We start from the raw sequence: 288,358 nt of genomic DNA, 5'->3' as shown, positions 1-288,358 counted from the left end.
TTCAGATAGAACCCCATCAACATTTTTAAATAAGCATAAAGAAAAACATTTTAAGCTTTTGGAAAACTCACGGTAATACTGTGTCTATTCTTTGGTGCCAAGGTAACAGCAAAAAAAATACTGACATATGAAATGCAAATGGCATGTTCCCTAATGCTTACCAAGGAGCATATTCTTTCATACACTTAAAATGCTGTTCAAGGAATTCAAGCCATTTGAATATATGCCATGTAGATTCTTCCAAAAGCAAGTTGCTACCCTTGTGTATGTATGCCTGAAACTAGTCGTCATTCTATGATTCTAAGTTAGCTGAAAGCAAAATCTGTCATTTAAATTTGCTCACTGCTATTGGCCTGAAAGTCAAGTAACAGGTAAACCACTAAAACCTGAGCAATCATCTTCAAATAAGAGGAGAAAATAATTGAGTACACCTTTTATGCAATGAGCAAAAAGAGTGGTATACATTAAAAGGTGTTCATTAAGAAAGAAGTACTCTCCTTTGAATGGCTTCCATCTGTCTGCATGCACAGCACAGGCTCAAAAGTGAGTCCTTTGGAACCTGCCATCAGAGCTGATGGCAAAAGAGTGTAAGCAAGGCAAGAAGTAATTACCAAGGAGTCCATAGCCAGGGATATTACAGATAAACTAAGATTTAATTAGCCAGAGTTTAAATGCTGTGGATAAGAGAAGAAGAAATGGGTAATGAAGGATGTATTGAACCATATTAGTGACAAAACCTTGATTCTCAGGGTGAGAAAATAGGAGAAGAAAGAAATTAGGCAGAGTGGTGAACAGAAAGAAATGAGGAGGAAAACAAGGCAGTGATGATTATTGAATTTACTCAAAATACTTGCAAACATGCAATTGTGACCAATCCTGAATTTGCTACGGTTATACGAGCTGAGATAAAATTTCATCCCAGACAGCTACCTGTGACACACCAGAACTAAAGCAAGCATTTTCCAGAGAGTCTGATACTCCCTACACTCGATTTATGTGGATTAGATGAAATTTCCCATTTCTTTTCAGCAATTTTGGCAGACTGCTGTACATTACCCAGAGTTGCCGTTATTTTCCCCTGAACACTGCCGAAATGGTTTGTAATTTCATCCCAGAATTACCAAAGAAACCTGTAATCTCTAGATCCATGATTTTAAATAATACAGTTCAACAATCACATCAACAATCAGAATTCTCACAAATAAGGAAGATTTTATCTGGAAGAAAACAAGATGATTTGTTTGTTATCACTTGCCTTCAGAATAAAAGAGCCCATTCACCTTAAAAGTGTAAACACAACAAGCGCAATCACAGCTTTCTTCTTGTCTACAGAGGAAATGTATCAGTCAAATGCAAAAAAAAACCAAACAGACAAATAAAAAAACACATTAATAGTAATGTCTTTTGTCAGAACTGGTGGAACTGGAAGTGCACGCAGTGCAGGCATTGTGCTGTACTCTATCATTACCCACTCTGCAATGAACTGCTCTCAAAATACCTCCTGATAGCTGGGCAGCTAGATAGATACTCACTAGATTTAATCTAGGTTAGTAGAAAAGGTTGGGAATGCAAACAATTTGATCAACATTTCAAAACAACATTGTTGACTGACACTAGTTTCAGCAGAAAACCACACAACAAAGTTATTTCTTATATCTGCATAAGTATATACTTTCTAACAAAGATTTTTCTGTCTTTCATTCTGAAACAGTATGGTAATTTGCATTAGCAAGGTCTGATTACATCCCCAGAGACTTTCTGAGTGGATTCTAGATAGGCAAAGGTTAAAATGCCAAATAGCAGGAATTAGATAGTGGTCCATCAGTACTAAATACTCAAGGAATTATACATTTGCCTTATCAAATGAGAACATTTTAGCATTGCATGAAGAAACAATGCTGTGAAACAATAAATAAGGCTGATCTCTTACTTTATAATGTGACATTATGAGCTCTGTGAACAAACAAACCCAAAATCAATTCGGGGCCAGTCAAATTTTCACCAACACAAAGAACTCCTGCCTTTGGATGTGTGTGTGACCATGTGTTTATCTCATTATGAAGTGCATTCTATTCCTGCTAGCCACTGCAATGATAAAGCCTCTTAAGCATTTCAGTATAGTCACTGAGAACACTCATTCAAGAAAACAGGGAAAACGTTTGTAGACTCCCATTCCTTTTACTAGAATCATACTAATATAAATGTGTATTTAGCTTGCTTTTAACATAACACCAGAGTGACATTTCCTGTTCTACAGATGACCGCAAGAGCTAGGGGTACCTTCTCCTTTTCTTATTGCTCAGTTTGGCTTTTTCCACTTCCCTGGGAATTGTGTTAGTCTGGCTGTAGCTGGTGATTAAACATGTCAGATGTATCTCTGGTCCTTCTGCTTTGGTGCACCAGATTGGCAGAACTGTAAAAAAAAACCAAAACAGTGTCTACTTGTCTATGGTACATGTTAAGTCTAGTCTCTTAGAGCTGAGGAACTTGTAGCGTTTCATTATGGCTGCAGGACTTCAGGAGCCAGCTCCTGAACAATGCCTTTCACTGTTGTTGCTCCCTTCTTGTGGCACTCTGTAGCTTTCTTGACTCTAGTATTAAATTGTCTAGAAGGGTTTTGCAGCTGGCAGGTGTTGGGGCACATGGATTGGGTATTCAACCCATGCATTCTCTTGAACATGAATCCCTTGTACAGCTGTGTAGCAGAGGGCATGAGTTTGTTAACACACAGCCTTCTCTCCAGTCCGTGTGTGCAGGCGCCAAATGAGAACACAAGAGGGTTGTTTGCAAATTTGAGACAGTACTGAAAAAATATCGAGTCTAGGAAGTTTGCAAAACCTCAATCATTTCCTTTACAATGTGCCTTGGGATGTGCAGGGATGGAAAATCCTGTAAAACTATGAGGTATTGTTTAGCAAACTTTCCTCACCATTCTCTGTGTACAAGCAAAGGTAATGCGGGTCACTTAATGAGCTGCAAGGAATGCAGTGGTGCTTATAACAAGATATACACACTTAGTCTGGGTTACCGTGATCTCCCCCCTCTAGCCACGACATTTTGTAAAATATGATAATTAACGCAGTACCTTCAGACAGTCTATATTTATAGCAATTTATATGTTCAGGAGCGCTGGTAAAAGGCGAATGCTGGCATTTCTTTAACTAATAATTATTGTGTTTTATTGTTGTGGTTCTCTAACACATTAACAAGCGAGGACCAGGCTTTATTAGAATTCACTTGTCCCCTCTATTCCATGCATATTTATTATGCAAGAGAATAGGATTCTCTTTCTCTAGCCTTCACTAATTTAAAAGAAGATATCCTCAATGAAATGTATTCAAATATTTTGACATTTTGCTTCACCTCACTTACAGAGCAGAAATTGTTTCTGACAGTTATTATACAGTACGGGAATCCTGCTGTTTCACTCTGCTGAAGCGCAGGTTGAAAAGACATAGCGATTGCATTTTGTTCAAAGAGTGATTCTCTGGCCCAGAAATAGCAACACTGTCAGCTGTGATTCACTGGAAGTTTAGATAATATCCACTCTGTACTTCTCTGGCAAGAACATGGAATTTTTTTTCTTTTTCTTAAAACAGAAGAAAATGAATAAAAGTGTGGAAAATTTAGTGCCTCCAGCTATGGGATGTGAAATAGAGGAGTGTCTTGATATCAAAATGTAGGTAGAAATTGGGAGAGATAGGAATGAGGGAAGTGGAGTGAGGATTTTTTCCTTCTTGCTGATACTTCCAGCCCAGTCTTTTACTATCTTCTAAACAGAGTTATTTGCAAGGCAAGGTGGCAAAGGCAATAAATAAATAAATAAATAAATACCCAGGCATTTTCAAGATTTAAATTACTGAAATAATTATAGGCAACACGAGCATTACTTTCCATCTGGGTCATGCTTTCAAGCACACTGCACGTACGGAAACATCGTTTTCAATATAATCACACCTAGGTGCAGAGCACAACCGCAGATCTCTCAGCAAATACCCCCCAGAATTTCTTGCAACGTGAAAAATCTCATATTTTCTTTCACTTTTAAAATGCTTTTCAGTACTGTCTCAAATATCCATGGGTTCAAAAAGAAATTTTTATCTTTAAATCTATATAATCAACTCTGAGAGAAGTTAAGGAAGGCTACAGAAGCATAGACAAAACTTAAATATAGCCCAAATGCCTTTGCTTTCAGAGGAAATTTTAATTTACACGAGGATTATTTATTCTATAGTAAGTAGAAGAGCACCTGATTAATATAATGCAAGAGGAGGAGGAAAGAAAATTAGGTTTTTTTGCTGTTTCTATGACGCAGATCTTGTATCTGAGGTTCCTCTGTTCAGATTAAGAAAGTGTGCAATGAAAAGAAACGACAACAGTAGAATTTGATACCATTCCTGAAGACTTCAGAAACAATTTCTCTGAAAAATCACAGAAGGGGGTAGGAGGCAATCACAAAGGGTCTGCTCTTGTAAAAGAGGACTGTGATTTCTATTAACGTTCCAGTCAAAGCATGGGAGAATCTACCAATTGCACTTATGAGAAAATAATGAATACAGCGTCTGGAAAAGTTAGGAGTCACTTTGAGCAACATGATTTTACCAAACAAAAACAAAAGCTTCTGATAGAAAGAAATGTTATTAATTGGAATGAAATAACGAGAATGGTTAGCGTACAAGGGTGGCTGTAACAAACCAAACTAAGTCCTGGGTCCCTTCCTTGTAGCTGTTTCTCACTCAAGCTCTCTTGTATATGAGTTATTTGAATTCAAAGGAAGAAAGACGTCAGGATGCAGCCTTTGCTGTCCTAGACAAGTAAGTCTGGAGTCAAAGACAGTGCGCAGACATTCTAGTGCTGGCATGGTTGTGTCTGGAGTATCTGTCCCCAGCTACCAGAGCTGCACCCAGCCTTCCTCCAGGCACAGAAGGCATGGTTCCCCTAGCAGCTGCCTCCCTAGACAGTATTAGAGCTCCTCAGCCCAACAAAGCAAGTGCCTCCTGCCTGGCTGGAGCTCCCAGCCCCCTCCAGAGTCCTCGTTGTAAAGTGATCTCCTCCAGCAGAAATGTTCCTCTCATACAGAGGAAATAGCAGTGTGCCAGAGCTTGAAATAAACTGGTTGATCTTAATTGAACACGCTGCTCCTGGGACCTTTGCTTCCAAGTCATTTTCCTAGAGAATTGTACCTGGTGCGTGGTAAAATCTCTTAGGAGATGGCTGCTGGCAGAACAGGATGTCTTCTGGAAACATGGTTTGCCTAATTTCAGAGTCCGAGAGAACTTGTCTTGCCTTTGATCACCTTATTTATGTGAAATGTCAGCAAGTATTTGTGTAACTATATGTTCCAGCTTGCGCACTGGATGATACAATTTAAATGGGTGACTAAATCCTCACACCTGTTCTGCTTCCAAATAAAATAGATTCATGGGAAGTTCCTGTTTATTAATGGGCTGAATTATGGATGCAACCCAAGGGAAAAGAGATTTTAGAAGTAAACATAAAATGCAGTCATGTTCTCCTCTCAGACAGCATTTTCAGCAACAAACTATTTGGAATTTCTAAGCTTACTTCCCACACACTAACATTACCATATTGTTTCAGATCCTCATGCAACCAGATGCACCAATACTGTCACTATAACAAAGACTGATTATCCTCTCTGACATCATTTTCCCACCTATATTCATCCCAATATTTCCCATTGACACTAAACAACAACAACAAAAAAAGGGAATGTTTTAATTTCTAAGTAAATTACAGTCTGTTTTATCAGGGCCTATCCAGGAAGCTACCATGAGAACTGGTCACACAGGAGCTCTGACAAGAGATGACTTCAGTGCAGGAGACAAAGCTGCAGCAGACATGCAGAGAGGTCAGTCTGAACACAGACAACAAGCATCAAATTCTAAGCCACAAAGTTGGCGAGGGGGTATTTCACTCCTTGGTTTGCTTCTGAGATTACATGTTTCTAAATGGTTCCTGGGTATCAAGATTAGCAGAAAGGTTTTTCTAGGATACTAATTATTAAAAAAATATAATTGTCAACTCAGTTTTAAGGACTAACGTATTCACCAGTATACAAGCTGGCAGTCTTTCTTCTTGAACACAGATTTTGCTCAGTCCTTATTGACAAGCTCTGTTGCAGCTATGGGTGACTAGAAATTCAGGATGCTGTTCTGTTCAGACACTGGGATTCTGCTTGTATTCCTCCCCACTTGCCCTGCAAACATCTGCAACACATGGAAATGGTTCCATCTTTCCACCTACATCCTTAATTACTAGGAACTACTAAGTAAGGAACTCATAAAGAAAGCAGATGAGACTCCATGGCACCATCTTGTTTTTTGAAGTTTTTATTCCTTTGTATACTCCAGGCATTTCCTTGCTGTTATCCCATTAAGTTTGGGACAGACACAAATAGCAAACTCAACTGTTGGCAGGTAGGGTTTAATGAGTGGTAGCCACACACCATACATCTCTATAGGTCAATAGAATAAACAGCAACAGAACTGAAATTACTTTGATACCATTACAGTGGTGGTATTATAGCAAAGACTGATCATTCATAACTAACATTCAGTCTTTATAACTGCAAGCTAAGAGACCATAGAATAAATGTTGATGGAAACCAAAGAATAAAAACCAGAAGAATGTTAAAAAAAATACTTAGCCCCAAAGAAGCAGGACCCACAGACAGTGTCAGCAGCAGATGTCATCAGCATTTACTGCAACAAAGTCAGTGTATGTTGTGGCACTAACACACATTCCCCACCAGGACCTCTCTGCTTACCCAAGACACTGCTATCAAGAGAACGTGGCTGAGCTGTCATCCCTCTACTTGGTCACCTGACTCAGCATGGCAACCACAAGAAGCTTAGAAGAGTAGGAATGGAGTAGTGCACTTCACAAGTCACAATATTTACACAATGTCTTCTTCTGATTTTAAAATGATTTTCATTTCTAATACCCATATAGGCCACTACAGTAAGGTTTCTATCTGGTGCCCCCCTGTCACTGGTTCCCACAGCTGATCTTCAGCAGCAGGAACCAGAAAATTATTTAATTCCTCCTTAAATCTCAAGTAAATTCTGCTGTAGATATTACAGAACTGATTTCTCCTTAGATTACATTACTAACAGTCACACCGTTCCAGGCTTGTGATTGTTCAGGTACAGCCTTTTCCATTCATATTAATTGGCACCGGGTATATTTAAACCCATTACAACAGGTCTCAGAGATGACTCTTATTTTGTAAACCACTGAATAGTAAAAGCAACTCAACGTATCAGAGAATTCCACTACCTAATTACAAAATCTGCATACTTTCTCTCTTTATGAGAGTAAAATCCAGTCCAGTTTTATTCTCTTATTTTGTAAGTTAGAGCTATGGCATTTCCTCATTTTAATTGCTCAAAGGGAAATCCCTCCCACATCTCTACCAGCTGTTTCCTTAAAAGATCTATCTAGCTATTCATATGGTCCCAATCTTCATAGCCTTTCTGCAGATCCCAAAGACTATATTCATAAATTTCAGCTTGCAAAATGGGATGGGATAATACTATTACCTCCACTGTACAAATAAGGCACTGACACACAAAGAGATAGAGGGTTCCCAGCAGTCAAAGGAGAGCCAAAATCCCTCTGGAATTTCAGTGCTGAAACTCTTGGAACCTCAGTGTCTTTCCAATGACTCTACAGAGCCGCCACTAAACACCAGAAATAAAACTAAAAACAAAAACACAGAGATCTCACTGGAAGCGTCAAGGAGCCAAGGAAGGGATCTTAGGGCAAGGAATCAAAGTTCTCCCAGTACTGAAGAACAGATGTCTAGCATTGCAAAGAATGGGCTGTTTTTCCCTTTACCTGGAAAGAGATGCAAGACAGATCTTTCCAAGTGACATGTAACAAACTGCTCCCTTGGCTGCTAACACTTAAATGAGAGTGAGGAAGGGTGGACCCATAGTCACTCAGGTGCACTACTTTCACCTGAGCTCCCTGGTTTAGCCATGCCTTCTCACCTGGTGCCAAACTCTTGGTTCAGGGCATGATCTGGCAATTCTGCTGCAGCACCAATTCAGATCTCCTAATTGATGCCAAAAACACTCGCTTAGTCACTAGTTCTTCTCAGAAGAACTCAGACTTCTTCTCAGTCTGTACTGGGGCTTTGCCTCTGTGACATGTTCAGAACTTAGCCCAAAAATAATAAAAAGGAAAACCAATTTCCCTATATAACTCACTTTCAAAGCCTGTTTTCCTCACAGTGATAAAACAAGCCTGAACAGTTTCCCCAAATGCACTCCCATTAGAAAATGGGGAAAGACCAGCACATGAGGCAAGCTTTCTGCCTGAATTGTGGAGAGGAGGTTACGGAAGCTTGTACTGGACTCCATATCTCTATCAGAACAAAAACACACTGCTAATAGATAAGACAGCAGTGAGACTGTAAATAAGTAAATGAAAATCTAGAAGACACAAAGCAGTTCTTGGTCTTCTTCAGTGAAGGGCCCAAATATTTTTCATTTGAGCCAATTAGTCACAGTCAGCAGTGGAGAACAGGGTGAAAACTGCAGACACTAGAGAGGAACAGGTAGTTTGGAGAACTTAATGTTGATACCATAAATGTTTCCTTAATTCAGATTGCTCTGAGTCTGGTCCCATGAGCTGAATGCCCACATGTGGATGGTGTGCACTCCTGGAACACATCTCCAAGTTTAGTTTCATTTAAAAGTTTGTAGGAACAGAGGCTTTGCACAGCACAGCTAAAGCACAGCATGGGGTAAAGGTTTGTTTCAAAGGCAGAGACCTGATCCAATCTGCAATACTAAAGCAGATACACTTCTAATGACCATTTTAAGCCTGACTGTACACTGTTGTTGCTATTTATCTCAATTTGCCTAAAGGCAGAAACTGTTGGTAGACTAGAGAAGTCTCATGTTTCCTAACTCTGCAATAGTTGCTTTGTCTTAAAAGTTTGGGACAATGCTCTCCCACTGATTATTGAGCTCAGAAGTCCTTCAGCACCAAATTCCTCAGATATTTAAAACATCGCCTTTTCAATCTTGCAGAGCATTAATTCTGCACGGCACATCTATCTGCACTGATTTTAACTTTGATCTGGAGGAACCATTCAATGCAGAGATTGGTATTTAAATCCAGTGCCCTTATTAGTTCACTCTTGATCATCTTCTAAATGGAATATGTCACAGACATTCAGACCAAATGTTGGGATGTCAGTGGTGTAGATGTGGTATCATGTGTACAAAGATCAGAAGATGAGAGAAAACACAATGACCTTGATTTGAACACAGGCATCTTAGGTGACAGACCAATGCTAAAGGGCAGTCAGATCTCACATTGTCATTTCAAAGTGTGTATTCAGCGTAACTTTTTACAAAACAGGATGAAACATCATTCTTTAGCTTCAAATGATTCTTTTTGAAAGTTGCGATATTTCAACAAAAGATGACAATGTGCCACCACAGAATTACTTGTGAATGCAAATGCTGCTCACCTCATTGTTCCTGGTTTGCTTCAGAAGCCGTACATCGTACTTTTCTAAAAAATGTAGGCTGGAGAACTAATAGAATTTAAAAGAACTTCCTTTCAATATGAAGAGTTGTAAGACTGTTAGTTCTCCAAGTCTTTAAGGAAATCCAATTATAAGTCTCTTTATATTCATGCACCCTACAAAAAGAGGAACGTTTTTCTCTGTTGGTGTCATTTTCTCAGCGGGGACTCCACTGTGAGATTGGTGTGGAGTCTCAGTGCTTTTCTCATTAGAAGACAACTGCCATCAATCCCCAAGAGAGTAGGGCAGGACCCAGCCGTGCTGCCCGCCCCAGAATCGTGTTGTAAGAGGGATTTAATGTCCAGAAGCATTCTCCAAGGTCAGTGGCTTGACATTTTCAAACATGTACTCTGTTGACAAGTACTAAGTCTAAAGGTAATAATTCTGGTACCAGACTGTGAGCCCCTGAGCAAAAATCTTTAACTTCTCCTCCATTTATAGTGATATATAATCACAACTGATTATTATTATTATACTCTGCTAAATAGTCTAAAACAGGGTCTTCTTGCCAGGCTTTCAATCCACTAATATAATCACACCAATAATTCCTGATATCATATTTACAGTTTTAAAAGCAACGGGGAATTTTGGGACATCTGAAATCGCAAAAGATCATGACACTAATAGAAGGAGTATTAATCCAATCTCCTGTGTGTCAGTTTGTTTTATATGAAAGACACTTAAGATTGACAAGTAATCACAACACTTTCTATTTAATAACATCCTATCTCCTTTGCCAATCACATTTGCTGCAATATTTCTGCTAAGAACAATCCTTTACTGATGTGATGTTAAACACCGCTGTTCTTTATTAATAAAGGTTTGGTCATTTATGCTTTCAGAAATGATGGGAGAGATACTCTAAGTCCTAGATACCCTTCACACCACTAAAACAGCATCATAGTGCTTCAGCAGTGCTGGGTGGCTCTCACTGAGGCAGCACTGGTGCAAGGGCTCATCCTGACCCCATGGAGAATTGGCCCATAGCGCCACAGAGAGTCATAGCTGCCCAGAGAGGTTGTGGATGCTCTGTCCGTGGAAGTGTTCAAGGCCAGGTTGGATGAGACCCTGGGCTGTCTGGACTAGTATTAAACGTGGAGATTGGTGACCCTACCTGTGACAGGGGGTTGGAGCTTGATGATCTTTGAGATCCCTTCCAACCCAAGCCATTCTATGATCCTGTGATTAAATGACAGGTAGCAGGATGACCACATCATCAATCTGAAACAAGAAGAACGAGCCTATAATAGCTCCACAGCCCTCTGCTATGCACATGGATGCAAGGGTACCATGGCCAGAGCATGAGTCCCGAACAGGAAGATGGGTAGGAAAGGGAGAAGAAGGAGCTGCAGAAGAACCCCGGCTCAGATGTGTATCCTGCCACTGGCAAAATGGAGAACATTGGAAGCAGCAGTCTCTGTGTGGCACTGGATCAAAAGGTACTGCAGAAAAAGGCAAATAAGACTAGAGAAAACAATGCAAACCTACACCTCACTTTGGGAGCCAATTGAAGTGTAGCCAACAAGGTTAATGGATATTTTCACTTCTGAAGGTGAAATGCTTAATTGAAAGCAGTCTTGTGGCAGATACATTTTTGCAATCAATATCTAACACTGGCAGAAACTGTTTGTACTGAAAACGCTGAAAGATTTCCTGTGCCATCTACCTTTAGTCGAAGGAATAAGAATAAGACATATCCTTGCTTTCACAGTATTTCATCTGTTCAGTTCTAACTGTTCTGGACTTATGTTTTAGTGGAAGTGTGGAAGTGTTGGCTTCCACAAAAAGATGCCAGAGAATGTGACAGAGCAGACTTGTACCTGCCCAGAGAAGGCAAAGGGGGCTTTCCCCAGGCTGGTGTACACCAGCCAAGCAAGGATGTCCGAGCATTCTTGGACTGTGCAGATTGCATCCTAAGTGCCAGCTGAGGCAGATTTTTTTTCCACACACAGAACACTGCACCTACAGTAACAGGTCAGTGCTAGGGTTAAGAAGTTAAAGGGAGATACATCAGCACCTTGTCGTGCACTTGCTTTCTGGGGAATATGGCTATCAATAAAAAAGAAGAGCAAACACACACACACACAGAGAAAAAATCTCAGTACTTCTATTCTAAAACTATTCAGGTTCTGCGTCTCCTTCCAAATGTGTTTTGCTCATACAGTAACACTAAGAATGAAAAAAACTGTGGCTGCTACCAAGCAGCGCTCTAATCTCATTTAAGAAGGAAAAAAACCCACAGGAAACATAGGTTGGCTATAGTTTGTGAGTACCAACAGGATGCAAGTAGGAGCCCATGCATTTTTAGCGAAGCCCATTGATTGGCTGTCCTTGCTCACTCACCACTTCCCGGCAAGTAGTAGTCAATCAGCTCTTAAATGCTGGAAATGCTCAGAACAGCCTGTGCATTTTTGTCCTTCCCTTTGCAAGCCAGGAGTGAAGGGGCAAGCGCCCAGACTGCCCTCTGCGTGCTGCGCCAGCCTGAGGACGATGTTTCTGCCAGCTCTGACACCACTCCTGGAATATCCCCAGCTCCTGCTGTCCTCAGTCAGAGCCACCATTCATACACTCGATTCCACCATCTGGGTCTCCACTGAACCTATGACACCCCATCCACATCTCAGTGCTAGCTATCACCCAGTTCGGACTAAGGGAACTCCCCTTCTCAAAATGATGTTGGTGTCATCAGCTTCTGCCCCAAACCATGCTAGATAAGGCAGATGCCTAACCAAGATGGGAAGTGCTTGAAGCTACAGACGTGGAATGCCTGAAGCTGCGCAGGCATCAGGTCCAGTTCCAAGCTGCACTGTATTCTACCCTTAATAGTGTTAAGGTGCGGTGGCCCAGCACTCTTCCCAGCACCCAGGAATTACTTTCTCTCCTCTCTCTTCCTGGCAAAACCCTCATTGACTCCACACAGGAGCTGCTCACACCCAAGGTCTCCTGTGCATATGCTTCATGCTCTCTTACATGCCAGCAAGGCTGGTTTTTATACTTCTGTGCAGTTTTCCATGTGTTAAAAGGTAATTTTCATTTGGCAGCCAAGGTAACCTTAACTCTGGCTATTGGCATTCATTGCATGTGTTCAGGTTAATATAAACACTACAGTGAATTAAAAATTTCTCTGATACATCACTGAATAGAACTGCACAAGACAACACAGAGTTTAGCAATATTAGGACACAATTCTGCCTCAATTGCTATTTGCAAGCAGTGCTCTAAAAGGAAAAAAAAAACAAAAACAAAACAAATCATTAAGAAGAGATTTAATTGCCTGGCAGCCAAGTGTTTGCCCAGTATTATTTTAGAAGATGTGGGCTTCTCAATAGGTGATAAACAGCAATTCTTTTTCCATGAAATGATGCTCTTTTTAACTTGATTTGCTCAGCTTTCCTCTAAGAGTACCCCCTTTAAGTACACAAGCCACCTGGACATCCCTTATTAGTAAGCTCAGTAGTCAGGCATGAGCATTGGCTACAGGAGGCTGGCTCCATGTGTATCTCTGGTGTTCAGCAAGCCAACCTTAATTGCGCAGTTGCATGTGTGAAGAATCCCATTGCAGCAGTGTGGTACAGGAGGTGCCTGCTTTTTCTTTTCAACGCTACAAAATAAATACCTGATCTCCATAACTTGGTAGGGCAGGAACATGTGGAAGCAAGAGTAAGGTATGACCTGCACTGCTACACCGCTGCTGGCATCACTTTCCTGCTGCTTGCTGAGAGCCCACTTTTTGTCCAGTTCAGCTTATGCCTGCTTAAGCTAAACAACAAACAGCCATTGGTGAAAGAAGATTGTATCCCATAGAAAAGTATAACTGTAGCAGTATGATTATACTGGCAGAACTTAAAAACCTTCCAAGCGGATAAACACATTGGGAAAAACAAAATCTAAACTACCCTAAGCAAAAAATTGAGATGACTGTCTATTTTCACTACCAAAGTTATAAGTTGCTTGTTTTGGAAGTTAATATCAGACAACATTGAGAGTCATCTTTCTACTTCTTGTTTCAAAGTTACTGTCCTAAAATGGCTTTTTGTGCTTTTTACTGTCTTCTGAGTTTCTTCCTCTCCTACATTGTCCCCTAGCACTTACTAGTTACTTCATTTTGCCTATTCCCTTTGCATTAGTACTATCAGCAGTAGCTCTGCACAGGGAATGGTAAAGGACAGTTGGACTAGATGATCTTGTGGGTCCTTTCCAACCTTGTGATTCTATGAAAGAATCTGTGACCAAAAACAAAACTCAACAAGATATAAACCTCTAGTTAATGGCTGTGATTTTAATAACTGAAAAGAACGGGGAGCAGGTACCTAGAATCAAACCATGAGCAAAATTTTAAACTTACAGCATGAAACCAAGAATGAATTCAAAAGACATTGGTCAGGAGGCCTGAACATAGAAACACAAAAGATTTTAAAACACAAAGTTGAATTAAGTCTAAATTAATCAGACTTGCTCAATACCCACTATAAACTGGGAATAAAGGGGAAAGACAACACATACCATTCTTCCTGGGACAACAACAACAAAAAACAAAAACAAAACAAAAAAAAAAAGGATTAATAAAAAAAGAAATTGAGTTACAAACAATAATTTACAAAAAGATTATTTTTTCCCTTCAAAATATAATGTTGATCTGCCAAATGTAATTTAAGATCAAGGAGAACTACAGTTCATTTCTGCAGCCATGGCCAGGTTGGGGCTTTCCCCAGGGTCTTGACGTAAGAAATCCCCCTCAGTCTTTTCACCCTGAATCCTACCTTTGTAGTTATCAGATGCAGGATTGTGAGCAGAATCTGGAAAAAGCAAAGGTCTCTATTTTCATTTCTTTGGAAAAATACCATTTCTTCTGAGAGGAGTCAGAAATTCATAGAATGACAGAATTATTTGGATTGGAAGAGATCCTGAAGACCATCCAGTTCCAACCCTCCTGCCTCCCGCTAGACCTGGTTGCGTAAAGTCCTTGAACATTTGACCTAACCTTGAACATTTCCAGGGATGGGACATCCACAACTTCTCTGGGCACCCTGTGCTGCTGCCTCACCATCCACATGGTAGTCTAGCATTCATTGCAATACCAGATTACAAATTGAATTTGTAAATGACAGGCCTGGAATTCTACTTCATTCACTGATCTGTGCTGAGCAAAATGATCACAGAAAGCAAATTCCAGCCTCACTCATCAAAACACCTTAATTTTAGGCAGAAACATGTTTCAAACATTTACTTTTGGCAAGTGTTTGCAGTAGTGGCCTTACTGCATGAGATGTCCTGTCAATGGGCAGAAGCAGCACCATGTGACTGTTGTACCCAAATGCAAGCAAGCAAGCACTGATCTAGACAGAGAATAAATGAAAAGAAATACAGTGCAAATGAGAATATGGTGAAACATTGACTTGCCTTGATCAATGGAAATAGAAGACACTGTAGAAGCAGCCTAGAGAGGCTTAGGCAGATAAAACAGGTGGTGCTTGCCTACTGATGTTTTAAATTTTAGGGGGTGTGAAACAGAAGTTAAAATGATGTAGATCGTTTGTGGGCTAGGGATGGGGAAGGGAGAAGATGAGGATGAAGAGGAAGGAGAAAAACATGTTTCAACTGAAATGATACGAAAATATATTTCACATGGAATGATATGTGTTGAATGGTGCAGGCAGAGTCAGATTCACTACCAGCATTGGAACAGCACTGCCTGCCTCCTGATGGGCTCCCTCTGCAAAATGATAGAAGTGACAGGTATCAGGGGAGGAGAGGTACCAAGTCCTGCTCCCAGACTCCCATGGTAACAACATGGTAATGTTTCTAGTCTGCTGGAAAATATTTCCATTTTTTTCTCTTTGGTGTCTTCCAGCACTGTATGCTGCTGCTGGAGAGACACGTTGGAAAGAGAACATATGTATGCAGTGGTTTTCTTGATCAGTATTTCCTGCCTTAACATGCATGCATTCATCTTTCCTTCACACATTTACATTTGCTGCCTTAAAGTGCCCAAAGCCAGCATTATCGAAGCCCAGCATTCTCACCAGAAGCCCACGCAGACAATCCCTTCCACAGGGTCCACAGCCAGAAGAGAATCAAGAGGAGGTGCCTTGACTCCCATGCAGCATGGTGCAGTCTGGAGAGCTTCCACCAAAGCTGCTGTACCACCTTACATAAAGGCATGGGGGATTAAGTACTTAATGTAGTACTTAAATGGTGAGACATCCTCAAAGAAGAAGACCTGAGGCTGCTCTTTCCTTCCTCATACTTGTTTTTAATGAGGGAAAACCACAACCCAGAAGTTTTTATACTTTAAACAGCTCCCAGAATGGAAAGTGGGAATGCAGAAACCAGGGGGAGAAGTGAGAGTACATGGGTGTGGGGTGGAAATGGGCTGGTCCTTACCAGAGCTGCAGGGAAGCAATTTTCCATGAGCAGAGGCCTACGGCACTGCCTACGCTTAAAGAGGGAATGACTTCATTTCAGATGTGTCACCCTCTCTCAGTGGCTTTATCTTGTGAGCCTTATCAAGTATTTATTCTCTTTCATTTTAGGGAAGCTTGAAATTTGGCAATTAATGTAAAAGGAAAATTTCATAAATGTTTGCTGCCACCCATGTGCATAAAGCAACCCTCTTGCTGAGGCTGGGCTTCACTGCCGCCCCCACCTCCGCCTCAGCAGGGCCAGGGTGCATTTGCAGTGAGTAAATGGTGAAGAGCACTGGGTTTACCAAGAGTACTTGGAGCTCAGGGATGATTCTGATGACTGAGACAAACAGGGAACAGCCTCAAGTGGGATGCAGGTCCCTTGTTTCCCTCATCCTCACCTTCCTGTGGAGGGGAGTATGGCCTCCTGCAAAGTGAGGCACAAAATGAATGCATGAGATCCTGGCCAGCAATACAAGGGAAGGCACATGCAAGCAAGCAGAAGTTGCCTGGGAAGGGAGCTGCTTCCTTCATTGCACTCAGCAGAGCAGCCTGCATCCAGTTTTAGCTGCTGTTGGTGGATGCAGCAGGAAAACCCCACTGACAAAACTTGGGGTTGAATTATTGACATCAAGCACTAAAGCCAGGGTGGTATCCATCAAAACTGTAACCACAGCATTACCACCTCCTGACTTCTACTGTGTTGTTGAGACATGAATCCTGGAAACAGTGTTAATTCCTGGACCCAGGTGAGTTTGTCTTCAGTACAAGCCCTGGTTCAGAAGGAAATTATGTTTATGTACCTGCTGTTCCTCAGCAAATTCTGATCCCCTTGGCCAGAGGAGCAAGATTTCTTAAAGATACAGTATTCCTACAGGTTTCATGAAAATTAGTGATTGGGTAATAACAAGGGACATGAATCCCTGCTGTGCTCAGCGTGGGCTCCACAGTTAGACACTGTCTGGCATTGGATGCCTGGTGGGTGCACACACATCCATTGCCACCCCCAGGCCCATCAGCATTGCTGGGCAGGTATCAAGAATCCTTGAGGAAACTTCACTGATTTTGGTCACACCGTCTGTAGTTTCTGAGTACTTCACACTCAGACAGACTTTACAGCATTGTCAGAGTGTGACACCTTTTGGTCACCTTGACAGATGGCAGCCAACAGCCCTCCACAGACACTGCTGTGATCTGACTCCCTGAGCAAGAGTCCCATAGCAGCCCAGGCAAAGTACACACTGAAAGTGCTTCCCCATCTTCATCAGACCTGACATAAGCTTAGATACAGACATCTGGGGAGACTCAAAGCTGGGCAGTATTCTTCCTCTCATCACCTTCCAAAGTCCCCCAGTGTCTGTTTGTCTCCATCCCGCTGGCCACGCTGTAGTAGTGGTTCCTTGGTCTAGCTAGGTCCCTTGCTGGAAGGGCTCCCCAGTGCAGTGCTGGCCCTGAAAGTTAAGAGGAGTAGATGGTAGCCTGCAGGACTGTCTCTTCTGGACTTAGAGATGCTTTCTGGCCCCTTTGATCAACAACTTTTCTGGAGCTGTGCAAAGTGCAAATCTCAGACACTAAATAAGAGAAACCAAGGGCTGCCCCACACCCTTTAAAATAAGTAAGCCAAGAATGTATGATTAGTTTGTCACATGGCAAACCTCTCCCCACCATCAGCACAGTGAGACAAGACTGCACAAAGGACAACTCCTTGCAAAAATGTTCTCCTCTCATAGTCTGTCTCTTTTTGCCCACAAGAAGAAGACATCAGAGGACAAGATCCTACATGGTGACAGTTGAGGAGGACCGCAGGCACGTGTAGCTCCATTTCTGGGTGTCTAGACAGACTGAACCACTTTCTGAAAGCCTCAGTAGAAGCAGAACACAGTGCTAGAGCTCTGGCCTCTCCCTGTCAAGCTCTTAAATGTGAGGGAAGTGGCAGCAAAAAAAATGAAACAGAAATGATAATGTAATATTTGCCTATTTTTTTCATACCTGAGAGCTGTTTAGAATAAAAATAGCAACAGCTGAATGGAAAAAAAAAAAAAAGTCAGACATATATACATACATACATATATACATATATACATACGTATGTATATATTCAGCAGAATAGTAATACAGCAGGTATACTAACTGAAAGAAAAGAATACACTGCTCCAGCTTAACCTGAGCATGTCCCCAAGCCCCAGCTGTTTGCAGACAGCGTGTGCTCTGTCCCCTGCTGGTGTGTTGCTGTCACCTCGGCACTGCAGAGCAAGGCAGTGCCAGCAGAGCAGGACCCTGGCTTATGTCAAGACCTCTCCTTGCTCCTTTCATTGCTAGTAAGCCAGGGAAGCGATGCCTGTGATCAAAACAGAACACATTTCATAGCACACGTATATCTACCCACCATTCCCACCAGGCACAATCTTCGTAGCACTGCCATAAGCTATTGAGGGACTTTTTACCTTCCTGTAATCACTCCTGACACCTTTTTCAACAACATAAAGACCAGGCTAGGAGTGGGTGGTATTCCTGTTTTTAAGCTGAACAGAGGAAGGAGTGGGTTTATTTATTCTAGCTTGTTGTCTCAGGTGGCACTGGTTGTTTTATTGTATTGCTTTTTCCTGACAAGTTATTTTGAATAAACAGAGCTGCTGTTACTGCTATTTAGGGTGGCACTTGCTACATCCTCAACTTACAACCTCCTTAGGCACCTTTGATGTCTCTGGTGGTTGTTGCTCAGCTCCTTCTTCCTTTCCACATACCTTTGGGTCTTTTTTTCATTATCTTGAGTCATGCAGAAGACAGACTGATGTGCTTGTGGTGCAATGATGAGACTGGTACTGAGTCTGCACTGTCTGTAGTAGTTTATTATTGCTGCCAGTGAAAAAGAAATCTAAACCTGCCAGCTCAGCCTGCTGTGAATCAATATTTTACAGGTAGTGTACTTTGAAGAGATGACACAAAGACAGCCTTGAGAGAGGGAGGTGAGGGGGAAGGGAAGAAAGGGAGAAAGAGAAGAATTTACCTTGACATCCATTGACACACTTTTCCACCAAAAGTGAGGGAAAACAAGCACCAGCCGCTGCTGCCAAGGCTCTGTCACACTCCAGAACTTTGCACCCCTTGCAGCTGCTGCTGCTCCTTGCTGGCCTTCCCTGCTATCGCTCTGCTACAGGAAAAACAAAGTCCAGCAGTCATACAGCAACTGCACAGACAAAGGCTGCACTTTGGTATCAATACTGTGTTAGATAGCAGAGTAATGTCACCTCAGTGGAATACCTCAGCAAGGACCACAAGCGAGGGGACCATACTTGATGTGGCAGCCAAGGTCTTTTTTTTCACATTGTCTTTAGGCTCTTGGCAAAGTTTGATTTTATTTTCTCCTTTTTGGGCTCATCTGAATAAGCAGTTTTCATTCTTTGTCACTGTACAATAGCGAAGCTTTGTAAGGTGCCATATGGTAATAAAGCCTTTCATTACACTGTCCTGGCCACCCATTTCCTTCCTGCTGAAAATCAAGATATCAGTTACAATCTGCTGAGGCCCGAATGGCCTGACTCCAGATTATCTGAGAAATGATCTCTCCCTGCCTGCCTCATTTTTACATCTGCTTTTAAATAGGACACTATGCATGCTGAGCTCAATGGCAGAGCTGGCAGAGACCGCCGCAGACAACCCTAAAGCTCTGCAACTTCATGCCCCTTAGAAGAAGAGTGTTTAGTTTCTAAAAGTGCAACATGAGGGCTTCTCTTTCTGTCCCACCGCTGTTACCACATGCACAGTGCACATTCTGGTAGCAGGCATGCAGTGCACGACCAGCCCTGTGCTCCAGACAAAATCCTAGTGATGGACACGTCTTGAAAATGCATATAGGGGTGTCATCCCTTCATTGAAATTAATACAGTGGCTAACATTAGAGAACGGCTTGCATTTTGTAGGTTTTAGATTGACCTCTGAGTGGAAGGGGAAGTAAAGAGGTTTCACCTCTATATTCAACAGCACAAGGCCAATAAATTATGAAGTTTTGACTAGCCTACCAACACTTAGTATGTTTTATGTTGAAATCTGAATAAAGTAAAGCTTTCAAGAAGAAACTAGAACCATATTTCTCCACCTGTGCAGAGTGATGCCCAAAATGAGAAACATAGCTGTGAGATTTAGTGCAGCAAGAAATCCCCAGGGACAGGGACCTGACTTTGCAAAGATGAAGCAGTTTGCCCACAGTTTTACAAAAAAAATAAGTTAAAACTTAAGTTGACATTTTCCCACAGAAGTTTAGAAATCCTGCATTCTTAGTTTGAAACAACGTGGTTTGAAATGAGAACAATAGTGCTCAATTAGCAACCAGCAAATGTGATTCTTTAAGTTGGTTGTTATCCTTCGAAGGTCAGCAGGACTAAGCTGGGCTGAATGGAGGAGGATGGGGTGGTGGAGAACTATGATATCTTCCTGGACATGCAGAGTGGTCTGTAGTTTGTGAGATATTTCAGTAGTGCTTGGCCAGTTGTGCCCATCTTATTCTGGAGCCAGCTGAAAAGGTTGTGCACCTCAGAGAACCCATCATACACAGCCATCAGGTCTCCAGTTCTCATACCCTCCTCATGAAAATTGGCATAGCATAATGCCTAATGGCTCAAAGACACACTGGGATGATAATTATTAGCAACAGAACATGAACTCTACAAAGTAATTTTGGTCAGATATAAAAGGATTATTTGATTTTATCATAGAGAGTTACAAAGCAAATTACTTCTGATACAAAAGATGTTATTAGTGATCTCCGTGGCCTTCCTGACTCATTTAAAAATTATTTTTCCAAATTTGAATAATGGAAAGTGAAAGAATATAGATTTCCACCCTGCTTTCCCAAACTGTGCAGTTGAAAAGAGCCCTAATCCACATGTGTGTACCCAGAATAATGACTGATCCAGGCTTACTTTTAAGTCTGCACTCGCTGATGAGGTTGATAATGAGCTGACATGAATTAAAGTAAATAAAACTCAGGAGACCTATAACCTGGAACCTCTGTGTCTCGGAATTGAGGTCTTGATAATTGCTTAACTTACAACACCGTATCATTTTAAATGCTGAATTACAAACAATTTGAGAGAACGCTATGCTGTATCCGTGACATAATGGATGTGAAGTTTTACATGCAAAAACGAATGTGTCCCCGCCATAGGCTGGTTCAATTCAATTCTCTAAGTACTGCCCCGCTGTTGTGTGAAGAAGTGCCTTTGGGTGCACTCCAGCAGCACCCCCAGCCTCACCCCAGACCTGTGGGTGCACCTGAGCTTCACACCCCATATGCAGGGCCACCCAGCCCTGCTCCAGGCCCAGGGGCTGTATGCAGCCCAGCCCTGTGCTCCCACAATATGCCTGGGGAGGGACAGCCGGCAGGCCCTTGGCCCAGACACCTGATGCTGGAAAACAAACTGAGTTCACCAGTGTGTCAGTGACCCTCTGGAGGAGCAGGGGCAGCTTCCTTTCAGTTCTTCGGGGTCATCATTAATAACAGATGGAATAAATCTAGGACCGAGGCAGGGCTGCTCACTAGCAGGGCCATTGCAGGCATAATTCCATGTGGATGCACACAGCCTGTCATGCACTGCTGCCCTTGTCCGTGGCATGGCCAGAGCCAGCATATTTTCTGTCATGCATGAACTTGAACTTGTTGTAGATGAAGCTCTGAAATCAAGTTGCCCACCTTTTTACCATAAAAACCATCACCCACCCTCCATCTTTTCCTCTGCCCTTTCTCAGGGTCTCCTGTTGCAGGCCTCTGGCTCTCACCCCCTGCAGAGCTGGTGACCTGTAAGGGACAGCAGCTATTGTCTGCATGACAAGCTTTGCATTTTGGAGCCGAAGCACGCTGCCCACAGGTGCACTTAGCTAACTGTTAATCAGTTGTTTTTCCATTATTCTTATTTGTTTACCTGGTGTGAAAACCTAGTATCTCAGTACAATTACCTGGCATGCATCGGATACTTAATACATGCTGCTCATAAATCATTGAGGAGAACGTCTTTCCCTTCAGCCTGTCCTACTGAAATGATGGCTGCATTTAGAGGTTACCTGTTTAAGTCTGGTGCAGTTTTGTAATTAAATCTCAATTGTGGGAGTCAAATGTTATATACTGAATGATGAAGAATGCATGAGAATTAATTTACAAGTTAAGAGGGACCTACCCTTTAACCAAAGTTTCTAATTTTTCTTCACTTTTGATATGCCCTTGTTTCCATTCTAATTTTTCTTCACTTTTGATATCCCTTTGTTTCCATCCCTGTGATAAAATTCCAGTACTGTAGTATTTCAGGTGCAATATTTTGGGCAGGAAGAGTTGGACCCCTGCTTCCTCCTACTCTTTCTCAACACTTCCAGCCAAGAGTTGCAGTCATAATCTCACCGAAACACCTTGAGTTAAGAATCACACTCTGGTTAAGGCTCTAAGCCTATAATCACAGCCTAATTTTAGTGCTATATACAAATTATTCCCTCACTGAAACCAATGATACCTTTTGTGTAAACAGAGAAATAGACACACTGTGAAGGATGCACTGGAAGCTCCTACCCTGCGTTCCACCTCCCCTTACCTGTCCATGTGGAACAAAGGGAGAAGACATTCCTTTTAGCCTCACTCCCCTGGGCTGGTTTGTTGGAGGGCATTTTTCACTTTTGCTCTGTGCATCCCCTGTGGGTTTTAAGAAAAGGTTTAGTTACATGCAATTTCACCTGTAAAATCAAAGGAAATTTGCTGGGAACAGAAATCTTACATCTTTACATATAAAATTGTTATGTTGTGTGATTTAGCTTTCACACTGAGAAAAACAACTATTTAAAAACAAGAGCTAGAATAATTGCATTTCACAAGGGTAATGTTATATTACACTGATCTCTGCAGTTCGCATCGCTGCTGTACTTAACTCTATCCTTCACCGTTAACTGTAAACATATCAATGTTTCTGTTCACTTCTAAGATGCTAAATAGGAAGAGTGCTTTGGATTTTGAAAAGAGCAAGTTTTAATGGGAGAGGGCATTTTTTAACTGGCTGGGAGCCTGCCTGTCTCCAAGATGAGGTGCATAAACCATTCGCCTTCACATGCCTGCATTCACAAAATGTGAACAGACGGTTTCTTTTCGATAGACTGATGACTGCTTGCTAGGTTGGCACCTTTTGTGCAGCATAATAGGAAACACATCTGCAGTGCCCTTCTCAAATACAGCGAAGGCAGCTGTTAGAATTATGATTTTTCTGCTTTAAAGCCATCAACTGGTTGCAAGGCTTACAAATATTGTTATAGAGTAATCTTCTTCAATTCCTGCTTCCAGACCACCAAACTCAACAAAACGCCTTGTCCAGGCATGCTGCCAATGCATCTGAACAAGAGCCCTGGCTGCAGTGAAGCGCTGTGATGTGACACTAGCACAGCCATTATGGTCCAAAGTACCAGCTATTTTTCAACCCCTCTGAAATAAGCTTTCCGTTAGCAAAAAAGGGACAATCTGATACACAAGGAGTTGGAAGAAAATCTTCCCCTTTCTTTATGTGAAGGATTTGCCCTGGATTTCATTTGGGGAGCAGGGTTGGGTGCAAGGATGGGTAGTACTCTACATATTCCTTATACTTTTCCATATGTACATTCGTAACATTTATCGTAGCCAGGATAGTAGACAAACAATGAATTAACATAACTGCTTGTAAAGTTGTTGCAAAATATGTTTTCATATACAAAAATTCTATCTGAGATCAAAGTTGCAGCATCAAGCCCTACGAGGCTGCCAGTTGGAAACCCAGTTGTAAAAGGCAGGAAACAACAGCCAGCAATACTGCATCTAAAGAGAAACGCAGCATCCAAGTGAGCCAAGCAGGTATAAACTCCCTTGCTGTGAACCACAGATCTAATCTACCTACCCATTTATAGGATATTGCACTTGCCACATTTAAGAACCTTATCAAGATAATCACAGACATAAAATAGGCACATGCATGTGGTCTGCTAATCCACACAGTTCCCTTCTCTTTTTATTCCAGCTCCAGAATACCTGCAATAATACATGTATGCCATCAGGATACAAGGCCATAAGCTTGCATATTGGAGCAGAGGATGCTTTCTTGTTATGATGAAAGTGAAAAATATCTACACTAATTTTATATTTACGTATGCTTCTGTTCTGCTGCTTGCTATCTGGTTTCAAAGCATCGGCTTCTATCTGGGTTCACCACACACTGCAGGAAATCTTGCATGGCTTTGGAGGGCTCTGTGGCCCGTTTCCCTCCCAGAACCTCTGTGTTAAGGCTGAGAGGAGTCCTGACCAAACTGGGGATGACAACCTTTGTTTTGAGGCAGGACTGTGTCCTTCCAGCTGAGCAGCCTCAGGAAAATGATCAGTCAGAGAGAGACTTGGTGTCGAGAAAAGCAGACAATGCTCCCAGAAATAGACCCATCAGTAAACACCCTCTGTATCTCCAGCATATGGTGTTCTGAGCTTAAGTCACATCTCCCTTGTGGAAAATAATCCATATAAAGGAATACTGGGGGAGAGCAACCTTCCGGTGCCCGACTGCTTCACCAACCAATGGGCAAGATGTAGTCTGCCAGGAGTCCAATTATTTTCCCATTAAAGTTTGTAAAAAATTCTGCAAAGTTGTAAAAAAGCAAACTGAAGATTGTAAAAGCTGCAGTGAATTAGAAGAAGTCACCACTGTACATAGCACTAGACAAAAAAGACTTCCCACTTGAAAAGAAGAAAGAAGATGAGAAGGTAAAGAAGCACATATTAAACTGCAGACACTGAGACATTCAGGGTAGGAGTAACATTTTCCAAGAAGAAAATTAAATCCAGATGAGTTCCCAGGAGAAACCTTATCCTCCTGCAGTAGAAGCAGTGCTGATCCCAGCACCCAGCGGGTGTTAAGGGCACCCTGCGTGTTCTGGCAAAGCCTGGCCCTGTACAGCCCACTCCAAAACTACCAATTATATGATTCCATCATTCTATGAAGACTTTCAGCACTGGCTGTCACTGCTTGCCACCTCCAAAAACCACATGGTGGAGGAAAGTGCTTGAGTGCTTGTCTTTCTTGGACCATCTTTCAAGTCACCTAGACACACGCTGCCCTGATAATGAGTTTTGGTGCTGCCAGGGCCATGATCACACTGATCTGCCTGCAGAAGCCAAAAATTAAGTCCCCCCACATAAAATGTAGAAGCTAGAAGCTTGGGAAAGCTCTGGGCAAAGAAAACACCTCAGCATCACTAAGAGGACCAGAGCTCAGGGTACTCAGCATCCAGGATTCACACTGCAGTGCTGCCTGCTTGCAGCATGTCCTGCTGCCATGGGATCCCGGTGCTTTGCAGGCTGTGGTGGTGAAGCTAGCAGCGGCAGCCTGTGGTTAAATAGCTTAAAAAGAACATTTAAATCACTTGTACCAAACTAAGTACACGAGATACAGGTAAGATACACGGATATGGTACCCCAGATATCAGTTTTCCATAGCACTGTTTGTTCCTCATTAGTAAACATTTTCTTTAAATTATCTTGGATACTCATTAAATATTATCAGCTACTTAGAACCAAAGGATAATTATGAGTTTAATGAAGCGTGTACCAGCTTGCTGAAGTCTAACGTTTGTTTCTCTGCTGGGACTCCATTTTACTTTGCACTTATCCTTCAGCAAAGCTACTCTACAAAGTCACTTTGGCAATAAGAAGTATTTAATTAGATTAATGAATTTTTATCACCTCTCCCAGGGATTAGGCTTGTTAAATCCTGGCGACCAAAGAACAACAGATTTTTTATTACTAAATGTTTAGGGATGCATTGGTTGTGTTGCGGTGGCAGCCCTCATAAGTCAGGCTGCTTTGGGCAGTTCTACCTTGTACATCCCTTGGTAGGAGAGGGATATTTGGCAGGGACAACCTGTGCCTGCCGCTAAATCACAGAAATCAAAATGCAGATGAGGGCAAGCAGACAGCAGACAAGGTTTCCAGCTGCTGATTTTATTTCAAAGTTTTTTAAGTGGCTCTGTGGGAGGATTATCGAAACCGCTCATCACTGGGTTCTTTTAAAAACAATTAATTAATTAATTAATTGAACATTGTTTCTTTTTAATTAAACTAAGGGAGGGCCAACAATCCACATTTGGCTTGGCTCAGTAGCTGAGAAGCCCAGCTACTGTCTGAGCTAAGGGTATGTTGAAGTATGCAGACTTCTGGTGGCTGTTTGTCACTGTGTCCATCACGGCCCCGAACACTGGCTACAGTGAGGCAGGAGGAGCATGGCCCCTCAGTGCTGAAACTGCTGAATGCTGTGCTTATTCACCCCACACAATCTGAAGTCTGCCCGTGAAGGGTGAGGTGGCATCAGGGTTTCCCTCCTAAGCCAAACCCTGCAGAGGCTCTGCTGGCTTCCCTACAGTGAAACTGGGTATGCCAGCCAGGCAGCTCGGAGACCCTGCAGGAAGGGGGAATAGCAGTGGCAATAGCATCAAGTTTAAATGATGGCTATGAAGCAAAAGGGAATTAAAAACACAGCGTTGATGCAAGCAGATGGCTTTGCAAGAATTGTGCCCATGTGACTATGGCCTAGTGAATGCACTGTGCAATGCTCTGACGTATGGTCTGATTTTGGGGTGATTCTGTGTGAAGCCAGGGGTTGGACTCAGTGATCCTTGGGGTTCCCTTCCAAATCAGGATATTCTATGATTCTATGCAGCCCAGCTGCTTGGGAGGCTGCATTGGGCTCTCTTTGTATGTGATATGGTAAGCCTACAGCTAAACCCATCAGAGCAGCACAGGGCCACCAGCACACACAGGGGAGACTCAGGCAATTCCCCAGGTGCCTGGATGTGACAGTGCAGCTGGCAGCCTGCACCCCGCCTTACCCACTAATGGCTGCATATTTTTGCGCCCATCTGTCTGCAATAATCTGTCCCCCAGGATCAGGAGGAAGAAAGAATAATTAAGTTGTTTGCTAGGAGAAGAAGATGGCTTTGACCAGTGAGAGTAACCTGGTTACATAGCTCATCTCACAGAAAGCAGACTGATGGGCCTCTGATGCTGCACAGACACAGCAGTTTAAATGGGTTAATGAAGGTAACTCTGTGCTGGTGATGCTAGAGGAGAAAGAGTGAGTAAGGAAGCAGCACAAAAGTTTATCTGTAACCTGAAGACTGAATCTGAGTAACAAAGCCACCTTCCTCAGAAACCTTTACCCAAGAATGAACTGGAGTCCTCATCCCTGGAGATACTTAAAAGATGTGTGTTAAAAGAATACTTAAAAGAATGTAATACTAAGGGACACGTTTTAGTGGTGGGACTTAGTAGATGAGGTTGATGGTTGGACTTGTGGCACGCTGCGACATGTTGCACAAAGTATTTCACATTAGGGTACCAAAAGGGTTAGAAGAGGCTGCACTGTGCAGACTTTACACATTTTTGGACAGCCTTTGACAAATCTTTGCTGATCAATTCAACATTGCCAGCCTCTGTTTCAGCTCTGAAGTAGTCCCAGTGTTACCAGTCTCCCTGTTAATCTGCTAGATCAAAGGCAGAGAGGCATGATGGATGCTGCTTCGCAGAACAACAGAATCACAGAATGGCTTTGGCAGGAAAGAACCTTAAAGTTCCAATCCCCCTTCTGTTGCAGTTGCCATGCACCAAATCAGGCTGCCCAGGGTCCCATTTGACTGGGCATGCACTGTGCAGCATCAAAACCTCTTTTTTAGTTTAAAGCTATTACACCTTGTTATGTCACTACATTCCCATCTATCAAGTCCCTCCGTGGTCTTCCTGTAGCCTCCCTGTAAGTGCTGAAAGGAGACAGCGAGGTCTTCCCAGAGCCTCCTCTTCTTCAGGCTGTGCAAGCTCAGCTCCCTCAGCCTGTGTCCATAGGAGAAGTGCTCCAACACTATACAATCAAAGTATCTTTCCTACTGCACATAGGTTTTAACTTCAGTTAGCATTACATTATATTTATTCTATCTGTTATGATTCGGCTACTTCTTCAAGGGTCCTAGAAAAGATGGCTGAAGGTGATGCATGGGGTGCATAGGCTTTGGATGCAGACCACCCCTACTTTCCAGCCCTGATCAGAGCTGCTGGGAATGCAATGAATGGGACAGCAGCGCCCACATTCATAGATGTTGGCAGAGATTTGAAAGTAAGAGAAAATGAAGGTAAAGCTATAATCTAATTTAGAAAAATGAGGATTAAAGGTTCCATTACTCATGCTGTTTCCACTGTACACATGGAGGTAACAATATGTGATTTTGCTGGATAAAAATACAGGCCCCATGCAAAGCTGGCGTGGTGCATGTAAATCCCTACTGTGTTTGTAATGAGTGAAGGTTAGACTCATGCAGATGTGTGACTGTAAGCCGTTTTTGTATTCCAGCAGGCATAATAAGGAGAGATTGTCCCTCGATTTGCTGGTAAGGCCGACTGTTTTGCACTGTGTTACAACTACAAGCTCACTGGGAGGGCAGTGTGGCCTTGTGCCGCACTGCCCTGCTTATCGCCTCCTAATGCACAAATTGAGTGCCAGTGGGTGGCTCCCCCCTGGGATGCTCTGTGCTTCCTTTCCCATGAGGCTGCTTTAATTTGAGATGTTTGATAATCATTTATTTTTACAGGACTAGTACGATGTCTAGCATGAAGACAGTGGCTCATAGTTTCTCAGTAGTCAGAGAGGACAGCTTGGGGCAAGGCTGAGCAAGCAGCTTAAACCAGGGGATAACAGAGCCAGGGTATGTGAGGGAAGGATTTCCCTGCTGACCCACAGGTCACCTTACATGTGGGCAAGGAGTTCATCATGCGTCCGTGTAGGTAAGTGCCAAAGGAGCAGTTGGAGGCAGCAGCAACATGCTAACTGAAGGGTGAGTGAGGGATGCCTTGGAGAAGTGAGAGGAAAAGCTGCTGAGGGATACCTGCTGCTCAGGTGGAAATTCCTGCTCACCACTGAGCAGAGATGGCTGTCCGGGGAACATAAGCACAAACATGGAAAGTTTTGAGAGAAGTTGGGAATGAAGCACTTGCTATAGAAGGGACAGCAAGGCAGCGTGACAGCAAGGAAAAGGAGTGCAGCTGGCAGCCTTGCAGGGGAATTAACAAGAGTCACTGAATAGATTCATAGGCCCACAGACCATTATCATTGGAAAATACCTCTAAGATCATCTAGTCCAACCTCCAGTCTATCAGCACTGTGCCCACTAAACATGGCTGTCAGAGCCACATCTACATGTTTCTTGAATACCTCCAGCAACAGTGATTCCATCACCTCTGTAGGCAGCCTGTTCCATGCATGGAGTGATGTGGAAAATGAGTGTCGGTGTCTCTATGTGCACTGGGAAGAGTCTTGTAGGACTCTCAGGAGGACACATGCACAAGCACAATGCAAAGGCAAAGAAAATGCACAGGGAATTATGTGGCGTTTTGAACCGCAGTGTATTCCTTCTTGTGTCACCTGGGGAGAGGATGCTGAAATTAACTGCATTTTTACATTTCAGTCTTAGCCTCCTCCCCAAATATCTATAGTTGTACATGTAGCACTGATGTTTCATGATGGTTAGCAGCAATCTCTTGTCTCAAAACATCACATCATCTGCATTAACATTTTTCTGTTCTATCATTACTCAATCCACTGTGTAGATAAAGCATTTGTAATTTCCCAGAAGAAAAGGCTGTTTTGCAGGGAGGCGTTGACAGTTTACCTATATAGGCAACACCAAGAATCTCCTGAGAAGATTTCCCAGCTGACTACACTTTGGCCTTGAAGTCTTTCTATTATGGCTTTACTGCTGTGGGATTTTCTCACTTCTATGTCTCATTGCACTCACAGTCCCCAGAAGATAACCAAAGAGGGGCACAGCCACCAGAGCTGAACAGAAAATGGCTGGCAGGCAGGGACGCCAGAAGCTGAGTCAGAGGAAGCAGATCCCTGGTGCTGGGGTGAAGGGGACACACGGTAGCATCTTATTGCTCCATAACAAACAATTCATTGTGCAAAGAAAAATCATATCGATATCGTATCTCTAACCTGAGGGCAAAGCGTATCCAAAACAAGTAGGCATTTATTTCCGTAAATCTACCCATTATTTATTGAACGCATTAGCATATTGAATGATGTATAAAAAGAAACAGCACTTGTTCCCCAGTGGTTATCATTTAAATTATAAATACATTACAGTATCAGAAGGGCATTGAAACCAGCTGTGTTCTAGTTTCCTGGTGCCACATCAGTTTTCCCCCAGCACTGAGGGACATCCAATTCCCAATGTCGCCATAGGGGAGCTGGAGTTTCACTCATGCACTGCTACAATACTTCTTGCTGTCTCATCCTCTGTGGTGTGAGGAGTCAGCATATGTGTTTATCCTTCAACTACAACGATATTATGCCACATAAGAAAAAGTTCTAAAAAATGAAGGATATTTTGGTAAATAAGGGTCTTTGGATCACCTTTTTTTCTACAGGGGATCTCCTGATTCATTAAGATTTGTGTGTTCCATTCTTTCTGAAAGCTATGATGTCTAAAAATCCCTTTTGTCAATGGTTTTTCTTTTTTCTTTATTGATTAATTAGTGCCAAGACATCTGCATTAGTACAGCACAAATATTTGGGTTCTGAAAAAGGATCTTATGTGTGTGTTTTTTAACCCACTGATGAAGAATCTTATGTCACCAACACCAATTTAAAATTATGAGTAATAATAAATCAGTAATTTGCATTTTAGGACATTAACTTGAGAAGTCCAAGCTGACAATTACCTTCCATTTATTAAACGATTAAATGCTGCTTTTAACGCCATTTAAAAAAGCTATTTTCAACTACTTTGTGTAAACATCTCAGATGTAAGTTTTTTCCTCTACTTTCCTACTGCTACTTGAACTAGCACAGATCATCTTACACCATTCAAATGGCTCTTAAAGCAGGCACAGAACGCGTAAGTCACCCATGGTGCTCTTGCTCACCTCTGATCATTGTATTTTCCCCTCAGCAGACAGAGATTTTACTTGCACTCCAATAAGGGAAAGAGTTTGGAGCTACCTTGGGTATTATGAGCCATCAGAGATGTCCCACAAGGATAAATTCATAGAAGGATAGAATCATTAAGATTTGAAAAGACCTCTGAGATCTCCTAGTCCAACCACCAACCCACTCCCACCATGCCCACTAACCACAACCCTCAGTGCCACATCCATACAGTTCTTGAACAGCTACAGGGACAGTGATCCCACTATCTCCCTGGGCAGCCTGTTCCAGTGCATCCAACCTGAGTCACCCTGACAGAGTTAATTGCAGTAAGTTGGTGTTAAGAGTTATGCATCTACGTGAAGCATTTCCATATTTTTTTACACGCTACAGGATTTGAGTCTTCTTTGTTTGACCAGTCCTTTAACGAGATCCCTCCTTATTGTGCAGTCACTTGAAGGAGTGAGAGATCCTTACCTCTGGGTTACACCTTCAAAGGCAGCATGAGTGTCTTCTCAATAATCACTGTAAAGTCAGTCAGCTATTTTAGGACCATCTTCATTTACACAAAGTATTTAACTTACTGCTTGAAATTCCCACCAGAGAGAGAATTAAAAGACCAGGCTGGTAGTGAAGACTCTAGTGACAAAGAATTGAAACCACATGTTTCAGCCACAACAGGCATGGGGATTTCATAGAATCATAGAATGGCTTGGGTCGGAAGGGACCTCAAAGATCACCTAGTTTGAACCTCCTTCTGTGGGCAGGGTTGCCATCCACCAGCTCAGACTGCCCAGTGTTTCATCCAGTATGGCTTTGAATGCCCCCAGGGCATCCACAGTTTCTCTGGGCAGCCTCACCACTCTCTGAGTGAAAATTTCCCCGACTACTAATCTATATCTCCCCTCTTTTAAATCAAAATCATTTCCCCTTGTACTATCACTCAGCCCACGTAAAAAGTTGATTTCCTTCCTGTTTATAAGCTCCCTTTAAGTACTAAAAGGCTGGATTTCTGTGGGAACCAGGGAGAGCCTGTCCTGCTGTGCTTCCAGCCATTCAGTTTGGGATGTACTGCCCTTAGCCCTGCCGTGGACACAGCCATGCCAGCCAGGCTGCAGGCTGCTCCGCTGTGGGAACACTCAGCATTTCCTCACCAGCACAGTGGCTGTTCCAGGGAGATACACAAGATAACCATCACCAAGCCTGTCAGTCTATCGAGCAGCGCTAACGAGAAATTCAGAAAACATCATGCTCAAAACAACCAGTTTGGGTGCTTTCCTCCAGCTCCCAAATGAAAAGATCTAATGTTTTTTAAACACCAATTTTTAATAAAGAATAATCTGTGGTGCCAGGACAAAGCTGCTTTAGACTCGCATGTGTTTGCTGCATATACTGTGAGGCCTGTGAAGATTTATGCAGTGATCAACTGCTTCAGCATCCTGAATCATTCCAGAGACAGATTGTCTGTAAATAGAAGACCTTGAGGGAAAAGAAAACGTAGGCAGAAAATTGCAGTCACTCTAACAAGTTAAAACCCTTAAAATGGGGGATGATCTTCCATACTCAAAAGCATTTAAAAGAAAATATGTCAGTCTTCCTTAAAAAAGTCATATCCAAGATGCAAGAAAAATTAGAGGAAAAGCATGCGGCACAAAGCAAGCTGTGATAAACACCAGGCTGCCAAGAGCAGCCTTCACCCTGATGATCCTCCTGACAGTGTGTGGGCAGTGTGAGGGCAGGCGAACAGTTTTGCTTGTGGGGCTCACACACAGCTGCACCTCCTTCAGACACGGCCATCTCTAGAGAGCTCAGATCTTGGAGGTGAAGCAGATGAAACCACTCTGCTTCCAGATCCCCAAGAAGGATTTTGTTACCTTGAAGAAACTGATTCCGGGCAGATGTGGAAGAATCAAAAGAATTGCTTCAACATGCAGAAGGTTTTTAAGAAGAATTGTTAAGAGTCATGTTTACAGAGGGATCTCAGATCCACCTGAACTAGCAGGGCTAGAGAAGCCCATCTGCAAGATGAGTTTTAAACTGGACACAGCAAGAAGCAGCATCCTGGTAAGCATGCCTAACATTGGCACCTGAAGGCAGAGCCCCAGCACAATGAATAATATGGCCTTTAACCTCATGTGAAACTTAGGCCTTCCATATACAGGTGTCTTCTGAATATGCCCACCTGGTCCCTAAGTCATACATCTAAGAGGTAGGAAAGTATAATCCACCAAATACGCAGCTAGCAGAAACCTGCAGAGAGACGTTAGATAGAGTAAGCCACCTACTCCTTTAGCTTCTGCCTTTCCCTGGCTGTGTAGGTACATCTACAACCTTCTGTGTGCCGCCAGTGTAAGCAGATAATCTGTTTTGCACCAGTTCCCTGGCACCAAGAGCTGACCCACCATCTTTACTTTCAAACACAGAATTTATAAAGCCTGCACCGCACTTCAGCCTTGAGTTTGGGCTGACGTTTGTCTCCTTCCCCAAACGAGTTGCCTGGTTACATTTCAAGCAGAATTCTGAAAGTATACAAATGTACTTCTAAAACTGATAATCATCTTCAAGGGGGGAAGGCTTATATCCTGTTTTTGCTGATGTGAAAGGGCCCCAGGCACCCTGATTTAAAAAAAATGATCTGACAAGAAGCGAAGACTCAAATACTCCTTGACACACATACATTTGACACCTCAGATAATCAGCATAGTTTTGTAGAATTAACTGAAACCCCATCTCCATCCCCCTCCCCACACTTGTCATCTCACAGCAGAAAGCATGCTGAATAACAGTGCATTGCGCCGCAGCTCTGCTTTTATTATATTTTCAGCCCAGAAATAAATAAAAAATAATAAAAAAGAAAAAAATCCTTTTTTTTTCCTCACTGTTTCCTTTCCATCAACATAAATATTCTTCCCTTGATGCCATATCAAATGTTTAAAAACGTTCTGCTTTTAGGCTTTAAAAGCAGCACATGAACCCAGGGAAGGAAAAATGGGAGAAGAGAAGAGAAAACAGAGATGCTTGAGCTCGGCTTTCAAACAAAGAAGTCCAACCTGGACCCCGGTACTCCAGAATTGGGAGCACCATCCTGCCTTCCCTTTCCACTGGCTTCAGTTGCTTCTGCGTATGATGGATGGGAGTAAAAGGCATGAGAGATGTTGGGCCCGTCTTCCTTAAGAAATCTGTATCTAGCTGTGAGAGATTTTGGTCTTAGAAGAGAATCTATATGACATGTAACTAAGCCATGTGAAAGCACGGGGATTTGGAAAAGAACGTATCATAGCATAGTGGTGTGCTCCCCTCCTTATTTGAAGTATTTTTGCAACACCTACATTTACAAGATCCCTTCTTTATTCTCATCCTCTTTGATCTATCCAGTTCCTTTGATGCGAGTGATCAATCCCCATCTCTTTCCTCCCTAGACTTTCAGAGAGCCTGTGCCCTACTCTCCTGACTTCAGTCTGTACGCCCCACATCTAGCGCCTTGTCTTCCTCCTCCATCCTTCTACTGCTCCCCCTACTGGCTGAATTTCCCAAAGGCTTTTTTCTTAGCTACTTTCTAGTTTCTTAGCGGTGCTATCCCTGTGCAGGATTACAACCTGTAATCCTTTCTCAGTACAGCCCAGATCTGCTCAGTTTCTGAGGAACAGCGATGTGCCTGCTATGATTTTGTTATCTGCACTTTTAAATCTCTAAATAGCTTGACTAGAAAGAAACAGATACTATTTTGGGAGTCAGACCCGATGCAGGAGGTGAAATGGGTGCTGTGTATGGTGTGATCCGCAGTACTTTATTTTCAGTTTTTCATCTCCATTTCAAATAATGCACCTCAAAACCTAAATTTCTTCATCTTTCTTGGCACTACTGCTTTTCTTGATAACCCGTATTGCTTCTTGTGGTCTTATGTCAGTCTGTTCCTCTACACCTCCCGCTCACTCGTTCTATACATTATAGTCCACAGTAGGAACTCTCTTCCTCTTCAGAGCTCTTATAGCCCAGGAACAGCCTTGTCCCTGGTCACTCTGGAGCCTCCCAGCCAACCAGATCAGGGTTGTTAAATACTGTAGGATAAAGGCTTGGATTTCAAGATGTATTTGCTAAAACACCTTTTTCCTTCTAGCAGCGGTCTGTCAGTGACCTCTGAAGGGTGAAGTCTTTACCCAGGTGCTGATTATCTCCCCCTTCCCTAGAGGTAGCTTTTTTATCAGCCTTCCATTTTCTTACCCCAAACTGAATCGAACTCCATTTATTTCACAAATTTTGCTTTAGCTCAGAAAGATTTGATTTTTGAAATAAGTTAGCATCTCCTTAATAAGACTGGAAGAATTTCAGCCCATGTTACATTTTGTCTGCTTATCTGAGGTCTCTGAGCAGCCGTGGTTTCCATCAACTACAAATGTGCATGCTCAGCAACTTTGGAGAAAAGTAGGTCACTAAATTCAATAAATTTCATCTGAAAAACTGATATAAAACTGTTCTCTTTAAAAATTCCCAGTAGTTTTTGCTTCAAACAGGTAAAATCTACATGAAAGCGTGGCCTCTTCCCTCATGCCTTAGAGTTGCAGGTGCCAACAAGCACCAAGAGGTGCACATAACTGGGGCAAGGAAGACAATGTGGGACTGATGCATCTGTAAGCTTGGCAAGAAAAGCAAAATAGAACCACAGCACTAAAAGGGCAAAAAATATATGGTGATTAGATAGGATATCTTACCAGCCTTAAAGCAGCCACAGATAAAGGATTTGCAATCTAGCCTCATTATATTAATGTTGGGAGTACTTAGTAAAAGTATTGGTGTCCAATTATACACATTATTGCAGGAGTGCTGCTCTTAATGCTGTTAAGGTTTGGGTTTATTATTCTGGGCAAACAGAGCAGCTGCAATAGTTAAGTGCAAACAATATCCATTTCAACCCTTTGTTTTTCCACATTTTACCATTTTATAGTATTGTTTTCTGTTCTTGGTTCCATGCTCACCTTGGGCGAAGCATTTCAGTCAGCCCATTACAGTAATCATAAAGAGGGTTAATTTCAATAATGGGATACAAAATATATCTATAATGACGCAGCTGTCTTCAATACTTTTAATCTATGTACTTAAATATATAATTCTACATGTAATTTTGTGTGTTTGCATGTAATTGTCCATCTATTTTAAGGACTGTGTTGGGCCCTTTGCTTTTACAACATATCTCAACTTCCTGGCATCTGAAATGACCCAGTATTTTATAGCAAAGAGAAGATACAAACACAGAAACTTTCATAAATAACAGAGGTTTGCTCTCATAGGCAAAAGACTCCCATACATGGATAAAAGTCACTTCCTTGACCGGGCAGCTCAGTGCCAGCCAGGGGCACAGCTGCCTGAGCAGCACACAGCATGCAGTGCAGAAACACCCTCAGTCGTGTGAGATTTATACTGAGATCGATGGCTTCAGCATCCCAAATGACTCTGGAGACAGTTTGTTAAGAAAAGGCCTTAGGGAGTGGAAAACAGGAGGGGGGAAGTGGATTCACAGTTAAAGAAGAATTGGCACAAGGCAACTTAAAGGTGAAAATTCAAATCCTCTTCTGAATTTCCTAAAAGCTGGAGGCAGCTGAAACCAGGGTTTTGCCGTGGGCCCAGAACTGATGGCACAAGTCAATCAGGCTCCTCTATGAAACTTCTCTACATCCGCAAGGCACCATCAATCAAAAGGTGCAATCAGCCTTCCCTGTTCCAGTCCCCGCAGAGCTATTCCTGGCACACTGCTGGAGAGGAGCAGGCAGCACAATGAGCTCTCACTGCAAAGTAACCGCAGTGCCTGGAGTGAGGGGTGCACCAAGATCCCCTGCCTGCGAGCTGAGTTTTGCAGTGTGTCATCACTGCCTCTGTCAGGGTGTCTGTGGCTGCTGGGTCAGTGCCTGCTCTGTACTCAGGCATGGATATTCCTACCTCATCTGACTGTCAACATTTCCTTGTTGTTTCCGGGAGAGCCTTAACAAACATGCCCTAAAACTTCACAAGGGATCTGCAGGCCAGACCCTGTCTCCCCTTACAGTCACTCAGCTGCTCAGTGCAACAGGGGCCATATGTGTGCAGGGCAGAGGGATGTGGCTGCAGACATGGAGCCTGGCATTCCTCTCACACTTGTCTCAGACAGCTCAGGACTCCTGCACTAAATCCACCCCTCTGCCCACCCAGGCACATTGCAGAGTTTCATGTCAAGGTCTGCAACACAAACTCTAACCCTCAACCCACACATCAGTAGCATCTCCCTGCTGGCATGGCTCGGAATGCACACAGCCAAATGCAGTCTTTCAGCCGAGAGCATTGCAGTGAAAGCAGACAGACCTCTGAAATTTCCTTCTCTTCTCTTTTTATTTGTTGTTTTGTTTTGTTATGAAAATCTTGGATAAGAGCTACTGCATATTTTGCAGTGCCAGGGTGCGTATCACTCACAGCCACACATATGGAGGTTACATGAGTGTCACCATGAGAATGTATCCCTTTAAGATTTGCTCTAATTAATGACTTGAGCTTTCATTTAATTACAGTCCTTAACTCACATCTTGGAATTACAGAGGTGGGTGTAATGTAATTAGAAAATTAGAAAAAAAGAAAAAGAAAAAAGCACATTTATAGTCTATTAAAATATAGGTTGCGACCAAGAGGTGGTAGAACGGCCCGGCTCACCTGGGAAGCAGGTCTCTGTGCCTGCACCTAAGGGCATGGGGTGTGAAGGAGGTGGGTAGTGGCCAACAGCTGCTCGTTAGGGTCTGCACGGTCCCAAGCAGCTCCCAGCCCACAGGTGGCCACATGGCAAAGAAAACTGCTTGCAATTAGCACTAATTGACACTCCCGTGGCCTGTCTCCAAAGAGGGGTCAGGGATTGGGTGAGCTTAGAGGATGAGCTCATGTTGGCAAGCAGGGGCTAGAGAAAGTGTCTGACACCATTTCCACATTGCTGTGTGTGTATATGGAACTCACTGCCAATGTTTTGATGGTGCTAATTCCACTGGGAATGACTCTGCCCCTGGAATTTGCCCCCTGCTCTGCGCACACCAGCTTTGTAGGGAGCAGATGCAAGAGCCTGAGTTTGCTACTATTGGACACCTTTCAGTTGTTTTTATTTTATTTAGAAATATTTCCACATTAAAAATGTGCAGTAAACTGACCAGCTGCCACCCCTTGATGCTTAATCCTCTCTAATCTGGTCTGGGAATGCGAAAATGTACAACTTAGATTTATTATGCAGCTCCAAAAATAATTGAATGTAGCAAGTAAAAAGAGCAGCAAGCAAGGAGAAAAGGAAACAAACCCTTGGCTATTTATTTATCATTTGCTGAGGGCTTGCAGAACATGTTCACCACAGTGAGGTGACACTCAGAGAGGGCACATCTACTGCTCCAGCCATGGACTCAGAAATGTCCAACGGGGGCTCTCTCACCCAGCAAAGGGATAGTCCATGCCCCATAGCCCTCAGTCTTACAACAGCCCAGTCCATTGGGACAGGATTAATTGTGAGTTTGGGTTTTACACCAGTTGGCTTGATTGACTTCATCTGAGACCTCACAAAAGCAGTAAGTCTTCCAAAGGGGCTCCCTATAAATTTATGGCTCAAGAGTCAGGAAAAAAATCTCATGTAAATTATACCCTTTGAAAATGATCATGAGGTATGCAGATGGCCCAGGGGACTGCAAAGGAAGCCTGAAGTTTCATCTCTGGCTCATTTAGCATAGGTAAGTAGTAATAACTCATTGTTATTCTTTTAAAGTCATGTAAAAGCTTAGGAAAAACAAGCTGGTTTATCAGTCTGCTTACACCATACCCAGTACCACAGTGTCCAAATACACTGCTCTCTCCAGCCAGATATCTAATGCAGTTACAATAATACAATGGGATTTTAGACAAAATACTTATTAAGAAAGACTACAGAACACAGATCTACTGTTACCCATGGAGAGCAAGGGCTTCAGGATTATTTATGATGTATATAATTATGTGCAGGGTTATATTTAAAGAACCAATGTTTCTTGAAGTAGACTGTTTTGGGGATTCTGACTGTATTATACAAATAATACAGTGTAGAAAGTGTGTGTTGAGTGGAAAAGAAGCATTCCACACCTGCGACGGGGCAGCCTGGACACATGTACCGACTGGGGACAGTCCCTTGCCCTGTTCAGCCCAGAGAAGAGGAGGTTATCTAAGGAGGGGCCTCATACAGCTCCTCAGAAGGAGAGTGGAGGGGCAGCACTTCGCTCTGCTCTCTGGTGACAGCCACAGGATCCAAGGGACCTGCCTGGAACTGTGTCAGGGGAGGGTCAGGTTGCACATAAGGGAAAGGTTCTTCACCAGGTGGTGGGCATAGAACAGGCTCATCGGGGCAAAAGCCCTGAGCTGCCAGAGTTCAAGGAGCATTTGGACAACGCTCTCAGCCACAAGGTTTGAATTTTGAGTGGTGCTGTTCGGAGCCAGGAGTTGGACTCCCTAATCCTTGTGGGTCCTTTCCAGCTTGGGGTATTCTGTGATTTTATGATTTGCTGCATGAGCACCAGCTGGTCTCAGGATTGACTGGGCAGCCACAGCGGCAGAGCAACTCTCTCATTTCTTCATGGATTTTTCTCTCTTCCTTCTGTTAAAAAGCCACAGCCACACCTAGATATTTTCATGAAACGACAACTAGGAAACTCTGACATATGAAGAATGATTGGGTGTGCTCCACACTGAGCCAAGGCTCACCTGGTGTCCCACCGTACAAACAGTCTATCCTTCAACAACCCCAAGTCATGATTTTTACTCCATACATCTAACGTTACCTTTTCTTGTGAGTGCCAAAAGCCTTCTTCCCTGTACACAGCACTTCTCTGTGGCAAAAATAATACAGAATAAGCCCAGCCCTTCAGAGAAAGGACTTCACTCAGGATATGACTGCCTCATTTGTACAGAGGAGTGTTCCTGGCTAATGCATCTCCAGGAAAGTGAAGCACTCTATAAAATCCAGCTCAAAAAGCACTTCCCAGTCAGCCGTACCCCCTTATGTCTCAGCCTTGAAAAGCATCAAGTCTTTGCCCTGTAGTGGGCAAAGCTTTAAAAAAAGCAATATAGAAACCTTACAGGGCAGGGTCCTACACTCAATCATCTGCAAACTATCTCACAAAGTCATCAGTTCTTAACGAAGTGCAATGCTAAGAGCATATTGTTTCACATGAGCTACTCATCATTTTCCACTTTGAAACAAGCAGATACAAGCTCTTCTGGAGAGGCATTTTATTTCTAGCAAAGGCAATCAGCTTGGAAAAAGTGACTGATTGCTGTGGTGCTAGTTTGCATTTCATGTCACCTTGCTTTCAAGATCCCATTAATTACATTACATTAATTAATTAATCCTGATGGCACACCTGTTGTTAAGAATTATCCTATAGTTAGAGACATCAAAGAGAGCTATTAAAAGGCTTGCTTAGGGTCTGTACTAAGGATGGTGACACTAGTCTAGTTCTACAATGCACCCACATCAGATCTGGGTAAGCACCTGTCCTCACTCTCCCCTTTTGAATTCTGATATTTCTAAAATAAGGGTAGTATCAAAGGATGAACATAGACAAACTTGATCCTTACAAGGCTTCACATCTGCAACAAAATTACCGCAAAAAGACAAAGAAACCCTGGTTTTACAGAACGGTCTTACTACCAGATGGAGGGTGATACTACAGCCACTCTTCAAACTGACATGGCGCAGACAGCCACAGCCAGGTCACTATCTGACAAGGCGTTTTGGGATTTCTCCTTCAGGGAGAAGAAGGCTTTCTCCAGACGTGGTCAGCAATGCCTAGATGACTCCAAAAGCCTCCATGGTCTATGGCCAATTTCATTCTCTGTGTTATCAAAAAGGGGACAGGCCACACAATCCCTTTGCAAAGAAACCCAGGAAACCTAAGTCCCCATCCTACTCAGCTCTCGTAAACCTCCAACATCTGAGTTCTGCATCCACTTATTTCTCCTCTCCTCTCTCTGCCTCTCCTTTGTCTGCTAGGTGGGATTGGGTCAATTTTGTCACTTCTTCAAGGGAGGACAGAGGAACAGGGCATTGTGAGCTAGTCATGACATTCCCCTGTGCTACTCTCCCCATTCTCTCCAACAGCATTCAGAGTCACTCCAGTAATAGGATCTGGACTATTTCAGAGAGAGTTAATTTGTGAAAACAAACCACATTGATTCAGGGTCGGTATAGTAATAATTCTGTCATTCAGCTTCAGCTCCACACAGTCACAGTTCATTTTTAGTCTCCAAACAATAAATATAGATAAAATGAGCTTTGGCTTAAACAGTGTTTAGCAGGCACGAGTTCCCAAAGAGCGACATGAAAGCAGGATTCATTGCTGCTGCTCCTTATGAGAATCAATATGAAATGCTGAATGAGTTAAGAAAAGCACAGCATAAAAACAAAGATTACTGTTAGAACAGAGGGCTCTTTGCATTGCTTGTGCTGTCTATCCACGATCCTTTTGTGCTGCTCTTTATCCTACTCTGGAATGAAATTAGCTTTCAGTCTTCTCTTTTTTTTTTAAAAAAAAAAAAAAAAGAAAAAAGAAAAAGAAAAAAAAAAATTGATCTTATTTAAATCAGCCCCTTAGCAGGTTGGCTGAATTCTTGAAAGCCTAACGCAGCCTGCAGATGTCTGCCTGTGCAGCCACATGGCAGAACCAGGCTTCAGGGTCCCCAGAGCCTTGCATGGGACTGGGAACTTCTTGGTGCTGGTTCCAGAAATCCATATCCCTTTCCAGTTCATTACAAACGCCTATTGTTTGCCATATTTATCTGCCATCACTGCTGTTTGTTAGCAAATGGAAAAAGAAATGCCAGGACTAAATTTCAGCCTGCCCTTAGAATAGTGGAGAGGGGCTACAGGAATTGAATGACAGATGGTCTTTGAATGATATACAGAACCTCTGCCCCTGGGCCTGCTTTGGAGGAGCTGTTTTGGATTGTTGCTCAGAAGAGTGGGAGGTTGTTGTGTGATATGTGATTATTCCATAATAATTTTAATTATTTTGCCTGTTTTCAAACAATAGTCTCAGCCTTTTTTAATTTTTACACTCACTGAGTTGTGACACGAGCATTCTTCCCTCTGTGTTAGCAGGGATTAAAATCAAACCCTGTATCCCTTCCCATTTTTCAAATAATCCATGTTTAAATAAATTACCTCAGTCTGGAAAAGTGAGTTACAGGGCATTCTCCTGACACGCACGGCACAGAGAAAGACGGGGGGTGGGGAAGGCTTTATTGTGTTTTGCAGGATGAGATTGTCACTGTAACAAGTTTCGCAAGGAGGCTGCTCTTTAACTCCTCTTCCTCGGCACAGAGAGCACAGCTCGGGGAGCCTCATTTACATGCATATGGGTATCTGATTGGATCTGTTCAAAGGTACAGTAGGAGTCAGTCAGATTGCATATGATGTGCATATCAATGAAGTTCCCAAAGTGGGGCGTGATGCTTCATGAGAGACAGGGAAAATATGCTGTCTCTGCTTCATCCAAAGTCCAGTGGAAACTTGAGGATTTTTTTCCACTGGTTTGAGATAAGCAATAGTACAAGCCTAAAAAATATGTACATATATATATGTGTGTGTGCGTGTGTGTGTGTGTGTGTGTGTTTCCCCATTCTCAGAGTTTGCATTTTGGACCAACCCACAGCTCCTCATTGAAACTGTAGCATGCGGTAAGGCAGTGGGGCCATCCCATGAGACATGCCAGCATCACATACTGCTCTGGCACCCCAGGGAACTCTCTGGTGCTGGGATGCTGTGGCTGCCAATGAAAGGAAGGGTGATTCCAACCTATTCAGTGGAAATGTAGAAAAACATAACCACCTCAGCTCCTCAGGGGCACTCCTACATCACAGGCACTGTACTGACTGAGCCTTGACCTCCCCTGCAAACAAAAAGTCTTTGTATTCCTGCCTCCATGGCCTTACAGAGTCCAGAAGAAATGGTTTAGACACTGACGTGGGTGCCATACGTCAAGAGCCCCTTGAAGGTAGATGCTGCAGTTTCAAAACCTTACAGCTACCGTGCACATCTAAAAGAGAAATAACGATTCTCAAGCAATCTGAAAAACTGAACTTACAAGCCCTTCTCTTCCCTCCCGTTCCCACATGCCAAAACTTGTATTCTCATCTCCATGTTTCTTGTAAAACATTAGGAGGTATCAAGCAACTCAAGACATCATTAAAAGGAATTTACCATACAGCTGTAGGGATACTACCAGATAGAAAGGAGCCAAGAAGAACACTGAGTACAGGTGAATGCAACAGAGAGATATTCCCAGCTCTGCAGCTTTTATTTGTTTCTGTAACCTTGGTCTACCTCCTATTTGTGGTTCAGAATCCAAGCAGTTTTGCTTTGCCTTTGCTCTATTTGTTGTACATTCTTTAAAGCAAATGTCAGATCTTAATTAGAAGGCTTGAAATCTGTGGGGTGATGGGTCTGAGGGCCCTGGCACAAGGGAAGGTTGGCCTGCAGGGATGCATTCACATTTTTATCAGCAATCCAGATGATAAAATGAAATCTTGTAGAACATATTGATGACACAAAGATTGGTGGAACCTTCGGAAGGAGAGAACTTCTTGGTACAGAGTGATGTGAATTGCTTGGACAAATGTCTACAAACCAACAAAACACATTTTAAGATAGATGAACGCTGCGCTTCCCCCCTATTCAGATAATACACTGAAGTACAAAGAATAGAATCTGGCTGGGGCAACAGAGCCTCAGAAAAGGGTTTAGAGTAACTGGAGATGAGTGCCATACTGCACTGCAACCACAAAGGAGAGTCTTGTGGTACTTGGATGTGCAAGGATAGATATACCCCTTGCATGTGTAAGGAACCTCAGTGGTGCATCACTGCTTTGCCCAAAACCTCTTCTGTCAGTTTGCTGCTGAATAATATTTCAGCCTCAATTTTTCCCTAACGTGTTCTCAGAGCAGTACAAACAGTGAAGACCAAGTCACAGATCTTGCCTCCAGACCTTGCAGGGCTCTGCCGTCCATCACCCTTATAAGATGTTGAAGCTCCCAGCTGGACAACAACTCCTGGCACTGGAAGTTTACAACTGCTCCTGTGATACATGGAAGAGCATGTAAAGAAAACCTGTGATTTTGCCCAGCTGGGATTATGTTATAAGGCCCTTTAGCTTTTTGCTTCTAAAATGTACCCCTGGGAAATAACTTACTTCATTCATTATTCAAACCTTCAGAAAAAGCATTGCAAATAGATGTGTACAGCATTCTTCATAAACAAATGAAAAACCGTTAAGCTGTAAGATACACAAATTATGTGTGTTACATCACTGCCCTGAAATGGCCAAATATAAGAGGTAATATAAGTCATTGCTTACAGTTGAATGTAGTGCCAAAGTCTGTGCTAGTTACAGATCTAGCTCCTAATAACGATATGAACGATGATATCACCTATTCCACAGATGTTTACCAGTCTGTCATACCTAAAGCCTAGATTTCTTTGTAATATGTAATGCTGATCCACATCATTTCAGTGTTTACCGCCCTTCAAAGTACATTCCATTCAGAACTATGGGAAAAATAAGAATCAAAAGTACGGTGCCAATAATTGTCCTTTATGGAAAGAATGCTTCAGTTTCAGTAAGTTCTTACCCTGCAGCACCACTGCTCAGTAACTTTTCAGTATCTTTCCTCCCTCAACAAGCTGTATCACATAATATTCACAGATCTCTGCTAACGTAGTTCCAGGCATAATCTACATAATATTCTTCCTCCGAGCCAATGATTGAGAGTGCACAAGATGTGTGTTCAGAGGGTTTCCACTGAAGAACTTGAATGGAATAGGAAGTCAGAAGTCCAGAGAGGTCTCATATTAAGGACTGCTTGCCATGCCTGGCAAGGTAAGGTCCTCAGTGGAATTCATCAGTTTCACATGCCCTGATGTTTCCGTTTCCTATGGGCAAGCGGCACATTCCCTTGTAAGGCAACTCAGAAGCATGCTACAAGGAAGCAGTGCTCCTGGCTACACTTTGCTCCTCATTCAAGACTGATGATGGAATGGTGGTATTTCTGGCAAATGAGATATTTATTTCCTACTGCTGTCACTCATGCAGCCTTCTCTCATTCTACCCCATCCCATCTTCATCTCCACTCTCAATTTCCTTGGCAAACCCAACCAGCAAGAACTGGTAGTGCAAGAAAATAGAGCATTCAGTGAATGCTGAACAGCTGTACTTTCTTGGGAGGCACTTTGCAGCTCAGGCAAACTGCTGAGATACTACCCAGTGAGTAAGACTTAACACCCTGAAGGTTCATCTTCTGATCCCAGTAGAACTTTAGTTTTTGTTATTTCAGATGTAACCACTAAAAAGAGCTCTCCTTTGTATTTCTGAACTCCCACATTTCTATGTACATGCTGAGAAAGAAAAAGTATATATGCAAACAGCCCAATTTCACATAGCTTATGTGCCTTTCATTTAGGAAATTGTGCCCAGCCTATAATTTCAGAATAATTAATCATTACATTTAAGTGAAACAGACAGTACAAATGAGCGTTCAGCAATTCCAGGAAGCTACAAAATAAATGAAAACAGTCTCTTGGATCTTCTAAAGTACAGTATATATCCATTTCATCTATGCGAGAATAAAAAGGATATGTTTAAAATGCAGGGTTTGTTATTAAAAGGTACAAAGGGCTGACTCTGGATACATATGACTCACCTCCACTAGAAGAAGAAAAGGTTAGAAAATTTATTGCCTAGGAAGAAGTTGTTTTAGTTGCAAATAGCTGCAGAGAAGCCATTGCCTGTTCAGTGGGATTTACCCTTAAAAAAATAAAATCAGCATTTTTTCATGTAAGAATTTTGCTCGGTGTTTATTTTAATTTCATTTTAAAACAAATCTTTACTTACTGTATTGAATATTTACATGGTCAGAAAATGAATGCACACTTAATTATTAGCTTAATGGCAAATTAACGTTTTTAAATGTCACATAAAAGCACAAAATAAAGGTTAGTCCAACACAACAAATACACAATGTGTGACTGAAAACAGGTACTTTCCATTTTCTTCTCTTAGCCTAAAAATATTTAATTAAGCTATTTTGGGAATAAATAAAACAATTTGAAACACTTTTACTGAAATGCACACACAGAGTGGGCGTACATCTAGAGCAGGAGTTTTCAGTCCCAGCTAAGCAGCAAAAACTGATAATTTCTATTAACATGTTGCAACTACACACAATACAGGCTTTGGTGTACTATTCACGTAAGTAAAACAAAAAAAATACTTAAAAGAAATGAAATTCAGGACTTTAATTTCCAAAGGAAAGATCCAAAAAATGGCAACAGACCATTAAGAGAATTCTGTTCCAACACAAATGTGAGCATTTCTGAAACAGGCACAAAGCAGTGCGGCAGTGATTGTTACCCTCAGCGCATTCATTTACCACACCGTGAATGAAAGGGGATGGAAGTCTTGCAGCCCACTCCCCATCCCCTCACCAAGGATCCTGCCCTGGTGCTCTGCCACTCTTGCAGTCAGAAACTGCTCTGCCCAGTGTCTATCCAACATTCCATTACTCCTCTTCCAATCTCATAAGGATACACAGATCATGTAAAAACCTTCCTCTTATCTTAGCAAGCATTAAAACTGGTCTATACTTTCACTTTTGTTCTTCAGGTTAAGAAAAGCCAACCCTGATTTTTGTCCTCCAGAAGCTGCATTTGCTGCTGGCTGCCCCTGCAGCCCATTTCCAGCCCTCATCTCTCTTGAAATACAGAGCTCAAAAGCAGTCTCCGCTGCCAAGCACCCACCACACTATTTGAATATATGCATACTAACATCCAATACTTAGTTTTAATTATTCTTATGTAACACTGTGGATGTACATTCATCATTGTAACCTCCTACTCTTTTCTTGCTGAACTGCTCCCCAGGCAGTTGTTCCCCTTCTTGCTTTTCTGTAGTCAATTATGCTACCAATGTATAGGAGACTGTACGTATCAAAATCTATCCCATTTTTTTTCCAGACAAACTTCTCAAATCTTCAGCATAGTCCTGAAGTCTATTCCTGCCCACCAATACACATGAAGTGTTTCTGTGTTGCTATTATGTTAAACCTGAGACTGTCCAAAGCAGAGTGGAGGAGCAAACTTGCTGGTTCCCCAGCTGGCCAGCCACCCGGCTGACAGCATGCTGTATTCTCCTAATGTGCCCATGAGACTGCCCTGTGAGATGGTATAGAAATCTATTAGGAATCTAGATCCATCCTGCAAATTATTCTTCCTTCATCCATTTCTTCTGTTAACCACAAGTCAAGTCAATTACCTTGGCTTAATATGATGCTCAGGGATATGATTTAGCCGAGGGTTGTTAGAGTTAGGGTACTATGCTTAGGCTGCAGTTGGACTTGATGATCTTCAAGGTCTTTTCCAACCCGGGTAATTCTATGATTCTGTGATATATTTTTTTCTTGATGAGGCCATTAATGGCTGTTTGGTATTCTGTTTTTTGTTTGTTTGTTTGTTTGTTTGTTTAATTACAAATTAACCACGTATTACCATCTATGTCCAAGAAGTAAGTTTAAATGGGTCTTTAATTCCTGGGGTCCTCCCTTCCTTTCCTTCAAAGAAGAGACAGACCCCCAAGCTGTTCTCACCCACACACCTTCCCCAAAGCTCTTTCAGGCAAATTCAGCCCTGTCACATTGAGTTGATACAAGAATACACCATTTTCAAATAAGCTGTAATATTTTCTCTTTGACTGTAGCCTGAGTCCTTAGCTGTCAGTTTCCAGCACCATTTCAGCCATCTAACTGAATTCTTCACAAAATACAAGGAAATACTGAAAACTTTGCCCTTCTTCATTTCATCCTTGTTAACTATTCCTTAACTCTGAAAACTGGACTGACACTTTTTCTCATCTTCCTGTTCCCACCAGTATATTTTCAGGATCTTATGTCCTCTGTAATTAACTTTCCTTGCTGCACTTCCACTTAACTCAGTAAACACCTTGTAAAAATCATTTTTATTTTAATAGGTGCACACAAAAGAAAAATGCAATTGCTTTCTGTAACTTAATCAAATAGAGGTTTTTCAAAGTTACCACGTCATTTAAATATCCTGGATCAGTAGTGACATGGTGAATGCCAATGAAATACCACTTTCATATTATACCAGCATCACTCTGCCAGTAAATTTCCCCGTGTAGACAAGTCCTTAGCAGTATTCCCTTGTGTTCTCCCATTGTGAGTGACATTTCACAGAGCTGAGAAGAATAACATTGAAATGACCCTAAACCGTGATGGAGCGTGGCAAAATTGTGAAAAAGCAGAGACTTTGAATACGAATGATTTTAGATTTTAAATACATCTTTCTTGTATTAATCTAGTGGAATTAAGTAGCTATTAAATACAGCAGACCAAACAAAGGGACACCAGAACTGTCACACAAAAAAAAAAATTATTCCAGTCAAAGTGAGACCGCCACGCTAACAAATCTCACAGCAAAATACCTACAAGGTTACAGTTTTAGTATATGTAGACCCTAGTCTTTAATTCCTGGGGTGATTAATGCCAACTGTGCATATCTTTTTTTCTGGGAACTGGCCTTCAGCAATTACCATAATCATACCTGTTTCTAAATCCTGGGCTGTTTCTCCACTCTCACCAGCCTGTCATCCTTCCATCTGACTTCTGGTGTCTCTGCAAAAACCAGTTGCACCACGGCTATCAAACTGTGTTTGGTGGCTTCACCGGGGAAGGGCTCTGAGAGTATCTCTAATCATTTCCTCCTCCAGAACCAAGTGCAATAAGACTGACGAGGTAGAAGTAAAGCCAAGGCTGGCTTTGCATTAGCAGTCCTATGGTAGTTTTTCCTCATCTTCTTTGAGGTAGACCCTGTTAGCTCCCACACATCAGTCCTGACAGCAAAAACCCATAATTGCAACAATACTTCTCTTTTCCTCTTTCTGCAGCTTTCAGAAACCAAATGGCCAAACTATCATGCTCCTTTAAGGTTCTCAGCTATTTATGCATATATACAGAGAAAGCAGACAATCTCAGTCATAAGTTAATCATGCACCAAATGACGTAAAATCTTGGATTTGCTCACTGCAAAACTCTTCAGTACTAGAATTAGCCCCCCAATAAACTAGAAATTTGACAGAATTATAAATAAACACTAATACTGTGATGGTGCTACTTTGCTTGCTACACGTGGATTTTTCTGCATGGGAGAAAATTCACAAGACTAACCACAGAGCTGTAGTAGAATAACTACTTATGCAAATTGCAGAAGTGCATAGCAATCTACTTCAGAACAATGCAGCTTCACTTTTTTTCCCCACCAGTCAGCCTTCCATCCTAAGAGGAATGACATGGATGTAGTTCCATAGTCCAAGAACAGAACTTGAGCTTACAGGCTCTGGATTGGCTTTTTATAATGCACTTTCTCATGCATTGTGTTGGGATAGGCCACATTTACAGATGGTTTTTGGTTTAGGTTCTTTTTTTCCATTAAGTATTTTGCATGTCTGAAAGAGTATAATTATTAGAAAAGCTATTAAACTTCAGCAGAACAAAGAGCCTGAAGAAATGAATATCTATATAATAACAGATAGATTGAGGTTGGGAGGCACCTCTGTAAACCATCCATCTCAATGTCCCCCTCAAGCAGAGAGGCTCAAGAGCATGGTACCCAAGCCCACATCTAAACTGTTTTTCAGATCTCCAAGGAGGAGATCCCACAGCCTTGAGGCAGCCTATGTCAGTGCTCTATCACCAGCACAGCACAAAAGTGCACCTGGTGTTCAAAGGGAATCTCCTGCGCTTCAGTTTGTGCCCACTGACTCTTGTTCTGGCACTGAAAAGAGCCTGGTTCTGTCTTCTTTGCACCCTCCTTTGAGTATATATACAGACATTAATATGAGCCACCCCATTTTCTTCTTCGGGCTGAATAGTCCCAGCTCTAATTCTTGCAAAAGTCTTCTCATCAACTTCAAATCCCAGTCTTAAAACAAGTTAGGCTGTACTAGATGCTCACCTGGGACAGGGCCTCTCAGGATGCCTCCAAGGTACATCAGAAGGTTCAGGAGCTGTGGACTCTGCCATTTCTGCTTGAGATTTAAACGGGAGCTTTGAATGTGCAACGCCTCCCATCCAGCACAGTTTAGGACAGGAAAAATTCCATTTGTCTGAAGGGTTTGTCACTGTGTTAATCATGTTCTTTGGTTCCTCTTTGATAATGCTTGTTTTGTTCTCACATCTTTTTTGCATGATTCTATAATGTGAGGGGCAGATATTTCTCAGGAAAAAAAAAAAAAAGAACATATATATATTAGCAAAAGAGAGTTTCATGCAACTATAATTCCATTTAGATCACTGTCAGTGACAGGCGGAATTTACTTAAAGATATTTTCTGTGCTTTACGGTTACTCATTCATGCAAATAAAGATAGCCCTTGAAGCCAAGTCACCTTGCCCTCTCAATCATCCACCTTGCCCTCCAGAGCTCTGGGGGGAATGCTAAATTAAAATCTGTCTGCTCTGGCAGAGGTGGGTTTTTTGATATAAAGCCAGAATAATTATTCAGACATATGTTTACAGCTGCAAGGTTATATTTTGCTGAAGATATTTTAAAGTGAAAATGTAACTTGGTTGCTAAAGGGTTTTCTGTTTAATCACCGCAGATGTATGAAAAATGGGGAAATTCGTGATTTTTACCCACTTTCATCTCACCCCTTCCAACATTCGTTTGTTTAACTAAACTTTTTATTTAAAAAAAGAAATAAAATTCTAAAGCTTTCAAAATCACATCGCTTAAGGAGTCTGATGATATTTTTGTGTATGTAAATAGAGCTATTGTTTTACCCCTTTTGTGGTCTCTCATGATGGTCACCAGTCAGACTGAGGTAGAAAACTATGGGAAGGCTATTTCAAGTTGTATTAAGAAGAGTTCAGTGTAGGCCTTCAAACAGTATTTAAAGTAGCTTTGCAGCACTGCAAAATGAGCTTAAAGGATGACGAATGCAAATACAAATTGAGAAATGCCTAGCTGGAATTTACCAACTCTGTTGTAATGAAAAAAAGATCCAGACCTTAATTTTTTTTTAACCGTAGCAATCCTTGAAGCAACAAGAAGAACAGAAGAAACAGAAAGGGAAAATTCTCAAAGGGAAGAAGTCTTTGATGTTTTAATGGCAGTCACATTGCACAGCCTTTGCACATAACACAAAATAAAACTTTTTCAAACACGGCAAGATTCCACTCCAGGTGTTAAACCTCTGAGTAGTGATGTTTCTAAATAAACTATTATAGGACTAACATAACGGGAGAACTGAAATACCTCTAGATATTCCTCCCTGTTTTGTATTTAATCCAGGCTGAGCTTTCAAAGTGATGCCTGTTTTGAAACAGGTATGGCCAGTTTGACACACTGAGCTTTTCCACCTCAACAGCTGGAACACATATGCAGTGAATAAGGTGTGTAGTGCATCCTGATTTTGGCTCTCTCTTTCATTAGTGTGCTTCCTAGCTGCTCTCAGAAGAAAAATCAATTATAGTTAGATCAGTGGTTTTCAGTCATTCCCCTGCCTTGAGCTAAAACATCCCTGGAAGCGCTGCCTCGTGTAGCTGCAAAGCAAGAAGATGGGGTTTGAGGGTGCCAAAGCTCTGAACAAGAGCGAGTTAGAAACACCAGGAATAAATTCAGATCGCAGTACACATCAGAAAATCTGTCTCATAGTACAGGACTCCAGTAGATTATTCAGAATATTGTTATAAAAAAGATCACAAATGATTGAATATTGTCATCAGGCATCCTCACAAGGGAGTGATGAAGATGATGCATTGCTTTCTGACTCTTCAAAAGATAACACACGGGAGTTAGAAGCCAAAGCTTCATTAAAGCTGTAGAAACAGATTTCTTTTAAAGGATCATTATTAACACCTAAAAGAATCAAAATGTGCCACATCATGGATCTTGCAATGCTTACATGCCAGAAACGGCTGTTTCTAAAGGTGTAGGAGGTGCCTGGATGTAGGAACATGGAAGGACCTGGCTTGTGTTCTCAGGGAGTTCTCTCAAGATGTTGTTGAGCTTCCTCTGGCCCTACAGTTCCAGTCAGAGACTCCAAGAAAGTGCTTTCAAGTTATGAAGCTCATGAACAGAAAAGTCTGCAGGCCCTAACCCATGGTCCAGAACCAGTTCTGGTAAAATCTCTGAAATCAACCAGTACCTTTTGGGGTAAAGAATGGTCTGCAGAAGGAATAATTCTTGCAATTATTTCAGAAAGACTGGTTTGGGTTTTTTCTACCTGTTTTCTACTAACACATTCTATTGTTTAAATTTTTAATATAACCTAATAATCAAAAGAGTTTAGGGGTAAAAAATTATTAGTGCAAAAAGAAAACTTCTCACTTAGAGTCTTGTATCCAGGATAGTGGTATTGCATTTTTAAGACACTGAGATCAACACTATAACTGAGCCCATTCCAAGACCTATCAGCTTTCATTAACACAACCATTCATCCCTGTTTTAATCTTTCTTCTTAAACTAATCAAACTATGAATTAAAGAAAATGGCTGTGTCCATATGGCTTAAGTTCTACCAAAGTCTGATATTTAGCTCAGGGTCTGTTTCACAAAAATATACACCCGTCAATCTAGATTTATAAATTAATTTCCAAGTAAAACATCTTTCTTGAGAAGACTATACTCAATACTGGAATTTAACACTGAGTATAGGAAAAAAAAGCATACTGACATTCAGTTCAGACACTTGATGAATCAAACCAGAATTATTCAGGCCTTATTAGCCCCAGTTATGTGTCATATCATCTTGGGCAATTATTTTTCCCACCCATTTAATTTAAGAATAAGTATTAAAAAAAAATAACCAGAACAGAAGATTAAGAAACAGGTGAACTGTCATTGTGACTACTTTCCTAACACGAGTTATTCTTCCTTAATGAATCGACAGAATGCCTTCCAATCTCTCTGAAAGCTACCAATAAAAGGCCTTTTTCTTTTTTATTTTTCAAGGACTAAGTTTCTGCTCTTTGTCAGTCTTACAGAAGAGACTCTTCCTGTTTAAATGAAGAGCTGCTGTGCTAGGTGAAAAAAAATGCCAGTCTGTGGAATAATGGTCTGGGATGTAGTTTCTTCTCACCAGGCTTCTGCATTTAAGGTTTCCAAACTCAGGGCTGAGTTGACCAACATTTGATAGTAACTGGATCTCTGAATGCCATCAAATGCCCTTCTGCTATCTAATACATTCAATTAATCTAAAATACCAAGTGTTCCGGCTGCATTGCATTATATTATGAACAGACAAAAGCTAAGTCATCTGTAGCAATGCAACCAACCTTCCTGCATTTTAGACTAGAGATGTTATCCTGTAAACAAGCAATACGAGAAAGAATTTTCTCTCTCAAAAAAAAAAAAAAAAGGACATTTACAGACCATGCAAATTCTCAAAGTTTAATTTAACCCAATACCTGTAAGTAACAGTAATTCTCAGAGTGTACATTGAACTCATAATCACTTCTTGCATGTGTCTCTGAAATGCAAAAGTAAAGTCAGGGGAATGGAGGAGTACTATTACCCCAAGTTGTAAAGAACATGCTGGGGATTCACTTTTGAGGTAGTATTTACTGTAAACAGGAATTGCCAAGAACAAGATCCAGCCTTCATGACTAACCCTAACTTCTTACTCTCTTAGTATCCATACCTAAGAATGGTAATAAGTCCACGACAGTCATTGTACATGAGCTTGCATATTTGTCTACCTACTACATATCTATATTGTATAAACATATGCACCTTTATCAAATCACTTTGACTGAATGGGATGATTAATATTAAGCATAATTTTTCCTTCCCACCCACATCCTATCCTGTCACTGATGCCCAGAGAAGACAAGATGAGATGGAGAAATGCATAGCACAGTGCAGACCACTGTAGTACAGCTATAAGAATACATAAGCTAGTGCAAGCAGCATTGATTTCCCAGCCACAGGTTGGCATCTCCAAAATCTGCCTTTCCAAAGGTATGAAGTTACTTTGCCATCTCCTGTCACTCTGCTGTATGCCAGATTTTCACAGGCATTCTGGCAGACTCATGATTTTTGCCATCTCCCTTGGTACCACTGGAAGCTTTTATGCTCCCCAGATGCAGGTAATGCCTCCACCTCCATTTACTGCAGCTTGCACCACAGTGTTTGGTAGACTTGTAAAACCACAAATGACTCAAGTTGACATTATCCTTAGGGAATATGGAACTTGTTTGTGGTATGTGTTATTTAGCGCTTGAAGACTCTGAAAACATCCAGAAGTTAAGGGAAAGAGGAAATCTGAACAAAATGCATTCCAATACTTCTGGGGTGGACAGAAAGGAAAGATGTTGAAATAAGTGTCACACTGATAACACTAAAGCATTTAAATGTCAGCATTTGAATCTCCCAGTTAGCTGATAGGGTCATAAAATTTCAGACTTAAAGGCAAGGCAATATGCTTTAAGTGTGGCTTTGGCGCAATGAACTCATTTCTTTGGGAGGCAAAAGCATGGCTGACAGACATCTCTTGAAATTGGATGAATTATTTAGACAAGATTCTGAATGTGTGCACCCAGTACTTACAGGCTCCTGTTGTAACAGAGGCAGAGTACTTTCTGCCTAATCACTCTTGAGTCAGCTTGCCAGGATGCCTCAGGTGAGCTCTGTGTTCTTCAGAAAAAAAAATAACTAGGACCCAGAGCTGAAGTTCAAAGTTACTTACACAGTCTAATACTGCAAATGAACTTAACAGAAAATATGTATTAGACACAGACTTCTCTCTTATCAAGCCATAAGGGGTCTGTCTGAGTTAGAGTCACAGCAGCCTTTACAAAGGAAATGTTTCCTATAGCAGCCCTGAGAGAGAATTCATGTTCTGAATGGATAAATTCTAGGCACAAAACTCCTCAGAGGCAAATTCACCCTGGGTTCCTGTGCTCCACTTACACTGGCGTAGGTCATCTCACAAAACTCATCAAGAGTCGGGGCTATGTTTGTCTGCAACCGCATGGAAGGATGGAAGCAAAATAAAAACAGGTTAGAAGGACCTTAGTCAAGGTTTTTATTAACTAACATTGTTAGTACAAACCCTGACATTTTAAGCTTTCCATTGGAAGCTGACACTAAGTTTTTGGATGGCTCCTTTTATTTTCCTGATGAAACATCCCATTCTTGCACTCAGGACTGCAGAAAAATGGGTGACTGGGGAATGTCAGTATGCACAGGCTCCTTTTACACCTCCCTCCCTTCCTTAGCCAATCTCGGATAAGAAAAGTTTCTTCAGCTCCTGCAGCATTTCTGTCACAGCAGCTGGCCACCAACAGAAAGCAACAGTGCTCACTGTCTCATCTCCTTTCCTCTCTCTGCATGGTATAACCAGCCCGGATAACGCTGGAAGCCACCAGGATGGTGTGCATTGGTCTGATATGAACTTCTACTGATCGTGTTTACCCAGCACCTACTTGGTTTGATCTGCATACGGAGCCACATGAAAGCTGTGAGGCAGAAAGTGCATTTCAAAAATGTGATTTTCCTTTCAGATAAATTCTTTCTACTCAGAGCAAGTTGGCTTCTAACTTCTTTCCCAGACTTTGCATTTAGAAATTGCTCTTGAAAGTTGAGCAGCTAAGCATCCAAATATATGGTAAAAGTTCCAGCATCACTCCATAAGGCAGATGTGCTCTATCCATGCCCTGTGACTTTCTCCCCCTCAGCTTTTTGTTAGTCTTGAATTTATTTACTTTTTTCCTTGTTGCAGTCAGGACAGTTTAAGGTGCCTCCAAATGCCTAGAGGACTAGTGATCAATTAATGTAATTGCAGAGTTGTGCCTGGGGTCTACAGAAAGAGCACTGTTTTTCCCATGCTTTCTGTGATGTTCCTGTGTAATACTCCAAGGGTGTAGAAGAAGCAACTGCCACCTCTATTAAATACAGTGGAGACAATAAATTATGTCAGAGAAGCAAGAAAAGAGTTTAAGAGTTAGGGAGGAAAACAGGCCATAACAGCAGGCATGCGAAGACCAAGACTGGAAAACAAAACAAGTGGAACTGAGCAAGTAGTGAGAAAATACCTGAGGGATTCACAAGAAAAGCTGCCGAAAGTGACTGTGCATCACTTTGTATGTAAGTACAAGTACTTGAGGAAAGTAAAGCCCAGGTCTCAGGCATTACAAACTCACCATACAAAAAAAGTCCAAATGCTGCGCTCCTCATCTGTAAGATAACAGCACTGCCACCATCACCACCAGCCCTCCAGAGTCATGACTACACAACAAGGTTTCTGAAGCACCGCAAACCACGGTGATGGACAATACAGCAAAACCCCATGAAAATTAACAACTTTTGGCTGCAGAGTTTGAATAGTATGCAGAGACCACACACAGAACAAGTCAAACCAAAGTGCTGAATAGTGGCCTGTTAAGTATTGCCCTTTCCACGTGCAGAATAAGGCCTCAGCACCATGGGAAATATATTATGCAACACTGTGAATAAAGCTTGTTGTGCAGGGGGTAAATCAAGGGCTGCAAAGAGAACACAGTTGATTTATGTTTTCTGAGAGCTTGTTGATGCATCAATTTCCTTTGAAAGTAACTTTTAATGTAATAGATATAAGAGGAAGAAACAAAATTATTCAGAACCAGGTGAAGCACTGGGCAGAGATGAAAAGCTTGTTTTATGCTTTCAGCCGGACTCCAAGGAGTGTATCAAAACTCCTTGCATGGAATTCTCTGAACATTCCTAAAGAAAAAAAAATCTCTTCATTCTACAAGCCAAAATAAGCATCAAGTTTGCTAAATTCAAGTTTCCTCCATTTTCTTTTCAATACATCCCCACAATGGTAATTAAATGGCTTTTTCTGACAGTGTACATATACAGAGTCAGTACAGCTGTTGGGGTGAGGTTGATCTACCTGATTTATTCCTGAACTCATTCTCAAGGTTTCTACTGAGCTTTGGGTTTTTAATGACTTTATCTCTGATTCTTAGGCATACCAACACACTTCTTAGAGAAAACCCATATTTACAATATGTCTCTATATCTCTGTATATTAATGCATTTCATTATATACAGACATAGACATGTGTCTATGTTACAGGTATACATTTAGGCTTATATTAATTACATATGTATGTATACAATATATATATATATATACAATGAGTGTGATGGTCTTATAATATGGAGACCTACACTTAGACTTACATCAACACATAGGTGCATAAAGGCATACACATGCATATACAGATGTACAAGAGATGTGTCAAGGAGCCAGAGAACAGAACTCAGACCCCCATGGGCAGCACAGCCCCAGGAGCAGTGGCTGGTGCAGGGAAGCTGCTCGTGTGCTGGTGTGGCCACAGCAGGATGGAGACAGCCCCACTGCAGGTCCCCAGCAGTGCTGAGCAGAGGGGCAAAGCCGCAGGTGCCCCAGCGACAGCATCACCTTCCCCAGGAAGGAGGGGCCAGGAGGGTTGGCTCCCAGATTAAATTTTATACATCCCTCTACTGTTTCTCAGGTTGCTTTTAGAATCAGAAAAAATCCAGGAAATATATTCACAGATGTTCCCTTGTTTATTTGTTGACTCTGTGTAATTTGTTTGCCCTAATTTGTTTTTGTCTATCAAGGGACTTCCCTTTTTAATTTCCCTTTCTCTGTTTACCACTCTTTGTGGAGCAGCGGTCTGTTAAGCTGTGAGAGGCACATGCCAAATTAAAAAAAAAAAAAAAAAAAGCAAAAAAAAAAAGCTCTGCAGATTGTTTTAAGCATTGGCTGCCCCTTTGGGCCTGAAGGCCTTGCTTGAAGCCTGCACCTGCTCCTCCTCTGGAGACACAGGGCTCCTGATCTTTATCCCCTGCCTTTAAGCTGCCTGATTCCTATTATCCAAAGTCAAACAGCGTTCTCTACATTCACGCCTCCAGCACTTGGCATGAAATTAATAAGCCTGGCTGATATATTTCCCTGGAAGCCTGCCACTCTTTAACAGTGGTGTTAGATTAAAAATTTTGGCATGGTTAATGAACAGGGAAAAGCTGAAGCCAAAAGTTTCATGCAGCAATGCAAAGATTTGGGGGTTATGAAAAGAATACCAACTATGTTCACATTTTCTGAATGCCATCCTAATTACAGGGTTAGATAACAGACACAACAAAATAGTCATCGCTAGAAGAAAGGACGCGTTCTCATCCTTCCCTCGCGCTCGATTTTATCTGTAGCCTTTTCAATCGCATTGCCTTTCTGTTGTATTGTGCAATTGAGCAGCACTCAGAGCTGTGGTCCTGGCTACCACAAGCCCCAGTGGGGGCTGCACCCAGCCTCCACTCTGTCCCCCCACCCCAGGGCTGGGGAGTCCTCACACAGCCCTCCATCAGCCTGCTCTGGAGGCTTGGCCAACCCCTCCTCCAGCTGTCCAGCCCTCAGCAGGTGGCAGGCTTCAGTGTGGTTCCCAAATTGGGATGGCTTTGAGGCTCATTCATCCCGCTTTTATCAGGTTTCATTGAGTCAGCACAGCTAGGTTTTTCCTAGAAATAATCATCCTAAAATTCAATTCCGTATGCTATAAGTTTATATGTGTGCATGAATTTTACAAACATACATGAACACAAATTTTTGGGCATATATATGAATAAGTGTACATCACAAGAAATGTTATCGGTGCCTTTCAGTTGTAGGCTTTTCACTCAAGTTCATGTGACTGGTTTTCTGTTTTCCCCACTTTAAAGATATTTTGTTTGGAAAGGAATGTTCTCAAAGCTTCCCCATAATGGCCAAGTTCTGCCACTGTGGTGAGCCTAGCAAAACTGTAGAAGCAGTTCTAACTACACAATCTGCCAAACTGAAAGAGGTGCAAAGAAAGCAAGTAATAAAGTGTCCACAACAAGTTACATACAACTGTTTTTCAATGCTAGGAAGAACTTAAAGCTCATTTTTTACTCTCTGCCATAGGCCCCCAGCTGTGGAGTCAGACTGCCTTACTAGCGGCAGCAACACTCCCACCTTCCATCCCCTTCAGGTTATTTTTTACTCAGTGGCTGAACTGTATACAAATGTCCCACCTCTACAGCAGAGAGGGCAGCTCTGGAGTCAGTCTGCTCCTGGAAGGTTGTGTAAAGTCACAATGGAAAAGAGCTGCCTCTCTGCCTCAGCACTCATGGGAAATGTCATAGGACAGGATCTTGCATTCCCTTATTGCTGTCCTATCTAGTTCTTCATGCACTCCTTTCTCTCTCCTGCCATTTCCTCCCCCCACAAACAGTTGTATCACTTCACCTTGAACAAAGCCATTCAGCATCTCCTGACCCTTCCGCTAATCCCATCTTCCTTCTCTACATCCTGCCTCCAGGGATGCATTCACTTCCTCTTTCCTCAAGGTAACTTCTGGAGTTATGTTTTTCTGTTGCTTCCATGTAGATTTCCTCCATCAAAATTTCCTTTTTCCCTGGGGAAGTGGGCTGTCCTAAGCACTATTTTTCTAAAGCACATCCCTCACTTGAATTACCAATGTGAAGCACACCAATCGGCCTGGCTGTCAGCCCATCAACCATCATGCTGTCTGGTTTTGTTCAGAAAGTGCCTGTATCACACAGTAGCTAATGCTCATACTGGAGCTACCCTATTATGCCATATCAGATGAGGCTGATATTATACAAAAGTGTGAAACAATAAGGAAATTGCTCATCTGAATGATAGGTCATGGCTCTGTGTGCAGCTCCTGCCTTCCACAGCCTCTCTTTACACACGCATACCCTTGAACAGCTTCCCAACCTGTCTCACTCCCAGGGTCTCCTCCAGCACACCTCCTCCCCTTCTCAGGTCAAGCCCTGTTCTCCTCTGCTAGCACCAACAGCTGGAGGCCAATGGCACATGAATCGCATGCGAAACATAATAGGAGTTTACAATGCTAATAACTTAAGCAGGCAGCATTTGACCAAGGCGTGAGTGCGACATAGAAAAAAAAACACAATATGGAAGCTTAGACAGCACAACTTGTCAGACTTCACATTGTACACCCAGATGAAAGAGGGCATTTCAAAGCACAGCCTCTACTGAGCTGTCCTGCTTGACCTGCCTGAGCTGTCCTCTTGGAGCTGCTCCAGGAGTCAGAGGGGCAGGCACACGGGGAGTCAATTAGAAAAAGCTTTTCTTCAAGAATTCCTAAATTTTGCTGAGAATCTAAAAACTTTCTTTTCCAGTCATCTACCAAAAGGGAAAATAGTTCAGATATTTTATTTTACAAGGACCAGTTTCTGTGAAAATGTCTTTCCCCCCCTCCATCCCCCCCATCAAAATACCAATTTCCCATTTGAAGAAAACAGATTTGAAGGAATATAACCCATAAGTGTCAAATACCAGCAAGTTCATGACATTCTGAATGCCCAACATGTCTCTAATTTTTAATAAAGAGTTGCACACGAGTTTAACATCAGTTAAGCAGAATCAAAATTAATTATGAGTTGTGTGCTTTAACTGGCATCGTCTGTGATTGCAAGAAATAACTATATTATTACCAGAGGAATAAGGGTAAGAAATCACTTGTCAGTCTCCCACCATTTGTCCCTCTCTTCCAAATAAGAACAGCAAAAATCAGAAAAGATGCTGAGCACAAAGATACTCCTTTTTGACTGTTACTGGTAGACAATAATAATACAGAAATTATTTGTTTATGTGACATTTTGAAAAGAATGTGACAAAAATGCTAAGTATCTCTCTACACAATCTCGCTACATAAGCTGTTTCTAGCATCTGAATCTTCCATACTACGTGCTACTGTAAATTCTTCAGATTACATGAAGTCTGAGAAGTGCGGATAAACACAAATGCTATAATTGCCAAAATAAAAGAGTGTTAAGGCAGGGAGAATCCAGCTTAAAGCCTAGCTTAAATGACTGGATCAGTTCTTTTTCTGAAATGGTTTAGACTGAGCATGGTTAGAAATCTCCCCATAAACCTTCACCTGCGGCCGTGTTTGTTTCTTCTGTTCCCCATAGACAGCCTGATGCCTTCATGCCTCGGAACCTCCTCTTTATAATAATTTCCCCTCCCTTTGTATTTCAGCTGACTATAAACTACTTCTTTTTCTTAATCTTTCTTATTGTTTATGTTGATGTATGGAAATTAACGACCACAAGGGAAAAAGACATCTGTATTTAGACTGAGTTGCAGGAATAGCAGGCATAACAAAGAGGGGCTGGGAACTGCTTCACTGTATTTTTGCAGTAGATGCTCTGCTGAGGAATATGGACTACTTATAGCTGCAGCTCAGCAGTCTGTGAAGCACCATGACATCAATGCCCATTTCAGATCTCTTGTGCTACTCATCATTCCCATGTACATTTGTCCAGTCTCACTATTGACCCTACCTTCACACCTCTTTCCTAAAGCCCCAAAAAAACAAATTCCACACCACTGCTGGCACACAATGAGGCATAAGCAGAGCACATCAATATGTGAGGCTGAGCAAGCTGGCAAGGCCAGTTCCAATGTAACATGGGGGGCTATAGCAAGGAACAGGGCCATGGGGCTGTCCAGCAAGCTAAGGAAGGGAAAAGGAAAAAGAGGACTGTCTCTGAGAAATGCACATGCTTTGGAGACTCACACAAAAGGAACAATATGCTTGAGACATTGGGCCTGAATGCAGCTGACCACTACCATTTGTTCCCTGGCCTTTCCCAAACCATACCAGATATTTTGAGTTGGCCATAAAGCAGCAAAGATCACAAAGCCACAGATGGCACTGCAGGGTCCTGAGGAGGTCACCTACTCCTGACCACCTTCCCAACTTCCATGTCTTGTGCTCACAGTTTGATGTTTGCTGTGTGGAGGCACAGATGCTGCACCAATGCTGATCCTCACCCTAGGTATGCATGAGCCCTCATGCCAGTCACACATAACTGCTGGGGAAGAGCTTCCCCAGGACCCTTTGAACAGTGTCTTCTGCAGGGTCCTGCTCCACTGCCCTGCCAACCAGCTTATGTAGGCACACATCCCTTGCATGACCCAATGAATGCAACAGCATCCATCCAGCCTCAATGAGTCAGCACGACAGATTTCCACCCATATAGGTGACTGACTAGACAGCATAATACCTTTCACATTGGCCTTGTCCCAAGTTATATATTTCCCTTCTCTGCCTGAATTTCCTTCTCTTTTCTTTTTCTTTCATAAGAGAATAAGTGGTTGTCAAATAATAGTTGTTATCTGTGAGGATCAGTCCTAGTCAAAACTGGAATACATCAGAGGAGTTTTTCCCCAGAGCTGCATGTGAACTGTGTGCACTACTCTGTGGTGAGCTCTCTCTTGCCCTGCAACCAGCAGGAAGACCTCAAACCAGCAGAGGTGCCAGCCGCATTCTGCCAGATGGTTAAGGATTTTCTCTTTTAGCTTTAAACTGATCCAGCAAAGATGACCCACTCAGAACTCCATGCTCACACTCTGATGGCTCTGAATGGCTGCTCTTCCAGAGATCAGTTACTCTTCCTTTTTTAGAGATCTGGGGGAGCAGGATCAATCTTCATTAATTTGGGATATAGAACTTGCAGTTACAAAACAATTAGTCCACTTAGTGCTAGGAGCACACCGCTACCCCCAGCCCTGGAGAACCCCATTCCTGGTACCAGAAACACCTGGTGCAAAACTCCATGCCACCGGCTCACTTCACATTTGCTGGGAGGCCGAAGGCCAGATCCACTGAAGATGCCATGCATTATCCTGAGGGCTTTGCTGACACCATGCCAGGAGCGGGCTGGCAAGGGCAGCCAAGGCAGATGCTTGCCACATTTCCCAGCAGAAACACAGCCGAGTGGTGGCTATCCAGAAAAGGGAAAGAGGTATGAATAAAATCCTCAAAGTGAGAGAATGGCATGCTCGTGAAATCTGATTCTTTCCTAATTATTTCACTTAGCACTTTCAACGTTGCCAATTATACAAGAATACAAGAGGGTGTAGTAATTCACACTGTAGGAACTGCAACATGAGAGCAGGTCAATGGACATTTTATTACTAGATAAAGTTCATCTCCACAGAAATATTCTCACAGGCCGGTCTGTGGCAGCAGATTGAACTCACAGGAGTTTTGAACCACTGTTAATTCTCCTCTACTCCAAACACAAAGCATGTTTCCCATCCTCATCACCATTAATGATGTTCTTTAAGCGATCTTGCTGATATCAGAAAGACCCTACAACAAATGCCACCTTAGCTGCCAGCCCTAGAGCTCTATGATAGTTGGCCATCATTATGTTTGTAAGTTTATTTTGCACTGTTAAAAGTTTAGGTATTAACAGAGCCTTTAGGTTCGGATGTTAATTTCATCTGCTATTAATAGAAGAAATAGAAAGAATGTGTGATCTATTTATTTCCAGTATTTTCTTCCCCACCACTATGTTCCTGCTTCCTCACCTTATTTCCAAACTAAGCAGCCTCAGTCATTTGAACTGTAACTCAGACAGAAGCACCTCCCGTTTTTACAAGCTCTGTTGCTACCCAGGTAGCAGCTTCAGTCCTCACACTTCTTTGAGACAAAGGAACTTAGATCAGAAATCTGGATGATATAACATTTTATCATTCGTGTCTTCTTGATATGTCAGATATGCTCAGTATCCAGCCCCTTTATGTCCTTTATCCTACAGCCACACACAGATCAGCTGCTTTCACTGAGCTGTTAGACTATCCCAAGTATTTCCTCAGTTTTGCTGAACTGAGATCCCAACAATATTTATGAGTAACTTAAATTATTCCCTCCAATCAACTCTATTAGAAGGAATAATTTAAGCTACTTTGCATTCACCAACAACAAAAACCTTCACTTTTCATGACACAAACTATTAATTTATTTTTTAAAATCCTCTTTCCAAAACCCAGCTGTCAAACCCCTGGTTTTAGCATAGTCTTTTCCCAGAACATCAAACTTGTCTCTTCATTGGTCACAGGGTTCAGTGAGCTCCCACCCTACATCCTTTTTACCCCAGCCTGAGCCTCCAAGTCCGCCTTTCTCCATCACTTCTTGGCACAAAACAGAGCAACTGATCTTTCTCATTTGTTCTTTGTTCATAATTGCATGTCTTAAGTCTGGCTATTCCAGAGTGTAAACTGATTTTAACTATAGACACACAAGAGAAGCACACAATTATGCTTGGCCCCAAAGATCTCAACAATAAAATAACATCCCCAACCCATTTCCATGACAGAAAAAGTGCAGCTTAGCCAGTATCAAAAGACAGGATATAATTATGTAACAAGGAAAGACCAAGATTTTGAAAGAAGGAAAAAAATGCAGGAACACAGCAGTGACAAAAGGACCCATCTGCCCTAACTTGCAGTGCTGAAAAGGTCATAAAGACTCACCTTGTTCATTTAAGGATTTTTAATTAAGGATACAGAAGTTGCTGGTGGTGATTCATTGCCACCTGTTGTAGGTATCCACATAATAATATCAGGAGATACCTGTAATATATATAGTACTCCAAAGGGATCCCTCATTACCTGATTCCAGTGCAGAAATCCAAGAGCCACAAGTGAACCAGCTTTCACTCAGACATCTAATTTCAATGCAGCTAAATTAGTTTGGATGCATTTAACCCAGACTTCCCTCTGTTTAATACCTTTCCAGAAGACCCAAATAGTGGCTTGTCCCAGGCAGCCACAGAGCAATAGAACCACAGAAATGCCAAGCACAGCTGGACCCTGCAGCATCCAGCAGCTTAGCAGCCCAAGCCTCAGCAGCAGCTCCACTAGAAGCAAACTCAGCTAACAGCCTTCTTAGCTAAGAAGACTGTAGCAAATCTGTCATCTGCTGTTAATAACAGGAAGACTCAGACTGACAGATCATGTGCCTGTATTCACTGCAAAGAATCAAAGTTGCATGCTATAACAATCAAAAAGACCAATGCAATGGGAGAGTGTTACAGGAGATCACAGAATCACAGGGGTTGGAAGGGACCTCCAGAGCTCATCAAGCCCAACCCCCCTGCCAAAGCAGGTTCCCTACACACTGTTGCACAGGTGGGTCTTGAATATCACCAGAGAATGAGACTCCACAACCCCCCTGGGCAGCATGCTCCAATGCTCCAACACCCTCACCATAAAGAAGTTCTTCTACACATTCATACAGAACTTTCTATTATCCAGTTTCTGCTCATTTCCACTTGTCCTGTCTCCACACACTGCTGAAAACAGTCTGGCCTTGCTACTTTGTTCCCCACACCTCAGATATTTATAGACCTGGACCAGGCCTCCTCTGAGTCTTCTTTCTTCAAGGCTAAACAGACCCAGTTCACTTAGCCTTTCTTCATTGGGGAGATGCTCCAGGCCCTTCACCATCTTTGTGGCCCTCCACTGAACTCTTTCCAAGAGATCCCTGTCTTTCTTGTACTGGTGAGCCCTGAACTGGACACAATACTGCAGATTAGGCATCACCTCCCTTGACCTACTGGCCACACTCTTTTTAACACACCCCAGAATGCCATTAGCTTTCTAAGATGTAATGATAAAGGAACAAGCACAATAAAAAAACATTACAAAAGAAAAAGTACTCACCGATCCCTGAAGACCCAGGCTTGCAAAAGAAACTCTACACCAGCTCTCTAGCCAGAAATCTTTCCCCAGATGCAGTCAGCCCTTAAATAAGGTCTAAGTGGTGCAGCCAGGCTCCACCCCTTCCACTCACACATGTGAATTGCCTTCACCTGTGCTCCCAGGGCTGAGCTTGTCCTTTCCCCAGCTGATCAATCGGTGGTTCAGGCAGTGATTCAATGGTTACCATACGTGGCAGATAGAAAATTATAAACAAAAAACAAACAAAAAACAAACCAAACACATAAAAAGCCCACATATTTTTCCCCATCACCCTATAAAAATTGCAGCAAAGAGAAGAAAGAAAAACATGAGCAGGCATCAGAGGCACAGCTACATGACTGGGTGCAGATGGACATAATCTCACTCCACTACGGAAAATGAAGCTGCATGAGCTCAAGAACTGCAGAGCTGTTCTTGAGTTATAAACTCACCTCTATCTCCTCATACCTTGCAGAGAGTGCTACTGTGAACCGCAGCACTGTGTGACAGAAGTGTCTGTAAAATGCAATACAGCTTATTCAGCTTTTTGACTACTGCCACTAAACCAACACAGGTGCTCTGTTTATTACTCAGCTTTTAAGGGTGTAATAGGAACAGGCAGTCATTACTTGCTGGGCTCAAATCTGTGTCAAACTTGTTCTAAATGAAAGTTAAAAAGTATTGTTATTACATTTTGAATATGAAACTTTGATCATTTGCTCATATAATTTCTTCATGATGTGTAAGAAGTGGTTGCTCCCTCAGTGAATGGACGAAGGAAGCACAAGTTCAGAATTTTCAGTCTGCCCCAGGAGCTTTGTTACTGTGATAAATTTATGCATGGGCTGGAAAACTCAGCTCAAATTCTATTCTGGTAAAGAATCCATATAGACCTAGCATAGGCAAAAGAGCTGGGTGGGATGTGACTTCTATGATAAGCAAGAAACATTAGGAAAAAAAGCAGAAAAAATAAAGAAAGAAATCTGATTCCACCTTAAAAATACACCACAGACCCATCTGTTCATTGCCACTGGTCTTCTCTTGCAGTCAGACCTCATCAGCAGACCAAAGCTGTGCACAAACAGCATCCTTCCTCCTGTACTTCAAATGATAATTAGTTCAGAAGATCTACAGAACATCTAATCCACATCACCACACTGCCCAGCCGAAAGAGCACTTTCTAACACATTGTCATTATCACTAGTGGAGTGTTTCAGTGCCCCAGTGGCATGGAACGAGAGCAGGAGCCATCATCTGACAGGTATCTAAGACTACACCATCAATGTGATTTTTATACAAATAAATGAGAAAGTAATATAATCATTCAGAAGGAAGGAAATGGCAAAATTAAGGTAACTCCAAAGCTGTCTTGTGCATTTGTCTTATGATACAGTTCTTAACAGTGTCACCACTTTTTCCTTTTGTACCCAAGATAAACGTAAATAAATGTTGGTTAATTGCTGTTTTCTCCCTATAATTTTCTAATATAGTACCCAAGCTTTTCTGCTCATCGCTTTTGTCAGTGTAGCTACAGACCACACAGTTAGTGCCCCAAGTAGTCCATGCCATATATTTTCTGAGCACACCATTGATACTTCTGGGATTCTCTGCATGCATGCACCAAACCTTCAGTGGGGTACATGTACACGGGCCTCTGTGTACAACACTCATTGCTGTGAGATCCAGGGCCTGAGGAACTTGTGCTAGACAGCCTTGAGATCTGACCACACAGTGTGGCTACTTTTGAATATATAGTCATCTAAATTATTTGTTCAGTGTCATCCAAAAGCTCTGACTGGGGCAAAATCCAACCCTCCAGATGCTACTGACCATCTAACCCACAGTGCTGGCTTCCTCGAGGTTTTTGTTTCCCAGCAATGGTAAAAAGCGTTCGCTGAATTAGAGTAGAAACAATGGCAAAAGCATTCACGAAGATCACAAGATTAAAAAACTTCAGCACTTTTGAACTACATTTATACAAGTCTTTGTAACCTTTCCCAGAATTACATGTATTACACATTCATCTTCCTGAAAAGAAAGCGAAAAAGAGGATTCAAGAGAGCAGAGAGCATTTAGGAAGGATGGAGTTTGATAAGCAAAGGAAAAAGATACGTACACATAAACAAAAGTGGTTAAAAACAAGAAGGTTAAAAGCAATCTTCATTTGAAATGTGTTTGGTGAGGAATATCAATTCAAGATAATAGAAAACCTTGTCCCTTCTACAGTTCCTCTGCAACTTTCACCTCCAAGCTTATTATCAGGCTCTTGAAATGCATCCGTGACTGTTCAGGAAGTCATAATAGTCTGCAGAGTCTATTTCTGCACAAAGATAGTCCTCACAGCCCTCTTCAGATGCAAAAAAAAAAAAGAAAGAAAAAAGAAAAGAAAAAAAGAGACTGCAAAGTGCAGAGCTTTCATCAGCCTTCTAAACTTACTCCATTAAAATGGTACTTACATGGAGCAATCAGATTTTGTAACATTTGGAAAAATCTTTGAAAGCCAGCTGGGAATGAGCTAGCAACACCTACAGTGGGCCTAGCAGGTAAGAGCACCGAATAAACTTGGCTAAACATATCAGAATTCCACTGGCGTGCACCAGGGATGAACTTGATCTACTGTTTTGACACTGTAATTATCTGCTACCTGATTTATTCTCTACCCTTTATAATATGTGGCATTGTTCATTGATCAAACATAGCTTTTTTTCTACCAAAGGGGGTCAAAATCTTCTGTTTTGTGAGTCAGTGCCTGACTAGCCAGACCACCTCCTATTAGTATTCTGGTGGTGGCCCAGCAGCAGAGTAGCATAGAGGGTAGCAGTTGTTTTGGTCTGAGCCCACTTTATGTTTTTTAGCCCTAAGCATCGCCTCCAGCCAGTTGCACTTCCTTAAGAGGATTATTTGCTAGTGATATTTTCTTGAAAACACATCAACACAATGCGATGCTGTTGCTTTTGCTTAGGAAAATTAATGACCAGGCATATGTCCAGGAGGGATTACTGATGTCATTAATATTTCTTGTTTATTTAGTGGCTTAAAAATAACAGCAATAAAACCAGACTTCTCTCAGAACTTGCTCAGTACAGACAGAGCTGATCCTGGTAACCCCTCATCCTTCTCTACTCTTCCACCATTTGTTTCTCAGCCTGAGAGAAGCATTTGGCTTTCAGCTCTACAGGCAACAGAGATGGTCCTCAAAGTAAATTGTTCCTCTGGCTTGATCCAGATCAACAGATCTCCAGTTAATTTAGGCTGTAGTTGTCGCCATTTTTGTCAAAGACTAGATCGCTATGGGGGGAATCCATCATAAAATATATCCTATAAAGGATAGTGCTAAAGGCACTCAGATGGATGTGTTGCTACGAGTGCTTTAGTGAGAGCAGTGAGCTGCACTGAAGCCCTTCACTGCTCAGAGGAATGGCCTAAATCCCCATCATAGAATAATGGTGTCCACGCTTACTGAGTGGGCCACTTGACCTCTTCCACCCCCTAGGCAAGTATCCATATTATAAGACCATCGCGATCATTCTGGGGTAGAATGAGTTCCTCAGGATAGGGAGATGTCCATATACTAAGACAAGAACTCTCTTGGACCCTTCATACTAAAGCTGATCTACTTGATAGGAAGTTGTGGCAGGGAGCAGAGAGAGTACATCTCTGTCTCTTACATTCCATGGACCTATGGAACACTGATGTAAAGCAGGACAGAAGAAACTGGGAACACATCACTGCAGAGCATACAACAGAGGAATGAAAAAGCATGGATCAGATCACACTGCTTGGAATTAGAGGGATCTGAAGTACTATCTTCTCCAACCCAAGTGACAGTCCTAAGTCAGGTGAGAAGACCTGGTGTGCAACTGAGTGATTTACAGGTAATACTCAAATAGAAAAATCTTTAAAGTCATTGTAGATCGTGGCTACAATTCAAGATTAACATCTCAGCTGCTCTTCCAGAGTCACTCTCTGCCCCTGCTCCACGTATGTTTCTCCCACTGAATTCCATCCTTCCCAAACTGATCCCACATGGGCTTCCCACAGGCTGCAGCTCTCCAAGCACTGCTCCAAAACAGCTCCATACAGTGAGGCCCATTGCTCTTGCAGCAGCGGTCCCTATGGAGCAGCTGGAGCTGGCTCTGCTCTCACATGGGCAGCGCTGGGCTCTGCTCACAGAGCCCATCCCTGCAGCCCCCACTACCAAAAAACTCAACACATGAACATAGTACAAGTTTGCACAAACAAGTATCTCCGCAGATATGGTGTCTGAATTCCTTCCCGTTAACGTTACAAAATTCAATTAGAACTTACTTTATCGGGAGATGTTTCCAACACAATGTTATTGCTCTGAATATTGAGGAAACCAATCCGAAAAGGGAATAAGAATTTAATAAATGTTTTCCCAGCCTCCACCAGCAATCTGTTATTGGTGGCTGTGTGTGTTTTTGCTCACGTGCACCAGGTATGAGCCCGGAGGCTCAGTTTGATATTGGTAAATGGTGAAAGCAATGCAAGTATGAAGAAATCCTGCTTCTGTGAGTGTACATGCAATTTTGCATATACTGTAATCCAAGCCTATAGCTAAAAGAAATGTGCAGCAACCCAAAGCCAGCAGCAGATCTGGGAGTCCCTTACAAAATAAGCCAGACTTGTAAACCTGTGTAAAACAGCACAGAGATAAATCACATACATACCTACACTGTAAGTCCAACCCATTCACGGTGGGCATGTGGAGCCTGATCCAGCAAGCACCAGGCTGGCAAATAGAGATTTCCACAAGTCATTCACTGGTTCCTCATCTGCCCTTCACAGCTAATGGCCAGATTCCTGTTGCTTTTCCAGCACCACCTGGGTGTCTTCTGTCAGTCTGGGCCCACTGAACCTTGTGTCAGGAGCTGGTGACCAGCCAACCGAGCAGCTGAAATCATGGGTCAGTACCCTACTGCACTGCATCCAGCCACTATATCTGAATACTACCTATCTCTGTTACAGAGTCAAAACTACTTCAGCACAAGCCCCAGAGCTCCCACTTTGCCAGCTACAGCAGGATATTCTATAAGCAGCCAGTGGAGCTTGTACTTGGGAGCAGTGTGAGTTTTGCCTCTGCTGTGACACTCTCTTTTACAGTGCCTCAGCACAAAGAATGCATCAACACAAAGACTGGCTTCTCTACCGCAGAATCAAAGAACTCCAAAATGCCTGAGAGATGATACTGCTTAAATGCAAACAGAGACTCTCACCCCGGTATCAAAGTATGACAAATTCAGCTTCGTCCCCACTTTGTGATAGGGAAACCAAGGCAAGGCAAGTGTGGATGACTGGCACAAGGTCATACGAGTCAGTAGGAGTTCTGGGAATAAAGCCCAGAAGCTTCTGGCATACTGAGACACAGGCATATATTTCATAGCGCCTTGGCACACTGTGGGTGCTCTCCTCTCCTCCCCGTACTCAGCATGCCACAGAAACAGTCTTTGTTCTCTCTAACTTGCTCCAAATATTTCAAGCATCACTTCTGCTGTGAACTGTAAAACCCGTATTTGGTCTCTAAGGACTATTTGTCCGTCCAGTGTGCGGCTGTTTCTGCTCACTGCTAGACCGATCTTCCTCTGATCTTGGGTATTTGCCAACTTCTCTATGCCTGATTGGGATACAGGGTCAGCTGGAGAACTGGTCCTGATCTTGCACTTGTTGTCTTTGTCCATCACAGAGACCCCGTGGGCACAAACAGTGACCGTGAAAAGATCTTCTTTTCTTTGTATCAGTAGTGTCTAATTCTGATTGTAATTACAGCTCTCACTCACTGCTAGCTGAAGCTGGATTTGAACAAATATCACAGTGGCAAAAAGCTACACTGCCCATTAGCAAATCTACAAGCCACAGGAGGGCCTGGAGCTGTGGTTTTATTAAGCTGTTTGTTGACAGAAAGCTGTGCTGAATGCGAGCTCTTTAAATCAAGAAGGAAGGATTCCGAGTGCACCTATGACGATCGGCGGGCCCCAAAGACAACTATTCAACTGTTTGTGGGCTCCTTATTAGTTTTTAGTTCGGGATGAAACGCTGACCTTGAAAGTTGTGTAAATACAGAAGTTGTACAAACACGGCTCCCCCCATCCCCCCCGCTCTCCTCTTGCCCTGCGTGCGGTACAGGGGATGGTATCACAAACTCTCCACACGCTGACGATAAGCTGAACTAACAAGAATATGAAGAAAATGTGCCAAACCCGCAGAGGGAAATGAAAATCAAATCCCCTTTCTCGCATCAGCGTCAAATTTTTATTCCTTGACAAGATAGGAGCTCAGCGGAAAGGAAACGAAACGATTAAAAAAAAAACCGAAACAGATAAAAGCAGAAAAGCATATTCAGGTCATTTACTGCCCTCCAGTGGCTGCAGGCGAAGCACCCGCAAAGCTTTGGCTTCTGGGAAGGGGGGGTCCGAGGGGTGCCCGCCACGCTACGCGCTGTCATTACGGTGCCTTCCCTCCCTTCGTGCTCAGCTATAGGCTGAAAGATCATTTCTAACTTAAATAATGGCAATTAATCAAAGTAAATAGAACGCGTTTCAAGCGTATCATTTAAAATCCGTGGTAGAATGCAATGTATTCCTGCTTCTCTGTGATTTTTAGAGCCTTCTTATGGAAAGAAAAAACAGAATCAATGTAAACCCGTGATATAATGGTATTATTCTCTGAGATTAACCCACTGTACTTCCTGAATATAACACAAGAGACTCTGAAAAATCGCTGGAGAAGGCACAGGCAGGATTACAAAGTCCCATTCATTTTCCAATGCCATTGCCAGAGGGGTAGGATTGGAATTGTTGAGTGTGTTGGAAGCATCACTTTGTAGGGTTTGATCCAAAAGTGTTTTTGGCATGCGGTGTATTTGTTGTCAGCACATAAGACTGAGGTATAAGATGTTCATCTCCAGAAAGCAAGTGTGCTCAGCATCTGCATCCATAAAAGGCACCACAAAAGGAAGACAAGGTGGTCAGGAGCTGGAAATGAGAGAATCTAAGAGGCACGTTTGTCACCAGGAGGGAATCTGGGAATCACCTGAGCTTGCCAGCAGTACTGAGCTACTACCAGACACCCATCAAGTCAAGGACAGCAGGGGGACATGGGGGAATGAATAAGGAAAGGGGACATTCCCTGCAGCTGATCATCAGTGAGGAGCCTGAAAAAGGAGAAGAAAAGGGCATGGATAATAGAGTTATGCATGTCTTCCTGACATATAAACACAGCAAGACTGGATCTTGTTACAAGACATAATCACAAGAGCTGCACCAAAAGTAATGCCTCCTATTTTATTATGTTGGCCCACAGCACCAGAGGCAGATTGGTGGTATGGCAGTAGAGGCTGAGCCTTCCCCCCAGTATTCCATTATGTTTTGTTGCTATGTGACTGATGGCAGCAGAGGGGCAGGCTGACAGAATGGCATTTGACTTGGAAGTGCATATGAAGCAAAGGTGGGGAACTGACTTCCATACACACAAAAATGGCACCCATTGATATTCATTAATGCTTGCTGGACATTTCTGGAGGCCCAACAGTGAGGTGGTGAGTGGCGTCCTTCAGCAGTGTTGACTTACCGATCCAATACAAGGCTGAAGGTGACAGCTTCCTGAATCACATAATTACCAGTGACAAGATGGGGTGTCACCACAAATCAGAATCACTGTGGCAGTGTTTCGTAGCTGAGAATTTGTTCTATCAAATAGTTATTGTGCTCTTTGTATCTGTTGTGGTTTCCACGTAAATAAATGGGTGGCAGAACTTTCAGAGCAAACTATATAAAATCAACAACAGTGCTACACAGGCAACCCCTTAAAGAAAGATGTCAGGGTCCATCTGGAGTTTCTTCCAATCTCTTCAGAGCCTGTTTCAGTTTTCCCCAGGAAGGGAAAGCAGGAAAATTTATGACTGAAATGTTCATTGCTGGAGCCCCCCAACTACGGTGAAGGCTTATAGGACCAGGAGAGCAGCCACAGCTGTTGGAGGCTGAGCTGCAAAAGCAGAAGGTACAAACTCTACTTCAGTCTTTCAAGAAGAAGTTTTGCTAAATCAATAATCTGTTTCTGCTTCTTCATATGTGGCTGCTAAGAGATGATGTGATTCAATGGCTGAAAGTTGGTGACAGGATTCACCTGGCTTGCACATTGACTATCTGTCTGTACCCTGTTTCTGATGGAGAGGTTAGAGGAGTTGAAGGAACAGCACTTTAAATCACAAGCATCATTCTTTCATTTGAAGTTTTGCATAAGCAAAAACTAATTATATCTGGTACGTATGGGCAGAATGCTGACTACAGTAGGGCAAGCTGGGGGCATCCATGGGGCTGCCATCTCTGGTGTCAGTCAATCACTCATATCTGTTTTGTTTCATTCATGCATCAAACAGAGAAAATATTTACTTACCTAACAAAGCCTCATTTGCTTATGTTTGCAGTGGCCTGATGACATGAGCTACCCTCAGTGCCAGTACAGCAGCAAATAGGATTAGATTACAGTTAAAAATGGCACTTCTGTTTGACGGAGATTACACACACAGTGAGAATGAAAAACCAGCTAAACCAGGACTTCGGTGAGCCTTTCTTCATTCAGGGTTTTGTTAAACCAGATCAAAATCAGGGTGATTGACGCCCATGTTGTCATTATAACCCCAGTGCAGAACTGTGGCAAAGTGCAATTAATAACTGGCCCTGGCACCTTCCAGCAAGGAATCAAATCAGGGACGTGATGCAAGGCTGGCCTTCGAGCCAGCATCCTTCTATCTTGAATCTGGATGAAAATAAGTTTATTCAGATGTACAAGCAGAAATACTGAGTTTCAAGATAATCTGTTAGAAACCATCCCAAAGCCTTTGAAGATGCCAGCAAACCTAGGAATGTGCTTTCAGAATGGGAAAAGCTTAGCACAAAATTTACGTAGCCTGTTGGCTGGCATCAGCCTCCATAAGAGAGTGACCCAACCATCACTACAGCAAAGCAATCTGTTTCCTACAGACTGAGCAGGAGCCCACACACCACAGCCACCAGATCACTGTCATTGGGTGTCAGCCAGCCCTCTTTGGACCTTATCTATCTTACCTCCCAAAATAAAATAGAGAAAATATAAATCTGAGAGGCTGTTTGTAGGATGGGAGAGACTGAGGTTTCACTAATGCAGGAGGCTCCAGCTGTGGTAGTTACCTGAGGTCACTCCCAGAGAACAGTGGGGGACCAGGCCTCACCACCAACCAAAACTCTTCCCTGCTCTGCCTCCATAGAGGCAGGTGGGAGCACTGCTAAGAAATGTTGTATGTTGCCCTTGGTGAGGAAATTTGCCCAGTGCCCATAAGGAGGAGATCTGTTGATAGTGGTCAACTAAACACAGAGCTGCACACATTGGGAGCACGCTGAGGACAGCATGGATGTGCCTGCTTTGTCTGAGGAGGAGGAGAAGAAACACATGAAATACTACTATCCATTTCTAAAGGTACCCAGGGACAGACCTCCTCTACTGGAAAGGCTCCAAGCCCTGTGCCTCTGAAGCTGAGTTCTGGTAAGCAGTGTTAAATCACCCTCATTACACAGAAAGGAAAGCTCATTACTAAGTAGAATTATAAGACTTCACATAACAACCATTAGGTCTGAGTTCACAAAATGATTGCTTGTCTTCTACATCCTCTTCCTATCGTTAGTGTCTTTTTTACCCCATTTGTTGAAATGTTTGCTATTTCTTCCCCACCAACCATGGCTATTTGCCAACACTTATATACATATATACATATGGTCCTTTCTGACATTTTCCTAGGGCTGTCAGGCTCAGGTGATGCATGTTCCCAAAGCTCTCTAAAATCTATCTAAGGATTAGAACACATACAATAGTAAAGAAGGCAAATCATTACATAGTACTTGATGTTTGTCCAACTTGTTAGCTAGCTCCAAAAACATGGAGAGATTAGTTAACAGTCATACTACTCGTTCTTGTTAGTTGCATCTTTAGGCTCACTGTAAGAGTATGAATACATTCACAGCTTTCAATGACAGTCTGAAGGCCTCTTTAATTACTTGTCTAAGAGATCTGGTCTTGTGAACCATTTCATGAAGCAGTGTCTAAAAAGAATGCTCTTCTTCCTGATTCCCTTAGTTTCCAGAAAGGTGCAAACTTATATAAACTGTGTCTCAGATGTTGTCACTTTTTCCCCTTCGGTTAAGATTTGTTTTTGGCCTCATAGCAGAAAGCAAATAAATTAACAATAGTTAAAGCAGCAAGAAAGTTCCCATAACATCCTCACACTCTTACAACCCCGTGGTAATCTCCAGGTTTTTAGTAGCTCATTAAGTGCTGCAGTGAAATCCAAGCACTTCCCAACCCACATTTGTTGTTACTTATACATTAAATATAATTTTCTGAATGACTGTAATGGGAATAACAAGGAATTTGTTCACAGGGAACGGCGCTGACTTTCAGAAGACAGCTTGGAGAACATTCAGAGCTCAGATCACACTAAGCCTGCATACACAGAATAGATGCTCTCCCACCTTTAAAATACACAGTGGTATTTTCCAGCTGAAATAGTACAGCAGAATTATCCAGAGTTCTGAAAGGAAAAGCAGTGGCTGTTCACAACTCACACAGCAGCACCGTAGATAGGAGGCACAGACTTCACACTCTGATTTTACAGGAACAAAAGATGCACACATCTGGGAGCCAACTGCTCTCATGGCGATGCTTTCTTCATCAGAAACCCTTTGCGTTTTCCCATTCCAAATTGTTGTGTGACAATGAATCACTGATGCTCTACAGCTACAGGACCAAAAATAGGCTTGGGAGTCAAGAGGCTGCTGTGAGGGAGCCTTTCCTGCTCTCAGCCCCAGGCGCCCAAGCACCTTGCTCCTCCTCCAAGTACTTCTGATCCCTTTGGGAGCAGCCTGGTCTCCCTTCACTGCTGGCTGCTCCTGCAAGAGTGTATTCACACTCTGGGGGTGTCAGAAGTCGTGGTGACAAGAGCCGTGTTAGCATGCAGTGGAGATTGCCCGCTGAATAATTATAGGTTTCTTTGTCACAGTGAATCACGTTATGTGAAATTGTGTCAATTTCTGAATGCATAGATGTAGCTGGCATCTTGCTCTAGATCCTGCCCTTCAACAAAACTAAGCTTCTTATCAGATAATAACTGTGCTTCGAGCGGCTCCCAAATGAATGCTGCCTTCAAAATGATGGCAAAGTGCGGCCCAGCCTCCAAGTCTCCATGCCCGGACAGGGAAGGTTAAGCATCTTTCCCTGTTGTCTCCAAGGGCAGCGCACTCAGCTGCAGCAGGGTTTCTGTGAAGGACCGAAAAGGGCATCTGTTGGGTGTCAGCCCACAACTCCTCTTTCCAAATCTTATATTCTGTGTCACATTTCTTCTTTAAATAATTTCCTTTATGTTTTGACAAACAAAGCTGTAGTACAGACCCTCATCTTCCATTCTATAGCAACCAGCACTTCTCCAATGCCCTCTAACCCACATAGAGTGCATCTGCTAAGAGTCTTGGATGCCAACTACTTGCTTATATCTTCCCTTTCATTGAGCCCATCCACTGGCTCTTCTTGGATCATATTCCAGTTTATTGCAGTTAGTTTCAAGGTTCTTAACAACTCTTTCTAGTCTTATCCATTACAGTATTGAACAGGGACGTTGTGAAAATAAACTTGTTAATATTTTTGAAGCATCCAGAAATCACAGTAATGACAGCCACGAAAATCTCTATGAGGAAATTAGTCATTCTCTTTCCATTGTCGGGCTTGAATACTGTGCAGTAAATAAGATCTGGGAGTCACACTTCAAATGAAATAACCAACGTCTAATCATTACTTCACTAGGCTCTACCCAGCCCACCAGATGAGGCAGAGGTCTTAAGGAAAAAATAGTAAGAGATACAAAGAACCAAAACCTGCAATTAAGCCTAAGCCTAAAGTTTTGTTGAATTTCTTCTTGCATCTACAATGGTACATCATTACTCAGAAAAAGTGTCCAAATAGAGTTGATGGCTGATCTCAGGTTACGACACATGTTTTAGGGTGGGACTAAGGTTGACTCTGAGGTGTTAATTTTGATGTCTGACTGTGGGATACAATCGTGAGGTAAATGTTGGCCAGAGATTTTGGCTACACAGTCCCCAGCAGGAGGGGCTGAGCCCACCTGAGAGCAGGTGCTTGCTCCTGCCCTGCCAAGGAGCCCTTGGTTGTGATGACCCCTCGGATGGATCTCCATGAGTGGCAGCAATGCATACACTGAGAATTGCCTAGCAGTGCTTTAATATAAATAAATGTAGATGGCCAAACTGGGAGTCAAATACTGAGAAAGCAGTCACTTGACTGCTCTTTTCATGCTCGGTGTATCACTTTTTTCTTGAATTGTAAGCCTCATCGTACACAACCAAAGCCTATCGCAGAGCTAGTAAGCTTCTACTTGGACCCACGTCAGTCAGATAATATGAGTCCTATCATTACATAAGCATTAAATTTTAATGACAATACTATCAACACTCACTATTTTCTTTTGAAGTGGTTATGCAGGGCAGGATCCAGTCACCTAAACACAGGCATTCAGCTGTTCATGATGTCCTACAACAGACTATCCAGCTTCCTGGTTGCAGGCCCCCCTTGGGCCCTGCACAAATACCCAGCTCTGTGCAATGCTAGTTGGGCAGTGCCCAACCTGGACATCTCAGGATGTACAGGCCACCAACACCTTGGGCAAGTGAACCAAACCTCACGGAGACATCTGGATGAAGACAGCACAGAGACTTCTAAACAGCTGGGTTTAATTAACAGCTTCACTGAAAAAGGAGGAATATTCCCACTCAGGATCTGGCTGGTGACAGAACAACTGCTTGAGGAACTTCAATATGGAGCTCCTAATCAGTGGAGCATTTTCATCCTGGGGCACCCCAAGCTCATTGACCTCCATCTCCTCACATCATGAACTGTGCATTCACCCATTCAGAAGTGCTCTCTGAAGGCAGGATCAGGCTTACCACCACTTACTATGATTTAATGAGTGCAGCTGCAGAAAGCAGCTGCATATGCAGCCATAGCATAGCCCAGAACTGGCAGAGGTAAAACACATGAGCTTAGATCTTTTTTACTGAGTTTTAAGCAAAGATCTTCACCTGGCAACTGCAGTGGGTCAGTGGCTGTTAAATGGTCAGTGCACGAGAGCTCACTAAATTGCTTCACCACAATCTGATTCAACTTTTCAAAAGAACAACATTCAAGGAATGGACATCCAGAATTTTTCTTGTACACCACAGTTTAAAGCTTTGGGATTCGGACACAAACAGAGCTGGTGAGTTTTTCAACAACACAGAAGCTCACTGGAACTGAGACCTTATGTGGGAAGGGCAGTTTGTATCACCAGCTCTTCTGAGCTTGCAATACTGATTATTTGAATCCTCTATTTCAACCTAGCTACCTGCCTTTTTTTTTTTTTTTTTACCTTACTGTTTCTCAAATGCACTGACATTCCTAGTCTTTGTGGAGAAGTCTGTCAACACTGACTTCGGAGGCCATAAAACAGTAATGCAACAGAAGGAACCAAAATACCTATTCAGAACAGTAGGGTTTGGCCTGACTTGTTATTTTTTTAAATGTTCAGGTCAACAAAGTGCACTTACCTGTCCTCTCCCCCCGTCTCAAAACTGAAAGTTGGGTAAAATGTGCATAAATCCAACCTGAACACACATGTATATGCCTGCAGCATTGATGTCATCAGTCACGAGGCAGACATGAGGAAGGACTTGATGTGAATTTGATGGTGTGAGTGCACCTGTAAACAGTCTGGCACCTTCATCACTGCGACTCCATCCCCACACTGTGCTCAGGGCCACAAGCTCAGTTTGGCTAAGGACTTTAAAATGCTAATTTTTTTCCAAAATATTATTGTATAATGAATCTAGCCAGCACAGTGCTATGGGCAGTTATCTTAAAATACATACACTTCTCTGACATTCTCAAGATTATTTATATTCATGCTGGTAGCAATATCCCAGAGTAAAGAAAAGGAGCAGAGACTCCTCCTCACATCCAAGGCTAAGTGCAGTTCTTCCTCTTGAGTTTGACCTGGAAATATTCCTGCATTGCCAAGGGGAGAGAGGAACAGTGACAGTAACCGACCTACATCATGGCTAAGGTATTTGTCTGAGGAGATGTGGGTTTTACTCACTGGTCATTACAGCTTCACACACTTTCACACTTAGTCACGGTCAGTGCGCAGGCCTGCAGAAAGCAGAGACATCCATAAAAAGGACAAGAACCAGAAAGGTATTTTAGATCCATTACTTGTAATTTACACACCAATGACATATGGCATAAAGACAAAATATACAGATTTTCATATATACATACAGGAATCAACACAGTACACAGTTTAAAGTTATGTTACAATTAAGTGTACAATTTTAGATATGGCTTTGTAAACTAGTAGTAATAACAGTGCTAAAATAACGTATGTCTTGTGAATTCATCAACAAACAACATAATGCAGCTACAGCATCGAAGTTCTCATTTAGCAATGTGTTACTCGACTTTGTTAGGAAAACCTTGTACACCATACAGAGCTGGATACACCCCTCCCCCATACCCACCCGTATATGGTTTGTTCTTGGCTGATTTTGTGCCCTGAAGGTTAAAACTTTGAGGCCCGCATTCTTCAAGTATTCTGTAAAATAAAAGCCTGTGCAATCAAGAAAAGACCACTTTTTAAGAACAAATTAAAAAGCAAGGGAAGAGCATATGCAAACACTGTGCCCAGTGACAATATCATCGCAATCAGTGAAGCTTAAAAAGATTTTTAAATTATTACTTTTTAAGAGTTTAAAAAACAACCAACCAATGTCACATCTTGTTTGCCTTCCTCCAGTGAACAGCCCCAGTAAAGTAAATTTCTACAGGAGGGTTTCCAAATGACCCAGACAGAGGATTGAGAGAAGTGGTCATTTCTGGGTCACTTGGAAGCCCAGTTGGAAACCTCTGTCCCTTCCAAAGCCAATGGCACTTCTGACAGTGACTTCAAAGGGGCAGGATCTTGCTGTTCTGCAGAAACTGAACAGCCTTTCAGAAGCAGATGCTCTATTTCTGCTCAAGTCTGCTGAGGTGGATGTGGAAATTGTTAAGATGAAATTCTAGGGTCCTTTTTATGTATGAGTCACACTCAATGCCCATAACTATCTCTGGCCTCAAAATCTGCCAGCTGGGCAAACAGGATGCAGTACTCACAGCTCAGCACCACAGTGACTCACTGAACGTTTTCATCAATTAAGATTCCCATGCTGCACACAGACATCCCATTTCTTTCCAAACACCTCAGGGACGTGTGAAAATCTCTGCTGAGAAGTTCTTCATGTTAGCGCGTACAGGGAAGGCGTGCAAGAAAAGCTCTTCACAATGGCCATCAGAGAGCACTGCCCAAAACTGCTGAGACAGAGCTGATCCATGCTACAACGCTTTTCTCAGCTAAGGTGAAGCTGTAAAGATTGAGGTCACTAACCTGAAAATCCACGCACCCATTGCACCCTCACACAGGAGGCCCACACAGTATGGGGTGATGGAGAAGGTCTCCCCTTGACAGGGCACCAGTGGGTCACGATGGCCCACACACCCCACTGGGCACCATCAGAAGGAAGCTGCAGTCACTAAAGTGCCGTGTAAAGAAACCAGACCAAAAGAGATCCTTGTCCTTTGTCACAAAGACACAGAACACAGCATGTGTACAGGACAACAGAGCAGCAGCAGCCCCAGCTGAACAGCAGCATTAAAGAAGCCCCTCCACTACCTCTTCAGTGGTAACAAGCAACTGAAGCACAGATGGATACAGCAGCACTGACGTACTGCTGAGAAGTAGTGTTGTCATTCAAGAGTACCTTTAGTCCTCCTTGTCCACAGATCAGACAGTGCAGCTTGAATGTTCCTCCAGATCCCAGCCACTGACAGGTATGGTCATGACTCACCCCTACACTACATATATCCATTTCCATATACCAGCTACAGGGCTGTTCAGCATAACTCTGCATTTAAAGAGCATAATTTGCTTTATTTTGATTGATTATAGGCCTGATTTATAATTTTGCAGTATTTGGTGATGAGGGGGCTAGAATAAGTAGCTACTTGTCAGGAAACAGACTCAAAGTCTTCAAACATCTAAGGACAAGACCCACTTGAATTTATCTCCTGCCACAGAAATTTTGCTTGGTGAGCTGCCCTGCATAAATCTGCACATAACACACTTTTCCAGAAGGCAATATTTTTGTACGGCTCAGTATCTGACAGATACAACCCTTTCAATGAAAACAGTATGAAGCTGTCATGATTACTTGAGCAGACATCGCTGACAAAAGGAAATTTGTGCCTGAACTATTGCTGCAGAAATATTTCAGGCAATATTTCTTCAAACAGAATACAGATCTGGAGGGACACTGCCAAGGTTTTAAAGATCAAAATGTGTGACTTGCAGTGTTGTAATTGGATGGGAACAGTCCTCCAGATCTGAAACATCAGGTTTGGTTTGGTTCTTAAATCAAGCGCCACATTTGTACGATATCTGTAGGACCTACACAGCCCAGCATCTGTCTCCTCACTTGGTAACAGTGAGCTCTGCTGACAGAGCCAGCAATGCTGACACGGACACACAAATCCATCCTGACACAGCAGAGTGTTATGCAATCAAACACTGCAATTCACAATTCAAAAAAAAAAACCAAAAAAAACCCCCAAAAAATTAAAAACCCACAAACCAGGCTGTTTTAAATTTAACTACAGGGCAAACACAGAGTATGCTAATTCCCATTCGTCAAACGAGGAAGAAAAGACCAATTATCATTCCCTCACAGAAGAATCATGGAAATAAATACAATACTCAGTATTTGGCAGCATTCAAAATAAAATAAAAACAAAATGGTGTGACCACACTGTCCCACAGTGAAGACAAAGATCCACTCCCTATTCATGAATAAGGTCCCTCACACATACTGCCTACTCCTATGCTCACCACTCTGCTACCTCAGGTCAGCCCGCAGTCATGGCCAGGGCCAGCACCTCCCATGCACATGGCTCTCAGGACACAGGCTTCTGAACCCTTTCTAATGCTGCCCTGCACGAAGTGCCCAGTCAATAAGAAACCCTGCAGGGTCAGCATCACCTCAGGCACAACACCATGGTCTCTTCCAGCTTCAAAAGGCCCCCATACCTGACACAGCAGGCAGTCAGCACTCCCAGGCTGTCCCAGGTTTCAGTACTGCAGTGACACCTGGTTTCCTGGCCCCTGCAGCACCATGGTCAGGGCCTGCGGGGTGCTTGCCACGGACTTCCATTGCAATTTTAATTGGGGGAGAGAGAGGAAGAAAAAAAAAAATAAAATAAAAACATAGAATCACAAGGTTGGAAAGGACCTACAAGATCATCTAGTCCAACTGTCCTCCCATTACCACTGCTACCACAAGCCAACAACCTGTATCTCGTAGCTCCTCATCCAGATGCCTCTTGAACACTGCCAGGGATGGCGACTCCACCACCTCCCTGAGCAGCCATTCCAGTGCCTGACCACTCTCTGAGAGTTTTCCCTTTCCCATTTCTGTTGAAGACAACTCTTGTCCACTCTTCCTCCATGCAAACCAAGATGATCTATCACTTTTTCATGGATGTTAACAAAGCAATTCCTTTTTCTTGACAAACTCAAGGATTTACTACCAGACCTTGGCAAAATACTATGCACACAAATTCCTAAATAAATGCTGTTTTCTAATTTCACCTCTAGTTTGAAACACAGCCAAACACGGAAACACAGTACCCACAATAGCTGTCATAAGGAGAAAGCTACTTACTGAGTAACTTCTCTAAAATAACCTGAGTAGTTCCTAAGAAATGGAAGGCATGTGACATGCTACAAAATACATTCACCCAACTCATTACATCACTGAAAAAAAATATCAGCTGACAACAAAAAGTTCCTTCCCCCTCCACAGCCCCTTCAGATCCACTCTGTGTTTCACATTTCTGCAACAAAGCCCACCACCACACTAACCAAAGCGAAGTCAAGGCTCTGCTGAGGGTGAATCCTCAGTTTATTTCTCACCATACTGCTCCTTTTGGCACTAGAACATCCATACACATATATTCATTCACATATTTTTATATATGCACAAAGATATTTTTAATAGCATATGTGTGTGTGTGTATATGCATACACATGTCCTACTATGTACAGTACCAGATGCATCACAGAAGCAATTCTAGGAACAAAACACTGGGCACCCACCAAGAAAACTTTCAGATGTAGAACACCACAACATGACACCAGCTTTATAACACAACAGCGATGCCAATTTCTGTGTCCACTGCCACGTATCATCATGCGATATCCAAATGCAACTGCTTCCACATGAGAGGGTAAAATTACATCACTGTCTTCTGACCAGTTTGCCTTTTGGGATGCCCCAAGCATCGCTGCCACTGACAGACCTGTCAGCCCAGGAAAATTATAAATATGACTCTGTTCAATGAACTCAGGCTGGTCTTTTAATAACCATGACTCATTGCTGGGATTCATCTGGTGCAAGCAGGGGCTCCATACCCAGAAACACACACTCCTAATGCTGAAAATATGGATAAACAAATGAGAATGTCTCTACCAGAAATCCCAAAATATCAGTATGTTTGAAGAGAAGCTTCTTAATTTAGATGCTTTTTATCCAGAATACCAGTGCCTAAATGTTTGCATCTGCCCTGACTTACCTGCAAAGTTTCACAGGCATGTCAGACCATTGCCCCTTGTGCTTTCAAGCCCAAGACTCATGTCCTTGTGAGCTGTTCCTGTGCTTAGTTTCTTAAGAAGGGTCCCAGGTAACTGGATTATACCTTCCCCCTTCTCAGTTTTGGTTCATTTTGCTTTTGCAAACATGACAATAGAGACCTGCATGTGATTATAGAGTGGAGCACAGCTTCAAGCAAAGGTGTCGGAAATCTAGAAAACAGATGCAAATTTGTGCTCACCTCAGACCAAACTGCCTACTCTCTCTGCAGCAGCTCTCAGACATGGAAGAGACACAGGAATTCACTGCAGCCTTGTCCCCTCTGCTTGCAGAGCCGTGGCTAGCTGGGTGTTCCCACAATAAGCATCTTCCTGTCAAAGACACTCAACAGTGCAGGAAAGAGATACATTCTTTGAAAGCTAGAGTTAGTTCTATCTCCAGACTACTAAGACCGTCAGCAACAAACATCATCAAGTAGTTGCATCCTGCCTATTTTCAGAACCAACATACGATAAAATTTCTGCTGAGAGATCGTGATTCATGGAACTGTAACTCAGTGAGAAAGATTAAACTAATTTCTACAGGCTACCACCAACTTAAGCAGGCAAAACCTGATTTTGGAGTCTACAAAGACCAGGGCCGTCTGTAATTTCCATATGCTTTCTCCCTAATTAAAATCAACCGCTCACTACCAAGCAACACAGGTGTAGATGCTTAACTTCAAACAGGTGGGATCCATTCTTATCTTCATATCAACACCAGAGCACATCAGCATCTGCGCAGCTATTCCTGCTTTGGTTCTCCAGATTCACAAGTATGCCACCAAGGAGGCCTTATGATCAACTGTAGTCACTATCTGAGCTCCTGTAAATCCTCACAGAATCCACACTGACACCACTGTCTTCTCACAGCTTGCTCCCACACTCTGCCTTTAGGAGCTGTGCATTATAAGCCAGCAAATGCACACTGTCCTAGCCAGCTCCAAAGCATCTGATTATAGGATAACATTTACACAGCACCTCACACCTAAAAACACCTCAAGTTCTTCTGCAAACTTTAAAGGTTTGAAGTGTCTTTGCGTAAAGAGCACAAAGCACCCGCTGCTGAGGTGCTCCAGGCTTTCAGTAATGAATCCTATTTCTCTAGAAGCAGATAACAGCCGGTGGCAGGAAGTACAAATATAGTAATAATTCAAAAACACAGAAGAAATTTAAAGGCCTGAAGCCAGGTTTTGGCCAACACACTTCCCAGATCAGCGTGTGGGTGATTATACATTAAAACTGATATTCTTCTTTTGGATAAAAATATTCTAGAACAGTGATCTCAACCTTCTGCAAAGAACAAGAAATGCTAAAATGCTCCCTTCTGTAGGAACACATTTTCCTCCTGCTTTCCTTGTCTGTCTCTGAAAGAACCAGGAGCAGTTCATTCCTGCAAACACTCCATGATCACATAGACTGCAGGTAGCTATCAAAACTTTCCTGAAACTGCATCAAATCAGCATCAATCATTTTCTTCCACATGAGAAAGGTGTGCCAGTAATGCCTCTTCCACTTTTGTCCTTGACCCATTCCTGTAAAGATATCAACAGAAACCAGCTCTTATGAATGCTCCACCTCCTAGAGGTTTCTCCCACTCACTTGCAGGATCTGTTTTTCAATGGGAGCAAGAATGTAGATCGAAAGTCACTGTTGTTCTCTGGACCTCTAGTCTGCCCACTGCGTGTTTTAAGTAACTCTTTACCTCGGTTCCATCTGTACAATTACACAAAATGAAATAAGGTTGAGATAGTCCAGGTAGCATGTGACAGCCAAGTCAAGAACAATGGTCTGTTGGAGGCAGTACCAACCTTCTCCCAACATGGAGCAGAAAATAAATCCAACTGATCCCAAAAAACAGCTTGTCTGCAAAACATGAGATGCTTATACTCATCATTTGCATTGTTCGTGATCTCTGTAGTCATCCATGTCCACATCTGAATCAAAAAGGGAGTGTCCAGTGTAATCTGTGTCAGGAGTATGAGAAATACTGTTCCCTTCCTCATCAAATGTTTCTGTCCTTGAATAAAAACTGAAGTCCTGCAAGGGGGAGTGAGTCTTGCTTGCATCACTGCTTTCCTCAGATTCATACAGAGTGTTATCATCATCATGGTGCCATTCTGGCCAGAATTTCCTCCTTATTCTTTCACAATACATAGCAAGGTTAATGAGTTCACCTGAAACACAGCACAAAACATTCCAGTAAGTATATTCAGTCAACAAATCTTTAATCTATCAGCTGATTTGGCACTGTTAGGAATCAATTTATGCAGGTTATGAGCCTTGTCTCAGAACACCAAGATCCAGTCAATCCTCCTTGTGGCTGCTTATAATTTTCACGTAGCTTACTACAGATACTATTAACCTATGTAGAATAAGAAAGGCTACACTGAAAGGAACGTATAAGCATGTAGTGAAATAACCATCCCAAACTCAACCTCAACAGAAATAAAGCAAGACAAGATCACAGAATCACAGAATGACCCTGGTTGGAAGGGACCTCAAGGATCATGTAGTTCCAATCCCCCTGCCTGGCAGGGCCACCAAACATACACATTTACTACATCAGGTTGCCCAGGGCCCCGTCCAACCTGGCCTTGAACACCTCCAAGGACGGGGCATCCACAACCTCCCTGGGCAGCCTGTTCCAGGGCCTAACCACTCTCCTAGTGAAGAACTTCCCCCTAACATCCAACCTAAATCTTCCCTCTTACATCTTAAATCCATTTCCCCTTGTCCTGCTATTATCAGCCCTTTTGAAGAGTTTACTCCCCTCCTGGATACAGGTTCCCTTCAGGTACTGAGATACTAATACTGTAAGTTGTTCCTAGCAAAACTCTTTGCTGATTTGCTGTAAACTTAGTTTATAAAGACAGATCTGAACTCAGCTCTGCACACAGCTCTCTCATCTGTTAAAATACAGTGAATTTGGATGTTTTGTATCTGCACCACCAGATGGCAGCATTGCCTGCAAGATAAATTCATGGGCTTGTTTTTTTTCTGATTCAACTCCAGCATTCCTAGCATACACAGATGCATCAGGCCGTGTGCAGATACATACATGCGTGCTTAAAGAGAAGAAACTATAACCAAACTTCAAACAACAACGAAATAATAGCATATTAGGTGGAAAATGAAGGTGTACATGAAACCTGCAGTCACAGCATATCACAGCATGAATAGCTGGATAGGTATGGAGCATCATCCATACTGCTCCCAAGCTGGCATCTATTACCTTCTGTTCATTTTTGTCAGACACAAAGTATTTCAACAATCAGACTTGTTCTTAAAACCAATGGATCCTTCAGAATTTTATCAATAATTCTTCAGACAATCAAGAGTTTTACTGTACAGACTATGACCCTCAAATCACAAACCCTTGATCACAAGTCGTTTTTTCCCCAAATCAAAGCTTTAGTAATGAGAAAATCCAAACTGTTGCCTCAGTAGCTACCTCTTAAACAGAGTAGGTCTATGGATCAGATTCATTCCTTTTACAGCTATTTCACATCCTTTTCCTCCACGGCTTTTTCTATTTTTCACACTATGTTTATTCTATAAAGCGATGCCAAGTTCTTCCGCCAGACTTTTATATGCCAATTCCTCTCCACAAGGAATAATAAAGTTTGGAGATGAGAGGAAGGAGATATGGTATATTGGTTTCTAATTCATTTTACTCCAAAGGCAGACTGGATTCTTCTTGCCCAGTGTCCTTAATAACAGCAAAAGCTTACATTTCAGTGGGACAACAGTATTTGCAGTTCTACTATCAATGAAACTATTTAGCTCAGCAGAATTTTGCTCACTGCTTCTAATACTTTACCCAGCATTCATCCCTTAAAAACATTCAGCCTTTGCTACGTCAAGCAGGGAAAAGATCAAATACAGGAATAGAAACAACTACCACACAAAGCATTAAAGAGAAAACAAACAAGATCTTAACAACAACAACGACAATTACAGAATAGAAATGCTACATCAAATATGAGAACAGCTTATGATTCACGATACAGCTGAAGTACTCCTGCAATCCTACAAAATGTTCCACACTTACACACAGCAAATGCCACCAAAAGTTCATTTTTTTGTCAGAGACCACTTTATACTTCTTACCTTTGATTAGCCTCTCTGGTCTAGTCCCAGGCAGTGTCCACATTGCCTGTGCCAGATGACCAAAAACTGTGGCATCAACAGTGGAAAGGTTTGGTCCCATAATGTACTTTTTGTCACCTGTAAATACAACAGCAAGGTATTTTAATATGGAGATGTCTTCCTCCGATCTACAAGATAAAGGAGTCTGAGAAGAATATCATCTTTAAAGACATCATTCACAAGAAAACATCCAGGATTGCTTGCTTCCCCAGCATAGGCATTAGACCTGGAGCAAAGAAGGAAAGAAGAGCAAGTGAATCATGTGGCACTTCAGAGGTCAGGTTAGATGGCTGTGTTGTCCCTGCCTTAGCCCAAAGTGCTATAAACCCTGTGAAATATTGTGTGTAATTGAATTCTCCAAATCCAGTTACCCCATCTCCCCAGGATATTCTTCCCCTGTATGCCAGAAGCTGCCTGCAATTCAGCAGGTTATTAAATGTTAGGGTTATTAAACGAGTTTAGAAAAACTGTCCACCAGTAAAATGCTGCAAATTCTGCAAAGGCTGTTATCCCTCAGCACCATGATGTAGCAATGCAATACACAGAAATAACAAGTAATAACTTCCCACAGCATGTCAAATGTGATTCAGAAATGGAGTTAACTCTCCCCAGCTCTTTCAGAACTGCATCAATGTATTCTCTGACGACTACGTACTGGGTAAATGTTGTGTACTTTCTGTATTTATGTGTTGCTCTGCAGTCATTGATCTCAAACACAGCTCAAAAACAGGTCCCTACACCACAGTAATATGCTGTGTAAAATCCCATTTCACCTGACAACACTATAAATTTAGGACTGCTCAGCTGGGTCTGAGTCTCAATACATAATGTTGCTCTGGGAAGCAACTCCACTGGAACAGCAGGTTGCAAATCAAACCTGTGAATGAGGAGAGCTTCCAGTCAGACTGGAAGTCACAGAATCATGGAATGGTTTGGGTTAGAAGGGACCTTACTAGTTCCAATCCCCTACTATAGGCAGGGACACCTCCCTATAGACCAGGTCGCCCCATCCAGCCTGGCAGGGTCCCTCCTGTCCCCAGCTCAGGATATGACCCAAGGCCAAGGGTACCTAGACCCAGCCATGAACAGATGGAGAAAGCCTTAACGAGTTGGTGTTAATGGCAAGTCAAGGCAATTACCAAAGAGCGGGGAAACACACCAACAATCACAGTCGCAAACATAGTAACTGTACAATGACTAATACAACATTAATTTCAGAGGGGAAGATAAAAATGAAATGTACAATATTCAGCTAGTGACGTAGTAAAGTAACCATAACACAGCAGGTACCCATCAAACCTTCTTAAAATACACAAGGCACAATCTTCTCATCAATAATCTGGAAGTAAATACAAAACTCCTGCAGGTAACATATGCACCACACAGTAAAAAAAAGCAGATGTGGCCCAGTTTGTCAGCTCTGTGACTGCCCTTCACATTCTTTACCATCACAAGCAACACATACTGTGAAAACACAAATGGAGGTGTAGGAGCAGGGAGGAGAAGGTCTACCCAGAGAACAGGAGAATTATTTCCAACCAATATAAAACAAATCCTAGAGAGGTCTGAGGATTTCCAGCCATTTTTCCAAGCAAAAACAAGAGTGAAATAAATGGTTTAATCACAGCATTTATCTTTGCAGGAGATGGCACAGGCAGCCCAGGGAGGGCAGGAAGGACTAAAAGGAACATCTGCCCGAAGGCTGAGACCATGCATCCTCCAATTTGAATCTGGACAAATTTTGAACAGATTTTGATGGTGATTAACATCTGCCACCCAATTACTAATGAAAGCAGCTGCATCTTCAGCTTCAGAAATCTTCTGACCTGTTGGCCTCCAAAAACAGTGCTTCTTCAAAAGAAAATCTATGATTTTTCTTAAACAACCTTTTCTTTTAAACTAACAAAATGCATCATGAGAAAGAGCCAACAGAGAAAGGAGTGCAAACAAATCTCCCCCTCACCCACAGTCCATGACCATAAGTCCTTTTTCTCTTTGCTCGCAACCCAGAAGCTCCCTGCATTTCAGAAAACTTGCACAGCTCCCTCTAGGTCCTTTGCAATTTTCTTTCCCAAACACCCTGGAAGAACAGAAGCATTTCACATCCCGCTATTGCTTGGCAAGAACTCGGTTTTTGCCTTCTACTTGGCTCCCCTCAGGTTTCCTCCTCTCATCCACCTCACAATTGGGCAGTTCATGTCTTCTGTCCTCTTTTCTGAGCACAGGATGAGTGCAGAAGCCAGGACTGGGCAGGGAAGACCCCCCCTTTCCCCTGCCCAACCAACACTTAAATGATCCTAATAGGGAACAACAAACCACAGCAGCTCCACCTCTTGGATTCTGGTCCAAAGGAGGGATAAGCTCAAAGAAAGAAATACTGTGCCCCAGATGAACTCCTCACAATACCCATTTTTACACAAAAGCATAGTACATTTAGCTCTCAGCAGACTGAAAGTGAAATGCACAGTGCAGACAGTTTTAGTTCAGACTTCAGCCTGAGCTACATCACAGAAATGAGGTTTGCATGGTTCTGGCTGAGGGAGGTCAACCTTAAGACAATATGCACTGTCCACCCACAACAACCAGCAAGCTTAAAACCATCCATTTTGACAACACAGACCCATCTCCCTCCAGCAGCTTTAAATGAAGCTTTTAACACCAACCAAATGCAGCAACATCCAACTGAAAGCAGCAACTGCAAAGGGCTTTCAAATGGCCACATTCTGCTCCTCCAGATACAAATACTCAGTGCCCAGAGAAAAAAAAAAAACCTGTTTACCCTCCTAGAAAGGCAGTCTGGTAACAAAGAGCAAGGAAAGAAACCCATCCCCCAAGAGTAAAGGTGGCACCAGGGAACAGCAGCTGTGTGAACTCCACCTGACAGCAAGTGAGATTATTTGTGCCTGTGACCAGGCTGACTTATGGCCATTTCACACTGAGGCACAAGGAGAAGGTGTGTGGTTTGTGGTACATTACCCAGGAGGCTTGCTAGAGTCCGCATGTCCTTCTCCATCAGTGTGTACATCTCCTCCTCAGAGAAGCGGCCAATTCCGTGTCCGTACATCTCCCGCTTCACTATCCCTTTGGTCAGATGGCAGAGAATCCACTTCAGCAAATCACTGAGGGGGCCGTAAACTGAAATCATCTTTTGCGTCTCATGAAGGTTTTCCACCCATTGGCAATAAGCTAGAGTCCTGCAAGGATACAAACACCAAGTTATAACAGCGCAGTGCCCAGAGAGCACAGAGCTAGGGAAAACAGAGGAAAATGGAGGAAGAAAGCAGCCTTTCCCACCAGCTTGTTCTCCTTGCATTCTATTACTGCTTGGCTAAGTTTCAGCAGTACTTTGCACCAACATAAATATTGCAGCAGTGATTCTTCAAAAAGATCTCTGCTCTCTTCATAGATTAACCATGGCATAATCTTTATAAGGAGAAAAAAAAAAAAGCTGCAGAGGTAGTACCTACCAGATTAGTTCTCACCTGAATTTTCTTTCCCTCAGTGAAGATGTTGATCTTATGTAAGAGACCTTTCTGAAGGTTTCTGCTGTATTTTAGAATCATATAATCACAAGGTTGGAAAGGATATACAAGATCATCTAGTCCATCCATCCTCCCATTACTGTAGCTATAGCAAAACACTAAACCATCTCTGGTAGCTCCTCATCCAGACACCTCTTGAACACTGCCAGGGATGGTGACTCCACCACCTCCCTGGGCAGCCATTCCAGTGCCTCACCACTCTCTGAGAGAAAAAGCTTTTCCTTATGTATAATCTAAACCTCCTCTGGTACAATTTGTGGCCATTTCCTTGGGTCCTGTTTGTTGCCTGGGAGAAGAGGCCAAGCCCCTCCTCATCACAACCTCCCTTCAGGAAGTTATAGTGTGCAGTGAGGTCTCCCCTGAGCCTCCTAATCTCCAGACTGAACAATCCCAGCTCCCTGAGCCATTCCCCATAAGACTTGTGCTCCAGCTCCCTCACCAGTCTTGTTGCCCTTCTCTGGACACGTTCCAGGGCCTCAATGTCTTTTTTGTAGTAAGGAGCCCAAAACTGAACGCAGTACTCAAGATGTGGCCTCACCAGAGCTGAGTACAGAGGGATGATCACCTCTCTGCTCCTGCTGGTCACACTATTTCTTATACAGGCCAGGATGCTGTTGGCCTTCTTGGCCACCTGGGCACACTGTCTGCTCACGTTCGGCCAAGCGTTGACCAACACCCCCAGGTCCCTTTCCTCTTCACAGTCATCCAGCCACTCAACCCCAAGCCTATAGCACTGCATGGGGTTATTGTGGCCAAAGTGAAGGACCCCACATTTGGCCTTGTTGAACCTCATCCCATTCACCTCAGACCAGCAATGCAGCCTATCCAGATCCCTCTGAAGGGCCTCCCTACCCTCAGGCAGATCGACACCACCTGAATCACTGGGGGATGTATTTTGCATTCCATCCCAGACTTCCAGATCAGGGTGTAAAGTGCACTGAGGATAACTGATCTGCCCATTAAAGGCAGATCTAAAGAAGGCGTTGAGGACCTCAGCCTTCTCCTTGTCCTCAGTGGTCACATTCCCCGCTGCATCAAGTAAGGGGTGGACATTTTCCCTGGTTCTCCTCTTACCACTGATATATTTGTAAAAGGACATCGTTGATATTCACTGATACATTGATTGACATACTGATATTCAGGCTGGACCTCAACTTCATTAAATGGCCAAAGTATTATTTCAAAAGATCTTTTCATCAAAATTTGTCTTAGCAGCTACATATTTTTTATTCTTTATTAATACCGTAGGCAAAGGTCATCTGTTGCTGTTGCTATGCTAACTCTTCTAATATATAGCACCTTCTGACATAGGGCATTCTGATGAAAGGACAGACCATACAACTTCTGTCACAAGTTCAAGGGATACTGAAAGAAGAACTGAAGACATCTCTAAGTAGATGTGACAAATGCAAGAAGCCAAGGGTCTAAGAAACATTGGGAATTTATAGCCATGTTCCATTACGTATTTCCAAACTGAAAAATGTAGAAGTAGGCTTACACAATCAAATTGTATGAAAAAAGGTTCATGAGGACTTGAATCTCCACCAGGGGAAATTCAGGCTGAACATTAGGAAATACCGCATTTCCATAAGAGTGGTCAGGCACTGGAATGGGCTGCCCAGGGAGGTGGTGGAGTCACCGTCCTTGGAGGTGTTCAAGGAATGTTTAGATGTTGTACTGAGGGACATGGTTTAGAGAGAGCTATTGGTGACGGGTGGATGGTTGGACTGGATGATCTTGCAGGTCTTTTCCAACCTTGGTGATTTTATAGACTAAAGAAGCTTGATAGAAAAATTGGAATATCAAAAGCTGCAAACACATGTACGTAAAATATTGAATGGTGTTTAATAATTAAATGCTTCCATTTCTGCTATGGCTGGAAATTATGTTTTTTTAATTCGGAACATGACTTAAGCTTTTATCTTTGTACATATTTCTAATCACACTCTCTTTATGCCTATATGGATCAACTAATTCAAGATAAGAGGAAAAAACAGACCTCCTGCATTTTTTCACACGTATACTTTCTCAAACTCCAGTATACCACGACCAGAAGCTGAATTTAGCACTACCATCAGGGAGCAACTATTTTAACACCATGAAAATGCTCCAATCTTTACATTTCCACACACTCTTTAATTAAATTACTAATAATATGAGGTAAAAAGAATGTATTTGGCAAAATAGCTGAAAAAAAAGCCACTTAGAACTCAAATGTACTATGCTCTCTCTGAGAGGATAAAACGCGTTTTAATTCCCTTAAAAATGGTCCCCTACAGGACAATGCCTTCTGCTCAGATTGGTTTCATTAAATTCAGCAACAGTGGAGCCCGTGCAGGTTTCACTGCAACTGCATGAAGAATAAAGTACAGAACCACACCTGCATTATTTTGGACTTCTTTTATTCTCACCAAGTTTCTCCATGACATCTTGTACTGCATTTGTATAACAGCAACATCTCACTGGTTTTTTGAATGGAGATGTTGCGCAACCCTTAGCATTCAAACCAGATGAACTAACTGAAGTCCTTGGGCCAGTTTCTACAGGAGTTTGAAACAGGCTTGGATTTAGAAAGGAGAATACAAAGCCAGCAAGCAGAGGGTACTGAAATACCAAACCCACCAACTTTTAAGGACAAAGCCCTTCAGACAAATACAGCTTTGAAGAAGGAACCTGGTCTGGATGTGAACCATAGAGAATAATTACAACTATTATCTGTGTGTGCCAGCTATTACTCATACTGTTTGCTCAAGTAAACTGCAAAACCTGCTTTTTACTAGCACAGCTGTGCATGTCACTAGGAAGACCCTCATCCCCCAGCATGGATCTCAATTTCACTCACTGGCCATTCTGTAACACTACTGTAATTGCTTTAGCACAGTGGGGCTCACCACAGAGGGGTAGCAAGAAAAACAAGGCAAGACAAAGCAAGGAAGCAGAAAGGAGACTGCTGGAGCATTTTTGACAAACCATCCCAGTCACACACGACCAGCAGACCCTCCAGACCTGCCATGACTATCGTTCACTCTGACTCCACCATTGAGCTGGCATCACACCGAGCCATCAACCACATCTGGGACAACCTCAGTTCCACCAGACAGCACAAATAAGGTTTCCTACAGAACTAATCAGCCTGTGCTGTAAAACAAAAGTACGTTTCCATATCGCTCACTTGCTCGTTCTGGGTGAGAAAGTTGTTGGGTCTGGAAGAAACTGAAGCCAATTAAGAGTTAACAAACAGGACCAGATTTAGGTAGCCCTGCTTTGGCTACACCATCAAGCCCAATATTGGATGTGTGCCCGTCATTCTGAGTGAGTAAACTTGCTGCATGTCCCAAATCTCAAATTTATGTGAGCAACAAAGACAACTAAACAGACACACACTCAGTTATGCCTATAACATTAGGCTTCCGAGCATGCAAAAGCAAAGAAAATGGTAGGGTCGGATTCAGAGGCACAGCTAAACATCTTTTTAAAACTAGCTTTAAAGAACTTTGTCAAAATAATTGTATTCAAGGATTGATTTAATCTGTGCTTTTCATCAAAATGTGCTCCTCAGTGCTTCATTCCAGCCACCATTCCTCTGTTTAGACTACATTAGCAGAGTATTATAAAAATAACAAAAGTTAAGAAAAGCTAGAAATCAAGTTTTCTACATAACCTAATGCAGCACAGTTATAAATACTAACAATAAAAACTGACTGTAGTTCAGAACGTACGTGACGACATTATGATTTTATGTCATTTTGGGAAATATTAGCACCTCCATTTGTGACAGAATATAGATGTGAATTCTTAAAATTATAAATAAAACCATAACGCATTAACGAAATGCAACAGGGGTGAAGCAAATGTGAAGTACAAATGCAACAGCAGCTCTGGCCTCAATACATAAATCAGAAGACAGAGAGAAAGGAAAGAAAGTGACTCATCAGGAACAGCTTGCTTGATTATCCCCCAAGTAACTCATGAAGAAAAAAGAGAAAAAAGAAGGAGGGGCAGGAGGGGATGCTCACAAGGATGTGAACTGGCAATTATTTTGCTCTTCTAAATCTTGTGCAGAGTGGAATTTCTTGATACAGAAAAGGATTCTAATAAATTCCTTCTACAAATCTTACCTTACTCGCTCTGTGACTTCTCAGAGAGAAGGAATGTTAAGCCACCAGTGGTATTCAAGCATCACCATATTCAATAGCAGGAGAGATGTCACTCTTATACTTGGCTTGATGCTAAACATGTATTGTTTAATACCTGGCAAGTTTGAATATCTGTCAGTCATTTGCACTACCATGCCATGCTTCTCCTGTCCTTCAAACATCCAATACATCAGTGAAGTTTACATGGACTTCTTAAAGACAAAGTACGAAACAAATGTAGTTATGTGTGTGTGTGTATTGACAAATTGCTCGTGTTTGACAACAAGGGCAACCAATGTAATGCCTTTAAGTGGTTTCCAAGAGCCCCTGGCAGTCAATGCAGACAGTGGAGGTGACCCAGCACACGCCATTGGGAGATGACAGGAGCCTGCCCACAACCAGGACCTCAGGCCCAGCTCCCGAAGCACAGAACCAGCCTATTTCTTCCCTACTGACTCAACCTCACCCCCACCTATAAGGTTTTTTCTTTTGCTGATTTAAACATAGCAAAAGCCTGACAATTATAGCTTCCTCCAGGGACAGAAGCTCCAGCACCAGTCTTATGCATCTTGGAGACAAGCTCTAATCTCAGCACTAAAATTGGCATGTTCAATCACTCACTGGCTTTCTGCCGGGCACCGCAGCCTAGGGCAGAGGTTCTCAACAGTCCTACATTGCTCTCAGCTCCAGCCAGAGCAACAATTTCCACCTTTAAGGGCTACTAAGCAATCAGAAGTGCAGCCAAATATATGCAATCAGTTCAGCAGAAGCTAAACATTCCAGGAGGATGCTGAGCACCCATACAGATTAGCTCCATCCACAGAGCTAATCCACAGGATGTTCTTTGCTTGTTCATTCAATTGATGTAATACAGCATTACTTATTTATGATGAAATTACATTGCATGCTGCTGGCAATGAAGCTGCATTAATCACATTTTATGTCACTGCTTTGGAGACTTGATTTATAAATTTTCTGCAGAAAGGCCATGATTGTTGTAAGTTCCCCTCGAGGGGACCTGAGGACATCACAAACAGACCCTCAGCTCCTGGTGCGAAATGGGAAGGCTTGGAACCTTTAACTACAAGATGGTCAGAGCTGTTATTAGGAGTAACAGCAGCATGAAGCCTTATTACTCTAGCTCAAGCACCAGCACAGTGCACACTTGCTTTGTCTATCAACTTCAGTGCCCCAGCTCAACACCTGGATCTGCAGTACCTGTGTCCCGTGTTCTCCTATTTCATGGCCAGCAGCGCTGACTGAGCTCAGTGGGAACATGGATCATCAGCCAATGGCTTCACCAAGGAAAGAGCAATCTATAATTCAGACACACAAGAGCTGTGCAAGTTTGTCATCAGTAACGTTACATTAAAAGCGGTTAAGCCTGTGGACCACAAAACAATCGATACACTTAGGTAAAGAGAAGGAGCATTAAGGGATCTAAAGGCCACATCTTCCCTCTGGCAGGTACAACTATGGGGGAAAAAGGAACAACAAAATAAAGAAATCACACTTGCAGACTAGTGGAGTCAGAGAGCTGCAGTCAGATTTCTGAGCAGTCACTGCAGATAGGTCTCACCAATGAAAGTCACACACACTTCTGGGAAGCCAGGGATTACATTCCCAAATCAGATCATTTAAACTACTGAATGAATAGCTGATCCCAGGAAGTGCTACACATTCAATATACTACGCAATGTCTGAAGGCAAGGCTCAGTACAAGAACTTTAAATGCATGCAAGAAAGCAAACTGTTGGGAAAAAGCCTTATGCCTGCCAAGGTATCCAATACCACACTCAAGATGCCATGTCCACCTGCTACTTCTATAGATACAGTCAGGAAAAGACACTTGGGAAAGAAAAGGACTGAAAAGTTGGAGTGGAGTGACAGGAAGCACAGAAAACAAAAGTCACTGACACTGTGACAGGTGTCAGTAAAATGCATGAAGTATCAGCAAAGCTATGTTTAGGTTTTGCATTCATTCCCATATTTGATCTTCTTGGGGTACCACAACTAGTACTGTATCTTATCAACAGGCACTGATGCCAGCAATACTTACTCACAGGAGTAATGAGGCAGTAATCCATACTGTAATCACACATACAGATAATCAAAACCAATAACTGTAAGGACATCCATAATATTTCAGACTCGCTCCAAACACTAAATTTTGTTTGTTTCCCCTCTTTCACCACCACTCTTTTCAGCCATGTAGGGTTTTGCTCATTAACGAGGCTTCTTCTGTATGGAGGTCATACGAAGAGGACAGACAGACAGCCCACTGCTGCTCCTTACTGCAATGCCGACTCCTTACCTTGCCTACATATCACTGCAGCTCTCAGGGGAGTTACTCCTGACTCATTCCAGTACAAGCAGAAAGGAGCAGCAATTTTCCACAGTGAAAAAAAACTGTAATTAATAGCGGGGTATCCAGGACAAAATAAGTATTCACTTCTAAACAAACAGTACAGGTGTGACAGAAGAACACGGCCAGCCTTCCCATGCAAGCTTACCAATAGAAGTGCTCCTCCACCATCTTTGTCACAGCTCTGGAAACGGCTCTTTCTCGTGGACCAAGGTTTTTATTTAAATTCACCCCAAGTTTCTCTTCCAAAAAGTCAATAATGAACTCGGTGCCAGACACTTTTTTGTGATTGTATTCAATCCAAGGCATTTTTCCTTGAGGGGAAAGTTTTCCATCAAAATAGTTCTAAGAAAAAAAAGCAGGTAAACAAACAGACAGACAGACAGACAAAAAAAAGGCCTTTCAGATTCGGTTTCAATGAGAATAAGGCTTTTTTTTTAATATCTTTCTGTATTTTCAAAAGCAACGTTATTACTTAATCAACACTCCAAGATAACTCCACTTCAGCCTGGAGAAGAGGAGGCTCAGGGGAGACCTTATTGCTCTCTATAACTTCCTGAAGGGAGGTTGTCATGAGCTGGGGGTTGGCCTCTTCTCTCGTGTAATCAGTGATAGAACTAGAGAGAATGGTTTTAAGCTGCACCAGGGGAGATTCAGGCTGGACATTAGGAAGTATTACTTCTTGGAAAGGGTAGTCAGGCATTGGAATGCACTGCCCAGGGATGTAATGGAGTCACCGACCATGGGAGTGTTCAAGAAACGTCTGGATGTTGTGTTGATGAATATGATTTAGCTGGGAAGTATTGGTAATGGTTGGACTAGATGATCTTCTAGGTCTTTTCCAACCTTGATAATTCTGTGATTCTGTGAACTGCAGCTATTCAATCGGAACAACAGCTTTGAACAACATGAAAAACCCAAATTAATTATTTCCAGGTCCTGCAATGCGTTGCACGCATTTATATTAGATGCCATGTGATTTAATATTATTTAAGGACCTGAGTTATTTAAGGGGATGGGGACACTTGGATCTCCCGGAAGATCAGATCCATCATTATAAACAAGTTTTTAATCACAGGATCACACCTAAATTTGGTTCTCACACAGAGCAGCACCTTTCACGTTAGAAGCACGTTATAAATGTTCATTCATAGAATCATAGAATGGCTTAGGTTGGAAGCAATCCTAAAGATCATTGAGTTCCAAGTCCCCTGCCATGGGTAGGGCTACTACCCACTAGGTCAGACTGCCCGGGGCCCCATCCAACCTGGCCTTCAGTGCCTTCAGGGACAGGGCATCCAAATTCACTGCCTGGATCAGACAGCTGTACTGTCTCTGAGGGCAAAACATAATCATGAGCCCACAGTTCAAGTACATCATTCCTGCACCAGGCAGAAGGGAAATCCATCTTTACACACACATCAGCAATTTTATTTAACTTTTATACAAAAGTTTTGTATACTTTCACACACAGTTGTTACAATTGGATTTATGAGGGCACAGCCCTGCTGCCCAGCACAGCACTAGACAGCTGCTCAACACTGGCATGTCTCCTCCACCTATCATTTGTACAGCAGTAATAACATATTTTATATATATGTTTTCATTGAAGATGAAGGGGGTCACCACACACCAGCGGCTCCAGCTTAGCCTGAATGCACATCCTTACGTGGTGTAGGGAGCCTGCTTTGGCAGGGGGGTTGGACTCGATGATCTCTAGAGGTCCCTTCCAAACCCTACAATTCTGTGATTCTGTGATCCTCCTGGCTGTTGCTTAAAACAAGGGTGTGCAACCACTACCCCATGTGTGGCCACTCCCAGAAGCTCAACCCTTTCAGATGAAAACAGAAGGAACGGGTAACGCTGCTGGGAAAACAAAACCTTCCGGTCGCTGCCTTCTCTTGGATTTCTGCCCAAGCAAATCTTACAGCAGGAATATTGGATTATGTAATGTCTGATCTACTGCATCCAAGCCTGGATGAACAAAGCAGCAGAATCCAGCCCATCTGCACGTGCAGGTAACTGCTCTGATCAATGGGAGAAACACAAAACTGCCCAACACCTGAAACCGAATAGAGAGCAGCAAGTCCATCACGCCTTCAGTACGAGATTTACCTTCCTGTGCACAAACACTGACATTCTGCTGGACTTGAAGATGTGCTTATACATACAATTACTGCAGTCTGTGTTATCTGCAACCCAGACAAAGCAGATTCTCCTTATCCAACCGCATCCACACACATAAATACATTGCGTGAAACGCTGTGTTAGTGTTGCATTAATGTTACACTTAAAAGAATGCACATGATGGCTGAAGTTGAGGAAAGGTAAACCCAGAAGAAAGAAAACAACCAAAAAACTTGGAGGATTTCCATGATTCATTGCATTGATCAAACAAACCAGGGGATGTCTTGCAATGACCTGAGAAAATCTCAACCTCAGGACAAATCTCAGTTCTACGGTTGCTGTATCTGCTGTTGTCAAGTGGATATTTTTAGGCTGGAAACCTCAGTATTCTTACGGCTGCTCCTAATTGCCATCAAATATTAACCAATTTTCCACTTGAAAGCTGGTCCAGCTGCAAAGCAGGAAAGCTTTGGTGTTGTCATTAAAAAAAACACCCTCATGCCTCATAGTACTTTGCAGGCTACAAAGCTCCTGAGAACCTCATTTATAGAGGAAATTGTAAGCCACGCAGCGCAGGACTCTTCTGGGGTAATTTTATAGTGCTCTCCAGAAGAAATTAGCCTCTACATTTTCAATTACTGCAGCTTATGCTTCACTTTTCCTCATGTTTCTTCTCACAGAGACTGTCATCTCTGCCATTTCCACAGACCTGGTATGAAAACAACACACTGCTGCTGCACAAACACTCATCAGATTATGGAAACAGCCGAATCTTAATATTCACAAGGAAATCAAAGAACATCCAAAAGGCTTCCACAAACAATCACAATGGGCTCCTTTCGTATAAGCTTTATGAAGAAAAGCATCAAACATATTGAAAATACAGCCCAGCTTCATGTTCCTCCTCCTAAGCAGCCCCTGCCCAGGAAGGTGATGACCCACAGCATGTCTCTGGCTGCACCCCGGCTGTTCTAACAGAGCCACAGTAGGCTGAGGTTGGAAGGGACCTCCAGAGGCCATCTGGTCCAATTCCCTTTTAACTGCTCTGAAGTACCTTGTTCAAACGCCATTAAATCTTAATATGATAAACATTAAAATGTATGCTTTTAAACGCTTAAGCACAACGTACTAATTAGACCTTTGTTCACATCTGAAATAAAGAAGCTTAATCACGGAATCACAGAATGACTTGGGTTGGAAGGGACCTCAAGGATCATGTAGTTCCAACCCCCCTGCCTGACAGGGCCACCAAACATACACCTTTACTAGATCAGGTTGCCCAGGGCCCCGTCCAACCTGGCTCTGAACTACTCCAAGGACGGGGCATCCACAACCTCCCTGGGCAGCCTGTTCCAGGGCCTAACCACTCACACATGAATGTGGATGAGCATCAATCACAAAAACAAAATCAAGTCCTCAAACAGTTTGTTTTCCTCTACAAAAGACCAGATTCGATCAAAACTTTCTTCATAATACCTGGATATGCAGCAGAAAAAAGTGACTTGAACCCAATCAAGGTAAGGATGCAACTCAGATGCAGCTCAGAGCATATGAGGCAAAGTAAGAGCCCAAACCTACATAACTTGGGGGAAAAAAGAGAGGTTTCTTCCACCTAAGATCCTCAGTACAACAGTAACAATAAATATGTCACCTGCAGTGACCTCAGTGCTTTATATGAACAGCAAAAAGACCCATCTCATGTTCCAAAGAGTTAGTTTTCTGCACAACCTGCCAGGTGACACCACCAGACAGCACGCACCCAACTCAAAGCATCACAGCTGAACCGCCCTGCGCAGCAACCCAGTTTTCCCACGTGGGAGGGGAAGCCACAGTGACTCCAGGCAAAGCAGAAGAGAGACGTGTCTTCCCAGGAGGGCACCAGGGTGAAACCCTACAGAAAACAAGAAGCTGCAGCCACCCCACCTTGTTGCCTTCAGCATGGACAAATTCAAAGACCATGTATTCACCGTTTCCAAACAAGTTAACTTCCACCATTCATTTAGCTTTACCAGTTAATCTTAGAGATGTTCTACATCAACCACATTCAAGTGGTAACTATAAAGATTATACATCAGATTTCACCAGAGATAAAAGAGCTGCCATCTACCCAGACAGTTGTACAGACATATTTACATATCTCTGTATGAGAAAGACTGGGGGGAACACAAACTACATGAGTTGCGGTATAGCGAACCGTATGGATGTACCTGGTAGGGCAGGTCAGCCATCCTTAGGTACGTTTCCATTTTCAGGCAGAAAGGTGACAGACTGGGAACACCATTATTGGGCCTGGAAAACTGGTGCAGTATGATTGCATCCTTCGAATCAATCTCCTGCTCTTTCCTGCCAGAAAACAAAACAAAAAAACAAACGGCTGCATCATAAATCGGCGCTTTAAATACACAAAGGAGAAATCCCAGCTGATGCCAAACACGCATCCTCCCGTCATGGATGACTGGAATGTGTTCCTCCACGCAGCCCTCCGTCCCCGTTTTCCCGTCGAATCCCCCCATCCCAGCCGGGGCACCCGCCGCCCCCGCTCCTCCCTTCCCCGCGGTGCCCGGCCCCGCTGCAGGACTCTGGGCCTCCGGGACGTACCGCGCCCCTGCGCCAGGTGATGCTAAACGCAAAATGGCCGCGGGGCAGAGCGGGGCTCCGAGGCACCCCCATCCCTCACCCCGCTCACCGTATGGCCAGCAGCTCGTGGAGCAGGTATGCGGCGGCGGCCAGCAGCGCGCCGCCCGTCAGGTACAGCGTCTTCTTCCACCACGAGTCGGAGCCCAGCGCCGCCATGGTGCCGCCCGCCCCCGCGCCCGCCAGCGGGAAGGCGACCAGCTCGCCCCCATAGAGCGCGGACGGCGGCTCCTCGGGCCCCGCGCACCAGCCCAGCGACAGGCTGCGGTTACGGCTCAGGTCCGCCACGCAGGAGCGAGGCGCCGCCAGCCCGACTCCCCACAGCATGCTGCGCCCGGGACCCGCATCCCCCGCTCCCCTCCGCCCGGCCCCGCGGCAGCCCTGCCCGGCCGGGCGGCTCCGCCGGCTGCCGGCCCCCTCCCGCCCTTGCGGCGCGGCTGCGCGGGGCTGGCGGCGGTGCGCAGAGCGGCCTCAGGGGGGCAGACGCAGCCCTGAGCAACGGGACGAGACCAGCCGGGGCCGAGCCCTGCACGAAGGGTGCGGGTGGGGAGGGCTCCTCACGACACAGTGAGCGGGGATGCGATGTTGGGCTCCTCAGCGAGGAGTGAGGCCTGTGTGCTGCCCCGTGGCTGAGATGAGGGACACCTGCCATAACATACCGGTGTCCAACCACAGCACGAAGCAGCAAAACCCTCCTTCACAGAATCACAGAATTATCAAGGTTGGAAAAGACCTAGAAGATCATCTAGTCCAACCACTACCAATGCTTCCCAGCTAAATCATATTCCTCAACACAACATCCAAACGTTTCTTTCTGGGCAGTGCATTCCAATGCCTGACCACCCTTTCCAAGAAGTAATACTTCCTTAATGTCCAGCCTGAATCTCCCCTGGCACAGCTTAAAACCATTCCTTCTAGTTCTATCACTGTCTACACAAGAGAAGAGGCCAACCCCCAGCTCACTACAACTTCAGAAAGTTATAGAGAGCAATAAGGTCTCCCCTGAGCCTCCTTTTCTCCAGGCTGAACATTCCCAGCTCCCTCAGCCTCTTCTCATATGGCCTGTGCTCCAGACCCCTCACCAGCTTTGTAGCCCTCCTCTGAACACGTTCCAAGGCCGCAATGTCTTGCAGTGAAGGGCCCAAAACTGAACATAGTACTCGAGGTGTGGCTGCACCAATGCCGAGTACAGGGAGTACATGAGGATGTACATGAGGATGCTCCCTCCAAACTCTACTGCGCTCCTGGGGCCCTTGGTGAGCTGCTGGCACTGCTCCTTCTTCATAGAGCTAGGGCTGCTCCATGCTACAGGCAGTGCGCAGGCAGCAGAGTACAAGCAGGAAGGGAGACAGGCAGCAGTGTCATGATGAGATTCTGCTAAATGTTACAGTAGGGCAGCAAATATGACAAAGAAGAGGAGTTCTCTGCACCAGCACCTGCATATCTCAGGTTAAGATCTGCTTCAATGCAGGCAGCCCAATACATCTGGGCTGCTGCTGCTTGGTGGCCGGTCTCAGCATTTGCTGCCGCAAGGGTCCTGTGGTACAGATAAGAGCAATCCAATTACAGATGGGATCTAAGCTGCTGGAGAGGTCTTGGGCATCCGCTTGGCAGCTGCCACACTTGCAGAGGCAAATGAGCTCTCTTAAAATCTGTGCTTCAAATCATGTCCAGCACATGCTGTGACAAGTTGTGTGGGAGAGGAGAGCAGGAAGCAGGCATTAAATCCTTCCCCTTAGCACTGCCCTGCACGAGGTGAGCAAAGCTGGTGCTTTGAAGGAAGCAGCAGTTCATGCTCAGGTAGTCAGTGCTTTGTGCTGACATTCCAGCTTGTGCCCTTGCTGGCACTAAGATGCTGCACAGCATCTTAGTGGGTGAAGGCCGCAAGATCTGCCTTGCTCTGTCATTTATGGGAGGAAGAAACATAGCTTGCCCCTCCACTGGATGTCATTCACCTCATCCCCTCACTTCTTAGGGCAAGGAATATCAGAACAAGTAGTGGTACATCCATATGTGTCTGTATCTTCATTACATTACACTGGGGCCTGAGACCTCATGAGATGTCTGAGTTGGGCATCGTGGCTGCCTCATCTCACCACCCCACAGCTCCTGCTGTCTCCTTCCAAGCGGCCAGAGCTTGGGCAAAGTAATGCTTTAACAGCTCCATTAGTTGATACAGATTGTTTCCTGCTTAGTCCCAAGGCAACATGGCATTAAGCGATCTTCTCTGGATCTGGATCTCTCTGGATGCTTAGAAGAAACTCTCCTGTAAGCACTGCCCAGGGATGCTCTGCCTGAAGTGAAACCACCCCTCAGTGCCAATGAACAGAGACCTGCCATCCCCAGCCCCAGTGATGCTGCCACTCAGGTAGGAGTGTGCCAGCAATGCATCCTCTGGGAAGAGCTGGGGGGCATAGAAATGCTTTTCTTCTGCTTGAAGCAGCTCAAATTTACTGAGCCCTTGCAGAAGACATCATCTGATGGAGTCTGAAAGTGTGGAAAAAAAGCTCATCATAGCCAGCAGGCTCTGCAAGTTCCTTTTTGAAACAGTTACTGGTTGCTGCCAGGGTTTGTTTTGTTATAATATTAATGATCTCTCTGGGCAGCTTGGGTTTCATATATACAACTCTTTAATTATTCAGATAAAATTAGCCAAGGTATAGCTGTAAAACGTTCGTGCTGCGTTTCAGTTTGTATGTAGAAAAGGAGTCGGTGAGAACTTGGATTAAATACAAACCTACAGATACACAGAAAATATAGAACAACCATAATTTAAAATACTTCTCTTCTGCACGGAAGGACCTGTGTGTAAGTCCCAGTTTACCTCACACCTTCTGATAAACAAGGCCACTTTCGGAGGTGACTCACACCAGGAGACTGCCCCATATGATGAAAATAGCTCGGTGTTCTTTCCTTCTGCACAAACAAAAGACCATGCAAGAAGCCTCCTGCTTTCTGCAAATGGCATTACTCTGGCTGGCAAGCTGCACACCTCTGTGGTCAGATCTTTTATCTGAAGCTTTCCCAGGGCAGAACCATTCCAAGAACTCACTGCAGTTGCTGCTCAGGGCAATGGCTCCCACCTTCCCTCCTTTTCAGGTATCGACTGGCAACAGCATCCTCCCATCAGAGGAATTCAGACTCACACTTCCATGACCTCAGGATGTGCATATTCTTATTCAGGAGCACAAACACCTCAAATCTTTTCTTATAACTTCTATTACACATTTATATGATACAGTTGCTTTATTTGGTCGGCCCAACTCATGAGGACACAAGAGGATTCAAATTTATTAATGGAACGCTAATGGTCTTCACAATCCTTTTAAGAAGGAAAAATAATGTGGTTTTTAGAGATGGTGAATATTGATTACATCACTGGAGTGACTCCATGCGGGAATAAAAGCACGATAAAACGCAAACCAAGTCTATATCCTGAGCTCCTAATGCACTGATGTCATCGGGAGAGGTGACTGTGCAGTCAGCGTGTGCAAGTCAGGATAGGTCGGGTACCTTTACATCCCAGACACAAACCCGGCCCTTCTAGCCAGGGTAAAACATGACAATGTTTTATATTGCTTCAAGAAAATGGTGGTGTGCGGTGATACAACAGCCACCATGATACAAAGGTTGGTGAGAAGATCAAATGGTCACAGATTTACCCTATAGCCTGGAGGAAGCAGGGGAAATACAGGTTGATTTTTATCACACAAAAAAAATAATCTGAAAAGATATTTTGGTTCCAATTTATGGTAGCATTCAGTCTAAGCAGAATTAATTGATTTTAAAAAGGTTATAAAAACAATATTGTACCTTCCATCAGAGCTGGGAGGAAATATCTGATTATGATGGCAAGATGTGCATTATATAATGTGACAGTGTGTATGTTTTCAATAAAAGGGATATGGGCACAAAGATGTACTGTGGGATTCCACCTGGAAGCATCAGAGTACAAGACTGTTTCAACATAGGAAACACCATAAGCGAGGATCTGGCAGCTCCTCATGAGTAATAAGTGACCAACATTCAATTTGAAGCCAGAGGAGCCCAGCTTCCCTTCCCAGGATCCTGGTGATGAGGCAGGTATTTGAAACAAGGAACCAGGGTTAATATGAAAACACTCAAGTGGTACCGAGATCCTCTCAAAGCACTGCAGCCACATTAGCAACACTTTGATGGTGGTTCATCTTTTTGTCTCACTTATAATCCTCCAGCCTTCTTCATCAGACCGGTTAATTGCAGAAGCTGGGCCTTTTGGCCTCTGAACCTCTCAACTTCATGCCATTATTCCTTTCCAGCATTTCTTAGAAGCACTTGGAGAAATCTTTTAATTAAAGCTGAGGTTTCAGCGTAATGGAAGAAATTCAGAACTGAGAGCATCTTGCAGTAAGTTATTCTGAAAACAGCTGCTCTTTACCGTTCGCAGCCACCACCTTTTCCTGTCCCCACCACTTATTCCCCTTATTTTCCATTCCCTAAAGAATTCATGCAGGGGGGTTGCAAACGTATGTTTAGGTTCTGTTAAAGCGGTCTAAGAAAGACTACTATGGAGCAAAGCAGCAAGAATACAAATACATAATATAATAATTCAGCCCACCAAACCTCTGCAACAGGTGAAATACCCAAGTAACAAAGAAAGTTTCAGCATGCAGGGATGAAAATTAAAACAAACAGCCAGGCCACCTCTCTGCCTGCTGAAGGGAAGCTAAGGGAAAGTGGAGAAGGAAAGAGATACAACCATAAACAACCATTTTATTTAGCAAGTCCTGTCTTCAATAAGAACTTTTCCTTATGCTGGAACAAGATCTTTACAAGTGACTAGGTACAGCATTTCGATTCTAGGATGGCCTGCTAATGTAACACGCGTCTAGCAAAACGCTCTAGTTGCTTGGTAAAGTTCTACTTGCAGCTTTATTGTCTCTTATTCGGGTACAGGGAGAAGGTTAAAATAGGCACAGATAAAGTCACTTCTTCCAGAGCTTTGCTCGTCTCAATCTTAAAGGATTCCTGAGGTAACAGGCACTTGTTTTTCCTGAGGCTGCCTGAAAATATTTGGCCAAAAAAGGCACCAATATTATTAATGCAAATGGCAAGCTCGTTGTTACAAAAGGCTTTATTGTGCCTGTGTAAAACCTTTTCTGTTCCTGGTGGCAGTCCATCAGCTCACATCTCAGCTGGTCACACGCTGGTGCCAGCTGTGGCCGAGCGCTGTTCGCTTTCCATCTCTGAGAGAGGCTCTGTTTGGCTTGTCTGGGCCTGATCCCCAGATTTCACAGCGTGCAGGGCATAGTTAATGCTTGTGCTTTCCATCCAGCTCCAGGACCCGGTCAGGGGGTTGTACAGCATCCCATTCACAGTCTTGACAGAGAAGCCACCTAGAAAAGTAAGAAGGCATTTCAAGTCTGAAATATGCTTCTTCCACTTGTGGAACTGTGCTTCACAAGCCTGGTTTTGTCTTTTGTCAGACACCACCAGCAGCGGCGGCCTCACCATTACCACGCCATACAGTAAGCCACTGCAAAGAGATGCACTACAAACAACCACATCTGGGTGAATGGTAAAGTTTTTATTGAAGTCAGACACATCCTTCAGACTGACATCACATACTTCAAAACGTGAGCATATGTCTCTGGAAGGACTTTGCAGATCCCTCCAAGAAGAGGAAATAAAAAGGCAGAAGAGTGCAATCAGGAACTTGGCGCAAGCAAGGCGTGATTTAGCGCTCCCTGTTGAGCAGCGCTCGGTTCACTGCATGCGCCTGCCATGCCCCAGTAGGATGCAGCAGGCAAGGCAGAAAACAAACAGCCAGTCAAACCAAATCACTCCACTGCACCTGCTTCTCCTTTTCAAGAGAGAACAGGAACAAGCGGCAGCACGCTGAGGCAGGCCGCAATCCTGATGGCACTGCTGGAAGGTGCTGTGCAAAGGCTTTACAAGAGAATACCCATCTCATACATCAGGCTCACTACAGCCAACTAAAGGAGAGTGAAATGTTTGATGAGAGGGTTTTAAAGCATGTGTAGAGAAGGACAATGCAGAACTCTTCCCAGCTCAGTACTTTGTCTCTTTTAAAAGCAATCGACCTGCAGCTGACTTGATCAAATCAGCATGGCACTGCTTCTTGAGAACTGACTGCTGTACTTGTGGTAGATTTCACCTTCACGATCTTAAAGGAATCTTACAGTAACATAATACTTATAAAGAACGTGGAGCCGCAACCAAAAATAAAGCGCCTTCTCCCAGCAGGAAGATGACAAACAAAGCAGTGCAGCAGGGCAGCTCTGCAGCGCCAACACGGTTATTTCCTAAAACCTGACCTAGAAGATATGAACCACTTCAGAGAGTACATCCTGCCACCACTACAGGATGGAAAACTCGGCCTCCATGCTTCAGCCTTCCAACAGCGGGGCGGCTGTAATGGTGATTTTGTTCAAGTAATCTCCACATCTGTACAGCTCCATTTACTTTATACAATAGCCAGCAAGCAGCAGTGTCTCTAACCCAGACATAGTACTTCACACCTGGCTGGTAACTCACACAGGAAAAGCTGTGTAGTGCCAACAGCCATCACCGCAGCTCTCCTATCCCCTCGCCACAGCAAGCACTGTGTCTGTCCCCATTCCCTATCACCCAGCCCAGTACTCACTTAATTCCAAGAGATGCTCCAGTTCCTCTGGGGGAACAAACTTCTCCCACTCATGTGTTCCTTCTGGTACAATGCCTGCTATTTTTTCCGCAACCACAATTCCCAGGATATAAGACAACTGAGTTCTATTGATTGTAGTAATGAACAAAGAACCTCCGGGCTAGTTAAAATATACAAGTGTTAACATTAGAAAAAACATTCGTTTGAAAATGCATTTTAAATTTACTCTCATTAAAGCTTAAGCTGTCTATCTACGAGCTATGCTACAAGGTAACGGAACCATAGTCAGAAGGGTGTGAAATAAAACAACACCTGATGGTCTCTGAGGATCACTATCACCTTCTACAAGCAATTCAGGAGCTTCTGAACCAGACACGTTATTACAGTCAGTTTAAAGGCAGTTTGAGCCATTGCACTCCATCACCAACAGCACTGACTTGTTTTACCTAGATGAAGTGGGATGCAACCAGACCGATGAAGGCCTGGAAGCAAAGCAACATCTCAACAGCAGGCAATGCCACTAATGCTTTTCCTAAGGCAGGCGGGGGAAATAAATATCTTCCCATTTCAGGTTCCTGGAGGTGGGAAGTTGCACTCGCACCTTTGGAGTACAGCTCAGCCCTCACACACCCAGGTGGAGAAAGGGATGTAGATGGAGGCGTTCTCACATACCTTCAAATGGAAACCTCCATAATAAAAGAGAATACATATTTCCAATAACGAAAGCAAGAACGCTCTTACCTTTAACACCTGAGAGCAACACCTGATAAACATTTCGAGGTCAGCCACATGCTCCACCACTTCAGAAGCTACAATTACATCAAACGTTTCCACAGACTCCTCCACAATCTCCTCCAGTGAGCCGGACCTGTACTGTATTCTCTTGGCCAGAACTGGATCAAATGACTTGTGCAGATCCGCCGTTCTGATGTTTTCTTCCAGAGGATCAATTCCAGTAACCGAAGCTCCCAGTCTACCTAGAGGCTACGAATACAGGGTGTCATTTATTCCCTGCGTGAAAACAATTTATTTAAAGGTGCTTTCAGTTTCACAGTGTCCATAAATGATGCAGGAAACACCCAGCAGGGAACAAAGCAAACACCAGTAAATGATGAGCTCTGGTCCAGCTGTTTTATTTCATGTGTTAATTAAAAGGAAAATAAGAAGGCTTAGATTTGGTGCATGGGAGCAATAACCTCTGACAGAAAATTATATACCAGAACATACGGTATTTTGCAGAATAACTCCTGAACCCACTTTATTGTCCTAAATAAAGGTTTCCTCCAACATTACCCTCAGGTAGAGGAAAAACAAGGGAGGAAAATCAACACAGCACATAAAGGAGGAAAACAATGCCTTATTTAATTACTGTCATTACTTTCTTCAACATCCACCTGTAACGGCAAATCCTCATGTCTTTTTAATGGTCACTTAATACATGATTATATCTGGGGGCTTTCTCACTGCTGAGAACTGAACACTGATGCTTGCTAGGATAGCAGCAGGCTTGGCTGTCACTCAAGCTCCTCCAGTGTCTTCTTACTCATAGGTTAACACCTCAGTCATCACCTCTTCTGAAACCAAAACAGGCTGCAGAACATGACCACGTGTATGTTATTCCAACCCGAAATCCACCAGTTATTAGCCTGAGAGAGCCATGCAGCACTGGTTCTGTGCATCCTGTCAGAGAACAGGCTGTTATTAGACCACAGGACTTTGCTCAGAACGAATTAGTGGGGAAAGATTCAAGTCCCTTTGCAACACTTCATTTCAGATCCTGATCCTGAAGTTCCCAGGATCATCCGGCCAGATCTGTAATGCTGAACCTACAAACTACCCATGGCCTACTGATGAGATGCAGCGCTGCTCAGGGCCTGTGCAACCATTTGGTTCCACCTCTCGGCCCCCGGGTTCTGCAGACTGCTCTGGAGCCCACACTGTACTGTTAACTGGAAGAGAAGAGCTCCTCCTCCTCCAAGGGTTAGAAATGGAACAGTTAACTCAACAAATACACGTGCTTTTAGACAAGAAAAATAGCAGCGTGCTGTTTCTTACCTCACTCAGCAGCCCACCACCACAGCCAACATCCAGGATCTTGACCCCACACAGCGGGCTGCCCTGCTGGTAGGTGCCGCCCATGTTGAGCAGGGTGTCTCTGGCAGGAAAGGGCAAACACAGGGTGGTTCAGGACATGCTGTTAACTTACATGCTGAGTAATAGTGATACGTTCTCAGTATTTGCTGAGGTTACAGTGCAGCAGTACCCATAAAAACACCCGTCTTCAAACCCACACCTAATGAACGGCACTCTGATGTCATTCATGGCATGCAGGGCTGCATACTCTCCTTGCTCGTCCCACCACTTGTGTGCCAGGAGCTGGAACTTCCTCATTTCCTTTGGATCCACCGATGACTGCGAGGTGCTCAGCAGCCTCCGCACGGCGACCCTGAGCAACGAGAGCCATGTCATGGAACTCATACCTGAAATCTGCTGAGAAAACACGTTCTTCATCATCAGGGAATAAAAGAACAAGACAAAGCCTTCCCCAAACACTCATTATTTGCGGTATTTAGGAATGCCTTCACGCGATACCATCACGGCGTCAAACCGAGTTGTTAAGAAGCCTCCAACCCCCCTCACACAGCGTTAATTAGTTCGGCCCCGCTCCTCACGTGCTGTTATTCGGGTCGGTCGGAGCGCAGCCGGGATTCAGCCCAACTTCTCCATGGCGGTTCCTGAGGTTGCGGCAGGGCGGCTCCCCGCGGCCACCTGCACACACAGAGGAGCGCGCTGAGCGGCACACGCCGCATAAAGCAGCCCGCACACATAAAGCAGCCCGGCCTAGCGCTGCTACACGAAGCGGCCTGAGAACCTACAGCTTATTGCTGCGTTAGGAAAAGGAAGGCAGGTTATCCCGACCTCGGCTGCACCATCGCGTAGCCGGGCGGGGCACAGCCGGGCCAAGGGCGCCGCGTTCCCGGCCCTCTCCCAGTCACCGGCCCCGAAGGATCCCGTGCTGCGCGGCACGGCCCGCTCCACCCCCGACCTCCAGCCCTCCTCACCGCCCGCAGCCGCCGCCCGCCGCCCGCTCAGGGCTCGGATCAAAGCGCGCATCGTGCCCCCGCCACCCAACATCGCGGCTCTCGGGGCCGCCGCTCCTCTCGTCCCCCGGCAACGGGGCGGCGCCGCCAAGTTCCGCTGCTTTCCGTTCCGCCGGCTCCATCCCCGCCCCGCTGTCCCGATCAGGTTAAAAACGCCTCGTCGGAGTCCGGAGACGCTCTAACAGCCTAAGATGGCATATCAACCACACCACCTCCTCTGCACAAACGCACTTCTACCAGGATCCAGCAGCATAACGAGCTTCTGCAACAACGAGGCCCGGGGTTGTGTGGGCCTTGTTTCTTTGTTATTCAACAAGTATGACTTCACATTCTTGTTACTGACAGCTGTAGATCATTCCCCAAAGGATGTTCTGCACGAATGTGTGCAAGAACTTCTTTACAGTGAGGGTGACGGAGCACTGGAACAGGCTGCCCAGGGAGGTGGTGGAGTCTCCTTCTCTGGAGATATTCAAGACCCACCTGGACGCCTACCTGTGTGACATGGTGTAGGGAGCCTGCTTTGGCAGGGGGGTTGGACTCGATGATCTCTAGAGGTCCCTTCCAACCCCTACAATTCTGTGATTCTGTGATCAACCAGTGACCTCTTTCACTTTACAGTGATGCTGTACTTACATTAAGTTGCTGTCTAGCCAATGTGTTTGCTTTATAGGAATCACAGTTCTCATGACGATAGCATAAATAACCAGTTTTAATGTTTACTATACATTTAGAGCATGTGCCAAAATGTAATGTTTACCTACGGTCAGTTTCCTAATGCACACTGAGTGCCATTTATAAATATATTCCATCCAACATCTGACATACCGAGCCTCGTTCCCGCAATGTCCCTGAACGTCCATAGAGTTTTTCTCTGGAAACTGGGTGAGGAATAGAGTTCCAGAGCACTATCACACAACATCAGTTCTTTGCACGTATTCCTAAGGGGGGCTCGGTCTAAGCACCGCTTGCATGACAGCGACCCATAGTTTACACACGTACGGCATACGTTACTCCAGAGTCCAAATAAAAAGGATATTAAACAAAAAACTCTATTACACATCTAAAGGAAGATGCCTATAAAGGAAGACTCCTACTCTCTGCTTCTTCCCCCACCCAACAGATGAATCTCATGGAATCCATGGGTAATACACTGCAACGAGCTTAAATCGTTTCTCAAGTACTTGGAAAATGTGTCATAGCAAAAAAAAAAGCTGCCTTTTCTTCAAGTATTTTTTCTACAATTCAACACAAAATCCGGGTGCAAGAACTTTAAACAAAAAAAAAGAACTAAAGAGCTTTATTGACATCACGGTACATTCAATAGTGATTTTTAAAGAACATTACAGCTGAAAGAGAATGGTATGTTTGATATTGAGCACTACCGTTCTTGGAAAAAAGAAATGGAATACAAAGAAATCCTAATTGGGTGTTTAATTCAGAGCAGCGTTTGGGGGGAAAAAAATACACCTATTTACAGATTAAAAAAAGGATTCTGGTTTCACCTACATAGCCACAATGTGCCTCTATAATGAGACAAGCCTTTATAACTCATGGAATTTTTAAACATCATAGCACTGGTGCCATTCATCACTCAGCGTTTACGACGAGGAGGAGTCGTCGATCTGAAAAATAGAGGGGAAAAAGAAAAGGGGGGGGAAAAGTTAACTGGAAAAAATAAAAGACCCCCAAACCCACACACACTTTAGGCTTTAATAATTAATAGCTTTAAAAGATTTTTCCAAAGTTACTTTTGCCTACGCAAATTCAATCAATGCCATATTTTACAAGTTCATATGCCGTACACATGAAGACCAATAGCCAAAATAAAAAATAAAACCAAAAAAATCAGACAAAATACTTAAAAAGTATACTACCTTGATCGTGACTTAGACTTGTGTTTGCGGCTTGCCTTCTTACCAGACCTTTGAGATTTCTCCATGGAGCACGACCGAATATGCTTCGATTTCTTAGCCTTCTTTTCCTTACTGCTTCCTGGTGACTCAGAACTACTCCTGGCACTAGACTCGGAGCCCGACTGCTTCCTGCTATCTTTGGTAATAATTTTTTTGCTGTCTGGTCTGGAATCCTGTCTTATTATTTTCACAGATATTGTCTCACTGCGAGGGAAAGTTCTTTCACTGTCTCTTTTTCTCTTTAATCTACTGTCATCGTGATTGCCGGCCTTGCTTTCTTTTTCCTCCTTTTTAGGCTTATCTTTTCTCTTTTCCTGATCTCTCTCCCTTTCTCTGTTCTTTTTTCTGTCTTTCTCTACAGTTCCTCCATGCTCTTTCTTCCTCTCTTGATCTTTACCATCGCTTTTGTGTTTGTGCCTACTTCCAGGAGGACTTCTATGCTGGTCTTCAGGTTTGCGCCTATCCCTGCTCCTGCTGCGACTAGCACGGCCAACCCTCCTGTCTCTCGAACTGCTACTCCTACGTCTATCCCAGCTCCTCTCTTGAGAAGGGCTCTGAATTCTCCGCCTCTCACCTCTCTCAGCGCTCTGATTTCTACTGGATCTTCTCCTTTCCCTTATTTTTTCCCTGCTCCTACTCCTCTCTCTTCTATTTCTGTGAGAGTAGCTCCTGCTTCTGCTGCGCCTGACTTTGTGTGAAGGTGTTCTACTGCGACTGTGTCTCTTCTTCCTCTTAGGAGAGGAAGAACGTGAAGAACTGCGACTACTACCTGAGCTGGTGCTATATGATGAACTAGATACAGTGCTGCTACTGCTACTGCTTCTGCTATTGCTGCTAGTGCTACCGCTACTAGAGGTTCCTGACCTACTCCTTCCTGTCCTCTCTTTTTCTTTACCCTCTTTTTTGGGTTCTATATCGGGCACAATTGCATTTGGAGATCTTTTCTTGTCGTGAACCATATCTGCTTCAATTTCTTTTGCCTCCTGCGATGTTGAAACGCTGTTTTGTTCTTTGTTCATATATTCGTTCATCTCCTTTGAAACTTTATCAATTTGTAGCCTTTCTTCTAAGAAAATAGACAAAAGAAGAAATGAACTTTCAGAAGTACTTGATGGCATTTCAACATTACCCTGGTTTAAGACAGAGCTCTCAAATAACTCCCAAATCCATTTACACACACCTACTTTTTCCTCCCTTTGCTATTCTACAATACCAGAATCTTTTCTTCTTGACATAGCCCTCCCCTAGCTATAGCGGTGCCTCCTGCCTCCCTTTCAGTTCTGTTCATGCAGGGCTGAGCAATCACTGGTTGGTTTAAAGAAGGTGTATTTCCCAAACAGTGCACGCATTGCCCCTGAATCTCAGAACAATGTTGGCTGTACCTGCCTGTATGTTCCGTAGGCCTCGTTAACGTTTAGCTAACACAGAGACCCATGTCTAGTTCTGAGCCTTAAAATAAGTAGCAAAAGGATGAAATCATCATCTTAAAATAAGGAAACATGGCCAAATAATCACAACAGCACGTTCTTCTTCCTCCAATTAAACTTAGACCCTGAATTATGTGGATTTCTCACTACTACTACACTGCTACTGTATTCATGTGTCTCTACATTGCTTGTTTATCACTGCAAGGTGACTGCGATACCCTTTTAAGGTACAAAAGGATAAGCTTTACCTTACAGGGAGGAGCAGAAGCCAATCACAGGTCTGTTTATTAAAATCAACCCTACCACCTTCTCAGAGGCTAAATCAGAACTGACTGGGTTCACCCATCTATTCCTTGTACTGGGTCCAAAAATCCCATAATGAAGATGCAGCATATGGACACAAATCTTAACTACAATGAAAACACTGTTCAAAGAACTGCAGCCTACAACTGTTCATTGCAGAAGGCACACTGCACAAATGTATGTAATACGAAAGATGTGCGGATCTTGGAGCAGGACCAGAGGAGGGCCACTAAGATGATCAGAGGGCTGGAGCACCTGTCCTATGATGAAAGGATGAGGGAACTGGCCTTGTTTAGCTTGGAAAAGAGATGACTCCACGGAAACCTTCAAATACTTGAAAGGAGAATATAAACAGGAGGGGGAATGGCTGTTTACAAGAGTGGATAGTGATAAGACAAGGGGGAATAGTTTTAAACTGAGACAGGGGAGGTTAAGGTTAGATATTAGGAGGAAGTTTTCCACACAGAGGGTGGTGATGCACTGGAACAGGTTGCCCAAGGAGGTTGTCCCAAGTATGAGAAGAAGACACGATGTTATTTACCTTCTAGTTGTTTTTCTAGTAATAGTTGCTGTTCTCTCTCTTTTCTCCAAAACGCTTCCTGTTTTTGCCTGATTCTGTGTCGCAGTTCCTCATCATCAGTATCAGATGATTCAGAGCCTCTGTCACTCCTCTCATCTTCGCTGTCTCCTGATCCATAACCACCCAGTCCACCTGCGTACATAAAGTCCGGTCTATCACGAGGAAAGATTAAGCTTCATTCTTAATATTTCTCTGGGCAAAGAGGAGAGTACAATTGCCCTTCCTTCACTTCCTCTTCTCTGCAGAAGTTACTTTATTCTGTTAAGTGCCAATGGTGTTTGACTGGTACGAGCAAGGCCCCCATATCTGCACTGATGCTCACTGTCCGGTTCTACTCCTTCTGGAACATCTCATCTATTTCCATCAGGTAACCACTGTGATCACAGTACTTTTTCCACTGTATGGGAAGGCAAAAAGCCTCCCTGTGAAGACTGGAATATCACCTTCCTTTCTATCAGCAACCGGATGGGAAAAAGTGACACGCCTGGGATCTTTCCCAGAAGAGAACATGGAAGTGACTTCAGCCTCCACCGTAGTCCAAGGCTACAGAAATTCTGAACATTGTATGGAATTTTTCTACACCAATTTACATAACACTGCATTTTGACAGGCACAGAGACGGAATAGAAATGGACTTTCTTCTCCCTCTGAGATATTAATAACTACCAGGCTGAGAAAAATATATACAGTCAATTTAAACATGTGACATGGAGATATTTTACCTTCTTTCAGCTTGAGTTTATTAAGTTTGAACATTCACGATTATAACAATCAGTCAAGTTCATCAGAATTTCACGTAACAAGCACATATGTGATCACTAACACCAGCAAAATATGTTTTAGATGATAAAAAGCATGTTGGGAAAGATCTTTTGCTGCTGTGTCTCAAGCTGGAATTTCTTTTTCCTGTGTTGATTCTGGTAATACATGATATGGGAGCCTCTGTGCTTACACAGCTTTACAATTAGATACAGAGTCCAACATCGGTAACGCTTATTTATGAGTATCTGAATTCTGAGTTCTCCCAGTTTTCCCCTTGTTGTTCAGATGGATCAAAACAAGAAAGAAAAACAGTATTCCCCTCTCTGAACACTTCAGTAACGTTCTTGAAACAATCATACTTCGAAAGCAAATTCATGTCATGTTTTTATATATTTTTCAAAATCAGAGCAAAACTCCCATACACTAACTCACACTGACTAGGCCTTTACTCCAATACCTATCCTAGGATCCTGTGGAACAAACAGAGGTGCTGATAAAGTTACTGGAAAGCGATCCATACTCTCTGGCAATTAAAATCTAGCATCAAATGCAGTTTCTAGAAATGCAAGGCAAGACTGAACCCCCACCCCGCCACCCAACAACCCCTTCAAGCCCTCTCAAAAATAAGGAACACACTTACCGAGTCCAGTGAGAGAAGCCAGTGCACTGGACTGTGCCAGCTGTTTTGCAGGAGCTTTGTATCACATCAACAACAGGAACAACATGTTAACACAAATAGCCACGATTTCATAGTCATGAGTCTATGGTATTGTTAAATCTACTACTATTGCTGTTCTTTGGAGGGAGAGAAGAAACATTAAAAACGTATCATCCATTTAAAACCAACTCTAGATTTTCTGACCACGAAGATTAAGAATTTAACTGCAAATCATTAGTGAAGAGAAAAAGAACAAATATATACTTGTAAATCACTTTCCAAGTTCCCGCATCTGCGCATCATTTTCAAGCTCCAGTAGTTACATATTTAGTTACATTAAAAAAATACATTAAGCAAGTACAGTAACATGTTAATAATGAAAGCAAATGGATTACTAACTGAGGACTCAAAGTTTGTTTCTTTTCACTTCTGAACAGCTAAGAACTCGAGATCAAAATGACAGCATTAAGAAACAGCTACAACTGAACAGCCAGCGACACTCGGGTACCATTTTAAATAGATAAATGAATCGTATGAAAGAAATGGAATAACTGAAGTAACTCACAATACACTGCACAGGACAACAGTATATGACTACTGGATTTGAACTCTATCATAAGGTCGGATGCATTATACTGGAATTGCTCTTGGGGAACAGCTATGGAGGTTAAATGTTCTAGAGACATGCAGATATAACATATTCACAGAAGAAACTACCGAAAGAATCAGCATACCTTTAGTTGCTTTACGGTGCACGTCTTTGGCCACGTAATAAATTTCTTCATTTGTGACATCTAAAAGAATCTCTGTCAGCATCATTTTCGTCAGCATCATCTGAAGAAAATTGTAACAACAAAAATTACGGGTCAAAAAACCTCACAGAACTTCACTACTTTTGACGGCCGTGAAAATACTTTCCTTCATATTTTTTATTACTTGTTACTGTAAACTTTTATAACCTACATACTATCCGTGTGAGAAAGACAGTATTATAAACACACACAGATTTAGCTCTGCTTCACTGTATGATCACAGAATGACAGAATGACCCGGGTTGGAAGGGACCTCAAGGATCATGTAGTTCCAACCCCCCTGCCTGGCAGGGCCACCAAACATACACCTTTACTAGATCAGGTTGCCCAGGGCCCCGTCCAACCTGGTCTTGAACACCTCCAAGGACGGGGCATCCACAAGTTGCAAGAGTATCAGGCAGAGGAAAAGTGTTTTACTTTGTCATGCCCAAATAACAACAGCAAACAAACAGTGCAGGTGAGACTTCCATCACTAGTACCATTTGATACTCCTTTTCTTCCTCTGTCATTTCTGGTTCACTCTGCTCCTCTTGAGGAACTGGGGATGGACTCCTGCTGATTTTCCCAACACTTACAGCTTCTGTGTTTTCAGCATCTTCATCTTCCTCATCACTGTCCTACAAGAAAAGCATCGTATTTCAGAAAGAAAAAACAAACCAACCAAAACCAGATGTAAGCTTCTGCTTATGATAATTTGATTTCCCTTAGCACTGAAATCTGTATTACAGTTACTGTAAAACCCTATTATTTTCCTCCTCTTGCAATGAACACTTGCATCTCACCCTACACAAGAAGTAAATACACACTTGTCAGTTCACTCACTACCAGTCAGTTACTCAGAACTGCAAACAACTGAAATAACAGCCAGGCTAAATGCAACATAACGCTTCTTAAACTGGCCCAGTTTAGCAAATACAGGCATCTGAACTTGTTCAACTACGTACTTAAAATTCAAATATCCTTCAAAGACCACCAAGATACAAAGCTTTTCTTTTGAGGAGATTAAAAAGTTAACGCTTTCAGGAAATACAAACCTGACAAAAAACCAAACCTCTCTACTTACAAACTTGCTTTTCTGAGGCAACCGTGGGCCATCCCCTTCTTCAGCCTCATCGTTTTCCTTTTTGTCCTTTTTAGACATCTGTGAGCGCTGCTGCTCCATCCTCTCTTTTTCCAATTTCTTCTGTTTCTCTCGTTCCATCTTTTCTAGGCCCTCCCGAATCCAGGCAGGCAGAGTTCTACGCTTCACAGCATCTACATAAGTGAGGTTTACAGTTCTGTAAGCTGAAAGAAACCTTCCCCCCACCACCATCAAAGAAGAATACAATACACCAAAAAACCCACAACCCCACAAGTAAGCAAATCCTCCACCCCAAGCCGAACAACTCACACAAGTGGTTGTGGGGAAACACCATTTAGAATAGCTTTTTTCTTTCCCTTTCTTCCTTATTAAGTATAAAACAAGTCTTCCAATTTCTGAAAAATCTAACAGTTCTTATGTTTTTCATTAAGGAGTGGTTAACATGTACCAATCTGCGGAGGCTCCTGCTTCACAGGCATCGCAATAGGCGAACGCTGTCGGTCTCTGAATGAGGGCCTCTCCCTTCGATTCTGAGGAGGTGCAGAAGGTGCTGGTGGACCTGGTGGCCCGGGCGGTCCTGGCTGCCAATAAGGTGGATGAAATCCACCTTGAGGTGGACCAAAAGCAGCCCCATGCTGAAAGAGTAATGCAGTTTATTTTTCCTCACGTTGGACACAGTATACGTGCGCAAGCTGGTCTACAGAAATCCATGCAAGTGGGATTGCAAGCACCATTGCTAGGCTACAAGTTCTTTCCATCTCTTTTTCTGTGGTCCCCAACAAACACGCCTTCCTTAAATATTTAACAAGTAAACTCAGGTTTAGAAAGCATACTAGTCAAGCTGAAAAGACTTGGATCAATCTCCTTTCGTACTGCATTAAACATTAAGCCCTACAATAACTGCTTTCCTCCAGCAGTTCCTCGCAAACTTATCATCAGAGCATGCAGTTTAACATTCTAGCTGTGCTAGGAGTCAATCTCTGCGCTTACAACCTGAGGACAAAAGTGAAAAGCCCGAGTTTTTATTACAAGAATCATTTTGCACTGCGTATATTCCAGTAATCATTCACAGACATTATGAGTATGGGAAATTAAAATATTAAATGCACATATATAAGGGTTCAGTACAGATCCTGGATTCTGAGCAAGCTGTATACAATGCAAAAGTTACAAGTTCTGAGACACACATGAATGGGACTCTTTGTCACTTTCTTGTTTTAGATGTCTATGGAACCCACAAAAGCCTAATGAAACTATTTAAGAGGGCAGCGTTTAGGAAGACAGCTACAATATCATTCCCTTAATATCACTGTTATTTTCTGATGACTGTGTAAGTCCATAGCAGTAGAAGAATTCTACTACAATTTCAGGTCATGCAGTCCCGAGATGTTCTCTGCAAAACAAGCTTTCTGTAGTATTTAGAGAATCTAAAAAGCTCATTTTAAGATTAGTTCTCGCAGCAGTTAACAGATGGAATGAATATAATATTATGGTTCACTTCCTGTCAGTATTGCTCTACACAAAGAATGAATCATGGAAAAAAATACATCAAAGGCCAGAAATGTTTCTGCCAGTCTTCCCCGCGGTCTGGTCATGAACAAAAGGTAATCTATACTTTTTGGTACATCTGCCCTTTGTGGCTGAAGTTTAGAGAAAAATACTGAGATGTGGGGAAGGACCCAAAAGCTCTGCGTTTAAAGATCTGTCCAATGCCTCCTTCTCTTATTAGCGCTAAAACCACCTGCATCATTATTATGCTACACAACTTCCATGCCAGAACCACGAAAAAAATGGATGTGGATTTATAAGAAATACCATCGTTTATTCAAAGAATCACAGTAGATCAGTGGCTCATCCAGTCTATCTCCCTGCAAATACAAGACTGATCCCCATGGTACATTATCTAGCATATTTAAATAAATACTTTGGCTTTTTTGTGTCTTTTTTTTTTGTTGTTGTTTCTTTTTTTTAGGAAAACAAAACATCACCTCAATGTTAGTTCATGTGCTGGAAAACAGTGACCCATTTTAATGCTGCAGACAACAGCCACTTCTCATTACTAGGCCTAGAAAAAAAAACCATCTTGGGCCTCAATTGAACAGAAAACTAAAGTCTCTTTCTGTAAATTACTTGGCAAAAAATAATAAAATCTATCTTAGCAGATAACAGACTCTGTAGTAGTTTGTAGAACCGAAGAGTGTAAGTCGCCGCTAGATGATATTAGAGGAACACATCCATGGAAGGGACTCTGCACGTCTACAATATAAAAGCAACAAATATGTTTCACCTGATAGTCAAACTGGTTCACTGGCCCCATTGCAAAGTTATCGGGAGGTGCCCCAAAGTTGTGATTGTTCTGGTTAAATATATGCCTGTTGTCAGACGCAAACTCCCCACTGTCCTGACTGTTGCTGTCTTCAGATGGAGGAACGATTTCCATTTGACCTGTGGTCGGAGCCATCCACTGCTGATCTGGAGGAGGGTGAGGGGGTTGGTGAGGCATTCCCCATTCTGTTTAGGATTCAGAATACAATTTGATAACAAGTTAATAAGATTCGTATCAGTCGCAAATCCCTCAGTGTTCTTTATCAGAAGTTTCCTCAAAGCAATGCAGAGGATAAAGTAGTGACAAAAATAATCAGTGTACAGACTGTATCATCCTGTCCAAATAATTTCCTTTAACTATGCAAAGGAAAAACAAACAGCTGTGGATGAACCAGAACATGTACGTGTGGAGGTGGGAGGGAAGAAACTGTGAATTTCTGTAGATTTCCAGTAACATCAAGTAAACCCTAGTGCCTTTAAATTGTGTCAGCTATTAAAAGATCCACTCTTACTTCTCAACTTTCGTGTCATTTTAGCTTCCAAAGCAATGAGCAATTTCTTTGCATAATAGGCCTAGAAAAACCTACTGCAAAAGTACATGGTTCTATGAGCAGCAGAACTACTGAATCCTGCTTTCTAAGGTCGTGTGTCTTGGTAAGTAATGGCTCCCTGCAGATAGGTGTTAAGGTGTTAGAGGCCCTAAGCCCTCTAACTGCAGTCACAATTGACTAATTTCAGCTTGAAGGCTTATGGCCATAGCATATGCTGGGACCTCTGCGAGATTCAGAGGTTTTGAGGAATTAATAGCTTGTGTGGCTATAAGCTGTATTTTCTTAGGAAATCCCTTTACAAACCATATTCACTGTAAAGATACTTACAGACCGTATTTTTTACTACCTCCTGGAGCACGGCACCCATGACACATAATGCCAGTTACACAGTTGGATTTCAAACTGCCCTTTTGTCCTTTTCTAAGTAACATGCAGGAAAAAAAAGAAACTTCTGGATCCAAACCCAATGGAGAAACTCAGAAGGACATGGAAACTCAGAAATGCAGCCAGAACACACCCTATTGTCACACAGTGAAGTTAAAAATTACAGTAACATGTAGCCCAGAGCAGAGAGGTAAAACTTAAGTGAAACCTGATGTCAGCCTCCCTTTTGTTATGGGCACATAAGAACTGCCAATGACATTTTAATTCTCCTAAACCCTGCACTTAGCAGCACCTCTAGTTTTGGCTGTGACTTATTCAGATTTGTCTGTTTCAATTATTAACTCAATTAAGTACAGAATTCAGTTTCCAATGGGAAAGTATGCACACGGGCTTCCAAACGGCACTGTTCAGAAATTTCAAATTATAATATATCGTAGAGACATCAAAATAACACTTCTCTCTTTAAGACCGAGAAGTAGCAGCTACGATACTCAGAGGATTAGCTGATGCTAGTGGTGGCGTTGACACGTGAGAGTCAGGGCACATTCACACACAGAAATGCCTGACAAAGATAAAAATCTCATCACATGAAGAATGAAGAAACAAATGGGAAATATAGCAAACCTGGCTGCCACATTCTGTTGAAGTTGGGATCCCCCTGAAAATTATTATGATTGTTTGAACCAGACTCTATTCCGGAAATATCCTGTCCATTTGGCATCATTCCTTGTTGTTCCACTACACTTTGTTGCCCTGAGGCTTCCCGCTGAGCGATCCATGCTTGAGCTAAGGCAGCCCAGTCAATCTGGCCTAAAATAAACAGAGGAAGTTTAGAAGGTTAGTGTTCACATCTCTCAAATGTAACGCCGTTTCTTAATTACACGTGCCATTGTTCAAGAGAAGCTGGTTGTGTTTACCTTCAACAAGTACCCTGAGCACCATTAAAACTTAATTTACCAGGGTACAGTAAAATAAAATAAGTGTCAAAATGCACAGATTTGCTGAAGTAGTTTCCCTGCACGCATTCAAAAAGACAAATTATTTTAGGGTCTCATTAACACTGAGTAGGTGGTAGTAAGAGACTTTTTTTTTCCCCACAAGTGAAATAATACGGATGTCAAAAAGAAATGTAAATAGCCTTAAATTCTAAATTCGAGCACTAATATATTCTATACACTCTGCAACATACACTTCTTATGTAACATGTTTTTGGAATGCTATTTTATGTTACAGTCCTCTCCCCCTCTTTCTTTGCTATCTTTCCTACCAGCAGTTAAACAAATGGCACCCTGGTCTGAAGACACCATTTTGTCTTATCATCAAGTCAAGAAATCTCTCTTGTGAAGTTGGAGAAACATGACAAAAAACAAAGTTAAACCAGTCAATCTCCAAGAGCAGTAAGTATTTTCATACCCACTGCTGCATTTCTCTGGATACATATAATTGTTGTCACCCCACACTCAATTTAAACTAATTAATTTTCTATTATTTAAAACGTGGTTTTGTTTTGTTTTCTCTTTTTTAATAGGATGGGAGAGGGAGGAATCCAAACAACAGATCACAATCATCACTGCTTTAACCTAACACAAGTATCAGACTATTTTAGCAGTGACACTTTTTGCTGTGGATGCATCTGTGTGACTACTTTGGCCACAGAGGCAATGGACAAAGGGGCAATTTCTCAGATAAAAAGATCCGTCATGATTCAGCTTGGCTAAAGAACTGAGAGGGACACAGGGTCTGCGAAAGCACGCGAGGCCCAGATGTAGATCTGTGTGACTGGTATAATGTTGATAATTTGTCCAGGATTACTCATTTTGTTTGCCTGTATTCTGCATATTAAGTATTAAAGACATCAACACACTTGGGATGTTGGAATGCTATTCTTTCTAGCTGTTCAGAAAAGCGACATAAATATACTATTATGAAAACAGATATAAAAAAAATCATTTTTCAGTCATGCCCTGTAACAAAGATTCAAAAGTAGAAGTAATTTATTCCCCCAAGCTTTATACTTACTCGGATCTTGCTGGTGCTGAAATGACTGCATCCACTGCTGTTGGTTCAAAGGCCATTGCTGCCAAGGTTGATCCCACATCTTTTAAGTCTTTATATAGTCTATATTTCAACTAAAAATAACAGTTGTATGTTTAAATAGATGCCCATGAAATATCACACAACTGAAACTTACATAATTGCAGACATATTTAAGCCTTGCAAAGCAAGCTGAAGCAATGCTGGCTTAATATTTTAAGCTGGAGAAAATGGTTCATCCTTCAGAGTAACATTTGAACATATCACGGTAAGATTTCAGGACCAGTTTGCTTTCTCTGTATTTTCATAAAGAAATCAACTATGAAATGAAGTTTAAGGAAAGACATGAGAGAGAAGATCTATGTCAGTAAATGTGATGTAAAGAAATTGAAACTACAGAAGAAATTACTTAAATGATATCCTTGTCTGAATCTTGAGGGGGAGGGGGAAGTGTATTTTTGTATACTAGTTTAATTCATGCAAGGCTGTTAAGTGAGGTAGAAGAAAATCAGTGAGTGGTAAAAATTTCATTAATAATGCTGCAGAACTAAACAGGTTCAAGACGGTATCCGGAACCACTTTATGCATTGTAAAATATGCCTTAAAATCTGAGAGGAAAAAAATACCACTGCCTCACTGTACATGTTGACCACAGGCCTCTAAAATCACCAGAAGAACTCCAGGTGCAGCGTTATATGCAGCCAGCCCCCACCTGATGGGGGGGGAGATCTGTAGGAGTGGATGAGGTGCAGCAGTGTGCCACGGAGGGATGTCTGCAATGGCAAACCTGTTTCTTTCCTACACGCCTCCTGCATACAACTAACCTGTTCTATGTGAAGGACCAAAGTGTGGCAACCTACGCTGCCCCAAACAGCTTCCTTGAACACGAACCCTGGGCAGTTTTGGGAATCCTTCAGTCCATGACTGCTCCCAAACCCAGTGCTGTAAGAACGCAACAAGTGCTGCTCCTCCACCCTATGCATGTCGTTAACAACTTCTCAGAAGGCTCTCTACTCAATCAATATATCCTCATGCCACCCCACAGGGCATTCGACACACAATCAAAGAATATCCCAATCTGGAAGGGACCCACAAAAATCACAGAGTCCAACCTCTGGCTCCATACAGCACAACCCAAAAAAGTAAAACCCAATGGCTCCAGCAGTTTGGGGCCATGCCCACTGCTCTGAGCAGCCCGATTCATGCCCACCGCCCTGTGGTGCAGCCCCTATCCCTGACCCCCAGCTGCCCCTCCCCTGGCACAGCTCCATGCTGTTCCCTCGGGCCCTGTTGCTGTCACACAGAGCAGAGCTCAGCGCTGCCCCTCCGCTCCCTGTGAGGAGCTGCAGCCGCCATCAGGCCTCCCCTCAGCTCCTCTGCTCCGTGCTGAGGAAACCCAGGCACCTCAGCTGCTCCTCATACATCTTTTCTTCTAGACCCTTTCCCATCTTTGTAGCCTTCCTTTGGACGCTCTTTGGTCGTTCTTATTTGATGGCACACAGAAACTCCAGTGCTGGAGATGCAGTTGCACAGTGCAGGGCATGTCAACTGCTCCCCTCACTCAGTGGCAGTGCTGGGCCTGATGCAGCCCACAGTACATCTGGCCTTTTGGGCTGCCAGGTAGTAATGCTGACTAAGGTTCTACAGGGCCATTCCCTGGCCTCTCACCCCACAGTCCCACAGCCCGTTGGACATTCCAACTCTATCAGAGGGAAAGCCAGGCTGAGCAGGAGGGACAACAGGCAGATTCAACCAGGCATAGACACGAGCTACAGTGTTCACCCAAAGCCTCTCCAGCTCTGAAGCGGACCCACACAGTCTGTTTCAAACACTTCAAACTTAGAACAACAATAATTCCCTGAGATCAGAGGAGCAGCACATATGGCCTGGACGCAACTCAGAGCCAAGTGCAATAAAGAACACATGGACACAGAAGAGCTCGAACAAATAGCTGATGCCATGGGACAGACAGCCAGGAATACAGCCCTGACCACATAAACTCTGGGCAGCCGGGTCTGGTGGTTGGCAGCCCTGCACATAGCAGGGGAGCTGGAACTGGATGATCACTGAGTTCCTTTTCAACCCAGGCCACTCTGTGATCCTAAGACATAGTAGATTTGGATGCATTCCAGCTAATACAACTAGTTTGCACTATGCATCAGTACCTTTTAAAACACTCACTGGTTCCCTGTTTCTCAACAGTTCTGCACATAAGTGGCCATTTAGCATTCTCTCCTCTAGTCTTTTAAGCTCACCTAACTGAAAAACCAGTTAGGAGCGTAAGAGAGCATAATCTAATGAATTCCTTCAAACATGAATACTTTACCTCTTCTGTATAACCTGCCACCAGCACAGTAACTATCTTACTAACCTACCAAAGGAACCCGCTTTACACGGAGACTGGACTTTATGTTCTCCAGAGCTCCTTTCCAATCCCTACAATTCTGTAACTTAAGCTGCCCGCAGGTTTTATCTGTCAGCATCTTCTCCATCCTTACACAATTTAGCAGGGCCCAGCACTTTCAGCTTTCCTCAGAGACATTATTACTTCACCCTGCTTCACTTCAGCTGCTGTGCTGGGGACAGAAAACAGGTAGGGGAGTGCAAAGCAAGACCCCAAGAGCACAGGGCGTTTTGATGCAAAATGGAACGCCCAGACAGCAACAACTCCACGTCACTTCAAAGAGCTTCAGCACCTGGTTAACTCAGGTCACGTCAACCAGATTAGACTGACTGCAGGATCATATTCTGAACTGCCCATTTCAGTTTCTAAGCTGTACCTGAAAGATTTTTATACTGTATTGCATATGTACTTGCTCTGCTATCCTGGAGAAATACCCATTTTCATACAGGGGAAACTGTAAAACATGCCGGCTTTCAAGTAAGCATTCATGACCAAATTTAGCATAAAAGCTTCTCTACCAACCAGAAACAAGCACTACACGGATGTTTGAGCAGCTGCGTCACTTTCTTGACACATCCGTGCATGCACACGCAAAAACACAAATATCACCTGAAAGTTGGCCAAGGAACATTTCTGATGTCTCTGTTCCTATTAATTTCAACTCATGCAAATGAACCGGCTTCAGCTCTTTGCTAGAAGTTACCAAATTCCAAAAGATAGATCAATCTTATACACACACATCTGTAAAGTTACATGCACAAAGACTATGTGACATTACTGATTTGGTCTCTTTTCAGTAGTGCGTGGGGACAGGACTAGGGGTAATGGGATGAAACTACAGCATAGGAAGTTTTGCATGTATGTGAGGAAGAACTTCTTTACAGTGAGGGTGACGGAGCACTGGAACAGGCTGCCCAGGGAGGTGGTGGAGTCTCCTTCTCTGGAGATATTCAAGACCCGCCTGGACGCCTACCTGTGTGACGTGGTGTAGGGAGCCTGCTTTGGCAGGGGGGTTGGACTCGATGATCTCTAGAGGTCCCTTCCAACCCCTACAATTCTGTGATTCTGATGTCACATAACAGTGGCATTACTTCATACACTGCAGATCTAAGCCTGTTTCCCACTAATGATACTGAACCAAACACAGAGTGGAGCGACCAAACTGCAGTGAAACACAAGCCTTGTTTTCTGCTGGAAGTGGGGAAGACGACCAGCAGATGGTTCAACCACCAGCAAAACACCTCCCTACTGACAGAGGGGGCACATCAAACTAGAAGCCACTAAGACTCTTTGGTTCCAACGTTCTAAGGCTGGGACTTTAGGCAACGGCTGATCCTGCTGATGTTCTAGTACTGAAGTGTGCTGCCTTTGAGTAGTGCTGGTGAAAGCCTCTATTCCAGCAAGAGAAGCTGGCAGAGCGGTATGTGTAGGACTTACCACGATCCCTAGCAGGCAGCAACCTCAAGGGCCAACAGCACCCAGCAAAATTTAAGGCTGCTGTCAAAGACTCTATTATACTTCTGTATTTTATCCAACCAAAAAAAAGCTAGATAAGACAGATATTTTAGAAGGCACCTTTTCAATCCTCTCTTGCATCCCAATGTGAATTCTAGCAGTGCCTGTTCTTTTAGGGAACATGGCATCTTCCTCATCCTGATTATCTGACCACAAAATAAGGTATTTTCTGCTATAATTTTATCTTTCAGTCTGTGCGATGTGTTTGGACACAAACAGAAGGTAGTTACCAGCAGTCAGAGCTTTGAGTTATAAAGCGATAACTCTCACGCTCACTTTTACCTCTGGGAGACTCCTCCCCAGCACTCCCCACAAGACACAGATACATAACAGCAAGCTAGAGGCCTTCATACCTATGGGAATTGCACTGTGTTGAGTACAGCGTGGTTTCCCAGTGACACGGTGCTTGCTGAAGGCTCCTGAGACATTCACAGAATCACAGAATGAGCCGGGTTGGAAGGCACCTCAAGGATCATGTAGTTCCAACCCCCCTGCCTGGCAGGGCCACCAAACACACACCTTTACTAGATCAGGTTGCCCAGGGCCCCGTCCAACCTGGCCTTGAACACCTCCAAGGACGGGGCATCCACAACCTCCCTGGGCAGCCTGTTCCAGGACCTAACCACTCTCCTAACATTCCAGGCAATTGCCCTTGGACATCAAAGATGAGGCTATTATATTTAAACATGGCAATCGACAGAACTGAAACTCACCCGGATCCCTCAGACAACTCTCTACCTTAAAAGCTTAATCAAATCCTTCACCCAGAACTGACAGCTGTAGTAACTCATGCAGTTACCCCAGCTTGGACCACTCAAAGGAGAGCAGCGGTCTTGGGGAGTGCGGCTTGGTCACATTAATGTAAAAACACGAAGCGCCTCCAGGTTGACAGATGGGTTGTCTTCACTGCATATATTAACATACTGGATTCAGTGTAACTGAAAAATACCAAGGACTTTTATGTGGAATGATAAGGAAAAGCCGTCTCTAAACAAACTTGAACAGAGCTAATGGACGGTCTGAATATCAGACAGTCCAAAGCATGAAGCACGTGGGCTTACAAAGTCAGCTGCACTCTATAAGAGCATTAGGAAGATAACTAAATGGAGGTGGCCAGAAGAGCACAATTAGAAGAGGCAAGAAAAAAGTCTGCTAAGAGGCTCCCATCATTGGGACAATATATTCTTCTCCCATGTGGATATTACACAACATCCAAACTACACAGAACACTTTATAGATCAACAGCTTCTGCAGAGAAAGAGATCTGGAGATCCTCAGCTGCTTGTCCTGGGATTCCTCATATTGAAATATCTTGGCAGAGAAAAACGGATCTCTGGAAGATGATGTCAAATAGGTTATTTCTTACAAAAAGCCTAAAGAATACACAAAACTACCTGAAATCCAAGAAAATCAAGAAACAGACTAGGATTCAGGCAATCCTTAGGACAGAGCAGCAGACAACTTACATTGCTTGATGAGTTCAAGAGATCAAGGTTAGGGACTCGTACACCAGACACCACTTGACCACGTATCCACAACATGAACTGGGAGGCAGATGATTCTGGAGCCTATGGAACCATATACCTAATAATCAAGTGCATTCTACTGCAGAAAAGAGGCTGCTGCATCACCTTCCTGATGTTACTCATCAACCCTGAATGACAGGTCCATACGTGACATGAGATGGCCTGACAAGTTTTATTTGCCATCTGAGCCCTATTATGTAGCTGCAGAACAACTTCTGGTGACTAAAGACCTGGTCCCACAGGCCTTCTGAGCTGGCACTGCATTCTAACCAAGAAATATGCATTTCCTAAACGAGCACAGGAATTGAAACCACAGACCATGCTGCATGCTTGAGAATCCCTATGCTATACAGCCTTTGACAGCAGAGCTTAAAAATGACATGCCCTTTGTGATATTCAAATCATCACAGAATGACCCGGGTTGGAAGGGACCTCAAGGATTATGTAGTTCCAGCCCCCCTGCCTGGCAGGGCCACCAAACATACACATTTACTAGATCAGGTTGCCCAGGGCCCCGTCCAACCTGGTCTTGAACACCTCCAGGGACAGGGCATTCACAACCTCCCTGGGCAGCCTGTTCCAGGGCCTAACCACTCTCCTAGTAAAGAACTTCCCCCTAACATCCAACCTAAATCTTCCCTCTTTCAATTTAAAACCATTTCCCTGGGTCCTGCTATTGTCAGCCCTTGTCTCAGAAGCAAAGGTCCTGGAAAACAGCAGCCCAAATGCTCTTATTGCTATTCCTGCCCAGAGAGGTTGTGGACGCCCCGTCCCTGGAGGTGTTCAAGGCCAGGTTGGATGGGGCCCTGGGCAGCCTGGCCTAGTATCACATGTGGAGGCTGGTACCCTGCATGCAGTGGGGGGTTGGAGCTTCATGATCCTCGAGCTCCCTTCCAACACAAGCCATTCCATGATTCAATGTTCCTTTATGCAAGAGCACCTACAACATCCTCCAGGACCCATCTCACACATCAGCGTGTCTGACTAACATTTACAGCACTGCTAAGATGAAGTTCGTTGAACAAAGGCCAAATAAAACAAGACAAAAGTTGTACAAGAACTTCTACAGTGAGTCATTCAAGCAACGTAGCTTCCAAGCTGTTATTTTAAACTTAAATCCACGTATCCGCTGAGCTGAAGCCAACCCCTTTAAATAAGCAAAAGGACCGAATATTGGCAGCTCATTTACTTGTGTTTTGCATGTTGAACACATAAGGACCAACACACGCTTGATTACCACATGCATGAAAATCACTGCTGCAACACCGCTACAGTGACACCAAAGCAACGTAAACAGTCTGAGTTGTATTTCGGTTGGGATTGGGAAAAAAAGCCTGATTTTTTTCCCTTTTTCTTGCACATATTCCACTACAAATCCTGATGCTGGATTTCCAGCTATCCACACAACAGCACTTTTTATTTCCTTGAAGAAAACAGCCCACTCACAACTTCCTCCTTTACATTCTGTATAAAAATAGCGCCAACAACTGATGAACAAAATCACGAGCTAAGCAGATAAGCAGCTAGACCCAAATTATATGTGCAGCTCCAGAGCACACTCATTGCTGGTGGGAGCACCCAATACACGCTGCACACAGAGGCACTGCCGCTGTTACTGGGTGCCAAAGGCAGAATTGTGACAGCCACACGCCTCCAACACAGCAAGAAGGGAGGGTAACGCTACACAGGTGTTACCTGCACACAGCGCTGTGCCAAACGCAGTTAAGTCCCCTCTAGGGCTGCGGGTGACGTGGTGAGTTGTGCACTGAGGGGACTGTGGAGCTCTATAAACCGCTGAGCCCCACAGCGCTCCCACACGGCCATGGGAGCTGCCCCACGGCAGGTACGGCCCCGCCGCTCTCCCTCCCGCCGGCCTCGGCCGTGCCCGGGACCCTCCGGTGCGGCCGCGCATGCGCGGCACGAGGTAACACGGCACCCGGCGGCGGCGGCCGCCCCTCGGCCCCTCTTCCCCCCCACCCCGCGCATGCGCGCTGGCCACCCGGGCGGCGGGGCAGGTCTCGGGGCTCGGCCCAGCGGGCGGCCGGTTCCGCTCGGTTCCACGCGGGGCCGCGGCCGCTCACACCGGGGAAGCTCCGTGCGCGGCGCTGGGCGCCCTCTGTGCCCCCGCTCGGCGCGGGGCGGCCCGGGGAGGAGGCGCCGGTCGGCAGGCGGGTCGGTACGGGAACCGCCGGCCCCGGAGCGCAGGGAGCGCCGCCCGCCCCGCTACTTACGCGCTCCCCCGCCTCCCGCCGCAGGCGCTGCCGTGACCGCCGCCGCTTTCTCCCTCTTTTCGCTTCTCGCCTTCACGAACAAGACAATATGGCGCCCGCTGGTACTGCCCCGGAAGCACAACGCGTCACGGCGCTGACCCGTGCCGGGCGCACGAGAACTCCGCTCGCCGCCATCTTTACTAAGGGCACAGCGGCGGAAAGGCGCGGCTCTCTTTCAGCTGCATGCCCAGGCAGACGCAGCATCGACGCCATCTTTAGCGAGGGCAGCACGCTACTTCCGGCCGCTCGGCGTTGTCCGTGGCAGCCGCGGGGGGGGCGGGGCACAATGGGAGCGATGGGGGGCGGCGGGAGCGGGCCGGGCTGGGAGCCGCGTTGTACGATACACACACCGAACTGACTGTGCTGGAGGCCATGGGTTCGAATCCCCCTGTGGCGCAAGTGGTAGAAGTGCCGCTCTGATACACAGGGCTCGAATCCCGGGGGTTGGACTCGATGATCTCTAAGGTCCCTTCCAACCCGCACAAGACTATGATACTATGATACTGTGAAATGGCCTCTCGTACCTCGGGCACAGAAGTGTGGGGGCTTTTGTGTCTTTAAGAGCATGATATGAACCCTGCCGCCCCCCAGGGATGCACCAGAAGGCACGAGTCAGCATTTAGTGTCCAACTCACACACACGGTGCAAAAATAACTCACAGTTTATTACTGCCATGAGAAAAGTATTCTGAACAGATCAACTAATGAATGATTGGAACCAAAAGGAACAGGATTACCCAGGTACACTTCAACCCCGTATGTATTCGTACACGGCTCGTCATACACTGTACATCTGTCACAATCATGAATCAGAAAATCTACTGAATACAGAAGGGTTTGCAATTCATTCCTATCCTAATAGGTAAAATGACAATATATATTATTATTATGGTGTGCATATATATATATATATATGTATATATTTTTCTTAGAGCATATATACATGCACACCACAGTATGTATTTACATGAAAACAGGAGTACAGGTCTATACCAGCGCTTGTTGGAGACGGCAGAACAGGTGTTAACTATCTACACTGTCACACTGTAGAAGCAATATTATAATACTTTCCCAACCTATTTTCAACAACACACTGGGAAAGTGCACTGCAGCATTACCCAGAGACATCTACTGTTGTCCTGCTCTTGGAAACGCTGCTTTCCAAGTCACTACATCTGCAGGCTACACGCTTTGACATGTACTTGTTTGCAGGAATCCTAATGGCAAACATCCATCCCAGGGATGGGAAGGAGAAAGACTCCATTGAAAAGCAGTTCAAGTACTTTATATTGTTACTGTACAGCAGCAAATCCAGGCACTTAAAACTATCAGCGTTTTGATTCTCACCTGCTCTAGAACTACGGGTGAAAGCTTATCCTCATTAAAATCAAGAACAGAAAGTTTCCACTGACCTCACTAGGACAGAACATCATCTTACATTCTAACTGTAAAACTAAAACGTGTGACAAAGTGCATGTTTTAAAGGAACCATTCAGATATTTGTAAAACAATTTCAGAGTCAACGTATGGTAAATTCTCTACAAGATAAAGGCACGATATTTACAGGTACTCTTTCTACTGCAGCTTTAAATAAGAGAAACTAAATAACCACTACAGTTTTTAACTGTGATTATATCAGTAATCTTTCATAAAAAAGCAGATACGCTTGTGCATTTAGTACTCGTGATTCTGGAACCATCTGGACGTGGGCATCGCTAACATACACCCACTGTCCCGATGATGCTCCCATGGCTTCTTTTAAACCTGAAATGCAACAGCAAAGGAAGTCACGTTCATTTGTCTTTCACACCGTCATCAAACAAATACAACAGATGTTTCAAAGAAGCAATAAAAAGTTACATTTCAAAAGCTGAGCGGTGTGAAATTAGCAACACAGAAAAGACACAACCAGTTCTAGTCATTACTGCATTGGAAGCCTCAGACTGCAGATTTGTTCCAAAAATAATTCTAAATGTTGTGCTGCTGGGAAATGAGCTTCAAATGCAAAGTGATAATAGCCAGGACAAAGTGTGTGCTTGGTTCTTGCTCCCTCATGAAGAGAAACAGTGAATACATTTAACGTACTCTGGCAACTCAACATTGCCTCTGCAAATCGTTCACTAACGGGTTCTATCCTAGAATCTTATTTCACTCTGCGTGACCAAAGCATCCAAAAGGACTGGCATGCTCTTCTCCCAATAGCATGAGAAGCCCTCACATTAAATCAGAGTATTCCAGATTTTTAAGCATTTAAAAATATCAATTCTTAACAAATGGGCAAGATGGGTAAACATGTATATTAAAAACAAGCATTAAATTGTTGTGGATTCAGCTCTTACAATTGAATATTTCGAAATACGAAATCTACCAAGTAATTACAAATTAGAAGGCAGCGCTATTCCTCCGAATGTACCACTTGGACTGGGAAAAAGAGGAGCATTTTCCACCGATTCTCTGTCTAATAGCTGAACCCAAATCCTGTCATTTACTCAGCTGTGTGTGGGTTTAATATAGAAGCAGGTCATGCGTTGTGTCTATCAGAAAAAAACAGATTTGTAGGGCCCTAAAAATTACCTTCTGAGCTAAACCAGTTCAAAATCTCCTTGATGAAAAGAAGCTGCAGCCAGCGGTTGCTTCTGGCTTTACTCATAGAGGAAGGAAGTTCTGTTGTACATACCTAGAACGTTTTTTGTGGAGGAAATATGCTCTAGTAACTTCTTGGAGGGTGTTCTGACTTTCACATAAGCCGCATAATGACCGCCTCTCATTGAGCCACTGTGCTCCACTATTCCATAAAGGCTGTACAGCACTCTTGCACCATCTGTAACGTTCTGTATTCCCAGAAACACAGAAAACAACAACGAATTATTTCACAGTAAATATTACAAATATCTTCATTACCCTTCAACAATATTACTTCAAAAAAAGAGACATACATCCACAGCATTTCTACTGATGAGACACATCTATTAAAAATACTCAAGAGTCTGTTAACTGAATTCAGTTACCATGGAAGCAGCAGTATCTGTCCCTAACACCCTCAGATACACTAAAACCATCAGGGCAGCACAGCTTAAGTAGTTAACATTGGTACTGTTCATTGATATAAATGGAATTTCAGTATGCTAACATTCTGAGTACACTGCTTGAAAACACTAGCTACAATATCTATGGGATAGGAAGGGATAATCATCATCATTCTCATTATTATCACAGTTAACTCGTGTTCAGGAAAACAGCAACTGTTAGAAACACAATAAAAATAGAGATTGAAGTGCATACCTTACAAGAAGCAGAACAAAATGGTGCTAGGTCTAAAATCAGTGGGAAATCCACATGCCTATTTACTTTCCGTAGACTCAAACCAGCCTTTAACAAAGAGAAAAAAAAGATTGTACAATGAATACTCTGAATACGTATTATATGTTATACGATATGTATATTTATGTTATAAATCTGATACGTATTATTATGTTATTAAAATAAACCAAACCAAGAATCAGATTGGAACTTATTGAAACATTCTCCATTATGTCTTTAACACGCCGTATGCTACACACAAGTATGACAGGCACATAAAAGGTTTCCCTGGATACATCTGAATAGCTACATGAGCTCTGAGGGTATCAGAGGTTCAGAAAACCACAAGCATGTTTCAGAACAGTCCTCCATTAAAAAAAAAAGCAAACATTAAAATGCACAATGACACTTAAATAGTTGCTCATCCACCAGAACAGCACACGAATACAAGAGGTTTGGGCATTTTACCTGGTGGAATCTTTTCAGATGGAGAATAAGAATAGCAGGAACTGAAGAAATCAGTAGCTGTTTCCGAGCATTCGTGTAGACACCTTCCATTTTCTTCTCTGTATTTATGAATATCACAACAGTTTGTGAAGTGAGGACAATCACACACAACTTACTTTTTTATTGTGTTTTTTTTTTTTTTTAAATTTCTGAACAGATCTATGTTGCAATGACTTAGTAAATGTATAGGTTTTCCAATGGAAGTTTCGTGGAGTAATAGAAAAATACTTCCTCATTCTTCTTGCTTTCAATATAATCACCTATCATATACCATATAATGAGGCCTGAGCATTACTTTGATCTGCATGATCAGACCAACAATCAGAAGCACATTCAGTACCTAGGTCAGTGCACACACTGAGATACAGCATCTGCTGCCATAATCCCCCAACTTTCCTGTGGAAAGCATTTCACCTGAAATGAACAGTCAGTGGGAGAATAAATGCAAAGCACAGGTCTCTATCCATCCCGATGTCCTTGCCTCTAAGCTAGAGATTACTTTTCCATTCTTCATGGAAAGCACAAGCTTTGTGTGTATCTCTGAGAAGGGTTTGAAGAGATGAGATCCATTTCAGGATGCCTCCAAACCTGGTGGCTTAAGCACATGGGATTGGAAACCGTGGTCTGTGCTGCAGTGGGAACTGAATGGAGGGGGCTTGGGGGGCTCTTATGAAAAGTAACTCTGCTGTTAGCTACAGGTTAAGAAGAGAACATGAACCAGCACTTTCTTTTTCCCCTGAAAAATAACAATTAACATGCTTCAAGTAAAATATTTCAACTGCAGAATAAATCTACAGTTACGTTCCAATATTGGCATTTTTTGTTTAGCCACAAGGGGGAAGCCCATGCTGGAAAAATGAAACATCAGAGGTTGCACAGGTTTTGACAGAAAATCTTGTACAGCAAATCACAGAAACACAGAATGGGTTGGGTTGGAAGGGACTTCGAAGATCAACCCCTGACACAGGGAGGCTCAGCAGCCTCCAGATCTGGTACAGGACCAGGCTGCCCAGGGCCCCATCTAACCTGGTCATGAATCATAGAATCATAGAATTACCCAGGTTGGTAAAGACCCTGAAGATCATCAAGTCCAACCGCAGCCTAACCATAGTATCCTAACTCTAACAACCCTCTGCTAAATCATATATCCCTGAGCACCACATCCAAACGGCTCTTAAACACATCCAGGGATGGCAATTCAACCACCTCCCTGGGAAGCCTACTATATTATATATAAATGCCCACATACCAGCATCTTACCTGAGGAGTTGGATTTCTTCTGATACTTCTGTTTCCTTTCTGTGCAGCTCTCACACAAAAGCTTGTTGTTCCCCATTAACAGCTCTACAGAGGTGAATTGGTAAAGGCAGGACTGGACAGAACACTCCTTGGAGCTAGTTATATAGCTCTGGGAAAGCGTCTGAAAAGCATTTTGAGGGTTTGGGGATAACGAAGACTTGTCTACTGAGAACACGGAATTATTTGATAAACCTGGATCACCACAGCTTGACTTTTCATCTTCATTTATAGTATCACAGAAGCTGAGTTTGGATATGGCACTGGAAATCTTCTCATCATTACTGTCACTTGGTTTCGTGTGTGGCATTTTAACACTGACGTGGTTGACATGCAAAGCAGATGTGTTGCTGCATGAGCTAAAAGCTGTTTGCTTAGACGCATTTTCACTTTCAGAGGCTTCACTGTCTGCATCAAAGCTGCTTTCAGAGCGGCTGGCTTCTTTCTCACTGCCCTCTGTCTGACTCCCATTCATGGCAGACTCCACAGTTGTGTCTTTGGAGTTCAGCACACCAGAGCTGTCTTCCAGCTCTGGCTTTTTGGTTCTTTCCTGCATGATAACAGGGCTTCTTTCTTCTTCATTAGAGGAAGCTTTTCTGGCAAGCCTTCTCTCCTGGTTCAACTGATTCTGTAAATTATGGCATTTTAGTAGTAAGTAGGAAAAACAGAAAACATACCAGTGACCTAAAACAACTTTTAAAAGATGACAAATGAAACCTAGAATTTTATCTTCTCTACCTTTCACGTGCTTAAGCTACTTGATCTTCTTAAGATCTGTTTAAGCTAATATAGGATTAGAAACCTCCATACCAGTCAACTATGACCATTATACTTACTGTGAAATCAATACCTCCTACAATCACAGTGACAGCTGTGGATGGCACATGAGAAGGGGTATTCCTTTAATCTAACTTAAGCTTCTAAAAGGTTCTCAAGTTTAAGCTGGCCTTCCATGAGAGGCCTTAGCTGATGAACATCTAGAGAAGAGAATTCATTTCACCTTGTAGACACTTGTCTTAGAATTAAATACATTTTCTTTATTCGTATATTTTACATTGTCTGAAATTGACTTTTTTTATATTGCTGTCAAAAAAAAATTACCAGTATAGATTTGTAAGTACTTTAAGCAGCCATAATCTTAAGTTATTCACAGTTCTTTCTTTCATTTGGCTTGTTTCCTAAAAAAAATGAGCATTTTTCCTTCCATTGCCTCAACAGAACAAACAACAGAATGTAGATTTCATTTCATAAGAGGGACGCTAAGTAGGCAGAAATACCTTTTGCACACTTGGCATTGGCCTAAGTAGCAGTAAGGCTATAATTATAGACATGACTTTAGGGTTTCCTACTATCTTTAGAATCACTGAATCACAGAACCGTTCAGGTTGGAAAGGATCTTAAAGATCATCCATTTTCAATCCCCTGCTGTGTGCAGGGTCACTACCACCATTAGGCTGCCCAGAGCCCCATCCCACCCAGCCTTGAATGCCTCCAGGGATGGGGCACCAAAGGCTTCTCTGGGTAGCCCATGCCAGCACCTTCCACCTTCTGAGAGAAGAATTTCTTCCTTATATCCAATCTACATTGAATCTCTTTCAGTTTAAAACTGTTGCCAACTATATTCCAATTTAGTAGAGAGGACTTCTGGACTGTCTTTGTTGCCTATATAGGTAAATCTTGAAGTTTCAGAACCCACTCTGAGTCACAGGTACCAACATACTGGGCACCACAGTTAAGTGCCTAACTTGAAGCCTTATAAGGTCTTTATCTTAAGACTATTCCTTAAATGTATTCACACAGAAACTTCAACAGTTATTTAAGTTCATCCCTAAATCTTAAAACTAAATCCAAATAAAGTCAACATAAAAGGCAAATATTATTTCTAAATATTTTCCCAAGTAGGGCTTAAAGTCACACTGAACCCTCTACTTCATAGTTCAAGTCCTTAAACTTAAAAACAAGTAGCAAAGTTTAGCAAAAAAGAGTAAAATCCAAATGAAGAAGTCATTAAAACCCCCAAACACGACTGTCTGCTAGGACTACTTTTTGTCTCAGCTGTGTTTTACTTTCTTTATAGAGAAGAGGGAGAAAAACTTGTCAGAAATTACTGCTAGTGTTTGGGACATAACACAATTCTTACAACTCTGAAAATCGCGCAGCTCCTCACTTCAGGAAGAAAAGATAACAATAAGTGCTCAAATACTCTGTTACCTGCACAACCACCCACTGGAAGCTTGGATTTTCACAATCAAATTTACAGATCAATTAACAAAAGTCACAGAAAATCAATAAAAACTAATTGAATCCAGCACTGCTTGTTTTACATGCCCAAAAGCATGGGGGAGCACAGAATCACTAGTTAGACAGCCACCTCGCGTATCACTTTATCAGTTCTTATTGAAAGCAGAGCTGTTTCCTCCTTTATATTATTGTCTAGCCTAGTTTGTTGAATCCAAACTGTATCTTGTTATCTTAATTTTGAAAGCCACCCTGTAATCACATTTTTATGCAACAGCATTAACATTATTATTCATTCTATTTTGGAATTCTCCACATCTCCTCCAGCATTGATTCTATTTGTCCAAAATCTTATTTAGAATATAAGGCTTATTTAAAAAATAAATAAATAAATAAAAAGGAATGTTAATAAACACTGAGAGCACTTCCCACTTTAATTAACAATGACAGCGCACAATACTTACTACAGATTAATTTCAACCTGTAAAACTAACAGATTTGTTCAGCTAGTGTATTTGCAGAACCCTTTCACTGCCATAAGGAAGGACTGTACTGAGAGGCTTAACCCCTTGGGTTACTGAAAAAAGCCAAGTGCTCCATGGAAATCTCACTCTCAGCCCCCCTCAATCTCTGGTGTTGGTACTATTTTTGTTGTGCCTGTTGGCAGCTAATCCCTCAGATGGCTCTAGTGCAGACCTGCCTGCCCTCTTAGCTAATGTCACAACTCATGGGGTTGCTGCCAGAAACAAATCAGGAGGACGATAAAAGGAAGGCTGGATAGAAAATCTAAACCAACACCAATTGAAATTAACAAGCAGATCTTTTCTTCTTACAAACACAACCCCATAATTGAAAATCCAATGGTTCCCAATGACTATAATCTCTCACATTTCTAATATCCAAATATTTTTAAACGAATCTATGTCAACTACATATATATACTTAGACAAACAAACAATTGCAGGTGTCAATATTCTTTCTCCTGTTTCCCTAGAAACTTCAGAACAAACTCAAAATGACTGGTTGGTTAAAGTATCTAAGTTCTTACCTTATCTTTTGTTGAAGTGTGTTTCTTGACAATTTTGGGCTGATTATTCAGTGTACAGATGGAAGAACAGGTATACTGTCTGAGATCAGCTTCATGCACACTTTTACTTTTATTTGTTCTTCCCAGAGGCACAGGTTTTGCAACCTAAGGAATTAGATGGGAATTTAGGAAAGGATATATGCCTGTTTTTCATTCCTTTACAACACGCAGAAGAGATTAATGTAGGTGGGTTTGTTTTCTGTACATCTGAAAGCAGTAACCTACACTGCTATGAACCAAACTGGTGTTTGGAATCAAGCACATTTTATTAAGGAAGGACTAAATATTACATTAAATACTCTTCCTTTAATGTACGCAAAAATACGGAGGGAAGGGAAAGAACCACTCTCAATCTACCTTCCTACTCCCAAATAAAACTTCCAAGTCCCACAAAAAACAAAGTATATGTTCTAAAATGAATCCGGCCCCTCTGCAGCTAACAAGGACATTCTGTAAGCTATTTATGACAGAACACCAGGACAAATGTTTTCGAAGTTTATCCATTTTCACCCTGATTCAACCTCTTGTGCATTAGCTCCCTAGTTGCAAACCAGTAAGCTAGAATCTATCTTTTTGGACCTGTCTAAAGAATTTTATAACCAATCTATATGCTAAAAACGAATCTCAGATCTATATATACTGTAAGTAACACTATAAGTCATCCCAAGTTGGGTCTAATAAAAAAAACAATTTTTTCTCTATCTGTATAAATACATATATAAGGTCACATAATGAGCAGACAGTACACATACATGTGTTTATAGACATGCATTTCTAGGTTTGAAATGAAAACTGTACATATACATACAGAAACATCTTCATAAAGCAATCCAGTGGAAACAACAGTCATTATGTATTCTGTATCTTACCCTCTCTTCTATTATAGGAAGTGAAAGATCAATGAAAGGTTCTTTCACTGTTGAAATCTTGAAGAAAAAGAGAAAGAGTACACTGAGTGCAAAGAGCAATGCATAGGTTCAGCACATACCTCTTTTTAAACCAAACTATTATCAGAAACTACACAACAAGCTAATCGGTTACAAGATGTATCAAACTACAATGAAGAACTTCCCACAAGCTTTTCCTATCTTTTATTATTTTAAGATAGTTTTCTTTTTTGTTCTAACACTGCATGGAATTCCAGCACACAGACACAAAGGCAAGGCCATTCCTCCAGGCACAAGCCACACCTAGGAGCACTGTGGTCTCAGCTTCTCTCAGCTCAAGGCATTCTCAACTCATGTGGGTCTTCTAGATGGAACGCAAATTTCTGGACAGCAGAAACAGCAAATCCAGTAGAATTCTAAAGAAAACCTAACTTTAAAGCACTTCCTGAACCTGGATATTTCTGTGCAGGCACTGATCCTGTATGTTGCTCAGCAGCAAGAACTGGTTAATGGCAGTTAGGTGGCAAGATGTAACCTGGCACTCACCAGGAAGATGATGTCAGGCTTACTGGTTGCAGCCAAAGGTTTTATTAGAAATGTTTATATTGCAACATACACTAGGAACTATGAAAATAAAGCCAATTAATGGGAAAAAGCAGTGCTTTTATTTTCAACAAAATACCTCACTGTCTGTTCTGCAGTATTATTGTTCCGTCTATAAACCATGTAAATTCTAAGCTGAAACTGGAAATATGACTTTATGACTACAGCATCCAGCCCAAGCCTGTTTCTTAACCTCTCTTCCTCACCGCTCTCACATCCCTGCCAAAACTAATTTCTCTTACCTCAGGAAAGACTGAAAAGCAAAGCCTTTAAAAAGAACATCACATTGTACACATCATTACTGAATATAGTCATACGTCCAGTTACTGTCACTATTGCCCTTCTCTGATGTTTATGACCCTATCTTCCACCTGTGACATAAGGACCGGAGGCTCCTCTTAACAAAAAGCTTACTCTTATCTGTCGTGTGAGGGACTCAGCATGGTTTAAGTTCCAGTAAAACAATAAATGAGGTTAGAACTATTTTAACTATGTCGACTTGCTGACTGATGAGCAATATACAAACTGGGGTTCCTCTAGAGACTGACTTTTAAAGAACTAGCACTAGTCAGAAAGATCTTTGCCAATGCAAGCAAAGGAAAGTGACTGCTAAGCTTGTCCTCATACAGCTATCACTGGCCAAGCCCTGAGTCCTGTGCAGGCAGAATATAAGAACCCAACAAAAATCAAAGGTACACACAAAACACAGACGATGCCTATTTGATACACAGCTGAAGTTCTTCATTGATACTAGAAGCACATTGAAGTTTAATCTGCACATCACACACAGGGAAGTTTACCTGGCACTGCAGAACTGTGCTCAAGTATTCAGATTGATTGATTTACTTAATCTCTATAATATTAAATATAATGCTTTAAACCAAACCAAACACAAACGTAATATTAAGTTTTAAAAAGTCATGCAAGTAAGATTTTTCTTTTCCAAAGTTAAAGAAAATTATAAGGATAATGGAAAGCATTTATGATGAAATGTCAGTAATATTAATTATGAAAGGAATATGCTGTTCATTAGAGATATTATGTTAATTCTAAGAAAAACTTAAAGAAAAGAAAGTAATTTGAGCATTTCCCCACTCATACTAATTCAAAGCAAGTACTTCCCAATTTTCAGGTATACCCCAGGAGATCAGGCAGGAGGTTTAATATTTTCAGGTAGGTAAACATTTCAGGAATATCAAATTTGCAGCGTAACACAGATAATTACAGAATTTGGAACCTCCAGCCTTAAATTAGATGCAAAATGAAGCCCAGTATTTGAAACAACTTTGAATTCAAATGATCACTCTTCTCAGGTTTGCAGAGGACAATGCTTTAAGGAAGCGTAAGTAAGTTATTTTAAATGAGAAACTGTCAATAGTCTTGCTTTTACAGACAAACAAGCAAGTATAAAATTGGCGATACAATTTTATACTTCCAAGACAATGTAATCAAACCAGTATGTGATCTATTCCACATCAAACCAAATTCCAAAATACCTACATTTTCACATTCCTCACACATGACAGTGCTAGTCAATTCACCAACAAAGATCCTATCTATGAAGTTCATCTTCACACCCTCTCTTCCATATGCTGAAAAAACATTGCCTTTTTTTAAATGTGAAAAATAACAGATCCAATGCCACACTATAAGTACAACAAAATGCTAAGATTTATGTTGAAAGCACAATTATTAAACATATTCAAAAGTTTTTAAACACAACACAGTAAACTAAGCTATCATATACTGTATTTAAAAACATCTATTATTCAGTGATACATTTCCCTTGTACTCGCTCTCCCCACCTGCTATAACAAACTAATCATACAGTGTCAGTGAAGAGGAAGCCTTTAAAGATAATCTCAGTTTTAATATATAGGATATATACAGTAATGTATTGCTTTGATTTAGACACTACAAAGGCAGACAGGCTGTCAGTTTTTCTAAACAGCCTTCAAAACTATAAAAATTAAAAAAAAAAGCCAATAAAGAACAGAAAATAAAGAAAAAAAATCAGTTCTATGTCTCAACTATTGCAGATTTGGGAAGGCCAGCATTCAAAAGAGCTTCATCATTATTTAGATTTTAATTAAAGCAAAAATTATTGTATATACTTTTTTGAATATACACAGAAGAAAAATAATTTTAAACTTGTTGTTTAAAAGAAATAAGCATTCTTTTGAAACAGCTTCCCATTTTGGCTTTGTAATCGTATTTCGAGCGCTCACAGTATCAGCCACCTGAGAGAAATAACTTTGGCTTATGTTAAGTGGCCTCTCTGAGCGATACAGTAACTGTGGCTATGTAACAAACAAACTGCAGGCTAACCAAAATCAGATTCTACATATCATTACAGAAGGTATTACTAATGCAGTGGAAACTTACTCTGGCTACAGTTTGCACATAAGAAGCTCTCTATACTTTAAATATGCACTAGGTGGCACCAGAATAATACATAACATTTTAACACTACAGTACTTTAAGACTGCTGTTTGCTAGAGTCAGATTTGAAGAAAATGGTATTCTAAAACTTCTACATTTTAGAAGTGATTCAATAAAGTGCTTCATACCTTTGACTTTTTTTCTAGTTTCTTCATCTGCTGTCTTGGTTGTTGGATTATTAAATGCTTTTAAGATACCAGTCTGTATACGCTGTAATTTAAAAGATAGTAATAAAATAAAATTAAAAATTAGCAAGTACTTACAATGCAGACATTCTAAACACAATTAATATATGGTTAAAAGAAGCGTAACATACTACTGTCATTCATTAATACTGCCAAAGCTACCCAAGCTTACTATCTTCAGCATGTAACCATTTCTAAATTTCCTCCCCACAAAAAGGAGCAGCTGTGGAGGCTACCAACAAACAGTAAGACTTGCAGTGAACAAATGCTTTTCATTTCTTCCATACTTAGGGAAAAAAATCAGCACCATACTACCAGAGAAATGGTTTATTACTGATTGACTGGGATACAAAATACCTGGAGGCAGCTAAGGGCAGCTAAGAGCCTTTCAATTGCCAGAACTCTGTGACTCCATTCAGCCATTTTACTACTTTATTTTCTAACACTGTTCATTTCAAAGATATGTAAGAAAATCTTTAAAGATACACAAAACATTCTATGAATCCATATAGACTTCAACAACATTATTTTTAAACATTCCCCCAAAGCTACATTTTTTAAAGAAGAATCAGAAAGAAATATACTCTTACATGTGAGTAGTAGTTGCAGCCTACTATACTCTCCCTACTATAGGGGAGTCTTCCCTCATACTTATTTCTCAATTTGTATCTGGGCAAAGGAGTATTTTAATGAATTACTTGGATGTGTGTGCTGCTGGCACCTGCTGATACAAAACACTCTACCCATCCTATGATGAGCTGTGAAGAGGGAAGGAGAGGACTATACTGGTTCCACCACCAGAGAACACCGCAACATGCCTGACCCCTGTTTTCTTCTCCTGGCAAATGTACTTGCTTTCCAATCCAGAAACTCCGCTAACAGCTGCCCATGTCAGCGTGCAAATGACATTTACAATGAAATACGGTATCGAAGTCACAACTAGAGCAAAGCACCCTTCTAGGAACAAATGGTGTTACCAACCGTTCCGTGAGTAACACAAAACCTGTGCACCAGCAGAAAAAAAGCTAACAAATAACTTGTGTTTGCAGACAGCAAAGTGCACTTTCAAGCCATCGATTACTGCAGCGTGACGATGGCAGGCTGCCCCAGAGGTCTGGTTTCCAGTTCAGGCACCCATCAGGCTAAGTCATACTCCTACCTTATGAGTATGTGACCTGGCTTGTGAATTAACTCCCGCTGCCCCAAGCTCAGCTTTGTTCATCTTAAAGCCAACAATATACTAAAAGGGCTAATCAATAGATAATTCACAAAGTTGAACACCATAAATGGGTCTAGGGCCATAAGCGACCCTTTTGTTGGGATTAGCGCGTTGAACCATTTATTTAGGTCAAAGAAAAACACAGTCTTTGAATGGGCAGGGTGCTGCCGACAATGGCAGCAGACATTAATCAATTAGCAGCAGGGTTCAGCTACTCCGGGCCCTGGTGTGAAACAATCTCTAGCCTGCACTGCTGGGTACGCCGGTCAGGATGTCATTTCTATCGTCATATCGACAGCCTTTTATCTTAAAAACCCACTTGTGTACACCGTAATGGGGACAGGAAAAAGTTCAACACTGGTCTGAGAAGGCTGTTTCATGAGGCAGGAAAACACAGATAAAAGGTGAAAGCGGAATGTGAGTTGTGGGAGCTACGTAAGTTGCTGTAACTCACACCATGCTCAGTTCTATACACAAGGAGCCCAGCAGGGGCACGGCTGGCCTGCAGCACTCAGCCCGGCCTGTGGCAGGTGGAGCACAGAGCACCTCCTGCAGCGCTGGGAGTGGGGCTGCCACCTACACATGCCTCTGTTGGAGGACGGCGTTACAAGCAGTGCCCAGAACAGGCAGTTGCTGGACACACTTCTGGCTCTGGTGGCAGGCTGCATGCTGTGGGCCTTCCCCGGCAGCGGGCTGGGGGTGTGGGGCTGGGCAGCGGGCAGCTGGCAGCTGTGAAGTTCCCAGGGCTGACAATGCCGCTCCCTCCTGGCAGAGAGCAGAACGAGCCGTGATCGCTCCATCACACAATCTACAGACTCCAAATAGGAGATGAAAAAAAGGGGGGAAAAAAGGCAGAGCTTTCACTAGTCATGACCCGCGGTGAGCAACCCGAGGTGATGGAGTCAGTGTTTGCAGTAATGCACTATTACAGGCAAACAGGGGGTGTAATTGCAGGAAGGGTGGGACCAGCCCTTATGTGCCCAGTGCTGAGGGTGGCAGACACACTCTGCTGCCTAAAATGTGATTTAAATTCGCAACGTGTCCCCTTACCCTTTTCTGGTAGCTTCAATAGCTGTTCAGCTCTAACAGATGACTCAACAAACAACTGAAAACACGGCTTATTATAATGATGGCACATTCACTGATGGACCAAGAGACTGATGGCAGGGGAAAGAGCAGTGACTGCAGAAGCAGCTTAGTGCCTGCAATGGTTTTGCTTCGGGTGAATCTACGATTGTGAAGCAAATATAATTTCCTTCTTTTCTTACATGAAAATCAATGCAGAGCAACAAGAGTTTCTTGTACTGTAAAAGCACAGCCACTGCTCTTACTGAATAGGAAATGCAGCAGCAGTCACCTGCTTCTGTGGTGTGTCTATACCGACACACCACCCTCTAGCTGTGACAATGTCAAGGGTCAGCTCTTTCTCCCTGTAGTTCAGCTCTGCTTATTATTAAGTACACCGATGACAGGGTTCATTCAGTGTTACTCTAGTGTCACAAACTGGGCTCTGTTACAGCTTTATATTTTGTTTCCAGAAGAATTCAGCTTAGGATCATTACATTCCCTGTGTTATCAAATGAGACGGAAGAGAAGCACGCTGGTCAGTACAATGTTTAAGGACCTTCCTTTGACTAGACTCAGAAAAGGTTATTTACCACAATATCATCTGAAAGGAAGGTTCCAAGACTAAGTCAGGCAGATGAAATCAGATACAGTCAAAATAGCTCAAGCAAGCAAAAAACCACTTTCTTGTATTCAACAATGCAGGAGGAAGAAAGAAGGAAGGGAAAGAAACATGAAAAAAGATACAAGGGGAACATTTTCATTTAATAGAACAAGTTATATACTTAGAACACTCAGATGTAGATTTTAATAGAACACAGTGTGTTATTTACAAAATAAGTAGTTCTTCACTATTGCTTAAGATAAAAGATTAACTTTGCAAGACTTTATTTTTGTTCTTTTTTTTTTCCAGTGAAATAGGCTTCAATGAACTGAATGGGCTGACTGACACTTTGGAGCTGCTAATTTCTGTCCCAAAGCTTTCTCCTGACAGGCATTTTTCCTGACTCCTCAGAAGGGGCTTCTTTGTTCTTTTCTTTCTTAATAAATGCAAACCATCCACACTCCCAAAGTTATCGTGATCTACTTGCCATAATCTTTCTATTGCTCATCAAAACTTTCATCCCAATCAGCAATTTTAAGACAACAACATGAACACGATTATATCATCTTCCTAAGAAGTCATTATTTCTCTCAAGGTTACAAAAATAGCCTTACCTTCTCTATAAAGGACATCTTTAAAACATGAAGAACAATGGAAACATGAAGAATACTGAAGAATGACAATCAGTATACAGTACAGTCAAGTATTTCTTGACTTCATTAAAAACACACGCAAAGCTGTTACCTTTGTTTCTTCAATCCTCATTGCATCCAGCAAATAGTGCAGAAGCTCTTGGCTGTCCTGCTGCTGGAATCCCTTAAATCGAGGAGCTCTGCAAAAGAAGCAGTAAGGAATTTACAGTTACACTGAGAGACAATATCTATGCTAGGTTCTTGTTGGATGCTGAGGTACATACAGGTGCAATCGTTACTGGACCTAATGGGACACTCCACCTATCTCATGTTTCTCACATCTCACAGCACATGTGCATGAAGTCTGTGTACGGTAAAACAGAAGCAGCCCAATAACCTAGATTGGAAAAAGACTATCTTGAAATCTAAGGGAAGTTACAAGGTTGCACACAGACAAGCAAAAGGCACAGGTCAGAATCCAAACAAGAATAAATCTTAACTTCTTAAACAAAAGTATCTATAACCATCTCTTCAAAATAGCTCTGCAGCCAGCCACTCTATTAATCTGTAGCTTACTGAAATGACTCAACAGTCCCTGCGTAAGAGTTTGCTGCTCTTTATATCATCAGGCAAAAGTTTCTCTTATCATAAAATCATAGAATTACCCAGGTTGGAAAAGACCTTGAAGATCATCAAGTCCAACCACAGCCTAACCATAGTACCCTAACTCTAACAACCCTCTGCTAAATCATATCCCTGAGCACCACCTACATATATTTGCTTCACCTGAGTTTTCACAAGGACCTTTTAACATCATGAACCACGTCATAGTAATCGTACCACAGCCACATTCAAACTTCTGTTCTGTAATCTAATAAACTGCAATACTTAATATCTGAAACTCATATTAAAATGTACAACATGACTAGGAGCAAATAAAGCATAGCTTCAGACCTAAATAAAATGGAAAAAGCCTGAAAATGATGGGACAATCTCTTCAAAGTTTCCAGGTACCAAAAATTATCATGTCTACCAAAGCAGGTAATAAACCAGGGTACACACCTGATAACTGTTCCCCAGAGCAGCTTAAGGAACTGCATGCCCAACTGGTTTTGAGAGCAAAAAAAAACCAAAACACCACCTGAGATGACAGAGGTTCAAATTGCACCAGCCTACACTAATACTAAGGAACCTTCCTTAAGCATCCATTAGTACAACCAACTGTACCAGGAATTTTGCTCCCACTGCATATTGAATACAAAAGCATCACAAATGTTTAGCTCTTCTGCAATTCCTGAGCACACCAAAGGAGTTATATGTACAGACCATGGAAGATCATGAAGAATCTAAATTGTTACTGTCATTTACTAACACTGCTGTATTTCCCATTGCTCACAGTTTCCTTTATTAATCTGAACAGCGACCATTAAAACAAAAATCATGACACAAAGCTCTTTATCTTGCCGTTAATCAAGTTTAGAAGATGGGATACATTCCTATAGAACTTCACAACCCTTGGTAAAACCCCTTAAAGCCCTTTCCATGCTGCACCTGTAAGTATGGATGGCACATGTGCTAGCCCTGAGCCCACCAGAATTGGTTCCTGCAGGGCAGCTCCTTGGAGCCCAGCACAGCAGCAAGCAGCCCCTCAGGCTGAGCATTTGCAGGGGCTCACAGCAGAAGGCTGCAGGGCTCCAACTCCCCAGCTGTCCTGTGGTCTTGTCTGTGGGGTGCATGGCAGCTCTTCTTGTATAACTGCACTACAGTCCTCCTTCCTACACTGTAATCAGGCAAAGTGAAGATTTTTTTGTTTTGGAGATCCCCGCTAGCTAAAATGCATTAGAGCTGCAATTGATGAAGATACTGCTATTCCATAAATAGTAACATCACTACCTTTTGGACTGACGATACTGACTGTCTGACATGTCCATATCACAAGCCCACCTTTTAAAATAATACAAGCTTTCTACTCAGGTTAAACAGAGAAACAAATCATCTTAAAAAAAGGTGAGTGCACTACGGTATGTTTCATCTCTAGAAACTAAAAGTCTTGACAGAAAGGATCTACACGCCCCAGAAAACATACATCTGGTGCTGCCCTGGTTCACTCAGCCTCCCCTGCCCTTGGAGCAGCTTGTCCTCCTTGATGGTGCCTGGCATCAGCACCGACAGAGGCCAGCCAGCTCGCCAGTCAGCCCAAGGACACAGACGGAACACTGGCACTTGCCCGTTATTTACTGTTACACTTCACTGTGCCAGACACATGAAAACTGAACAGTACACAGCAAAGGCAATTCCAGTAAAAAAAAGACCACCAGCAGCATCTACAACAGTTTTCATATAGCAAAAGAGAAAAGGCATCTGTTTCTGACTCTACTAACACTTACACCAGTCAGCTGCACTGGGCTGATGTTGTGCCTGTTTGTGACACAGGCATTCAGTAGTCTAAATCAACAGTATTCAGAACTGATGATCCCTTTTTTACTGCTCACAGTATTTAAATACACCTTAAGTATCATAATTCGCAGGTGTCTATTACATAAACATTATAAAATACACTTAGGAGTATGTGGATAGATACTTTAGATGTTACCTGTACTGAGACAACAATAGTTTCTCACAGAAGTTTGGATCCCTCAAAGAGACTGTGCAAATGTTCCCTATAAACAATCTGTTATTTACATGAACAATAATTTACTGGCCAAACCACGCCTGTCTTTCCAAACTACTCACTCCTCAGATTTTTAATTAAAGCCTTGGACTGATTCATCTAAAACGAGATTTGAAAATGAGGGTGGTTTTTTTTTCTGTTTTATTTCCAGTAATGCCACCAAATGGCAGCTGCGTCTCTTGCTGTACAGTAAGAAGATGCATAAGCTGAGCCATGTGCTAAAAATCTTCCAAAATCTAGCACAGGAGACAACTGGCTGCGCAGAGCTCAAGCAGGAATTTGATCAAACTGGCAGAGGGGACAGAAAAACCAACCACTTACTCGGTTATTCCATTTTATGAAACACATCTCGAGCCAGTTTTCATGTTCAGCCCCAGATTGCAGGCTCTGACTAACGGGTGCACTGAGCTGTAAATATCTATCTGCATTTTCTCAGCACACAGTAATCTTCCTTGCCCAGCCGTGCTCTTTAGCTGTTCTGGGATTCCTGCAGATGAGGCTTCTTTCCTACTTACACAATACAGACACTCAGGTTGGCTTCGAAATGTGGAAATATCAGAAATTAAAAGCTACCATAAGAAGCTGCATCAGACTCCTAATGTGCCTATGCTGAAACTTAAATCTAGGCAAGATGTCACGTTAGAAATGCAACACACTGAGCGTCCATGCAGTACAATGATAGATGGGTCCAAGTCCTGAGTCGCTCTCTGTAAGCACGGTAGGAGGTAACTGGAGAAGGAGCTAAGGTGTTTAGGAATCTAAGGTCAGTGCCTAAAATTAAGTGCAATAAAACTGGCCTTGCACATGCAAAACAACACGTTCATGTTTACAAAAAGCGTATCTGCATTTCTGTCTGCTTTTTTGATACAAGGCCAATAATACTCATAGTTAAAATGACTTAATGACACTGCTTTATGAAGGGGTTTACAACAAAACCTGGATGTAGCAAAGCAGGTATACTTTCTCAGCTTTATTTTTAATGCTATATATTTTTGCATGTGCAGGTCAACCTGAACATTTAACTCCAATTTTTTCAAATATATCAATAAATTCAAACTTGAAGTACTCCTCCTAAGAAATGAAACTTTGGATTAATTCTATTAAAACCCAGCCTTTTGCTTCTATTCACATCAAATGTTTTATTTCCAGTTAATTTAATTATTAAATCCAAACAGATTCCAAAAAGCACTAAACCTTTATATTGGATTCAATAAAACACTCAATTTACATTACAAAAATTAAATGAGATTTTAACTTGCACACGTATTTAAAGGAACATGCACACATTTTAACTTTTCAATTGACTACGACAGTTTTCTCATTGCTTCTTTCATTAAACAGCCAGGAATCAATGAATCTTCTTTTTAAAAACCCAGATGTAGAGATGAGTTCAGGTTTGACAAGCCTGGTTATCTACAGCATTATTATTTCTTCTATTTATGAGAAATGTTTCTTTTCCTGACACAGTGATAATTAAAAGGCATATTCAGCATAGCCCCTCCAATATAGCCATACTAATAGCTCCTGTATATAGTGACAGACTAAATTCTTGCACTGACACAAACCAGATCTTTGTACTAATAGGATTTATTTTTTTAGCCACAGGACTACAACACATAGCAAAGGAAGACAAATATTTCATGACTTGACAAAGAAGCAGTGAAAAATTCCATCACACCTACAGGAGGGCTTTTGTTGGTGCTTTTAATTGTTGTAGGAACATATCACTGAGTTAATTTTTCAATGCAAAGTAGGAAAAAAGAAAAAAAAAGCCACACAAATGCCTTTTATTAGTGCTTATAGTTTACAGTATAACCTTCTGCTAATAAACACCAGATAATACTCACTTCTGATGAAAAAATTTTTATCAATGATATCTGAAGGCAAAATAGTCTATCTGTATATTCCATTCAGTTTTATTAGTGTAAATGAAAGGGAAAAATGAACCCAGCAATAGCTGTTTTCAATGGAACAGCACTAGTTAATCTTTCATTTTATTAGCACACGGTGCATCTGTAATGGGCAAGATTATTTACACTCCTCTGTGCTTGTACTAAATCCTCCCTCAGCCTCACATGTATCTACATGCCTGGATTTTAACGGGGACAGGAAATGTAAGTGTCCATTTTAAATGTCAGGGAAGCTGATTGTGAAAAAGCTGTGCAAGGTATGAGCCCTTTATTTTGACTGAAAAATGATGTCATTGTTAGTACTGACACAAATCTAACCAGTCATTCACGTCTGTTGAATCCTGGAATAACATTTCAGGGTTGTATATTTGTTTTCGGGAGGAAGCCACAAAATAAAAACAAAACAACAACAAGAGGTGTAATGGAGGGAATTTCACATGACATAATGCATTTACTGGAAAATTCCTACATTTCTCAACTAGTATTTGGGAGGAAAAAGGAATTAATCCATGTTGATACATAGAAATGTGACAACTAAAAGATGTGCGTTCTCGTCTCCTTGAAAATATGCTTCAAGCAAGATCCTTGGCAATAGTGGGGGACTTTAAGATGGTTGGTTGAGTTGACCGCTCACAGATGTGCTGACATATGGAAGCCAGTGCCAATGCGATACAACCTGTTGTACAGTGTCAGCAGTATAATGACAGAACAGGTTGAACTCCTGCTAATGGCCATAAGTGCTGAAGGACAACTGTGACATCCACATACGTGCTACTTATCTATCCTCTCACTACTCATCTGGAGACAAGTTATAATTGCTAGTCTATCACTGACCGAAATATTTTTCATCATAATCTAACTTCTTACAATATTTTTAATAACAAAAACTACACCATAATATACATGGCCGAAGAAAAATAAAGTCCTCTAATTATTTATACTTTTAATTCCCATCTTCTATTTGCTAATGGAAATTAAATTATTCTTATCTCAGATATGACACAGAGTTGCAGACATTCTATTACCACGAGGTGCTACACAGGAAAAAGACACAGGCTTGGCACATGTAACTTAAATAGAAGAGACATGCCTGCCTCATCTTGACGGCATGAACAGACAGGATTTAGCTCCCATTCCGCTGTACTCCATGACTTGCTTCATTTTTTTCTGCCTTACCTTTCCCTCAAAGGAAATGCAGTATCATTCCCTTACCACAATCTACCAAGAACTCTGATATATGAGCAAAAAGCACTTTTTAGAGGTATCTTTGAATGGAGTTAATAGCTGACATGCCAGAACAGATCCATTTCCCACTTGACCATCAGAGAGAAAATACAGGTCCTTTCACCAAGTAATGGAAATTTATTTTCCTTTTCTGCAGAAATTTCTTGTCTACCAGCTGGTAGCCAAGTAAATGCCTGTATGCATGAGATCTATGCGTAACATTGTAAGACCTTACAGAAATGTCCTCTCAGTATGGACATCCCCTTCTTTCTTCCTTTAATTACTGATATTTTCAGTAGTGTTCCATGACAGCAAATTGTACAGGTTAGTTATACAGAATATAAAAAAATAATTTAAAAAACAAATGAACAAAAAAACCCACAGACTTCTTTATTTCCCCCTCTGGCTCTAAATCTGTTGCCTTTCAGTTTCATGCAGCTCCTCCAACTCTTATGAGGGCAGTTAAATAAGTATAGCTAATTTATTTTCTGTCATTTATTGTATTCTCTTGTGGTAATATTTTTTAATTTCCTCTTCTGTCTGATCTCCTGATATTAAGTCCCTCTTCACATGAAGCACTGCCATTTTTGTCACCTCTCCCTAAAGCTCTGGAAGGGCCTTACCTAACAACGTTCTGTTCTGGTTAACCTGGGTGTTCCAGCTGCAGATACATCTGTATCAGACATAACTAAACTATCGTTTTCTTTCTCTACTATATCTACAAACAATGCTTACTTAGTTCATCAAGACTTCACATGATGTAAACACTTCTGCTGTTCAAAATGCTGTACAGCTCTTCCTCCTGAATGGAAGAAGCAAACCCTAAACTGAGGAGCAAAAGCAGATGAATCTTCCCAATGCACACGATTTACTTATGCAATTAGTCTATGCCACAGTCATAAACCTCATCCATGCTCTTTTGTTAATGTGTTCAAAAACTGTGAAAACCAACTGTACTGAACATGTACAATCTCTCAAATTCTGCTGCAGGATGCAATGCAGACTCCTCTGTCAGAGAGACCCAGAACCTGAGGCAGCGCTATCAGCGGGCAACACAATGGTACAACAGGGACCCAAAGCCATTCTTTGCTACTGGTCAAGTAAACACCGACCTGCTGTTCTGTTGCTACTACCTCTGAAGGGCTAAAGTCCGATGGGAAAAATGAGGAAGGTGGACATGTTTTTTTAAGAGAGAGTTTCCTCTACAACAGTACTAAAAGAAAAGCATCAACGAGATTTCTATCTAATAAGTCTCATTTTCTTCACTTCTTAAATCTGGTACAAAATTACCTGTTTCTTCTGAGTGTTTCTGCTCAGAAGTGACAGATGTGGAATGCTCCAAACCTTTTTTAGGCTTCTCTCCAAAACTAATCAATAGACTTAAATGCCTATGATCTCAGCTCCGTCAGCTCCACACAGACCTCTACCGTGAGTTCTATCCTCTGTGCATGAGAAGGAGCGATTAATACTCATTAGGAAAAACAAGTAACTAAAAACTAAAACTCTGTGGATTTAGTTGCCACCAATAAAATCTCTGTTAAAAAAATATTTTTGTGTGTTAATGCAGCAAGATAGTACCATAGTACCACAAATAGCTATTTTCTTTGAAGCAGCTTTTCTAAGATTATGTAACTCCTTCTTGGATTATTAATTTATATAATGCAAGATTTACTTGCTATACAAATCTACACTTCCACCCACCAACAAAAGCACCTACTGATAAAAAACAAGGGAGATAAAATTTGTGTCCTCTTAATACACGAATGTTGCATCAGTCACTAAGTCTCCAGATAAGTCAGAAGTCTGCAATCCTAATATTCAGAACAGTGGAAAACAAACAGAAGGGCCCTGTAGCTATGTTCGCAATCTGTCCTAGCAAAACATCTGACAGCTGCAACACTAACAGAATTAACAGTGGAAGAATTAGTACCAGACGCTAAACAGTTGCTATAGAAAGACTCATCCATTTCTTTTCTCCTTCCCCTCTTCTTCAACCTGGCTACCCCACCACTCGACAAAATTAACACTCAGTATCATTTTTTTCCCTTTGTTACTTAAAAAAAATGCACCATAAATACCCTTTCATACACAAGATGATGAACTCCACTCTGTGATCTCCCCAGACTCTTCAAGACACAGCTTGCAGCTGAAAGGACTATGTCCCCAGTTCTCTTTTTTTGAGCAGAAAACATACATCCATTTGCAGCATGTTCCCACTTACAGGCTATGGGAACTCAGTGTCATTACAGAGCCGTAAAACGAACAAGGCAGCATCTGCTCTCTTCCTTTACAAGCTCCCTGTCCATACCTCGCCTCATTTCTAAGTGCCTTCACCTGTTCCTTTATGCTCTTCCTTCCTTCCTTCCTTCCTTCCTTCCCTGCTTCTTTGCTCTTTTTCTGCTGAGCACATCTCAAACAATTTGAGTAAGGATGTCCAACTCAAGTGCTGGCATTCAAACTCATTCTGGAACATCTGAAGCAGACAAACTCTTGAAATCCTCCAAGGACAAGCTCCCCCCTTCCTCCCCTCACCACGCCATTCCCTCCCTCCAAAAAAAAAGTGACTCTGGATATCAAATTCAGAAGTTTATCAGGAATTGGACTGCAAAAGAGGGTAAGTGTCAGGTGTTAAAACTATGCAGCTTCTATATCTCTTCTACCTCTCTTCTGTATCTAAAGAGGAGCTACAGCAAAGAAGGGGACAGATTCTTTGGTAGGTTATGATAGAACAATGGGAAATGGTTTCAAGCATGAAAATAGTAGATTTAGATTAGATATATGGAAAAAGTCTTTTACAGTGAGGGTGGTGAGGCACTGGCACAGGGTGCCCAGAGATGTGGTTGATGACACATCCCTTGAGACTTCCAGTGTGAGACTGGCTCAGGTCCTGAGCAACCTGATCTAGCTGTGACGTTCCTGTTTATTGCACGGGAGTTGGACTAGATGGCCTTCAGAAGTCCCTTCCAACTCTAAGGATTCCATGTCTCTATCTCGTGTCAACTGTTCCAACATGAAAATATGTCATTACTCTTCTAGGGATGTGAAAAAAAAATCTCAAACTCAAACAAATTTTTTCAATATGTATAAATATAGGTATGTTTAAAAAAGCTTAAAATACACTTTTCTTCTCCAAGCTTCCAAGCACAGTAGTGATTTACCTGAGGTATTTAGACAGCCAGAGAAATTAGTGTGTTTATTATTTTTGAAGAACCAGTCTTCTGCAGCACATGATAAAGATGCTACTGGGAAATCACTATCTTACTTAATAGTCTAAACTCTGCACAATCATTCAGTGTATCTCCCTATTTTCTACACTATAAGCAACTTCCCAAACTAATGTCATGGTAAATACAGGGCTGGAAAGACAATTCCTTGGTCACTGACGCCAACTCCTAGTATCATATCTTAGACTCTCTCTAATGTATTTCATAAGCTCTTTACTGAAGAAAGGTGCAGTCATATTCTGCGCAGTGAGACTGTGCCAGTGAGATATTTGATGGGGAAAGAAGTTAAACTGAAACCAAGCTGCAATTGGACTCAAAAATCTTCTAAGTGCAATATATAAAACAACAGCATTAGAAGACCTTCACTTGTGCCCTTCTCCCCTGGCATTAGCTGACGTATCTTTCTCTGACATCTCTCTCTGAAACATGAATATGTTTTTTCAGTGCAGTTATTCTCTTTTCACCTTCATCCTCTTATCTCTTTAGCAGAGATGTTGTTTGAGCTTTTACCTTCCTGGAAGCTCATAGCTCTAAGATGCAAAATGTAACCCCTGCTCCTATGTTAAAGATGTACATACTAAGGTCATTTTAACTGAAAATGTAAAGTTGCTGGAAATACAATTGACAAAATGTTTAAAAATCTCAGTTGAAAAATCAGGTAAAAATCTCACTTGTTACTGAACTCTTCAAATTATTTCACCTAGTAGTTAACATACAAGAACTGTAAGTGATCAGAGGGGAGATCAAATTTAGAGTCCAACTTAAATTCTAGACCAAAAGGAATCATAGAATGGCCTGGGTTGAAAAGGACTACAACGATCACCTAGTTTCAGCCCCCTTGCTATGTGCAGGGTTGCCAACCACCAGATCAGGCTATATTCCCCGTGTCCTTAGTTTTGTAAAACAAATGGGTTATGTTTAAATAACAACAGAAGTAATACTTCTAATGAAAATTTTCAAGGATCCAGTCAGGAGCAGACACATATGCTCCTCTCACCTGATCTTCATAACTTTTGAGGCTAATAGACAAATAGAAGCAAAACTGATGACAATTACAAATATTTCTTTAAAGTTTATGAAAGTAAGATTCCAGTTAGGAATATAAGGGAAACTATAAATAATGTGTCCCTTTTAGCAAGCTGAATCTTTCTAAACAGCAGAGAATCCACACAGGAGGACAACACTGCTTCTCACACAGTTGCTTGTTAAGTAAAAAGAGTTTGTGCTAATGCAGGTCTTTAAGATTGCTTTGTTAACACAATGTCTTGGCAAGATTCAAAAAGCACCTTGAGGAAAATGCTGCAGCAATGCAGACTTCCTTCTAGCTGGGACTCCCACCACTTTCCTGTCCTACCCCTTTCACTTCAGCTTTGCTAAGGAGTGGAAAACTGAACTCCAAAAAATGAAAAAAGACTTCATAAAAATGGCATGACAGAACACTGCAAGTGTCTTGTTTTAGTTACAGACAGTAAATGTATTCATTTTGCAAAGACTCCCCCTTCTTCTACTACTACCAGTGCAGACTGCTGAATTTGCTGCATTTCTCCCTTTCTTCTTTCTTGTGCATCATCAACAGCAAAAGAATCAAGAGATCAAAATCTTCTATCCTAACTGCGCAGGCATTTACAGTCCCGGAACACTTAACTTCGTGCTAACAGGATGTGGCCTTCATTACATCATGATACATGAGTCAGGAAAGGATTCATTTCAGTGAAGTTTGCTCTGCAATGCTAACGAAAGTAAGTAGGGGTAAAAATATGAGATGGCAGAACCTGACACACAGATATCTGAACAGCAAGTCTGCTGCTCACATAAAAAAACATTGAGCTTTTACCACACAGTTAGTGTACACTCATCTTAAAGATCAGAATATAATCAAATAAAAGAAAATAAAGATATTATAATATGTAATACTGTTTCATCACCTGATGACTATACAAATATAAACGCAGAGGGCAAATACAAAACATCTGTTATTTCAAAAGTGCAACCTCATCTGAAGTGCACTGCACTGTTATTACTTTGTAATGAATCTGCTGACTTGGGCCTCAAAACATGTTTGATATTGTCTTTTCTCTTCTACTCTGAGTCTTTACAGAGAAAAAGCTGCTATTCTTATTTAACATTTTCCCTTCCATTTCTTTACCAAGTTTTGTACTTATAATTACTTTTTTGAGTCATCCATGAAACAAGAGAGCAAAGGACATATCTTAACTTCCTTGTATATTTTTCTTTCAAGCAGATGATGCTAAGCAGAGAACACCACTATTTGATTCAAAGTCACTATAAGGACATTTTACATACACTTCCTTTTACAGCTCAGAAGAACCAAAAATAAGTCAATTACAATAGAAAAAAAAAAAAAAAAAAAAACAAAAAACGTATGATATTAATGAGGATAAATGAAGAGTATTATGGGATTTCTGTTTCCGAATTAAATGGTCTCCACTCCAGCCTAAAAGCTGAGGTTTCTTTATTGCATATTTTAAACCCATGTTTGCACAGCTATGTTACCCTGGAATTCTGCAGCAATAAGTTGGAATGCTCCTAAATCTCCTGCTGCAGAACACACACAGAGTGTTTCTTGTTCTATTTAACAATATTGTAACAAACAACATGTATTATTAACTTCTACATTTTTTAAATGTGAGACTCAACAATAACATCCTCCATTTACTCTGTTTTTACAGCTCATTTTGCTTGTAAAGTCAATATTAAAATATTTGCAAAAGCTTTTAAATAAGTCCTCCACAGATGTTTTCCAAAGCGAGACTGTTTGCATCATAATTGAAGATACCTACAAAGCACCACTGTAAGCATTTTCCATAACAAGAAACAGAGGTTTTTTTAGGGCTTCTAAGCTCTTTGCAACCTGGAGTCATAAGCCATTTCAGTACTGCTTTACATCTTTACTTGTTAGAAGCCTTTTAATTTGGAAATGATGCCAAGAACAGACATTATAGCAGAGGTTTCCCATTTAAAAGTTGAATTTTTTTTTTTCAAATCATCTGAACATCTCACAGTACTAGCACAACTTTAATCTAATATACAGCCTTCAACAAAACCTGAAAGATAATGGTATTAGGTTTTGTTTTAGCAAGTCCCTCTTCTGCTTCTGTAAGCCCCAATGAAAGCCCATTGCATGTCAGCAGTTAAGGGCTGAGGCACACATTTCATGAAAAGCCTTTACAACCTGGAGTGCAACAAGGAATCCTGGAACTTTAAAACACAAAGATGATATTCTCTGGACCACTCGGTAATAAGGACATACTAGAAAGCACAACATGGTACACTTAGAAACATAGCATAGTAAATTTAAGGGGAAAAAAAAAACCAGATATTGACAAGATACTGGCAATACATACTTCTGGCAAAGCTGGCTGAACAGCACTTTGGGAGAAAGAGGACCTCTTCCAGCCTCTCTCATGCTGTGAAGGAACAAGAACATCGCTGAAGTCAAGGGTCCTGGGCTGGAGAGGTTTACCACCAAAGGATCCTTCAAAGTAAAAGTAAAATATGCATCAGATTTCAAAATGAGTGACACACAAGTCTTATTTCGGGTTAATACGTTTATCACAAAGAAAAAATTAACTTTTAGTCTTAGACAGTTTGATTCTTTGAAGACTTAAACAGTGAAAGAGCAAAGTTATTAACTAAACTGTAACAGTAACAATACCAAGAAATTCTCAGCGAATAAACTGGCCATTAACCAGCATTTTTTTTTAAAGAGGCATATCCATTATTCCCGGAATTAAGTGAAATGTAGGAGTGCTTATGGAGAGAGTAATGAGTTTTTAAACAGTGAGTTCTTTTTTCCAGGCTATGGGTCATCACAGCTATCCATAGGGGAGATGTCTCCCATGTTTTCTCTGAAACTAATTAGTAACAAACATAATGAAATCCTATTTATTCAAACTGTTTTTCAGTACACAAGTGCCAAGTGGAAGTTTCCATCACATACCCCTTGGTTTATCTGTTTTACTCTTCTTCCCACGTGCACTGAGCTGAGAACTGCATACCAAAATTTTCACACATCCAGTGGCCACAGAAACCCACCCTGCTCCCTCAGGAGCTGAGCATCAGGAAGGCTCAGACTGCAGTTCACAAACAGAGGCTGACAGCAGACCAGTGTACACCAGCCATTTTGTGGGCAACCTACAGGACATGGCATCATCTCCTCCTGGTTAAGACTCGTACCTCCCAGCGGGCCCCAGGGCTGCAGGGAACTGACCAGCAGCCATGTCTTAGAGCAGAAGATGCTGCTGAACTGCTTTGGGGCTACTTGTATTCTGAAAGCTGCAGGTCAGCAGCTCTCCTTCATGTGCCCCTAAGTTCATCCTTGGTCACAGTGTCTACTGGTCTTCTGATCCTCACTAAAACAGATTACAATTTCCAGACAAACAACTAGAGAAGGTGCCTCTTCTAAACATAGAACTGAAGAAAATATAAGCTCTACGGATACACACAAACATAAAGTAATCACGTCACATTACACATGCACTATCAAAACTTGAGAAATGCCCTTTACCAAGCACAAAGCTGGGAGTTTCACCATTACAATCAGTTAGGCTACTGGAGTCCTCTGATCCTCTGCTGACACACACAGACCACAAAATATATTCTGTGCTCCAAAGAGCTTACTTACTTTTTAAGTATTGTCATTAAAGAGAAAATAAATCTTTCAACCTTATGGCTGCACAAGGTTCACATCACACATAAACCAACATACCACTGCTTTTCTAAGCCTCCCGGAACAAACAAGCTCCAGACTTCAGCTGTGGCTGGGGAATAACTTGGTGAAACATGCTGCTGTTCAAAACTGCCATTAGCAATAACACAGATAACAGTGCAATGAATTTCACACTGCTCTTGCCTGGAGAAGATATGAGTGCAACTGAGAACGATATACAGAAATGTTTGTAATTTCAGCAGAGAGATTCCCACCTCTCAATCCTTACCACCACCAGAAAGCTCCCAGCAACCAGCAGAAAGAAAGAAAGAAAAAAATATATACGAAAACTCTGCAAACTGCTTGTTTCAACTACAGGAGGGAAAGGGGCATTATCCTTACTCCACCCACCAACAATATATTATGAAAATGAGTATCTCCAAGAAACGACAAGGTACAACAGGATGTTGATCACAATGACAATAGTTTCTTTCCTATATGCCTCCGATGAACTTGAGCACAAGATGTTTAGTCTTCAACTAGAATTTTGTTACCCTCAGTTTAACTCTCCATCTGGGAAGCACGCAGTACATTTCACAAGCCTCATCAACGTATTGCTGAGACAGTCCGGAATAAAATATTTCATCAATACTTTATAGAGCCAAAAATACTCTTTTCTGTATTATAGAAGCATACTGAAGAAACAAAATGGGAAACAAAGACAAGCTACTCTTTCTTAGGGCCAAGCATTATTTGCTACTTCAGTGTTAGAAAATTTGAAAAGAAGTGACTATTCCCCTTCTTTCAGGGCAGAACAATTGGTTTTGTAACAGAATTGAGTTCATTCAGCCTGGAGAAGAGGAGGCTCAGGGGAGACCTTATAGCCCTCTATAACTACCTGAAGGGAGGTTGTAGTGAGCTGGGGGTTGGCCTCTTCTCTCGTGTAATCGATGACAGAACTAGAGGGAATGGTTTTAAGCTGTGCCAGGGGAGATTCAGGCTGGACATTAGGAAGTATTACTTCTCGGAAAGGGTAGTCAGGCATTGGAATGCACTGCCCAGGGAGGTGGTCACCAACCATGGGAGTGTTCAAGAAATGTTTGAATGCTGTGCTGATGAATATGATTTAGCCGGGAAGTATTGGTAATGGTTGGACTAGATGATCTTCTAGGTCTTTTCCAACCTTGATAATTCTGTGATTCTGTGATTCACAGACATCATAAACCGGCTGAACTACTAAAAGGCAGCCATACCACTTTGGCAACACCTGATCTCGTCTACAATTCTAAGACAAAAAGAAACAGGAGAGTAAGAGCTTGTCTTGAACAGAGATGTGATTTCCTTGCTCCAGCTTCTTCTGGACATTAGGAAGTATTACTTCTCAGAAAGGGTGGTCAGGCACTGGAATGTACTGCCCAGGGAGGTGGTGGAGTCACTAACCCTGGGGGTGTTCAGGGAACGATTGGATGTTGTGTTGAGGGACATGATTTAGTGGGAGCTATTGGTAGGATGTGAACAGTTGGACTGGATGATCTTTTAGGTCTTTTCCAACCTTGGTGATTCTATGATTCCCACATTTGCCCAAATCTGTATTTCGCACTGCATACTTACCAACTGGGAGTCTGAAGTATGACAGATTTTTAACTTTGTTCCTTTTTCCTTCATCTCGTACATCAGTTCATTGAGTATGTGGGTCTGTGCCAAATTCTTAAAGAAAAAATAAACAAATCCAAGCAAACACACCAATCTTTTTACTACACAGCTCTCTTTAGTTATACATTCTAAACTCACCGTTAGACAAAACCAGACATGTTTAATAATGCGCAACTGAGGATTAAATCAGTAGAAAAAGCAGGTATCGCTCTTACAATAGCTATTATTAATCTCAGACTGTTTCTAAATTGGATCTAATTCTGTTTCTACAACTCCCAAGTATTTTTCTATTAACAACATTGTTACTGTTGAGCATCTTTGTTTTGTTAGGTTTCCTCAGTGCCCTATATCTGCTCAGAGAATAAACTGTAGCAATTATATATTTAAAAATTTACTTTTTACAGCCACCATCATAAATGTTAAGTGCAGTGTGCCAGTTCAGGACACCTTTGTAGCAATTTAATTTCATGTGCTCACTCCTGACTGCAGATACACACATATATATCTCTGTCCAACCAGCGGGCATTAAGATGTTCCAATATAAAAGCTAGTAAAGCTGCTGCTATTTTTAGGATGTTGGATTCCTTATACATCCAAATCAATATAAGTTTACTCAGATAGTCCATTCTGGTCAGGAAAAAATGTATATGATCAATAAAAATATGCACGAAGTACCATTTTTCCAACCCCACCAGTCTGTTAAATACCGTGTCTTACTCATGACTGCCTAATGCTGAACTACAAATAAAACCATATGCTGGAGTACAACCCACACACATATGCAACGTGTAACACACGACATGTTCAATTCTCTCAATACTTCAAAAATGTTACTGATCAGGAACATTTTTCTTTTTTTTTTCTTTTTTTGTTAAAAGGAAATGTTGCTTAGAGAGAAAAAAAGGAAAGGAATTTGAAAAGAACCTCCTGAAAGCAGAGAGTGGTAACCTTCACAAAGCCCACGGTTTATAAAGATTAACATTTCTGAAGTCTATAAAGAGAAAACTGTATGAGCATTCCATCTTACCTGCATGACAGCATTAAAAAAGCACGTATTTCCTAAATTATTTATTCCTTTAACTGGAACTGAGGTACCATTACCAGAACTTTTCCCTTTCAGAATTTCACTTGTTTCACTGCTTTCATCACGGAGTCGGATGATTTTTGATGAACCTGTAATTAAACTATGGATTAGCATTACTCGATAACTGGATAGTTAAAACAACTCCGTCCTTCTTTGGATTATGTTTATTACTTTTGACATAAGCTGAAAGACACCCCAACGGTACTCTAAGACACTTTACAAAGTCTTTATAAAACATGAGACATCAACACTTAAAACCCCAGGAAAAAAAAAAAAAACGTAAAATAGGTTCTGTTCATTTATTAACAACAGGAAGTTTAACGCATTCTCTTTAGACACATGGGAAACACCACACAAGGGCTGTTTTTTGGTGCATTTATGGAGGGGTAGTCATAGGTTACCGCCTGAATACTGCACGCCTTCACCAATTTTTGTGCTTTCCTTAAATTGTTCGGTACAACCTGGCCAAGGCAGTTCAATTAGAGTTGTTATCAGTTTTCTCAAATGCTACATTTACTCCCCCGCTCACCTCCCTTTGTAACAGCCTGAGGAGTTGCTAGTGAAACCCAAATTCATACAACGTTATTTTAATTTTAAACCACAAGAATTTGATAAATCTGCAGTGGAATATGCTACCAGCATAACATCCGTGCGTTCCCCTATTTCTCTTATTATTTAAATAGATTGGGGCAGCAAAGTTAGACAGTCATTAACTTGTAGCCTAGAGGTAATGGAAAGACTTGAGATAACAATATTTAGCCTGGAATTCTACTAGCAACTTTCATATTGTCATGGTTGCGGGACTAAATATGAACATTACTGACATCTGCAGTGTCTTAAATATTGATTAACAATGCATGTCAATGCAAACGAGTTATGGACTTAATAGATGCCAAGAACTGTGATGCTGCAATCTATGCCTTGACATATGAATTCATGAATTTGGTCTAATGAGTTTCACATCGAAGTCTCATTAAAGTGTTCTTGGGAAACAACTAACCAGCCTATTTACGTTAATGAAATGCTCATGCCAAAAGGTTCTTTAATGTAGGTTCTTGCATAGTTCCTTGCTTACAAGATGAAAAAATACAATTAATTAAATAAAGAAGAAGCCATTAAAATATCTTATCTGCAACAAGCCTCTGATGCAGTCTGTCTGCACCCTGAAGCGCCATCAAGGCATTATTATTTCTCTGAATTGCATCTGAGTTTGTCAAAATGCAGCGAGAGGTGCTTTGCTGTTTAAAGATATTTTTAAATGTTCCTAGTAACGCTGCTTACACAGCTTTAAAATATTCTCCATTCCACCAGTGTGGAAAATCAAGAGAAGGGCAAAGAAAGAGACTAAATTCTCTTTGAAAAGGTAACATGTTTTTGAATGCAGTAAACAACAAACATCTTGAGAGCTGCTCACACTCGAAAACAGTCAATGCTTTGTGGGCTGTGTGCAGTAACATTTTTTAATTTATATTGCATGGGATTATGCTGCAGTGTCTGACGCTCCTTCACCCACAAAGAGCTCCAAAAGAATCTTAGCGGGAGAAAGGAGCAGCCTGAAGGCACTCCTCACTTATTTGGATAATATCATTGGGGATTTGTTTCTTTAGGAAAAGTGTGCACACAAAGAAGTGCTGGAGAGAAGAGATGGTTAAAAAGAAGAAAAAAAAAAAAAAAAAGCCAAAATTGTGTAAATAATTTGTGTATTAGTATACCACAGTTGTTGCATTTATCCATCGGCATTCAAAAACATCTGGGACAGCATCTTAAAGTAAACAATGTTCACAAGGCCATCTGGACAAAACTGCAGGCAAAAATTAAAGCATAAGCATATGGAAAAGCAGATTTTTCTCTTCCCTTTAGCAGTACGGGATGACAAATGTCAAACCTAGATCTGTCCACGCTTCACTGTGCTACGCTTTGCAGCACCACCTGGCTCTCCTTGCATAGCCACCAAATATGGACAGCACTGCCACAGCGGACCATATCTGCAGGGCAAACTCGATAAAAGCATTTCACTTCATGGTTAAATGGAAACTTCACACAAGTAGCAAGGCTCCATTTGCTGAACCTCACATATAAATTATTTAAGGGGGAAAAAACAAAGCAACAGCATCCAGTTTTGTGATAAGGGCTGAGAAAAAATGCAATCGCTAAGCACAGTGCATGAGAACCAGCCATACGATGCCACAAAGCCAGATAATTAGCACAGGGGTGAGAAGGAGCAATAAATTAAGAAAAGGCCTGTATGTTGTTACAGAAATGTAGGAACCTCCTTTCATTAAGAAGGCTTTAATTACCATCTCTTGATTTTTCAGTACATTTTACAAGCTAATTCCACTATTTCACTAGTTTTTTGTATCTGTGAAAAACATCAGTGCTTTGCCATTACAATCTAGCTCACGCCATACAGACATTTTTAGGGACATACAGAGAGCCAGAGGAAGGACAGCAATTCTTAATTGAACTCTGTTCAGCGTCCCTGGTTTGAGGATAGATGACAGACAGGCCTAAAGCTGAATGTTTAGTTGACATGTGATGAGTTGCCCAGTCTTAATAGAAGATGCTGGTGATGCCTGCGATAGCTAGTACTTCTACAGCTTGAGGCTGGAGGGTCCTGCTGCAATATTAACCCACGGCTACAAGCCTGTTATTAATCAAAAGACCAATACATAATTTTTTAAAGTGAATTTGCACTGAACTGTTTCAGATTCTTCCTGACCTAATCTTGCAATTCTGTAATGTTTTCCACAGAAGTGCTCTGGGATATGAAAAGTGATTTTTTTAAGCCAGTACAGATAAAAGAATTTTAAGATAAGGACTCTATAAAAAAAATCTAGTGCTATACACAAGGACCTACAACCCCTGGCTGAATTGCATTTAGTGAAAGGAAGAACTGCCATCCACCCAGCCACAGGCAGCAGTAACTGTTACAGAGGAACTCCTGTCAGCCTTACCAAGAACAAGGTGAGTGAAAAGTGCACGTGTAACAGAATTCATCACCTCACTTTTGCACGCAATTCACTATTATATCTTTAACAGGTCCCCTCAACCTCTTTGCCCTTCTCAGAGAGGGTGGGCATCAGCCCCAGGCAGCCATCAGGGGCTGCTCTTCTCATACAGCACAGCAGACAATTAATACTGTGCCACTGTTTTCTTCAGCTTTTCTAGATCCCTCTGATCATCTATACCTCACCTTGTAGGATCTAAGAGAAGGGAACATCACAACTGCGCAGAACTGGCCTTACAGGTGACAGAGCTCAAGCCCTACTTTGATGCACAGAACAATTCAGCTCATGAATGACAAGCCACCAGCCCAGGTGCAAAAGCAACATAGTGCTGGCACAGCCACTTGTAAAAGACATTCAGATAACTTATCAGTGGTCCTGTATCTGCTCTCCAGCACTGCAAACATTTGCAGTGTACGTGGACTTTTATACCTCTTTTGCTGAAAGTGAAATGTGCCTGGGGCTGCAGATGGTATGCAAGCAAAAATGTAAATGACATCCAATTTTTCTTTCAGCTGGGGAAGTAAGCATTTTTTCTCATCTTTTCAATATAACTGTTGCTGTGTTGTTGTTGTTTGTTTGTTTTTTTAATTAAAAATGAGGGTTCCAGGAATATGCACTTGTATCCCAAGGTCAAGCCATTTTCATTGAATAGAACTGCAGTACCTCAGTTGAAGGTCTTCATAGCAAAAGCAAGGTTAATAGACTTCCTTTCTCTTACCAAGTTCTCCTCATGCTGTATTACAAAATGCTACCAAACTATCTGGCACTCTTTTTTTATTTAAAAATCTTATTTTTTTTCCAACACCGTACAACAATGAGAATCCAACCCTTAGAAAAACAGCATTGTATTAAACATAAATGGTCACTAGATTCATGTTTTAAAGGACTAATTTCTCTTGTGGAGTTACTGTCCTACCAACTTTATTTCCACTATTCTGTCTGTAGGTTGTTATGAACTAAAAAAACTCATGCGCGTAGAGTAAAAGAGCAACCTACTCAGCCATCAGAGCTGATGCTCTATGCTCAGATGGCTGGCGCTACACCTCACATGTAAGCAAGCACGCAGACAAGAAAGGGAAAAACCTATAGCTAAAAATGACAATGTCTAAACATTCATTTTTATTATAACAAACAAGTTAATTACATATGAAAAATGTAGGACAGAGAACAGAAACCTCTTTTTGCCGAGGTGTACTTCAAATTTGGATGGTCAACATATTCTGCATTATTTTGCTAGTTACATTTAGATTTTTCATACTGTTTGTTCTTCCAGACATGTTAACACCCAGATTTCATCCTGCAAAGTTATATATTTCTAATTTATCCCTCAGTTATATCCACTAAAACAAGTATCAAGCTTTCAGCTTTCATCTGTTGGCAAAAGCTGGGCAGCTGAACTTACTAGCAGAATCTCACTCCTCTGCTTTACCTTCCAAACAACAAAATTAACTAAGGAATTTGAGAACAGATATTCTTCTTTCTCATTTTATTGCCACACAAACAAATATAATTAACTGCTTTATAAAGAAATTCAGTATGCGATCCTACGTCTAGTTTGGCTTTTATAAAGGAAAAGATGCATTTTTTAAATCACTCAGAACAATTTATTTTCTCCAGCAAATGAGCAGGCACCCAGCTAGCAATGTCTCAGCATGGTTTCTGTGTACTACATGTGCATTATGTCCATGTGAAGCTCACAAGTGTGCCACGCTGACAATACTGCACCTGCCTTTCTGTGAAAATCATCATGGCCTGCTAACCTTTACCACAAAACAAATTTCTGGGTGGTACACCCTAGAAAGCAATCTTGCTTTATTCTTCCATCTTGTGCCCAACATGACCTCTTAACCAAACAAACTCCTCTACAGAGAGGGGGAGGGAAAAAAAATAAAAGAAAAAAAGGGAAAAAAAAAATAGCAGGCATGGCTGGGTACAACAAACCATAGGATCAGATGCGAAAATCACACAGCTGCAAGCATTCTTTTGGGAACCCAGCACTGGGATTTATCTCAATCGCTTAATGTAATTACAAAAGTCAGTCATGTAGTAGTAATGTAATTTGCACATTTTTACAGCTGAAGTGAAGTCGAATCTTTATGAGAGGCTGAGTGAAAAGCAGGGATCCTGCTGCCACACTATTCCACCACATTAGTACCAAATGACAAGCATTTTGCTTTTGTTTATTTTCCAGGCTGCGTTAATTAAGAAATCTATATAACCCTCCCTTACACACTGAAGCTGATTATTTTATCTTTAAATGACTCCCGTGCTCTCAAGAATTAAAAAAATAGAAAGAAAAAACCCTAACAGCCTTCATCTGCTACTTATATCTATGCTCATACTGCATTTCTGTAGGATTTTCTACACAATGCCACTTGAATTGTAATGAAGTACCATGCCAACCAGCCATTAGAATATAAAGAAATCCAGATATAGGATGCATTTTTATTACAGTGCAACACTGGGGTATGAAAAGCAAGTAAATATGTTCAATTAGGCTTTTTTTAATTGAAGGCAGAAACAGAAAAGCAATTGAAGGAAGCATAAGATTAAGTTTAAAGAAATGAAAAAATAAGCTATGAGAAACAAGCTTTGTAAAACCAACAAGTTTGCATTTCCAGGTTTAAAATCAGTAGTTTAGTATTGACTACTATACTAAATATATATATATATATATATATATATATATATATATATATATTATTTTTTTTTAATCTAAACCAATTAAGAATTTAACAGACAACTTACACTTTTAAGCTACATTTCTCAAGTGCAAGCACCTAGCGCTTCAATGTAACTAGCTGATGTAAAAGAATGCTGTTAAATTCATGAAGTTAAACTAGAACATCAGATCTGTTAGGAAATCTTTGCTTATACACCTATTACTTATTCATCCATGCATCAGTGTTTCCTAGCATCTTCCAGGAAGGATCTGGGACCAACGCAAGCAGCTACACCAGTCAAACAGCTTCTTCCTCTTTTGGCTTCTGAGGAAGCCCAATAAAGTACCTTTGGGCCAGTACTGACAGAGCTCAAACTGAACAGCTTGGCACAGCCACTTCCTGACTGAGGGCTACAAACATCACAGAATCACAGAATCACAGAATTATCAAGGTTGGAAAAGACCTAGAAGATCATCTAGTCCAACCATTACCAATACTTCCCAGCTAAATCATATTCATCAACACAACATCCAGACGTTTCTTGAACACTCCCATGGTCGGTGACTCCACCACCTCCCTGGGCAGTGCATTCCAATGCCTGACTACCCTTTCCGAGAAGTAATATTTCCTAATGTCCAGCCTGAATCTCCCCTGGCGCAGCTTAAAACCATTCCCTCTAGTTCTGTCATCGATTACACAAGAGAAGAGGCCAACCCCCAACTCACTACAACCTCCCTTCAGGAAGTTATAGAGAGCAATAAGGTCTCCTCTGAGCCTCCTCTTCTCCAGGCTGAACAATCCTAGCTCAGAGCACATATTTTCCTACTTCTGCATCAGCTTACTGCAGGTGAGCCTCAGACCCTGTCTGGAACAGATCATACAACACGACCACCCTCCAGGAGCCATCCCCACAAATGGAGCAGCCTCTCGCTGCAGAAGTGAGCATGTAGAAGTGGGGCACGCTGGGGAACTGACCTAGGCCAGAACAAAGCCAGCAGAAATCCTGCCCCTCTCAGCTTTCTAAACCAATTCCCTGTGCTGCCTTAGGCTTGAACCAGTGAAGGAGACGGGGAAAGAAGGAGAAGGAACAAGCAGTGGGGCCTTGCTTCTGAGGCAGCATGGACACAAAAACCTCATAGACATGGTGTGAGACACCAGGAATGTAGACACATTAGGTTGTAAACAATATTAAATTGCACTACCTGGACTGCCTTGTGCTCTCAGTAAAAGCCAGCCTGACCTAACAGTCATACTGATTACTAGAGCTACACAGCAGTCACTGCCACAGCACCTTGTTTTGAGGCACTACAGCAAGCAGGAAGGACTCCGTACAATCCTGTCACAGCATATGAAAACAAAGATTGAAGCTGGACAATGGCTAGCTCTTAATCCCTGATTCAGGAGAGTGGGAAAAAACTGGTTTAAGTCTATTCCTTTAACACACTCCTTTAAATCTAATTCCTTTAAATCTATTCCTTTCAGCAGATATTTAACTGAAATGCACAAAATAGAGTGTAACTGAAATTCCACAAAAGAGTATCAAAATGAAACACAAATACATAGAGAGGAAATACATTCTGCCCTGCTCTACTATGAATCCCCTGATTGTGAAGACGACCTTACATTTTCTGAACTAGTCTGGAACTGTGCTTGCTTAATTTAAGACATTTCACAGAAGACTAATTTTTTAAGTCCCCAACTCTGAAAGCTTTAGATGTCTTCAAGTTTCATAAATCAATATTCCAAAACATGAAGCACAAAGAATCCAATCACTTATGAAAGTCTTACCCAGAAGTTCTAAGCTAGAATGAAATTGTTTCCATTAACTGAATCAAATACTCAATTTTAATCTGCAAAAAAGCTGCAATGCCAATTTATGTCCACATGAAAGCTTGAAACTGTAGCTATGAATGAAAGTGAAATCACACGCTGCATTTTCATCATTCTAGGCAAAATGATGCAAAAAGGAGCAATCCATAAATTCATTACAAATAAATTACTCAATGTAGAACTTGTGACCAAATAAAATATGAATTTCTGAGTGACACCTAGATTTTTTTTTCCCTCAAGAATTACCTGTCATCTATTAGAACTAGAAGGGTTTGTGCACATGCAGCTGGAAGAATACAGTCCAATCCAGTAAGGCACTCTTTTTCGATCCGATTTCCAACCAGTTGACTGCCAATCTCTGCTAAAATCTGCAGCCAACTGTTTCACAGGCTCAGTTAAGCTTTTCTGCATGTGTGTGTGAAGATAACCTGGAATCTGATGTCTCTCATAAGTCAAAAGCCAGATATGCTCCAATGTGTGTTACAGTAGGGATGAATAACAGGGATTAGCAAGAGCAGACAGTTGAGGGCCACACATACAGAGTTCTATCTACAATCATATATATTGATAAATACAGGAAGCTCCTAAAGTAAGAAAATAATTCAACGTAATTTTCTATTAACAGAAATAAGCATTAAATCACAATCCAATCAAAGAACAGAAAGCATTACATTCAACAACAGAGTACTATAAGATCCCCTTGCACAAATTTAATTAACTACAGAAAACAAATCAGAATCAGAAGAAACTTTAAAACGTTATACATCCACATTATAAAAATCCAATTCATTAATTCCTACACACAGCTTTTGTGCATTAATTCATATGGCTTTTTACTTAAGTTATATTTTTGTACAACAAATTGGTACTTCTTCATTAAAAATAAAGCTTGGGAGAACCATTCTACAGAGCCCAAAATATTTTTAAAGATTAATTGTGCTGGATAAAAGAAATTCAATTGTTTACAAAAACCATTATGTGAAGCATTACTTGCCTAAATAGTTGTGCAGTTAAAAACTGTATTATACCCCCATACTCACACATACTTTTTGCATTAAATGTTTAATGACTTAAAATCTGAAATATCCATTTTTAGAGATAGCACATTACGGGTGTCCATGATAAAGTTATTTGCGTACACTTACTTGGTTCAGCTCTGGAACCATGTTTCTGAAGAAAGTCAACTATCTGAGCCAAAGCCTTCTTGTTGCAATGTGTTGACAGCTCTTCATCACATTCATAACACCTAAACAAAAGAGGAAATGCAATGGAATTCAGGATATCTGTATTCACGTCCAAGTTTTAACTGACCTTTAAAAGCATCTTAAAACAAACCTTTAAAACAAATTACTTATGCTCTAGGTCTCAAATCTTCATGATAAAAAGAGGAGTAAAATTAAATCCCCTCATCCCATACATACTCTTCTTTAGACCAGCCCTAATTCACTTCAAAATTAACAGATTTAATTAATGTCAGTTAAAAGCCCTGAAAGTATCCAGATAGAAACAAGCAGGAAAGGCAAACCCCCTAAAATCAGTCAACTCTCTACACTATACAATGGACTCACAAACTGCTAAGCCAGTATGCTGTAATCCTCTTCCATGGAAATAAAGTACAGTTTGCACTGAAAAAATCATAGATCAGCCCACCGCTCAGTGGACACTTTGCTTAAAAACGACTGACAAACAAGAAAAAGGTGGGTGATGTGACTGAATTTTGCTTGGCAGGAAGAAACCTGTGTTTGGACAAAGAAGATATAAAGAAAAAATAGCTCTCATGGGACAGGCAGGCAGGAAGTTTACCAAAACTGCTTTTTATTTTACTTGATTTGTGACCTTTCTACATATCTAAGGACAAACTCATTTTCTGTACAGAAAACCTGCCTCTTTGCTCTTCAGAGATCTATATAAACAGCTTATTTTATCTTCCAGAAGTATTCTTAATAATGAAAAGACACTGATCTTAGTTAGGAGCAACCCTTGTATACAAGCATGAATGAACACCTTCCTATTTGTTCTTACCATATGATCCATGTACTGAGACTGATAACAATGCAATGGGGTTCTGTGCGTGCTGTTTGGAAATGTTTTAGAGAATGCTGTCCTTCTGAGTTCTTACTACAGCCCTAAAAATGGAAACATCAATACAGTGAGAACAAAAGACAAGTGAGAAAGGAGTATATTATTTGTTAAATAAACGACAAAAACTTTACTTTTCAAAATCAAGCAGAAAGCTATAATGCCTAAAAATATTCATTATCAATAACTGAGAGGGTTTAACATTCAAAATAATCCAGTATGACAAAGAAATCAATTAACATTTTTGAAAAAAAAAAAAAGAAAAAAAAAGAGCACATTTTCTTTTATCTAATACAAGAAAACCCACTGCAACACAAAAATAGTATCTCATCTTTTCTGCTTAGAAACATTATTAAACTTGTTTTGAATGAAGAGAAATAAGTCCTATCTTCTGAATGGGTATTGTCAATATACAGCCAATTATGCCATTTACAAAGGTTTACAAAAAGAAAAGTGAATAACTGTGTGGCTCATTTTGTCCATGGAATATCAAGGTAACCTTCACTGTTCAAGACTGCTCATGCATTCCAAACAGCAAAAGCAAAAGGCAATAGAAATTCTTGTGTTGTTGTTGGGTTGGGTGTTTTTTTTTTTTCAATAAAAAGCTACTCAGAATAAAACACGTATAGCAAATTCAAGAGAAAACATCTGCAGTTTTTCAAGTGCCTGCAGAGTGGAACTCTGAAGAAGGTAGGGTAAGCGTAAGGAGGAATACTGGTCTCTGAATAAGGTATGAATTTTAGAGGCCATTGACTGCAGAAACATGAAAAAGCACATTGATTTAACTCCTTTAAAAGATCTCCTTAGCTACAAATCTTCAGAGATAACCTACGAGTCCTCCTCAGGTTCTTTGCAAAATTAAATCTGTTCAGATAATCCCGGTAGAAGCTGGCATTTGTCCTTGCTATACAAAAAGATCTGTAGATTGTTTAACAAAACTGTGAAATGTTCTTTTTAGGCAACTATCAGCTGAACCAAACATGACGTTGCTTCTAAACTCCATTTTTCAGTACCAGCAAATTCACTTTTTCATTCATTTGCATTTGCAGTATCTTCTGCCAAATGAACCAGCTCACCTAATATATTTTGCAACTGTACAGTTCCTGGAGCTAATTTCCCATATGTGACAGAAACATGCACACCAAGTACAGAGAAGAGGTGGAACTACCACCTGTAATGCAGAACTGCACCTAAATAAAGCTACCCCAAAACACTGCCAAAAAAAGCGAAGAACACAAGGCAACATCCCATTCTATTAAAGAAGCTGAAGAATGAATTCTCACAGCTAAGCACTTAAGTAACACTGTTTCACTGAAAGTAAAGAGACGCCATGCCAACAGGATCTACATCTGTAACGTCCTTTAGAAAATCAGGGCCTATCCACCCCTGAGTTCAGAACATGTGCTTACCTGAGAGCCACACTTGAGACACAGCCATATGTCTGAAGGTGCCACAGGCTCACCATCACTCATCCGCCTTTCCTTCAGACACTCTGAACATATTGACCAGATGCTCTGAGCTACCGCTCTCTTCACATGATGTACATCCACTGCTTGGCTCACGTGCTGGCAGGTTAAGCCTAAAGAAATAACACTTTGAGCAATTGAAAATAACAGGAAGGAAAGCATACGTACATTGAAGGAACACAATCTTTAACAATTCAGCACCAGTAAAGGTTCCCACACTGCAATTGCATGCAATTATTTTGTTCCAGGTGCAGAAGTCTCCACTTGCTTTTGTTGAATTCTGTCAAGTTTCTGTCAGCTCATTTCTCCAGCAGGCCTATGCCACTCTCAACAGACGACCTACCCTCCATTATATGCACTCCTCTCCCCAGTTTGCTGTCAAGATACTGATGAAGATGACGAGAGTACAGCCTTACAAGAACATCATGCAGCTCTCTCAGCACCTTCAGATGCATTCTACCTAATCCCATAGACTCACATATGTCCCGTTTGCTTAACAGCTCCCAAATGTCTTCTATTCCAGATAATACTGTGATCCAGCCTGCCACCAGGCTCAAGGACCAGAGAAGTCTGAGTGTGGATATTGTTACATGTGAAGACAGGCAAAGAAAGGATTCAGTTCCTCAGCTTTTTTCCATGTCCCTTGTCCCTAAGTCCCCTGCACTCTCAAGCTGCACATTCACACTCATCTTAGCAGAGTATGCAGTGAACCCTTCATCAGATTAAGCTCTAACCAAGGTAGGCTTACAAAATCCCATCCCTACATAATCAAAGCCCCTCAGACTGCAACTCAAACCCGCTGCGACTCTCTGTGCTTCCTCTTTGCCTTTCAGCTTAGTCAGAAGCTCCCTGCTCAGCCACATATCCCCCTGCCATGCATCTGATCTTCCATGCACGGGATAAGACTGTCCCTGTGTTCTGAAATAGTTGTCATGGAAAAACAACCCTTCAGGACAGTCATGCAGTGTAACAACCACAAAGTAAAGACTTGATTGAAGATGCTCCGTTATGAATTCAAACAATAAAAGTACCTCCTGGTATCAATGAGTGGTGGCTTTTATCAGTCAACTCGGAAATTACTAGCTCTCAACCTTAGGGCAAAACATCACTTAATGCATTTACCTGCAATATCGTCTGAAGAGTCTTCATCCTGCGGCCTGTTGGGCCTTTTGCTTCTCTTCGTTTTCTCAGGGTTAACTCTTGATGGATCTTTCACCCGCATCTGTTACTTACTAAGAAGGATAAAAAGGGATTGCTTATTGTCTAAACATATTGTTAAGTTTAAACTGTATAAGCATGTGAGTACGTACCACATACAGGTTAATAAAGTCATCTGGTCCACCAGTACCAAACATTTTTAGCTGTGCTGCCACACTGACATGTAATAAACCTCTGCAACACTTTACACTTACGGATAGCAGAAGATATATTCTCATTATAGATCAAGTAGATATGTTTGTCAATGTCTATCTAAGCTTTTAAATCTTCTCTGTACTTCTGCAACACTGAAAGCCACTGGAACACACCGCTGTTAGCACGTGAGCAGCCCTCGCTGGGGTGAAGCAGGCAACACGTGCCTTAAAGCTTCAGGCTTCCTACAAACCTGGACAGATACTTCTGTGTGTAACTCCACTGTTGGGTTCCTGCAGAAACAGCAGAACCAAGCAGAAGGTTCATCATGACATTCATGAGACAGTAAAGCTGATCCAGCTTTATACATCAGAAAACTGATGATTTTACACTATATTAGTAAAGAGCCGATAGTGAAGACCACAAGATGTCCTCCATAAAAAATCCCTATGGTTCTATGAATATAATCAAGGCAGCATCAGAAACAAATGCTGGCATAAAACCCAAGCACTGACAATGCACATTCTGGCAATCCACCAACCAACCTGGAGACTCCTCTGCCTTCATTGAGTAAGAGCAGGCAGAACAAAAGGTAACAAGGACGAGCAGATTAGCCAGTTTTCACAAACACACACACAGAGGCATCCATCAGGCAATGTTTAATGACTCTAGAGCTCTTGGAAAAGCCACAGAATATCAGGACTTGGCCACACAGGGCTCGTGTCTGATCTCTGCAAAGCACAGAAGTGGGACAGAGGGGTAAGAAAAGGGAGCAAGTGCCTGAGACGCAAGTAGCACAGTACATAGCACAACACATACACAGCACTTCCTGACCTCTTCCAGCACATTTGGGGACTGAAGACACTACAAGAAAAACCCGAATGTAACAATTTAAATCACTACCAACAATTTAGGACCAAAGCGATCATGCGAGGAATCTGATTATTATATTTCACTGAGGGATAAAAGAATTGTAAGGTGCTTCAGAAATTATCATAGAATCACCAAATTGTAGGGGTTGGAAGGGACCTCTAGAGATCATCGAGTCCAACCCCCCTGCCAAAGCAGGCTCCCTACACCATGTCACACAGGTAGGCGTCCAGGCGGGTCTTGAATATCTCCAGAGAAGGAGACTCCACCACCTCCCTGGGCAGCCTGTTCCAGTGCTCCGTCACCCTCACTGTAAAGAAGTTCTTGCACACATTCATGCAGAACATCCTATGCTGTACTTAATTATTCCTCACAAATGTTTTCATGTATGTGAAACAAAAGCCTGACAATTAATAGGAGTGAAAACACTGAACAAAAATAGAACCCCTCAAAAAAAAAAACAAACCATAAAAAATAGCTAAGAAGAAAACAAGAAACTCTTTACGTTTCTCTTGATCATAGGCACAATCCATTCAAGACAAGCAGGCAGAGGGGAAGTGAACACAAAATGAACTAGATACACCAAGGATTAAAATGCTGGCAATAGCTGCATGATTTGCCACTTTCCAACCCAGCCTCCGTAAATAAAAATAATTCAGTTTCATGGGAAAATAAAAAATAAATGAAGGGTCAAATCTCTTCCATTTAAATAATCCCTCTGTACAAATATGAGAAATAGTTCTTGCCAAACTTGTTCAGAGGCTTTGAGTTCAGCATACAAGAGTTTGAAGTGTAATCATCATTGCCTGCTATTCTTGGTTTACTTTTTCCTTTTAAAATGACTCGTAATGGCAGCCTGCCTACAAAAAGCTGAGGAAGATCAAAAGCTCCTCTTTCTAACTGCTAATTTCCACCTTTCTAGAAAGATCAAAACACTTCAAAAGCAGCAGAACAAACTGCCTGCCTAATTTTAAAGGCTTCAGATTTGATAAAGTGCCAACAAGCAACAGAAGGTAACAGAGCTAAATTTGTTGACTTAAACTTGGGTATGCCTAGATTATTTTTAATGCAAGGTATGCCTGAAATAGTCGATATTTAACATTGTCCTATCAATGAAGTATATATCTAGAAACTTAAAGAGTTGGATATAATTCCTAAATTAAATATTGTTTTTTAAATCACAGAATCACAGAATGACCCGGGTTGGAAGGGACCTCAAGGATCATGTAGTTCCAACCCCCCTGCCTGGCAGGGCCACCAAACATACACATTTACTAGATCAGGTTGCCCAGGGCCCCATCCAACCTGGCTTTGAACACCTCCAAGAATGGGGCATCCACAACCTCCCTGGGCAGCCTGTTCCAGGGCCTAACCACTCTCCTAGTGAAGAACTTCCCCCTAACATCCAACCTTAATCTTCCCTCTTTTAACTTAAAACCATTTCCCCATGTCCTGCTATTGTCAGCCCTTTCGAAGAGTTTACTCCCCTCCTGAGTGTAAGTTCCCTTCAGGTACTGAAAGGCATAACATAAATGAAAGAAACATAAATGTTATGTTTTACTGAAACGCAGTAGAGCTGAGACCAATAAAAGGCATCAGGCTGGTGTTCCACTCCTCTTTTGGGCACAAGATCTTTATGCAGCAGAGGTGGAGTTACAAACTTCATTGCTGATATTCCTCAAAACTTATTCCCATCTTACCTTGCTCACTGTACTCAGCAGTCAAGTACCTCTTCCCTCAGCTCCCACAAATCCCTCACTGCACTGGTAGTGTTTTCTCATGCCATACCTTCACTATGGCATTTGTAAGAAACCTGAATCACACCAGCAATAGCCCGCTACACTGCCAGCTTCCATACCAACGTTCCATTCCATCTGTCAAGATCCATGTTTTTTCCCATCTTACAATTAGTGTGCCAGCTCTTCCAGGCAAGTGCTGTGTTTATGTGTTCTTATCCGTATAACGTCTATCACAACATTTCTCCTATTTCATGATTACCTGGGAGAACAACACTTGCGTTACTGGAATGTAAACAGTAAGATAAAAATAACTTAATAACCATCAGTTTACCTGAGCACGCTTACGAAATAAAACCAAGAGTTTCCAGGTGGTTTCCAGGTACTATTTTGGATATGGAAAAGCCTCTCCCAGAAGAACTGGCCATTAACTGTGAAACCACTACAGTGAACTATCCCAGCATCTAGGGGGAAGTTCTTCACTAGGAGAGTGGTTAGGCCCTGGAACAGGCTGCCCAGGGAGGTTGTGGATGCCCTGTCCTTGGAGGTGTTCAAGACCAGGTTGGACGGGGCCCTGGGCAACCTGATCTAGTAAATGTGTATGTTTGGTGGCCCTGTCAGGCAGGGGGGTTGGAACTACATGATCCTTGAGGTCACCTTCCAATCCGGGTTATTCTGTGATTCTGTTATCTGTGAACAGTCAGCACCTGAATGCAAATGAGCAGGGACAAATGTGTTTACCTCAGTTCATCTCAGGTATTCTTAATGCCAACTGCTTCACCATCTGTATTTAAACTTACCAGTTATAATTATATCATTTTGTGTCACTAACACACACACACACACACACACAAAAAGGCACTAAATACAGCATTCCAAAATTCAGCAGAGGGCTTTCATGACTCTCAACAGCACTGCACAGCTGCCAACAGCAGCCTATCACCAAAGCACAAGGCCACTGATCAGGAAAGATGTGCAGATTAAGCCAAAAGGTCAAGATGCTCTGTAACACATTTGTAATGGCACTTTACAAGCTTCCTTCTAACTGCAAAATGACTGTCTTGTCCAGGACAGTAATGCTGGATTCCCCGAGAGCAGATTTGCAACATGTTTTGATGTAAGCTGCGAGTTGATCTATTTTGGATGTCTGTTCGGAGTATTACCTGTGGCATTTTGGCTCACTCACTGCTAGATCAAATGTCACCCAATCGCAGCGAGAACCGCATCCATCACGGTCAGCAACCGGGCAGTGCCATCAATCAGCCACCAGGACGCTGTGCGTTCTGACAGCCACCAAAACCTTCACAGCAAACAAGCCCTCGCTGCCTGCTGGAGCAGTAATAGGACCAGAACTGCTGACTGGTAGTGGCAGCAACACTTCTTCCCCTGGAAAACGTCATTTGAAATTGTCAGAGTGTCATCTCATGGATTCCTAGCCCAAAGGCACATCACACATCCTACACCATCACTGGAGCTCAAACGCCAGTCCTGACACCAGATTGCATTCCTCACAGAGTGAGACGCAGATGTACTTTTTGCACATCAGACAGACAGAGCCTTCTGACCACTGGATACAACATCCCAAGCGAGAGTGAAAATCCCATGGCATTTCTTATTTTTATTAATCTTTTTTTATTCACCTGTCCATGCCAAACATTGACAATGTTCACATCTGCCTTCTACACAGTTCTCCACGTATGCACCACTGAAACCTAATTGCCACCAAAAAATAAACAACCCCAAAACCATTGCTTTTAATGATAGAGAGATACAAGATGTGCCCTGGAATAAGAAGAGCCCAAAACTCGGTTTATGACACAAGTAAATAAAAGGATTGAGAGATTAAAAGGAACAGTTCTGTGATGACATATTTTTGCTAGCATTTTAATGTCTGACAGTGTCCTGCCAATATCCAGACTCACCACGAACACACCAAGAGGGAAAAGCAGCTGGGCTGACACATTCAGGGCCTAACATGGATTTTCCTACAGACCCAATGAATATCCTTGAGAAATAAAAATACGTAAGTATCACAGCAAGAGCAATAGCTTCTAAGTCATTATGCTGGCCTGCCAGAGAGAACTTCCCCAGTGAAGCAACAGTGTGTTGGCAGCGCTGACAGCCCCAGCAGCCACGTGGTGTGAGCAGCAACGTGAGCAGTGCTGTCATTACAGACACATGAGGAGTAACAGCCGAAACAGCCAGAGAAACAGCAGGGAGCTCATAGCATCCTGGCAGGGCTGAGAGGCAAAAACCACAAGAAGTCATAAAGAAGAACCGAAGGGCAATACCAAGAAATGGTGAACTGTGATGAAACATCTGTGGAGTCTTAAAAAATAATAAGAAATACTTTTTTTAGAAGTCACATAACAGAAAGGAATCGTGGCACTGTCTGAGAGGGCAGACTGAAGCCCACACTGCAAACTGAGAGGCCTTGGTGTCACAGAGCCATGCAGCCTCCCTGCCTACAGGGCTGAACTGGAACAGATCCCACAGAGATAAAGACCACGCAAGGCTTTCCATCTACCTTGGAAGTGGTGGAAATGAGCTAACAGACGTGGTAGAACAGACAGTATAAAGGTCTTACCAAAAACTAGTCTGAGCTCTTTGAAAGTCAAAGTCTCACTGTGTAGTGCGAAGCATTTCATTCTACTTCCCCCTCCTACAAACTGCTCCAGTTTGTTTTGCTAACACACCTAAAGTAGAACGACTTGTCCTTGATGTACCACAGCAGAACCACGAGATGCCAGCTGCATTTTTGCAGATCAGGTGGAAACAAAACTGCAGAACTCAAGTTCAATATTTCATGAAGAAATCTGACAAAATACTACAACTGTAGTAAGATGCAAAGCAGTTTTACAAGGCACGATCTGCCACCAGACTGCTATATGTGCATGCCACTACTGCACTTCCATTTACAATGCTATGTGTTTATGGGGAGGGGGACAAGGAGAAATGTCTGCACTTTAAGTCTTCGTGTACTGAAGGTCTAATAGAATTCACTCACACCTAAAGACAACATGGCACAGCACACCAGAAGTGAGTGCCACCTGCTCCTACTTTGCTCACGTTTATTCTCGTGCTCCTGTACTTAATACACAGCCACATCCTGCTCGAGTGGCAACACTCCCACAGCAAGAACATGGTGAGGTCCTGAAGTAAACCCTACAAAGGACTTAAGTTCTGCGAACATCCACGCATCGAAAGAATCGAAATAGGAACCCAAATATGCCGCTGTTACTAGTCTGCAGCCCCACAACCCCGCCGAATGAAGAGCACGGCCATGCTGCCGCACAACCCCAAGCACCCACCCTCGGTCCCTCGGCCCAGGCCGGTGCTCACCGTCGGCTCCCGGCCCCCCCGGGCCGGCATATGCCGTGCTGTCATTGCCGTGCAGTCAGTGCCGTGCAGTCAGTGCCTCGCACAGCCCTACTGACGGCATCGCGATACGCGATCGCAGCGCCGTGTCACAGCCGTGTTTGCGGAGCACGCCCGCTCAGTCTCCTAATGCGAAGTGACCGCAGCTTATGCTTAAGCCCAACCAACTGCGCGGCGGCTGGTTCCCTCTCACCGCTCAGGCATGTCTCCGAGGAGCTCGCCGCAGGTCGGCAGGACGGCCCGATGCCGCTATTTTCACCTCGCTGCGCGTTCGTGCCGCTGACGGCTGGCGGACACCAGCAGCCGGCAGCTGCCGAGGCACCACGAGCCCGCACCAGCCGCGCTCCGTCGAGCACCTCCTGGAGCGGGGATCTCCGCCCGGCCGCCCTCGGCCCGGCCCCGCGGCGCAGACCCGCCGCCCCGTACCTCCGGGCCGCGAGTTTCCCCCAAAGGCCGCGGTCTCGGCGCCGGCCGCCGCCATGCCGGGCCGGCCCCGCGCCGTGTCCCCGCGCTGCCCGCTCGGCAGGAAGAGCCGCTCACGGGCACGGCCCCCTGAGCTCTGCCGGCGGGCTCCCCGGCACCCCGCGGCCCGCACTCACCGAGCGGCGAGCGCAGGCACGGCAGCGGCAGGAAGCGGCGGAGGAAGCTGGGCCGCAGCCAGGGCCCCGCCGCTCCGCTCCGCCCGGCACGGCCCGCCCACGGGCCCGGCAGCCTCCTGCGCCACAGGGGCCGGGCCCGGCGCTGGGTGAGCGGGAGAGGAGCTGGCCTGGGACTGTGCCTGCCGTGACACACTCTGACTTCAAACTGAGCCCTGCTGCTGGGTTGTTCTACCTTCTGATGCACCACCACCTGTACATACAGTCCCAACTGCAACACACCGAGAGAAACGTGGCTCACTGTTTCACAACCGATGAAGTACACACTTATAACATGACTCAAAAGAGGAAGCATTCCATCCCTCCGTGTCCTGTTAAAAACGGAAAGCACATAAAGCTTTAACTCACATAGAGCCATGCTGCTCCAAAGAGACGTTTGCAAATGCCCATCACGGGGCCATATGGGAGGCAGCAGAAGGGCGGTTGGGGAACCAGCTCTTGTGCCAGCTTCGATCTGTCACGCTCTCCGGCTCTGAGAAACACTTTGTTCTCGTTTGGAGAAAGAAAACTCTCATTAGCAAAGACCGCAGCCCTCAAAACACGGCTCACATTTAGGAAGGGGAAAGATCAGCACCCCTGCCTCAGAGGACGGGCACCACCGCTACGTGGTTGTTAAGTACAAAGGCACATGGAAAGAGAGGGGGTCCCTCATCTCTTCGCTTCAGGCGGGGCGGGCCCCAGGGAGCGGCCAAGGCAGGGCAGGGCAGGGCGGGCCGGCGGCGCCATCTTCATACAGATGGCGGCCTGCGGCTGGTCCCGGTGCCGGGCGCTGCTGTCCCTGCGGGCGGCGGGCGGCAGCCTCTGGGGGCGGCGGGGGGCGGCACCCGGTGAGGCAGGGGCGGCTGGCCGGGCCCGGGGTCACCCGAGGCGCGGAGCATGAGGGAGGGTTTCGTGTTTTCTTGCCGGTAGCCGGAGGGAGCTCGGCGTGGGCTCACGGGCTGTGCTGCTCTTACAGAGCCGAGGGCAGTACACGTCCCCTCCCCCAGCCTCTGCTCCGAGAGCAGCGTGTCCTACCAGGAGCTCAAGGACCTGAAGAAAGCCAACGTCCTCCACATCGATGTGCGAGAGAGGTGGGAGATTGAGAGAGATGGCAAAATCCCTGCGTCCATCAATATACCACGTAAGATACAAGAACTGTTACCTGGAAGTGTTTGTTGGTGCAGTTTGGCTGGTGAGCGAGGCTGAACCCCGTGGTTTGGAAGAGACTTGGAGGTCATCTGGTCTGACTCCCACTAAAGCAGATTCCCTACAGTAGGTGGCACAGGAAGGAGTTCAGCTGGGTCTTGATTTGCTCCAGAGAAGTGGATTCCAACTGCTCTGGGCAGTGTGTTCCAGTGCTGGCACCCTCACAGTTATGATGTTTTTCCTTATGTTTGTATGGAACTTCCTATGTTCCAGCTTGTACCCATTACACTGGGCACCACTGGAAAGAGCCTGGTCACATACACTTGACTCCTGCCCTTAAGATATTTACAAGCATTGATATAGCTGCCTCTCAGTCTTCTCCAAGGGGAACAGTCCCATGTCTCTCAACCTTTCCTCATAAGGAAGGTGCCCTAGGCAAATAATCATCTTTTGGCCCTCCACTGGACTCTGTTTAGAAAATCCTCATCTTTCTTGAGGTGGGGAGCCCAGATTTTCCTGGAGGAATTTGAAATGTTAGAATGAAAGTCTGCTGGTGGACAGAGAATATGTGAGACTTCCTTTATTGTTTTCTTTTTTGTATTTCCCAGTGAATGAGTTAGTGGAAGCTCTGCAGATGCATCCAGCAGACTTTAAGGAGCTGTACAACCAGAAGATGCCTGCCAAGTCAGACCATGTGGTTTTCTCCTGCTTTGCAGGAACAAGAAGTAGACAAGCACTGAGTTTTGCTGCGTCTCTGGGTTTCAGCAGGTAAGTATGAAATCATGCCAAAGGATGAAGTTACTACAACCTCCCAGCTCTCTCAGATTCCAATGGGTGTGAGTAATAATTTTGATGTGGGACATGAAGAGATTAATCATAGGGGGTAGAGAACTGCCAGACAGTATCTCCTCATGACCCCACTGAACCTTGCAAGGTTTGGTGTTACAGTAAAGTGAGATGTCCTGTAAAACAACCCCCAGCAACTCTTTTCTGTGCTGAAGGTGATTCTATGTGCTGCAGGTCTACATTGGTGTTGGAAGGACATTCTGTTTAGATGTGGGCAGTGTTTGACTTACCTTATTTCTGGCTGGTTCACTGTATGACATACAAGTGTATTTAAGATAATTTCTTTATGCTTTTTCTCCTGTGACTTTTCTACCCCATCTCTTCTTACGTACCTTGATAAAGGAGAGTCCTTTATGATATGTATCTTCTGCATGCTTTCAGAGTTCAGCACTATGCTGGTGGCTTTGAGGACTGGGCAAAACATGAATCTCCAGAGAAAAAATGAAGATGACATCATCCAGCTCCTGCCCCACCTTCAGGATGCTTTGTAGATTTTAGCATTCAAACTACCCACGTTCCACTTTTAGAATACAAACCTTTCCCATTTCCTCATGTAAATGAGCATTTCATTAGCCATGCATATTAACTGCTTTGTTTAAATTAAGGACTATGAAATGAACAGAAGATGTTAAATTCGTTCAGCCTTTAATTTGCACTATGTTATTTGCTGGAAGAAAGTGACAAGAATTCTAATGTTTTTGGCTACTAGGATTTTCGTATGATTTGCTTTATGACTTTAAATAAATGGTGACAGTATGCATAAAATTATCCGTCCCAAATAACTTTGTTGAGTAGCTTGTTTAGAATACCTGCAGTTTAATGGAGTTGGCATAAGTATCCTAAGCACAGGTTTGTCATTCTTCATGTATAGCTCTGTTTTTAAGTTTTTGCCATGTTAATCAGAAGTATACAACAGGAAACTGATTTAGTGTTCAGAGTGCATGGTTCCTTATTTTAGAAGTAGATCCGTTTGTATACACTGGTCTGCTTCTGAGCACAAAATGCAATAGCATTCAGTCAGCTTCTTCTTTTCCCTTAGCAGCTCAGTATCAAGTGAGAACTTGCTTTATGTGTACTTCAAGTAGTTGTTATGGAGATGTAAAATTGGAGGTGTCTAAGGAAGCTTCCTATCTCCCCGCTTTCTTCTCCATATATCAATCTGTATATCTGAAATGTTAAGAGAACCCCAAACAAACCCATCCCCACCTATCAATCTGCATAGTCATAATTCTAAGTTTTTTGGTGTGCCTGTTTTAATGCTTTAAGGGAACTAGCAAAGCTGAATTACTCTGGCCTCTAGAAGAACTACAGAAGCCCATAACTCTGCAGGATGGCTGGAAAAAGGGAGTAAAACTTCTGGTTCTGCTCTGAGAATTAGCAACAAACTGTCACAGCTCTGTGGCAGGTATGTGTCTAAATGGGGATAAATTACATTTGTTCATGTAGCATCATCTGTTTCCAAATTTCCTCTGTATGACTGAATAGCTTGCTGAAGCAGTTGGTAATATAGAGTTAAACAGGGATTCATTAATGCACATTCATACATACGTAACAATTGTATGTAGTTCTACACCAGAACTCCACCTATGTTAAGAGGCCCCTTCCATTACCTGACCTCAGCTTTCCCAAAGCACCACTTTGCCATCTGCATAGTTTAGCCTGTTTCCCTACAAGGGAATTTGTTGAGGACAAATTTAGGTGCCTTCCATCATCCAAGCTTTTCATGTGCCTGTTAAGAGAGATGTTTAACTAAAGAACAGCTCGTATTTAAGAACTCCATACAGCAGTCAATTTGCATTTATTCTTACTTGCCAAGCACACATTACAAATAGAACATTTTGGGCTTTGAGAACCAAAGACAAATATCCAAACTCACTTCATCAATTAAGTGTCTGTTGAGGTACTACTGAAGTAGCAAATGCCACAACGTGTTTTTTTCTATCTCACTAGAGCGGTTTGGATTTTACTAACCTAATCTTTTAAGAAAATGACTTGAACAGTACTAAATGCAGGTATCCTCGCTGGCATGTTTCCATGACTGAAGTACAATCTGCAGAGGGATACTGTCTACAAAAACAGAGTTCACTTATTCTTTAAATGGGTCAGACATCACAAAAGCTTTTGTAGACACCCTTCCCCCCCCCCCAGTACTTGAAACCAGTGAGATGTGTTGCTTGAGGAAAGGAGAAGCTGGACAACAATGGTACTTCACTTTATTTTATTGTTCCATTCTTATACTTGGGCAAGTTAGCACTCTTATTCAAAATGAAGTTGTACAGAAACTATTTAGAAACAAAGTTAACTAAAACTCATTACGTTTGATTTAGGCCAATTCCTGACTTCAGTGGGATATCTGCCTGAGTAAGGAACACAGGATATGGCCTTCTATTTGAAGGAATCTCATTTTCTCCAGCACACAGTCAACCAAGGAATCCCATTTCAGTTATTCTAAAGAGTTGCTTCTAAGATCACAATTAAAAATCAGCCAGTACGAAGCTCACCGAAAAGCTTGATCCTCTTAAATAACCTCTTTAACGTGCCACACAAATTCACACTAACAGTGAAGGCAGACTAACAGTGTATATCTTTTGCACAAAAGGAAAAGAGAAAAAAATCCCAAAAAATCCCAATCAGCCAGATTTGTGTTTGTTTGTGAAATACCCCAATTGTACTACACTGTACATGCAAAAAAAAAAACCATCATTGCTGGTGTTTTGTTTTGTTTTTTAGGTTCCAGATGCTTGAAATGCTTAGGAAAACTGCAGACTCGCTGTACATATTGCACTTTCCTGGTGAGTTGGGCTTCTAAGCTCCAGGGGCAAAAACATCCAAGTACAGCTACTGAATAAAACAAGCATTTTTCTAACCCCAAAAATGAACTGAATTTCTTCCCTGCAGTTTTAATGAAAACTCTAACACCGTTCTTTGCAATTCTCCCATGCTTTGCTCCTGAAGGACCGCTTCACTTGTTAGAAAATCCAGATGTGTTAGGAAAATAAATCACCAAAACTGTAAGCAATTAATAGGTTTAACATACAGTGCACTATCCGCCTTCAGTCACAAACAAAATGAAGACAACGCAGGTCATTAATATAGGTACACTTAGGCTTCAAGATTACTCTTTAAAATATAAAAATCACTTTTAATGGCAAGCCACAATTTTCTCAAAGCAAACCAAACCAGTAATGAACTACTTGTTTTGAGTGGACAGTGTTACCCTTCTGCAGCTTGGTTTAACATTTGATTCCTTACACTGAGAAATCTTAGTACATTTGCTCCAGCGTCAGAGAAAATGATGCAGTTTTAAAGAATAAACTTCCAAAATGCTTGACACAAACAAGCTATTTATTCTTCAAGTTCTTTGTCAAAGATGGTATTAAAAAAATTCTGTCCATTTCATGAACACAGGAAAGATCCCAGGATGTCTTGAGTCAAAGTGGTCCGTAAAGAAGTTCTTTGGAATGTCTTAAGATTGGCTATAACTAGAGTTCTGGCTACCGTTTGGACCCTGTTCTCCTTCACTGTTTGAAAGGAAAAGAAACACGTCTCAGAACAGCAGCACCGTACTGCATTTCTGTCTTTTGCAAACAGAAAACATTTATTCATGTATTTGAACAGCGATTTCAAAATATTCCAATGCAACTCCATTCTGAATTCACTCCTGAAATCAGCGTTTCAGAGTTCCCATAACAGAAGCTCACACATAGGAATTTGCACGTGCAGATTCCACGTAATGATATTTAATCACAGCAATTAAACATGACATCAAACAGGCACTGTTCTAAAGAATCGTGCCCTTTCATCAGGCCTCACACTGCTCCTTTTAAACTGTATTGATCAGATTCTAACTACATTACTGCTTTCCATGAAAGAGCAAATATTCTCCTCCTGAACAGTCTGACTGGGTACTTAGAGGAAAGCCGGCAGTGCAGTCATACACTATGCCTCAAACTTAACATAGCACATAAGATAATACTTTATTTTTTCCCATATGAAAGGTGCAGTAAATAATGGAGGTATGGTACCTGTTTGGAGGTGGTTTTGGTTTAGGCATTTTGCTAAGGATAGTAGCCATCTCTTTTCTCTCATCAAAGTTCTTCCACTGCTCATACAGCTTCAGAATAACCCTGATTATTTCTAAAATCTGATTTGAAAGAAAGTACATTTTAGGTCAATCACAATAGTGACTTTTATATTTATATCATCATTTGCAGTGTACAGTTAATTATCCATTTCTCAAACTCAAATTAAGAAGCATAATTCTCATGATAGAAACAGAGCTGTCTCCTATATAATCCGGTCTGGCAATCAACCATTTTTGCAAAGAGTTTTTTGGCTTAACTGTTGAACTGAAGCCTGACAGAACCAATATCTCTCTCTCCCACTCCATTTCCCTCCCACTTTATCAACCATTTCTCCTCCCAAAGTCGAACGGCTGCTTATATTTGATGCTACTGGGAAAACAAGGACACTTGGCAACGTGTTTGTTGCTAAATGATTACGGATTACAAATGAAGTAACTGATTATTGTCTGTGTTCTATACCAGCCATGGGGGCACAGTACTAAAAACAAATGAAACCAACCAACGGTGCCCTGAATTCTTTACTTCCAAAATAATAATAAAAATAAAATTAAAAAAATCAAGAGCTAGGAAGTGTCTCAATACTTTATAATAAGAACTGTTGAATTTTCAAACTCTATTTCCAGAAGTATAAATATTCTCTACCAGTTTGGAGGCTACATTAATTTCCTGTTAATTTTCTAGTGCAATATTCTACACAGAAGGTGGATAAATACTGAATAACCCCACTTGCAAGGGACCCACATGGATCAGGTCCAACTCCAGCTTCACAAAGTGCCACCCAGAAATCAAACCATGTTTGCTTCATTATTTGTTTCGCCACTTACTAAATTAATGAAGTAAACTTCTTTCCAGTTTATGGACTTTGATCAAATGCTAGAACAATATACATCCTTGAACCAGAAACTATGTTTGGCTATGAAGTTCCATAGTGTTAAAGGTTAAAAATAATAATAATAATCTAAAAATTAATTTTTTTTAAAAAAAATCAAGCTTAGATGTAATCACTGGTAATGGGAACAGAAACGTTTAAACATTCAAACACATTCAACACCAAGCCTATGATAACCTTACATGTCAAACATATGTTGTTTATTAGAATACTGTTCAATCTTGAGCAATAAATATTGGGAATTCTTTTTTCTTCTAGCAAAAAAATTAAATAAACAAACAAGATACTGGTTTTCTATTTCAGTCTGTAAAATGGCAACAGCAGCAATGCTCTGCCCTTATGTCTTGTCTTTCAGTGCAGAGTGATACCCAAATGACCTGACATTTCCTATCTCCTACCTAATTTCAATAGTCCGTAATGCGATTGCTGAATGAAGTTCAAATCAGTATCACACACATGCAAAACAGGTTCAAACCACTGCTAACATTTCTAGTCAGTCCATAGCAGAGGGCAGGAGGTAAAAAGAGAGTACCTTTTCCATATCAACAGATAGCTCAGCAAACCATTGCCTCGCATCCTTCTGCTGGACAACACAGGCCACGTGTAGGCAAGCTGCAAAGATCAGGTGATAAGAGTGAATCATTGTTGAGTATCTCTTAATACACTTAGAAATACTCTCCAAGTCAGGTACTTTTCTATGGTGTTTGGAGTTCCTCAGTTCCTCTGCAAAAAATCTCAGCGAGTTTTCAAAGAAGAAATCTGGGGATTAATTACCTGATTTTTCTTCAAGGCTTTCTAAGTTGCAAGGTTATACTGTCAGTACTGTATGAAATATAAACTGGAGAAGCTTAAGAGAGCGTACTAAGGAAAACTTGTTGATGGGACAAAGTACAGAAGGCATCTATTTAAAGGTGACAGTGACGTTACTTGTGTTACTTACCTAGAGCTATCATGAAAGGAGGGTACAGCAGACAAAGATCAGTTCTATACGTGTCATTCACTATCCTCCTGTGCAAAACAAAGAGAGCATAACAACTCCTTTAGACTACATGATTCATAAACATTTTGCCAGTTACCCATGTGGTAGAAACAAAGAGTATACAGGGCAAAATAGAGAAAGTGAGATCTCTTCCTCTTTAAAAGTCTATTAAAGACAACCATTGTTTTCCTTGCAATCACTGCAGAAGTCTGTTTGGAAACACTATTATAACATCATCAGTGCCATTCTGCAGAGTGTGTTCTCTTCTACCATAAATTAATTATCCCTGCTCCGCAAATAAGCAAATTGAAGCAAAAGTAAAGGTAGTATTTTTATTGTCTGTATTGGAGAAACAATTAAAGTGTTTAAGGAGTTCTGTTTTACCAGTCTAAGAAACAGAACCATGTACTGCTTTTACTGAAAGCTGACTCTAACAGAAAGATAGCTGTGTCTACACAAAGTCGACATTTAACAGTGTAAAAATGGTGCTATTGGAGCTGTTCTAAAAATAAAAACCAGAGCATTTCAAAGTAGAAACCATTACAGGGTTAAAAACAATAATTTAAGCCAGTGACACGTGTGCATAGGTTAACTAGTATACCCTTTGTATTATTTAGCCTGCTAAGCCATCTCTGAGGCATAACTGTTAAACACTCGCTTTCTTGCTGAAAGGAAGCACTAAACTCAACCGCTGTCTTCATTACCAAGCAAGAGGTAGCAGCATGTCTTCTTGGCCCATATCTTGCACATATTGGAGCAAAGGTCTATAAGGATGATACACTATCAAACAGCAGTCCTAGGAAAAATGTCAACAGAATAAAACTTAGGATTACAATGCAGAATGTGTTGTCAGTTCACGTTAAAAACATTTGATTTACAAATCAATTACTGTACTTTTAAAGCAGCATTCTGACACCTAACCCTGCCATAATGAGGGCACTGCTCTCTCTAGAATACCATTATACAGCATGGATGCCAGTCTGTCAATGTCTTTTCCTCAAGAGACACAGAAAGCCACATCTGCAGCACAGTGAAACCTCATTTGCTTACAAACCCATAATTCCCACTTGGAAACACAAAACACTGCCAGCAAGCAGTCTGTCGCTAAATACCATACATGGAAAGCATGCCAAAATAATTGACACTAGTTTGGAAAGCGGAAAAAAATTTTCCAGGTCTTTGAATTCCTCCTTTCCGGGCCCAGGTTGGTGTATGCAAGAAGGAATAACCCTCACTGAAAGCAGCCAACTGTATGTATGTTACAGGGAAGAGATGCATTCAAATCCAACTGCGGAAACTTGGTGCTACTTTATCTGAGCTGCATCCCTGCAGCTTCCACATAAGAAAGAGCAATGGGACGGTAACCCTTATTAAAAGCAGCCATAGCTCCTTTCCTCTAAAGTGACTTCAAGAAAACATAATGTTGTATTCCTTTCATGCACCACTGTACTGAGGTGGTACAGCTCCACCTCAGAAAGCACAAGGACCTACATTCAGTTTCTTGTTCACAGCATTCAAACCCACATCTGACTTGCTAGCAGGTTGCTCTGATTACCAAGTTACAGACCAGCCTGAGTGGCAACTGTCCACGCTTCCTGCTGAAGCTGGACTCCTGCATAACTCTTTTTTTTTCTTCCCCCAAGCAAGAAGAGGACACAGCAGGAATACAGCTCTATACTCTTGACTTGCCATTCATCTAAGCAAATAATGACACTAACATCCTGGTCTCTGTTCCAGAGCATTGTAATATACAATTACCACTCCTAAATAATAAGCAGTTCAGAATTCATGCTTCACTCTTCCCAATAATGAGCAATACATACTCCTATCCCCACTACTCCTACAGTGCGTGTTATTTCTGTTGAGTGATTGTAGCATTCTGATTAAAATGTTACATGTTAGACTTGCATGAGCACCATTCTAAAATTAGAGTGTGAGGAGAAAAAAAGATGACGACAGCATAATGCACATTCCATAGTAAAAAAATCAAAACCAGCTTCAATAAAGAGTAAACCGAGGTGTCAGTGAAAGCAAATAAACTCACCTACCATTAATTCTAAGAGATAGAATTCACATTCTAGTATCTGCAAAGAAATAAAATCACAATTAAACAGCAGCATCTCACAGACAGCAGCAAGAACTAACTGGCATCTGGCTTAACAACACGAATGCAAAGGAATTCTCAGCACCTGTAGTTTCATATGAAATGCATTCAGGAGTCTTGGATGCACAAAAGCAAGCAAAATGAAATTATGATTAAGCACTGCCTCACCACCAATATAATTTAACCCCAGTCATAATAATAATCCATTTGAATTTTTCATGTTAGGTCTACTGTGAGTGACTGTTTTATTGGCTGCAGTTGTTTGACTTGCTTTAACACCTGGCAGCAGACATTTGTTCACAGTTTATAAATACTTAACAGCAATACAAGAAGTTCTTCTATAGAATTAGAGTCACTTCAGCAGGCTACTAATGTGCCAAATGGCCTTTTCATATTTAATTTCATATGAAATATTCTGTCCAATTGTAGCAATTAAATTCATTAGTACTGAGACTGAAAATGCCTTGAAAACCACTAGTAGATCTAAATTCTGAATAGTAATAATAATAATAATAGATAAAAGTTATTTTTCCAAAAACATTACATTTTACAGGCAAAAACAGAACAGCTGCCTGTAAGCCAAACATTCCTGTGTGTAAGCTTGGAAGCATCTCCAGATGCAAGGGCTATTTATCTTCCCTGAAGCAATATGTTTGTAAACAAGAATATTTTGGGGAGGCAAGGCTAAATCTCTTTTATCATCATACTATATAACATTGGTATTTTAACACTAAGTCACTTCAAGGCACTCCTTTCAGCAATTTAAGAAGTTTCATGCCGAACTGATTAGAAAATCCTTCTTGATAATCTATCCAAAATTAATTACAAACAACTCCATATATCAGTGTGAAAATATTTCCTTCACAAAATTTAAAAGGACAGGAGTTCCTCCTAAGGATTACTGGTCTTTTAATTCATTTTGATCAAGTTATAGTTTGTACAGCATACTTACATGGTTCATCCTATAAGGAAACTCCTTCGGGAAGGCATATGAAAACCTAGTTTTCACTACAGTAAAGACAAAATATGTTAGAAATAATGCGCTTCAACATCTTCCCCAATTCCATTAATCCACACACAGGGAGCCCTTCAAATCCACCTGGAAACACAACTTCTTGCAATATAAAAACATGGTTTTGAAAGAGAAACATTAAGTCGTAAGATTTAAAGTTCTGAAAGGGAAACAGATCTCAAACCCATGTTTTCGTAGGTACTCAGACACAGACATCTGTCTAATGTTTGGGGCACAATTAAACCCTCTCGTCAACCTCTATTAGATGTACGAGTTAATTAACTTCTGCCAAGTTACCAATCATAGGGCTGCCTGCTCCAAGACTAAATCCAAATGGAATTTTCCTGTGGGATTTTTTTGATCCTTCAACAAGCAAGATTGTAAACCACACCAAGACTTGCCAAAGTCTTAGGGAAGTAAGACAGGGCATGGAAAAGGAAGGAGGAAAGCCCAGCTGAGGGATCTTGTACACACCTAACAGAAAGATGTTCATATGCAAAAAAAAACAGGCTCAAATTCAAATCAAAAAGCCAATTAAACACACTGCAGATAAATGCCTTAGGCACTGGACCATCACTGTTCAAGGGTGTTTTTCTCCTTGAGTTGTCCCACTCAAAAGCAGCTATTTAGGCATATGACACAACTCAAAAAGCTCTTGCCTTCAAGACAATATCCAAATAATATCTATATCCTCAGTGTTCTAGCTTAGGATGATCCCCAATTAAGATATTAAGTAACCTCATGTATTTTACAAGAATAGGTATTCAATGCACTACCAGGAATTACGCTAAATAGCAAAAACAGAGTAAAATCAGATTACCAAGCAGAGAAAATTAAGAACAGTTGAAGATGTAAATTTGAAATGTCAACAAATGAAACCCCGAAACTATTTCAAGTCCCTATCCTTGACAGAAAAACAAGTAACATTTAACGTCCTGGGAATGGGCAGTACTGCTTATGTTAATGACAGACAGTAAACTCTGAATTGATGCTTCTTCCAGGGAATCCATACGCCAGTCCCTTTGAAAGACGTCAGTCCTCTGGATGGAAAGCTTCAATATAGAGATCTATGGTGAACTTCACTAGAAAAGTTGCTGCAGGGCAGTAAGACTAATCCACTGGTTGGAAATCTTAATTATTTCAAGATAACAGAAGAAGGAATCAAACAGACATCTCAAGTAGCATGCAAGTTAAAGAGATAAATGCTGAAAAATAAACTACTTTGAAGGGAAAAGAAATAGAAACATTTATTTCCCAATACAGCAAGCTGGAGACAACCATATGAAATTGTCCTCTCAGTTCAGCTGTGTAAACAGAAGGAAAAGCTTCTGAAGAGCTTGCGAGTTATGAGATATCTTCCTCACAAAGGAAGCACGTGCTACTAGTTCCAATGTTCTTACTTAACAAAAAGCAAACTAGCCACAACTATGCTATTTTCCCTTTGCTAGCTTCCTTTGACTATTCTCATCTTCTTACTCCTTTTCTGTTCCAAATAAATTGATGTGTACTGAAGCAGCAGCTATTGTACAGGAAGAGTAGGTAGAATAAAAGCACAAAAATGCAAGGAAAAAGCCTGTTGCTTTTTTTTCCCCCACTTCCAAGAAATGCTGAGTGCCCATCAGGACGCACAGGAACCCTAGGTCTGAAGGAAGAACCATGAGAGTAATCTTCTACAGGACTCTGAGCCTTGGAATGTTCAGAAACAACACAACTCAACAGTAGAAGACTAAGTAAAATCAACTAAAATCCATCTAAGTTTCTCATTCATGCATCAAAATAGCTACACAGATCTGTGCTTGGAGATGCTTCTGCTATAATAATAGCAGCACTTACTGCTAAATCTAGTACTGGTCTTGGTCAGGCTGGCACTGAAGACGTGTTTTAGTTTCTGGTGGTAGAACTGTCATACAGCCAGCCCCATGGACTGATACAGTTACCGCATGTGCAGGCTACAGATGCAGCCAGTCACCTGTCCCCTCAGCAGCTAAGAGCTATTTTGAAAGCACTGACCTACATTTTGAAGAGCATAATGAGGAATTGCCTTTTGAGAGCAGCTGGACCTTCTGGGTCAAATTACAGCATTTAGTTAAGGAAGCCATTGCTTTAAGACCTTGATGTTTGACATGAAATTTACAGTAGTGGGAAATATAAGGCGAGTGGGAAAGAGGGAAAATAAAGGAATTACAGTGTGATTTTGTTGCATCTTTGTTTATGAACAATATGTAAGTTTTGAAACACAGATTTAGAAATAAATCATAGAATCGTAGAATTACTCAGGTTGGAAAAGACCTCAAAGATCATCAAGTCCAACCGCAGCCTAACCGTAGCACTCTAATATCGTGTGAAAATTAATTTATGATGGGAGGAAAAAAGGGATTAAAAACTCGGGAGGCATGAAGCCTACCAAAAATTCTACAAACATGGAAAAACACCTGATAGAATAAATAAATAAAGCCCTAAGTTCCAGTTCTATCTTTGAGTAGCTCAGATCTCTATTTACTACTCTAGACTAAGTATTAGCCTCGGTATCTAATTTTCGTTTTATTTGTGGTTCCTACAAGCTTCAATCAGAATCAACAAGAACTAATAAAGGGTAGAGCCTTCTGTTTCCATATTTAAAAACAGAAGTTATTTATGCTAAATGGATTTAACTGGCTCCAAGCAGTCAACATGTAACCACCCGTGACTTAATAAAAACAGCTATCATAAAAAAGTCTAACTTCCCTACAGAGATACTTAACCATAGCATAATGAAAACCACTAATACTTACACACAGAAGTAGCAGCAGAAATCAACCTTGTATTTGAAACAACACCAAACTCCTGAAGAAAAAGAGGGTTAAATGAGGTGAACCACCAGAAATACTGCTTATCCACACTAATATCAAATTAAAATAGCCTCTTAAATGGACTTTATGAAGCATTTCATTTTTTCCCCACCCCCTTTTTAAAATTATTATTATTTTTAAAGGTAAACAGAGTAAATTATACAATTCAGGTTAAAAAAGTTTTCTTTTTCTTTTTTTTTTTTTACTTTGTTGTTTGAGTTATAAAGAATGAAGAATAGTAAATGTCCGAGAAAGGTACTACAGCGATAATACCTGAAGATTAGTTTGCTAACAACCTACACGTAAAACAGTCAAAAAAGCTTCACTAAGGTGTGCTGGTTTTTATCCTAGTTGGACAGAAAACCACATTAATAAAGCTGTCATTAACTAACTTCTTAAATTATGTTTCTATGAAGCCTTCAGTTTTCCACTGAAGCAGCCAGCAAGTCAAAAATTTCTACTTATAACTTCCTTTTGGAGATGCACATACCAGAATCATTACCGCTGCATCTGCCTTCTGAAGATACAGCAGCTTTAGCATCAGGAAGGCTGTGCTGCCTTCTAACTCCTGCTCTAATATAAAGTGTAAGTGGACAGATTTTCCTTATATGAGTAGATTTCAAAGGCTTAATCAACAAGGTGATAAAAAATACAAAACTCTATCCAATGTCTTGTCTTTCTCCTTTCCTTTATCTCTTCCAAACACTGGAATGTATCAGAGCTTTTGTATAGATAAGAGTATCACACACAAACATCAGTTCAGTAGGACTGCCTGTAGGTATTTAGGTTCCTCCCATAAAATTAATGGGCGCAAATATAGCACAGATCTAGCAGTATGATTTTTCTTTCCCCCCCCGTTATGCAGATTTTCCTCAGGCTACTGAAAAACTTCTCCCATTTCTTAGAAAATTGGGAACAGGGCCTAGCTGACGCTAACTTTTAGCCACCTCCAAAGAGGACCTTCACCTCCACTGGCGGAAGACTCGGGCCTTCTCACCACTATCCCTAATGGGCCAGTTCCTTCTCAAACACAGCACATGAGCTACAACATGCTTTTAATTCAAGTAATGAAAGTGTGGTAAACTCTGAGGATCCCCTCACTATAAGAAAAGGAAAAAGACAATTAGGAAAAAAAAAATCTAATTTGTTTTAAAATTTGAGTAAGCATAAGAAGGAAAAGCACACGAGAAAGGAGAATCAAGTAAAAACTGCACAATTTAAGATACACTGTATGTAAATACATAAACACTGTGACAGTAAAACAGACATTTAAAAGTAACCTTTCCAATTGTCCAGAGGCTCTTCAGGGTTAGTAATTCAGACAAAAATGTGAAAGATCAAATATTAAATAAAATGTTTGAAGGCCTTCTGTCTCCTTCTCTTAAATTGCGATAGAAATCCATACCAAAAAAACACCCAGAAGGTTTAACCCCCACAGCATGAAGAATGACAAAAAAATTTCAAAGTCCTGAACGTTTTTCCACTCTCATACATCACATAATTTCACATTAAAAAATTGTAATGCTTCATACCTCTACTTTGGATGCCAAAAACACACACGTAGGAGCCATTAATACTGGATCTATACTTTTTAGGGAATATCTGAAATGTTATAACAAAATTATAATATGTTGTTTCACACACGTAGAACCATTAAGCTATTAAGAGCACCACACTTCCTTTTGAAAACCAAAACTTAAGTTAACTTTTTACTAACATAAAAGCTTTACACCATCCAGAAAACAAAAGTGGCACTATTTTTTTTTTAATACAAAATTTAATAGGGCTACTAAAATGTGCCTGACACGTTTTATTCCTGTACCATCATAATAAACAGTCCTACCTGGCATAGAATCTCTTGAAGTAGACTGTAGCAGTGGCAATAACTTGTTGTCTTAATTTAAGATGTTCACCTAAAGCCTGGATAACTTAAAAGAAAAAAAAAGCTTGAGTTGTGTTTTTACAGAAGTTTGACACCAAATAGCAAAGGATTTCAAAACACGGGTAGCACTGAGGATTCTAAGGAGCAGCAACACGGCTTTCTCCTTGCGTTCTGATACACTGCTCAGGTGCAACATGTGGCTGCAAACCTACAGACCTGCAAGCGAAGTACTACTGCATTGTGAAGCTTGTGGACACCTTTAAAGAAGAAAAAGCAACTTGACTCAATCATATACAAAGTGAGCATGAACTTTAAGTAGATGGCAGTACAAATCTAAAAGGGCAAAATATTCAATATTTCATTTTATAGCAAGAGAAATCCAAATACTTGACATGTAAGTCTACGGCTTTTCAGGGCCATGCAAAATGGATGCGTTTTTCAAACAACTAAAGCTGCCAACACAAACATGGTCATTAAATTTGGCAGAGGCAGCAGGTGTTAAAGAAATGACATATTTAGTCTAGGGAGAGGGGGTGGGAGACCAGAGGATGCAGTCAGCTGCTCCATCACAGTGGTCCTCTGCCAGTTGGCCAAGAAACAACCCTGGTGTCATCTGTGCAGGTAGCTCTTGTTTGGCCTCCCAGGCAAAGGAAAGGTGCCAAGCAAATTAGATGCATCAAGCTGGGATTAAGAGCTGGGGCTGGATATAGAGAATGACAGAGAGGAACATCGACAAACATAAGGTTGTTACTTATTATTTTTCCTGTACTTATTCACAGCCATTACTCTGAGAAAGGCTTGGCTCTGTCTAAACTCTCTCGTTATCCTCCCTAACCAGAAATGTCCAAAAAAGTTAATTGAATAATTGAAAAAAGATAATTGAATATACACTTAAGTACAAGTAATATACACAATATACGAGTAATATACACTTAAGTACAAGTATACAATTGTATACGCAAGCGTCTATCTATCCAGGAAGCAACCACTGATGGAAAAAGCAACAATTCCATTATCAATAAACACTACAGTTAGTCTCCCCTTACACATACAAAAACACCTCAAAGTCTTTTTTTCTCCCCCCATGCTACTACCCACAATGTTTCCTCCTTGGGAATATCCAAGTATGCACTGTGCTCTCATTTAATGAGCACTGCACCAGTTTAAAGCATGCAAATACTGAGGGCACTGTTGGCTGGAAAATGGACCAACGTAGAAGAACCACCTTGACCAACAGTGACTATTGACAACATAGTTTGGGTTTTGTTTTGTTTTCTTAAACACAAAAAATGAATTTGTTACCCATCACAATTACTCAAAACCACTTAATTTAAGTCCCTTTCATTGCCATATCACTCTTCTAAAAATAAATGCCAAACTGAGACTAGCTTGCCACTGACAACAGGACTCACAAGCAACACCGCAAAAAGGAGGTTAAGTCCACTATGGAATGCCTGTGCAAATATTAAAACATTTATCAGCATATTCTGGGAGGTCTTAAAGGATTTTCCACTTTGATTTGACCACAGGGCTACAAAGCTGTCCTACTAGGAGGGCATCAGAAAAATCCAAATATTAAGCTAAACAGAATTCTCCAAATATGTTTCTTGTTCCCATGGGATTTACAGGAGCAGTTAGGCCATCTGCTGTCAGAGAAAAATCAAGTGAGGCTTAGGGAAAAAAAATGGGCAAAAGCCTAGAGAGATTTAATGAAATGGAAGCTTCTATATGCCAGGAAAAATTCCAGTACTTGTAATAAATTTTTGAAATAAAAATAAAGGAAGCTATTGGATTATTTATTCACTTATGATGACCAAATAAGTCCTTTTCAGGGTTTTTATTTGTTTGTTTCTTAAGTAAATTAAAAAAATGTTGGCTTCAATCCAGAAGTCTTGAGTAACCCATAACGCAAACATTACGGCTTCTGCACCAAACCAGAAAGAGAAGTCATTTAATAGGCCTTTCATCCAAAAACTCAGTTAAAACTCTGTGATCCAAAGAAAGAAGTCAACATTAATTTCCCATGTTTGAATTGGCTTAGAAGGATAGTTCTCCCTCTTAACAGCTCTAATGGCCACACAACCAATTATTGATCTACAGCAACTGCTTTCAAATGGGGAGGCAGCACAAAAATACCCCTTCAAATAATTCTCAGGTTGCTTTGGGAAACAACCATCTCCTGAGGCAGATACAACCTGTCACAGACAAAACTCAGAGCCATATCAAGATAGCGCAGAACATGGAAGAGGCTCAATATATCTAAAGTAGGGTCCCAAATTCAGAGGCAGGTAAAGGAACACAACACTCATTGAGGGCTCAAATATGACAGCTGCTGTATGAGTTCACATCAGCACATTACACCTCCAGACTGTCCTCTCCACAAAAGTATCCCTCTTGGCCACAGAAGGGGCCTAGCAACACCTAGGAACAGAACCAGAAGCAGCCTTGCAACACCATCCCCTCCAGGGCATGCCATGTTCATACATGCACACACAGAGCAGACAGCAGCAAAGCCTTCTTCCAGCTACCATGGGTCAGGAACCCTTCCTTTAGAGGAGGTGAGGAGAGACACAGAAAAAGATTCTGAGAACCACAAACTATTTATCTATGAGGGCTGCTTCTCCTATTTTATTACGTTGGCCTGTGATATCAAAGGTAGATATTAGTAGTATGATACCAGAGGTTGAACCTTCCTGTCAATATTGCATTGTATGTTGTTGCCACGTAACAGATGGCAGCAGAAGAACAATCTGACACAATGGCATCTGACATGGAAGTGTTTATGAAGCAAAGGTGGGGAACTGAATTCCTCCACAAAGAGAGCATGGCATCCACTGACACTCATGGACACTTGCTGAACATTTATGGAGGACAAATAGTGGATGTGAGTACGGTGCGGCAGTGGCTGGTGCATTTTAGCAGTGACGTGAAAGATCTACTTATTGATCTAGCAACTGGCAGCCCTGCCCATGGCAGGGGGTTGGGAACTAGATGGTATCTGAAGTCCCTTCCAACCAAAGCCATTCTATGATAAGCCATGTTCTAGACGGTCTTGTACAGCTGTCACACCTAGAACCAAAAAGTATCTCTATCAGCTCACCCACATGAATTGACAGATTTCAAAGGGGGAATGGTGTGCAAAGCTGAATACTGGCTTCAAGGCAACAGAAGCAATGGTGGCAACACTGCAATATCACAAAATTAGTACCAGATAGGCCCCACAGATGCTCACACAAGAGCAGAAAGAGTACCATATACAAGTTTGTTAGGACCTACTGAATCAATATGAGGCCGAGGGTGACCATTTCCTGGATTGCATCATTACTGGTGACAAGATGTAGCGTCACCACAACAAGCCACAGTCAGTAAGGGAGTCCATGGAGCAATGACTGTAACAATCAAAAAGATTAACATGATGGAAAGGTGTTACAAAGAAATTCACATATCTCTGAAGATCTACGCTCACAAGGGAAACTCTGCAAGTGAGGGATCTCCAACCAGAGATCCTTCCACAATGGCAGTCAGCCCTTAAATGGGACTTTAAATGAGGCTCCACCCCTTCCAGTCACACATATGAATTGCCTTCACCTGTGCTCCCAGGGCTAATCGGTTCTTTCCCCAGGCGCTCCATAAGGGGTTAAGGCTGTGATTCAACAGTTCCCATACAGTGACATATGAATTCCCCATCGAAGTTCAAGACAGAGCGCCAATGGGTAAAGAGATGTGCACTGCCTTTTGGGATAGGGAAGGGGTGATCCCCATGGACCTCCTGGAACCTGGAGAAACCACCACCTCTGACAGCTATGTTGTGATGCTAACTAAGGTGAAGGCTCCATAGTCATGACAAAGAAATGAATCTTTCTCTCGCAACATGATAATTCTAGGTCCTATACCAGTTTTGTAGAGCACACTGTCAATCTTGACTGGACTGTCCTACAACAGTCATTGTATACTCTGGACTTCGCAGCTTTTCATTTCTACCTGTCTGATCTGATGAAAGATGGACTGCATGGACAACATTTTCCTAGCAACAATGCCATCATAGCAGCTGTGAAACAGTGGGTCATCTCTGCTGCAGATTTTCACAAGTGTGACGATCTGGCTCTAGATGATCATGAAAATGCATAGCTAATAGTGATGAATGTTGAAAAACAACGTTTTGTAGCTGAGAATTTGTTCTATCCAATAGGGCTATTGTGCTCTTTGTATCTGTCATAGTTTCTGTGGAAATAAATAGCGGGGAGGTATCATTTTCAGAGCAACCTACATAGTTTCTAAGTGTTTTCTCAGGAAAAAAGTGGAACATAAAAAAGGGCACACTCCATAATTAATGCCAATGAAAATTAACACAAATACAGTTTTTAAAATATCAGTTTGTTATATATTTTATATAACAAACATTTTATATATATATATATAAAATATCCTATTTGTTCTTTTTGCATTAGGAAGCTAGGAAACTGTTTTAACCTCAAGGAACATAAGGAATTGATCAAACTGATAAATCATTGTTTGCTTGGCTTTCTGGTGCTGAAAAAGCAATAATGAAAACATACCAACAGAAATCAGACTTGGAGCATACTCAATTATTGCAGAAACCATTAACCTAAGAAGGAAGCTGGGCTAAGTGCCTTTCACAGTTACAATCCAGTATAAAGGTAAGCTCTTCCAGTGGCTTTGGCAAAGTCATTTAACTTTTCTGTCTAAAGTATGCCTGACTAGATAGCTGAAATGATAAGTGTCTTGTACTTCCTATGTACAACTATGAAAAATGTTCAAATAGCTGCCTGCATGTAAATATCCCTTTAATGTCAGGCAATTGCTTAGGAAAGACTTTAAGAGTCTGTATAACCTGATAAACTCCAATGCAGCTATTCATAGGGTTAAATGCTTTGCAGGATCACGTCTTAGATAACTTCACAAACAAGCCCCAAACTCCTTAGAACAGGCTGCAGACAACACTGTGCAATCTGAGAGCCAGCCACTGCCGGGGAATCAGCCACATGGGCCAAGATATGGGCCACTGTGCAAGTTTCTGAGAGTGTAACTGAACACAAATAACAAGATTCCAAGCTTTGCTTTTTAACAGGACTGCACACACTGGCTAAAATACTTACCACATAACCCACCAGAAGCTCACAGATCACAGTTTGATTATTGCTGTTCATCAGTGAGCCTTTAATATGCTAGTTTAGTAGCTTCTCCTTGCTTCTCTTGTTCTGTGCCTTTTTTAATAGAACCTCCTGAAAATCAGAAGTGCTCTGTGTTTTGCCCTACCACGGGTTAACACATTACATATGCAGCCAGGTTATATGTAATTTCTCCTGAGCTAATACAGTTAACTGAACAACAAATGCTGCAGGCATTCCAACTCATTGTTAAAACACATTGTGAAAAGTATATGCAATGCAGTAAAGAAAACCACATCCTCTAAGCCACTTACATCCGGGCACAGCAGATACTATACAATTATATGGCACAAATAAAAGAAGAACAATTTTACCATTAGTAAAAAATATCTGTAGCTTCCAATATTCTTCTTCAGTCAGAAATTTCAAGTCTTTTTGGCGTTCCTTCAGTAGATCTTGTTTATCCAAAATCCATTGTAAACTGAAGGAAAGGAAACTAACTTCAGTAACTCTTCATCAATGTTACACGTCCTCCTGCACCAACGGGCTACCACTGTGGGCTAAGGCCCAGTGACTTTTAGCCAAGCCATGGGCAATCTGCTCAAGCAAATATTCTCTAGGGGTTTACAAGTTAGACATCTGCAAAAACACCAGCAGGGACTCACATCATCCTTTAGCTACAGAGAATCAAACCGACTGGAGAGAAGTTGTGCACTACTGATTACTTGAAAGCTTTATGCTATATTTAGTCCACCCCGGGCATCCATTCAAAGCCCAGCGTACTCCCAATGCAGTATTCTGACACAGCCCAACCCTCAACGTGCCACAGCTGAAGATAAATATATCCCACCCGCAGTCTCCAGCTGCACCCGGGACACATGCACACGTACCGACCGCCACCCAGCCAGGCCACCTCCACCACCCCGATCCAGAGCCACTCACAGCCGCAGGCCGGGCCCATAGCCGAGCCCGGCTCCGGGCTTCCACCCGGCCCGCCCCGCAGGCCCCCAACGTCCCCGCACCCTACAGCCGGTCAACGAGCGGCCGAAACGCGGCACCCCCACCCGGCCCCCGACCGCGGCACCCACTAGTGCGAGCTCTGCCAGAAGTTCCCGGCCATGAGGAGCCGTGGGAGGCGCCCGGGCCCTGCGCTACCCCGGCCCCGCCGCGCCGCCGCCCCCGCGCCGGCACCAGGAAGGAGGCGGCCGCTGCCGCCCCGTGCCCGCGCCGCCGCCGCCGGGCGGCAACACGCGGCGCTGCTGAGCGTTCCCCCGCACGCGGGTTCCGCCCGGCCGGGTCAGCGCTGGGAGACACCCAACATGCCCGACGGCACCGGGACGGCGTGGGGTGTGGGGTTGGGCCTGGGCCTGCGCTTGGGCGGGGCGGTGGAGGCAAAAAGAGCGATGATTTCAGGGTATGGTAAGTGTTGAGAGGGTTATTTCCTGCACCCTGACAGTGTGCAGGTGTGCCTGCATCCCTCATCCCTCCCGCAAGCCCGAGGGTGAGTCACAAGGGGGAAAGATGCCTGGACACCATGGGAGAACCTCACTTGTCCACCAGGAGCTGGCGGAATATCTGTCAGCAGTCACAGGGGACTCAGCAAGGTGAGCAAACTCCTGGCTGCTCCCCTGTGCTGCTAACAGCTGTCAGCACCCATGGGCATGTGAAGACTGTCTTTGTGTGGTCCGACAAGACTTATTTGTTCAAAACACTAAGTGTGACTTGGCTGTGTGCACGCCATAGGGGTTCTCCTCATGCTGCACACTCCATCTCCATCTACCCCTTCAAACACCTCTCCCAGCTGTGGCAGCCTGAGCTGAACATCGCTGCACCACCACCCTTCATCAGGAAACTGCTTCATTCAGTGAAATGTAACAGAAGAGGAGGAGAAGAGGAGGGAGACCTTATAGCTCTCTATAACTTCCTGAATGGAGGGTGTAGTGAGCTGGGGGTTGGCCTCTTCTCTCGTGTAATCAGTGATAGAACTAGAGGGAATGGTTTTAAGCTGCGTCAGGGGAGATTCAGGCTGGACATTAGGAAGTATTACTTTTCGGAAAGAGTAGCCAGGCATTGGAATGCACTGCCCAGGGATGTAATGGAGTCACCAACCATGGGAGTGTTCAAGAAACGCTTGGATGTGGTGCTGAGGAATATGATTTAGCTGGGAAGCATTGGTAATGGTTGGACTAGATGATCTTCTAGGTCTTTTCCAACCTTGATAATTCTGTGATTCTGTGATTCTGAGAAGCTTTCCACAATGAGCATATTGTTAAGAACATAATAAACGTGGCTCTTAGTATCTGGAGGATCATCCTATCCATTCCAACTCAGTGTTTGTCCCCACACTGATCCCTGAAAACCCAGGCCCACCAGACCGTGCATTGCTCCATTTCTGGGTTTATAGCTCAGATGCTGAAGGTGCCTGAGGAGCTGCCAAGTGCAGAGGGACAGTGCATGTGTCACTGCAAGGACGGTGGTGTTTCCAAATTCAGGGCTTTGCTGAAGGAATTAGATACCTTTCTAGATATGTCAGAAAGACTCTGGAATTGAGATATTATTTATATGCAGAAATATGAGATGAGGGGTTAGGCAAGGAAGAAGAATTTGCATACAACCCTGGCTATATTTCCCTTACTTCTCCCTTCACTGTGAAAGCAGACATGGTGGAATGCTGAAGCTTGAGCTCCATAGGCTTTCTATCAAGGCTCTTTGACCTTATACCTTTCTTTAAAAAAGCCAGCCAGACACTGCAGAGCCTGCTAAGCATGTGAAAATGCAAATGGGAAAGCCCTTATTTCACTGTTCCAGCAACACAGCTACAAAGAGGGAAACCAGACTGCCAGCACCAGCACATGCCTTTGACTGCAGCCACCTACAGCTGTATCATGCCTACCTTGCACAGCAGCTAGGAGACAGCACAGAGAGAAGCCGCTGCACAGCAGAGAAGCCTGCCATTGCTTCACTCAACACACTAGAGCAACAAAAATAGCAGCAGAACTCATGCTGCTGCTTCTCACATCAAGCAGGCATCTCTGTCTCACCATCCTCTACCTGCCTGGTTGCCTTTTTCTTACTCTGCTCCAGTACCTGTAATCTGCCACTTCATGCTGGTGATTTGTGTTTCTGTGTGCTGCAGTGTTGCAGGAAATAGTAGGGACTGCACAGAAGACTCACCACAGCTGTTATAAATATCACTTCTATGCTGCACCCCCAGGCATAGAGGACAACTTTGCTTACTCTGTACCTCGCTGCACAGGGGCTGCAGGATCAAGAGAGCTGCAGCACCTTGCCAGTCCTTCTACCAGTTTTCTTTTCTCAGCAGAACAGACTTTGTATTGCCTGACCCCATTTCACAGCACTGCATCAAACCACACCAGCACCAAGGTATGAAGGAGCAAACCCTCCCTGCCCCACAGACCTGGAGAGCAGCCCCACTCAGCCTCTCAGTGCCCTGCAAAGGGACATCCCATCACAATGGAACACGGCACTCAGGGTTCCCAGTGCTGAGGGGTGTCCTTCCAGCCCTCCAATGTGTCCCTCTCCAAAGGTGCAGGAGATCCCAAAAGGGCAATATGAGTGCTGTGGGGCCATGTAAAATGGTGCAGAGTCTCTGAAGTGCCATGTACAGTTTTCCATCCACGTTTCTTGGAGGAGATGGATGCTGCCACTGCTCTGTGTGCCTGGAGGCCCAGTCAGGAAGTTCATGCCTGGATAGGGACATAGTGAGAGGCAGACAGGACAATGCTTTGCAGCCTTTCTCTTCCGGGAGATCACATTATTTACCATGTCCTCTCCGTGTGTTTCTGTCAAAACAGGAAAACAAAGATTTCATGAAGCAGATGTGCAGTGCTGCTGCATATGCTGATGTCTCCAGCTCAGCCCCTGACCTGGCTGCTGCTCTGAGGGACAGGCAGACATGGGATAAAAGAAAGCACAGCCAAGAACCTGCAGGTAAAATTATACTTTGTCATATTTGTGAGATGAAATTATCTGTCAGCTCTGGCTGATCTCTTCCCTGCCTTCCCACTGAATAAAGCCCATCACAAACACATTGCATATGCTTACTAGTCCATCACTGGATATAAAAATACACAGAGCAGTTGGATGGATTATTTTCTGACAAAATACACGCTCCTTCCAACCCATGTGTGATAAATAGCATAAAAATGAGGGAAGGATGATGCACTTCTTTCCATTCTATAGGTCCTCCACAATAAATAAAAGCACCACATTTCCTTTAGCACTTTCCCTTAGTTGCACACACACAAAAACATTGTTGCCTTCGCTCTCAGGATCTTCTACCTGTTTATGTATTCATCTAATAACCAAAAACAGTCTGTATCTCCTCACAGATCTGACAATAAGCATTCGTGTCTGCCCTCTTCTGTTTAATACCCCCTCGGGAAATGAATGAGTGGTACTCAGATTTCCTGACTTTAATCAAGCTTCCACAGAACAAGCCGAGAATGTGAGACATTGCAGGGAAGGAGAGGGAAACTGCAAAATAAGTGTAACTGGAATTGAAAACCCCTTCCAGCTTCTGTTATGTCACTTCTCATGGAAGCCTTTGTTATGATTTCACTAAGTTAGGTAATGTGACAGTTGTCTGCTATTTTTCCCAATAATGGTGGTCTTTTAGGCTATGTTTTGTAGTGATGGAGGTGAAATTGAGGGGTGCTGATTCTGGATGTGACCCCATGTCAAACTGGTAGTAAATGAGTATCCATGAATAATGTTTATATATGTATTTGTGAAATAAAAGTTCTCAGTAACGCACATAGCTGAAGATGTGTCCTGTTTTGTGTCAGCCTGTTTTTTAATCGGCAATTGTGGAGAAGAATGATTTATATTGGAGTCACACGCAACACACAGACACAGAGGGGGGAAAAAAGAGCCTTGCAAGGCAGTTATTTAACATTCCATGTGGAAGACATTCAGGATAAATTCATCAGATGATGAAAAGATCGGTTCGCCACCCAAGGAAAGAAAAAACAAGGAGACAGTCGTGATTTAAAGCCTCAGCTTTGTGCTAAGAGCTCCTTGGTGAAGGCAGCTATTTTGGAGCCACCTGCGAGTAAAATTATTTTAAAAGCCATCCCGCACTCCCGAGCAGCAGCAGCAGCAGCATCCTGTTATTGCAGAGGGTTTCCATTTCTGGGTCACGAACGGGCGGCGTTTAACCCCACCTCCTCTCACTAACGCTCACACAGAGGGAACATATGCGGCGCGGAGCATCGCATCAGCCTTACGTCGGGCTGATGCTCGCCTGGGGACAGCTCCTCGGCCCGGCGGCTCGAGGGGATCTGTGCGAGGCCGCACACGGGGGCCGGGCTCGCGTGGGCCCCGGGGCTGCCCTAGGAGCGACTAGCGCAGGCTGCCGGCTGGGCACCCACCGGCCCTTCGCTCGCAGGGTCACCCGTCCCGTCGGGGAGGGCTTTCCCTACTGGAATGAGCAAGTTCCCGGCTCCAAACGCAGACCCGCTGAAGGAGTATTTATACGCTTGCCTCCTTCTGGCCCCAGATGATGCGCTATCCGCCTCCGAGGCCCCAGACGAGAGAAGGGACGGGACGGAGAGGCCGCTCCCCTCTCCCCGCCGGGAGCGCGCAGCCGCTCCGCGCAACGCTGCTCCCCCCGGGGCTGAGTGCCGATCACGTTGATCTTTATAGGAAATGAGGGCCGGGGGAGCGGGGCTCGCCGCACAGCGGTGCGGGGTGACAGCTTCAGGTGTTCTGTGACGAAAACCCCGATATCGCCCCTCCCGGGAGCGCAGTCCTGGAGACAGGGATTTTTGCTCTCCCGGAATTTCAAAAGCCTGCTCGGCCTCGCGGTCTCTCTGTCAATCCCCGGCCTCCCCACCCCACCCCATCCCCCTTTTTAATTCTTTTTGGCACCAGCGGTAAACCTCGGCACAGCGCAAGCAGCGGGGAGAGCCGGGGTGGGTGCCAGGGGCTTCCCCAAGACCGGGCACGGCCCTGCGCGGAGCCGAGAGCGGTATCCGTGCACCCGGGCCGAGACCCAAAGCCCGAGGAGCTGCTCGGGAGAACGCGGCTGCGAGAAACCCTTCCCCGCAGGCAGCGGAATGTCCGCGCCCGAGGTTGGCTTCAGACCCCTCGGTGTACGCATTTAAACACAGAGGTTACAAACGCCCTTTCTCAGGCAGAAGTAGCTCTGCAGTTTAACAAGAGAAGTTACCTCCATTCTGATATTTTGGATGCGGCTTGCTTCAAGTCCGATTTTATAGGAGAGTTCATTCTGAGAACCATTTAGAGAGGTCGGTTAATTAAAAAGACACTCCTTTTTCCTGATAAAAAAATAATAATCCGCGATACAAAGGCTCAAATAGAAATAGTGTGTTTCCTGTTAGTTTGGGAAGAGATAACCTCTCCGTATATGTGTGGCCGCATTTCTCCGTGCGAGATAGAAACCCTGAGGTTAATCGCCTTCTCCCAAACGCACTCTTGACTTTTCAGCCCTAAAGACGGTGACACCGAGAGAGCCGAGGGCAGCGCTCAGCGGCAGCGGCACAAAAATGCGGAATAATTCTATTTAGATTTGATTTTAATAGCACAAACAATGAAGAGGGAAAACATAAAATAAACCCACAGACTGTAACGAAAAAATATGATTTCCGACAGCTGACATCTACACGTTTCTTTGGTTTCATAACTCTGAAGCTGTCAGAGCTGACGCGTATATCGGCATCGCAATACACGGTGCCGAAATGAAAGACTTCGTGATGTGTTTTAAAATCAGTCCCTGTGAGCGTGAGTTTAAGCCCCACTCTTCTGTATACACTTCCGAATATCTTTACAGGAAAGAAGAAGTCGTTTGAAACAGGCACCAGGGGAAGACCTTTCAGTCTGTCAGACGCACTAATTAGGAGCTGCACACACTGGAGGGGGGGCAGATGGGCTCTCTTCCCCTGTCTCTCGCCCCCACCACCAATTTCACCACGAGGGGATGTTTATCAGAGTGTAACGAACACTTTCTGATGGGCACATTTTTGCTAAAGTTCTATTTTTTTTTTCCCTGCTCGGAGTCGTATCTCGAAATGCAGAAGACGACGAAACCATTTACAGCGTTAGATGCTCTCATTAAGAAGACTGTTCCCCCCGCAGCTCTTCTCCTCCGCACGGGCAGAGCCCATCTCCCTCTCGCGTACATCGCTACCAGCCAGCCCTGCCCTGCTCCCTGGTGCCGCTGCGCTGACATCTTCCTCCCAGCAGCTCATCTCTCTCTCTTTCCTTCCTTGCCGATGGTGCCTCCGAGCAGCGTAGAGCTCCTTGGAGCTCCCATTTTAATAATAATAATTAATAATAATGATAATTATAAAAACAATAATAATAGTAGTAATAATATAGCCTATGCTGAAATGGAAGGTCAGCGCCTTCCCAGAGGCCGAAGAACTGTGTGATCTGTTCGGTGCCACCACCGCCTTTACCAAAGCGCACGGACCGGGAGCTCGTCTCCACGCGTTATGCCCCCGGGGATGGTTTCGATGCAGCAGGACGGGAGGAAGGGCCGGGGCGGTGCAGGCAGAGCCCGGCCTGGGCAGCTGCAGCTCCACATCCCGTGCCCAGCTCGGACGGAGGGTGCTGATACCGCACAGCTACGAGCGGCCACCGGCCCTGTGCCTCCCCGGGACCAAGCGGCCCTTGAGAACAAAGGCCCTGCCGGCAGTACGGGCTCCTCGTCTGCTTAGGGTTCTCTCCGCGGGGACCAAGGAAAATTTTTCTTATAAGCAGCCGCTGAGTTTTAAAGTCATTAACCAGAGTGATGCTGGGCGCAGCAATGCCGCGTTCAAGGCACCCACAGCGGGCTGCTCACTGCTGCTGCTTCTGCTGCTGCAGCTGGCACCGGGAACTTAGCAGCAGGGTCACTTGTGTGGAGCTGAGGGGGAGTGGGCATAGGCCTCGACATCTCTGGGTTTAGAACTTCAGTGCATGGCATGGAGGGTGCTTTCCCTTCCCTTCCCTTCCCTTCCCTTCCCTTCCCTTCCCTTCCCTTCCCTTCCCCTTCCCTTCCCTTCCTTCCCTTCCCTCCCTTCCCTTCCCTTCCCTTCCCTTTCCCTTCCCCTTCCCTCTCCCTTCCCTTCCCCTTCCCTTCCCCCTTCCCTTCCCCTTCCCTTCCTTCCCTTCCTTCCCTTCCCTTCCCTTCCCTTCCCTTCCCTTCCCTTCCCTTCCCTCACAAACGCCACTTTTCCCGGGGCAGTGTCCAGGCGGGTGGAAGTCTGAACACAATGAAACCTGAGAATTTCTGTCACTCTCTGCATATGGTCCGAAGTGCTTTAATCCCAATTAGGGGCGGCTGACACACGGTCCTATTCATCCCAATCAGCTCTTGAATACATTTGCCTAGAAATGAACTTCACAAATAGACCCTCTCCTAAATGTGCCCAGCAGCAAGGAAAATCGAATTGAGTCAGGGGCTCATTCTGAGGCGATCGAGGGAGAAAAGGTATGAATTTATAAGGTACACCGAAACATTGCAATTCAGCAACAAGTTGACTGACTTTTATTTGCACCATGTCAACCGAAAGAACCGAGAGATGCGCCGGGGGCTGCGGGGGGAGAGCCCGGTTAAAAGGCAGCTTCAGACGGCCCCTGAATGCGCCGTGCCGCGATCTGCGCCTCCGATTGAGGCCGGCCGAAAGGAAACAAAAATCTCGGCCCCTACGCAGGAATTTTTAAGTAGCACAAAACGTGTCTGAATCCGATCTCCGCTGCCGCTCGCCATTAACAATAAGAATACCAAATTGAGATCCTGTCATCTGCCGGGGTTCCCATAGAACCTCAATCACCATTCAGAAGCTGCTTTAATATCCCACCCGCATCCCGTCTGCACCGCACAGCTGGGCGGGGGCCGAGAGCGGCACGGAGCGGGGAGCCGCGTGCGGGAGGAATGGAGGAACGGGGCCAGAGGGAGTGGGGTGGGCAGGGCTTGGGGGGGAGCGGGGAGTGAGGGAGGGAGAGGGGATAGAGGGAGGGGAGGGAAGGGAACGGGGACTGGGAGGGAGGAGAAGGCAAGGGGATAAGGAAGGGGAGAGGGGGAGAAGGGGAGAAGGGGAGAAGGGGAGAAGGGGAGAAGGGGAGAAGGGGAGAAGGGGAGAAGGGGAGAAGGGGAGAGGAAAGGAAAGGAAAGGAAAGGAAAGGAAAGGAAAGGAAAGGAAAGGAAAGGAAAGGAAAGGAAAGGAAAGGAAAGGAAAGGAAAGGAAAGGGAAAGAAAGGAAAGGACAGAAGGAAAGAAGAAGGCGAGGAAACGGGGAAAATGCCGGAAAAACAAGGGGAAGAGAAATTAGGAAACAAAGAAAAAGGATACAGGAAGAAAAAATTCTTAGCAGCACAACAAGTTCGGGCTGCCCAGGCATGGGGCTGGTCCCGGGCGGCTCCGTCTCCAACCAGCCACCCGCAGCCACCCGATGTGATGCCGGGCACGGCCGCCCCGAGAACCAGAGGAAGGTCACCTCGTGCCCGGCGCTGCGGGGCCCCGGAGCACCGCTACGGGATTCCGAACTTCAGTCATTTCGTTACAACCCGCGCCGCGCTGCGTCGGCCGCATAAGACACCGGGCCTGTCATGCGGGCATTCATTCGGTCTGAAGTCGTAGGTTGAACCTTCTCTGTGCCGGAGCGTTTGATGGCTTTGGGAAATGGAGCTCCCTGGTGGGACATTGCTCTCCGCAACTGTGCCTCTTTGGATGACTGTTGTTCCTTAACATCATGCCTCATTTACGGGGCAACCTGTTAAATGCGGAGAACAGTTGGTGCCAAAGTGTTCCCCGGGCACCGGCCAGTTCAGCGCTGGGCATAAATAAGGGCCGCCGCGGAAAAGAACTTTCGCCGCGGCTCTGGGCAAAAAGTGATTTCGCTTTAACGGCGTCTCCGGCAGCCCGGTTTGAGTATATAAAGAGCGATAGCGGAATGTTTTGATTGAGTCTAAACATTGTCTTTGAATAAAAGCTGAAAACCATGTAATTAATGTGTCTTTTTAATAAGGGACAATACGGCCGTTCAAGCTATTTAATTTCATTTAATTTTCCATCCCATTTGCTCCAAAGGCTGCCTTTACTTTTAACACCCGGCCTTTCATGCCGCAGCTTGCTCCAGTGGGCACATTAGATCGGTTTCACCCTTCCTTTTTAGGGAAGGAAAAATAAAAGAAAATGGGTGGTTCCTTCTCCTCTTTTGTGGACAATGCTGATTATCACTTGTGGGAACCTCGACACTTTGGCACGGGACAGAATAAAAATCGGAGAACTGGTGTGAATGCTTCCGAGCTGAGGCTTTTTTTCGCTCTCATGCCGACTGTGGATGGGAACCAGCCACAATTCGGCTATTCATTAAATAAATGAACTTTCTCACAGCCGGCCTTTTACATGTCCTATGATAAAATGTTCGCGTGTCGTTCACGCTCTTTCGACTCATTAAGGCCCGGCCCGGCGGCTCCGCGAGGCGCATGCAGTGGGGTCCCTCGGCCGCCCGGGAGCCTCCTCCATGGCGAGGCCTCCGGGATTCGCGAGGGTCTCATCCAAAGCGCTGGGCAGAGGTTACGGGGACATGTTCATGGCTTAAATTTTATCGCCCTCCACTTCTTGTTTATCCTTTTCGCCCCATTCGCGCCGCTGATCAAAGGGGTCATCTTCAGTTCCTCCTACATCCTCTCCCTCTCCGTACCCGCCTGCCCATCCCCGCCAGCACTTGCAAAGGAATCCATCCTCTCCCGGGCGTCCGGCGAGCCCGCGATCGATATCAATCAGTGCCGCCGGGGACAGGCGAGACATTTATCTCGTACGCGCGCAGATGGAGCGATTATTAACGCACAACCACGCGTCCGCGTTTGATTGAGTGCTCGGAGAGGCGCGTGCGCAGCGTTTCCGGTCTCGCGTCGCCTCGTCCCGTCCCGTCCCATTTCGCCCCATCCCGACTCGTCCCGTGGAGTCCCAATCCGTCCGTCCCCGTCTCTCTTCTCCTCCTCTCGCCTCGTCCGACACCATCCCATCTCGTCCCGTTTCTTTCTGTTCCGCCCCGCTCCGTCCCGTTCTGTCCCGTCACACCCTGTCCCATCCAACCCCGTTCCATACCGTCCAACCTCGTCCATTTCAACCCGTCTAACCCTATCCTATCTTATCCAACTCATCCCGCCTCAGGTCTATCCCATCCCGCCTCAACCTATCCCATCCCGTCCCGTCGGCAATCCCCGCCGCAGCTCCGGGGCGCCCCGCCCGTCCGGTGCCCTCCGGTCCCCCCTCTCTGCTGCCACGGGGGTTACGGGAGGCAGGCGCCCGGCGGGATCAGCGCTCAGCACCGCCCCGCGTCCATCTCCGTCCGGCAGCTCGGAGGGACAGGAGCGGGGAGCGCTCAGCCCCCCGTTTCGCTGTGTCCACTGCTCTGAGAGGTGACGCCCGTGAGTGCAGTGAGCAAATTCCGATGGAAGCCTCAATACGGGCGCGTGGGAAGCAGCTTCCCGGATACACCTCTAAGGGCCGCTTTTCCTTTTCCTCCCTTCCTTCCTTCCTTCTTTCCTTCCTTCCTTCTTTCCTTCCTTCCTTCCTTTCCTTCCTTCCTTCCTTCCTTCCTTCCTCCTTGCCTTCCTTCCTTCCTTCCTTCCTTCCTTCCTTCCTTCCTTCCTTCCTTCCTCCTCTCCTTCCTTCCTCCCTTCCTCTCCTTCCTCCCTTCCTCCCCTTCCTCCCCTTCCTCCCCTTCCTCCCTTCCTCCCTTCCTCCCTTCCTCCCTTCCCCCCCTTCCTCCTCCTCCCTCCGCCCTTCCTCCCTTCCTCCCTTCCTCCCTTCCTCCCTTCCTTCCCTTGCCTCAGCTTTCTTCACTCTCCGCTCCCCTTACCTCCTTCCTCCCTTCCTCCCTTCTCCCTTCCTCCCTTCCGTGCCCTTCCTCCCTTCTCCCTTCCTCCCTTCCTTGCCCTTCCTTCCCTTCCTCCTTCCTCCCTTCCTCCCTCTCCTCTCCTTCTCCTCCTCCTCCCCTTCCTCTCCTAATCCTTCTCCTTCCTCCTTCCTTCCTTCCTCCTCTTCTTCCTTCCTTCCTTACTTCCTCTTCCTTCCTTCCTGTCCTTCCCTTCCTTCCTTCCTTCCTTCCTTCCTTCCTTCCTTCCTTCCTTCCTTCCTTCCTTCCTTCCTTCCGAGTTTTATTCGGTGTGACTATTAAAAACAGTGCAGGAAAGAACAAAAAATGCTCAATATCTGCTACAGCTTCTTCAATGGATCAATTCTGTGGCTGCGATTTCTCTGCCAAGAGAAATGCTCAGGACTTTCCCTTTGGGGAGATAATGTGAAGAGAGAACATTTGCAGCCGTGAATTAGGCAGGGCTAAAAAAGAAAAAGTGGGAACTCTCACTTTTCCTTTGACTCCTCACACCTGTGTGTCTGCGTGTGCAAAACCCTTCAAAAATAGCTCATTTTCCTCTGTTCTTGAGGAATCCCTGCGATTTGCTCACCCCGAGCCATATCCTCACCTAATCTCAGCGCTTCTCTTTATCTTAATTAAAGCCCAGGTAAGTGCAGGAGGCTTCGTTCTGGCTGCATTCACAGCCGTTATTTGTCGGGTTTCACCTTCCAAGGCGATGCCGACGCAGGAAAACCGCAGCGCGGAAGGGACCTGTGGCTGCCTCGCATTCTGACCGTGAGCTGCCCGCGGAGCTCCGCGCTGCTCTTGGGCCGGTCTCTGTCTCCTGGTGATGCCGGGTCTCTCCTCGGTGCAGCCCTTTTCCTATCTCAGCCCCCCGGTGCTCGCAGCGCAGAGAGTCGTGCCGCACAGGGCTACCATTTGGTGCCGTTCCCTTTAGGATCGAAGCTGCTCTAAAGGGATCACCGGCCTGAACCCGACTCACTGAAATGGTAATATGGTAGTCCTTAAAAAAAAAAAAGAAAAGAAAGAAAAAAAGAAGTGTAGGTATTTTCTGGTGTTTTCCCATCAAGTACCTGCCCAACTTCTGTATGGCACACGCCGGGGATCAATAGAAGTTAACAAGTCCTCCAAACATTCCCCATCTCTTTGTTTAATCGCCTTTACAATAAAGCCGAGGGGAGAGAATTAAAAATCTTTGAAGTATATTAAACCTCAAAGGGCTCAGCCAAGTAGACTTAAAATAGTCACTTATTTTCCAAAACTGGTTTGTCGGGGAACAATAAAAGGAAGCAAAATTTATGGGGAAATTATACAGTGGATTTGTCACTTAAAATATCGTAACTGTCGTGGGGACAATACCCCATGCTGAGGATTAATGGTCCCTCCAGACCTTTGATTCATCAGCGCCTTTTCTTTGCCCTTGACAAATTGGATTTTTAGGAATGGGAAGGTCGCCCGGCCCATTGTTCGCCGCCCATTCACAGCGCCTGATTATGCGGGAGGGTGAGGGAACGGCTCCATGTGACCCTCGCGGATGGGACCCGCAGCTGCTCGAGGAGCCGACTCTCTCACCGCGGCCCCGCAGCACCCGCCCGCCGCGGGGTCCCCCTCCTGCGCCCATTGAAAAGCCGCCCCGCACGCGCGGCCGCGTCACTTTGCGGGCGGAGATACGCCGCGCTCGTCCTCCTCGGCCCCGGCCCCGCCGCCCCGTTAAGTGCTCGGGGTCCCCGGCGCTCGGCCCCACAGGCAGCGATGCACGCGAGCCGGGCTCCGGCCATCAGCGTGAGCGCCGAGAGCTGCATCCCCGCCGGGCTGCGCCTGGGGCCCGTGCCGGGCATCTTCAAACTGGGCAAGTACCTGTCCGACCGCCGGGAACCGGGACCCAAGAAAAAGGTATTTCCCTCCCGTCTGCCGCACCGCCGGACCTCGCTTTGCGTTCAGCTTGGGAGAAGAAGCTGCTTTTCCCTCTATGGAGCGTCCCTTGACGCTCCACTGCCTGCCACGGCCAGACAGCCTCACCCCTTGCCCCTTACCCCTTACCCCTTAGCCCTTACCCTTTACCCCTCACCCGGCTTCGGAGCCGCTCGGTGCCCGCCCCGTCCCACGGAGCTGCACTCCCCGGAGCCCACGGCACACGGCCGGGAGAGGGGGAGCTCCAGGGCCCAGCAGCAGCTCTCAGAACCGCCCGGTGCTGGCCCCGGGCTCTGACCTACTGGGGATGCTCTTCCCACGCGGAAGATCTGCGGGGCTGTGGGTACGGGCGGACAGCCCAGACCGCCTCCCACCCCCTGCGCGTTCCGCTCGGGTTTTTAATGCCCTTTAATTGTTTTTAAACGCTCTGCCAGCCCGCTCAAATTTATTTCTCATCTGGCTCCCTCGGTTCGTCGCTTCAGAGCGCTTTGTTCCGATGACTTTTATTGCACGGTCATTCGGAGGATGGGCACTTTATTTTCCCTTTGTACGGGTAAGCAGGTTATGAAGGATGGCTCTGCCGGGACCTCGGCGCTGAGCAGCACCCGCTCGCCTTTCCCTTTGCCCCCTCCCCGTCCCTGTGTGTTGCGCGATCGCTCTGCGTGGACCCAGGGGCTGCACAAAGCCTAAATAAAATAAAATAAAATAAAATAAAATAAAAATAGAAAAAGAAAAGAAAAAAGAAAGAAAAGAGGGGGAAAAAAGAGGAGAAAAAGAGAAAAGGAAAAGAAAGGGGAAAAGAAAAAGAAAAAAAAAAGGGGGAATAAAAGGAAAAAGTGTCAGGTATCCGGTCTCACCGTACCTGGGGGCATTTAGAGCAGCGCTGCTACATGCAGCTGCTGACCAGTGCCAGGCCCGGCTCTGCCATCCCCAGAGCTCGTTCCGGGCCGGTCCCAGAGGTTCTATAGAGCTAAAGAAAACACCGACGGTGACCCGATGGGTAGGAACGACAAATCCTACCGTGGCCTCTGCCGAGGCCGGGCCGCGGGGGCTCGGGGGGCACTTTTGGGTTCTTTCCACCTGGAGGCTCGTGGGGAGTGACGGCGGCGATGCTGTGTTCCAGGTGCGGATGGTGAGAGGGGAGTTGGTGGATGAAGCCGGCAGCTCCGCTTTGGAGTGGATAGGGTTAATCCGGGCCGCCCGCAACGCCCAGGAGCAGACCCTGGAGGCCGTCGCGGACCTGCCGGGAGGACAGGTACACCCCGCCCGCCCCGCGCCGCTCCCCGCGCCGCTCCCCGCAGCTCGCTGACCGAATGCCCCTTCTCCCCCCACGCAGATCTTCTACCGGGCTCTGCGAGACGTGCAGCCCGGCGAGGAGCTCACCGTGTGGTACTCCAACCCCTTGGCTCAGTGGTTCGACATCCCGCTCACCGCCACCCCCACGCACGACGAGAAAGGTACGGGACGCGTTGCCGGGCTCCCACGCACACGCGAGTGGTGGGTGGGTGCGAAGTGTCCCCCCCGGAGCAGCATGCCGGCACGGGGACTTCTAACCTCTCCGTATAACCCTCAGTTGCCGATTTCCTAAGGGAGATCCGTGGTAGCGTACGGTAGGGTCCCACCCCTCGGCCGCTCCGGTAACGGCACAGTGTAATACCGTTAGGCGCACGTTAGGGCTGTAGGAAACAACTCTGGGGCTAAGTGACCTTAAGGGGTGGAAATGTCGCTTCCCCCTCGCATGTGTCGCGGCTGGAGCCCCTCACACGCGTGTCGGGGTGTAAGGCGGGCAGAACCGCGGTCAGTGAGAACGTGGATGCATTAGGTGAAGCTCAGACCGGCCCTAAATGGCCCTGAGATGAACGTGTCCGACGACATCGGGAAGGGGAGGACATCGGCCCTGGACGACTGCAGTGTGCAAACCGATTCTCAGCTGGAATGGTGCTCCTCATCTTTACGCTGTGAAGAATCGATCAGTGACAACGCAGTAATGCACGAAATGGGGGGAAAGAAGATGTAAAACTTCAGCGTCCGTCCGCGTCTCGCCCGACGCGGCCACGGGCGCTCCGGGACCGCTGGAACCGGCGCTGGGAAACTGGCTGCCGTCGGACACGCTCAGGAGCCTTCGAATCGCTCCTTGTGCCGAGGCGGGACCCGGAGAGGCAGCCCCGGCTCTGCACCTCCCACGGACAACAGCGGGACCGCCCCTCCCCACGCTCCCCATCGCCTCCTCAAGTCGGAGTGCCGCTGAGAGCCGACCCTACGGCCCCGCCGTTCCCAGCCCGATCCGTCGGTGTGGGTCCTGAATTCGAATGTAGAAGATCTTGTGCTAAGGATGCAAAACCGTGGAAAGAAGAAGAAAAGAAATACAACACAGAGTGGAAGAAAATGTCGTTTTATTTGTAATACATTTGAAACCTTGAACAAACGAAACCCAACCGGATTGGGTTAGAGGCAGAGCCGGTGTTCATTCTTTTTCGGGACACTTTAATTTTAGGTTTTGTTTTTACCCCTTCCCTCTCTGGGCTGGAACAGCCAACCATGCACCACACCGCCGAGAAGCGCAGAGCCAACGGTGCGCACTGGGAGCGGGCGACGGAACGAGAGTCAGGAGTCGCTCCGCGCCCACCCCGACGCTGCCGTCTTGATGAGGCCCCGGGGCATCCAGGGGGTGCCCGGCACTCGGCCCCTCGTTGATCGCTGCGCTGCGTGGAGCCTTGAGGGAGGAGCGGATGGGAACTTGCAGGGAGGGCAACAGCTGTGGGAACTTTGGGGATGTTGAAAATGTGTGAGAGGAGAATGGGGTGGATGGCTCAGAGGGATGGGGGAATGGATATGGGTGGTGGAGGGCTCAAGTTACTAGGGAAGGAAACTGTGAGAGAGAGGAGAGAGGAAAAAGTTGAAAAAGGCTTTTAGGAGAGATCACGGGTACTTAAACGTAGAGAGCAGAGAGACAGGAACGGGGAAGGGCATAGGAAGGAAGGAAGGAAGGAAGGAAGGAAGGAAGGAAGGAAGGAAGGAAGGAGGAAGGAAGGAAGGAAGGAAGGAAAAGGAAGGAAGAAGGAAGGAAGGAAAAGGAAGGAAGAGACAAAAAGAGAAAGAAAGAGAGAGAAAGAAATTGAAGTGATAAAAGGAGAAGAAGGAATGAAAGGAGAGAAAGGAAGAAACAACGGAAAAAAAGAACGAAAGGAAGGAAGAAAGGACACCTACGGATGAAGACACCCGCACGGCCGGTGCCCCCCGCAGGCAGCGCAGAACGAAGCGGCGCTCCGGGCCGGGCCGGCAGCGAACAGCCGCGGCCACCGGGGTCTCTTCCGCTTGAGAGGAGCCGAAATGTTCGGAGCCGGGGCACTAAGGGCATTGTCCTCTGAAAGGGAACGATTACATATGGCCCATACATATCGGATATTGTCTCGCCGCGTAATGAGGGGCTCACGATCATTAGATTGGCCTTTGTTCGGCGCGGCCGGCTCCCCGCCATACGCCGCCTCCGCTGCGAGCGCCAACAGATGGCCCCCACTCCCGACAGCCGACCCCGGCGGCAGCTGCTCCCCCCGCGCCCGTCCGGGAGAGCTCCGGGGCCGTATCGCGCAGCGCCGCGGGGTGGGAGCGGGACCGGATCGGGACGGGAGCGGGGCCGCGGACCGCGGGCTGACGGCTCTGCGCTTTCCCTCCGCAGGAGAGGAGCGTTACATCTGCTGGTACTGCTGGAGGACCTTCAAGTACCCCAACAGCCTCAAGGCCCACGTCCACTTCCACTGCGCGCTGAGCCACGGGCGGCCCTTCCTTCACTCCGAGCACGGCCGCCCGGCAGCCGCCGCCGCCTTCGGCCTCGCCTCGAGGGCTGCCGGCCCCACGCCGCCGGGCTGCGGCCCGCGGGACGGCGTCAAACGAGAGGCCGCCGCCTCCGCCTCCCCGCCGCCGGTCAAACCCCGACGTGCTGCGGGCAAGGAGGAGCAGGAACGCGCCCTGGACATGAGCGTGGGCTCCGGCCGCGGCCCGGGCTCGCTGTTGGGTCCGTCGGGCGGCAACGGGCTGGCGCTGTGTCCGGGGGCGCGCTCCGCCTTCCGCCCCGCCGGATCGCTGCGGGACGAGGCGCGGGCGGCCGCGGGCTTCCCCAAGCTGCTGGGGGGGCTGAAGGCGGGACGCGCCGCCGCCGAGCCGCCGCCCAAGTGCGGGGCGCTGCCGGCAGAGACCGCGCCTCCGACGGCGGCCGCTGCCGCTGCGGCGGCCGCGGCGGCGGGGCTGGCGTGCGGCGGGGGGCTGCGGGCCTTCCCGCTGCTGTCGCCGCTGGAAGAGGCGTCGGCCTTCCGACCCCTGGAGCGCGGGCTGCCCGGAGCCTCTCTGCCGCCCGGCCGCTACCCGCCGCTGCCCGGAGGCGCGCTGGAGCGGTTCGCTCTGCCTCCCTTCGAGGGGCTGAAGGCGTACGCGGGGGAGTGCGGACTGCCCGTGATGCCGCTCACCGTGTACGGCGGGGAGCTGCTGTACGGCGCCGCGCCCTACTACCCGCTGAAGCTGCACCTGGGCGGGCTGCTCAAGTACCCCGAGGCCGTGCCGTACTTCGGCGGGCCGGCCGCCGGGCTGCACGCCGCGGAGCTGGGCTCGCTGGCCGGCATCGACCGCGAGATCGCCATGCACACGCAGCAGCTCTCCGAGCTGGCGGCCGAGAAGGGGCGCGGACGATTGGAAGCGCTACCAGCGGGAGCGGCGGGGGCGGCGGGCGGCAAAGCCAAGGCCGGGCACCTGTGCCTGTACTGCGGCAAGCTGTACTCCCGCAAGTACGGGCTGAAGATCCACATGCGGACTCACACCGGCTACAAGCCGCTCAAGTGCAAGGTGTGCCTGCGGCCCTTCGGGGACCCCAGCAACCTCAACAAGCACATCCGCCTGCACGCCGAGGGCAACACGCCCTACCGCTGCGAGTACTGCGGCAAGGTGCTGGTGCGGCGCCGAGACCTGGAGCGGCACGTCAAGTCCCGGCACCCGGGGCAGGGCCTCGGCAAGGCGGCCGAGGAGCGCAGTGACTCTGGCTACGCGCCCGCCGAGCGCGACCAAAAGACTGACAACGAGAGCGACGTGGACGTCTGCTTCACCGACGACCAGAGCGAGCCCGAGAGCGGCGGCAGGACCCGGCAGCAGTAGCGCCGACGGCCCCCGAAGCTGCGGGGCGGGGCCGAGCCCCGGCTCCCGGTGCAGCCCCGGTGCGCGGTCCGAGCGCCTCGCACCGCCTGTCGCTGCCGTACCGCAGCGTGGAGGAAATTGTGCCTTTGGGGAACGGCTCTTCTCTGCGTCCTCTCCTCCCGCGGGTGCCGGCGGCTGGAGCCTCAGTGCCGCTGTGGGCTCCGCCGCGCTGCTCGGGTCCCGATGGAGCGGCACTGCTGTGGTTACTGTGGGCAGCTGTTTGGGGAAAAAACAGCGAAGGCGAAAGCTAGGGAGAAAAAAGGCAGCAAAAAACCTCACTCGCAGCACTGGAGAGGTGCGTCCGTAGCAGGTGCACCGTCCGATCGAGTGGCAATTATTTATAACAGATAATATTTGCGAAACAAATGTAAAATAAATATCGAGAAGCATGAATCTAAAGCACGCACTATATCATTTCAAAGGAAATACACTCTCTGTTTGGTAGAATACATCTGTGCTGTATGTTTGTTTTCTAACGAATGGTGTACAGTGGATGCAGTATTTCGGTTCTGGTTCCCGTTTGTCATGCCAGTATTTTTATTTCTATTTCTATTTTATTTTATTTTATTATTTTTTAAATAAAGTTGCAGGCAAAGTACTGTCGGTGCTGTCAGTGAGGTCTCTGTGTAAAGCCCCGAGGGGGCAGCTCGGCTGAACCCCCGATCGCAGCCTCCTTGGGTCGGGCACTACACAATTGGCCATGAACATGAATGCTTTCTCCGAGTATTTTCCTTCTCTCACCCGGGAAAACAAGAGAGCAACCCTATTCGATTCTCTTCTCTATGCCCACAGCTCGAATATATATGTGTGTATATATATATACATATATATATTTTGAACAAAGTCTGTGCGGAGATGCTAAAGGCTCTGTGCCATCAGTTTCCTTTGCCCATTGGTGATGTGTAAAACCAAACCAAACGAACAAAACCAACCAACTAAACAAAAAGCCACCCTAGAACCGCTGTTGCTATGATCATTCGAGGGAGCCTGCACACTTCTTGTGCCTCCCTTGGGTGGGAATCCGGCAACGCACTCAGCTAAAATTGTCGAGAAATCTCCGTTCTCTGTAAATCCCGCAGTCCCGCTGCTGACGAACCTCCGCGACCCATTCGGACGTCATAAATCCGTAAATTCCTGGCTCCGGGTTTATTTTAGCCCAGGCTGAGGTGATGGCGAAGAGGAATTGCTCACAGAGGGTGAGGGAATCCCAGCTGCAGACGGACGCCCCTCTGCTTGCTGAGTGCTAAACGTGCCCAACAGCAACAAGGAATGAGAACTCACACTCCGGGTCTGGGTTCTATATAGATAGAAAATTTAGATATTCTATTTAGATAAAAAATAGGTAGGATTTAGGACTTTACTTGTTTGCTTGGGCTGGGCACCCGTCTAATCTGTATATACCCACCGGGGCGTCGGCCAGACTCTCTGCCCCGATCACTCCGGGCAGCGCAGAGTCCCGCCGCCGCCCCCGCCCCGGCAGAGCTCCGTGTCCCGCTATGGCAAAGACAGCCGTACCCGTACCCGGCCGCAAAATCCTCCTTTAAATATCACTGATTGAATATATCTCGTTTGTTTGCTCAAGGACCGGAGGGATTAAATGTGGGGCTTCCATGTTTTGTTTTTCAATGGGAGAGCTCAGAGGCTCTATGAGTACAATCGAACAAAGAACAACGCAGTGCTCCATTTTTCGAGTGAACCATGGAACATTATGTGCTTGTTGGATGTTGTGAGCAAGGAGGGGTGCACACACTGGGATGGCATTCAGACATAAATAGAAACAAATCTAAATGCTTTAGAAAACAGAGTTTCAGTGCTCCCCAAAATCATTTAAGATTTGTTGAACTCTTTGACAAACAGGTGGCAAAGTAAAAGTGACAAAAAGAGGTGTGTGTAGTCTGCTGGACAGTAGATGAGTTCAGGTGTGGGGCTGGGAGCTGGTGCAGCTCTCAGGGTGGACTTGGTTGCTTCTGAGCAAGGCAGCAGCTTGGCGCACAGAGAGGGATGCATTTTCAAAGCCTTTTGCACTAAGTCCACGTCTAAATTCACCTGCATAGAACAGATCTGATCAGGAAGCTCTGAGCCTTATGCTGCTGCAGGTGTGAAGATGTGAATGTGTTGAGGGGTGTCTTTCCAAGGATGCAGCTCTGAAGCAACCAAGAAACAAAATGTGGGCTCAGAAAAGTCTATAAGTTGATTTACGTACATAAATGCTGGCCTCATTTCCACGGAACTGTTTTCTGTTTTAACTGGAAGTTGAAATGTGCTTTGAACCAGTATCTCTAGGCTCTATTTCCAATATTAAATAGAGCCTTCAATTCCACACCTGATGGACTGAGCAGAAAGTTGTGGGTTCAGACTGCCTGTGTGACAGGGAGACATGGGGAAGGGAGAGAATCTGTGCTTGGCTTTAAGTCAGGGAACAGAGAAGCTCAGGGATTGTTTGTGATCTTCTTGTTTTCCTCCAAACTGTCTGAAAAGAATGATCTTAAGCTTGGCTGAGAGCAGTTACCTCCTGAATTATCACCTGGAGGTAAAGAGCAGCATGTCAAAGCCAGGTTCAAGCTCGCTGGGGTTCATTGGACCATAGCAGATAAAATCTAGGAGCAGCAAAATGCTTTCAGGTATATTCAAAGTCAGTCCAATGAGGAATGATTCCCTACAGCATGTCGGATGCTATAACCATGTATTTTACAGGAAACAGGAGGTGGAAGATTCTTAGCAACTGAAAAACACAGTAGAAGAAATGATTACAAGATCCGAGGTGTGTATTCAGCTACCTTTAGTGCTGATATTATGAAATATTATGGAACATGGAGCAAAGTTCACAAGTTCTTTCTGTAGACTTGCAGCTGAACAGGTTATGTTCCACCTTTCACATATGTGTATATTTATCCTCCTTGTTCTACAACATACTCTTTTATTTCCAGGGTAATGTCAGGGCTTGAATCAGTATCCTATTTTAGAAATTAAGGACTTCTTGCCCCCCATTTGGAACCCCCCATTTGGAACCAGGTGATTTCGAGTCCCATTTTGAAATGGGGAAAAAGTGAATTTGAAAAGCCACATCAACAAATTATGGTTGGTTCTGTGTTCTAAGAAGTAATTGAAAGCTTTTGCCCCTCTCCCTCCCTCTCACTCTCCCTCCCTCTCCCCCGTGGCTTCAGCTTGCATCTTTTAGGCTCAATGCAAACAAATAAACAGTTTCAAGGTGAAAGCATTAGGAAGGAAGGGCAGAGGCAGAGCTGGGGAAGAGATGCTGTTCTGCACCCCTCACACAGCTGTGCGGGGTGTAAAACCTGCTGGGGAGGTTCACGTCGAAGCATATCTTTGCTTTTTGTAGCGCAAGCAATGTGCTTTAGCTCTAGTCAGGAAACTGAAGTACAAAAACTGCATTTCAGCTCTGAGCCCTGCAGATCAGCGCTCTAAACTACACAGCAGCTCACAAAGCAAAACAAAACAAGACAAAACAAACAAACAAAAAAAAAGGCAGCGCATTTTTGAGTATATTGATTGAAAAGCCAAAGAGGCTGGGTACTTCAGTGTTCTCAGAGGTACTTCACCTGCCAGCTACTGCACAGGGCTAAAGAACCCTTCTAGGAATGCCCATTTGCAGCTAAGCAGCAACTTAAGATTGTGGCCAAATAGCTCTGCAATGATGGCTGGCCTACAGCCTGTGCTTTTTTTTGTTTTTATTTATTTATTTATTTATTTATTTATTTTGTCTGTAAAGAAGGCCTTCAAATAGAAGCAGAAATAAGCAAAACAGACATTTCTGGTGGTGAGAAAGGACACTGGGGATAAAAAGCACTTAGAATCTCAGTAATATTGTCTTTATCTGGGGCAATATATCAGAAGAAAAGGCATAACTTTTCTTCCTGAATTAAAGGAATTTGAAGTAATATATCATGCTTTTGTCATAGCTAATAAAAAAAAAAAACAACAAAAAACCTATTGTCAAGAGATGCGTATATAAACAGTGGAAAAATGTGATTAACAGATTAAAAAAGAACCCCGAAACTCCATACAATGTGCAGGGAACTTTTTGTCTCAATTAGCAAATAAGTTTATCTTAAATTGGAAGAACTTACATATAAAACATAAACCCTATATGTGGTTATGTGCATTCCTTCCATGTAGGTCCATCTGATTCACCACACATCAGAGGAGGCCTTCCTGCTGCTGTAGTGCTCAGCCCTGTGTTTTGGAAGGAAGTGAATCTTAACCAAATGCAGAAAGTAGCAGTGAATAAGAATTTGTATTTAGAAGGGCTCCTGAAATGGTTCATTTGGAATGTTTGCTATGTTAAAGTCAAGCTAGGAATTTGTGAAAGCAGGAACACATGTCGCTGATTAGGATGTATCCTGTAAGAAAGGGGAAAGATCCTTCTTATGCTTTTAAAATGTCTTCCCCTTTTACGCAGCAGATGGTGCTAGATTGTGAATATGTGTCAATTTGATATATTTATAGTTTGAAGAACGCATGTTGAAAGACATGGCATGTACAGTGTTCAAACAGACTATGTAGCAAAGTGATCTTTATAAACTCATCCGTTCTGGCACAGTCTTCTGTGGTCTGCATGCTTTGCCTGATGTCTCCTCTGCACCGTTCCAACAGTCAGATTTGCCTCTGTCTGCAGTGCTTCTGAAAGATGCCAAAACCAACGAGGAGCTGCGCGGCACAATGATAGTTAGTTCCAAAGCATGTCTTTTGTCTAAAGAATATGAGTAGCAGAGACAGAGGTAATAGGAATTTACACAAATTTCACATATCTTTCATGGTAGACGCTTGATCTACAGCATACCTAAAGCATCATGATTTTCCTGCCCCAGGTCTGTGTATCAACAGCATTGGATGTAGTTTTGGCATGTAGAACCATGCCACCACAAGAGCGAGCCAGAGTCCAGCTGCCTATAAATCCACTCTGGCATGTGACAGGACCCTGTGCACAGTGGCTCTGGAGTGAATTTGCTGCTCAGACCCTGGCCATCTGGTGCTGTTCCAAGAAAAATAAGTATTTGAGCATCCATAGTGGAATGCTTGCATAGACCTGAGATCAGACTTCCTTTCAATAAGTCTCTGGGCTCACCTGAAGCATCCACTTGCATTCTTGCACTTAAACTTGCTGGAGGTAGAAGAACTGCAAATGTGGCCATCCATACAAAACAAAGCAGAGGTTGTCGCACGGCTTCTAACATTATGCTGCCTTTGTGCTGTCCTGCCCAGCATCCACAGTGAGACACTGTTGGAGTTCAGTCAGCTCTTGTTAAATCAGCTAAGTCTCAGCATAACCCAGCCTGCTGGCTGAGTCCTTACTGAAGGAACTTCGTGTCTGACTCTTAAGGGCTTGATTACAATGGACATTTGGTGTGTAACTTTTCTGGGCTTTTAAGAAAATTCTGGCTGTGGTAATTTGCAAAATAGGCTGATTTGACACTTGATTGTAATAACCTTCCTTAAAGTCAGTTAGCTTAGATCCCTGGAGCTTTTAGGAAAGACCAAGAGAGATATGAAGCTCATTTGCTTCATCGAAGACCTACAGAGGAAGTGTCACTCCAACTTTTCCAGAGGCTCTTTCTGGAATGGGAAAAGACCCTTTTGGGGTCCTTAGGTCCAAAAGAGAAAAAAACTTGTTCAGATACTGAGGATAACTAGGACGTATTTGCAAAGACATTTCAACTGTCACCTCATCTGTCACATCCTGTGATCAGTGTTGCTGTCTGGTGGATAGCACATCAGTAAGAATGGGTGTGGAGCAGAAAAGGAACTAAATTAAAGTTTAGTGAAGCAGAGACCAGTGGGGTTGTCAAATGAGTGACTGTGGCAGAATTCTTTCATCTTATCCAAGAATTGATTACTAAAGCAGCCACAGAAAATTTAATCATTGAAGCACAGCTAATGCCAGTATGTCCAGGTGCTGCTGAAATTCTTCAGAAGTGAGATTTCAATCACAATAATGTCATAATTATTTAGTGACTCCTCAGATGGGGAAAAAAATATGAAGAACAGACCTCAGGCTTAGATCACCTGAGTCATTCTCTCAGAAAGACAATAGAAGTGCTGTCCAAATTCATATCTGCTAAGGTTTTCAAACGTCACCCCCTTCAGTGTGGATGCTGATGGGAAAATCCTTCAAATTTTAGTGTTCCACATACAGCTCAGACTCTTCATTCTTTCCTTCGAGGTCTTGTGCAAATTAACTCCCATCTGTCTTTCTTTTCCATCTTCCAGTCAGTTTCTTGCCTGCTTTGCCTGGCTCAAACTGCCCCCTTTTCCTACTCCCCATTTCTAATTTCTTTCCTGGCTTTCTTCCTTTTTTTTTTTTTTTTTTTTTTTTTAACTTTTGCAAGATGATAATTAAAAAGACTCTTTGGACCACCAACCTCTCATTTTCTTTAGTGGAAAAGATTAGAGTGTAGAAAGAAAGAGATCAATAGCAAGAGATAGCATGCCTGTTCTGTGTGCTCTCTATGAACATTACCTGGATACAGAGAATGCACTATGTGTAAGTAACAACACAATACCTGGTAAAATAAACATTTTCAACAGCACAGCACACTCATGTTGGACAGCATGGATGTTGTAGAGGAGTTACAGAATCTTTTCGTTAGACAGGAATCTCAGTGTTAATGTGCTATAGCTACTTTTTTTGGTCATAATTCTGTTTTTCTCGCCTTCAAACTGAGCTTCCTCAGGAATGAGTTTGAAGGAGTCATGTACTGTGCACAGCAATGAGCATTTCTGTACTTCAGTGATTTGTTTTCTGGTCCTTCTGCAAAAATCCTAAACTTTGCTTTAGGACCATTCCTCCTTCCATGGAGAGATGCCCATTTTCCTTTGCAAGATCTACTGGAAGGTCTTAAATAATAAGGTCCGAAGGTCTTAAATAATATTTTAATCAAAATTATTATTATTATTTTTTATAGAATTATTTAAGAGGGAAGTCTGACTGAGGTTGTTCTAACAGGCTATATTTCCTGCCCACTTAGGCAATTAGTCCTCAGTCTTAGTGGCTCAGGATTAGTGGGGTCAGTTTTGGGGGTTTTGTGGGGTCAGTCTCCTTTGAAAAACATCTCTGGACATTGCTGTCTTCCTCTGAGTCTCTTGTCCTCAGCCCAAAGCCTGACTCTGATCTCAGAGTATTTTAAATGGAGAGGCAGATCACCATCTATGAAGTAAGTTAGATAACCAAAGAGTATTCATAGGTTGTTAAGAGGGCCTGTTGTTTTCTCATTATCACTTCGAGGATGAATTATGGAATTAGACTATGGCAGAGGTTTCTAGCAAAAAAACTCCCACATCTTACTTGTTGATGTGTGTCTTGTCTCTTGAAACAGTGCCCCAGGGAAGGACCTTAGCTTCAGGATTTAACTGAACAAGAACTCATGAGAGAAGGCCCCTGATTCCCCACCAGCCTTGGCCATGTCCCTGGGTAAGAGCAAGCGCTCCCAATGCAGAGCCAAGCTCATGGGCTGCCTCCAAGGAAAGAGAGCCCAGGCTTGAGGACACATGGTGGGGAGATGGCAAAGGACAACATGAGATGTGACACTGTGCTGCATCCCTGGGGGCTCCTCCTGTGCTGAGATGAGCCAGTCCTACAGAGCAGATGTTCTGTGCACTGTATTATGCTTGCCAATAATCCAAAGCATGGAAAAGGAGTAGAAAAGGGTGATAACCCATTGAGCTGCCCTGTTTCCCATATTCTTTCCTACTAGCCCGTGGTTTACAAAGTAATGATGTACCTGTTAAAAAGGCTGTGGGGAGCTGTGAATAATTCACAAGGTTCAGCAGGGTCCATAGAAAGCTCTGAAGAAGTCTTGATGGATGTACAAGACTTCACAGGACAGGTGAAACATGTTAAGGACAGTGCAGACATAGCTGGGAGTCTACAGATATGCCGAAGGACCTGGCAGCATGGATGAAGAAGTGTGACTTAGTCCTGGATACATTCACAGGAACAACTCAAATGAACAACTCATAATAATATTAAACTTGCCACCAGGATTTAACATCTGTTATATTTTCAGCATGAAAGTAAATGCTCACATTCCTAAAATTCTTAAAAATACTATATTTTTGTGATCTTCACGGAATCACACTGAGTCACAGAATTGTAGGGGCTGGAAGGGACCTCTAGAGATCATCTAGTCTAATCCCCTGCTTTATTTTAGTATATCACAATAAGAAATGATTTTTAACTACTCTATTATCTGTCTTCTCTCTCTGCATTCAGCATCGCTTAGTCACATTGATGCTGACTTTTCCTCAGTGTCAGATACTGTCTTAACTTGTTCAATAGACAATGGATTTTGCAGTGTATAGACAGGGCAGTGCTTTCTCTTCCTTTTGTCTTTCTGTTCTCACTGTCTGTTTTCCTTCTAAAACTTACAGCCTGGCTCTGCAACCTTTAGAAATCTCAGCGAGGATTGCTTAACAGTTACAATTCTATTTAGTGTTTCTGATCTCTGCTATAATGTGATTTAGAACTGAGGTTTCCAGTCCTGATAAATATGTCTTGCTCACTGCCTTGTCCCACAGGTGACACTTTCATCTCTTCCCAGCTCTGGACCCAGTCTGTGTCTTCCTGCTGGAGGTGGAATGGGCGCTGCTATAGGAGCAGAAGCACACAGCAGGCAGAGTGCAGACTGGGAGACAGGAGAAACAAGTCTGAAGTACTGCCATTGTGCCATGCAGTGGATTTCTCTCTGCTTTAGCACATTTTCAGATACGTTACATTGTCTAAAAGCTCTCTGGGATGCCCTTTATGGAGAAGAAAGTATTGTCTAAGAAAGATTTATAATTTAGTTTTCTATTTTTTTGCTGAGATGTTGCTTGTGGTTGCCTACACTCAAACATCTGATAGTTGCACATGTGGACAAGTACTTGACTAAACATAATGAATAGCACTTATTTCATGGTGGACTGGCCATTTCTGGAAAAGAACAGCAGTGACAGCAGGGAGCTGTTCCTATTCTTTCAGGATTTTTCTGTGGTCCTTCTACCTCTTATATTAGGTTTACTGCTGGAGGTTGGGAGACATTTTGTGAACAAATGAGAAACAGAGAGAAATGGAGAGCTTGAAATAATGTGTCAGAGATAATAAGGATAATTTATTTCTTGATGGTAGAAAGATAGAAATTGATCCCTTTTCAACACCAAGAAAAAGTTCAGTTTTTAGTATTCAAGAAAAGATTCTTTTCTTGCCACTTGCTTCGTGCTGAACAACCAGCTCTCATAAAGAACTTCCACTATTTGCATCTTTATGATTATTTCAGAAACACTAGCTCATTTGTTCTTAACAATGTTGCTGAAAAATACCAGTAATTATATAATGACTGCAGAAATCACATTTTAGGTAAATGAAGAGAGAAATGATTTTTTTTTTTATTATTTTTTATTATAACTCTCCAATTTATATGTAATTACCAGCTATAAAAGAGCCTTCCTGGTATGTGTAATGACCACCTTTTGTCCTTACATGAAAAGTCGAGGTGTTTTCATTCAAGGTTTTGTTCTCCTCAGCTTATTCCTGGCTGGTTGGGGAGACAGAGGCAGCTGTTTTCATGACAAGTCACGCAGCCCTTCCTCAGACTATTGAAAGTGTTGGTTTGAAAACCAGCTGGGTGTATTCTCAGTCTGTCAAGCCCAGGCCATAGAAACAAGAATTCTCAGCAAGCTAGTTGAAATGTGCCACTGTTAAAAAGAGCAGTTCTTGATGTTGTTTTTAATGTTAGTAGAAATGAACAATTATTAATTACCTGTAACTGCTATGATTTAAGAGTAATACAATAGATAGTATGCAGATGAGACAAAACAGCATGTGTTGTTTTTCCATTTACTCTGGACTCTACTAGAGATGCTCTGATGCCTTTTTGTGAAGTCATACTAAATGTTTTAAAAGAAAATATACAGGACTACTCTTCAGCCTCAATTATTACAATTATTAACTACTAACTTCCTATAACAGGAAGATTTATAATCAGAATGAGATGTGCTTTACATATATGCTGTATACGTGTGTTTGTATACACAAAATGGACAGAAGGTAAAAGATTATGATTGGGTAACACCATAGCCACCTGTTTGATTGTATTTCAGTTACTGCTGGGGGAGAATGATACTTTTGGCCTTTTTGTTTTGTTTGCGCAGGAAAAGTACTGCTGGAAGTAGAAAATCTATGAAACATGTGGTTGTTGTAAATGGCACAGCTGTGGTCTTCACCTAAATTCTAATTAATGGGGCAGAAGGAAGATGATCAACATAAACCTGGTGAAGATGTGGTTGCTGGTGCTCACCAGCAATCTGGTACATCATCCCAAGGTGGAGGATTCTCAGATGGCTGAGCTTGAGCAGGAGGTAGCTGAGCTGTTCAGTATCAGTCCATACCCTACAGTAATTTTGTATAACTCTATCACCCATAACATGCGAGAACAGCCAGAAACAGCAACCTCTTCATTATCACTTTTGTGATGGCATGACATATAGGCACAGTGAGTAACTGGTACAAAAAAAGACATCTGTATCTATCAGACTGTCATGATCCCAACATCACTAGATCAAGTGTCTGCAGAATTTAGTATATTCTCTGCTCCTGCTCCATGTGGGTCCCTCCTACAATGCCATCCTTCCCCAACTGATCCCACACGGCCTTTCAGTGAGGCCAAGTGCAAACTCCTTATAGTGGGATTGAGTGAACCCTGAGTAAGTTTGTAGACGACACCAAGCTGTGTGGTGCAGTTGACACACCAGAGAGACAAGATGCCATCCAGAGAGACCTAAACAGGCTTGAACAATGGGCCTGGGTGAACCTTGTGAGGTTCAGTAAATCCAAGTACAAGGTCTTGCACCTGCAGTGGAGGCAACTGAAGCAACCAACACAAGCTGGAGGATAAAAGATTGAGCTCAGCCTTGCCAAAAATGATTGGGGTGATGGTGTAGGGGAAGCTGGACATAAGCCAGTAATGTGTCCTTGCAGCCCAGAAAGCCAAGTGTATCCTGGTCTGCATCAAAAGAAGCATGGCTAGCAGGTCAGGGAGGTGATCCTGTCCCTCTGCTCTGCTCTGGTGAGGCCTCACCTGGAGTACTGCGTCCAGATGTGGAGTTACAGGATCACAGCATCATAGAAAGATTTGGGTTGGAAGGGGCCATTCAGATAATCTAGTTCCATTCTCCTTCTATAGACACCTGTCTCTAGACCAGGCTGCTCTAAGCCTGATCCAGACTGGTCTTGAGCACTTCCACAGGGAAGGAAGTAAAATCCTCTGTGTGTAGGAGAGACATGGATCTGTTGGAGTGAATAAAGAGGAGGGCTACAAAAGTGATCCAAGGGGTGGAACACCTCTCCGATGAGGACAGGCTGAGAAAGCTGGGGCTGCTCAGCTTGAAGATACCTGAGATCAGCCTTTCAATACCTGACAGGGGACTATAAGAAGGAAGGGGACAGACAGGACAATGAAAATGGTTTCAAGCTAAAGGAGGGGAGATTTAGATTGGATATAGGGAAGAAGCTCTTTCACAGTAAGAGTGATGAGGCACTGGTACATGTTGCCAGTGATGAGGTGGATGGATGCCCTGTCCCTGGAGACTTTCAGTGTGAGGTTGGATCAGGCCTGGGGCAATCTGATCTATCTATGGTGTCCCTTTTCATTGCAGGGGAGTTGGATTAGATGGCTTCCAAAGCTCCTGCGGGGGTATCCATGGGCTGCGTGAGATCTGCCTGCTCCTGGGTGGGCTTCTCCTGGGCAGCAGGTAGGCGCTGTTGTGCACCCGGAGCTCCTCCTGTACCTACCTCAGTGCCCGCAGGGCTGTTCTCTCCCATCTCTGGCTCCCTTCTCCCAGCTGCTGTTGCACAGGTTCATCCCTTCCTTCCATCTGCTCTCTCAGAGTGCACCCGGCATCACTCACGGCTCAGCTTTGGCAGCGGCGGTCCCTACAGAGCAGCTGGAGTTGGCTCTGCTCTCACATGGGCAGCGCTGTGCCCTACAGCCCCAACTTCCCCACCAAACACTGACACATAAACCCAACACAGGAGCAAAATAGATGTTTTCCTTATTTCAGTGTTTTCAAAGATTTGATTCTGTTTTGGCAGAAATATTCCTAAGAAGGCGGCCGACTGGAAAACAAAAGTCTTTCTACAGCATTATTTCTTCCAAGCTGTAAATAACCCATGTTTCTAATTAAGAACGTGAGTGAATAAATATTGGTGAAGCCTACCTCTGGCCCGCCTGCTGTTCTCACGAAAATTTCTCAAAATTTGCTCTCTGAAAATTGCCCTTTGAATTTCCCAAGCTTTGTTGCATACAGTGTGCTTTTCCAATGGATAAGCAGGCTGGGCAGTGCTTCATCAGTGCAGATTAGTGTTACGGCAGGCCAGATGAGTGAAACGAGTAGAAGAAAGTTGAGTTGCCTAAGAAATGATAAATTCTGAATGTCACAATATTGAACATTTGATTCTGGGTCCTAATCTGACCCCATACTTGGAGGTTTTGAAGTTCTGTATTGTTTGGTTGAGGTGTCTATCAGGAAGGTTCAAGACAGCTGCTGCTCTGAAGCACTGTGGTCTGATAGGTGGAACAAACTCTCTCCTGCCTTGTCTGAACCTTTCCTGGAGGTGATGAGAGCTGTAAGTCCAGGCCAATGTGCAGACACCTGCCCTGAAGTGAGTTCAGTGGGGAGATGCAACAGTCTAAAGCAGTGGTTTGAACTGTGTTGTGCAAAGGCATTTTTTTGTGTGTGAAACTGGACTTGTACAGAAAAGCAAGGAAACATCAGCTAGTGGTACTGTCTTATTATGTCTGCTACTGATAGACTTGCCTCTACTAAGGCTAAAATTAAAACCAATCTTGCAATATAAAATATTACAGTACAAATCACTAAAACTTTAACATTTCTACCTCAAATTGAATTGAGAATCTCCTTTGTTGTCAGCAGTCCACACTGCATATTTGATTATGGCTTGAGAAATGGAACTGTGTAATGATCAAGGGATTTGAGAGACAAAATTTATTCCTAGTGATAACGTACGTTTATCTTGCAAGTAGCAGAATGTTCTCCTTCCATGTGAACTACATATATTATTTTGATAAATGTGTAAAGATAATTATTTGAGGCAAAAATTCTTCCATATATCTGAACTTGTGACAGCAAAAATGCCAATCAACATCAATCAGAAGAAACTTCTTAACATTTACATTTACTTTTGATGTTTACAATAACTCTTAACATTTTCTTTATTCCAAAATTCAATATAAATCCAAAAGGATTTATAGCTGATTCTTGAAAAGCTCTGGCAATATTTTAGATTTTGAAGCTATCACACTTTAATAGATTCAAACTTTAAGGGTATTTATGCCAACATGAGTTATATTTCTGACTTGCCTTTGAGAAAAGCTGACAATTGTCTTCACTGAGCACTGCCAGATGTGCTGTGCTTTGCTCTTCTAACTACAACTAAGACTTGTAGACAAAGTCTTTTATATCTTCAGGGGAAATCATACTACATTTCGTCTCAGCCTTTCACCCACTTTGTACAATACCGATTCCAGCTCTGGAAGAACAGAGCTTATCCCATGGAAACATACATCAATTTCTGCTTTTTAAATTTTGTTTTATTTTATTTTTAAATGCCGAGAAGACTTGCAGCATATTGCAATACGTGGAACAAGTTTTTCACTGCTTCTTGTCACTGTACTTTGCCATGAGTACACTAAGAAATTTGACTGGAGAAACGACGTGGATTAAAATAATGGCAGGAAAATCAGTCAGAATAAATGTGACACTCCCCACTTCTGAGCTACAGAACCCCTCAGTGTCCTATACCTATATGAACTAACAAGAGCCAGCTCTCCATGTTGCCACGCCATTCACTGATTCCTTGTTAAAAATGTGATGGCCAGCAAATTGCTTAAGGAATCCATCCCTCTCAGGGTATCTGGCCTTTCCTGTATAGAAATGACTGCTTTTCCTCACTTCTCTTTTTTCAAACTGTGAGAGTTATGGAATTTAAAGCACATGAAGGCTACAGGTAAACTTGCAGTTCACTGTGTTCAGTATAGGACAGGCCAGACAGAAGCTTTATTAACTATCATCAGGCTGTTATCTTTTCACTGAAAGTTAAGATCTTTCATTTAGGATAAACTACTTAGCCAGACTTCTCCAACATGAAATATTTATAATTTCACCCTCAATTGGTTTTCAGTTATAGGGTGCTCACCCTTAAGATACTGGGAAGGCTGCAGAGTGGTTAATGTACAATATGAAGTGAGAATCTGAAAATATTACTATTGTCTGCCTATATTTGGTGCTTGCAGAGCCTTGTCTCACCACCTCCCTCAGAGACTTTATCAGGATGATGCTGAGTATGAAAGAATGATCCTTGTCTTGAAGAAACTTGCAGGTGTTCCCGCTTGTGATGACCCTCTGCTGAATGTGGGTGGGACACATGGCAACTTTTTGGTTCATCATGAAGCCTTTGAATGCGCAACAGGAGAATTGGGCTATCACCAAACATCAAAAACACCAGGAAATAACACCTCTAAATAGAATTTAAATAATACCTTCTTTTTATCACATTATTTACCTTAAATAGCAAGTGAATGGTGAATATAACACGCAGTAACTCATGATAAAGCCTGCAGGTAAATGACTGTCCTATTTGTAATAAACAGTTTTCTATTTAATATACTGGAGTTGTTCCAAGGACACCTTTTCATAGGAGAAGCAGATGCAGATGAAGTTTTGCGCAATTTAGGCTGTCATTTTTTTCTTCATAAAACATTTAATTAGCAGCCAGACACTTGAAATGGCATTAAAACAATTGTTTGATATTAAACAGCACACACTTTCAACATGTGAATGCAGTTATACTGAAAAGCTTGAAAATGTCAACAAATTGTTGTGTGTTTAAAAAAGAAATTCTAATTTTCTTCCAAGGTTTTTTCTTATACAAGTTGAAAGCTGAAAAAAAGTTCAAATGAACTATAAAAAAAAAAAAAAAAAAAAAAAAAAAAAGAAAGGGAAAAAAAGGGAAAAATTGTTTCTTTAAATGACAAGAGCTTATTAATGTTTCTCTCACTAATAAGAAAAGGCTGACCTATATTCTGACTACTGTATTGAACTGCTGTGCTTTTACCTGAAAAAGTTTGTTCACATTATCTTCTTAAAATGTGAATACAACAAAATAAATAGCATTTGAAATCAGAAGTTGGTAAAAGGAGAAGGAAACTAAGTTTTACATCCATTTCTGCCATAGATGGATTGCTTAGGGCCAGAGCAAATGGTGGATTGCAACAGCAACTGTTAGATTTTTGGAACTGATCAATTGGTTGTATTGAAAACTTCTGAATCAATAAGATATGAGTCTTGAAGTCTTGATGCTTTGCATCCTTTGAAGACACTTCTTTGTAGAACCCTGAGGTGTAGCATTCTGGATGACACTGGAGCATAGTTGATTCCTAAAAATACAGATTTCAGTTTTCAACTATCACATAGTCATAATCTCATCGGTCTATTACTAGGGTGCACTTATATCCAATTACTCTTTCTAGACATTGTGATCATCATAGAAAATGACAGAATAAAAATGTTTATATAACAAACTTAATCCCATAGAATCAAAGTTCTCTTAAAATATGCAAAAAAATCTAATTTGCAGCTGAATTCTCAGACTCTCTTTGAGGGCCATAGATTTGCCCTGAAAAAGTTTTTCATGTAATTGAACTAAACAGCACCAGTCACCCTAAAAGGATACCTCCAGCTGAAGAATTTTGGTCTCTAACAGTGCCACCTACACATAGAATAGTAACTGTACCATAAAAAGCACTTTTCCCTAAGTCATATTTTCCTACTACTTACATACCATCTACTACTTACATACCATATATGGGATTTATATTGAAAATTATTTGCCCAAGCACAGCCTGTACTCCAAGAAGACTATGGATTGAAATATATTCTCTCAACCCTTCCTTCATCAGCTTTGGCACATCTCCTAATCTCACCAAACTCATCAAGAACAAATTTCCTTCAACCTTTATTTTCTGTTGGATTCTGGACATCACAAACATGATAGAAACCATAATTATAGCATGAGGTAATACTGCAGTTTACAGAGTTGGAGAGAATGAAAAAGTCACAAGTGATGAAGACTATTGGTGTGCATTCTAGAAACACAAAGAGCTAAGACTGTTAGAGAACTACTTGCCCAGATTTAACTTAATCCTTTTAACTAGTTAGACAAGTAGACAGATAGCGTAGGTTTCTACACTTGGAGCAGAGTGGTGATGTTAGCAGCAGGAGAGGAAATGAGCTTTATAGCCTCTGAAAGGCAGGATCATGGTCATGGTAACAAGTTATTTGCCTCTTGCAAAAGACTGGTGTTAGGCTTCTTATGGGTAGAATTAGAATTTTTCTATAAAAACTGACTATTTTCTGGTAGCTTTTTAAATATAGAAGAGAAAACAAACAAGAAAGATTCCCACATAGACTATTCAATTGCTGAACCATGCTTTAGAGCATGTGAGTAATACAATTTATACTTTATGTAGTTGAGATGAGTAGTTGTGGTAAAACCAATTAGCAAATAGGACATTCAAGTTTGACAATGTGTTTTTTAAATAAAAAGCTGCTAGTGAACAGTGCTTTCCAATTTCTGATTTTATAATATGCACATGTACAGTCATAGATTGGCTATGGCAATGCAAATAAGGAGTGGTGGGAAGCACCAGCACTGAATCACAGTGCGGAGGAGAGAACAGCAGAGCCTGTGTGAAATCACACATTGTGGGATTTTCAATACAAAGCACTCATGTGGCAAAATAAAGGATTTAGAAGAGAATAGTTCATGCACATATTAGAGAAATTAGCGTCCATAGTACTATTTCACACTCAACCCAGGGGTTTTAGAAAGAGCCAATTATTACCAGCACCTGCTTTGGATAGCAGTTTTGTTTTGGCTGGCCAAGAGGTCGTGCAAATGAGTCAGGAAACGTATGATTCTCTTCATGAGGTCTACCCCAACGAGATGGTGGTTGCCCACCAGCTGAGGTGAAGGACAAAGTGGAAGAGGTTGTGTGGGTGCTTGGGAGGGTATCACATATTGGAAGGAAGAAATGGCAGCTTGATCCGCTGATCAGTTTTGTTTGTAGTTAGGGCCACGTGTTCCCTTGATTGTGGAGGTAACAGTGCCTCAGATAAGATTGTGCTGGGTGGTTTATGTAGTTTAGTTCAGGATACTGTCAGAACACTTGTCCATCTATCTGGCCTTTCTTTTTTCTTGCCTTAAGCCCCCTCAAACTGCTACTTTATCCTCAGGCAATTTGTTTCGCTCAACAATGCACACCATTGTAATATAGAAGCTGTGCCTGAAACAGTGCCTCCTGGTGACTTTATAGGAAGTCAGGCTTCTTACCTGATGTGACTTTCACATGTGGCCTTATTTTCACTTCGCCAGCATCTAAACTCTGAATGAACCACTGGCCTCTAACCTGGGGCCAGGACAGGAGCTGTCCATTGTTCGGCAAGCAAGTTCCCCTCTTCTTATGACCTCGTATAGGAATGCATAGAGTAAAAACAGCTACAAAAAAAGATGGATGTTGCTGATTAAGACTTGCACTCAAATCTTCTTCTTTCTTCTAGCACCTAATACATAGAAGAACATAACATTAATCAGACTGGCTGTAACAGAAGGAAAACACAACAACCAAACAAACATATTCAACTTCTGAAGCATAGACTAACAGCAAAGGGCCCCATAACCACAACAGAATCTGGTAGTACCTTTATGTTTTCAAATACATACAAGGTCACTAATTACCTTGAATATTTCCTACCTTCTATAGCTAATTTTTGGATACATATTGCAATTTTAAAGTTATCTTGCCACTTCATTGTTTAACCCTGCTCTGTTCTACCTGAGGTTAAAAATTCCAAATTGCACAGAAAAGTTGATTTGTCAAATAATTTAGTCACCTCTTCATATAATGATAGAGTACAATTGGCTGAAGAAACTTGTTATCAGCCTGGGGTACTGGTAAGCACTAATTATATGTAATGAGGCTTTTGTCTTGCAGCATTCTGAAGATCATCTTGAACTGCTCCTCACGCTTTAGCAAAGGGACTGTCACGATGAATATTCCTTCAACATTTTCCCCACTCGCTGAAGAGAAATTATAGCTTGTTAGACGGAAGCTCATTTTGAAGCCTCAATTTTCTTGAGTATCCTGCTCTTGTGGGGAGTACCAGGTGTGCTCAGAGACCGCGGCCTTCAGATTCAAACTCAACTGACATTCTACAAGTCTTTGATTTTTTTTGTCTTCTGCTGAAGTGGCAGTGGTTGTCTTGACAGCAGGAACAAAGCTTCATCCTTGTACTTTGATATGTAGCAAGGTTAAAATAAAACCAAAACAGGCTTTCAAGAAATGGAGCATCTGTAAGTACAAAGTTCTAGTAAAAGCTCTTGTGCTAAGATGTATTAAAAACTGTTGATTGTGTTCAGGGCACTTTGTTACACTGTTACACTGTTTACTGTAGCATATGAAGGTATTTCAATAAATTCGTGCTTTACAAGGCGATTTGTGAGATCTCACTTATTTCAAACTCAAAATAAAGTTCATTTACTTCATTTTTTATTGTTTTTTAGACATTCCCACATCAGTGATTTCCATAGTGCTGACTATCTTTGCTAGGACTCAAGTTTTAGATGGTCAACATAACATAACATATACCATACCATACCATACCATACCATACCATACCATACCATACCATAACATATGGCACTAGAGTTTTGAGCTTTCTAACAAAACGGCAACACAACCTGCTGTTTTCTCAAACTGAGACAAATTAGACTCTGCAGTGAAGCTGTACTTTGCACTTAAAATGTTTTGGTGAAGACAGAGGTTAGAAGTTGCTTGAGTTCACTTGTCCATATGAATTCTTGTTGTCACATTCTGTGTAAAGTAGGATTTTCTGCTTTGCTTGCTATAGTTGTAAATGTGACAGAATCACAGAATGGTTGAGTTTGGAAGGAACCTCTGGACTCATCTGGCCCAACTTCTGCTCCAACAGGAGCACCTATAGCAGAGTGCCCAGGCCCATGTCCAGGCAGCTTTTGGAGATTTCCAAGGAGATCCCACAGCTCCTGGAAATCCTGTGTCAGTGCTGCATCACAGCACAGAAGTGCTGCCTGGTGTTCAGTAGGAATGTCCTATGTTCCAGTTTGTGTCCGTCACTCTATTCCAGGCACTGGGCACTGCTGAAAAGTACCTGGTGCATTTGCAATAACATTTTATTTTGTAAAAGATAGTTTAAAAATTCACAGACTGTATTTCTGGCTCACCTGTATGAAAAATATTTAACTAATTCCTATTGAGGTTTTAGTGGTTGCGGGAAGTTATTGAAAATGAATTGTCTAGTGCTCAAACAAAACATTATTGTCTCTGTAGTCACAGAAATATGTGGTGCTGCTTGTGAATGATGCTGATTTTTGAAAATTCAGTGCCCAGATACTGCAGGTTTACAGTGTTGCTGAATGAGAAGAGAGTTAAAATTTGTTGTGAAAAGTAGATCTACATGGACCTGCATGCACCTCTGTGTTTGCATAGGAAGGTTTGATGAAAACTGTCAGAATTCTGCTTGTGTGCAAATTGCTCAAGGAAGCTGGTGCTTGACTTTATGAACCTACAGTTGGGAGGAATGGAGAAATGAGCACAAGAAGAAACAGTGCTCATTGTTTCTGATTTATCTTCCTTTTAATCCTTAATGAAAGACCTGTTTTATGGTTATGGCTGAATTTTAATAGCACATTTAAATGGTAAATTAAAAATAAATACCTACAATAATATCTCGAGCCTCTCTAGAACAGTATTTCCCCATGCCTATCTGTGTACAGATGGGTCTCTTCTACCTTGCACTTCTGAAAATGTCAGCCAAATTCAGATCTTTTCTTCGTCTATTTGCCAGACAGGCCAAAGTAGGAGAAAAGAGAATGAGAACTCTTGAGATCCCCTGCTGATCTACTACTAAGACAAAATGAGCATGCAAGGAAATATGAACTTTAACCCTGTCACGGTTTAACACAGCAGGTGACTAAACACCACACAGTCATTTACTCACTCCCCACCTTCCCAGTGGGATGGGGGAGAGAATTGGAAAAAAAAGTAAAACTTGTGTGTTGAGATCAAACTATTTACTAAGACAAAGAAAAGGAAAAGAAAATAGTTATGATTATATATATGCATATATATGTGTGAATGCATACAACGCATGATGCACAAGCAATTGCTCACCATTCCTGATTGATGCCCACCTAGACTCCTGAGCAGTGAAAGAGAAGAGATGATCTCCCACTCCCTTCAAAACTCCTGCATGTCATATAGTATGGAGTATTTGTTTGGCCAATTTAAATCAGCAGTCCTAATTCTGTTTCCTCCCCCAGCTCCTTGGGCACTTTGCTGTGAATGGTCTTGGCTCCGTACAACAGTGCTTAGCTGCACCAACTATAAACAGTGGTGTGTTACTGTCATTGTTTTTCTCCCAGAATCAAAACACAGCATCATACCAGATACTCTGAAGAAAACAACTTTGTCCCAGATGAAACTAAGGCAAACCCATAATTAGAAATTATCATTTTGGCAATACAATAACTGAGAAAAAAATTGTGTTTTAATGTCTATTTATCACCTGCTGAAACAAGTATGACTGCTTAGCAGAATCAAGATTATCCTTTGTTAAATAGAATTTCAGTTAACAATTGCTGCTTAATCAGAACAGCATACTATTTATTTTAGTTAAACTCTATCAGCCTCTTGGGAAACAAGGGATTAAGGATATTCAGCAGTTGTACAGCCAGACATCAATTTTTTTCCTGAACCACATTTTCGGACTTGCAATTCATATTATTTCAAAGAGTTTATGAGCCCTCTTTGTAAATGCATATAATTATCGTTCAGAACATAAAGAGAGAATATAGGAAAGAACACATTACAAGCCTCTTAATGCTCCACGGAAGACTGGGTCACTGTACATTAGCACAGCTTTTTCTTCGAGACAGCCTTGTATATTGTCCATATAAGTACCTTAAAATCCACAACACTAATTTAAGGTATTAGTTAATCAGTTTTACACTGTCATATAATTAAAATATGAAGATCAAGATCAGCTAAATAAAGATTGCTTAGAGATGTGCAAATAACAAAAAGAAATGGTATAGATAAGAGCATGCCAGTGGATATTCTGGTGTACAAAAATATTTTTATTTCCTCTGAAGAAGAGTTCATTGTAACAAAGAGCTTATCACCTGTTTCCATGAAAAAAAACTCTTTCATACTTCCCCATGTCCTGACAGTGCTATTTTACCCATGGGAAAAATGTTTATACAATGATCTGAACACATTTGTATGGACCTTCTCCCTCATGACTTTTGAACCTGTTAATTGATGGTAGCCAAATTTAGCTGGATGGGTAGATATCTAAATTCCTGAGTAATCTGTGGCAACAGAGAGTGGAACAGGAGAGAACATTTCTGAATGGGAAGAGGCTGAAGAATGATCACATGTGTTTCTGGGCACCAGGGATCCTGCTTGGGAAAGAGCTGCTCCCATTGCCTATGGCTGGCAGAGCTTCAGCTGAGCTGCCGGACATGGTGTGCTAATATCAGGGCAACTAATCTGCTCTGCTGTGTTCAGAAATGCTTTCTGTAACATCTCTGAGGTGGGAGGGCAGTGGGTGCAGTTCATAAAGCTCAGAGCATGAGTCTCTGCCATCCAGCTGTTCTACAAGGATCAGGGTGGGGAGGCCAGCTGTGATCATACCACTGGCTGTGCTCACTCTTCTAGCTGTTCCCACCTCACAGCTGTGCCCACCTGTGGCTGAGCCTGTGCTCTAGGACAGTGTGTGGTTGAAATCAGAAGGCTTTACCTCATGGGCTGCCTGTCCGTGGGAGTCTGTGCTGAGAGCTGTTTTTACCTGTAACTTTTATGGAGTTCAGGTTTTCCCTCTCTAATACTGCAGCTTGGAAGGTGCTATTTGCTCTTTTCCTCTGCCTTTTTATTTGGGAATTGCATTATCTTACTGTGCTCCTTTTTTTTAGCACTCAGACCTTAGCAACTTGACTCCTGCAGTGGTTCTTGTTTGGGTTGGCTGGGCTCCGTCCCTGGGCTGTAGAGTGGCTCTCAAAGCCTCTGACAGTGGCTAGACACCACACAGAGTGAGGCTGCTGTCACAATACAGAGTGTGGTAGAGCATAAGCCCATCTCTCCATCTGCTCACCAGATCTTTCCTCAGGCAAAAGCAGGCCAAGCACAGCTTTTTCTGTAACTCAGCAGTAGATGGCTCAGCCATTGCTGCTGCTCCCACTGCTTGGCACTCAGTTGTGCCACAACTGCAGCACTCCCATGGTAGGTTTCCTTTAATTTCTTCTCATGCAGGATAATAAGCACACACGTGAATAAGTGAACAGTTGCCATTTGGCATCAATCTTAAAATTTCTGTCTGTTTTCTTGCTAGGCACCAGGACAGGCAAACAGATCTTTCTGCTCCTCTACAACCGCCTATGGAGGCCAACTTGCCTCTGAAAGCTGATTACTTTCACTACAGCTTTGAGAAATTGCCAGTGGACCAAATTATCTTCACTTTCATTTCATGAAAGTGATAGCATCTCCTCTGGCTCCAGTGGCTGCAGGTAGATGTAAAAGGAGGGATGTTCAGGCTCCTCAACTATCTGCATGTAAGCATCAGTGTGTACTTAATTTCTCCAGGCACACAGGAAAAGACAAAATGAAGGGTAATGCTTTAACTTGATTGCTGCTTGCATTGTACATTAGTGACACAGAATGCAACACAGGTTGCATTTAGTAGTGAATATGCCTTGGATCCACACATGGAGTCAAGCAGAACATCCCTGGGCAAATCAAGGATGAAGACGTGTGTAGGTTGCTACTGAATGCCCCACTGCAGACTGAACAGAAGGTACCTCTGGCAGAAAGAGCACAAAGCATTTCCTGAACTGTCCAGGTATGTGCAGGAATACAACAGTACTGGTGGGGAGAGTGAGGACAATACCTATTGAGAATCCCTTTGAAACTGATAGAGAAGAGGCAATGTTATAATACAGTCCTGTATGTAGAAGTGCCTGCTTCTGACTGTGAGTTATACAGTTTGGGTGCCTAACTGGGATGTAGGTGTTTAGAGGCGTGAGAGGTCTCAGGTTAGGTGACAGGAAGTTAGGGTAAGGTACCTAACTGTATTTTCCTGGATATTTATATTCTCTCTTCTATTTCTTTTGTTTGGGAGCTAAAGGAGATTTAGCTCCTGTTAACATTTGTTGTGGACAGTTGTCATGCTCTGAGCCTACTTCTCAGACTCCTCTCCCTCCCCCAGGTTCTCTAGATGCTACGGGACCATAGAAGGAGCAAACCAACACAGCTACCTACCCTCCACCGCTTACTACAGGAAGAACTGCACTCGTTCTCACCCGTTCCTTTCCCAAAACCCCAAGAAGTGTGCACTGTCCACAGGAAACCATAAAAATAAGAGAATTTGAGATCAGTCTCAGCAAATTAAACTACTGATTCTGGCAGAAGGAAAAGTCCCTTAGCAGTCAGCTGGAAAGAGGAGTCCTATATGCCTGCATTTATCGGTGAAGAGTTTACCTGAGACTCACAGAGCAGCCACAAGTTGCAGACAGTCTCTTGCTGCTACTTGTTTTGCTTCCCTTCCCATAATGTCATACTGGGGAAAGCTAAATGGAGGTTGAAGGAGCTCTGTTCTACAGAAGAACACCCTCCCCCTCTCATTCCTGCATTTGAGTTTTCAGGACATGAATTTGAGCAGTCTTACTTCACTTTTTGCTGTTAAAAATTACTGTGTTGCTTACAAATTGGAGAATGTAAAAATGAGTGTGCTCATTGTGCACTACAAAAATTCCTTTTAAATCATTGTATCTCCCATATCTATATAAAAGTCATAATAGAAAGAGGCTTTGCAGGTCTGCAGCTACTTTCTCTGTGAGTGTTCTTGAACAAGTTTGCTAATTTCTCAGTGGTATATTCACAGGAAACAGAATAGAACAGAAGACTTTTAGCTGAAGCCTATTATATGCTTTTCCATCTGTTTGTGGTGAACCAGAAAGAGCTATGTGTTAGGTCTTGCCTTATGGCAAATTCTGATCTGCAGTTGCTGTTTTCCCACACTTACTTAAGCTTCTCTGCACATCCTCGCACACAAAGCAGATGCCAGTGCCACAACAGGGCTGAGAGGCTCCTTCTGAGTGTGAGACGCTTTTATACAGCCAGGTCCTTAGGACTAGCCTCCAGCAAAGCCAGCCAACCAAACAAAAAAGCTGCTCACAGTTGACATCAGATGATCTAAAACTGGTTTATTGATTGAAAAGGCAAAAAACCAAAAAATAAAAAGCAAAAAAACCCAAACAACAACCTCAAAAACCAAACTCTAAATATATGAGATCTTCGGTAGCCTGCTGCAGCGCTTCTGACTCAACAGCCTTTTTGGGAAAGGTTTTGGGGAGGGAAAATAAATATATAAAGCACACAGTACTTTTTCTATTTACAAGAGCCTCGTATTGCAGTGAAGAGCAGTGGCACACTCACAGCAACTAAATAATATTTTCTTTTTTGGAAAAAGGGATAAAACAAACAGTAAAGTGTATCTTTTACTGTGGTGATGGCAATTGTTCTCTCTCCCCAGGGTTGAAATCTTGTTCTATTAAAGTAATTGGGAGTAATGTCAATAGGGCCGGGATTTCACCCCTGTTATTCATCCTGGCCTCTCTCTCTGGCAATTGGCCCCATCTCAAACTTTCCTCCAGGGAGCCATTGCCTTTGAATTATATCCCAGTTGCCATGCAGTGCTGCAAAATGTTTATTAGAATGAGACAGATTACTCACAAGAACAATAAAGTCGATTAATACACTTAAAAGACTAAAATGACCTTGTAATTTCTATTTATTTTTCTACAGATTTTGAAGACTGTCAGTAGTCATTTAGCAGTTCTTGAGTATGAGATGACTGAAATTGTTTTCACTTATAACGTTATGAAAATAAAACCCATGGTTCATTTTGGAAATTACTCTTTTTACCTGTAGGTGATTATAGTACAGTTATTTATAAATTGAGCCTCTTTACAGTAACATGATAATTTGTCATACCAGATTTTAATATAAATAACAGGTGTTTGATATTTACATATTTTTCTTACACATTGCAAATATGAAGTAAATTGTGGATCTTTGTATTTCTACAGATGTAATATTTACAAATGCATTTTTTGATTAAATTCTTCTTCCATTTTTTCAGTGACTAAACTGAAGTTAACAACTTCTTTTGCATATAAAATAAAGATCTATATGACTACACATCTTTCAGCATTTTATATCTCAAGTAACTCAATAGTCAGTAATAAGTTTTTACCAAAACAAGCTTGAGCTACTTTATTCCTATATCTACATAATCTTTAAGGACTTAATTTAGTGGCCTCAATATAATCATCAGCAAAATCCTAATATATATACTTATGTGGTGCAGAAGCATGTATGCATACAGCTGTGCAAGACTTCACTGAAAGGTCTCTGAGCCAGCTTTTCATTTTAAATCAGTCTACCCATATTTCTGAATGGATGTTAATGTAATCTGGCAATATAATATTCTTTTGTTTTTTCATTTTTAGAAATCTGCTCTTAGGTCTAGAAATCCTCTAAGTCAAAAATACACAACCAAATTATCATTTGCTTCATATCTAGAAATTCTTGAATATTTGTTTTTTGTATTTACCAATTGCTTTACATTTTTGATAAAGACTGCATAAAATCTTTCAATTTTCTGCTTAAAATGCAGATATAAGAAGGAAAAAATGACAAACATCTTGCCTTTGTGAATACATTATTAAAAGTCTAGCAGAGGTCTGGATCTGCAGCCCTCAGAATTTGCTTTGCACCAAAAGCTCTTTGAATAGGGAATGAATGCTCACAAATGAGAACCTATTCAGAAGGTGTGCTACCGAGTTAAGTTCATTGACGTTAAAGTAGCACCCTTTTTCTGAAGGCACACTGGTCTAACTCCAATGAGTTCTGATAATCATAACTTCCTGCAAGAGTTAGTTAAATTATGCTATGCCTTGGCTATATATTATGCTATGTCTTTTCTTACACCATTATGGATATAGAATACTATGTTGCGATCTCGTTTAGGAGATTGTACTTTAAAAAAGCCCAAGACATCTGCCATACTTAGTAGATAGAAATAAACGACCTCTGTTTTGTATCAACTGATTCCTTTAGTGCCTACAATGTACCTGCCAAAAGTGATTAAGAGGGACAGTCTTGCTGCAGCCCACCTTATATCTAGGGGAACTCTGAGGAATCTCTATTCACCTCACTTTTCCCAGCTTATGGCATGCAAACCACTTTGCAGTACAGAGGGGAAAACACAGCCTTTGCTTCTGCTAAAGGTGATGGGAACCCAGAAAGTCCAGGGTTTAGTGGAGAAAGAGATTGTGTCATCTTGGTGTAATTGTATTTGATATATTGCTTGGCAATCCTTTCATCTCATTTTCAAGGCTTGGGGAGTCATGGTGCTTTTCAGATTTTAACTTATAGGAACAATGCAAGAGAAATTCTGAGGCTATGTTTGAAGTAATTTTCAACCTCACAGCCTAAGCAAAGATTCAGCTCAAGTTTTGAGCTAAAGGCTGATGAGCTAGATGTCTTGAAGATATTTGTTTGGCATAATAAAGGTTCTAACACAGAACCTCAACCCTATTCATAGCAGATGGGAAGTTAAACATCAGATTTCTCAGAGTGCATTTTGTCTGCAGGCTTTCTGCTACCATTAGAGAAGTTAAGGTCACTTACCTATAACACTGTTGGTATTTTTGTTATGTTTTTTTTAAGTATAAGCTGATTTTGTTTCATACTATGTAACTTTCAGTAAGCAATCCACAAATTATGTCAATATTTGTTGTGATGAGGCAAAGCAGTCTTCATGTTCCAGTGATGAGCTGAGTTTCAGCCAGTCCTGTGTTGGTGATAATGACTAATCTTTTGGTAGCAGTGTGATAGTTTTAGAACACGTTTGTAACATGCAATTAAACAACATTTTGTAGCAATGGAATTATACTAACACTACAAAGAGAACAAATGATAAAGTCAGGTGCATAACTAAATCTAAGCAAGTTTCAACTGCTGGAAAATAAATGCAAATACCTTAGATGTGTATGTGTAGTCCAGTCATTACAGTGTGGAGAGAAGAACTGCTTTACTTTCTAGGGGAACAAAATTTAGCAATAAGCCTGTGTCTGACTTATTGCTGAATCCTCCAGAACTCAGAAACTCTACCACCTACCACTGCAGTGAAAATACATATATTGTAATATTTGTTTTGGAAATTTATATATTGGCTGACCATATGAACATGTTCTCATTGCCTACTCAGGCCTTTGAGCAATTTGCAGCCTTTTGTTAGCAAATAAAGGCTCTCTGAGCCTCCTGCTTGAGCACCGAGTTTACCAGCTGCTATCCACTACTAGACCTCATTAGGGGCCTGCTGTTCTGCTGAGAACCACACCACATGCTACACCCGGCGCTGTCTGCATATTAGCCTGTTGCTGCTCTTTAAATTACCAGGTACAAAAGGTTGCTCTATTTCTCCATAGAGAACTACCACTCATCCTCTTTGGAGAGGCTGTATATCATGATCTCTCTAACTAATTAAGGTCTGCAGACAAGCCACAGGTTGTTACAGAAGAATTGTCCCCATGGTTGGTATCAGTGGGGATTTCTTTTTCTTTCTTTATCTTTTGCTTGTGAAGGATTAAAACTACTGTTTCTCAGAATCAAGTCTCAGAAAAATCAAAACCCATACATTCTTATGTAAACAGTTAAAAAATTCTTCTTAGCATCAACACTGCAAGAAGATTTAATGTATTTTAATTCTACTTCAAGTATTCATGTGAGAAAATATAAATAAAAACAAACAAATAAGTATGAGGAAAGATGGAAATAAATTCCATGTTTCTAGAAATACGTCTGTTCTAGTGGCAGTCAGTTTCAGATTCATAAAAGTCTATTTGCACATGGGACACTTACAGAAAAAAAAAGTTGACCAAGATGAGTCATTCAAGAAATACTCTATTTTGCTTCTCTGAGACATAGGTCTGTTGGATTTATGGGAACATGTGCATGATTTAGAGTGCCACCTGGGAGACAGACTGTAATTTAGTGACCTGCTTTGAGTTCTGTGCAGAGCAGACCTCTGGTACTGCTGCTTCCTTTGGAGCTTTCCAGTGAACTATCACTCCTCACGCACTGGACCATGTCTGTGCCAGCCAGGGGGATTTCTTTCAGCTTGTTTTTGTTTATGATGGAGTATGTCTTACCTGCTACTTAGTGATATTAGATATTTTTTATTTTCTGGCATAAGATGTTGATGTCTGAATAAGAACTAGCTGCAGCTAACTAGGGCAGCGTATGTTCCACAGATACCACATATTGATACAAAATCTTGTCCAGCAACTGAAACACTCAACTTTGAGTCTGGTGTTTTGTACAAACATATTATACACCGATGCCAGAAAAGAGTTGCTGCTAGCCTATGATCATGAAAATATTTACATATAGAAAACATCAATCATGTGGCCTCTTCTGCTTTTTAATATGTATATGCATATGGGTGTATGGGTACAGTTCTGTATAGACCTGATCTAAAAATATGTGGTTTTCACTCAGTTCAGAACAGGAGAAAGACATTCTTGGATTCTTTTGGGAAAATCCATTTATATGATTCAGTGACAGTTAATGGCTCTGTGACAAGTCTGGCCACCAGCTGAAGACCTAAGAAAATCTAACTATCCTTTTCTCTGGGAGCTCACAGCAATATTATAGAGCATTTCTATAATACATACGAGTATAAAATACATGACAAACAAATTAGTGATAAGTCACAGTTACAAGGAAATATGTTCACTCTATGTGTTTAGCTGTGTAAATCTCGCCTTATTTCTGTAAAAGAAATACAGTTCTCACTTGAGGACTTCAAGGGATGAAGTTTAACTACATGTATGCCTGTTTCAGGGCTTGCCATCTTTTGCTGTTAAAATTTTCCTCTCTAATTGTGATTTGAGTTGTAACAATTCGCTTTACCTTGATCTGTTCCATGTAGGAACCGTATGCTACCACAAATTCCTTCCCTGAGTACATTATTTCATTGTAGCAAGCAAACCGGTAATGCATGTGTGAGTTGTCAAAGTAATATTTACTTTGCAAAGTTTATCATTGGTTATTTCATTATTTCTCCTTATGATTTTAGCTACTTTTAAGAATAAATCCCTGCAGTACAAGAAAACAAATATTCTCTCTAGATTATGATTTCCTGTTATCAAATATTTTTTATGTTGTATTACTAGCATTTTGTTCACTTTACAGATTAATCTATTTTTTATGTAATCAAAGTGTCATGTTGTAATAAGTTAGATATCTTGTAGGAAAACTCAAATAACATAAGAACATCTTACATAAAAACAGTAGTGTACTTATGGGCATTGAGATCTACTGTTTCACAAAATCTTACTGACTATTCATTATTTATGTTCTTTTTTTACATTGATTATCTTCCATAGTTGTGTCCTTATGGTTTTGCCCCAAAAAGATATTAGAATTCTGCTGTATAATTAGTGAATCATCTTTTCCTATAATTTCTCCATTTGTAAATTTCTTCCTTTGGAATTTCTCTAGGATTCACTTAACCACACAAACAGAGTTTGCTGACAAAAAATATTTGGCATTTAATATTCTTTTTGGTGAATTATTTGCTTAGCTTCTTCAACCACTCATGACGCAACAGCTTCAAGGGTTTCTTTACATTTTTGTTACAGTTGCAGGTAGGAGATGTAGGTATGTAAATGGGTAAAGACCTGTAGGTATCGTATACTCTCTCTCCTCTTAATTCTAAAAAAGAAACCAGAAATGGAAGGAAGATATTACATCAGGATCCATCTCAGTACTTAACAGGGGGCTCACATGGGCTGCCCACCCTGCCCCTCACTTTAAACAATGTTCTCTAATCCACCTCCATACGCTGATCAATCTTGTTTCACTACTAGAACCAAAATTCCATTGCACTTCAGTTTCAGCACTCCTCTCCTATGCATTCTTCTCTCCAAATATGAAGAATATGAACTGTTGAAAGTGAGCACTGTGAAAAGAGTTAAGTTTAATCAGGCATTAGAATGAGGCAATATCATTGATGGAATGAATCATGTCAACAACAGATTGGATGGGACAAAAGTGTGTAAAAACCATTACCAATGTCCTCCCTCTTTCTTGGCATTATTAAGAGGCATGGGGATGCTGGGAGTAGTAAAATTGTCTGAGTTCCTGAAGTCAAGAATGAAAGGCTGAGTATGAGGCTTCACATGACAGGTGGAGTAGCAGCAGCAAGTTAATGCATGGGAATGACAGTCAGAGTGGTAGAGAAGGAACCATTTCTGTTTCACTGTTTTTCACATGTTGAGGGCATCTAATATAATTATTAAAATGAGATTCCGAATGAGATTTAAAGCCTGGACATGGTTTATCTCTGCATTGTTAAGCTGTGAACCAGAGCTTGTGTCCAGGAATTCGGCTTTGATTCTGTTAAACTTAGGACAGAGGACAAATATTGTGGACAGAATGCCATAGCAACAAGGAAGGATATCATAACTCATGGAAACAGATAGATGTGGAGAGTCAGGCTGTACTTTCAATTGGAATTAACATAAAAAAGATGATACTGAGTCAGACCTGGCCAAGTGTATTGGTTGGAACAACAGCCAAAAGAAGATGTCACCTGAGGAAAATAAACAGCAATAGAGCAAGCATATGGTGATGATTTGCTGGAGTAAAGTGGAAAACAAAGCAAAGGATCAATAAAACCTGGAGGGCAATTTAATAGACTGAGGGAGAAGAAAGAGATTCAACAGATGAGATGATCCAACAACAGCTAGTTTGGAAGGTGGAGTAAGAGAAAATATGTTTGAAAGCTTGAGGGAAATCAGAAGTCAAGGAACTAGAAGTGGTACCTTAGGAGAGAGTTTCATGTCCAGAGACTGGACAGGAAAAGAACACTACAAGATAAAGGGCTCCTTTTTGTTTTCTTTCACAGATGATTTCTCACTGAAATATAGAGCTGAGGGATGACTTAAGTGTCCACAAATTTACTGTCATTTCAAACAAACAAACAAACAAACATGATAAGGTATTTAGAACGTACTAACAACAGCTTAGAGATGTCTTGAATGCTTCACATTCTTTTACTTCTGAGGAAGGAAATAATAATCTAATTTCAAAAGCTGATGAAAGAGGGTGGTAGCATTCATTTTTTGAAAGATTAAAGCAAAAAATATTCTCTCTCACCTAAATGCAAGATTTCATATTAGAGGTAATTGAAATCAGAGCATGAGGAAAGATAGCGGCTGCATGTGTGTGGTATGTGAGAGGAGTGCAGGTGAGGTGAGATGTTGTGTCATAGACATTGATATTTTGGGAAACTGGAGAATAATAGAGGAGCAAACCCAAGGCAGATGAAGGAAGGAGAGTGTAAGAGCAAGAGTGAAAGCTGATATTGATAGGATGCCTAGAGGCTTTGGAAGCTGTAAAATCTTGGAAACACTTGGAGTTATGTAGTGGCAGAGACAGTAACAGGTGTGGCAAATGCTCTTTTACAGGTGCTGAAAGTATTCTCTCTGGTATGAGCTTGACTGAGAAGTGAATTAGAATATCCAGAATGCTGAAAATGAAAGAAGCATTGCAGTGGGATGCACAAGTGTCCTCTTTTTCAGAAGAGAAACTCAAAATGATGCTATTGCTGAGCAAGTGCTGTGTAGCTCATCATGTTTGTGGTAAGTCACATGGTAAAACTAGGGTTGGATGAAGAGGTTACCAGCTATCATGAGTGGTCCTGACAAACAGCAGCTTCTCACAGTGCAAGGCTGATTAATTAATGTACCACTCATAAAACTGAACAGTAGATATTCACCCAGAGGTGAATTTGGTCTCTGAGGCCATGCTCCTCTATAACTTACAGCACCAGTGTTCTGGGGTCAGCTGGGTATAAGGAGACAATTTAGCCTGTGGCTGTTTGTGACATCTATTTTGAGACTTTTGCTGTCACAGCTGCATGGCAGACACAATTAGTGTACAACAAAGAAATGCTAATTATTTACAGATGCTTCAGAAACAAAAGCTCCTGCCATTCAACTTCAGAGTTTCTGAAGCAAGGAGGGGTGGTAGTGACACCAGTAAAGTGCACAGGGCAGCATTCAAACAAGTAATTTTATTCAAACTAGATTTTATACTAATGCCTTCAGAGCTGCTTCATTAATTACTGAATCTCCAGACAAGGTATCGTTTCAGAGTGTCAGTGGTCCTAATGCTCCTTTTTGCCAGCCAGTGAAAAGACAGAGCTGAGAACCTATTTCAGAAAGATTGTGGGTCTTTCTTTTATCTATTCTGTCCTAAGCAAGAGAAAAAAGTAAAATTTCTGAAACTGATTATGAAGAAAGATACTCTGACATCTTAAAGTTCAGTGTGGAAAATGGTTGAATTTTTACATTGCTACTTAAAGTATAGACTCTGATGCTTGGGATGTCTCAGTTCTATCTCTGGACTAGTTATACATGATGTACGTAGTTGGATTTTGCTGAATGCTTAAGCACATTCTGTGTGAATTTTCTTCATGCAAAATAAATATCAAGTAGATGGCTTAATTCCCTAGCATAGCACAAGTCATTGTTCCAGGTTATAATGAAAGCCTCAAGCAAACGGTGAGGTTTTTTTTCTTACTCATGCATTCTTACTCATGAAAGTACTGGGTATGCATGGAGAATCAAGGCCATTATTTCTGAATCAGAGAATCATTAAGATTGGAAAAGGCCACTAGGATCACCTAGTCCAACTGTCAGCCCATCCCCACCATGCCCACTAACCATGTCCCTCAGTTCCACAACCACACAGTTCTTGAATGCTTCTAGGGATAGTTAATTCAGAAAGGGATTTCTGGCCAAACAAAACCTAGGCTCATACTAAGGAGTATGAGTATATGGCATCCCAGACACACTTTTTAAAAATCCATCAGTTTAGTGATTAGTGATTTCTATTATATTAGCCAAACTGTGCTACAATAAGATGACAGGAAATTCACGTCTTTCATAGAGCCCCTGGGTGGCTGCTGACAGCCATGCCATGCCAGGCAGCCCAGCCTGCCATTGCAGCCTGCAGTGGGGAAGATCAGCTGGGAGAAGCTTTTGCAGGGCAGCTCTGTCCACCTGCTGAGTCTTCCTGCGAACGCGGCTGATGTTTTCCAGGAGGCAGGCACCTGTTCACACGGAGCTGGGCTGAGACCACCAAATTGTTTTAGTTGGGTCAGCAAACAGCTGTCAGCTTGTGTAATTTGGTTCTCCTAATTTGGAAAAGGATCTTATTCAGAGATGGAGCTGTTTGCCGGCTGACAGGCTCACATGTATTATCTAGTGCATAATGTGCATAATTAACGCTTGCTTATTGAAGCAATTTTGCTCTGTGACAGAGCCATAGCTGTTTTTTTTTTTTTTAATTATTATTATTATTTTTTATGTCAGTAGCAAGCAGCTTCACTCTTTGTTTGGAAGAGGAAATACAGTAAAAATCTTTTTGCAGATTGATCAGCAAAACTATTCTAGCCATGTGATAAAACATATATTTTGTTGGAAACAACTCTTCTGCTTACATACAGGTGTGCGTGTTTTGTCTTGTTGGCTGCTGGGTAGAGGTAGGAGGCAGCTGGTTGATGTTTATGGAGTTTTTGGTCTTATTCCTCATACTTGGTTTAAACTAACTGTTGCAAAAGTGTGTTCACTATTTTAACGAGCATTCTTCTTTGCCCTACACTGATTGTGCCTGTGAGTAGCTGTAAGTAGTCACTGTGTAACGTCAGCACGCTTTTCCTGCCCTATATAAAAGAAGTTTTGACACATAAAAATTTTGCTAATACTCCTTCAACTTGCTCTAAATTTCAGTCAAATGTATCACATTTGTCACTTTTTTATGTGCTTAGAAGCTGTTTGGGGATGGTGATGTTGATTTTTGTTGCTAACACAGTGGTTGGTTTACATAAAAAAAAAAGTAATGGGGATCACAGTTCAGAGAAACTAAAGCTCTAATTAAAAACAAAGACTAAGATTGTGACACAGAAAGATATCAGATTTTATTCCTATTTGATATAATTTGTAACTGTGTTGTATTTTTGCCAGTTCAAAAAGTATTCAGCTTCACTTAATGGCTGTCAACACCCAATTTTACATGGGCGGTCTTTGCCTGCTTCCTAGTTTCACAGAGAGAGAAAAGATGGAAAGGCTATTGGACTAAGTTGGAAGAAAGAACAAAATCGAAAGATAATATATTTTATTTCATATTTTACCCTCATCAAAACAAGAAACCATATGAAATTAAATCCCTTTCTTGTATTCCTGCCAGAAAATAATTCATCTACTGAACAGTTTCTCTGAGAAAACACTTGCCTGACATCTTCCATTCATCCGTTGTTTCATTGTTTTCTTTAGCACTCCACTCTTAATTTAAATTGACCTACCTACTAATAGAATTTAACTTATATCTCTCTGCCTGTAAAATACACCTGCAGTTCTCCCTTATGTTTCCTTTGCAAGCAGGGCTGGCTGAAGGGCTTTCCACCTCTTTTTCCGCCTCTCCCAGCTGTGTGTTCTCACCCTCCTCCCTCAGTGCTGCTCCTGGCATTGTTTCTGCAGCCAGGCTCTCAGCTGGATCTGCCAATGAGGTTATTTAACCCCCCAGCACTTGAGAGAAGGATTTTGTTGTTGTTGTTGTTGTTTTGCTTTGTTTGGGACTGGAACATTGGCCATATCTCATTTAGCCAAGCAGTTCTGTCCGTATGGCAGAGAAGGCAGCAACTGAGGAGGTGGGGAGGACCAGAGGGGAGCAGATATGAGGAGAAGGGACCTGGAGGGCTGCTGAAGGAGTCACAGCAGGAAGCAGGTTTACCTCTTCTCATTACCTCTGACCAGTGCCAGCAATCTGAGAGCGCTGAGAGATACCATGTAGAGGGGAGGTGTTATAGTTGGGCAGAGAAGTGGGTACAATTCCTGGCTCCTATTCAAGATTTCCCTGAAATCCTGCACTGTTGCTATGATTAGAGAAAAGTGATTATTACAAGGAATGCTAATGTAAACCTGCTAAAACTACTAATTAGAATTAGAGATGTTACAGCCAGCAGAATAAATGATACCATTCTCTGGTAACAAAACTTGATTTAACAAACTCTCTCCTGCACAGAATAGGCTGGCAGGGGGGAAGAGAAGACCATGGCTTCACCATGGGCAAATCCTGCCTGACCAACCTTGCTGCTTTCTATGATTGGGTAATCATCATTGCATCAGTGGATCTTATAGTTTTCCTGGTTCTTTATACAGAATGCTAGGTATCTATTTGCATCAATTCCTTTGCGTATTATTCATTATTTTTAGTCACACAGACACATAATTTCATCTGTAAACTACCACGTGATTCGAAATGAGACTCAATTAATTGCTATTTTTGACATGGCCAAAGTCTACTGATTGTTACAGAATAATCTATAAACAAAATAATTTTGTAGCAGAGATGACTGTAGGATGTTTAAAATTGTTCTTTTTTGAAGTATTTGCTATATAAGTAAAATAAAGAAAAAGGAGTAGAAAAGAATCTTGAAGTTTCTAGTTCAAAAATAGAAGCTGTTATTCCATTACTACCTACTCTCTCTGGTTCAGAATGTATAGCTTCGTTCAGTTTTGCATCAGTACTTTTCAGTTTGGCTAAAACTTCAGTGGATATGATGCTGTCTGATACTGAGAGAGCGTAAGAGGATCAAAAATTGGCCTAAGGAGCCAAATTGGATTTGAGATGTTGATTCTTAATCATTTCAATCTCTTCAATCTCACTTCACTTCTAAGTCTTCTGGGGATCTCCAGAGCTGTGATCCATCACCTTCAGAACCTTAGCAATAAGAGCTCACTGAGCTCCTCACAGTTCTTTGCTTGTGGTGCAGCTTTTTTTTGGTATGGCCTTGTTTGGGGTACGTAATGATGTTTCACTGATGGGCTGAGGTGGGAAGGGCCCTCTGGGTCTATCTGGTCCAAACCTTGACCAAGTAGGAATACCCAGGGAAAAGTGTCCTGCCCATATCTGGGTGTCTTTTGAAGCCCTCTAAAGAGGGGATTCTGCCACCCCTCTGGGTAGTTTGTGTTATTGGCTCTGTAACTTGCATAACATAGAAGTGCTGCTTGGTGTTAGGAGGGAACTTCCCGTGTTCCAGTTTGCACCTGTTTCTCTGGTCCAGGCACTGGGTACCACTAATAAGAGCCTTCTCCATTTACATTAATGTTTTTATTTGGATCAGGAGTGTAGTCTTGAACTGAAGCTCTTACTCATGCCTCATTCCCAGCCCTTGTAGAGTATCGTCAAGATGTTCTGTCTGTTTTATTTTGCAAGAAACAAAATCTGAAGCTGAGTTCCTGAAGAACTGCTGGCACGTTCTGGTACTGCAGTGTTCAGCCCATCACAGACTGAGATGCTCTGAAGTAAATCCCTCTAAATTCATGCTCTGCTGGGTTTCCGGCACCAACAGCTCTGAATTGCAGTTCAGCTCCCATTGGGCAGCACTACTTGTCAATGTAAATGCTGCCTAAATGGGCCTGCTTATCCTGTAGATGGGCTAAGGGACTGGAAATAATTTTAAGGGGCAGGTGCTTTGAAGTTGAGCATTGTAGAACTTGGAGTCAGACCACTTCAATTCTTTTTAGATACAGCTCTAAACGCGTGTCTATTGGCATCTACTCATTTGATTCAGTTACTGAGTTTACCAAGCAGAGACATTTGTGATAAGCATGTGGAAGAGAGAAAGGGATTTACAGACTACATTAAAATCTTTCATCAGAGAAAGCATGCTCATTAGTGCAATATTCAATTTAATCTCATCTTTTTCTTCTGCTACTGTACACTGCACTTCTTTCAACACTGATTAGCAGCGAGAAACCTGGCCTGTTTTTTCTTATTTGAGCATCCTGTGTATGGGGGTTGGATCTTAGCTGTGGGTAGACTGGCAGCAAAGCTCTCTGTATTATGTTAATGTTCTCTCTCACAATGTTTTCATTATGAGCATCATTGTTTAGCGTTAATTTCCTGGCTGTTACAAATTATGTCAGAATAAACTGTAACACAAAAGCTTGTCTACTTGATTTCCTTTCCTCAAGAGGGTGCAAAACTGTTCTCAGTTCTGTGTTTTTTTTTCTTTGTGTGTGTGTGAGTGAATTTTCAGATACTACTTCACTGGTCATTTGTATCTAAACAGAATTCTAATTACAAGGGAAAAAAGAATATAATTTTTTATGCTGGCTGTTTGTCCTCAGTCTTCCAAGTGCTGTGCTTATGCTTCTAGAGCTCTCAGTATAAATACGTGGGAGACTTGGGAAGCCACTTGCCAGTTCTAAACAGAGCTGCTAATTTTCCGTATGCGTACCAATAACATATATTTATCTTTATATATATTTCCCAGAAGAAAGCATATTCCTTGCTCTTATAGGTAGCAAAACCACAGAGATCATCACGGCTAAATTGCAAAGGTCATCAGCTCTTGAGCACATAGTAAATGCAGACTCTTGTCTTGCTAAAGATGTTCAATAGGCATTTGGGAAAAGTAGCTGTTAAACACAGAGTTTTTCACAGCTTCAGAGTGCTTACTCATCCATGAATGCAAACATAGTAACAGACAATAAAACAGGGTCTGAGAAGGACTGCTGCATGTTTTTACAGAATAATAGGGAAAGTGGAGTTGAAAGCTCTCAGTTTCCAAGCTGTCATGAAAAGGTATGGCTCTTTTATTACTTCCTTTTTTTTTTTTTTTGGTAGTATAAGCCAAGATTCATCCCCAAACTTAGTTCTACTCCATTGATTTAGTAACTCGGAAGTTATTTTATAAAAGCTATTTTGTTAGATATATATCTATTTTTTTTTCCCGTGCCTTGACCCTTTTGTTTATTCAAGGAGATATTTCAGTTCTTATCTTTTAATACCTTCAGAGCAAAGTACAGTTATAAAGAGCAGCAAGTCGACTGATTGCTACAGAATTCTGTAAGGTAGCTTAATACCATTTTTCCCCAACTTGTGCCTGAATCTTGGACACAGTAATGCACAAATGAATTCTGTCCACACTGACACAAGATGCGGAACATGCCTACCTTACTTTGAAACCTGAATGTTCTTTTATGTGAAGACTCTGGTGTCTTTATTGAGGTCATCAAGCTGTAGCATATTTCTTAGCATGCAACCCTTTTTTTCTTTTACTGTGGCTTTCAAAACCCAAATGTAAGAATATACACAGAATTAACTGGCAGCTGATAGGCTGTTGTGTATACCACATTTTGGACTGCAGTTGAGTATAGTGTTCTGGGAGAGAAGAAAGATTTCCAGTTTTGGCTACTGCTGGGTACAGCTCTGTCTGCCTTGCTGATGTTGCTGTGTATCTGTCAGACATATCAGTCCTGGATGGCAGCACCTCTAGTCTCCCATCCCTGAAGCAGCACGGAGCTGATGCTACAGTTTGCAAATGGCCTTGAGGTAGGCAAACAAAAAGGAGGGGAAAATCAACTTTCTGCTGTTATTTAGCTGACTGAAAGCCTGTTTCCCTTCTGCCCTGACCCCAGGGAAGAGGAGGAGACCTTCATGTCAACAGCTACATTTTAATAGATAGTAGTATGCCTGTTACAATCAATTTGTTTTGCAGAGAGTTCTGTCCTAGCTTGCTAGAACCACTGGATTAAAAACTCTCCATAAAAATAGGCTCTGTGCTGTTCACAATACTTTTATGACTAATAACACCAAATTCACCAATGAGGATCCTCATCTGACTAAAGGTGAAAGAATTTAGCTTATGATATTGGAATAGAATAACGTATTTTCAGAGAGATTGTTATTTAATAGAGATCAGCGGTGATGTGTCACAATACAAATTGGTTGTTTTTGTATTTTTCTATTTAAGTAATTGAGGATTCCAACTGAGCTCTGCAGTCTAAGTGCAGAACAGGGCTTTACTTGTTCATTGATGTCCCTAGCCTGTTGCTCATCTGGGTGGTATCCTCACTGTTCTGTATCTCTGTGTATGTCTGCAATGACTAGGTAAAACTGGTTGAACTAAAATTTCAGTGCAACACATCTAAAAATTATGTTCATATGTGAAGGGAGGGACCAATGGGGAGTGAGTAATGTGGTTTGGCATAAGAGCAGTACATTGCCATGGATGTGTGCCACTTTGATACCTGAAAGTGTGAACAATGTGGTGGGTAAGTATATGACTTAAGTAAAAAAAATGGTGTGTTAGGCTGTTATTGAGCTGGTGTAGACTATTGATCAATTAGTCATTTAACAAAACTATGCCTGAAGTGCTTAAACTATGCCTTAAGAGCTTTTAGCTCATAGCCATGGAAAAAAAAATACTTGGCTGCGCATAACTTCATAGTGCAAAACTACCTTACAGTTTATTATCCAAATCTTGGTGCACTGAAGAAATGATAGAGGGAATCATTTAAAAATAAGACAGGGGAGGTTTAGGTTAGAAATTAGGAGGAAGTTTTTCATACAGAGGGTGGTGATGCACTGGAACAGGTTGCCCAAGGAGGTTGTGGATGCCCCCTCCCCGGAGCAACCTGGTCTGGAGGCTGGTGACCCTGCACATGGCAGAGAGGTTGAAAATGGATGATCACTGTGGTCCTTTTCAACCCAGGCCATTCTATGATTCTGTGACTCAGGGCATTCAGGCAAGAATGTCAGATTTACTGGCTCCTTCTAATTTGTCATCCAAGGAGGCTCGGTGAATACACTAAAGCCAGCTTGGAGAAAGCAGAAAAATTGCTACACACCATCTTCTTTTTCATACGAGAAACTGAGAGGAAGATTTCAATTAAGGGTGAAGAGAGGTGCATGTGGAAGTTTCTCTGTTAGTCTGTGGTTGATAAGTTTTCCTCTTCAGTGGCTTACCTGAAAACAGAGGTACAACATGAGCTGAAATTCTAAAAACATTAGTGCTACAAGTCATGGTTTTCCTTTAAAGAAGGGATGTCATGTTGCAGTACTGTGCGTGCTGTCCATCCTTGCTGGCACCTGTGTCCTAGTGAAGCAGGCCGACTGACTTGTGAGCAGGCACACAGCCAGCAGAACAGATGGGGGTGAGTGAAGTCAGCCAAGAGACCATGCACTAGCTCTGCATCAAGTGTGATAGCTGACGGCAGGATTCCCAGACAGAAATGTCCAAATGTCTCCTACTAATCTCTTATTCACATGCAAGTACAAGGCAAAGATCAAAACAAATTTCTTTACTGAGACCAGGAAAGTAGAAATAGAAAGCTGTGAGAAGTTTTTTCTATGTGGTTTAGATCAGCAGTGTAGCTGTAGTGTGTGAATTAATGTGTTGAAAAATGAGCCATCACTGCCTTTTCTAACACCACCGGCAAAATTAGGCAGGCAGAGGAAGGGCAAACAGTCGTTGAGGAGATGTAGTCAAGGTCAGAGGGTACCACTTGTGCTGTAATAATTTATAGAGCCTGGTTTCCTGGTTCTCTGTCTTTTGCCTTGGGTATATACCAGCGAAACAAGAGCAATCTCTTAGCACTCCTCTTAATAAGATGATCTTTATTTAATGCCTTCAGCAACGAGGACAGAGTTGTGTTTGTAACAATGATTTTAAACCAATTTGATAACTAAACAGCAGTGTAAACCAGTTGAATTATCACACAAATTGTTGAAAATGAGGATCTGGATAAATTACCACCATGAATGAAAAATAGAAGCGCAGTCTATATTAAGGGTTTCTAGTAACTTGTCAGACTTGCTTGATGTATCCTACCATAGTAGTGTCATTTGAAGAGTAACATAATAAAGACATAACAGGCATAAAGAAAAATCTTATTTACCTCTTGGAAAACTACACAAATGGTGGTCAGCATTTCTTCTCTGATTGTCTTTCCAAGGGCTAAAGCAGAGACATTAAAAGCTCCTCAAATACAAAATGGGTTTCTGGGAACTGGGATCTTGCCCCTGTGTTTTTGTATATTCTTGTAAATGTGTCAATTGTGTAAAAGTCGGAGTAAGAGGGCAGACTGAGGCATGCCTGACAAACAACACAGTCAGGGCTATGAAGCTTCAGAGCAGCTGTGGCTCCCCCTGCATCACGTACTGGGGAATGGCTGGAGAGATGACTAGTACCAGTACTTCACCAGGCAGATGGTCAGGCAAAGGCCAGAGCCCTCTGTCCCTCACTCCCCTGCTTCTTCCAGCTCCCAGATGCAAGTTGAATTGGCAAGGGAGCTGCTATAATTTGCTGCTGGTATAGACCAGCAACAAATTACTTCCCTGAGGAACAAGCAGGAGTAGGGAAGAGCATCTCTGAGGCATAAGGCCTCCAGGATGATTTCTCTTGCATCACCTATCTCTCAGGGCTGTGCTCAGAGGCACAAACTTCACTGTGGAGGATACATCTGAGGCCACCAGAGAGTAAAAAACCTCTCTCCCACCTCCAGAATTTCCTCTTCTGAAGGGTAATCAGTGTAGATAGATGTCAACTTGATTACACTTGAAAACCCAAACCGTATTGGTATGTGTCTTTGACCTCAGTTACATAGAGAGACACTCACGATACCTTTAGCTAAGGAGACTTGCTTCTGCTTGCTTGTCTCTTTTTTGCATTTCTATGTTTTCAGGAACTGTGGATGTTAGGGGCCGTCTTCCAACAGTGCCGTCTATGTGACTAATGGCAAAGTAAAGTGTTACTCAACATGAATACCACGGGCAAGTCAGAGGGGCTGTATTCAGATAGGCAGCCAAAATTCCAAAGACCCTAATAGTGAGCCCTTTACTCACAATGTAGACTTATCTTTGTGCCATATATTTCACAGGAAATCCTTTTGCCTACAACTATCTGGAAGATACTTTCATTTGTACTTTAACACAGCTGGACTTAAGGATAGAAGAGCACATTTTCCCACAGTATCACCAAGGTATCTGGAATTTCTCTGTTACAGAATCACTGATTAATTTATGCATCCATGGTGTATTTGTATCCCCATTGGGAAAGAGCATTCAAAAATTCCCAACTGAATGGACAACAGGCAGTGGTATTAGTCTAAGAAAACATAGGGAACCCACAGTGTAGTTATCCAAATCCCAGATAGGCACCCTACACTTTTCAGAGTCAGTGGAGAGAAATATGAACTTCTAGGTATGATTTATTTTGTCTTGCTTGAGATATCAAAATTATATCAGATGAATCTCTTCTTTAAAGTGACATCGATAGCAAAAAAAGTTTAGAGAGATGAGCTTAGATATTCACACTGTAGATGTTTAAACAGGAATTCTGTGTGAGGACATTAAGGGCTGCAGAAGGATGTAAGTGTTTACAGCATTAACGTGGATACTGAGAATGCTTTTTTTAGTTGCCACTTCTCCTTGGAGATACCAAGAGTTGCCAGGGACCAGATCTGCAGACTTGCTGGAGGCAGGCATGTCTGTCTGTGAGGCACCTTGACTCCCAGTGACATCCTCTGCCCAAGGCTTTCCCTGTTCAAATGAGGAAAAACAAAAAACATCAGCCAAGAAGGAGTGCAGATCCAAAACATTACAAAGTATAAACAAAACCACAAAAACTGCCTCAAAATTGAGAAAGAGGATGTTTTTTAAAATTAAAAAAATTTATGGATTGACTGAAAATTCCTCAAAAGTAGCACTTTTGGATGATCCTTTAATAAAAAAAAATATTTTCCCTTTGTAAGGCAAAGTTAATAATTTCTACATATACTGACCATACTGTATCACTGCTACAATGGTTTTTGATGCTTGAACACACATCTGTGTCTGTATGCTTATCTGTATAAATATATCTGTATAAATATATTAGCATACAGTATTTGCAGATATTTCCAATTTCTAAACACATTATAAATGATAAGAAGGACAGTAATGTTTTATTGTTTGAGGCCAGCAATTCCAATTAATCATAGACAAATACCAAAGCTTGGAGAGGCATGTTTAATGGTCTTATCTTTCCCACTGGTAAAGTATGGAACAGAGAAAAAAGGAAAAATATGTTACAATATCTTGACCATGTGGCTATTGCTGTTTCCAGTCTCCAGATCTTTTCTTAACAATCCTCCTGAAACCTTCCTGAAGCTTTTGCTGGCTTTTAATTAAAAATACCGTCAAATGGATGGTAGGACTCAGATTCACAGTAGTAATGTGATGTATAATTCCTTTTAGAATCCATTCAATCTTTTAGACACTCAGCAGAGAGTCTAAGCGATATGTTCCTTATATATGTTTCAGCTGCAATATAATTTCTCCTTTTTATTTGTCTGTTTGAGAGCTATGCTGATGGGGGACGATAAGGGAATGTTTTTGAGCTCTGGCTGAACTTGCTTTTGTCTTTGGAAGCACGTATTGTCCATGTTGGCACAATTGCCTTTCCAGATAGCGCTCCCTGTGGAATGAGATGCATACTTCAAGCATTGGGAGGCAGATGCGGTCCTCAAATTTCATCATTTGAAGAACTGTCTTGAGTGGATCTGCCTGAAAGTTGCTTTCTTACAACAAGTCGGAAGGAAGCTGAGGCTTCTGGGTCTTTTTCTTCCCCAGGTCACAGGAGCAAACACAATACAGAAATGGAATCAAACCCACAATTCCTGAAACTCGTCTTTTCCATGTGTGGGTGACTTCCTCCTTCTCCCCGTGAATTTGCTAGGCCAAGCAAATCTTTACTTGAGATGGATGAAGCAAAATCCTCGTGGGTTTGGTGCTTCCTGACCAGTGTTTCAGGGAAGGAAAACTTTCTGTCTGCTTCTTTTTTCCTTTTTTTTTAAAGTCCTGATTGAATATTTAGCCAGACTAGGAAAAAAAAACACATGTATTTTTTTTTCAACAGTTCTGATTTAAAGATGAAATTCTCATGAGAAAACTGATAGAAGTTTTTAAGAATTTCCGTAAAAACCTAACTTTGGTGGAAATCTTATTGTACAGAGATTTTCTATGTGAAATCTCAAGAGCAGCTTGAGCTAGTGAGAAAATAATTTCATTAATGCTGTTTTAAGGCATTTACATTATATTTATTAATGTATTTACATTATAAAAATATATTATTATAAATATTTATATTTATATTGTATTATTCAAATGTATTAATACTGCATTTTTATGTCTTAATTACCAAAATCTTTACCTACTAGACTCCAAATGCTGCTGTTGTGCATAATGTACTTGGTGAGGTACAACCATATGTTGCTGAAGTAGCAGTAACGTGTGCAGTGATTTTGATCCAGTGGAAGCCTAGGGGTTCTTCTCTTCCCTCTTGTATGCTGATTATTTCTGCCAGGCCTAGAGTAATCTGTGCAAGAGCGTGGGGGCCATGGCTTGGTGACAGGCTGTACATGCAAATAGATGGCTTGCATGATGCTTAGAAAGCTTTTTTCCTGAAGGTGCTGTGCAGCAGTGTCTTTGAGTTGTAGGGGAAGACAGCATGGGGCAGATGGGAAGGGCACAGCCCCATAACACTGTGACTGTGACTGGTTGGTGCACAGCACCCTGTTAATATGGGACTCAGAAATGCTCCTCCATCCCTGTATGCAAGCACATCAAACATGAATTGTGCAAAATATGCCAGAAAAAATGATATTTTCATGGTTTTGTTCTGGAAATGGGCAAGGAATTGTCATGACTCTTGTGAGGAAGAGATACAGTGTGATATCAAATATTGACTTAAAATATTGGCTTTGCCTCCTCTTTTACTACACTTACTTTTTACTACACTTCAAGGTAAAGCATGATTTTTCTGTCTGCCTTCTAACACTGTATAATACGATATAACAGAATTTTCTTCATCTTGAAAAAATATTCCTCTTTCCCTATTCAAATACAGATTACAAACATTAAAATTATCTTCATTGTCATTTCATTGTTAAGCCTATTACATGATTAATTCAAACTATGAAGGTTTGGAGTACAGATGCCTGAAAACCTAACCAGAAAATGAAAAAAAAAAAGAGTCATGTGAAAGTTATATTCAAAGGGACTTGGTAATGTGCTAAGAAATGATACCTGTATAGTCACATGTCTAAAAATATGGAAAAGTGAAATACAGTAATAAGTACAGTACTTACTGGTGGGATCAGTGAGATGCTATTTATATTAATAATTGAAGGATATCTTCTGCTTTGCACTGAAAATTGTATATTTAAGCTGACAGTGAATGACTTCTCACACTAACTATCCTATGTAATAATGTGTTAAAATGGGAAATGAGTTTGTCATGGTCTAGCCAGAAATGAGTGGAATGTAGCACAGGGGAAGCTAGTATTTTATTGAGCGAACTGGGTGGTCATACTGAGTTACTAGGATTTATTCAAAATAACACATCTGAAATGCAGACACACATTATTCTAGTTAATGTACAACACTGAATGCATTCCCATGTAAGATATCTTTGCGTTTCAATGGTTTCTGCTACTCACTTGATTTTAAAGTGATAGCTATTGTTATGTAGAACAGTTCCCAGCTGAGAAAAATGTTCTTTCTCAGCTGTGATGATCATGTACTACGCAACCTTTTGATTTTACCTGAACTAAAATATTAGGTCTTGGAGCTATGTATATGTTCCTTGTGAGCACATATGTGCACACGCATGCATGGGTACTGGCACTGTGACCCAATGCAAACACCACAGGCGCACGCACATACATAAGAAGAGAAAATTATTTTCCTTGTGCTTATTTTCTTGGCACTTGCAGTTTGGTTAGATGTGAGATAGATGAAACATTTGCATCTTCTATCTGCATAATGAGTTCTACACAAAATGATTGCAGCTAATGCAAAAGACAGGGTGGCATGTTTTCAGTTTTAATGGGGACACTCAGAAAACTTCCAATCTTTCTTGACATTTCTTATAGCAAAATAAATGTGGTCTAGGTTGGAGTGTCTATTATGAAAATAAGAGAAGAGCGAGTCAATTATATTTCAATGACTGAATAGCCAGGGGTCCTCATTAAAATGATCAGAAAGGCTGCAGTGTTGCTTTCCTGTATGTAGTCACTGATTAAGTTGTATAAGAATGACATGGCCTTTTTGGGAGAAAAGCAGAGTATGCTGTGGTATCTAGCCAGCCAGCCAGAAACCGTTGACACTTACAAAAGTGAGATGCGCGCTCCATCAAGAAAGGGAAGTTACTACTTATGGGGTCATGGACTCCTGATGTATTTAAAAATAGTTGTGGCTGTTTTACTGGGCGCAGCCGTAGAAAGCTTTGAATTTGCACTAGGTTGTATGAAAATGCCTGCGGTATGGTGGTGATATGGTATGTTTTCCTTTCCGCTGGCTTCGATGAAGTATACTTAGCTTAACAGAATAGTATTATTATTGCAATCTTTGTGCACTCGAACCTTTAAGCAATATTTTAGTTATCAGTTCATTACTATTCATTTCTCAGAATTTAAATTCTTCTTATTTGCCAATTATTTTTTTGGTATAAAATGTTAGGAGAAAAAGGCTCAGTAATTTTTTTCCCAGAAGAGACTGTATCCTGAAACAGTAAAACAAATGTATATATTTGCTTAATCCTCCTGAGGGTCTGCAGTCCAAGGAAATGTAGTATTGCCTGAGATCTGCTAATCCTGGATCAAATAGCCATGGATTTTTAAAAAATATATTTTCCATTTCATATTAGACATTGTGTAATCACTTTGAAATAATCCTTGTGCTATAAAAATAATTATTTAGTACAATTTCATCCCAAAAAGGATAATTGTCAGGAGTACTGTTATAAAAAGATATACCCCATTTTATTTACTGGAAAATGATGTGGAATGTTAATGTTTTCTATTTAATCGCAATACTCAGCAGAACATCACACGTGTTAATTAAGCAGTCACTATTTAAGTCTTCTCTCCATTTAAATAAATTACATCACTAGTAGTTTCTGATTTCAGATGTCATAATGATCTTTTTGTTATTATTACAGTGAAACAGTTTGATGCTGTGGTGTTTACTTTCTTACATAAAATGAGGTGGAAGTATACCTCAACATTATCTTTTTACTGTCTGGTCCATGTAAATAACTCTAATGTAATAAATTGAACCAAACATAAAATCTCTGCTATTGTATAACTGCAAGTACTAGTTAATCTAAGCTTGTATTTTAAGTCAAATCACATTACAGAGTCCTCCGTCATTAGTAATGATGTTTCATTGTGAATTAGGACAATTTTAGTTTTCTATTACAATCCAATTGTATTTTGATGAAAGGATTTTCAGTCTCAAGAAGGCCAATAGTCAGAGACACTGTAAGCAAAATATAGTAATGTACTGGATGCTTAAATCTAATGTACTTTACTAAATTTAGCAAATAGAGAAGATAAATAATGATGCTTTTAATTTGCAGTTCAGGGAGTTGGTGACGGGCAAGGGGAAACTGCAAGTGTTTACAGTATGTAATAAAATAAAGTGTAATTTTGCCAATTATTGTGTACAAGAGGCATCTTCTTTAAGAGTTTTTCATTGTTTATATACATACATAGAATCTGAGCAGGAATCAGTGTCTCTGCCTCATTCGGTACTTATGAACATAGGAATTTTATTATCTTCCATACAGTCTCTGTTGTATTCTGACAGAAAGTTTAAAGTGCTGTGGAATTTACCCAGTCATTATTTTTTTCTTGGTAGATGCAGAATCTCATTGAATTAAAAACAATTTGATTTATTTTTCTTCTTACCAATTATGAGTATATATTTGATTTTTCTAAATCGTTTGTAACAGAAATAAGATTAATAAACATGAACTAATTGATACTGCTGCTTGTTTTTAAGAAGAGATTATTATTGGTGTTAGTACTGTGAGTAAGGATGCAGCAATGTGATGCTAAATACTTGAATTTGGTCCAAAACATTCAGATTTCTTTTTTCTCAGTGTTTTAGAAGCTAGTCTAATTTATCTTCTCAGCAATAGGTAACAGTGAAGTTGTATAGTGTTTCTTTAGAAACTAAGTAGAACTATTTTTTCTGTAGTAGTATACCTTAAGAAAAAAAACCAACAAAAACCAACAAAAACCCCAATATAAATACTCCCAAATCAAACCTTCAGAAAGTTCTGAAAGGAGTAAAATTTGAGATTTCTTAAGGTACTTTGGTTTTGTGCATAGTATGTGCAGATGAGAGTAAATTAAAATTATTCTTTAAAGTGGTCAGGGAGATATTTTTGAAACCCTGCCATTGTTCTAATTCACTTCAATAGATTTATGATGGATGTTTCAACAACAACAAAAACCTCCCACGAAACACTTAAAAAAAAAAAAAAGTAAACAAGTTAGGTAATATGGGTCTTGAAAAATAATATAGTGACTGTCCTCTGTAAGTAAATCAAGAGTGGTAGATAATATCAGGCTTTTCAGCTGACTAATACATTCTTCCAGACTACTTCCATTCATCTGAAACAGCATCTCAGAGTTGATGTTTCTGACAGGAAGCATCTTCCGTGAGGATAGGTATGACTGTACTCTGGATGTAGAAGTTTTAAGAGCGATTCACTGTCTTTTGGAGTCAGAATTTCTTATGTACCTACTCAGCTCTCTGTCGTCATGTATGAAAGAAAGAGATATTTGTGGGAAAAATTTTGTGTTGTTATGTGCATCTTTACTTAAACCTTGTCTTTTTCTAGTAAGATAAATGTTACAAAGAATGTCCAGCATAGAAAGTGTGCATTTCATATTTGAGGGTTTAAACAGATTAAGAGATTAGGGGACAAGTTGTTGTATATGAATTCAAATGTAAAATATCCTTACTACAATAATTCACAGGAAAAAAAAAGGCATAAACAGAACAGAAAACCTGTTGTAGATTCAGAATTTGCCAAACATGACCAAATGCCAACAATGAACTCTACTTTAACCAGCCTTTCAACATGTGCATCATCAGAGTAATTGGTCTTTTAGTTGATTTGACTAACTGACAGCTAAGTGACTAATAATTACCTATGGCAGCATTTATATTTTTTGTTTTACACTACAGCATCACATCAATGAATTTATTTTATATATTAACGGCATTTGAATCTTTAGATTGTCATTTAAACAATTATTTATGAAAATATGATTACACATCTGTGTCTGCAATAGAGAGACTTTTAAATTCAATTAAAGTGAGAACAACAGTACAGCTGCCCATTTAATTTTATGGTTAAACTATTCATGAATTATAATAATATATTAATTTTGTCAATTTGTTAGGATATCATTTCTACTTTTTGACAAGCTTTCATCTTTATTTAGCTGAATTTGGGTTCAAGACAGTGCTCACTTAATAACTTATGCTTTATGAACCTCTTCAGGAACATGGTGTTCTCATTACCATCGCAATTTTCTTACGCTGTTATGTTGAGGATCTTTAATACAATGTATTTCCGTATGAATGATATAAATAAAGCAAGGGCATATGTATATATGGTCTTAGCTGAGTAGAAGTGTACTACAAAACCATCTGAGAAGAACATGAACTGGAGAGCTCATTCCAGAGGTAAGCTAAAAAAGAAAGGACTCAGTAAAAGCTAAATCAGTGCAATTGTTTGTTGCTTTGCAAAGTACTTGTTTGGGTACTGTGTTGTGATCTTTACTAAGAAGATGTATTTGTTTATGGAGATAAGGAATACTTCAGTTATGACTGAATTGGAAATAATTATGTGGATAATTGTAAGCAATGTACTCAAATGTCAGCTATTTTGAATTATTTGCTTTAAAACTTCAGATTTCAGTTAAGAAACTAGAAATATTTCACATTAAATATAATATTTTAGTTTCTAATAACAATTATGGCATGTGCCTTTACCTTTCTTAAGCTAGGTATAATATACATTCCACAGAAAAAAAACATAGATTTTTTGCTCTACAGTATAGTGTTACTCCTCTACTCTGACTATTGTCATTCATGGAACTAACGAAACATAACCTTAGCAGTTTCTGGACAACACATCTGAGTGAAAACTCAAATTATTTCTTTCTAAAGACTGATTAAAAAGAATGGTAAACATATTCAAAATTCTGTGCTGCAGCTCTACGACCAATACATATTTTTCATGTTTTTGTAGGTATTTAAGAATGTTATCAGAAGTTTATCATTAGTATTTCATTATACTTGAGATTAAATTATGTTTTAAATACAAATATTATTTAGCTGATGATATTAAAGAAGACAAATGTATTGAAAAGTTGAATCAGTTATTTGGCATAAATGAGAACTATTAGTTATCATGTGTTTCAGTATTACAAGAAAATATGTTAATAAATAGTTGACTGATGAAATTTAGAACATATTAGACCTATAGAAGTATTAAATAAAGGACAAAGACTGTTAAAAGTTGCAGTTACTTAAAGAAGCACTAAAATACATTTATTACATTAAAAATACATACATTTGTATAGTAGTAGACTTGATATATATTCATTCTTTCTCATCTATCCGTAGCTGTTTACTCAAAATTAGAGGAACACTGCTGCTTGAATAAGAGCTTTTCAGACATTAATGTTTTATTTTTCTTTCAAAGCATTTCTAAAGAAGTTTTACTACACTGCTTTTCAAATAAATATTTCTAAAGTCTTATTATACTAAGAATAATGATGATTAATTCCTTTTATATGTAAGCGTAACAGTAGAGAAATATCTCTGATTTTTATTTGGTTAACACATTCACTTGGCCCAATTTGGCATTACTATGTATTTCAGCTCGAGTGAAAACCTCAAGTGTATGTGAATGCAAGCATGTGATTTTTCAATTTATTTCAGGTTAAAAAAAAAAATAAATAAATTCAATATTTCCCACAGATTTGTATAGAAGAGAAATATTATTACACTTTAACCTTCTTTAAGTATTTTCAAAGAAAAACTCATTATAAGATTGCATGAATTAAGGCTAGAGGGAAATGCAGTTTTTGTTGTGTTACCCCATATATGGAATGAGAGAAAAGTGTTCTCCTGTAAGTATACACACATATTTTGGTGGTAAATAATTATCATAACATGTATAAAGCTAGTACAGATAGATAAATCATAAGAAAAAAATCATATGCATTTTTTAAAATGTTATCTTATTGTCCCTAAAATATGAACTACTGGGTATAAATGTATAAATTTTATGTTTTGATAGTCTGAAGGTCAGGAAATTTGATCATGAAATACGTATATTTCTTTCAAGTAATTAATGAAAATATGCTTTTAATGAAGAGATAACAAAAAATGTATCACAGCAAATGGTACCTGACAGCTTAAATTCACTCAGAAAAAACAAACAAACAAAAAAAGGATTGCTGTTGGCTGAAGAGACCATTATAGTAAAAGAAAATCAAATATATAAAATAAAAGTGAGAGATAATATTTGAAATGACACTCAAATAGCTCAGATAATAATGCTTGCTGAAAGTAAGGACACATTTCTGCAGATTTAAAATTTACATTTCTAAGCATATTTATTAATTTTATATTAAAAATCTCATATAGTTTTTTAATCTAGATATATCAACTGCCTTGTTATGGTTCTCATAAAGCTTCCTGGGATAATCAGCAGTCAGATATTTATCTCAGTTTATCTGCTAGCTCCCAGCTGCTTACACAAACACTTCGTGCAAAAATAAGAGAAACATTCAGGATTCCACATTTATATTGAAACAGTATTTACTGAAAATTATGTCACATGTTAATAACATTTCTTTCTCTTCTGCTTCGCATGTATGGAGGACATAAAATAGTTGGATGTATATGGATGTTAAAATGATATATTAGTACTCAGTTCTATGGCTCAGTCTTGCTAAAATTCCTTATAAAATCTCCTACACCTACAAAATAAAGTATAGACTCTGAATTGCAGATCTTGAATATTAATAAATTTGAGGCACCATGAGCAAATGGGTGAGGCAGAATGAAGTGACTAAGAAAGCCTGTGGACATGAAATTCTGCTGTGAAACTTACCTCACGCTGATGTGAACCTTTTAATAGCATCTTGATTAAAAAATAAGAAAGTTTTAAGTGTAATGTAAATGGGCTTTCATCTTGTACACAACTTCAGTGTTAAAAAGTTTTGTCTTTTAAAATGAGATTCTTTAGGGAAGTAGCTGTCTGTTTAGCCTTGAGAAAAGAAGAATGAGAGGGGACCTGATCCAAGTGTATAAATATCTGAAGTGTGGGGGCGAAGTGGTGAAGCCAGACTCTTTTCAGCAGTGTGTGGAGAAAGGACAAGGGGAAATGACCAGAAACTGGAGCATAGGAAGTTCTGCACGAATGTGCACAAGAACTTCTTTATTGTGAGGGTGATGGAGCACTGGAACAGGCTGCCCAGGTGGCTTGTGGAGTCTCCTTCTCTGGAGATATTCAAGACCTGCCTGGATGCCTACCTGTGCGACCTGGTGTAGGGAACCTGCTTTAGCAGGGGGGTTGGACTTCCAACCCCTAAAATTCTGTGATTCTGTGATTTTGTGAACCTCAGAGTGTTTGGCTAAAGGTTGGATTACAGAGGGAATAAGAACACTGCTTTAAAAGAGTTGCAGTTTAAAAGGACCTCACAGGACCAGGTGGTTGAAAACTAGCTGTATGTCCCTGCCTCTTCTTTTTGAAGATCCTTATGTTCAGATTTCTGCAGAGATTTGTTTTATCTTGTTGTTTCTTCACCATCCCAGAAGAAAGCAGGAACTATAATCTAGGTAGGAACCACAGTCTAGGTACCATCTGCAGCATGCCTGTAAAATTCATTCACTGCTAATGCAACTGCTGCTGGTTTGTAGTAGAGAGAAGTGTTCTGAAGAATAAGCTGTGCCTCAGTCCTCAGCTTTTTAACAGTTTCTTTAGTTTTTACTTTTAACACCCTTTTGTGTGAAGCATGTTTGACAATTTGTTAAATGTGACCAGATAAAATGGAAAACTCCCCATGAGAGCAGTTGTTTCTTTAGTCAGCATTTTGTTTATGGGAGTAACCAAGAGCAGGTACAACAGGAAGAGTGTAAGTACAGGGTGATGCTTTTCTCCACATGTTCTCTCAGCTTCAGGAAGCAGATGAAAACCTTCCTTTTTTTTTTCTGACAGCAAGCTAGTAGACGTGCGATCTTCTCTACTTTAGATATAGCAGTATCTGTTATCACAGGGCTAGATTGTTCTAACTGCATCTACAGCTCAACTTGAAGACAAGGCAGAAATCCTGGGGAGTCCAGAAGTTGTTTTCTGCCTTCTGTGTGGCTGAAACCACGGGGAAACTTCTGCTACAGCATGTGCACTGGCTCCAATGTCTGTTGCAGATGCTGCCTGAACTCTGGCTCTGGCTTTCTGTGCAGGCCCTGATCTGAACTCCGAACAATTGGTGCACTTGAAGAACAAGAGGTGCACTTGAAGGTGGCCAAGGAGCTGCACTGTTCTATAGCAGCTCCAAAACTTCTTCATGCAAAGCAGTGGAGCCTCAAAAAAACTTGCTGTCTGAGCTGCAAATCTCTAATGCATGTCTCAACTCATCTGCTGTTTAGGGCATAACAATTCTCTATCAGATCCAAGCAAATATCCATTTAACACTGTTTACTTCAGTCAGATTGTGCCTAGCTGAGAGGATAAGAACAAAGGATATAGCGATACTGCCCCGGGGTATTCTTTCTGCAATTATTTGTAGTCCAGAAAATTCCAGAAACATGGGAATAATGTTTAAGAATAAATGTTAATAGCTCTAAACTGATTTTATTCATGGATTTTTTTCTGGATTATTTTTATTTTTTTAAATTCAAATTCTTGCAGCAGATTTCCGTATCTCAAAGGTACATTGTGTATTACAGCCTTTATTTATTTATTTATTTGATTTTGAATCTACTACTTTTAGTTTCAAAGAAAGAGAAAGAAACACTGCTACAGTCACTTAGACTGTTGGTAATTGAAAAGACTCCAGTCACATTTCTATTTTCTCTTTTTGAGAAGGAAGATCCATCTGTATGTTTATCTGTGCATTTAATATCCTTCTCCGCACCTTCACTTCTGTGCTCTTTCAGCCTGGGACACCATTTATTTAGTGGAAGGATCACGTCTGTTCTGTTTTCTAATCCTTTCTTAATATTTCTCATCTCTCAAACTCCCTTTTTTGAACTGTACTCAGCATTATGCTTCTTTTTCCACAAAACTTTCTGCTATAGCCCAAAGATTCTGCTTTAAAAGTTGTTATCAAGCTTATAACTCATTGCTTTATAAATGAATTTAGATATTTTTTCCCCAGGTTACCCTTGATTTAAACATAACCTCCCTTCTATTTGACTTTCTAGCCTCAAACTATCATAACATCCACACAGTCAAAACTCTCTTTTACACCCCTATACACCTTTGTCATTCAGTAAACACCATCACACCAGAATTGCCCTTTTAAAATATCATACCTGAATATACTAACAACACGGTACTGAACTTTGTTTTAAACACTGGCAGCACTGGCTGAAATTATCTTCTGGATGGCTCCTGGAAGATCTCTACTTACCATGTTCCCTAAATTACTCATTTGATTGAAATCTGTAAAGGCTGGATGAAAAATTGAAACCCTTCATTTTGAATGTGTTCATTCAACAAAGCTTTTAGAACACACTAAACACACTAAGAATCTGGTTACTAGTTTACATACTAATATATACTGAATTATCTAAGTAAAATCTCTAATGTAAAGATTTCTTTGCATAACATATCTTTTAGATTAAGAATTGCTGGAATAAAGGGGAGTATCAAACACTTCTTATTTTTTCATAATTCCCATTAGATTAATAATTTATTTTAAAAAATATTATGTAATTTATATAGCTGAGAAACTTAGCTCAACATTTATAAGGTTATGGTATTGTCTGAATAATCTGTATTCTACATTTCTAAAAGTAGTTTATTCCCTTGCTTTTACATTTGTGATGTGAAAACCATTGTACTTAGCCTTCTTTTATGAAACTAGAAGGCAAAGTGTTTGAATGAAGACTGTATCAAGAAAAAAGAAAACCATGGAAAACTTGAGAGCCATGGAGAAACTTAAGGTAAACCTGAAGCTCTGTGTCTGTGATAACATTATCCTTGTCTGTACAGTGTGTATTACTGGAAATTTTATTCTGTCAAAGAACAGAATGCTTCTGATAAAGCAGTAATCACAAAGCAAAAGAGTAAAATATCCTCCTTCCTGAATTAGGCTAGAGTCAGTTTGTTTAAGACTACTGAACAAAAAGAATGAGAATACTGTTTGGGAAAGCAGCTGTTCTTTCAGTACATCCAGTTGGTACTGCTCTTCCAAAGTATGTCTTACCAGCTATTGCAAAGAAGACTTTTTCCCTTGCACACAGACCCTGTGTCTGAGGTAGTAAGCAAGGTGTGAACAGGTAGTAGTTGAGGTTAGCCCTGGGATGGGCATACATTTGATGTGAGCTTATTTCTCCTGGGCCCCTTGCTATTTGCATCTTTCTGTTGATGCTTGCTTCTAAGTAGAAGCATAAAAAGAGAAACTCAGCTGGTAAAGGTAGTTCAAAGCATGTGGGTTTGCTGATGGAATTCCTGTTCCTGCCAACCATGTGGGAATGAGAGAGAATTGCTCTGTGCACTCTAAGGCTCTTAGCAGCAAAAGAAAAGGACTCTTTGGAAAATAAGATGGCTGAGGTGCATCAACTATGCTATGAAAATATTGGATTTAGACCTTTCCCTAAAGGTCTCGGTTCTCTGTGATTTTCTTCTATATGTTTGTGTGGCTCAAGAGGCTGTATTTATATCTTATTGACACTGCCTACAAAGTGCTCAGTTCTATCAGAAGAAACATTATCTATATGAAAGCATATTCAGTTTCATCCTTTGTAGAACTTCGCGGAGGTACTGAGGAGTCTTTTATATAATTGTGGCAACAACTTCAAAGCTTCCCTGGGGACAGATATTACACTCTTCATGGTATCATGAGTTTCTTCGTTTGCAGTCTCTTGTTTAAAAAAAAAAATAAATACATACTCCTATGTAGCAATCAAATGATTAAGAATTCAGGTAAAAACATCTTATTTGTACTTCTTGATTGCAGCTTCTATTTCAGGATTTTAAACAACCTCACAAACACTGATGGACTGGATTGAATATCAGACTGAATATTATTTTCAGTGTAGTGTTGCCAGGGCTGATTTTTCTAAAAGGAGCATTTGGAAAGCACTCCTGGAAATCTAAAAGTTTTCTGCCAGACCAGCTATGCTGATTCATCTGATAACCAAACCTGATTGCAAAATCAAACAACCCTACACAACCTCAAATTAGATGTGGGTGTTACAGGGGACTCATCACTGAGAAAACTGAGAAAGTGATGCTATATCACACCAAAATTGCTTGAACAGTACCTAGTTGCTCTGACTGTGAATTTTATATTTCAGCTGTGTAAAGATCCTTCCTTTATCCTGTATTTCTGTGAAATAATAGGAACATGTGGTAATACTGAAATTATTCAGAGAAACATTATCTTGGAAAGGCTGGTATTTCCCTGAGGTTAATATAAGGAGATACATCCCTCAGCAGAGAAGTCCTGTGTTGGATACTACTGTCTTCTGCAACTTCTAGCATCAGATGCCGTGTGGGTCCTACAGTCACAGCTCCATGTATTCCATGTTTCACTGGCCCTCAGATAACTGCCAGGTTACTGCAGATATCTGTTAACATGATGCAAAACATCACACATAAAGGGCAGATAAACGAAATTGGCATGTTCTATTGAAAAACCAAGGTGGAATAAATACGACTAAATTGAGTTATCTGGAAGCCAGTGTCTAAGTTAACCTACCTAGCTGGCTCTCCAGTGTCAGACTCTGAATGTCTGCTTCTGTTTAATCAGCCTGTGAAAGTGTCTTTGATATTTGCTCCTGCTTTCTGTATGAAAAGGCTTATATGTAGAAAGAGTCAAGTGGATTTTTTGGAGTCTCAGACAAGTCTCCCTCATTTTGGATGGATTCTGATTCTGTACTTTGTTCTCTTTAAAAAAAAAGTTTTATTTGAAGAGATACTGGGTTTAGGGTCTCCGTTAATGCAGAAAGTTCCATTGTACTCTTGCGGCATAGTCCATTGCAAAACACCTACTATCACTGAAATATTTACAGTATTTTACTTCTTAGTTTGCAGTGATTGTACTCTTTGTGCATTTTCTTTAGTGAACTAGTTGACATCATGCAGTTACCACTACTGTTTTGTCAGAAGCCATGATGCAGAGCATAGACAGAAGAATTCTGTGCTCCAGTTGATCTGACTTAATCAGAACAGGCAAGGAGAAATACCTGACTAAAGGAAACAGGTTGTCAGAAGTGTTCAAGACTCAGGAATATCCATCAGTTTGTGTTGGTACCCAAATGTGGGATACAGCATGTGCAGCTCTTCTGCACATTCTGGCTTTTGTATGTTTATTTCTGTTTAGAAAAAGTTTTAATTTACTTTCTTTTGCTTGTTATCTTTCTTTCCAGATGTCTTTTCTTTAAGATGCTTTAAAATAGCTTTTAAATCTAATTTCCATTCTGGTATAACACTACCTCAGCCAAGAAACAATCTCTGCTTAATTACTCCAGTACTCTAGAGTTGTAAATACTAATACTAAATTTTAAGGATTCAAATTTTTATCCTTGAGGCATGATGACTTTCTCTATCCTGTACACTGTTTTAGGTAGAGAAAGATGAAAGCATTTCCTACAAAGCACTTCAAATAGTAGGTATTGCTCAGACATCATGGTAATTGTCACTTATGTTCTAAGAAATACAAGGAGAAACATATAGGAGTTTTACTCAAATTTCCAGTTACATTTGCTTTGGCCCTCCTTGCAGACATACGCTGTGAAAATAGTAGCTCAGACATCACTGTTTCTCAGTTGAAGTGTGCTTTAATGAATTCTAATTTTTTTTTTTTGTACCAACTTAACTATTTTAGGTCAAAATGAATATGGGAATATTACTGAACATGAGACAAACACATGCCCAGAAAACTAATGAAGTCTGTTCTCAGATTTGCAAGCTATTATTCTCAATTTGCATTTGACTATGATAATACAGTTCCAACTATATCAATGCCTGTCAAGCCATCTTGCTTTACAGTTGATAAAACACTAGCTCCATGTTAAACAAACAGTTAATATAGCCTGGATAATAAGGATTTTTTCTCTGCTTTCCTAAGATGTCCCATCAATGCTTTTCATGGCTGTTTAGCTTGACTAATGACTTCCAAATGACCACAGAAGACAGAAGTCTTCCTGGGTGTCGTGAAGTGTGGGGGATTAATTTCAAAAAGCCTGTCTGAATTGCATTAATGTAACTGTTTGACCTGTGTATATCCCTGGGGCAAAATGTAGTCAAGCAAATGGTAGTAACAATAAACAGGATTTCAGACAGCAATTTTTTTTCCTCTGAAATGAAGTACTGTTAAATTACTTGTTTTATTTCCAAATTCAGAGGTGGAAATTTTGGTTTTGGTTAGGTACAATTTTCTTTCCAAAGCTTCCTGAGAGGGAACACTTTGCAATGTGTTTAGTTGTTGTGTGCATGTAGCACAAGCTCTGTTGACAGCTCTGTTTCATGTGTTCACCTTTATTCTGATGTTTAAACTCTGATTTAATTATTTTTGCATTTAATCTGCTTTATTTTTGGTTATGAAAATAGAGGAAATACAGCCTGAAGGAAGGATTACTATCAGTGTACCAATTTTACACAGAAAGCAAACAAAATCTGTGATTCTAGTGCGTGGCCCTGGAAGTACCACATTAAAGCTCAACATTGTCTGTACTAATTGCCAAGGCATCCCGCAACTTGGCTACAATTGTTTATAATCAAGCTAGGAATGAGAGAAGACATTATGGAGATCTTTGTTATAGTAGATAAAGTTTCAGATGAAGTATACATGCAGTTAAAGCACTGTGAAAATGCAGTATAGTAATTTTCTAGACTGACATTGTAGCATAGAATCACAAAGGTTGGAAAAGACCTCTAAGATCACTCCATCAAACCTATCACCAATATTTCCCACTAAACCATGTCCCTCAGTACAACATCTAAATGCTTCTTGAATGCCTTCAGGGATGGTGAGTCCACCACCTTCTTCAAGAGAGTGGTCAGGCAATGGAATGGGCTGCCAGGGAGACATATTTCCTGGCATCCAAGTTGAATTTTCCCTGGTGCAACTTGGAGCCATTCCCTCTAGTCCTGTTTCTAGTTACACGGGAGAAGAGGTCTTACCCCACCTCTCTACAGCCTCCCTTGTAGAGAGTGATAAGATCATCCATGAGCCTCCTCCAGAATATGGTGAAAAAGTGCAATTTTTTTTTCCCTCTTATTGGTATACCTGAGCTTCAGTAACTTTTTTTTTTTTTTTTTTGGTAATTGTCTGTTTTTTTCCTAGAGTATTAGGCCTAAAATATACTCTTATTTAAATATGGGCTTGAAAAATTGATGTGTTGTTATATACTGGACACTTAAATCTGGTTACTTTGGACTTCCTTTCTAAGGCTGTGTTCTTAATGTCAAGTTTTCAATATTAAATATAGATTAATTTTGTCAATTGTGATGTTGACAAATTTAATTGACCGTAATTGTCAAAATTGCTGGTCATTAATTTATTCTCAGATTTTCTGTGTGAAAATAAAAACCTGCAAATGTGCCATTGTCAATTATGGTCCATTTGAAGTGACCTAATTAGCGTTGTGTGATGAACCAACACATGGAAAAGCAAATGGGGGGGGGAGACACAGTAGGGGGATAATTGAATGTGACATAAATGCTAATATTGACTTTATACCATTTGAGTAATTAAAATACTAGGCAATATGAAGAGCTTAATTTTGTTTTGTGTTTCTCATTTGCTAGAATGTATTAGAAGAATATTCTATTTGGGGGGGAAAAAAAGTATGAATCAAAATGCTAAAACAGAAGTGGTACCCTGCTATCACTTGGCAACGGGTAATCTGGCCCATGTTCTCCATCATTCTGAATGACTTTCTTATCTTGTGGTTGGTCACACCACTACTTAAGATCATCATGTAGTTTCTGGAAAGAAGATGGATGCAGACCTATTTTGCACAAGTGAGTAGACATCAAGAGAGCATGAAAACCAAAAGCTGTGTCATGCTACCACATCATCTTAAAATTAATGCTATGATCCTTATGATTTTATACCGGTAGACAGTGGTAAATTCTCAAAATCTTTAAAGTTTATCATTAAGTCTTGGAGCACTGTCACTGGGTGTGCCAGACAATCTTTGGTTTCTTCTCATTCTGTGAAGCAGGCAAAGCAGGAAGTCTTTATGGAAACCATTCTGCTAAAAGAAAAAAAAATCCAGATTATTTTCATCATGTTTGTATGAAATCAGGCAAAAATTCCTTAAGATCCTTTTCAATATAAGTATTCACAGCAAAATATCACTGTTATCCTTCAATGTTTTGGTGATGAACTTGCATCTTATGTTTGAGACTTGGTATGCATATGTGGTGTCATCTAAAAGGATCCATCAGTTTGTGGACTTAAATGATTTGATGTACAAAATCACATGCTCATGTAACTGGTCTTTTTTTCTGCACCTTTATCCCTGCTACAAATTTTGAAGACTAAATTGTTTCTTCTGCCTAACACACATAGTTGTCATATCTCTGATACTACAAAGCTGGAATCATTTATTCTGCAAAAGGTTTTTCAGATAACTAATTATAACATCAAGTGGGGTGGTGCTCAAAATAGAATGAATGAGAAATAATGAGGAAAATGAATCCAGTAATTATTTAAAGTAGTGGGTGTTAGCTTCTCCTCTGATCCTATGGTGGCAGTTGCCATGAGTATCTTCAAAGTAACAATACGCATCCAGACATTGAGGACATTTTTATTCTCCTATTCACGTTTTACTGCATTACAAAAATCCAGTAGATTTGGTCTGTTTTTCAATTATACTAGCCTCTTATGAGTAGTGTAGAGCTCTCTGTACTGTTGTACTGGTCAACAAAAGACAATGATTAAATTCTAAAAAAGCATTAGATGAAACTGCTACTACAATGGGCATCGGTAATCAGAGGCATAATCACTTTCTGCTGGGAATCTGTAGCTGTAAAATGAACAGAAATACATGTTCAGCTTTGAAGTCCATTTTCATGCGAGGATCAAATAGCTTTGTCAGATTTATTCCTCAGAGTTTTGAAGTGTAAATGTAAATCCATTCAATGACAAGAAATTGTTTACTGTATCTCTATGGAGTGGGCATGTGTTTGGAAAAAGTATGCTTAACAAAATTATTTCTGATGATTACAACTAGAATTTTGGGTGTGCACCTTTTTAATATGAAGAAAAGGGCACAAAGATGATTGCTTTGCAGTTATTTGGTAGGATGGCATTGCACTGTTGCTCCCAGGATTTCCAGTGCAGCAGTATGTATTTGATTTGTTGACTTCATTGGAAGATAGAGTGTGCCTTTATAAGTTCAGGTCCCAGCACCCTGTGGATTATTGCACTGTGGACTCCTACAACTTTCTCAGCTCCCTAGCTTGAATGAAGGGCGTGTATTTCCAGCATAGTCCTTCATATGCAGTATATGTAAGTAGCTTTCATGAAGCCAGAACAGGAGACAAAGCCATGGTGGTGAAACAGAACTATTAGAAAGTTGCAGTGGACACTTGTTACTTGAAGTCAATGGAAAAAAACTGGGTTTGGTGAATTTATGTTTGTTTTCTTTTCCCCTTAAATTGCCAAATATTCATGTTTGCATTTTCAAAATGTGACATGTTTCTTGGTTTGGAATATTTTCTCATTTTAAGAATAAAATTTCAGCAATAAAAAGGCTGTTAAAACATTTTTGAAGTAAAGGTACTTCAGTTTATGCTAGCCAATATTTCATAATATTTTATCTGTGAAAACAATAATTTGGAATTTTTTAATGCTTAAAATGGGAAATTATTTTCTGATTCATGAAGTGGTTTTGTCAAGAGGACAGTCACAGTGTCGGGTAACATTTTTTATGTCTGTGTCTAGTGACAAAATGTAGGCACATAAGATGTTTTAATGTGAAAACAAATTGAAAATGAATTTACAGTGGAGATGGAGAATGCTTGGTGGTGGAGTGGGTATACCAATATGGAGTTTAGGCACATAAATTGCAACTGTTCTTGACGTCTTATTTATGTTATATCCCTCCATATCAAAGAGATATCATATACCTCCTTAAGGATTAAAAAAGAATTTCCCACTCAACCATCTTAATAAAAATCCCCTCCTCCCCATTATGAACAGATAAAAACACTGGACTTGCTTGCAGGTGTTTCCATGAAAGGGTTACTGTGTTACGCGTTCTGAATAAAATGATCATGAAAATGACTGTGTAGCATGGAAGGGAATAGTAAAACGCTGTTAACTTCTTACCAAATAAACTCTGTTGCAAACAATTATAGAGCAGGCAAATGTTCATAGATTTGTTTTCAGTTGCTGTTTTTTTTTTACATTGTTGTCCTGAACAGCAATGGAGCAGAATGGCCAATTTGCAGGATATCACTTGCTGAACTGAGGAGTGTAATTTCAGTGGAAGCTTTTGCAATATGCTTTTGAATCTAGATATTCAACAAACGATGACTCTGCTAATGATAAAGCAAAGTAAGTACTTTGCCCTCTTACATTTACTATTAATCCTCACTGTTGTGCAATCAAAACATTTTTAGTCAATTTTAGACTCTTGTTTCAACCAGGCAAAGACGTAATCCTGAATTTATTCAAACCATCGTTGCCTAACAAAAATCAACATGAAAACTTTAAAAATAATGAGTTCAAAAAGAATTCCAATTGCTTTCATTCCATGTTTTCAAATGATAAAAACTAACTGCGATGGGAGTTCTAGATACTAATGTAATATAAATAGAAAGATGGACTAGATAAAACCAGCTGAACACTAGTCTGTCCTCAAGACCTAACAGGGAAGTAATAACATGCTTTTGAATGTGTAGCAATGACTTTTGGCAGATATGCCTTATACAATTCCATAACACAGAAAACCATTGAACTTGATTGACTATTTAATCCATTTCTGAAAGAGCATCACTAAGGGGATGCTTATAGTATTAATAGTATTTCTTTTAGGCAGAATGACGCAGTGTTGTCAAAATACTAGTTCTTGCAATGTTGATCACTAGATAGCCTACTCTGCCTAGCTGCACTAGGTATTTTAAAAGTAAAAGCATATGGTAGACCTAGACTGCAGTTTTGCCTTTATTACGTCTGAATTCCCTTTGGTGTTAGTTCAGTCACTTAAATAAAACAACAAAAACATGATTTTACTCTGCTGTGGTTCTTCACTTCCTGAGATTGATATAACTAATTACACTGAAGTCT

General features: G+C 42.2%; 7 protein-coding genes across 19 annotated transcripts; 2 read left to right on the top strand and 5 right to left on the bottom strand.

The window, feature by feature from the left end:
* Nucleotides 1-83,567: 83,567 nt before the first annotated feature.
* FAXC (failed axon connections homolog, metaxin like GST domain containing) lies at nt 83,568-103,649 on the bottom strand. The gene is made up of 6 exons (XM_015858864.1): nt 103,331-103,649; nt 102,852-102,987; nt 98,666-98,862; nt 91,451-91,668; nt 88,436-88,552; nt 83,568-86,499 (listed from the first exon to the last, which is right to left on the bottom strand). Exons 1-6 carry the CDS (start codon nt 103,603-103,605, stop codon nt 86,216-86,218), a joined length of 1,227 nt encoding a protein of 408 aa, XP_015714350.1. The 5' UTR covers nt 103,606-103,649; the 3' UTR covers nt 83,568-86,215.
* A 4,361-nt stretch (nt 103,650-108,010) lies between these two features.
* On the bottom strand, nt 108,011-113,418 carry COQ3 (coenzyme Q3, methyltransferase). Of its 2 annotated transcripts, XM_015858865.1 has the most exons (7): nt 112,987-113,119; nt 112,597-112,693; nt 112,218-112,370; nt 111,980-112,079; nt 110,666-110,908; nt 109,925-110,084; nt 108,011-108,653 (listed from the first exon to the last, which is right to left on the bottom strand). In XM_015858865.1, exons 1-7 carry the CDS (start codon nt 113,057-113,059, stop codon nt 108,457-108,459), a joined length of 1,023 nt encoding a protein of 340 aa, XP_015714351.1. In that variant the 5' UTR covers nt 113,060-113,119; the 3' UTR covers nt 108,011-108,456. The 2 variants fall into 2 exon arrangements, with proteins under 2 accessions (XP_015714351.1, XP_015714352.1); XM_015858866.2 differs by lacking the exon at nt 112,597-112,693 and having other exon boundaries at nt 112,987-113,418.
* An 875-nt stretch (nt 113,419-114,293) lies between these two features.
* On the bottom strand, nt 114,294-133,682 carry PNISR (PNN interacting serine and arginine rich protein). Of its 3 annotated transcripts, none has more exons than XM_015858829.1 (12): nt 133,532-133,682; nt 125,841-125,950; nt 124,446-124,631; nt 122,849-123,072; nt 121,010-121,196; nt 120,544-120,734; nt 119,960-120,097; nt 119,403-119,502; nt 118,651-118,704; nt 117,210-117,380; nt 114,900-116,004; nt 114,294-114,647 (listed from the first exon to the last, which is right to left on the bottom strand). In XM_015858829.1, exons 2-12 carry the CDS (start codon nt 125,917-125,919, stop codon nt 114,617-114,619), a joined length of 2,466 nt encoding a protein of 821 aa, XP_015714315.1. In that variant the 5' UTR covers nt 125,920-125,950; nt 133,532-133,682; the 3' UTR covers nt 114,294-114,616. The 3 variants fall into 3 exon arrangements, with proteins under 3 accessions (XP_015714315.1, XP_015714316.1, XP_015714317.1); XM_015858830.2 differs by lacking the exon at nt 133,532-133,682 and adding an exon at nt 132,996-133,191; XM_015858831.2 differs by lacking the exon at nt 133,532-133,682 and adding an exon at nt 131,241-131,752.
* Nucleotides 133,683-134,208: 526 nt separating this feature from the next.
* On the bottom strand, nt 134,209-186,418 carry USP45 (ubiquitin specific peptidase 45). Of its 7 annotated transcripts, none has more exons than XM_015858820.2 (18): nt 186,247-186,418; nt 178,238-178,347; nt 177,059-177,228; nt 175,593-175,696; nt 174,716-174,816; nt 166,013-166,158; nt 164,944-165,039; nt 162,029-162,159; nt 149,747-149,834; nt 146,058-146,139; nt 144,988-145,079; nt 142,867-142,923; nt 141,959-142,102; nt 138,637-139,300; nt 137,338-137,435; nt 136,852-136,938; nt 136,247-136,400; nt 134,209-135,333 (listed from the first exon to the last, which is right to left on the bottom strand). In XM_015858820.2, the coding sequence occupies exons 2-18, from the start codon at nt 178,335-178,337 to the stop codon at nt 135,200-135,202; spliced, it is 2,448 nt and encodes an 815-aa protein (XP_015714306.1). In that variant the 5' UTR covers nt 178,338-178,347; nt 186,247-186,418; the 3' UTR covers nt 134,209-135,199. The 7 variants fall into 7 exon arrangements, with proteins under 7 accessions (XP_015714306.1, XP_015714309.1, XP_015714305.1 ...); XM_015858823.2 differs by lacking the exon at nt 186,247-186,418 and adding an exon at nt 185,454-185,688; XM_015858819.2 differs by lacking the exon at nt 186,247-186,418 and adding an exon at nt 185,049-185,178.
* Nucleotides 185,819-189,893, top strand: TSTD3 (thiosulfate sulfurtransferase like domain containing 3). 3 transcript variants are annotated; one of them, XR_001554299.2, is made up of 5 exons: nt 185,819-185,932; nt 186,061-186,225; nt 186,839-186,998; nt 188,343-188,481; nt 189,807-189,893. XR_001554299.2 is itself a non-coding variant. In XM_015858827.2 (4 exons), exons 1-4 carry the CDS (start codon nt 185,842-185,844, stop codon nt 189,883-189,885), a joined length of 495 nt encoding a protein of 164 aa, XP_015714313.1. In that variant the 5' UTR covers nt 185,819-185,841; the 3' UTR covers nt 189,886-189,893. The 3 variants fall into 3 exon arrangements, 2 of the variants coding, with proteins under 2 accessions (XP_015714313.1, XP_015714314.1); XM_015858827.2 differs by lacking the exon at nt 188,343-188,481; XM_015858828.2 differs by lacking the exons at nt 188,343-188,481; nt 189,807-189,893 and adding an exon at nt 187,458-187,841.
* CCNC (cyclin C) lies at nt 189,274-207,203 on the bottom strand. Of its 2 annotated transcripts, XM_015858824.1 has the most exons (12): nt 207,073-207,203; nt 206,359-206,465; nt 200,817-200,901; nt 200,506-200,575; nt 198,917-198,968; nt 196,086-196,141; nt 195,078-195,113; nt 193,734-193,825; nt 192,991-193,058; nt 192,583-192,662; nt 191,102-191,220; nt 189,274-190,597 (listed from the first exon to the last, which is right to left on the bottom strand). In XM_015858824.1, exons 1-12 carry the CDS (start codon nt 207,102-207,104, stop codon nt 190,543-190,545), a joined length of 852 nt encoding a protein of 283 aa, XP_015714310.1. In that variant the 5' UTR covers nt 207,105-207,203; the 3' UTR covers nt 189,274-190,542. The 2 variants fall into 2 exon arrangements, with proteins under 2 accessions (XP_015714310.1, XP_015714312.1); XM_015858826.1 differs by lacking the exons at nt 200,817-200,901; nt 207,073-207,203.
* A 12,341-nt stretch (nt 207,204-219,544) lies between these two features.
* On the top strand, nt 219,545-225,905 carry PRDM13 (PR/SET domain 13). Its single transcript, XM_015858815.2, has 4 exons — nt 219,545-219,732; nt 220,874-221,005; nt 221,087-221,207; nt 223,427-225,905. The coding sequence occupies exons 1-4, from the start codon at nt 219,592-219,594 to the stop codon at nt 224,887-224,889; spliced, it is 1,857 nt and encodes a 618-aa protein (XP_015714301.1). The 5' UTR covers nt 219,545-219,591; the 3' UTR covers nt 224,890-225,905.
* Nucleotides 225,906-288,358: the final 62,453 nt, after the last annotated feature.

Source organism: Coturnix japonica, chromosome 3 (genome assembly GCF_001577835.2).
Source record: "Coturnix japonica isolate 7356 chromosome 3, Coturnix japonica 2.1, whole genome shotgun sequence".
Classification (NCBI taxonomy): domain Eukaryota; kingdom Metazoa; phylum Chordata; class Aves; order Galliformes; family Phasianidae; genus Coturnix; species Coturnix japonica.
Note: the sequence above shows the minus strand (reverse complement) of the source record. Positions and strands in the feature narration are given on the sequence as shown.

What these genes read in the sequence shown, in the direction of transcription:
- FAXC (XM_015858864.1), bottom strand. Translation starts at nt 103,605, where the DNA reads ATGCTGTGGGGAGTCGGGCTGGCGGCGCCTCGCTCCTGCGTGGCGGAC. An exon ending in GTGGAGGAGCACTTCTATTG is followed by an intron (nt 91,669 to 98,665) that starts GTAAGCTTGCAT and finishes GTATCCTTGCAG; the next exon opens with GACTCTAGCTTATTGCCAAT. An exon ending in GACTCTAGCAAGCCTCCTGG is followed by an intron (nt 88,553 to 91,450) that starts GTAATGTACCAC and finishes TTGTATTTACAG; the next exon opens with GTGACAAAAAGTACATTATG.
- COQ3 (XM_015858865.1), bottom strand. Translation starts at nt 113,059, where the DNA reads ATGTTGGGTGGCGGGGGCACGATGCGCGCTTTGATCCGAGCCCTGAGC. An exon ending in ACCGACCCGAATAACAGCAC is followed by an intron (nt 112,371 to 112,596) that starts GTGAGGAGCGGG and finishes CTCGTTGCTCAG; the next exon opens with GGTCGCCGTGCGGAGGCTGC. An exon ending in GGAGCATCTCTTGGAATTAA is followed by an intron (nt 108,654 to 109,924) that starts GTGAGTACTGGG and finishes TTACTTTTCTAG; the next exon opens with GTGGCTTCTCTGTCAAGACT.
- PNISR (XM_015858829.1), bottom strand. Translation starts at nt 125,919, where the DNA reads ATGTGGGATCAACCTTGGCAGCAATGGCCTTTGAACCAACAGCAGTGG. An exon ending in TGCCTCAGAAAAGCAAGTTT is followed by an intron (nt 120,098 to 120,543) that starts GTAAGTAGAGAG and finishes CTTTTCTTGTAG; the next exon opens with GACAGTGATGAGGAAGATGA. An exon ending in GCACCGTAAAGCAACTAAAG is followed by an intron (nt 118,705 to 119,402) that starts GTATGCTGATTC and finishes TGTGATACAAAG; the next exon opens with CTCCTGCAAAACAGCTGGCA.
- USP45 (XM_015858820.2), bottom strand. Translation starts at nt 178,337, where the DNA reads ATGCGGGTGAAAGATCCATCAAGAGTTAACCCTGAGAAAACGAAGAGA. An exon ending in ATACTTCAGACTCCCAGTTG is followed by an intron (nt 162,160 to 164,943) that starts GTAAGTATGCAG and finishes TTTACTTTGAAG; the next exon opens with GATCCTTTGGTGGTAAACCT. An exon ending in TTTGTTCTGCTTCTTGTAAG is followed by an intron (nt 136,401 to 136,851) that starts GTATGCACTTCA and finishes CTGGGAATACAG; the next exon opens with AACGTTACAGATGGTGCAAG.
- TSTD3 (XM_015858827.2), top strand. Translation starts at nt 185,842, where the DNA reads ATGGCGGCCTGCGGCTGGTCCCGGTGCCGGGCGCTGCTGTCCCTGCGG. An exon ending in TGCGTCCATCAATATACCAC is followed by an intron (nt 186,226 to 186,838) that starts GTAAGATACAAG and finishes TGTATTTCCCAG; the next exon opens with TGAATGAGTTAGTGGAAGCT. An exon ending in GCGTCTCTGGGTTTCAGCAG is followed by an intron (nt 186,999 to 189,806) that starts GTAAGTATGAAA and finishes TTTGTTTTTTAG; the next exon opens with GTTCCAGATGCTTGAAATGC.
- CCNC (XM_015858824.1), bottom strand. Translation starts at nt 207,104, where the DNA reads ATGGCCGGGAACTTCTGGCAGAGCTCGCACTA. An exon ending in ACAGATATTTTTTACTAATG is followed by an intron (nt 200,902 to 206,358) that starts GTAAAATTGTTC and finishes TTTTCTTTTAAG; the next exon opens with TTATCCAGGCTTTAGGTGAA. An exon ending in TATCTGTTGATATGGAAAAG is followed by an intron (nt 191,221 to 192,582) that starts GTACTCTCTTTT and finishes CTTTCAAATCAG; the next exon opens with ATTTTAGAAATAATCAGGGT.
- PRDM13 (XM_015858815.2), top strand. Translation starts at nt 219,592, where the DNA reads ATGCACGCGAGCCGGGCTCCGGCCATCAGCGTGAGCGCCGAGAGCTGC. An exon ending in CGGACCTGCCGGGAGGACAG is followed by an intron (nt 221,006 to 221,086) that starts GTACACCCCGCC and finishes CCCCCCACGCAG; the next exon opens with ATCTTCTACCGGGCTCTGCG. An exon ending in CCCCACGCACGACGAGAAAG is followed by an intron (nt 221,208 to 223,426) that starts GTACGGGACGCG and finishes TTCCCTCCGCAG; the next exon opens with GAGAGGAGCGTTACATCTGC.